Raw genomic sequence first — 288,358 nt, forward strand, 5'->3', positions numbered from 1 at the left:
TATCTCCTCAGTGCAGCCATCTCCTCAGTGCAGCCATCTCCTCAGTGCAGCCATCACCTCAGTGCACCCATCTCCCTAGTGCAGCCATCTCCCTAGTGCAGCCATCTCCCTAGTGCAGCCAACTCCCCAGTGCAGCCATCTCCCCAGTGCACTCATCTCCCCAGTGCAGCCATCTCCCCAGTGCAGCCATTTCCCCAGTGCAGCCATCTCCCTAGTGAAGCCATCTCCCCAGTTCAGCTATCTCCTCAGTGCAGCCATCTCCTCAGTGCAGCCATCTCCTCAGTGCAGCCATCTCCCTAGTGCAGCCATCTCCATAGTGCAGCCATCTCCCTAGTGCAGCAAACTCCCCAGTGCAGCCATCTCCCCAGTGCACTCATCTCCCCAGTGCAGCCATCTCCCCAGTGCAGCCATTTCCCCAGTGCAGCCATCTCCCCAGTGCAGCCATCTCCCCAGTGCAGCCATCTCCCCAGTGCAGCCATCTACCCAGTGCAGCCATCTCCCTAGTGCAGCCATCTCCTCAGTCCAGCCGTCTCCCTAGTGCAGGCATCTCCCTAGTGCATCCATCTCCTCAGTGCAGCCATCTCCTCAGTGCAGCCATCTCCTCAGTGCAGCCATCTCCCTAGTGCAGCCATCTCCCTAGTGCAGCCATCTCCCCAGTGCAGCCATCTCCCTAGTGCAGCCATCTCCCTAGTGCAGCCATCTCCTCAGTGCAGCCGTCTCCCTAGTGCAGCCATATCCCTGGTGCACCCATCTCCATAGTGCACCCATCTCCCTATTGCAGCCATCTCCTAAGTGCACCCATTTCACCAGTGCAGCCATCTCCTCTGTGCAGCCGTGCCATCTCCCCAGTGCAGCCATCTCCTCAGTGCAGCCATCTCCCTAGTGCAGCCATCACCCTAGTGCAGCCAACTCCCCAGTGCAGCCATCTCCAGAGTGCACTCATCTCCCCAGTGCAGCCATTTCCCCAGTGCAGCCATCTCCCCAGTGCAGCCATCTCCCCAGTGCAGCCATCTACCCAGTGCAGCCATCTCCCTAGTGCAGCCATATCCCTAGTACAGTCATCTCCTCAGTGCAGCCGTCTCCCTAGTGCATCCATCTCCTCAGTGCAGCCATCTCCTCAGTGCAGCCATCTCCTCAGTGCAGCCATCTCCCTAGTGCAGCCATATCCCTGGTGCACCCATCTCCATAGTGCACCCATCTCCCTATTGCAGCCATCTCCTAAGTGCACCCATTTCACCAGTGCAGCCATCTCCTCTGTGCAGCCGTGCCATCTCCCCAGTGCAGCCATCTCCCTAGTGCAGCCATCACCCTAGTGCAGCCAACTCCCCAGTGCAGCCATCTCCCCAGTGCACTCATCTCCCCAGTGCAGCCATTTCCCCAGTGCAGCCATCTCCCCAGTGCAGCCATCTACCCAGTGCAACCATCTCCCTAGTGCAGCCATCTCCCTAGTACAGCCATCTCCTCAGTGCAGCCGTCTCCCTAGTGCAGGCATCTCCCTAGTGCATCCATCTCCTCAGTGCAGCCATCTCCTCAGTGCAGCCATTTCCCTAGTGCAGCCATCTCCCTAGTGCAGCCATCTCCCCAGTGCAGCAATCTCCCCAGTGCAGCCATCTCCCTAGTGCAGCCATCTCCTCAGTGCAGCCGTCTCCCTAGTGCAGCCATATCCCTGGTGCACCCATCTCCCTAGTGCTCCCATCTCCTTATTGCAGCCATCTCCTAAGTGCACCCATTTCACCAGTGCAGCCATCTCCTCTGTGCAGCCGTGCCATCTCCCCAGTGCAGCCATCTCCTCAGTGCAGCCATCTCCCTAGTGCAGCCATCACCCTAGTGCAGCCATCTCCTCAGTGCAGTCGTCTCCCTAGTGCAGCCATATCCCTAGTGCACCCATCTTCCTATTGCAGCCGTCTCCCTAGTGCAGCCATCTCCCTAGTGCAGCCATCTCCTCAGTGCAGTCATTTCCCTAGTGCAGCCATCACCCTAGTGCAGCCATCTCCTCAGTGCAGCCGTCGTTGTGTAGAGCTGCACTCATGATGCTGGATTCAGTTGCTGAAAAGCTTGACTCAAGATGCTGGATGCTGGACTCTTTTGCGGAAAGCTGGACTCATATGCTGGACTCTGTTTTCTGGACAGCTGCACGCAGGTGATGGACTCTGTTTGCTCCAAGGCTGCACTATGATGTTGGACCCGGTCGGAGGAAAAGATGCACGCAGGTGGTGGGCTCTGTTGCTGGGAGCATAAGCAACAGAGCAAAGCTAAGTGGTGTTCCCCTGTTTTGTCTCTTTTCCTTATGTGTGTTTAGTGCAGTGGTGGGATTAGTTTCTGCACTGTCCACTTCACTAGTGAGGGTTTAGGTGGAGGGCGAGCTAGGGTTTAAAGGTATCCTGAGCGGCGCCCGGTGCGGAACCAGCCTAGGGAATGTTAGGAGTGTAGAGACACTGACTCAGGGGAGTGCAGGAGGTCTCCACTTCCCAGTTTCCCTATCGCAGGGCCACCATTGTTATTGTTACCCAGGTTTTCCCTTTATTGTTTAAATTCGCCTAACTCGAGGCGGGGTTTCCAGACTTACGTGTATTTCCGAAATTTGCCTGTTGGAGGCGCCGTATCCAGCTGCACGTGCTATTACTTAAATTCGCCCTTCTGGAGCCAGTATATCTAGGGTCACGCGTGTCATCTAAATCTGCCCTGCTGGAGGCGCTGTGTCCAGCCACGCATGACCGTGACACATATTCCTAGTGCACCCATCTCCCTATTGCAGCCGTCTCCCTAGTGCACCCATCTCCCTAGTGCAGCCATCTCCTAAGTGTAGCCATCTCTCCAGTGCACCCATTTCCCCAGTGCAGCCATCTCCCCAGTTTAGCCATCTCCCCAGTGCAGCCATCTCCCCAGTTCAGCCATCTCCCCAGTGCAGCCGTTTCCCCAGTGCAGCCATCTCCAAAGTGTAGCCATCTCCCCAGTGCACATGTTTCCCCAGTGCAGCCGTCTCCCCAGTGCAGGCTACGCTCATTCTCCACCTGGCTCATTCCCTCCCCCCGGCGCTCATTCTCCACCCCCCTAGCGCTCATAGCCATGTCCCCAGTGCAGCCATCTCTCTAGTGCACCCATTTCCCCAGTGCAGCCATCTCCACAGTGTAGCCATCTCCCCAGTGCAGCCATCTCCCCAGTGCAGCCATTTCCCCAGTGCACCCATTTCCCCAGTGCAGCCATCTCCCCTGTGCAGCCATCTCTCCAGTGCAGCCGTCTCCGTAGTGCAGCTGTCTCCCCAGTGCAGCCATCTCCTTAGTGTACCCCTCTACCAAGTGCAGCCATCTCCTCAGTGCAGCCATCTCCTCAGTGCAGCCATCTCCCCAGTGCAGCCATCTCCCCAGTGCAGCCATCACCCCAGTGCAGCCATCTCCCTAGTGCAGCCATCTCCCTAGTGCAGTCATCTCCCCAGTGCAGCTATCTCCTCAGTGCAGCCATCTCCTCAGTGCAGCCATCACCTCAGTGCACCCATCTCCCTAGTGCAGCCATCTCTCAAGTGCAGCCATCTCCCTAGTGCAGCCAACTCCCCAGTGCAGCCATCTCCCCAGTGCAGCCATCTCCTCAGTGCAGCCATCTCCCCAGTGCAGCCATTTCCCCAGTGCAGCCATCTCCCTAGTGCAGTCATCTCCTCAGTGCAGCCATCTCCTCAGTGCAGCCATCTCCCTAGTGCAGCCATCTCCCTAGTGCAGCCATCTTTCTAGTGCAGCCAACTCCCCAGTGCAGCCATCTCCCCAGTGCACTCATCTCCCCAGTGCAGCCATCTCCCTAGAGCAGCCATTTCCCCAGTGCAGCCATCTCCCCAGTGCAGCCATCTACCTAGTGCAGCCATCTCCCTAGTACAGCCATGTCGGGATCCCTCAGAGTACCTCTTTCACCTGAAGGACCGATGTTCTTGGGTGTGAGACACCATATGTCTCTAATTGATTGCTCCGTCGAGAAGAATAACACAGACTTACGCTGTATTGTACAACTCGGGAAGCCTGCTGAGACGCCTCTGGCTTATCAGTTAGGTTTCCATTCTTTATAACAAAGAAGTTAAACATTTACAGACATGCGTAGTATAAAACAATTTCACAACTGGTTTCAACAAGACAGAGGAAGCCACGTAGGCTGAAAAACAGGAATTCATCTGTTATCTGGTTTTAGTTCTCAAGGGAACAGGTAAGATGAGTCTAAACAAGAAAATACAACATAGACAGAACTCAATTTAACTCCTTCAGTTCCTATCAGTCCCCCCTTTGACATCTTCATTCTTCACAATCTGGAACACTGGATCCTGTAATGACAGCTGATAGTGTCCTATTCACCAGGTACTATCCCAGGCCGACGGGTTGCCCGAGGGAGACAGATATCTTCTTTTACCCTCTCCATTCCCCAGTTACTAAGGCCACGTCTGTCATCACAAGAGTACGCTCCTTCATGTCAGAAATGAGATGTCAACCTAAGACTTAAAGGAAACAATTATCAACTTTGGTAAGGGTTCTGTCATTAATTCATCTTTCTCATCTGTTTCTGTATCTTTTCTTACACACAGTTAAACACCAAAAAACGAATTTTAAAAATGCATATATTACGAAAAGACAAACAAAGATACGTAGTAGGCTTAATATAATTCCAGCTATCCAACCCCCTATACCTTTAAACCAATTGGCTGGATTCAAAAAGGAGAAGGTATCTGACCACCAACTATCTTTATTGCGATCATTGTCTTTATCATACTGATCTCTGAGTCTTTGAACATCCTCTAATTTTAGTTTTAATCTTAAAGTTTTGTCAGGATCTATATAATGACAACAGGCGGGTCCGATGACTTGACACATACCTCCTTGTGCTGCAGTTAAATAATCTAATACTATGGTATGCTGATTAGTGACTATGATAAGCTGATTTTGAACAGCAACGGTGGTGTTCAGTATATCCAATATATCCCATATTTGGTCATCTAAGTAATCTGTAGCTCTAACTAATTTATCCCACATTTGAGTGATCATAGGGTAGATAAAAATAGAGCTAACAATTTTATTGGCCACACTCATCTGCACTATGTGTGGTCTTCCAGAGAGGCGAGGTGTATTGTCAGCAGCTCTTTTGTACAACGTGTGTTTAGGTATGCTCTGAGTACTCAACTGGTCATTCGGAATAACAAAGGTAGCTGGAGTCAAACGACCCAGAGTACAAGCACCTTTTACCCCTACTGGCAACCATTTATATGCATTGTCTCCACATACGCAGAACATGTCACTAGGTAGGTCCCATAGGGCTGAATGTTGTAGTACCAGTCTATGAACTAAATCTATGAATGCAGATGCATTCTGGAGCATGCACCAAGGTGAAAATTGTCCTAAAGGACTACAATAACCTGCATCAGGGTTTCCACAAGGGGAGGTTCCCTTCTTATATTCCGAGGACTCGTTACAAGGCATATTACCAGGAATATTAATACAAGTTTCGTTAGTGCCCTGGGGAAATAAATTGGAGTACTCCCATGACATATTATGTAACCTTCTTTCTAGCAACATTGGTTTGAAGGCATCAGTAGAATGGGAAGTTACATTAAAGCTAACTTGTAAACCATACGTTGGAACTTGTCCCAAGTAGGTTAACCGGGTTCTATTCCTAGGTACCCAAGCCCCCCCCTTATATGCCAGATATTGAAGGTGAGTACTACTTCCTGAAAGGTTACCTTGCCACCAGGGATATCCTACCCATCCCACAATGGGTATACCAACCGTTGTGTTCCATAACTTCACAGTATTTGTGGCATTATTAGCAAGTGTATCAGAACAACTGGTCCAGGCAAATAATTCCTTGGGTGGCACAGGAATAACAAGGAACGGAATACTAGTGGCTGATACTGGTAAATGTGTGCAGATCCAGCAATCTGCTGGAGACTGAGTGTCATTTGACCAATCATTCAGTAATTTTTTATGATGTTGTATAAACTTATTATTCAAGGACATTGGAGAATTTAGACTGTCCCACGCAGCTACCATTATTACAGATAATGCAACAAAACCAAACCAAAACATTATGCACTCTTATGCTTTGTTAATTCCTGTGGCTAGTTTGCAATGTGATGCGTGGATCCAGGTTGGTCTTCCTTCCAACTTAACAGAAGTAGGCGTTATTAGGAGTACTTGATAAGGTCCTTGATATCGGGGTTCAAGAGTCTTTCTGGAGTGTTTCTTGACATATACGTAATCACCAGGTTGTAGGCAGTGAGTTCCTTCCACAGTGTCTGGATCTGGAATGGAAGAGAAAACTAGAGAATGCATTTGAGTTAAATGCTTTTGCAACTGGATTACATAACTTGTCAAATTATCCACATTGAGTGTTAAGACCTGTGGGTAGTACAACCCTGTGTTTGGTGGTCTTCCAAACAATATCTCGAAGGGTGACAGTTTAGTTTTCCCCGTGTGTGTGTACCTTACTGAGAATAATGCTAACGGAAGACACTCTGGCCATGGTCTATGGGTCTGTTCCATGGTTTTCTGTATTTTTAATTTTAGTGTCCCATTCATTCTTTCTACCTTCCCTGAACTCTGTGGGTGGTAGGGTGTATGAAATGTTTGTTCTACACCTATCATTTGCATTACATTTTGCATTACCTCAGCAGTGAAATGTGTGCCTCTGTCTGATTCAATTGTTTCAGGAACACCGAATCGTGGTACTAGTTCCATCACTAGTTTCTTTGCAGTGGCTCGAGCTGTAGCCGTTTTCACCGGGTAGGCCTCTGGCCATCCAGAGAACATGTCAACACACACCAGAACATATTCATATGGTCCACTTCTGGGGAGTTGAATGTAGTCGATCTGTAGTCTCTGGAAGGGATATAACGGCCTAGGACTGTGTTTCCGTGGAGTTTTCACTACCTGTCCGGGATTGTGTGCTAGGCATATGGGACAGGAGATACAGTGTAGCTGCGCCACCTTCCCAAACCCAGGAGCAATCCAAACCTTCGTGACTAGGCGCGTCATTCCATTGGCGGACATGTGAGTTGGAAGGTGAACTGCTTCTGCCATCCTTGGGTACAAAACCCTAGGCAAACAGTACTTCTGATCTTTCTTCCACATTCCGTTCGTCTTCTCAGCTCCCATCTTTTCACAAGTTTCCTTGTCCGTCTGAGCGGAGTCTTCTTGGAACCTTTGTAAGTCTGTAAACAATTCTGATGCATCCTTGTGCACTATGTTTACTTTTTCTGGAGTCCCCAAGGCAGCTTGCTTCGCCGCCTGGTCTACTTTTTCGTTGCCTTTTGCTTCCATGTTATCTTTTCTGGTGTGTGCTGGCACCCTCATAACGGCCACCCCCTGTGTCTGGGCCACATTCTCGAGGATGTCTCTGATCAGTGTGGCATGTTTTATGGGTGTTCCTGCTGCTGTCATGAAACCCCTTGTGCGCCACAAAACCCCAAAATCATGTACTATCCCAAAGGCATATCTTGAGTCAGTGTAGATATTTGCTGTTTGTCCTTTGGAAAGTTTTAATGCCTCATTCAGAGCTGTCAGCTCAGCCTCTTGTGCGGACATGTGGGGTGGAAGTGCCTTTGCTACAATAGTCTCATGTGGTGACACTACCGCATATCCTGTGTGGAATTTTCCACTTTCATCGGCATATCTGCTGCCATCCACAAAAAGTACAAAGTCTGGATTTGACAATGGTGTGTCTGTGACATTGGGCAAGCCAACAACTTCTTGCTGCATCAGTTCTATGCAATCATGTTCAACCTCGTGTGGGGGCTCAAAAGAAAGCGATAATGTGTTCTCATCTATATCCCCCCTTTCAGAATCTGCAATTGGCAACAATGTAGCCAGATTCAGATTCTGAGTTTTGGTAAACGTAACATTAGGAGGCATAAGCAACGCACATTGCAATCTGAGTTGTCTGGCCATAGAAATATGTTTAGCAGAAACCTGATTCAGGATACCGTATATGTCATGTGTGGTACAGACAGTTAGTGGGTTATCCAGTACAATATCAGAGACTTTGTCAAGTAGCAATGCGATTGCAGAAACTGCTCTAACACAGGATGGTGTTCCCTGTGCTACAGAGTCTAGTTTGGCAGAATAGTATGCAAGGGGTCTATTCTTTTTGTCATGTTTCTGTGTCAAAATGCCAGTAGCATGCCCTCTAATTTCAGCGGCCATCAGTTGAAAGGGTATATCATAGTTAGGTATACCTAATGCTGGAGCTGACACTATGGCCTTCTTCAGATACTGAAATGAGTCTCGTGCAATGTCAGTCAGTTGAAAAGGTGTTGTGTTGATGCAATCATACAGTGGCTGCATGTGTTCACTAGCATGTATGACCCATTGGCGGCAAGACGAAACTAAACCCAAAAATGCTCTCAACTGCTTGTGGGTTGTCGGTTCCTTCATTTGTTGTACAATTGTAATTCTGTCATTGGTTAAGTGTCGGGTACCGTGTGATAGACAATGTCCTAAGAATACGACTTTTGGTTGGCAAAACTGTAACTTTTCTCTGTTGACCTTACATCCATTGTCTGATAAAAACATCAGTAGTGAAAGTGTATGGATTCTACAGTTAGTCTCATCAGGTGCACAAAGCAACAGGTCATCCACATATTGTAAGAGCACAATATCAGGTGGGTGTGGCCAGCCGGCCAACACAGACTGCAATGCTTGCGTGTACAGTGTGGGTGAATGCTGCATGCCCTGTGGCAGTCTGGTCCAGGCATATTGTTTGCCCTTAAATGTAAAAGCGAACAGATGCCAACAGCTTTTGTGGAGGGGCACTGAGAAAAATGCGTTTGACAAATCAATCACTGAAAAACATTTCGATTGACTAGGGATTTTTGCCAATAGCGTGTGTGGGTTAGGTACTACTGGTGTCAAAGGAACAAGGACCTTATTTATCTCTCTCAGATCATGTACCATGCGATATTTCGGGGCATCACCTGGTCCTCCTTTCTTTTTGACAGGAAACAATGGCGTATTAGCTTGTGATTTAATTGACACCAATGCTCCATTGTTTACAAGATCAGTGACTTGTGCCTCAATAGCAGCCTCTTGTTGGGCACTGATAGGGTACTGCCGCAGCTGTGGCAATCTTGTGTCTGCGGGCACCTCTACCACAACTGGGGATACGGGAAGTAAGCCAATATCCGCATTCCCTTTTGCCCATAAGGTATCAGGTAATTCGTCTAGGGCTGAGTCCCATGGTTGTGATGTGGTGTCATCATGATTTTGTGACTCGAGAGCTTGAATTATCATGCAAGCCTCAATAGCATCCCCTTCCTCATCTGGAATGGTAAGGTGTACTGTACCATCTTCAGTAAATTTGATGTCTGCCTGCAGTTTCTTTAGTACATCTACTCCCAATAGGCAAATTGGTGCTTTTTTGACAAACAAAAATTTATTCAGAAACATTTTAGGTCCTACTTTAACTGGCAGAGGTTTGCTAAAAGGGATTAAGCTAGATTGTCCACTAAATCCTGAAACAAAGGTCGAGTTTTCTGAAAGGAGATCTGGAGTTATTACTTTGTCATTAACCACTGAAGAGGTTGCTCCGGTATCTACTAGAAAGGGTACCTTTTTCCCATTTACTTTGATTTTAACTACTGGTTCCCTAGAATCAAGTTGCATTCTAACTGCACCTAGTCAGTTAGTAGGTTCCTCCCTCCTAGGCTGAGATTCTCTATCCGCTTTTCGTTTACGGCAATCTCTCTGGAAATGACCTGGCTTTTTACAGTAATGCCATGTAAAAGTGCTCCTCCTAACCTCATTGATTGGATGTCCTTGGTTGTCAAATTGGGTCACCGCTACTCTTGTTTTGGCCGGTGGTGCATTCTTCCTTTCCTGCAAATCTAATTCAATGCCCATAGCTTTTTGTCTTAATCCATGGACATCAGGTACTGATCTCCAATCAGGGGTGCTTATTTTCAGGGGATCTCGTATTTCTTTGAGCAACCCTTCCATAAAGGCTTTTGCCAATAGTCGTGATACCCCCTCATTATTTGTATCAAGACCCTCATCTTGGAACGCCGTTTCCAATATCCAAAAGAAATCGGTCACTGACTGTCCCGATTTCTGCGGTATGGCTGTCATGTTACCTCTCTGTCTCTGCTTCGTCTGCATAAAATTGTCAAGGGCAGTTAAAAAGGGCTCTCTCGAAGCCTGAGTTCGAGGATTACCTTCTTGATCATTATCAGCGGGTCTATTTGGTCCAACAATCTGTGAAAACTCCCCTTGGGTAGTTATTGGTAGTTTTAATCTGCATAAGTCTTCCCCATCCAACCAGGTCCCTCTGTGTACAGTCAGTACTTGTCTTATGTACCAGGCAAACCCCATAGGAAAGGTAGTGGGATCTGGAGCATTAGACAATAATGCCATACATTCTGGAGCGGACCATGGAGTATAATGGGTAGTCTGAATCTGTCTGGTGCGGGTAACACCCTGTTCATCTGTTTCCCTGAAAGGGCGTGTTTGGGTCCTAACGGGGGCTAATCTGCTAGGGTGATGGTAACGGGGTGCTCCACAGGCTAGACACGTCTCTCTCCAGTCTGGATTTTGTTGACCACAATTATTACAAGTCCATCCTAGATTGCCATTGCTAGGTAATGGTGATTGTACATCAGGGCACAGTCCGGTGGGCAGTGATATAACCGGTGCTGCAGGTGGGGTTGTTATACGGGCTGGGGCAGGATATGGTGGTGGTTCCTGCTTCTCTGACACAGGGCTAAATTCTTTGGGACGAATCCATCGTTTTATTTTCTCATTATATGCCCAGTTCTCTCGCTTAGCAACCTGTGATACTTTAATGCATGCCTCCACTTGTTCCCCCCACTCATTGTCTGCAATTCTTCCTGATTTTATGTCTTTTATCTCCTTCCACTTTTCTCCATCTAGAGCTTCTTTACCTTTTAACTTAAACTCTCTTAATACTGCTTTTAGGTCCTTTGCTGCACTACTTCCACATCTATCCTTTATTATCTCACTTAACAATTTTCCTTCTACCACTGTTTTCCCCTGACTGTTTCCCATTTTCTTGTCCCGTATCACTTATCCCTTCTGTTAGTCCCCTGCCTTAGGTGGTGTATTGGGTAAGCTCAAGACTCAGCTCTACTATACCTCGTTACCTTCTTCCTAAGGTGCTAACAGACTGAATGGAGTTTCTGTTCCTCTTTGTATTATATGTTTCGTATACTTATACGCTATATACACTGCAAACAGAAGCACTCCCACGATACACAGGGATGTGAACAGGACATCCATTCACTGGGTTTCTTCAGTCATATCTTGTCACAGGCTTATATTGTTATCCTGTGCTCATTCAATCACACTCTTATCTGTCACAAGGTTTATTCGTAAAGGGTGTTGATTTAAGCTTAGGCGGTGACCTCCCCGAAAGGACGCTGTCACATGACCCAGTTAGGCAATATCACCACTCTTTGAACGAATACCTGCTGTGCAGCTTATTTTCTACTTTCCACAATCCTTCAACTCAGAGCAGCCACTCAACAACCTCCCTGATTCCTAACATGGAATCTTCTATTGTGGAAAACTTGTCCGTCTGGGCTTTGTAATATGAACTGTTCACCTAGCCTTATATTCCGTAATGTCTGACCTCTCAACGTATTACTCAATGGGATATGTGTATTCAATGCTAAAAGTATCCACCACTGATCTCCCTTTTTGGCATAATGAAACTTTCTTACATTGGTGTCTGGGGTTGTTCCTGCAAATGTCCAATCACCATACCCGTTATGATTTGCATCAGTTCTTCTCCTGAAGATAGCAGTACACAGACAGAATCTGCAATGACCTCTCATTCGAGCAAAAATTATGTAGGGAAGGTGACCTGACGTATGGACGGACGTGTCAGAATGGAGAAAGATAGGTTTGCACAGTTTAGGTAGGTGTCAGTAATATAGTGGGAAACAGCTAGGAAAGTGTAGGTGACGTGCAGTACCTTGGGATGACCATTAGATGGCAGGGTGGAGTGTGAGCAAAGGACGTGACATCAGCTTAGGGCTTTAGAAACCGTTGGTCATGGGAGGCGGAGTGACAGTTAGAGTGACAGTTTCAAGGAACCGGGAGAGCTATAAATATTGAGGGAGGGTTCCAGAAAGTTCCAGTCCCCAGGGGGAGCTCAGGTGACAGGAGGACTGTGACAGTCTTTGCGCTCTGAGGAGAATCTTACCAGGGGGACTGAGGAGAGAGAACGTCAGGGGGTGGTTCTGACAGGAAGATACCGCAGAAGAGACGAGGCAGTGAGTGCTATATACCATATTTGACACGACGACTGACCAGTGAAAGCGCTGTTGGTTATTGGGCCTAGGGCGGCCACAGTGGCGGACCCGTCAGGAGCGTCAAACACTGAAGGAGGGACGGTACGCATATGTACGTCCCTATTGTAAAAGTACGGTGTGTAAACGGCTCTAGAAACGGAGGGCCGACAAGTGAAGAAACGTGCGGTGTGCTGCGGAGGCCGTCAGGCGGACGGCAAGTAAAGAAATAAACTTGGACCTGTTGCACCCAGTACCTGCCTCCATCTTGTCTCTGTGTCATCTCTGCGCGGTAGTGAAAGAGGGACCACCCCCCCCAGCTCGGCCCACCACCGACCCTACATTTGGCGTAGTCGGCAGGATCGCCGCCGCTAATACATCATCTTCTGCGGCAGACCTGCCTCAAAGAATGGAAAAGGACTTAGACTACTCTGTTTGGATTACAATTACCTGTGGATTACAAATTACCTACCTGTGGAATACAAAAGGGGAGCGCTGTGGCGGATCTGTGTGGCCAGCAGAGGATCCGGGGCGGTACCAGGGACTGTGCAGTATGGCGGTGCTGCTTCAGCGCAGAGGAGAGGTCCGGGTGTTTGCAGTTGATCAGAATGGACTGGGACCCCCTCCAACGTACCCCAAAAGGAAGCAGTATGTGCCTGGAGATCGACGCTTCCATATATTGGACCCTGACAGGTGGGTGGAGAGGCCTGCCGACACCCCACCTCACAGAGGTAGTGGCACAGAAGAAAAACTTGGCTGCGGCTGTCTGATGCCATTCGAGTGCTGCCCAACGGACGGTATGAGACGCTGCGGGTGTCGGGGCATCGGCCGACTAGAGTGGCAATGGCGGCAGGAGATGGAGCTGCACCAGAAGTCATCTGTAGAACCACGGGCAGGCAGCGGGATGCTGAGCCGGGGAGCGGAGCCTGAGCAGAGTCAGCGAGAACGGCCGCCACCAATCCCAGCAGAGGACTTCTCAGCGGAGCCCCTGAGTCCGGAGGGAAGGCCCGCAGGACAGTGGAGCAAGGAACGGAGGCTGCGGGGGAAACTGCGTGATGATGGAACGGAGGCCGCAGCGCCGGGGAAGGTGAGAGTACCCCCGGCCCTACCAGTGCCTCCGCAAGCGGCCCCCACCATTCTGCTGCAGCACGCGGCCCCCTGCGCACCGGAAGGCCTAGTTACCACGGGCCCCGTGGTGTATGCGGAGCTGAGCGAGGTCCCCGCTCATGTCCCCGAACTACCCCGCCCGGAGTCACCAGTGCAGAGCTCACCCAAAGAAGACGCTGCTGCGCTTTCCCTGCTAATAGCAGCTGCATCGTTGAAATCGGCCGTTACTCCGACTCCGTTGGAAGTAGTGGATGCGGCCTGTCCTGAGGCCGCGGTTATGCCGCTGCTGGAGTCGGCTGCGACCGACTTAGCGGGCCCTGTGATTCCAGCCTCCGAGGACCCGGTTGTCCCCATTTGCCACCTGACCCCAGCTGCTGCTGGGCCACAGAAATCTTCGGCCGTTTCTGTCTTGCGGTCTTTTTTCAGTGGAGTCCTGCCCACCGGACTCCAGGGCCCGTGCTGTTCCCTCCGTGTGGGAAGCGGAGGTGATCAGGAAGAAAAAGGCCCGGGAGCAGGAAGTGTGGAACCTGCTCCACACTCAAGGAGAGGCCGTCATGGAAAAGAAGAGGACTTGAATGGACACCCTCAGTATCCCCGGGGGCTCCACGGCTGTGGAGCCCTCACCTCTGTCCATTGAGAGTGGTATAGACTGTCAGGAGTTCGATGCACCGTTGTGCAGATTATAAGGACAGTTGCATTTAGAAAAAAAGTTTTGTTGTTTAACTGATGCAACTATTTTCTCTCTCTTTCTTTCTTCTTTCTATGTTCTTTATATACGAAAATATGTTTACCTGACAGAATGGGGATACGGAAAGCGGAGGAGTGTCCATGTCCAAGGAAGGGGGGAGGAGGAAAGAAGACATGCAACGTTATGTTATATTTTGGTTTTAAAAGCAAGAGAAAATGAAAAAAAAATTATAAAAATGGGTACTTGTGATATTGTAAAGTTGTTTTGGTGTACAATATGCACAAGTAAAATGCAACAGGTCCGGGTAAGGGAAGGTCTGCGGGACCAAAGGAAAGTGTGAGATCCGGTAGGGATCTAAGAGTTGAGGAGGTCTGGGAGACCGGGACGCCGACCATGACATGTAATTGAAAGAAGGGAAAATGAGTTGGAAGACGTGAGAAAGACAGCCATCCTAGGTCAGGTCCCCAACACCACGGACACCCCTGAAGAAGGAAGGCGGGCGCTGGTAATGATCTGGAAGGTAAGAGACCTCGATCATGGCGTACCGAATAGTGAAAGGTAACAGAAGGGGAGAGTAGGGGAAAGATACACGCCGTAGAGAGAATACGGGTGCACCTTGCCCAGTCTGAAAGACGTCATGTGGCGTGCGCGCTGGTGAGTAGCGGTAGGCTGCTCAGAGCATAGTGCTCCCAGTATGGTTCGGCCCCCGCAGATAGTGGGTGTGGCTCAACAGCTGGTCCGACAACAGGATGTAGGTGTAGCTTCAGAACGATGAAGGCAGGGTTGACGATTGTCGAGGACGACAATGGACAAAGGAAGGGGGAGTGTAGGGAAGGTGACCTGACGTACGGACGGACGTGTCAGAATGGAGAAAGATAGGTTTGCACAGTTTAGGTAGGTGTCAGTAATATAGTGGGAAACAGCTAGGAAAGTGTAGGTGACGTGCAGTACCTTGGGATGACCATTAGATGGCAGGGTGGAGTGTGAGCAAAGGACGTGACATCAGCTTAGGGCTTTAGAAACCGTTGGTCATGGGAGGCGGAGTGACAGTTAGAGTGACAGTTTCAAGGAACCGGGAGAGCTATAAATATTGAGGGAGGGTTCCAGAAAGTTCCAGTCCCCAGGGGGAGCTCAGGTGACAGGAGGACTGTGACAGTCTTTGCGCTCTGAGGAGAATCTTACCAGGGGGACTGAGGAGAGAGAACGTCAGGGGGGTGGTCCTGACAGGAAGATACCGCAGAAGAAACGAGGCAGTGAGTGCTATATACCGTATTTGACACGACGACTGACCAGTGAAAGCGCTGTTGGTTATTGGGCCTAGGGCGGCCACAGTGGCGGACCCGTCAGGAGCGTCAAACACTGAAGGAGGGACGGTACGCATATGTACGTCCCTATTGTAAAAGTACGGTGTGTAAACGGCTCTAGAAATGGAGGGCCGACAAGTGAAGAAACGTGCGGTGTGCTGCGGAGGCCGTCAGGCGGACGGCAAGTAAAGAAATAAACTTGGACCTGTTGCACCCAGTACCTGCCTCCATCTTGTCTCTGTGTCATCTCTGCGCGGTAGTGAAAGAGGGACCACCCCCCCCCAGCTTGGCCCACCACCGACCCTACAATTACATATGCGTATCACACCCGATTTCCTCAGAGTTCTTATATAGACCTGATCCTACGGCCCCCTCCTCTACTAGATTCCCCTTTATACGGACCTTAGTTACAATGATAGATTATGAAGAGCAGAGAAGAGAAGAATTGATCTCTTACCTGGCCAGGTGTTTAGGTCTGCTGTTCACAATTTCATCAGTAACTGGAATGGTCTGTAGATCGGGTAGTCTTGGAGAGGTGCCTATATCAGGCCCCTGTTCGGGCGCCAGGAAACTGTCGGGATCCCTCAGAGTACCTCTTTCACCTGAAGGACCGATGTTCTTGGGTGTGAGACACCATATGTCTCTAATTGATTGCTCCGTCGAGAAGAATAACACAGACTTACGCTGTATTGTACAACTCGGGAAGCCTGCTGAGACGCCTCTGGCTTATCAGTTAGGTTTCCATTCTTTATAGCAAAGAAGTTAAACATTTACAGACATGCGTAGTATAAAACAATTTCACAACTGGTTTCAACAAGACAGAGGAAGCCACGTAGGCTGAAAAACAGGAATTCATCTGTTATCTGGTTTTAGTTCTCAAGGGAACAGGTAAGATGAGTCTAAACAAGAAAATACAACATAGACAGAACTCAATTTAACGCCTTCAGTTCCTATCAGCCATCTCCTCAGTGCAGCCGTCTCCCTAGTGCAGGCATCTCCCTAGTGCATCCATCTCCTCAGTGCAGCCATCTCCTCAGTGCAGCCATCTCCTCAGTGCAGCCATCTCCCTAGTGCAGCCATCTCCCTAGTGCAGCCATCTCCCCAGTGCAGCCATCTCCCCAGTGCAGCCATCTCCCCAGTGCAGCCATCTCCCTTGTGCAGCCATCTCCTCAGTGCAGCCGTCTTCCTAGTGCAGCCATATCCCTGGTGCACCCATCTCCCTAGTGCACCCATCTCCCTATTGCAGCCATCTCCTAAGTGCACCCATTTCACCAGTGCAGCCATCTCCTCTGTGCAGCCGTTCCATCTCCCCAGTGCAGCCATCTCCTCAGTGCAGCCATCTCCCTAGTGCAGCCATCACCCTAGTGCAGCCATCTCCTCAGTGCAGTCGTCTCCCTAGTGCAGCCATATCCCTAGTGCACCCATCTTCCTATTGCAGCCGTCTCCCTAGTGCACCCATCTCCCTACCCTAGTGCAGCCATCTCCCTAGTGCAGCCATCTCCCCAGTGCAGCCGTCTCCCCAGTGCAGCCGTCTCCCCGGTTCTACTGTGTCCCCGGTGCACCCGTCTCCCCGGTGCAGCCATCTCCCCGGTGCAGCCGTCTCCTCGGTGCAGCCATCTCCCCCATGTAGCCATCTCCCCAGTGCAGCCATCTCCTCAGTGCAGCCATCTCCCTTGTGCAGCCATCACCCTAGTGCAGCCATCTCCTCAGTGCAGTCGTCTCCCTAGTGCATCCATATCCCTAGTGCACCCATCTTCCTATTGCAGCCGTCTCCCTAGTGCACCCATCTCCCTACCCTAGTGCAGCCATCTCCCTAGTGCAGCCATCTCCCCAGTGCAGCCGTCTCCCCAGTGCAGCCGTCTCCCCGGTGCTACTGTCTCCCCGGTGCACCCGTCTCCCCGGTGCAGCCATCTCCCCGGTGCAGCCGTCTCCCCGATGCAGCCATCTCCCTGGTGCAGCCATCTCCTCGGTGCAGCCATCTCCCCCGTGTAGCCATCTCCCCAGTGCAGCCATCTCCCTAGTGCACCCATTTCCCTAGTGCAGCCATCTCCCCAGTGTAGCCATCTCCTCAGTGCAGCCATCTCCCCAGTGCACCCATTTCCCCAGTGCAGCCATCTCCCCAGTGTAGCCATCTCCCCAGTGTAGCCATCTCCCCAGTGCACCCGTTTCCCCAGTGCAGCCGTCTCCCCAGTGCAGGCTTCGCTCATTCTCCACCAGGCTTATTCCCTACCACCCGGCGCTCATTCTCCACCCCCCTTGCACTTAATGCCCCCCGGCGCTCATTCTCCACCCCCCTTAGCGCTCATTGCCCCCCCGGCGCTCATTCTTCACCCCCCTAGCGCTCATTGACCCCCCCGGCCCCCATTCTCCCCCTGGCTCATTCCCCCCCGCCCATTGCTCCCCCGGTGCTCATTCCCCCCCACACGCTCATTCTCCACCCCGCTGCTCAGTCTTTTCCTGGCCCCCATTCTCCTCCACGCACTCATTCTCTACCCCACTGATCAGTCTCCCCCGGCCCCCAATCTCCCCCTGGCTCATATTCCCCCACACTCATTCTCCACCCCACTGCTCAGTCTCCCCCGGCTCCCATTCTCCCCCTGGCTCATTGCCCACCCATGCTCATTCTCCACCCGGCTGCTCAGTCTCCCCTCGGCCCCCATTCTCCCCCTGGCTCATTGCCCCCCCTGCGCTCATTCTGCACCCCGCTGCTCAGTTTCCCCCCTGCCCCCATTCTCCCCCTGGCGCTCATTCCCCCCCACGCTCATTCTCCACCCCGCTGCTCCGTCTCCCCCTGCCCCCCTTCCCCCCGGCTCATTCTCTCCCCCACGTGCTCACATTCTCCCCCCCTGCCCCATTCTCCTCCCTGCTCATTCTCTCCCCCCGTGCTCACGTACTCCCCCCGTCGCTCATTCTCCATCCAGCTCACCTGAGTTGTGGCGCAGTCTGGTCCCTGCTCCTGCAACGGCTGCTGCATCATGTGATTGTGTATGTCTCTTCTCTTGTCTAGCCAAGCGCCGGTAAACTTCTTCCTGCTTGTGTGTGAGTGTGCGGTCACGTGGTACCGCTCATTAAGGTCATGAATATGGGCGCCATGCCTATGAGAATGGAGTGACATCCATATTCATGACCTTAATGAGCGGTACCACGTGAACGCACGCTCACACAGGAACAACAGATATCGGTGCAGGACCATCGGAGCTGCAGCAGGCATCGCTGGAGGAGGTGAGTATAATTGGGGGGGTGGGGGGTGAACAAGGGGGAGGGCGGTCCCCCGGACTAAAAGAAAAAAAAAACCTTGCTCAGGTGCCGCCCTCCCGCAAAGTCCTGCCCCAGGCATGGGCCCTCCAGCGCCTAATGGCAAATATGGCCCTGGTCCCTGTGCCTTGCCCTGGCTCGTGCTGCATGTGTAGTTACTGCTGGCCCTCCAGCTAAGCCTATGGTGACTACTATGGTGACTACTGGTTTACACGTGCAACGCTGTGCTCTGGAGCCTAAGTCCAGATTCACCCTACTGAGCATGTCCATGATATGGTGCCTTCCCACTGGTGCTCGGACGTCAGGTGCTCTGGTCATGTGGCAGCTCCAGATTGGTCCACAGGCAAGGTCCTGTCTGTGTGGACTTGAGCAAGGTATAAAAAGCTCTCAATGCTAGTATCATGTGTGTTTGGTGTGTTGGTGGCTACTTTATCATCCTGTGTGCATGTGTGCCGCTAATAGCACTGCGAGTGTTTGTTTAGACAGGCAGTGTAGGGTGCGAACTCCCGCTTGAACTTAGCATCTGCACCAGGCGTCCTCAGGTGCATATGCTAAAACACACCATGTGTCAGAGCAGGGTAAACCAGTAGCTTAGTCTTCCTTGGGGGGGTTACGTTTTTCTATATGCCTGTGCAGTCTGACTGGGTATAGTCCTTTTTGCTTTGCTTCATAGTACCTCTCTGTGGTGTAACAGAGCTTGTTACTTTGCGCTCTGCGCACACTGAGTGACATTTAACTCAGTGTTCTTTAAGTGTTTTCTCCCAGCCTTGCCCCGCCATAGTTCTAGCTGCAGTTTCTCCATCACAGAACGGTGGACCCCGGGTTGCGAACACACCTTATTATAATTTCTTATTTGGTGCGTCCCGCCAATCCTAACAGTATACTAGCGCCAGGGTCTGGCTAACAATGGCATACGATCAGCATCTTCAGCGGTACATCCAGCAGCTTGAGAGCAGGTTGACCACTCTCGAGTGGGCATCTACAGCTGTGGATCTTGCCGCATTGGTAACCCAAGCAGCCGCCGAAGCCGCTACTAAGGTTACTGCTGCGGTTCCTGTTTCCTCTGTGCCACGTTTTTCGCTGCCCGAAAAATTTTCTGGGAACAGTAAGGCTTGTAGAGGGTTTGTGAATCAGTGGTCAATCCATCTGGAGTTACTGGATTCACGATTTCCAACAGAACGTACCAAGGTGGGATTTATTTTTTCCCTTTTGTCAGGCAGGGCATTGGAGTGGGCTACGCTATTATGGGAACGAGATGAAAACCTGATCCTTAGCACCTCTCATTTTCTGGGTGACCTGAAAGAGGTTTTTTTGGAGCCGCAAGTAACTCATGATACCGCACTCCAACTCCTGTGTTTAGCTCAGGGTTAGTCCTTGGTTAGCCAGTTTGCTATTCAGTTTCGTACCCTGGCTATCGAGTTGGAATGCCCTGATAAGGTCCTAATACTGACTTTCTGGAAGGGCTTAGCAGATGATGTCAGGGATGCTTTGGCTACTAGGGAGATTCCAACTACCCTGAAGGAATTAATATCAGTGGCCACCCGCATCGATCTGGGGCATGTTGAGCGTGGTTTGGATCGAGTCAAAACTTAACCCCTTGTTCAGTTCGCTCCGAATTTCACCAATCCCATGTGTCCTCCAACTCAGGATGACTGCCCTGTAGAGCCCATGGACGTCTCTCGAGCGGAGCTAATATCCCACTCTGTATGTCCACAGCTGACTTGTTTTGCCTAAGGGCAAGTCGGTCACTTTGCCAATAAATGTACTAAGCGTCAGAAAGAGTTTCAGCCTCAAGTGGCCTTGGGGAGAGGTTCACTAGTTCCTGTTGAGGTGTCAAACAAGTTGGCTTTTGGGGTTTCTCTGTTTGGGTCGGCTACTCTCACAGCGCAGGCTTGCGTGGACTCTGGGGCTGAGGGCAATTTCATGTCCCCTACCTTCGCCCAACTACACGCTATCCCATTAGTTATGCTACCTAAACCGATGTCTTTTCGGGTAGCTAATGGGTCCATTTTGCCAACCCCAATTTTCCATCAGACTGTACCCCTTACCCTCACCATGTCTCTGAAGCATCAGGAGATAATCTCCTTTCTAGTTAAGGGCCTGTCACACTAAGCGATATCGCTAGCAATATTGCTATAACATCACAGGTTTTTGTGACGTTATAGCGATATTGCTAGCGATATCGCTATGTCTGATACTTACCTTCGACCGCTCCCCCGCTGGTTATCGCTGATCGTGCGAGAACGTCCTGGGCCGTTTCTCGTCGGGCGCTTCCTGCTGGGCTTCCTGTGGCGCCGACGAGCGACGCGTGGACGCGGGCGGGAGGACGTCAGAATCGCTACGTCTGACAGGTAAGTAGCGACTCCCGACCGCTGCGATGTCGCTGGTGAGATCTGCCTGTGTGGCATCTCACTAGCGACCACTTAGTGATGCACCAGCGATCCTGACTGCGTCATATCGCTGGTCGGGATCTCTGGTGCATCGCTAAGTGTGACAGTACCTTTATCTCTGAGGGTATGGATGAGGTACTTCTGGGGATACCCTGGCTGCGTCTTCACTCCCCCCAGATTGATTGAGTACTAGGGAGCATACAAAAATGGGGTAGCTTCTGTGAGAGCCTGTGTCTAAAACCCATGTACCCCCGGGCAAGTTCTTTGTACCATCAGAACTTCAGCCGATCTGTAAAAAGACTTCCATGCCTCCCAACGTATGGCAGCTTCTGAGCTGGCAAATGTTGCCGGGGAGGGGGTGTTAATGTTAGGCGCTGGGATTCTCCCGCTGCACGGGATGGATCTCAGGCCTTGTCTGGTGCTGTGATCTTCCATTCAGGCTCGGCCGCTGGGATGACTGCTCAGCACAGACTTCGGTCCTGGCAACTTGCCCAGGCACATGCTGCATGTATAGTTACTGCTGGCCCTCCAGCAAAGCCTATGGTGACTACTAGTTTACACATGCAGCGCTGTGCTCTGGAGCCTAAGTCCAGATTTCACCCTAATAAGCATGTCCATGATATGGTGCTTTCCATTGGTGCTCGGACATCAGGTGCTCTGGTGGTGTGGCAGCTTCAGATTGGTCCACAGGCAAGGTCCTAGCTGTCTGGACTTGAGCAAGGTATAAAAAACTCTCAATGGCGTATGCCTGTGCAATAATATCATGTGTGTTTGGTGTGTTGGTGGCTACTTTACCACCCTGTGTGCACATGTGCCGCTAATAGCACTGCGAGTGTTGGTCTAGACAGGCAGCGTAGGGCAGGAACTCCCGCTTGAACTTAGCATCTGCACCGGGCATCCTCAGGCATGCGTGCTAAAGCACACTGTGTGTCAGAGCAGCGTCAACCACCAGTTTAGTCTTCCCTGCGGGGTTAAATTATAGGGACCCCAATTAGTATTTTTCTATACGCCTGTGCAATCTAACAGCGTATAGTCCTTTTTGCTTTGCTTCATAATACCGCTCTGTGGTGTAACAGATTTTGCTACTTTGCCCTCTGTGCACACTGAGTGACATTTAACTCAGTGTGCTTTAAGTGTTTTCTCGCAGCCTTACTCCGCCTTTATGCTAGCTGCGGTTTCTCCATCACCGCATGGTGGACCCCGGGTTGGGAACGCACCTTATTATAATTTCTTATTTGGTGTGCTCTGCCAATCCTAACAGGGTGGCTTTAGAGTAGAGCTGCTGTAGTACAATAAGGGGCTGAAAATAGGAGATTGTGGTACTATTCCTTTTTCGTTAATACTTTGCAATATTACTGTCCCACTGTATTCACAGTTGTTTTCAGTAAACGTGAATTGCATTCACTTAATCTAGTCTTCATAGGGTGATTACTATTTGTGCAATGCCACTGAACACTTCTATTATGCACCAGTCACTTTTTAATTGTATATAAAGGTCTCTGATTAAATGAAAAAACTCAAACTAGATCAGCAACAACATTTTAGGCATAATACATTTGTTTTATTTTCTATATAAGGCTGTGTTCACACGTAGCTTTTTTTGCGCTTTCACAGCGATTTTAAGTGCACAATTTTGCAGCGAAAAAGCAAAAAAAGGCATCCCATGCAATCCTATCTGATTCCGCACATGCTGTGCTAATGCTGCGGCTTTTTCCACAGCGGAATTGCATCGCGGAAAAATACGCAGCATGCCCATTCTTTGTGCGGAATCGCGGGAAAATCCGCACACATAAGAGTGCATTGTTCCGCTTACTTCCCGCATGTGGCTGTGCCCACCATGCAAAAAATAAGCAAAACATTTGCGGATGGTACCCACGGTATGGAGGAGAGGAGATTCTCCTCCAGGCTCCTCCAGTTTTCCAAGCGATGCTACAGATCGCTAGGAAAACGCTAGCATTCTGCAAGCTAATAACCGCTTGCAAATCGCTAGTTTTTCCACGGGAAATAGCGGGAATTTAAAATGCGGTTTTCTCTCATATTTCCCGTGGAATGGAATTCCGGAATTCCCGTGGAAATTTCCGTGTGCACATAGCCTAAAGGTTGTGCAGTATCACAGCAACTATACACAATAAAATCCTAAACCATCAGGCTGCAGACTACACATAGACTGTTCTTCTCAAAGTGTAAGCCTCATGCTAAGTGCTGGCATCCAAGCACCTGTTCTGATTGGTAAGACCATCATGGCGTCACACATACATAACACCGCAACAATGACATTGTGCCCGCCCTACTAATCAGAAGACCTGAAGATTCCAGCAGACAGGAGAAAGTTCCCAGGGCTTATATCTGGCAGCCACAGACTATGGATTTACGTCCAGCTAGTCTTTCTGTTCAATTCTACATCTAGTAAGTGGCACTAGAGTTCTAATCCCCTTCCTCTTAGAAAAGGCTCTTTGTATATTTAAACTCCCAGATGAGCATTGCAAGACCTTTAAGTCTCCTTACAATGGCTTGTTGTTCTTTGCAACAAGAAATGTTCTCCCTTTAAAAAAATAGAAACCTTGTATTTTTCACATTGCAACCTCCTGCTGTGTGGCCTCCCATTTAACACTCTCGCACCCCTCCAATCTATTATAAACTCTGCTGCCCGACTAATCCACCTGTACCCCCACTATTCTCCGTCCTCTCCCTTCTGTCAATCGCTGCACTGGCTCTCTATTACCCAACAATGCCAGTTCAAAATACAACCTGTGTCCTCCATACATCTGTGACCTGCACACAACCTCCAATCCTCACAAGATCTCCTTCTGTACTCCCCTTTTATCTCCTCTTCCCACAATCGCATACAAGATTTCTCCCGCGCATCACCCCTATTCTGGAACTCTCTACCACAACATATCAGACTCTCGTCTACCATGGAAACCTTCAAAAAGAACCTGAAGACCCACCTCTTCCGACAAGCCTACAACCTGCAGTAACCACCGATCTACCAAACCGCTGCACGACCAGCTCTAACCTCACCTACTGCATCCTCACCCATTCCTTGTAGATTGTGAGCCCTCGCGGGCAGGGTCCTCTCTCCTCCTGTACCAGTCGTGACTTGTATTGTATAAGATTTGCAGCATATATAATGGTATTTAACTATTTCCAGCAAATACTATTTCCAGCAACTTCACTGAATCCTGCATGTGTCCAACCTCTATCATTCATCTTTGCAGCATTATAATGGTATATTGTTATTTCAACTCACCCTGCTTGTCCCCTTATGCTATTGAGGTCAAGTAACTTTTCAAAGTGGTTTATGATCCATGTAGGCCTGGACACTTGTTTATCTGCTAAATACATTTATTGTGTCCCGCTGTCCTAACTTAGTTTGATTGATTGCTAACGAGGAAGGAGAGAAAAAAAAAAAGGAAGATCTTAGAAGTGGCCTTCTATAAATTCAAAGCTAACCTGGGGAAGGCATTTATGCAGGTGGGCATTTATGTACATGTATCAAAGTACACTGGCAGTTATAACATGGCAGTTAGACAGGTAAGACATAAATAAATCTATTCCCTGTCCATTTGGGCTACTGCAAATATTTACCATATGCATTTGTCTAATTTATATCCTGGCCGCTGCATTTACACACATCCACCTCCCTGGTATTAACTCTCTACACTCCATCCATATTGGCCCCTCACTCCTTTCCTCTCCTATGTATAGCACTCACGCTCTTTTCACATTGCTACGCAGCACAGAACCATTCAGTCCCACCATTCAACATCAGAGACGCTCTCACAAATCACTTAACCATCTGCTCACTCTTTCTATCCTCCTTCTCCTAGTCGCAGGAGACATTGCTCCCTGTTATGATTGAGTCACCGTAGGAGGCAAAAACAGAAATGCTAGCTAAGTCCAGAAAACCAGAGAGGTTGGCAGCTATCGGATTGCAGACCCCTGATCCTATCACAACAACTAACAGTAGCCGTGGGGGGTTCCTACGATGCCCTAGACCCCTCGATCACAGCCGGAGAATTAAAAGGCCTAAAGAAAGAAAGGGGAAAACTAAACTGCCCCAGAGCAGACCCCAAAGCAATAGGCAGCCCCCAACATATAATGACGGTGAAGCAAGATGAAAACACTAACACAGACAGAAAGATAGACTGAGCAAAGATGGGGCCCAAGCTAACTAGATAGGAAAGGACAGGAAGGCTGCTGTCTGCAATCCGTGAAAAACCCTATGAAAATAAGAGCCAACAGACTGACAGTGAAAAAGGCCCTGAAGACGCTAGGCTTCAAAAAAGCTATTTCGGTACTCAGGAATATTCTGAAGACAGAGCAACTGGCAAAAGGAGATTCAGCTCACCCCAGCAGGGAATGGCAGAATCCAGAAAAGCAAGGAAAATAAAAATAAAACACAAATGCTAAAAGGCAAAGCAGAAAACTTAGGTTTAGAGGAGCAGGAATCAGACTGGTGTCCTAGAAGTCCACAGAGAAATCACCCGCAGGGCAGAAGGGCGTCGGCAGCCTTATATCCAGTCAGTGACTCCACTCAGCCAGTCATCCTCATTAGGCTCAGGTGCCTGATAATCAGGCTCATTACCTTCCTTTACCAGAATAGGGAGTTCACCAGACCTCAGTGACGAAGGGGAAAATGAACTCACAACAGCTCCCCACCCTGGTCCCCCATGTTATAGAAAGTCAAACCCCCCAACTGCTACACTCAGAAACGCCTCTAATCTTATCAATATTCCCTGCCCGCCATCTGTCTCTCTTAATTGTGCCCTTTGGAATTCTCGCTCAGTGTGTAACAAACGCTTCTTCATTCATGACTTTTTCTTTTCTAATTCTCTTAACCTTCTGGCTCTTACTGAAACCTGTATCCAGCAGTCAGACACTACTGCTGCTGCTGCTCTTTCATATGGTGGACTATACTTCTCTCATACCCCAAGATTAGACAATAGAGCAGGTGGAGGCGTTGGTCTGCTCCTATCATCAAAATGTACCTTTCAGGTTATCCCTCAAGTACCCTCACTTGTCTTCCCTTCTTTTGAGGTCCATGCCGTCAGACTCTACACCCCCTTCTCCATGCGAGTGGTGGTGGTATATCATCCTCCCGGCCCCTCCCATCAGTTCCTGGATCATTTTGCCACTTGGCTTCCACATTTTCTCTCCTGTGAGATCCGTACCCTCATCATGGGCAATGGGCGATTTCAACATCCCCATTGCTCTTCCCCTCTCCCCTTCTGCTACTCACCTTTTATCTCTAGCCTCCTCATTTGGCCTTTTGCAGCTTACTAATTCTCCAACGCATGAAGACGGAAACTCCCTCGATTTGGTCTTCTCTCGGCTTTGTGCAGTGGATGATTTTGCAAACTCCCCTCTCCCGCTCTCTGACCACAACCTTCTTTCATTCTCTATCAAGAACTGCCAGGCTGCTCAGGTCACCCCCACTGTCCATATTTATAGAAACATACAGGCCATTAACACCCAGAAACTTATGAAGAACTTGTAGTCTTCATTGGCCCCTATCTCCTCCCTCTCATGTCCTGATTCTTCATTGAAGCATTACAATGAAACACTTCAAAGTGCCCTGGATGAATTTGCTCCTCCTATACATAGAACACCACAACACAGATGGCGACAACCCTGGCACAACCTGCAAACACGTTTCCTGCAGCGGTGCTCCAGGTGCGTTGAACGTCTGTGGAGAAAATCCAACCTACCCGAAGATTTCAACCATTATAAGTTTATGCTTCGAACAAACAACACTGTCCTTCAACTCTCAAAACAAACCTATTTCAAAACACTCATCACTTCACTGTCCAATAACCCTAAACGTCTCTTTGAAACTTTTCATTCTCTACTCAACCCAAGAGTACAGGCCCCAACCACGGAGCTTTGAGCTGACGATCTGGCCAATTACTTCAAAGACAAAATTGACCAGATCCGACGGGAAATTATCTCCCAATCGCCTCATACCATGCACTGTCCTCCCTCCCCCACTGCATCTAGCTCACTCTCTGATTTTGAACCAGTCACAGAAGAAGAAGTAAGCAGGCTCCTTGCATCTTCTCGCCCAATCACTTGCACCAGTGACCCATTTCCGTCACATCTACTCCAGTCCCTTTCCCCTGCTGTCACCCCTCACCTAACTAAAATATTTAACCTCTCTCTCTCTTCTGGTATCTTTCCCTCCTCATTTAAGCATGCCGTCATACATGCACTACTTAAAAAACCATCCCTCGACCAAAACTGTGCCGCTAACTATAGACCTGTCTCTAATCTTCCCTTCATCTCTAAACTCCTGGAACGCCTGGTCCACTCCCGTCTTATCCGCTATCTCTTTGATAACTCTCTTCTCGATTCTCTCCAATCCGGTTTCCGCTCTTTACACTCTACTGAAACTGCCCTCACTAATGTCTTTAATGATCTACTAACAGCTAAATCAAATGGTCATTACTCCATGCTAATTCTCTTGGATCTCGCTGCAGCATTCAACACTGTGGATCATCAGCTCCTCCTCACTATGCTCCATTCCATTGGCCTTAAGGACACCGATCTCTCTTGGTTCTCCTCCTATCTCTCTGACCGCTCCTTTACTGTATCTTTTGCTGGCTCCTCCTCCTCTCATCTTCCCCTTACTGTTGGGGTTCCTCAAGGATCAGTTCTAGGCCCCCTCCTCTTCTCTTTGTATACTGCCCCTATTGGTCAAACAATCAGTAGATTTGGTTTCCAGTACCATCTCTATGCTGATGACACCCAATTATACGCTTCTTCTCCTGACATCACACCAGTCTTTCTAGAAAACACCGGCGATTGTCTAAACGCTGTGTCTAACATCATGTCCTCACTATTTCTGAAACTGAACCTGTCAAAGACTGAACTCCTTGTGTTTCCTCCCGCTGCTAATGTACCTATACCCGACATTGCCATTTCCATGTGTGGTTCCACTATTACTCCCCAGCAACATGCCCGCTGTCTTGGGGTCATACTTGACTCCGAGCTTTCCTTTGCCCCCCTCACATGATCACTGGCTCGCTCTTGTTATCTGCACCTCAAAAACATTTCTAGAATTCGACCTTTTCTTACTTTTGACTCCGCAAAAACTCTTACTGTTTCTCTTATTCATTCTTGTCTCGACTATTGTAACTCCCTTCTAATTGGTCTCCCTCTTACCAAACTCTCCCCCCTCCAATCTGTCTTGAATGCTGCTGCCAGGATCATATTCCTCACCAATCGTTACACCGATGCCTCTACTTTGTGCCAGTCCTTACACTGGCTACCCATCCACTCCAGAATCCAGTACAAACTTACTCCCCTCACTCACAAAGCTCTTCATGGCTCAGCACCACCCTACATCTCCTCCCTTGTTTCAGTATACCATCCTACCCGCGCCCTCCGTTCTGCTGATGACCTGAGGTTAGCATCCTCAATAATCAGAACCTCCCACTCCTGTCTCCAAGACTTTACACGTGCTGCGCCAATTCTTTGGAATGCACTTCCCAGGTCAATACGATTAGTCCCCAATCCCCACAATTTTAAGCGTGACCTGAAAACACATTTATTCAGACTGGCCTATCGCTTCAACACATTAACCTAATCTATTCCTATGTGGCACAGCCAAAAGTTTTTACCATAACCAGGTTCCCCGCATTATGTTCCCACATGCTTTATGCATCCATTAGCCCTCTGCGTCTGTACTGTTACACACTTTACATTATGGCTGGTCCATACAATCAGGGCAACTGTTACAACCCACCTTTCGTGTCTCCCTTTTTTTTTCTTCATAAATTGTAAGCTTGCGAGCAGGGCCCTCATTCCTCTTGGTATCTGCTATGATCTATGTGATTATTGTTATGCTGTAATGTCTATTGTCTGTACAAGTCCCCTCTGAAATGTAAAGTGCTGCGGAATATGTTGGCGCTATAGAAATAAAATGTATTATTATTATTATTATTATTATTATTATTATTATTAAGATTATTGTACTTGTTTTTATTATGTATACCTCTCCTCACATATAAAGCGCCATGGAATAAATGGTGCTATAATAATAATAATAATAATAATAATAATAATAATAATATGAAAAAAAAATCTTTAAGGTAAACATTTGATTTAAACAATAGGTTGTCTTTTGTTGACAGATTCCCTTTAATGAAACACTTAATGAAAAGACTAATATACAATTTTAGACACTTTTTAAAGAGCTAAATCTATGTGACAAATGCACACATTGCTAAGTCCAGAAAATAGAACCATTTGTCAGGATGCCATTGTGCACTAAAGTGTGAATGGCAGAGCTCTGCTGGCATTAGGATTGATAACTTTACTGAGCCTCCACTATGTTTTTTTTTTTTCTGCCCAGAGCACTATTTTCTTTACACCCAGACATTTTATAGTTGAATAGCTCCACTATCAAGAAAATCTTGAGAAAATCTGACGGACTAACAGTTAAAAGTCTGAACAGGACCCAAAACAGTCAAACTCGCTGAACAAAATATGCAAATTGCCTCTTCTGCGAGAAAGAGGACTAGAACTTTTAGGACCAACAATTCAAAAAGTCAGTAGCAACCCTTTAACGAGCCTTGCCGCATGACTAAGGATAAAAGCCTAACTGCATACTCTATTAGCAGACACGTGTTTCAGGTAGTTTTCCCCTCCTCGGTGCTAAGCAAGGTATTTATTTTGGCTGTGTGAGAGGCCTCTGACTGTGGTCTAAGTGGTAATATCTCTCCTTGTGTAGAGTGACATGCCTGACATGACAGTGTAAGAAGACTTATAGGCCATGATATATATTGATGAATTCACATTTACGTCAGAATACTATCCTTTATCCTATGGAGGCTATGGACACTGTAGATGTTAAAATTCTAGATTAGACGTGCGTTGCTTTGGACAATACAAGTGAATTGTTTGAGGCCTCTAGCCACATACTTGCAGTTACTTTTCCTCTTAGTCCTGCCACAGGTACCGGAGAATACTCCCCACGCGCAGTGTGCGCCATGTGATGATTGACAAGTGTGCAGTCACATAGAGTAACTGCAGACTTTTGTGATAAACCTGTACAATGCCTTTAAAGAACAGCTATAAACACTGCATCTTCAGGGCGTGTCATTATAACCTCATAAAAAATCCTTTTAATTTAGGCAGCTTTCAAAGATACCGTCAATACTTAAGATGTAGTCCTATAAATGAGCAACGAAAGACGTCTTATTGCTTAAATAATTTACATAAAGATCTCATAAACTACAAACTCAGATGACTTTTTTATGCACAATAGTCTCCAGTCTTACAGAGAATAGTGTATAAAATAAAAAAATGAAAAGAAAATAATCCCACTAGGCACCAAGTATCAAACAGCCAGACTTAGTCAAAGTGATCCGAAGGTCAGAGCATTGTTTTAGTGGTGGTAAACAGAGCAGCATCTTTTAGTGTACAACATCGTTACCGTCCAAGTTCCCCTCTGGTTATCTAAGAATAGGAAACACATGCTACATTGAGTAAAAGCTGGAAAAAGTAGCCAGCCGATGACCGATTCGTCTAAATATGGAAAAATAAAAGTACAACAATCAATTTTGTCATCCTTCCTTGCGTCAGTGGTCCAGGCATTATAAATCCACATATAACCAACAAAATTCCTCTTTATCAATAGTATGGTGATCCCTTCCAATATCAGCAATAAAACCTATAAATGACCATGAAGGAGCATACGATCAAATAGATAATACAGAATATCAAATTTTATCTAAATATTACAGACATAGTAATAGAGTGCATTAAAAAACTGTTCATGCATCAAAGGGAAAAAAACCTCCTGACGTAACTGCCGAGTGTCACGTGCCCCGTCCTGTGTGACACGGCCAGCAGGCCGGTAACTACTACAACAGGGCACGGCACGTGTAATTGTCCAGTGTGACGCGGCTCGCAGGCCGGTAACTAATACAACAAGACAAAGGGGATAGGGAAACATTTACAACGGTGGTCCCTGCGATAGGGATCGGGGGACGTGTAGACCTCCTGCCCTCCCCTCAGTCAGTGTCCCTAACACCCCTAACGTTCCCTATACAGGCTCCTCACCTGTCGCCGATCAGGATACCTGTCACCCTAGCACACTCTACACCTATTCCTTACTAGCGAGCTGGGTGGTGCAGGCACTGTCCCCACCGCTGTACTAACACCAACATGAGGAAAAGTGACAAACAGGGAGCTTTGCTCTGATGCACTTGCTCCTGGCAACAGAGTCCAACACCTGAGTGCATCTTCCTCCCACCGTGTCCAACACCTGGGTGCCGCCTTGGAGCAACAGAGTCCAGCACCCGAGTGCAGCTATCCAGCAACAGTGTCCAGCACCTGAGTGCAACTGTCCAGCAACGGAGTCCAGCACCTGAGTGCAGCTGTCCAGCAATGGAGTCCAGCACCTGAGTGCAGCTTCCAGCAACAGAGTCCAGCAACTTAGTGCAGCTCTACACCATAGCTGCCACTCCACCAAGCTTTGCAAGAATTCTTCACTGACACCATAGCTGCCACTCCACCATGCTTTACATGAACTCCTCGCTGACACCATAGCTGCCACTCCACCATGCTTTACACGAACTCCTCACTGACACCATAGCTGCCACTCCAGGACTCTGACTGAGCTCCCTTGGATTCTCCTCAGCTCCATTCCTTCACCCAGGATGGTTGGAAAAGCCCAACAATATCACCAACGTCAGTGAGCACAACTGACACACCTTTATTGAATAAACACACCTGTTAGTGATTCCCGTGCAATTACACTAACCACCACCGGGGGCAAAACTATCTCTAAAAACACCAGTGCAATGACCATACCAGCCACCGGGAGCAAAACTATCTCTAAGCACAAAGCTTAGAGAGAGGAAAAAAAAAGGTTACGATTGCTCTTATCTGACATGATCCCGCATGGATCATGACACCAAGGCGGTGAAATGCACGTTGAGGTGCCAGCATCAGAGCATTGTTCTCCTCCATTATGGTCATATGTTATAGATCATACATCTGACCTCGCATACCAGCATCTATGATTACTTAGGCCCTATTTTTAATGGTGCATTTGTGCGCTTTATTTTCTGACTGTATATTATGAGGCATAGGTGGAAGTCATGCCATTGATTTTATGGTTAAATAGAGCTACCTTATTCACTAAGGCCAGTAGATGTGACATCATTTGAAGTGACATATTTAAAGTGATACATGAGAAATATACCCGACTGATAAACCATGGTATATTCTCCTTCATGCTGCCATATCCTGATCCATCTGCTTTCATCCACAGGTATGTCTGCTGAATACTCACTGAACCCCTGAACCCTCATGCAGTGTTCACCCTCTGTTTTTAATTGGTATGTCTGCTGAATACTCACTGAACCCCTGAACCCTCATGCATTGTTCACCCTTTGTTTTTAATTGGTGTGTCTGCTGCATACTCACTGAACCCCTGAACCCTCATGCCTTGTTCACCCTCTGTTTTTAATTGCTGTGTCTGCTGAATACTCACTGAACCCTTGAACCCTCATGCCTTGTTCACCCTCTGTTTTTAATTGGTATGTCTGCACTCTGTTTTTTCCCCTGACTTTAATTCCATGTATCATACTTCAAATTGACTGTATGCATATTGATATACCCATGCTCCTCACACCTTCCATCCTTCCAACTTATCCCACCTCTTTCTTCAACTTTGATGCTAGTCAAATGTCCCATTTACTGCAATCTGTTAATTGCCCCCTGCTGTGAACCGTCCTCCAATCCCCTCCTCCTCCTCCCTCCCTCACTCACCTGGCTTCATTTCATGGACATTTGAATGGTATAAGTTTGAACAGAGCAGGTCAGATATGACATCATTTGAAGTGATATATGAGAAATATACCAGAAATAGTCCAGAAATCGGTCAGGCGGTAAGACTAACCACTGCTTTATTACTTTACTTGCTATTTTTTTTTACTCTGCTCTTTAACCATGCTCACATTTGCCATCACCGTTTTTGCTCCACTAATCTTCACTCTCCTTCGCTATCCCCAAACCCCTGCACCCTCGAACCAAATAACTATCTCCCCCTCTCTGTTACCCCCCACCTCGCTTTATCTGCAGGCATACTGTTACACCGCTCTGTCATACTCACCCGGCCTCCGCTCCCATGCCGCAGCCGGCCTCCGCTCCCACGCCTCAGCCTCTCTCCACCCGACGGCCACGGCGGTCACCTCTGACGGGCTCGCCGCCGACGCCATCCCTGCATGCAATGCACATGCGCCATAGGCCGCGGCCGCGCCTCCCTGCTGCTTCTTGTGCTCCGGCTGTGTCCTGACCCGGAAGCACCTTCGGACCAATGGCAGACCAGACGGGGCTATATCTGGCCGCTTCCCCCTGAGAGAGGTGCCTGATCGTTGTGTTACCTTGCACACTGGGCCCTGCTTCCTCCTGTGCTCTCTACAGTCTCTCAGTGCCGTCCTCAGTGTTTCCTGCAGCAGCCTCGCAGCCTGTCTTCCGTGTTCGCTAACAGTTATTCTCAGTCCTGCTCCAGTGTTCCTGTTTCCTCCGTCACCTGCCTCCAGTGTTCCTGATCCATCCTGCTCCAGTCCTGCCGTCCTACTCCAGTCCTGCCTCTGGTGTTCCTGTTCCATCCTGTTCCAGTCCTGCCATCCTACTCCAGTCCTGCCTCTGGTGTTCCTGTTCCATCCTGTTCCAGTCCTGCCGTCCTACTCCAGTCCTGCCTCTGGTGTTCCAGTTCCATCCTGCTCCAGTCCTTCCGTCCTCCTTTATTCCTGTCTCCTGTGCGCCAGCCCTGTTCTGTCATCTACACTTCAGTCCCACTGTCCTACTCCAGTCCATCCTGAGCCGCCCCTCTCGGTACCGGCTACCGTGGTACTCGAACCTCTGGGCCTGCTCCTAACGGTCCCTGTATAGGGGTCGGTTCCACCTGGCAGCTCGCCCAGGGCCCCTAGGTGCCACGGTCCAGAGGGTCCACTACTGGAGATTCCGGCTCCTGACCACCCACGATAACAGTACGATCAGGCCATGGACTCCGCCGGTTCTACTGCTGCTACTCAGAAAGAGTTGCTCATCCTGCGGGAGAATCAGGGAAGCATTATGTCGATCATGAAGTCTATGGACACCCGTTTGTCAGCCCTGCAGGTGGCCGATCCTGGAAATGTCACTCAACTGGCCAGTCTCCAACAGGAGCTGGGTCAGCAACAAGATACTCAAGCCCACATTTTGTCTTACATGGCCTCCTTTGACAGTCGCTTGTCGGCCCTCCAGGCTGCTACTGTAGCCCCGACTCCTCCCTCCGCGTCTACAGCTCTCCCGACACCCCGCCTTGCCAAACCGCCTCGCTTCACCGGGGATCCCAAGCTCTGTAGGGGGTTCTTAAATCAGTGCAGCCTCCACTTTGAATGGTTGCAGCAGCAATATCCCTCTGATCGGGCCAAGGTGGCCTTCATCATGTCCCATCTGGAGGGGGAGGCCCTGTCTTGGTTGAATCATCTCTGGGAACGTGACGACCCTATAGTCTCGAGTCTCCCGGTTTTCTTGGATACTTTTCGCAGGGTATTCGATGAGCCGGGCTGGTTAGCCTCTCTCACTGAGTCACTCTTTAACTTACATCAGGGTTCTCTCACGGTCTCCTCTGAGCTCGGTTGGAATAACGCGGCTTTGGTATGGGCATTCTGGCGCGGTCTTTCAGGCAGAATAAAAGATGAACTCACAGGTCGGGATACCCCTTCCACCTTAGAGGACTTTATCTCGCTGGCTACCCGCATTGATCTACGCTTCCAGGAGCGCGCTCGCGAGTCAGCGAGACACAGGAGGTCCACCAGGCCAGTTCCCCTTTTCACCCGTTCTGCCAGTCCCCGTTCGGCCGGGTCCTCTTCTCCCTCCTCGGTCGAATCCATGCTGATAGATCACCTAAAGTTGGCCGAGTTGCATCAGAGAGAGGCGGGCACAAGGTCTGTGCCTCTATTGTGGTGATTCGTCACACTATGTCTGCACCTGTCCTAAGAGACAGAGAAACTTCTCCACCTAGGTCAGGTAAGAGAGGCCTCCCTAGGTGATGATGATCCCTCTCAACCTCTTACGATTTCTGTGCTTTTGGTTTCAGGGGAGAGACGTGGTTTCGAAGTGGCCTACGTGGATTCGGGCTCGGCAGGTAACTTCATTCGACCTGAAGAGGTGGACAAATACCAAATTCCCGTGGTTACTCTATCTAACCCTATCCAGATTGCAGCAGTGGATGGCAAACCGCTACAGGTGACCGTCACCTTGGTCACTGAAGAAGTGGAGTTGCAAGTCGGAGCCTTACACCAAGAGAAGATAGCCTTCTACATTTTGCCTAAGCTCTCTCATGCCATTCTACTCGGTCTTCCATGGTTAAGGACTCATCAGCCTGTTCTCGACTGGTCTTCTGGGGAGATACTCCGCTGGGGGCACCGTGTCAAGCTCGCTGTCTGACTCCTGTTCGCCTGGCGGCCGCTCCTCGGTAACCTCCGGACCTTCCGGATCTTCCTCCAGCCTACAGCTCTTACGCCGATGTTTTCGATAAGAAGAAAGCGGAGGTCCTTCCTCCATACCGGCCGTTTGACTGCCCAATTGAACTTGTTCCCAGTTCAACCCCTCCAAGGGGCAGAATCTACCCCTTGTCTCCCGCAGAGACCACCGCCATGTCCGAGTACGTCCGAGAGAACCTCGCCAAAGGCTTTATACGGAAATCCTCTTCGCCCATGGGAGCTGGGTTCTTCTTCCTCAAAAAGAAGGATGGAACTCTACGGCCGTGCATTGACTATAGGGGCTTGAATGAGATTACCATCAAGAACAGGTACCCTCTTCCACTTATTCCGGAGCTGTTTGACCATCTCAGAGGGGCTCAGGTCTTCTCCAAGCTGGACCTCAGAGGAGCCTATGGACCTAATCTGGTCCATATCCGTGCAGGTGACGAGTGGAAGACCGCTTTCAACACTCGAGACGGCCATTACGAGTACCTGGTCATGCCCTTTCGTCTTTGCAATGCTCCTGCGGTGTTTCAAGAGTTCGTCAATGAGATCTTCCGGGATCTCTTGTACTCCTGTGTGGTCGTACTGCCTGTATGCGAAGATCGAGAAATGTCTCTTCAAACAGACCTCTCTGCCGTTTCTGGAATACATTATCTCCGATGCTGGTCTAAGGATGGAAGTTGTCTGCCATTCTCAAATGGCCTCGCCCCGTCGGAGTAAATGCGATACAAAGATTTCTCGGATTCGCCAATTATTACCGGCAATTTGTCTCCCACTTCTCTGCTATCACAAGACCTATTTCTGCTCTCACCCGTACGGGGACTACCCCCAAAGATTGGACTCCTGAGGCGGAGGAGGCCTTTCTGACCCTAAAACGGGCTTTCTCCACGGCTCCGGTCCTGCATCGCCCTGAGAGCAATCGACCTTTTGTACTCGAGGTGGACACTTCCTCGACATGTGTCGGGGCAGTATTGTCCCAGACAACCGCCTCCGGTCACCTGCATCCTTGTGGCTTCTTATCGAAGGCCTTCTCTCCATCTGAGTGTAACTACTCAATCGGCGACCGGAAACTTCTGGCCATCAAGTTGGCCTTGGAGGAATGGCGTCACCTCCTGGAAGTAGCTGTTCATCTCTTTGTCATCTTCTCGGACCACAAGAATCTGGCCTATCTCCAGTCTGCCCAGAGACTCAACCCTTGTCAGGCCAGATGGTCCTTATTTTTTGCCTGATTTGACATCGAGCTCCGTTTCCATCCTGGCAACAAGAATACCAAAGCCAACGCCCTGTCCAGGGTCTTCCAGTCACATGAAACAATGGAGGAACCTTTGCATATCATTGATCCCACTAGGATCATCACAGTGGCTCCAGTGAACTGGTTTACTCCTCCTCCAGGCAAGACACTTGTGCCTGAGAACCTCAAGCGAAAGGTCCTCCTATGGGGGCACTCCTCCAAACTGGCCAGCCATGCCGGAACTAAGAAGACCCTTGATCTTATCACGCGTCACTACTGGTGGCCCACGCTTCGCCAAGATGTACTCGACTTTGTGGCTTCTTGTCCATCCTGTGCTAAAAACAAAGTGCCACGAAGACCTCCGTCCGGCTTGTTGCTTCCGTTGCCCGTTCCTACGGTTCCTTGGGAAAACATTGCCATGGATTTCATCACCAACCAACCCCGCTCTTTGGGCTGCACAGTCATTTTGGTGGTGGTGGATCGTTTTCCCAAGATAGCCCACTTCGTCCCTCTGCCCGGTCTTCCCTCGGCGCTGGAGCTGGCCAAAGTTTTCATTCACCAAATCTTCAGACTCCATGGACTACCTCAACGCATTGTGTCTGACCGAGGGGTTCAGTTTACCTCCAAGTTCAGGCGTTCACTTTGCAAGCTCATGAATGTTTCCCTTGACTTCTCCTCGACCTACCATCCACAGTCCAACGGACAGGTAGAGCGTACCAACCAGACATTGACGGGGTACCTACGTCATTTCTCCAACGCCCACCAGAACAATTGGGTCGACTTACTCCCCTGGGCAGAGTTTGCTTATAACAACCATGCTGGCGAATCTTCGGTCAAGTCTCCATTCTTCATTGTTTTTGGCAGACATCCTGGTGTTCCTCTTCCGATAACCCCTGCCTCCGAGGTACCCGCGACCAACGCCTTGTCCTCTGAGTTTTCCAAGATTTGGGCCGAGACCAATACGTCACTCAAGAGGTCCGCTGATCAGATGAATAATTATGCCGACAAAAGGAGATTGGATCCTCCACTGTATCATGTTGGGAACAAAGTCTGGCTCTCCTCCAAATTCATCCTGTTGAAATTGCCCTCCTACAAGTTGGGACCACGCTACATCGGTCCGTTTGAAATTCTTGGACGTATCAACGAAGTCGCCTTCAAACTGAGGTTGCCTGCTTCGCTCCGGGTTCCAAACACCTTCCACGTCTCCCTCCTGAAACCTGTGGTGCTGAATCGCTTCCATTCCTTGCCTGATCCTGATCCTCAGCCGGTGGGTGCTGATGATGTCTTTGAAGTGCAGGACATTCTCGCTATGAGGAGGGTTAGAGGTAGGACATTCTTTCTTGTTGATTGGAAGGGCTTTGATGCTGAGGAGAGATCCTGGGAGCCTCGGGAGAATATCAATGCTCCCCGTATCCTCAAGAGATTTCTTGCTAATCTCCGGAGAGGGCGGCTTAGGGGAGGGGGTACTGTTACACCGCTCCGTCATACTCACCTGGCCTCCGCTCCCACGCCGCAGCCGGCCTCTGCTCCCATGCCGCAGCCAGCCTCCGCTCCCACGCCGCAGCCTCTCTCCACCCGACGGCCACGGCGGTCACCTCTGACGGGCTCGCCGCCGCCATCCCTGCATGCAATGCGCATGCGCCATAGGCCGCGGCCGTGCCTGCCTGCTGCTTCTTGTGCTCCTGCTGTGTCCTGACCCGGAAGCACCTTTGGACCAATGGCAGACCAGATGGGGCTATATCAGGCCGCTTCCCCCGAGGGAGGTGCCTGATCGTTGTGTTACCTTGCACACTGGGCCCTGTTTCCTCCTGTGCTCTCTACAGTCTCTCAGTGCCGTCCTCAGTGTTTCCTGCAGCAGGCTCGCAGCCTGTCTTCCGTGTTTGCTAACAGTTATTCTCAGTCCTGCTCCAGTGTTCCTGTTTCCTCCGTCTCCTGCCTCCAGTGTTCCTGATCCATCCTGCTCCAGTCCTGCCTCCGGTGTTACTGTTCCATCCTGTTCCTGTCCTGCCGTCCTACTCCAGTCCTGCCTCTGGTGTTCCTGTTCCATCCTGTTCCAGTCCTGCCATCCTACTCCAGGTCCTGCCTCCGGTGTTCCTGTTCCATCCTGTTCCAGTCCTGCCGTCCTACTCCAGTCCTGCATCCGGTGTTCCAGTTCCATCCTGCTCCAGTCCTTCTGTCCTCCTTTATTCCTGTCTCCTGTGCGCCAGCCCTGTTCTGTCATCTACACTTCAGTCCCACTCCAGTCCATCCTGAGCCGCCCCTCTCGGTACCGGCTACCGTGGTACTCGAACCCCTGGGCCTGCTCCTAACGGTCCCTGTATAGGGGTCGGTTCCACCTGGCAGCTCGCCCTGGGCCCCTCGGTGCCACTGTCCAGAGGGTCCACTCCTGGAGATTCTGGCTCCTGACCACCCACGCTAACACATACTCCTTAACCTCAGACCTCTCCTACTAAAATACAATACATGGCGATCACTCTCCTTCACCCACCTGCTTTCCCGTTCTCTGCTTCTTCTCACTGCTGGTGACATATCCCCCAATCCTGGCCCCCTCTGCCTCATACATCCCACTAATCCCCACCCCTATCTTTCTCACACTAAGACAAACTGCCGTAATCCCTCACACTTAAAACCTGTGCCACTGACCCCCTCCCTCCTGCACCCTCTTTCTGGAACACTTTGGAATGCTCGCTCCATCTGCAACAAGCTCCACATGATCCACAACCTATTTACATCCCGCAACCTTTGCTTCCTGGCCCTCACTGAGACCTGGCTGACACCCCCTGACACGGCCTCCCCGGCCGCACTGAGTTATGGCGGCCTCCACTTTACCCACACTCCTCGCCATGGCAACAGACAAGGTGGAGGAGTGGGTTTCATCCTTTCTAAAAACTGCTCCTTCAACCCTATCCCACCCCCAACCTCCCTTATCCTCACTTCTTTCAAGGTTCACTTTGTCCGTATTTACTCTCCCTCTAATCTCCAAATGGCTGTCATATACCGACCACCGGGCTCAGTCACTGCCTTCATCGACCAATTCTCCACCTGGCTCCTCCACTTTCTCTCTGCTGACATCCCCACCATCATCATGGGGGACTTCAACATCCCCATTGACACCCCCCAGCAAGCAGTCTCCAAACTCCTGTCACTTACCTCATCCTTTGGACTTACTCAGTGGTCCTCCACAGTCACCCACACAGATCGACATACATTAGAACTCATCTTCACCCGCCTCTGTTCTCTACTCTATCTAATCTCACAACCTCTCCCTTCCCCCTATCTGACCACCATCTACTCACTTTCTCATCATTGTCCTTCTCACCTGCCCCCCATGTCCAGCCACTAGCACATCCACGCAGAAACCTCGCACACCTAGACATCCACAGACTCTGAGACTCTCTTCTACCTCTGTCCTCCATATTTTTACTCCACAACACGGACAGTGCCACCACTTTCTACAACGCCACCCTCACATCAGCCATAGACTCAGTCGCTCCTCTCATGCATGGCAAAGTGCGACAAACCAATAGGCAACCCTGGCACAACAACCTCACCAAAAAACTTCGACAAGCATCCAGGGTCGCAGAGCGGCGTTGGAAGAAAACACGCCTGCCAGACGACTTCACTGCTTTCAAACAAGCTACACTTGCCTTTAAATCAGCCCTCACCTCTGCTAAACAGACCTATTTCACAAACCTTGTATCTTCATTATCCCACAACCCAAAACAACTGTTCAGCACATTCAACTCTCTCCTCCGCCCACCACTGCCACCTCCAACTCCCCTCATCTCTGCTGAGGACTTTGCCACCTACTTCAAAAACAAGATTGACCAAACAAGGCAAGCCTTTACAGTTCCACCACCCCAACCACTCCACATACCAGACCTCTGCCCTTCCCTAATAACCTCCCTCTCCAACATCACTGAAGGAGAGCTTACTCATCTCCTTTCCAAATCACGCCTCACCACCTGTGCACTTGACCCCATCCCTTCCCACCTGCTCCCCAACCTCACTAACATGATCATTCCAGCCCTAACTCATCTCTTAAACCTATCCCTAACTTCTGGTACCTTCCCCTCTGCCTTCAAACATGCCACCATAACACCCATCCTCAAAAAATCAAACCTTGTCCCAACTGCTATGCCCAGCTATGGCTCCATATCACTGCTCCCGTTTGCTTCCAAACTCCTTGAACAGCATGTCCATGCTCAACTTTCCTCTCACCTCTCATTTAACTCCCTCCTTGACATCCTGCAATCTGGCTTCCGCCCCCACCACTCCACTGAAACTGCCCTGACCAAAATTACTAATGACTTACCCACAGCCAAAGCTAACAGACATTTCTCCATCCTCCTACTTCTTGACCTGTCCTCTGCCTTTGACACAGTTGACCACTGCCTACTGCTACAGATTCTTTCTTCCCTTGGCATCAAAGACCTTGCCCTGTCCTGGATTTCCTCATACCTTTCTGACCGCACATTCAGCGTTTCCCTCTCCCACACTACCTCCTCATTCCGCCCCCTCTCTGTTGGAGTCCCCCAAGGCTCTGTCCTGGGGCCCCTACTTTTTTCCATCTATACTCTTGGCCTAGGACAACTCATAAAGTCCCATGGCTTCCAGTACCACCTGTATGCAGATGACACTCAGATCTACCTCTCTGGCCCAGATGTCACCTCTCTGCTGTCCAGAATCCCAGAGTGTCTATCAGCCATATCCTCCTTTTTGACCTCTCGCTTCCTAAAACTCAACGTAGACAAAACTGAACTCATTATCTTTCCTCCATCTCACATATCTTCCCTACCCGATCTATCTATTACGGTAAACAGCATCATGCTCTCTCCCGCACCTGAAATCCGCTGCCTCAGAGTAACTCTCAACTCTGCCCTGTCCTTCAAACCAAACGTCCAATCTCTTGCCACCTCCTGTCGCCTCCAACTCAAAAATATTTCCAGAATCCGTCCCTTCCTCAGTCCTCAATCTACTAAAACTCTTGTACATGCCCTCATCATCTCCCGCCTTGACTACTGCAACTCTCTCCTCTGTGGCCTCCCTGCTAACTCTCTTCCACCACTCCAGTCTGTCCTCAATTCTGCTGCCCGACTAATCCACCTCTCTCCTCACTACTCCCCTGTCTCCCCCCTCTACAAATCCCTCCATTGGCTCCCAATTCCCCAAAGAATCCAGTTCAAACTACTAACACTGACCTACAAAGCCATCCACAACCTTTCCCCTCCCTATATCTCTGAACTAATCTCCCAATATCTTCCCTCACATAATTTTTGATCCTCCCAAGACCTCTTACTCTCCTCCACACTTATTCGTTCCTTACACAACCGCCTCCAAGATTTTTCCCGAATATCCCCTATCCTCTGGAATGCCATGCCTCAACACGTCCGATTATCCACCACCCTCGGATCCTTCAAACGGAACCTGAAAACCCATCTTTTCAGGAAAGCTTACAGCCTGCAATGACCATTCTGCCGCCTCACCACCGCCTGAGCTGCCACCTCATCACCACCAGAGCTGCTGCACCCCCGACCTTCTGTCTCTTCCCCACTATCCCGTAGAATGTAAGTCTGCAAGGACAGGGTCCTCTCCCCTCTGTACCAGTCTGTCATGGTAAATTTGTTTACTGTTAACAATATCAATAACTATGTCTGTAACCCCCCTTCTCATGTACAGCAACATGGAATTAATGGCGCTATATAAATAAGTAATAATAATTATTATTATTCTGGAATATGAGGATTTATTTGCCTGCTGAATAGTTTCTGTTGCCACTTTTTTCCCTTTGATCCATCTTTATTTCTTTATTTTTTTAAAATTTTTTTACATAGCGCTAACATATTCCGCAGCGCTTTACAGTTTGCACACATTTTTCATCACTGTCCCCAATGGGACTCACAATCTATATTCCCTATCATAGCATAAAAGCCGTCCCACCATCGACTTTTATTCCCTATCAGTATGTCTTTTGAAGTGTGGGAGGAAACCGGAGTGCCCAGAGGAAACCCACGCAAACACGGGGAGAACATACAGTCATGGCCAAAAGTTTTGAGAATGACACAAATATTAATTTTTACAAAGTCTACTGCTTCATTTTTTCTAATGGCAATTTGCATATACTCCAGAATGTTATAAAGAGTGATCAGCTTAACAGCAATTACTTGCAAAGTCAATATTTGCCTAGAAAATGAACTTTATCCCCAAAACACATTTCAACATCATTGCAGCCCTGCCTTAAAAGGACCAGCTAACACCGTTTCAGTGATTGCTCCATTAACACAGGTGTGGGTGTTGATGAGGACAGGGCTGGAGATCAATCTGTCATGATTAAGTAAGAATGACACCACTGGACACTTTAAAAGGAGGCTGGTGCTTGGCATGATTGTTTCTCTTCTGTTAACCATGGTTATCTCTAAAGAAACACATGCAGTCATCATTGCACTGCACAAAAATGGCCTAACAGGGAAGAGTATCACAGCTAGAAAGATTGCACCTCAGTCAATAATCTATTGCATCATCAAGAACTTCAAGGAGAGAGGTTCCTGTTATGATTGAGTCACCATAGGAGGCAAAAACAGAAATGCTAGCTAAGTCCAGAAAACCAGAGAGGTTGGCAGCTATCGGATTGCAGACCCCTGATCCTATCCACAACAACTAACAGTAGCCGTGGGGGGTTCCTACGATGCCCTAGACCCCTCGATCACAGCCGGAGAATTAAATAGGCCTAAAGAAAGAAAGGGGAAATCTAAACTGCCCCAGAGCAGACCCCAAAGCAATAGGCAGCCCCCAACATATAATGACGGTGAAGCAAGATGAAAACACTAACACAGACAGAAAGATAGACTGAGCAAAGGCGGGGCCCAAGCTAACTAGATTGGAAAGGACAGGAAGGCTGCTGTCTGCAATCCGTGAAAAACCCTATAAAAATAAGAGCCAACAGACTGACAGTGAAAAAGGCCCTGAAGACGCTAGGCTTCAAAAAAGCTATGTCAGTACTCAGGAATATTCTGAAGACAGAGCAACAGGCAAAAGGAGATTTAGCTCACCCCAGCAGGGAATGGCAGAATCCAGAAAAGCAAGGAAAACAAAAACAAAACACAAATGCTAACAGGCAAAGCAGAAAACTTAGCTTTAGAGGAGCAGGAATCAGACTGGTGTCCTAGAAGTCCACAGAGAAATCACCCGCAGGGCAGAAGGGCGTCGGCAGCCTTATATCCAGTCCGTGACTCCACTCAGCCAGTCATCCTCATTAGGCTCAGGTGCCTGATAATCAGGCTCATTACCTTCCTTTACCAGAATAGGGAGTTCACCTGACCTCAGTGACGAAGGGGAAAATGAACTCACAACAGGTTCCCTTGTTGCCAAAAAGGCTCCAGGGCGCTCAAGAAAGACCAGCAAGCGCCAGGGCCATCTCTTAAAAGTGTTTCGGCTGCGGGATCGGGCTACCAGCAGTGCAGAGCTTGCTCAGGAATGGCAGCAGGCAGGTGTGAGTGCATCTGCACGCGCTGTGAGGCGGAGACTCTTGGAGCAAGGCCTGGTCTCAAGGAGGGCAGCCAAGAAGCCACTTCTCTCCAGGAAAAACATCATGGACAGATTGATATTCTGCAAGAGGTACAGGGAGTGGACTGCTGAGGACTGGGGTAAAGTCATTTTCTCTGATGAATCCCCTTTTCGATTGTTTGGGACATCTGGAAAACGGCTTATTCGGAGAAGCCAGGTGAGCGCTACCACCAGTCATGTCTCATGCCAACTGTCAAGCATCCTGAAACCATTCATGTGTGGGGTTGCTTCTCAGCCAAGGGAATGGGTTCTCTCTCAGTCTTACCTAAAAACACAGCCATGAATAAAGAATGGTACCAAAATGTCCTCCAAGAGCAACTTCTCCCAACCGTCCAAGAGCAGTTTGGCGATCAACAATGCCTTTTTCAACATGATGGAGCACCTTGCCATAAAGCAAAAGTGATAACTAAATGGCTCAGGGAACAAAACATAGAGATTTTGGGACCATGGCCTGGAAACTCCCCAGATCTTAATCCCATTGAGAACTTGTGGTCAATCATCAAGAGACGGGTGGACAAACAAAAACCTTCAAATTCAGACAAAATAAAAGCATTGATTTTGCAAGAATGGACTGCTATCAGTCAGGATTTGATCCAGAAGTTGATTGAGAGCATGCCAGGGAGAATTGCTGAGGTCCTGAAGAAGAAGGGTCAACACTGCAAATATTGACTTGCTGCATTAACTTATTCTAACTGTCAATATAACCTTTTACTACTCATAATATGATTGCAATTATATTTCTGCATGTGATAAAAACATCTGACAAACACACATAAAAACCAGAGGGCAGCAGATCATGTGAAAATTTAATATTTATGTCATTCTCAAAACTTTTGGCCATGACTGTACAAACTCCTTGCAGATGTTGTCCTTGGTGGGATTCGAACCCAGGACTCCAGCTGAGCCACCGTGATCCATGAACAGTTTTTATTGCAGTCTATTATTATGTCTCTAATATTTAAATCAAATTTGTTATTGTATATTATCTATTTGATCGTATGCTCCTTCATGGTCATTTATAGGTTTTATTATAAATACAGATGCTGTAAATTCAAGAATTTTAATACATTATGTAAAGATATATGTATAAGTCCTAGTTTCCATGCATAGCTGCTATTACCTGCCCTACTGGAAGGTATCAGTAGGCTCAATGTCATCTGCGCTGCCTGCTTGCCACCCTGCATAACCTGCTGTCTTGGTCCTCTCTGATCCATGTGTTGTCTGTAAAGACCTGCTCTGCTGCAATGTCATCTCCGGTCCGTGCTGCCCACCTTGACCTACTGCCGGCCTGTACAACATATGGCCTGCGGACCACTTGCGACCCGTCAAAGAACGTTGCGCAGTCCGTGGAACTGTCTGGGTGATGTCACTCCATCCTTCTTACATTCAAATGTATTCATATCTTTCAGACCAGAATACATTTGAACACTGTGGTGCCAGGACAGGAGAAGAGTAGCACAGCCCCTAACCTGACATGCAGCAGCTGATGAGGTCAGCTGTCATCACATTGGAGCACTGTAGGAGAAGAGATGGACTGAAATCGCTGTGTAAATCTTACCTGTTTGTCAATTCTGATTAGCATTTTCTACTCGAATTGTCAATACGGAAATATAGCATTAGATTGTTGAACCTGCTGTTCCAATGACTTTTCATTGCAATCGTTTTTCGGGAGGTTTTGCCACATCATGGGCGCAGCACAGCCGCTCTGTATAGCCTAAGGCTACTTTCACACATCAGTTTTTTGCCGTCAGGCAGGATCCGGCTATTGTTAGAAAAAACGGATCCGGCATAAATTTTGGAGAACTGTTGAAACGGATCCGTTTTTCTGCTGGATCCGTCTAGCAGGTTATATCTGTTTCCTGGGGGCTGGCCAATTGGATCTGAGCATGCGCAGTCTTAAAAAAACGGATTCGGTGGCTGGATCCGTTTTTTTCTGGAGCCCATAGACTTTCATTGTGGCAAAAATCCGGAAGCGTCGGATCCGGCGCTTCCGGCTTTTTCGCCGGAGACATAAAACGTTACAGTAGCCGTTTTTTCCAGACGCCGGAATGAGACAAGTAGCCGGATCCAGCAAAAAACGGATGAAACGCAATGCCATCCGGCGCAATCCGGCGCTAATGCAAGTCAATGGGGAAAAACTGGATCCGGCATTGCATTTCGCCGGATCCGGTTTTACAAAAAAAAGCCGGATCGCGCCTGAAGGCAAAAAACTGATGTGTGAAAGAGGCCTAGCCTAAGAGTCGTTTGTATGATCATATACTTAATGTTAAATGGAATGTGTCATCAGAAAAAGACTTATTGTTAAGTACAGTTTTTCTTCTAAGTTAAATGGTTTTTTTTGGTAATTTGATGTGAAAAAATACAAATCAGAAATCTTGCAATTTTCACACTGGCCACTAGGTCTATAATTCTAGACTGAGACCCTACAAAGTTGTCTACTGTACAGAACAGGCAGTTTGAGTCTAATATGACTCTATGATTGTAAATCAGCTGATTGGAGCTCAGAAAAACAAAGATAAGAGTTACAAACTAGACCATTAGAATGAGCTCACTGGCAGATTGTCAGGTAACTCATTCTTGAAATGGCAATAAGCAGTGCAATGTGGAGGCTATAAAAGGTCAACGGTGCTAAATTTTTAATTAAACTTAATTGCCAAAATGATTTTTAACTGAAAATACACCACAAGATCAAAACTGTCCCCAAAGGTGTTCAACTCTTATCTGCATTGCACTAAATAAACAGTAAACTATTAGCAAAGCCACAAAAGAAGACTAAAAGCCTCCAAAAATTCAAATTAAACAGCAGAAAAAAAGGCAGCACCGCTTTCCTGCCCAGATCTTGGAACAAATGCACTGCAGGGTGCAGCCAGCCCATATAGCAAGATGTTGGCAACACAGGTGCAAAATACTAGATCAATGTCCCCCATCCTAGGCCCCTTCCTAGTATAATGCCCCCATCCTGGTCTCCTTCTTGGTATAATGCCCCCCATCCTAGACCCCTTCCTGGTATAATGCCCCCCATGCTGGGCCAATTGCTGGTATTATGCCCCCCCTTCCTAGGCCCCTTCCTAGTATAATGCCCCCCATCCTGATCCCCTTCCTGGTATAATGCCCCCATCAAAGGGCCCTTCCTGGTATAATGCCTCCCTTCCTGGTCCACTTCAGTTCTTATCGAGCACATCTTATAAAGAAACAAACTATTATTCTTACCTTCCCTTGCTCCCATGACGTGCAGAAGAAGACGCCTGACTTCGGTGTGCCAGCTCGGGCAGCACATGACATCCCTGCCACGTGCTGCCCGCCAGTAATCTGTCTAGTAATTTCTGCTTTGTCAATTTTACATTTTTCCCCAGTACATAAATATTTTCTGACATTGGTCATGGTCAAACACGTTCATGTTTTTGGCTCAAAGAGTAATGTCTAGATTTGTGGCCAATTTTGTGTACAGCCAGGTTATTTAGTAACCAGCCTGGTGATGATTATGACAATGATTGTAATATTGGCTTGTAATGTGCCATCTGCTCGATTTTTGTGTTACGCGAGTAAACAAGTAACCCACACTAGGGCTCCATTATATGAAAGATTCGATTGTCTTACAATATAACATGAGCCTCTGCTCTATAGAGAGGAGAAAATGAAAATTTCCCTAAGGCCTCATTCACATTACTGCTAGAATTGGGAATGCTATTCGAACAGAACAAAATAGCATAACTGATGCATTTTATGTACCAGTCTGAATTTCTTCCTCCATGGGGACTAATGATGACATGACTAATAGAATTTATAACTTTAAGAGGATACAACACTTCCTATCCATTCTAGTAATTTTCGGCTTGTCCCCATAATATGTCACCGATAGCCTTATCTTATAATTCACTTCATATCCTCTTCAGATGATATAGTCCAGAAAGCTGAGATAAGAGCTGAGCGATAGGATGCTTATACCTGAGAGCTGCCCCCTGTCCTTCTGCCTGTCAGTCACGTGGGGGTATCTCGGTAATCAATGGTCCCTGTCCCAATATGCTTTTATTTGTCATTTACCGTAATATCCCTTTAACTAATGCTGTGATCCCATATTATGAATGATTTTCTTTTTTTTATTTTTTACGTAATTGACAAAATAAATCTAGAACTGCATGTTATCCAACAATGTTTTATTTCTCTGAGTAAATGTTTGCTTATTATCCTATACCTGAATTATATGAACACTGTAAAAAAATGTATACTTAATATTTTGCAATGCTCAGCATTTGCTCCCCTGATCCATAAGAAAAGACTATCATTGTTCAAATCAGGTTTTTGCGTTAAAAAAAATTCCTTATCATAATGTTTATTACAAATAAAAAGTAGAAATATTGCACATTTCTCACTGCCCACTGAGGTTTTTCAGACTCCTGTTGTTTCAAGAAACAACATATGTATATAATCAGACCTTGGCCCTATCAGTGACACAACAGTCCCGGGTATCCAGAACTCTGCTTCCTTCACCTTGCTCTGCTGCCCTGTGTTGTGCTCCACGTTGGATTTTGCAGGTTGCCCAGAGTGGCTCATTGACGTCATCTCCCTAACCCTTTTGAAGGACCATTGAGACAAACGCATGTGTCTTGGAATTGAGACTCTAGACCTCTATGTTTGGTGTGCTCCACCTTCTGTGTATATCTTTTACTTGCTTCCATCCCTGTTGGGTTCCACTTCAACTATCCTGCTGCTCCTGAGATTTCTGCGTGTGTCAAATCCTCACAGAACACGTGCCTTCCATCTTGCTGCACCAACGCCCCAATGCCAGTGGTCTGTGTGCCCATCAGGACCTGTGACTTAGAGAATCCACCTCGCCAAGTAAGCCTATGCACTATCTTTTGTATTGTAACCGTCATGATCCATGCTGGATCATGACAGATAAAAGCACTAGTAACTTTTTTTTTCCTTAAGCTGTGTGCTTAAAGTTAGTTTTTGCCCCCGGTGGCCATTGGGGTCATTACACTGTGTGGTTTCTGTTCTAGTTTTGCCCCCGGTGGCCGTTAATGTTGTGAGTTCATTTTCCCCTTCACCATTGAGGTCTGATGAACTCCCTCTTCTGGTGAAGGAAGGTAGTGAGGCTGATTACCAAGCACCTGGGTATGATGATGATGACTGGGTGAGGGGAATTGCTGACTGGATATAAGGCAGCCGATGCCCTTCTGCCTTGCTGGTGATCTCTCTGAGGGATTCTAGGAGACCAGTCTGATTCCTGCTCCTCAAAAGCTAAGTTTTCTGCCCTTCTTTTTGCATTTGTGTTTTGTTTTTCTGAATTTCTGCCATTCCCTGCTGGGGTGAGTTGAATTCCTTTTTGCTCTGTCTTCAGAAAATACCTAAGTGCTGATACAGTCTTTTTGAAGCCTAGCGTCTTCAGGGCCTTTTTCCCTATCAGCCTGTTGGCCCTTGTTTTGGTAGGGTTTTTGGCGGATTGCAGACAGCAGCTTTCCTATCCTGTCCTGTTTAGTTAGCTTGGGCCCCATGATTTGCTCAGCCTATCTTTCTATCTGTGTGAGTGTTTTTTCATCTTGCTTCACCGTCATTATATGTTGGGGGCTGCCTATTGCTTTGGGGTCTGCTCTGGGGCAGTTTAGATTTCCCTTTCTGTCTTTAGGCTATGTAGTTCTCCGGCTGTGATCGAGGGGTCTAGGGCACCGTAGGAACCCCCCACGGCTACTGCTAGTTGTTGTTGATAGGTTCAGGGGTCTGCAATCCGATAGCTGCCAACTTCTCTGGTTTTCTGGACTTAGCTAGTATTTCTGTTTTTGCCTCCTACGGTGACTCATTCATAACATGTTAGGGTCATTGCACTCTGATTACTTTAGTTTAGTGCACGTGATTATGAAGCAGGTGTGATTGCTGGCTCTTACCTATGAAAGTGTGTCAGGTGGTTGCAATCACTAAAGAGGAACTAAAGAGGGCAGCTCAGGGGAGCTCTTGTGTAAAGTCTGGTGAAGGAAGGAATTACAGAGGTGTTCCTTGCAGCTCTGACAAAGCTTGGAGAAGTAGCAGCTATTCTGGAGGAAAGCTGCATTCTGGTGGTGGACTCTGTTGCTGGGAGCAATAGCAACAGAGCTAAGCTAAGTGATGTTATCCCTGTTTGTATTTTTCCCTGGTGTGTATTAGTACAGCGGTGGGGCCAGTGCCTGCACCACCCAGCTCCCTAGCAAGGCATAGGTGTAGGGTGTGCTAGGGTGACAGGTTCTGGCTCAGCGACAGGTGAGGAGCCTGTATAGGGAACGTTAGGAGTGTGAGGGACACTGACTCAGGGGAGGGCAGGAGGTCTCCACGTCCCCGTTCCCTATCGCAGGGCCCACCGTTGTAACTGTTTCCCCTTCCCGTGTCTTTTTGTTTTAGTTACCGACCTGCGGGTCGTGTCACACAGGACAGTTACACGTGCCGTGTCTTGTTGTTTTAGTTACCGACCTGCGGGTTGTGTCACACAGGACGGGTCCACGTGACAGTAGCATGTTATAAATGTGTGCTAAAGTCATTGTGAAGGGAGGAGGAGCAGGGTCACCAGTGACATCGTCTATTGTAATTAGTAGATCCTGTGTTTTCAGCAGTGTATAGTGGAGTTACCTGTCACTGTAATTCTGCCTCTGCTGATAAGGAGCCTGCTGAAAAGTCTTCCTGAAAAGACCAGGAATTTGAGTCAAAAAAGCCCCTAGTGACCAGTGTGAAAATTGCAAGATTATTTTTTTTTTATATATAGATCGTAATATGTAAAAAAAAAATTTTTATGCAACACAAAAATCTTGATTTCAATAATAGGTAATTTTTCTGATGATAGTTTCCCTTTAAATTCACTCTGTGATTAAAAAAAATCATCCTTTATGTTTTTTATTAAAATAAACGCCACTCTTCTGTACCCAATTATTGACTTGTTTAAATGGGTCTTTGGCTTCGCATTAAGCTGGATTTTCACATTTGTTTTTGAGTACAGATTGCCATGTTCAGACCAGCCATGGGTCTCCTAACCCGAACTCAACAGCCTCATATATGGAAATGAGTCTAGGAAGTTCGTGGTAACGAGTAGAGCTGAGTGAATTTTTCAAAATTCGGTTCTGATTATGATTGGTGGCGAATATTGTATTTGCAAACACAGCCCAATGTCATTGGAGCCAATGGGAGTAAAAATGACCGAACATGTTCGGAACCGATCATCAAACATTAATTTGGCACGAATAGGGTACCAATATGGCACGAACATGGCAAATTTAGGTTCAGCAACCGATTCTGAACATATTTGCTTTACTCAAGTAACGAGACCTGTTGCCGGTCCAAACATTTGGTTTGTACTGAGACTAGGAATCATGAAGGTCTGAAACTGGCCTAAGGCTGGTTTCACATTAGCGTTTTTTAGCGCAGTGCATTGTGTGCGTCAATGCACATACACCATGCGCCCCTATGTGTTTCATGGAAGGCGCATGGTCTAGCGTTTGCACGTGCACGTATGCGTTTTTGTGTGCATGCGGTTTTTTGTAGTGTGCGCCTAGGCGCGCCCGGCGCAACCTGTTGCATTTTTGGGTCCGTCCAACGGCGTAAAAAAACGCATGCGCACGCTAGCCCACGGAAAGCGCAAATATAACACATTGCAGTCTATGGGATTGCAGGCGTGCGCATGGACATGGCTGCAAACTGGTTAAAACGCATGCGCCTAAAAAACGCAAACGCATGCAAAACGCATGATGCGCATTTTGCATGCGTTTCTATTGCGCACAAAACGCTGCGCTAAAAAACGCTAATGTGAAACTGGCCTAAGACTTTGATTTTGCCAAGCAAGAATTTTAACTAGATGTATGTGTTTCAGAATGTAAAGATTTCAATAGAATTCACCGACTAGGCAATATAGTCAGATACCCAGGGCTTCGTGAAAATAGGGGTAATAATGCAAACACTGCACCAGAAGTCTTTTCTGTTCAGGGAGCCACCTCAGCAGAGCAGGCAGTATATCACTAAGCATCTGTGAGAAATATGGGAGCCAAACTCACCTGTTAGTTGTCACTGACCGCTACCCACCTGTTATGGCACATGAGATACAAAAATTAATTTTGGGCCCTATTTAATAGGAATTGGTTTTCCAACATTTTTCCAACATGGTGCCTTCATTGCACATATGCAGGGGACCCAAAAACATTTTTCCATGGAAGATGACATAAAATAAAAAAAATTGAGGTTTTCTTTCAATTAATAATGCAGCCAAAAAGTCACAGATGTTTTTTTAATTATACATTTTGTGGGATCTGTTTTTAATTACTGAAATTATTATTTTATCACTATTATTTCCTCTCTGATTGTTATTTTATAAAAATAAAAAAGATATTTTTTAAAAAGGTGTTTTTGTAATTATTTTTTTTACAGGATTGGGGTGTATTAAGCATATGTCTGACATTGGTACTGAATTCCTTTTATTTTTCTGTTCTTAAGATTGCTAGTACATGTTGTTGCATACTAATTAATTAAACCTGATTTGTGATGTCATTGGGGAAGGTATGTCTGCCGGTCTTCACTATCTGTATTGTATGAGCCTAAGGGTGGAGATGGATCAGCTCCATAACGTGTAGCTCAAATAAAGACATTTTTTCTAAGTTTATTTCTCTCTGTTTTTGGCAGCGATATTTTTTTTTTTTCTATTATTTGTCCGCATCCTCATCCTCTGAGATTCAGAGGGGGTAGCAGAAGCCATTTTCAGATCTTTTCCCTGGCTGATGCTGCACGACAAGCTCATGTGAGTGAAATCATCCACTGTTGCGATATTGTTTTCTCATTGATCCACACAAGGAGCGCTCTCTTCTCTGTTCCTTCACCCATGGAAGAGGACAACAGTATGCTAAATGATACTTAGTCATCCATGGCCCTGGATGGATCTTCATTTGGATCCACCAGCTGCACTGTTTTTGATTAGACCCCATATAGAACTGGATTATTTCTCCTTATTGGACCCACTAAACATATGCACACTTTCCAATAGTCATAATTTTACCTGGGTAATCATGAAGTGAACCACAAAAGATGCAAGGTGTATGCAAACCTCACCCAAAAGTAAGCAGTACTGGGCATTTGGGGTCAGTTCATGGTGGCCCCAAGAATGTGGATTAATTGTCTTAATTTTGGATATTGAAATGTTAGGGTAAGGATTTATTGTTATTTTTTATCTATAAAACAGAGGGTCACTCGGCTTTAGAAGAATCAGTAGCCTTCCTCATGTGTCCACCAAATCGACATATTATGGCATCCATAGGCACTGGCCAGTTTTTGTTGGTATGAGGCCCAACCACTGTTTGTCAGTATAAGGCCCAACCACTGTTTGTCAGTATGAGGCTCAACCATTTTTTGTTGGTATGAGGCCCAACCATTTTTTGTTGGCAACCATTTTTTGTTGGTATGAGGCCCAACCATTTTTTGTTGGTATGAGGCCCAACCATTTTGTTGGTATGAGGCCCAACCCCTGTTTGTCAGTATGAGGCCCAACCATTTTTTGTTGGTACCTGACCCAACCATTTTTTGTTGGTATGAGGCCCAACCATTTTGTTGGTATGAGACCCAACCATTTTTTGTCAGTATGAGGCCCAACCATTTTTTGTTGGTACGAGACCCAACCATTTTTTGTTGGTATGAGGCCCAACCATTTTTTATTGGTATGAGACCCAACCATTTTTTTAGTTATGAGGCCCAACCATTTTTATTGGTATGAGGCCCAAATCTTTCATATTGTAGCCTTACCTCTGTGTGTGTTATATCAACATAAAACAGATGGCATAAATCATTCATCTTCTTTGCGATGTGAAGGATGAGTTCCTTCGGTATTTTAATACTTTCGTCTTAATATTCAGACAGCAAAGACATTTAATATCAAAGAAAGAAGAATTAATCTACTCCGGGCTCATCGTAGCAATGGCCTGACTCCATATCTGTCGCTACTGTTTGCCTGCTCCGTGTGGCTTATGAGAAGCAGATTTGTGAAAATTGGATTTATTTTTCCTTATTTTTTTAAATGAAAGGAAATCACATTTTCAACTTCAGTAAAGGTGCTAAAGTCTCTTTGTTTTAAATAATAGTAAGTTTTGGTATTATACATATGAAGAAACAAATATATTAAAAATCTTCCTTTCAGAAGTCTTCATTCACTCGAAGAGGTCATTTAGTCAATGCCACTTTGGCGTTGTGCGTATGGAAGCTTTGATACATTTTGGGGTTCGGGAGGAGACCCTGTCCCTTCTCAAATAGTATTCTCATCACTTCTCCTTAATGAGTATTTCTCAGAAGCACTCAGTGAATTCATAGTGTGGGTATCAATGGACTGATGGCTTCATTGGTGCCACTATAATCACAGGGTCACACGTACAGGATTAGTGGTTACTGTATGTAGCGGTATGATTTCTTTCTTCTCTGGTTTCCTTTTTGACCTTTAGAAGAACAATAAATAAGAAAATATTACATCTTGCTCGTACAGACTTTACTTCAGATATTATGCTTAACTATTGACCTCACAGAGTATACAGTCATAACTGCATGTCTTTTAGGATCTTCCAAATATTTTAGGATCTTACAAACCCAACTACTATCGCATCCTGGCTTCCACTAAAAGTGCGGTCTACTTAGGTCACCTCTGTGTTGAACATTTCTTGATGTATACTTAGCTAGTATGGCCAGACAGCAACAAACTACATTTTGTAGCCCACTATCCCAGAAAATACTGTCTCGGCTATCTGTTGTGTTTCAGTCTGGTATGGAAGGATAAAGCCAATCCTCATAATTGCATCATTTTACTTACCCAGTTTCGACTTCTTCTATGGTATCAGGCAGGGGCTTATTTACAGTCTCAGGTAAAAAGTAGACAAGAATTCCCGATATTATTGGTGAAACTCCATATATGAGCAGAGGCAAGAAAGGATAAAATTCACCTAACATCTTCACCAGAGGAGCCACAATGCCACCCACACGTGCCATGGTGCTCCCCAATCCAAGACCACTCTGTCTGAAAATCAAAGAGGACATTGGGGTCTATTAAGACATTGTAGCAAGCTTAATATGCTCTGGAATATTTTCAATTAATATTGTTTATCTTAAAATACAATCTACTGTAAATGAGTACCAACTAAATTCATCATAATACATAACAAAGCTCAATGGCGATAAAATAAAAATCGGTCGACACTTGTTTTAAAAGACCAGCTTCAGAGCAGCGTTTGCTATACAGCTTCCAAGCAGGCACTCCTTGCCGAGGAGACCCGTGACCTCTAAGATGGCTGATAACCTTGTCCCTAGTAATAAACTACACCATTAAAACAATAAATCCAACAGGTACATACAGTCGTGGCCAAAAGTGTTGGCACCCTTGAAATTGTTCCAAAAATGAAGTATGGTATTTCTCCCCAAAAATTATTGCAATTACACAAGTTTTGTTATAAACAAGTTTATTTCCTTTTTGTGTATTGGAACAACACAAAAAAACAAAAACAAACGGAAAAAAGACAAATTGGACATCATTTCACACAAAACCCCCAAAATGGGCTGGATAAAATTGTTGACATCCTCAAGTTAATATTTGGTTGTACGCCCTTTGGAATAAATAGCTGCAATCAATCGCTTCCTATAACCATCAATAAGCTTCTTACATCTCTCAGCTGGAATTTTGGATTTTTCTTCTTTGGAAATTGCTCCTGGTCTCTCATAGGTGAAGGCGCCTTCTCCAAAAAGCAATTTTAAGATCTCTCCACAGGAGTTCAATGGGATTTAGATCCAGACTCACTGTTGGTAACTTCAAAACTCTCCAGTGCTTTGTTTCCATCCATATTTGGGTGTTTCTTGAAGTATGTTTGAGGTCATTGTCTTGCTGAATGACCATGACCTAAGGCTAAGTACACACTTGCGTTCCCGTGCAGTCGGCGGGCAGGTCAAAACGACGAATGCAGATGCATCCGCATACAATGCATGTCCCTGCGTACCCAATGTTAAAGATAGGTACGCAGGATGCATGCAGAACTAGGCGGAGCTTAAGGGAAGATGTGCAGAAGTAGGCAGGGCTTAAAAGAGAAAGTACGCAGCCCTCTGCACTCTTGCCAAGCGCAAGTGTGCACTTAACCTAAGACATAAACCCAGGTTTCTGACACATGATACTACATTGTGAACCAATATCCTTTGGTAATCATCAGATTTCATGATGCCTTGTACACAATCAAGGCACTCAGTGACACAGGCAGAAAAACAACCCCAAAATATTTTGTAACCTCCACCATATTTTACTTTTGTAACCTCCACCATATTTTACTGTAAGTACTGTGTTCTTTTCTTTGCCGGCTTCATTCCATTTTCAGTAAACAGTAGAATGATATGCTTTACCAAAGAGCTCTATTTTGGTCTCATCTGTTCACAAGATGCTTTCCCAGAAGGATTTTGGCATACCCACATACCTTTTGGCAAGCTGCACTGTAGCTTTTTAATGTCCCTGTGTCAGCAGTGGGGTTCTCCTAGGTCTCCTGCCATATTGTTTAATTTCATTCAAATTTTGACAGACAGTTTGTGCCGACACTGATGCACCCTGAGCCTGCAGGACAGCTTGAATCTCTTTGGAAATTGACTGTGGCTGCTTATCCACCATCTGGACTATCCTGCTTTGCAATCAATCATCAATTTTTCTCTCCATTCCACACCCAGGGAGAATAACTACAGCACCGTGGGTTGCAGTGCCATGAGTGTATTTAGCTTGTAAGTTTGGTCATTAAATCAGTATGAAAAGCACATACCATATATACTCGTGTGTAAGCCGAGATTTTCAGTCATATACGGGGGTCGGCGGGGGAGGGTGAGTGGGGGGTATCAGAGACCATACTCACCCCCTCCTGGCATGGTCTCTTCAACCCCTGCTTCCCCCATGATCTCAGCATCCCAGCTGTTCCTACATTCAGCGGTCACGTGGTACCGCTCATTAAACTCATAAATATGTGCATATTTAATGAGCGGTACGACATGACCGCTGAATGCAGGAACAGCTGGGACGCCGAGATCATGCGGGAAGCAGGGACTGAAGAGACCGTGCGCCAGGATGGGGGTGAGTATGACAGGGAGGACAGGGAGCAGAGCAATATTTACCGGTCCCCGTTCCATCGCTGTCTCCCGGGTCTTCTGGCTGTGACATTCAGTGGAGGGCGCGATGACGTAGTCAGTGCATGCCCTCTGCTAACATCACTGCACAGGACCCGGGAGACAGCGATGGAGTGGGGAACGGTAAATATAGCCAGTGCCGGGGGCCTGAGCCAGCGGCTACACCGGCACCTGGCCCCCAGCGCCGGAGAGGTGAGTATGTCTTTTTTTTTTTTTTTTTTTATATATATGGCAGCAGCAGCAGCATATCGGGGGTATTTATGTATGGAGCTTCTACTTGGGCCACCATTAACCCTTGTGCAGCATATGGGGGGTATTTATGTATGGGGCATCTACTTGGGTCACCATTAACCCTTGTGCAGCAATATATGGGGGGTATTTATGTATGGAGCATCTACTTGGCCACCATTAACCCTTGTGCAGCATATTGGGGGTATTTAGCCTTGGAGCATCTTGTTGGGCCACCATTAACCCTTGTGCAGCACCACCCTCAGCTTATACATGAGTCAATAAGTTTTCCCAGTTTTTTGTGGCAAAATTAGGGGGGTCGGCTTATACACGGGTTGGCTTATACATGAGTATATACGGTAGCTATTTCAATGATAACTATTAGCCACTCCAAAAGAATTTATTACAAAAAACAAGAGAAAGGTGTTTTTGGGTAAAATAATGCCTTTTATTAGAATTACTCATGTATAAAGTTATTTAAGTAATTCAAAAGCATATATTTCTAATAAAATGCTTTTTTTTTTTTTTAGATAAAAACTCCTTTCTCTTGTTTTGTAATAATTAAAAATCCCTTCATCGTTGGGAATGGATTGGATTTTTGATTAGAGGTAAACTAAAAAGTTGGACATTTTGACAAGCAATTAGGAATTTTACCCATTTAATAAGTTTTCACAATCCTTTTAACGTACAGATAAGCTGTATGGGGAGAACGATCATGAGCACTATAGTGCGGCCCTCATACAGTTTTTGCATTGTTGGCAGCTCATGACTTTTATACATGGGAAGGATGAGAGCAAAATGACCGGTAGAGACCGCTGGATTGTTGGGGGATTCAAAGGGTGAGTTAATTACTTTTTTTTAACTCCTTCACAGTTTTTAGGGAACTTTTTTAAAATCTTAGATCTGGAAATTAAGCTAATTTTTGTTCTACTTTTGGGAAATGACTAGGGATGTGCAGACCATGGTTGATCAGGTTCGTCGGTTCGAGCAAACAATTGTCCAAAGTTCGGTTCAGGTACCAGAACTCTACTGGAACTTGAACCCAAACTTGAATTCGATACTCATCATTGGTATATGGTGGATACCCTGCGAATTCCTCTGTAAACGGCTGCATTCTCTTGGTTATGGAAGATATGATCTGCTAGAAAAGTGATGTTTATTTCATGTATTCTAAATGTATAACGTGTATATGTCAAGAAATAACTACACCCAAAGCACCTGAATAAGTTATTGCATAGTTAATAAATGATCAATTATTATTCGGAAGCCTGAATTCCTCCAGTGATAAATGCATGCTTATCCAAGCTTCACCCTATGAGCTGTGATTTCTTTGAAGTACCCTCCATTAAATTACTTGGTTAAGTGGGAATGGTTAGATTTCTAGAGTACTGGCTCAGTGGTCACTGCAGTTGTTTTGCAACAATAGGTCATAGGTTCAAAGTCAGTCAGACTATGATTATTCGGCCAAATGGAGACCACCAAAAACCTTATGGAACTGAACAAATATGCCAGTGTGAACAGAAGCTTACTGTTTCCTTTGTGTATGGTGATGACTTTATATTCTAATAATGTATCAGTCCTGCGAATGACAACATTTTGGATTGATTCATTAGATTTTGCAAATATTTCAATTTTATCATGTAAGGTTATGTTCACATGTCCATGCTGGCTGTTCTGTTTTTAGCAAAAGAAAATTGGATTAATGTTCTAAATGCATAAAATTGCATAAAAAAGCAGAGTTTGGGTTATGCTTTGTGTCTGTTTTAAGAACAGAAAAATAAAGTTCTGCGTGCTGTGTTTTATCTTCCAATGTGAAAACAGACATTTATCAAAAGCCAAACGGACCCTATAATAATTAAGGGGGCCCCTCTGCTCTTGTTTGCATCAGTTTTATTTTATCCATTTAGGAAATTAATTCTATTTGTCTGTCCCAAAAATTGGATAAATGCCCAAACAGAAATATGAACATAGCCTGAAATCACTCGGTTGACATTTATGTCATACAATTAGCCATAAAGAAATGGACAGGCATTATTTATTTAGAGGTGATATTAGAAAGAAATTGATTGAGCCACCATGACTAATTTACTATCCTGCATATTAACCGAGTTGTTAGCATATGGCCAGCTTCTTAGATCACCGCTTCCTTTATAGGTGGAAACGGGAGACTTTTTTAAACTATTTTTTTAATTAGGCAGTACTCTGCAATATAAAGCTGCCTGCCTAACAGTGAACTGTGAAGCGTATATTCCCTTCTTAGCCTTTCATGGATGAAAAGGAATAGCCATGAATATGTGGCACCCACTGGAAATGGAGGTACAGAAACAGACAAGAGCTGCTGGCTGAGCTTTGCCGTCTCTGTAACACACAAAGAAATTAAAGGGAGTTAGAAAAACAGCAACGGGGAAGATTTAATGAACGGTATTAGTGATGGACAATCATGCTCGGCACTACTCGATACTTGATTGCGCATCGGGGTGCTTGATCGAGTATCATTGGGTATCGAGCAGTGCCAAGTATCGCGTGATGGTCAAATGCTCGGATCCCTGTAAGAAGCTCATTTGAATCATCTGAGCTGCGTGCTGCACTGAAGTCAGATATTTCCTTGCTGGGAGCAAAGAGACTCCTCTGTCAACTGGCCTATTTGGGAGCTGAAGAACTCTGGGGATCTCGTTCTCTCTCGAAAAATGCTTGAGTTTCCCATTCATGCTCTCTCTCCAGAAAAATGCTTGAATTTCCCATTCACTCTTATCGCTCCGGAAAAATGCTTGAGTTTCCCCTTCATGCTCTCTCTCCAGAAAAATGCTCAAGTTTCCCATTCAGTCTATCGCTCCGGAAAAATGGTCGCGTTTCCCTTTCTCTCTCTCTCTCTCCAGAAAAATGCTCGAGTTTCCCATTCACTCTCTCTCTCCAGAAAAATGCTCAAGTTTCCCATTCACTCTCTCTCTCTCCAGAAAATGCTCGCGTTTCCCTTTCTCTCTCTCTCTCTCCGGAAAAATGTTCAAGTTTCCTATTCACTCTCTCTCCAGAAAAATGCAAGACTTTCCCATTCACTCTCTCTCTCCGGAAAAATGCTTGAGTTTCCCATTCACTCTCTCTCTCTGGAAAAATGCTCAAGTTTCCCATTCCAAGCGTCTGATGTGCTCGTTTCGAGTACTCGAGCATTTCAGTGCTCGATCATTAGTAAACAGCATCTGTATGAAAGACTAATGTGTGAATAATCTTGTAATAATGTCTAGAAATTACACACTATATTCTCGAGGCACATCTAACCATGGGTTTAAACAGTGTTGGACAGGGTTGCCAAGTAATTTACATGATTCACTAAATAATCCCGATCTGCACCGACACCAGAATCCATATTAATCCCATTATCAAACCGACAAACAGTTGACAACTTTGGGGTTTTTTTGCCGCAAAACAAACAAAATGGTGTAGTTTTCTAAGTGTAACTACATTGAAACAAAGCCTAAAAAATGTCAGCAAAATTAAACAAAAATGTAAAGCAACGGGAGCAAAAATATGACATCAGGGAATGACCCCTGGGGGCCTACTTTTTGCTAAATGCAAATATTGTTACCTTCATTCACATCTGTATCTATGCTTCTATATATATAAATAATCCGGGTAGCTTGTTGAATAATGAGATGTTGCCTCTGCCTGGACATAGTGAAACAAGGTGAACTGTGCAAACGGCTGTACATATACAGGAACGGAGAGAGGGGCACACAACTGCAAAGGGGCTACACCGATTCCCAGTGGGCCAGTCCGAACCTGGGTATACAGGTATTGAGAAGAACTGAGAAACCTAGACAATAATATTATTTGAGCACTGTATATAAAGTGGATTCAGAAGTGACAAATTAAGGGAAAGATTAGTGTAATACATGAAGAAATAATCAGGAAACAAAGTTGACAGTTACAGCTTTACACTCCCCTTTAAAATCCAATTTCTTCCTTTATTTCATACACAGGTCCCGAGATGCATCATGTGCTGTTTTAGCTGCTTAATTCATGCTCTTTTGGAAGATGGTTTGAACTGCTGTTATAGAAAAGTCTCAAACACTATTTATAAACATTTTCCCCGTATAGTCTTCTCTGCTCCATTCCCCCATGCTCAGACTAGGAGAGTGTTTATAAGTAGTGTCTGAAAGTGGATTCTAGCTACGGCAGCAGTTCAAAGCAGTTTCTAAAAGGGCATATACTTTAGAATAAAGTTAAAACAGGACTTTAATCATGGTGCTTGAGAGGAAAGGAAGGGAGTATATTAAAAAGATTCATAACTTTTCAAAGGCTGATCAATAACTAAATATTTAAAAGTTTTGTTGCTTATTACACTGAGTGCCCTGTGCTTTTGACAGAATCTGCAACTGAGTGTCCTAAATGTAAATTTAATCTAGGGTAAACTTAGCATTTGTGAACCTAACCTTATTTTTGGTATGTACCTATTGTTTTTATCTTTATGCTCATATGCAGCTACTACCGAGGAAACTGTTAAACCTACCTAGTATAGCACAATTGTAGAGCATCTTTTATTGTTTAATCACTATACGCTGCAAAATGCAGCATGCTGAATAGAAACATTCAGCCATAATTAAGGTAGCATTAGAAAATAGAAGAATATTCAAGGGCTCTGGGACTGTTATATGCCTGTCTGTTCCTGCACAGATGTCTGAGTAATTCTCCAGGGCAGAGATTACCATCACTAGGGATGAAGTTGCTGGAAGTCTGCTGTGTTATGATCACATGGTTCACAAGTGCATAGGAGAATGGACCGTGGAATAGATGTAGGGAGAGTGGACATATGGACAACTATATGTAAATGTTCTGTAATGCGGTAGGTTGATCTAACTATTTTTTAATGTATTTCTAGGTCATTATCAGCCCAGTAAGTCATAAAAGGCAAATGATATCATTAAACCTTGGCTCCTTTACCATGAGCCGGCGCTATTCTTATACCTTACGAGTCCTTTGAAGGAATGCTGAACTTGTTGTTACCTCTTCCCCCGAAATATATAAATTATTGTTATGATTGATAGTATTATGTACTATATATATATGTATATATATATATACATATATATATCTAATATATAAAGCTCAATGTGGGTGTGTATGTATGTATGTATGTCCGGGATTGGCATCCGCACCGTCGCAGCTACAGCCAAAAAATTTGGCACAGTCACACGTCTGGACCCCGAGAGCGTCATAGGCTATGTTGTGAGGCGAAATTTTAACCCGCGCGTTCCAATTCACCAAACAATTTTGCCCCTATCTACATAATGGGGAAAAAGTGTGTGCGTCAAGCCCCGCCCCTCATTATGATGTCATAATGGTTGCCATGGCGACGCTGATGTCATCATTGGTTGCAAGCCCCACCCCTCATGATGTCATAATGGTTGCCACGACGACGCTAATGTCATAATAGGTTGCAATGGCGAAGATGCTGTCACAATAGTTGTCATGGTGACGATGATGTCTTAATAGGTTGCAATGGTGACGGTTATGTCATAACGGTTGCCATGGTGATGATGATGTCATAATGGGTATATGGGCATGGGACTATGGGATGGAGGATGTGTGATGGGTATATGGGCACGGGACTATGGGATGGAGGATGTGTGATGGGTATATGGGCACGGGACTATGGGATGGCGGATATGTATGATGGGTATATGGGCACGGGACTATGGGATGGCGGATATGTATGATGGGTATATGGGCACTGGACTATGAGATGAAGGATGTGTGATGGGTATATGGGCACGGGACTATGGGATGGCGGATATGTATGATGGGTATATGGGCACGGGACTATGGGATGGAGGATATGTATGATGGGTATATGGGCACTGGACTATGAGATGAAGGATGTGTGATGGGTATATGGGCACTCGACTATGGGATGGCGAATATGTATGATGGGTATGTGGGCATGGTACTATGGGATGGAGAATATGTATGATGGGTATATGGGCACGGAACTATGGGATGGAGGATAATTATAATTTGTTATAACTAACCACAGTTAGTTACTATGCCCGGGCAGCGCCGGGTTCTTCAGCTAGTATATATATATGTATATACACACACAACGTATTTTTCGGATTATAAGACGCACCCCAAATTTTGAGGAGAAAAATAAGGAAAAATTTTTTTTTAATAAAATGGGGGTGCTTCTTATAATCCATGCGTCTTAGTGTTCACTGGGGGTGGTGGCTGCCGTGAAGTGGGGTTCCAGGGTCGCTGCTGGAGGAGGCAGGAGTGGGGTGATGCTGCATGGCGTAGGCTGGGATGAGGGGGTGTTCCGATGTGTGGCGTGCCGCTGCGGGTGTCTGGTGCTGCGGGGGGGTCTCCAGCGGTGCTGCTGCGGGTGTCTCCGGTGCTGCGGGGGCTATGCTAACATTTTGTGAAAGGCCAGAGCCCCCACAGTTTCATGGTTTCCGGTGCAGTGGACAGGAAACCATGGAACTGCGGGGGCTCTGGCCTTTCACAAAATGTCGGCAGTGCCCCAGCAGCACCGGAGACACACACAGCAGCACCGGGCAGCACCGCCAGACACCCCCGCAGCACCATCGGGCACCCACAGCACTGCTGGACACCCCCTAATCCCAGCCTTGTCTTGTTGGAAGGTGAACCTTCAGCCAAGTCTGAGGTCCAGAGCACTCTGGAAGAGGTTTTCATCCAAGATATCTCTGTACTTAGCCGCATTCATGTTTCCTTCAATTGCGACCAGTTGTCCTGTCCCTGCAGCTGAAAACTACCCCCAAAGCATGATGCTGACACCACCATGTTTCACTTTTGGGATTGTATTGGGCAGGTGATGAGCAGTGCTTGGTTTTCTCCACACATACTGCTTACAATTATCACCAGAAAGTTCTATCTTTGTCTCATCAGACCAGAGAATCTTTTTTCTTATAGTCTGGGAGACCATCATGTGTTTTTTAGCAAACTATATGTAGGCTTTGATATGTCTTGCACTGAGGAGAGGCTTCCGTTGGGCCACTCTGCCATAAAGGCCCGACTGGTGGAGGGCTGCAGTGACAGTTGACTTTGTGGAACTTTCTCCCATCTCCCTACTGCATCTGTGGAGCTCAGCCACAGTGATCTTGGGGTTCTTCTTTACCTCTCTCTCACCAAGGCTCTTCTCCCACGAATGCTCTGTTTGGCTGGACGGCCAGGTCTAGGAAGACTTCTGGTGGTCCCAAACTTCTTCCATTTAAGGATTATGGAGGCCACTGTGCTCTTAGGAACCTTGAGTACTGTAGAAATTCTTTTATAACCTTGGCCAGATCTGTGCCTTGCCACAATTCTGTCTCTGAGCTCCTTGGCCAGTTCCTTTGACCTCATGATTCTCATTTGCTCTGACATGCACTGAGACCTGTGAGGTCTAAAGGTACTGTCACACTTAGTGATGTACCAGCGATCCCGACCAGCGATATGACGCGGTCAGGATCGCTGGTGCATCGCTAAGTGGTCGCTAGTGAGCTGCTACACAGGCAGATCTCACTAGCGACATCGCTGGGGCCGCGGGTCGTTACCTGTCAGACGAGTCGATCCTGATGTCCTCCCGCCCGCGTCCACGCATCGCTCGTCGTCACAGCAGGAAGCCCAGCAGGAAGCTGACGACGAGAAACGGTCCAGGACGTTCTCGCGCGATCAGCAATAACCAGCGGGGGAGCGGTCGGAGGTAAGTATCAGACATAGCGATATCGCTAGCAATATCGCTATAACGTCACAAAAACCAGTGACGTTATAGTGATATTGCTAGCGATATTGCTTAATGTGACAGGCCCTTTATATAGACACGTGTGCGCCTTTACAAATCAAGTCCTATCAGTTTAATTAAACACAGCTGGACTCCAATGAAGGAGTAGAACCATCTCAAGGAGGATCACATGGAAATGGACAGCATGTGACTTAAATATGAGTGTCTGAGCAAAGAGTCTGAATACTTATGACCATGTGAGATTTCAGTTTTACTTTTTTAATAAATTTGCAAAAATTTCTACATTGCTGTTTTTTTTCAGTCAAGATGGGGCGCAGAGTGTACATTAATGAGAAAAAAATGAACTTTTTTGAATTTACCAAATGGCTGCAATGAAACAAAGAGTGAAAAATTTAAAGGGGTCTGAATACTTTCCGTACCCACTGTATATACATTATGTATACCTATATATATTTATAATATTATTGTAAATATTATATATATATAAATAATTTAGATTATCATGATTAATAGTATTATTCTTATATACATTTTATATATATACTTTATATTATGATTATTATATAAATAATTTATTTTTTTATTATGATTAATTGTATTATTCTCATTTGCAGTGTATATATATATATATATATATGTACTTTATTATTATTTTTTCTTTTTTTTAGCAATAATTATTTGTAAGTATTAATTGGTCTTGCATGCAAAAAAATTTTTTTTTATTACTCACATACATGTAAAAGAAAACAAACCAACAAACCATTTCCGTCACTCACACTCTGATCTGAGTGTGATCACAATGTGATCTTATTCTCTCGGATGAGGAGAGGATAGGAAAAATGTTTCTTCATCTTCTCCATTCTGTCAGTCCGAGAAAATCAGACTGCACTTAGATGTCATCCGAGTGCAAACCAATGTTTTCCACGGAATAACTGAGTTGCATGGCCGAGTGTGATCTGAATATCGAACCAAACTGAGGCATGCTGTGATTTTCAGCCTGAAAATACGGTTGTCTGCACGAGCCCTTATGTTACGCAATACCACTCCTTTTTCCCTATTTTTCTTCAATTATTCTCATGTGTATTTTAAATACTCATACACATAAAGTTCTATGCAATCTGGGTAAAGCCAAGTGTAATATATCAGATAATAATGTATCTTCTAGAGACATCTGTTGTATATTTCTGTTCATTTTCTTAGTAGTTAGCACATTAAAGGTTTATCATGAGCATCACATTCTGCGAAGAGCGCACCTTGGCTATAAACATTAAGCTCTTCAATCACGCGGCGTCAGATGATTTTGATGAAGAAGTGGCTTTGATTGCTTATATAACTATATCACTTTTGATTCTAGCACATTACATCCGAGTCTCCAGAGTTTGGTAATATGTAAAGTAACTTTTTCAAAATCTGTATTTTGCACAGTGTAATGAAAATCCACCATAAACCAATGCATGTGCACGAGGACCTTCACAATCATGTAGAGTAAGGGTCCTGTTACACATAGTGACTAGAGTTGAGCGATACCGTCCGATACTTCAAAGTATCGTATCGGATGGTATCGGCCGATCTTTAAAAAAAGTATCGGTATCGCCGATTCCGATACCGGAAGTCCCATTCAAGTCTATGGGACTTCCGGTATCGGAATAAGAAAAACCCTTTCCTGCCCTTGTACAGCCTCTCTGGGGTCTGTACGGGCCTTTCGGGGGGCTGTGCCGGCCTGCCAGGGGGTCTGTGCAGGCTCCGGTGGTCTGTGCCGGCCTGCCGGTGGTCTGTGCAGGCTCCGGGGGGCTGTGCCGGCCTGCCGGGGGGCTGTGCCGGCCTGCCGGGGGGCTGTGCAGACTCCGGGGGGCTGTGCCGGCCTGCCGGGGGGCTGTGCCGGCCTGCCGGTGGTCTGTGCAGGCTCCGGGGGTCTGTGCAGGCATCGTCCGATGGGACTACAAGTCCCATCGGGCGATGCCTGCTACCATGACAGTGATTGACACATTAGCCAATGATGGGACAGTAGTAGTCCCATCATCCGGCTAATGTGTTAAATGTAAAAAAAAAAAAAAAAAAATTACATGCTACATACATACAACATGCATACTACATACATGCTACATTCATACTACATACTACATACATGCTACATTCATACTACATAAATACTACATGCAACATACATACTACATATATACTACATGCATGCTACATGCATGCTACATGCTACATACATAACACATATATACTACATGCATGCTACATACTACATATATACTACATGCATGCTACATACTACATGCTACATACATAACACATATATACTACATGCATGCTACATACTACATACACTCACTGGCCACTTTATTAGGTACACCTGTCCAACTGTGTGTTAAGACTTAATTTCTAATCAGCCAATCACATGGCGGCAACTCAGTGCATTTAGGCATGTAGACATGGTCAAGACAATCTCCTGCAGTTCAAACCGAGCATCAGTATGGGGAAGAAAGGTGATTTGAGTGCCTTTGAACGTGGCAAGATTGTTGGTGCCAGAAGGGCTGGTCTGAGTATTTCAGAAACTGCTGATCTACTGGGATTTTCACGCACAACCATCTCTAGGGTTTACAGAGAATGGTCCGAAAAAGAAAAAAAATCCAGTGAGCGGCAGTTCTGTGGCCGGAAATGCCTTGTTGATGCCAGAGGTCAGAGGAGAATGGGCATACTGGTTCGAGCTGATAGAAAGGCAACAGTGACTCAAATTGCCACCCGTTACAACCAAGGTAGGCAGAAGAGCATCTCTGAACGCACAGTGCGTCGAACTTTGAGGCAGATGGGCTACAGCAGCAGAAGACCACACTGGGTACCACTCCTCTCAGCTAAGAACAGGCATCTGATGGCTACTTTCAGCAGGATAATGCGCCATGTCATAAAGCTCGAATCATCTCAGATTGGTTTCTTGAACATGACAATGAGTTCACTGTACTCAAATGGCCTCCTCAGTCACCAGATCTCAATCCAATAGAGCATCTTTGGGATGTGGTGGAACGGGAGATTCGCATCAGGGATGTGCAGCCGACAAATCTGCGCCAACTGTGTGATGCCATCATGTCAATATGGTCCAAAATCTCTGAGGAATGCTTCCAGCACCTTGTTGAATCTCTGCCACGAAGAATTGAGGCAGTTCTGAAGGCAAAAGGGGGTCCAACCCGTTACTAGCATGGTGTACCTAATAAAGTGGCCAGTGAGTGTACATACTACATGCATGCTACATACTACATGCTACATACATACTACATATATACTACATGCATGCTACATACATACTACATGCTACATACTACATATATACTACATGCATGCTACATACTACATGCTACATACATACTACATATATACTACATGCATGCTACATACTACATGCTACATGCATACTACATACATACTACATGCTACATACATACCACATATATACTACATACATACAATACATTCATACAATACATACATAGACATACAGTACATATAACATAGAGTAACATACTTACCAATACTTGTCACATTGTTCCCCGAAGCCATTGTCTTTTCCGGGATAAATATTAACATAACAAACCACAAAAATACTCACCCACGATCCGAAGCAGTCCACGAGTGTGTCCCACGACGATCTTGGGTAGAGAACTGCAGCATCAGATGATGCTGCCGTTCTCTACGGGCTGCAGGAATCCAATGACGGAAGGTAGGTATCCTTCCGCACTGTATTCCTCCGCCACTTAAAAAAAAAAAAGTCCCTAGTCTCACTTTATGCCATTGCTGTGTGGGAAATTCCCACGCAGCAATGGCATAAAGTGAGACTAGGGACTTTTTTTTTTTTAAGTGGCGGAGGAATACAGTGCGGAAGGATACCTACCTTCCGTCATTGGATTCCTGCAGCCCGTAGAGAACGGCAGCATCATCTGATGCTGCAGTTCTCTACCCAAGATCGTCGTGGGACACACTCGTGGACTGCTTTGGATCATGGGTGAGTATTTTTGTGGTTTGTTATGTTAATATTTATCCCGGAAAAGACAATGGCTTCGGGGAACAATGTGACAAGTATTGGTAAGTATGTTACTCTATGTTATATGTACTGTATGTCTATGTATGTATTGTATGAATGTATTGTATGTATGTAGTATATATGTGGTATGTATGTAGCATGTAGTATGTATGTAGTATGTATGTAGCATGCATGTAGCATGTAGTATGTATGTAGCATGCATGTAGTATATATGTAGTATGTATGTAGCATGCATGTAGTATATATGTAGCATGCATGTAGTATGTATGTAGCATGTATGTAGTATGTATGTAGCATGCAGTATGTATGTAGCATGTATGTAGTATGTATGTAGTATATATGTAGTATGTATGTAGCATGTAGTATGTATGTAGCATGCATGTAGTATGTATGTAGCATGCATGTAGTATGTATGTAGTATGTATGTAGTATGTATGTAGCATGCAGTATGTATGTAGCATGTATGTAGTATGTATGTAGTATATATGTAGTATGTATGTAGCATGTAGTATGTATGTAGCATGCATGTAGTATATATGTAGTATGTATGTAGCATGCATGTAGTATGTATGTAGTATGTATGTAGTATGTATGTAGCATGCAGTATGTATGTAGCATGTATGTAGTATGTATGTAGCATGTAGTATGTATGTAGCATGCATGTAGCATGTATGTAGTATGTATGTAGTATGTATGTAGCATGTAGTATGTATGTAGCATGCATGTAGTATATATGTAGCATGCATGTAGTATGTATGTAGCATGTATGTAGTATGTATGTAGCATGCAGTATGTATGTAGCATGTATGTAGTATGTATGTAGTATATATGTAGTATGTATGTAGCATGTAGTATGTATGTAGCATGCATGTAGTATGTATGTAGCATGCATGTAGTATGTATGTAGTATGTATGTAGTATGTATGTAGCATGCAGTATGTATGTAGCATGTATGTAGTATGTATGTAGTATATATGTAGTATGTATGTAGCATGTAGTATGTATGTAGCATGCATGTAGTATATATGTAGTATGTATGTAGCATGCATGTAGTATGTATGTAGTATGTATGTAGTATGTATGTAGCATGCAGTATGTATGTAGCATGTATGTAGTATGTATGTAGCATGTAGTATGTATGTAGCATGCATGTAGCATGTATGTAGTATGTATGTAGTATGTATGTAGCATGTAGTATGTATGTAGCATGCATGTAGTATATATGTAGTATGTATGTAGTATGTATGTAGCATGTAGTATGTATGTAGCATGTAGTATGTATGTAGTATTTTTTTTTTTTTTTTTAACATTTAACACATTAGCCGGATGATGGGACTACTACTGTCCCATCATTGGCTAATGTGTCAATCACTGTCATGGTAGCAGGCATCGCCCGATGGGACTTGTAGTCCCATCGGACGATGCTTGCACAGACCCCCGGACATCAGCACAGCCCCCCGGCAGGCCGGCACAGCCCCCCGGCAGGCCGGTACAGACCCCCACAGGGTGCACAGACCACCGGCAGGCCGGCACAGCCCCCCGGCAGGCCGGTACAGACCCCGGGCAGTCCACACAGCCCCCCGGCAGGCCGGCACAGCCCCCCGGCAGGCCGGCAGAGACCCCCGGAAGGCCCGAAATGACGGCGCATCATGATGCGCACACACCGCGCATCATGATGACGTCAGGCCGTCAATCAACTGAACTTCCGATTCCGATGCCGAATTCCGATATTGAAAAAATATCGGAAGTCGGTATCGGAATTCCGATACAGCAAGTATCGGCCGATACCCGATACTTGCGGTATCGGAATGCTCAACACTAATAGTGACGCTCCAGCGATCCCGACAACGATACGACCTGGTAAGGATCGCTGGTGCATCGCCACATGGGCGCTAGTGAGCTGCCAAACAGGCAGATCTACTCAACGATGCGGCGATCCGTATAACCACCTCGGCGGTACCTTGTCACACAGCAGCGATTCTGACGACTCAGACCTCGATAGGCGTGAGTTCTGAGTCACCAATGAGGTCGCTCGTCGCTGTTATGGCGTCAAACACAGCGATGCATGCTGGCCAGCGGGACACAGACGATGAAAAAATGGCCCAGGACATTCGAGCATGATCAGCGATATCGCAGCGAGAGGCCGGTCGCCGCTATGTGTCACATGTAGTGAGATCGCTGGCGAGGTCACTATTGTGTCACAAAACCTGTGATGTTTCAGCGATCTCGCTAACGATCTCGCTATGTGTGAAGTACCCTTTAGTCTTCGAACCAAACCAAAGGCTCAGTTATCTAACTGCTACATGCTATGGTCACAGATGTAACCGTAACATCTTCTAGTGAAGTAGCTCTATTTTACGCAATCTACAGGAAGGTTCCTTTTAATCTCCTCCCTGTTAATCTGTAGCTCTATTTACTTGTCAGTCCACTCATGCTGGCCATACCATGGGCAGCATGAATCAGAGCCTGGCAGCCCATGGTATGCCCTGCACAATTGCAGCCAAGCATAGTTTTCAAAGAAACGTTTAGAAAAAAACACAATATAGTTTGGAGATCCAGCTGTAGACTATAGTGAGAGATCAAAGTAGTCTGGTGCCGCCCCGGCCAGCTTCTCCTGGCACTGCTCCAGGTGATTGATAGGTCTCTCCCTCTGTGCACACATGGGAGATCCCAGCAAAGAGCAAACAGATGAACACCAAACTAGGGCACACAAATCACCACATTAACAGACGGAGCTCTTTATCTGAAGCATTGCGGTATATGATTCAGACAAAAAATGGAGGCGCTTGCATGAAAAAACATGAATATTTCAATGTGAAGCAAAAAAAGAAGAAATATGCAGCACTCACCGATGTAGCTGAAAAACTGTGAGTCTTTATTTCACATAATTTCCATCAAATGTGTGGACATGCAGGACGTGGAGGAATGCTAGGGGAGGGAGGTGCCGGACACATGGGAGAGACCTATCAATCAACCAGGATGTGCAGTGCAGGGAAAAAACGCCAAGGGAGGTTCCCGTCTACTCATATTTCTCTGTATTGTCCCCAGCTGGGTCTCTAAACTATGCTTTCTCTGAAATGTTGAACCATTACTATGAATGCAGACAGTCTCTTCTTTACTCTGGCCATTATTTGGGCAGTATTAATTAACTGACAGGTTCCCTTTAAAGTTACAAATGCATTCCCTCCTGATATAAAAACCTACCTGATGACTGTAGGGTACAATTCTGTGGTGTAAAGAAAAACACAACTAAATGATGCGGCCAAGCACCCTTTTCCAAATACTGCCAAGCTGGTCCTCAATATTTGAAGGTCTGAAAAAAACCCAAAACCCCAACATTAATAGGACATTTCATGAGAGATGAGTTTGAAGGAGATGGATGAATGTTTTCTTACCATTTGGCACAAAAATGTTTGCCAATATTGCCATTCCCCCAAGGGCGAGGGAGAAGAACTGCGTGACCCTTCGTCCAATATAGATCATGCTTGTGGTGGAAATTAGCTTGGCTGGAAAATCCACAGCTCCAAAAATGACCTGAATGAGATATATGCTGACTCCAAATTTCTGAAGGTCCATTGCCAAACCGTAGTAGGCAAAACTTGTGGAGAACCTGGGACAATAGAAGATGGTGGTGAGTAAAGAAATTTTGTACTAAGTAAAATACAGTTAGGACATCCTCCTCGCATTTGTGGATGCTTTTGGAATGTTTTAGTTTCTTCATTGAAGGCAGCAAACCTGTTACTGTCATTGACACTTAAAAAAAAATGTGAGAGGCTCTGGAGACAGACGGTAGCGCACAGAAAATAGGGCAATGCCATCTGGTAAAGGATAAGTAAAAGCGATAGTAGTGCTCACCTGAGTGCACAACGCCTATATAAGCGTGGATAGTAACACTAAATTTAAATATAGGAAAGGGTAGGCCAAATCTCAGGAATGGAGTGACATTTTCTTCAGGTCAATAATTACCTATTTATAGTGTCAGTGTGGCGCCCCTGAGGGTCCAGTTGCCACAGAGGTACTGCACCTCACCCAGAGGTGTGGTACTCCGCTCTCAGGTAAGGAGGGGGCACTACCCAGGACCCACACACTAGCACCCAACACTGGACCTCTTTAGGCCAGGGAAAAACTAGGTAGAGGGTGTGGGTGGAGGAAGTAGATAAGAGTAGGACAGCTGAAGAGAAAGCTGACAGTTGGTAGTGGAGAGTTGTCATGGTAACAAGAGTCAGTTGGAGGAGGAGTCAGGAAGAGAAGACAGTTTGGTGGAGGGGACTCAAGGAGTAAGGAGCTCATCCCAGGACTGGAGAGTAAAGTGGAGTGAAGAAGGGGTCCTAGGGGCACGGGAAGTGAGGAATCCACCCGTGACGCCCGAATCCACGCTGACTGTAGTCGGGTGGAAGGACCAGGTCGCAGTTGGGGACCGGCCCCAGACTAGTGGAGAGACTGTAGGACTCAGCTAGAAAACTGGAGGCTGAAGTATCTGTATGTGCGACAGCCAAATCGACATACATTCGCTGAAAAGGTAGCCATATAGGATCAAGGGGACCAGGAGATCGTCGCCAGACAGGATACAAGGCTGCTGGCTTGGGACACTGTGTGTGAAGCGCAGGGCAGGAGAGGCAGGAGCCAGCACAGTGAGACTGTCACGTCGCCGTCAGACTCGGGGCCGGCTGTTCCGCCCTCAGCCACTAGGAGGCGACGGACTGTCACGCCGCCCTCGGGCTCGGGGCCTGCTGTCCAGGCCTCGGCCACCAGGAGACGCCGGACTGACATGTCGTCGTCGATCTCGGGGCCTGCTGTTCCGCCCTCAACCACTAGGAGGCGCCGTGGCTCGCGCCCGAGTGAGGGCGGCAACAATGAAAGGGCTTCTGCGCAGGCGTCTACTGGACACAGACTCCGCTCCTCTGTCAGTCATGAAGGGGCTGGTGCATCATCATCAGGTCTGGTCCTGGGGGCGGTCCTGATGACATCACCAGCCCGGGAGCCTGTGAGGGACGACCTGATCCCTCAAATACCTTGGGACTGGGCTTGCAAGCCGCCGGATATATTCTTGGTTCCCCTACGTGTTACTTGTGATTGCCTATGGTTAACTCCGACCTCAGCCTGAACTTCTGACTACTCTGTTTCCTGCCGTTTTTGTACCTTGCATTTCTTCCGATTACTGACGCTGACCTTGGCCTGGATTCCTGACCCCCTCTACTGCCTGACGATTTTGTACCTCCACTAGTCTCCCGGTTTTTGACCTCTGCCTGGACTCTCGACTCTACCTCTGCCTGCCGTTTCTGTAACTCCACTGCTCGCCTGGTTTCCGACTCCATTTTTGGCTCCCTTCTTGCTTTTCTATTGTGACCGTTCTGCTCTGGCACTCTGCTCCTGTTCAGACAGCGCTTCCTGGGCTCTGCAGTAAATCCAGATCCCTGTATAGGGGTAAAGGGTGTCGGTGCTACTCGGGGCGCTGCCTGTCTGCAGCCCAGACTTACAGACGGACGCGACAGAGACGATCAGAGAAGGAACATAAGAAGGGGATTCTGGTAAAGTGTACCCCAAATTACCTGAGAGCTGGCTGGACCCTCGACCCGGAGGACACAGCACCCCGCCTGGGGATTGTAACTTGAAAGACCTGAGTAAAAGTGTGAAGACTGCACCCCGCTGTGTCCTCAGATTTATTTACTGCGTCATCTGCCCTGCACTACAACCATTTCCATCATCTACTATCTTATATCTGCCCTGGGGCCTAGCTCTACCCGTGGAGAGCTGTAACATCTCTGCTGCGTAACCAACCGCCCCAGTGGATCTGAATCGCAGCGTCGGCCATCTTCCTATTGCCGAACACCACGGGTGGCGTCACAAACTTTCCCCTATAACTTTTTCCCATATATTTTATTGCACGCCCAGGACCACGGACCGGGTCATTGCTGCCGTGACATCCCCTGATGAACTGACTGGCCTGGTACCGAGTACCCCCGGCCCTAGCGGACGTTGCACCAGTTTCCCTTAACTCCTTCCCAAAGCGGCCAATTTCAATTTTTGCATTTTTGTTTTTTGCTCCCCTTCTTCCCAGAACCATAACTTTTTTATTTTTCTGTCTAAATAGACATATAATGGCTTTTTTTTGCACAATACCATTCATTTTACCACATAATGCACTGGACAACAGGAAACTTACCCCAAGTGTGGTGAAATTGTTAAAAAAAACATAATTCTAATATTGTTTTTTTGGGAATTATTTTTACAGTGTACATTTTGCGGTAAAAATGACTATGCAATATGTTTCTGCTCCTCAGTACGATTATGGCAATACCAAGCATGTCCAGTTTTTTTAAAACTATTTTAGTGGTGAAAAAAAGATCATAAGGTTTTTTTTTTAAATTTGGGGTTGTTTCGCCATTTTCAGAGACCTGTAACGTTTTCATTTTTCAGTCAATGAAGTTGTGTGATGGCTTATTTTTGCAGGGCAAGATGACTTTTATTGATACCATTTTGAGATGGATATGACACGTTAACGGTTTGCTACAGCATTTTTTGCAGTATTGCAGGGATCACAAATTGTAATTTTGTCATTCTTGAATTTTTTCCATTTACGGTGTATTATGTTAATTATTTTTATATTTTGATAGATCGTCCTTTTCTGAATGTGGCAATAGAGCACGTGTGTTTATTTTTATAATTATCTTTATGGGGGGAAAAACTTGGGCGATTTGAACATTTATTTTTTTTCATATTTTTTTTAAAACTTTTTTTTACTTTTTTACTGTACCCTTAGGAGACTTCAACATATGATCATCTGATCACTTGGTACAATATGCAGCAAATGGTGGTCTCTTTGGAAACTTCACGCCTCCAGCGGTTGTTAGAGGCAGATCCTGGCTATAACGCACCCCATGATATTGCTCCATACACCTGCTACTCACTTGTGCTGTAGATGTACAGTGGATGACTGTAAAGGGTTAAAAAGTAATTTTTGCATTTCCTAAAATTACACCTGTGTCAACTCAGTAACTGCATCCTAGAAGATTACCTTTACTACCCCTTGTTGCTGATCTAGCTAAGTGTTGTTTTCCATAATAATTACTATTGCTACAGAATAGCCCTGTATGTAAAGATCTATATATATAATTGCCTTAAATTGTCTGTCATCCACTTCCGTTTGGATGTTCCCGAATCCCACAATCCACTGCGCCGCACCGGAAGTACGCCGACCGCCATTTTGGAACACCCAAGTGATGCCGCTCGGATCCAGGACGTACTGTAGCTACGATCCCCAACGCCGCTGCGATCCCGACCGCCGCTCTGATCCAGGACACCACTGCGATCTCGAATGCCGCTTCGGTCCCGACCGCCACTGGAATCCCAGCGGCCGCTCGGATCCAAGTCGCCGCTGCGATCCCAAACGCCGCTGCAATCCCGACCGCCGCTGGGAGGGATCGCAAGGGGTGTAATGAGAGGGTGTAATGAGGGGGGTGTAATGAGAGGGATGCCGCTGCCGGACCCCCACCAGGAGCCACTGCCTGACTACACGCACCGGATCCCGCCGCTGCCTGCCAACCCACCTACGTGCAGTCACAGCCAGCAGGAAAGACCGCAGCTTGAGGCCTGTGCTGGAGATTGGGTGCGGCCACCCTCTGGTGGCGCCTCACACCATCTCCAACACAGGTCACAAAACACCGTCTTTCCTGCCGGCTGTGAGAGGGGTGTAACGAGAGAGTGTAATGAGGGGGAGTAATGAGAGGGATGTCGCCGCCGGACCTCCGCCAGGACCCACCGCCTGACTACACACGCCGGATCCTGCCGCTGCCTGCCCACCCACCTCTGTGCAGTCACAGCTGGCAGGAAAGACCACGGCTTGAAGCCTGTGCTGGAGATTGGGTGTGGCCACCCTCTGGTGCTGCTGCACACCATCTCCAGCACAGGCCGCAAAACACCGTCTTTCCTGCCGGTTCTGATTGCTCGGAAGTGGGTGGGCCGCCACCCCCAGTTCCACAAAGCTGCCCCCATTGTGATGTTACTGCCCTCCCGATGCGATAGCATTGGGCACACATCTAGTACATTATAATTGACCCTAAACTGAGTAGACCTTCAGCATTAAGAAATGCACAGATTTCTCGATTCTTGACACTGGGCATAGTCTACTTACCATACAAAGCTCAAACCGAATGAAATTCTCCGCACAGTGCGAGTCCGAACCAAATCCATAACTGTGTAGGATGAATTGCTGCAAGCCATTTCCTTCGTCATGTCAGCCTTTAGCGACTAATGTGAGAATGAATAAGATGATTAGAAGACCTAAAAGATCGCATTCTGTAAAAAGATCTGTAATACCGACTAGCACTTCACAACTGTATAATGAAACAGCACAAAAGGATCAGATTGGTTGCAGTTTTTCGCTCGTTTGACTTTGATTATATTGGCTGTTCTGGACACTTTTTTCATGGGATGAGAATGTCTAATAATGTCTCATATATAAGTCTGCACAGAACCATCAGACAGATCAGAATTCTACAGTTCAGAACAGAGAATACTATACTGGTACAGATGCTGGTGGTGGATGAGGTCTATGTCTGGTATATCCCTATTAGGCTAGGGTCATATCACCGATTTTCTCTCATTTGAGAAAATTGGCCCGATTATGCTTATCACACTCTGATTAGAGTTTGATCACAATGTGATCCAATTTTCTTGGATGTGAAGAAAAATAAAGTTTCTCCATCTTCTCCATTCGGTCTGTCCTTGAAAATAGGACTGCCCTCAGATGTCATCTGAATGCAATCTGACGATTTCCATGGCCCATAGACATGAATGGACTAGTGTCATCCATTATTGGAGGCCAAAAGTGGCCGGAAATGTGCACTGCCTCATTGAATAACACAGAGACAATTGCTATCCACTAAAACGACAGATAGAACTCATCTGATTTTTATGGTCATGTACACGAGCCCTTACTGTCAGATTTTCTGACATGTCTAGTTTAGTAACTACATGTAGTGTAGAGCAATTCTGGGTCATCTTTTCTCGGAACTCATCATTTCCGTTATGGAAATGTATGAATAAATTAACTGCTGGGTGTTAGCATTGTTAAGGAAGTGTGTACCAAACAGACCAACACTGTCACAACTGACCGCTCAGTGTCTGTGCATGTTAGGACACCCCCCACAATGATAATACATTTTCAAGAGGCATAAAAGAGGAGTGGAACATATCTAAAAACATTTGGCTGTTCCGGAAATATTCCAGATATTTATCAAAACCGTTACAGTGGAATGAAAACTTTGGGCACCCCTAGTCAAAATGACTGTAATTGCGAACAGTTAAGCAAGTTGAAGAATAAATTATCTCTAAAAGGTCTAATGGGCTGATGCAAACATTAAAATTTGGGCACCCTGCATAGTTGTACCCAGTAGCTCCCCCTTTTGCAAGTATCACAGCTTGTAAATGCTTTTTGTAGTCCGTCAAGAGTCTTTTAATTCTTGTTTGAAGGATTTTTATCCATTCTTCCTTGGAAAATTCTTCCAGTGCTGTGAGATTCCTGGGTCGTCATGCATGCTCTGCTATTCAGATCAGGGGACTGTGAGGGCCATTGTAAGACCTTCAACTTGCTCCTTTTGACGTAGTCTGTTGTGGATTTTAACATGTGTTTAAGACCATTATCCATTTGTAGAAGGCATCCTCTTTTCATTTCAGCTTTTCCACAATCTTCTACATTGTAAATACACACCTGTTACTTTGTCCCCCCCTCTTCATTGTAGATTGTAAGCTCTCATGAGCAGGATCGCCTTATTTTGCTTTAATTACTGTATTATTTTTAACGTTGTTACTTATGACTTGTGTATGAACTGTTAAACTGTAAAGCGCTGCGGAATATGTTGGTGCTATATAAATAAAGATTATTGCTATTATTATTCTACAGACAGTGTTACGTTTGCATCAAGAATTTGTTGAAATTTCATTGAATCCATTCTTCCCTCTACCAGCGAAATGTTCCCTGTACTTTTGGCTGCAACACAACATGATTGATCCACCCCCATGCTTAATGGTTGGCGAGATGTTCTTTTCATGAAATTCTGTGCCCTTTTTTCTCACACATACCTTTGATCATGGTGGCCAAAGAGTTATATTTTAACCTCATCAGTCCATAGGATTGTTTCCAAAATGCATCAGGCTTGTTTAGATGTTCTTTTGCATACCTCTGATGCTGAATTTTAATGGTAAGGATGCAGAAGAGGTTTTCTTCTAATGACTCATCCATGAAGGCCATATTTGTGCAGGTGTCTCTGAACAGTAGAACAATGTACCACAACTCCAGAGTTTGCTATATTTTTCTGAACATCTTTTGAAGTCTTTTGATTGCTTCTCTAGCAATCCTTTGAGCAGCACTCACGTAAATTTTGCTAGGTCTTCCAGACCTAATCTTGGCCTCCACTGTTCCTGTTATCGGCCATTTCTTAATTACATTTCAAACTGAGAAAAGCATAACTTGAAAATGCTTTGTTATCTTCCTATAGCCTTCTCCCGCTTTGTGGGCCTCCATCATTTTCATTTTCAGAGTGCTAGGCAGCTGCTTAGAGGAACCCGTGGCTGCTGTTTTTTGGCACAAGGTTAGAGAAGGCTGGGTTTTAATATAGCTGGGAGATTAGCATCACCTGGCCTTTCCTAACGATGATAGCGAACAAGCCATAACCCTAAAATGCTAATTAAGGTCTGAAACTTTGGTCAAAGCTATCTGAGCGCACAACTCTCCAATGGTGCCAAAACTTTTGCATCTTCCCATTTTCCTTTTTGTAATTTTTAAAATGTAATAGATGAATATATATATGTTGCCTAAAGTACAAAGGAAATGTGTCATCTTCAACTTAAGGCCTGTTAGAGATCATTTAATCTTCAACTTGCTTAACTGTTCACAATAGCAGTAATTTTGGCCAGGGGTTCCCAATTAATAATTATAGTAAATGGATGGTAACTGTTTTTAACTTCTATAGAATTTGTTCAGTGTTGTTAGACTTTCTCTCCCTATCTCTATGTCCAAGCTGTGAGCTATTACGTCCTGTCACTATCAAGATTACCCTCAAAATGAATGCTGCATTTCCTGCCTCAACTTTTATACAGACTACTATAGTCCCTACTGATTGGCTGTGCAATACCACGTGATGTGATAGCGGCAAAGCTTTATGGAGAAGCTCTCCTAGAAACTCATGAAATCAAATACGCCTTGTCTGGCTCATACAATCTTCTGCAATCTGTAAAATCATGGTGGCATTTTTAGATGATTCACACAAAGTGAGTTTTAAATTGTATGAATTCACCGGATTCAGCGGATACCGACAAATTCAGCACAAATTTTTATCTGCATCGAATTAATTTGTTCATCTCCAGTAAGGATGATTTTAATAATAAAACCAGTTGTATGGCTGTATGGGTCACTGGACAACAATACAAGTGATAGCTGTATAGTATGAAACCATTTTGTCAGCCGGGAGAATTGAACATTTAAAAAAAAAAAAACAGTCTGGAAGTGCAATGGGGGTGTCACAATGCACTTCAATATCATGAGTCCTCTTCATTACTCACTACCCAGCGCCACTTTTCTTTCCTTGATTGTTATTAAAATGCTTGACGAAGTGAAGAATGGAGTTGTCAATCAAGGAGAGGAAGGTGGTACCTTGCAGGGAGTAAAAAAGAAGACCCAATGGTCTCCCAGGCTACTTTACAAGTTGCTGGATTTCTCAACACTGGCACAATGGTTTCCTATAACAGAGGGATCATTTTTATTAGTGTTTAATTACCAGTATAGCCATGCAACTAGTTTGATAAATAGGTTCGTAGCAGCAATTACATTTGATGGAGTTATGTACAATATTATAGAAGATACCTCCAGTGTTATCTTCTCAGCCTCTTCCAGCTTTCCATTGTACTTGGCTACTCTTTTTATCTCTGTTACAGCCTTAGATGATCTACCGGAGAGAACAAGCCATCGGGCTGATTCTGGGAACCACCTATAAACGAGAAGATGAATCATGGTGTCCATTAAAGCTGGTGATTGTCTCTAAATTGTTTTCTAGTGATAACTGTCAGGCTTTTGCTTTTGGCCTCAGCTTTGATAGTCATTTATAAGGGATTAAAGAAACAAGAATGGTAAAATTAAAACTATATAAGGGTGCACAAACACCATAGGAATTTTTATAGTTTTTACCAAGGGGGTATTGCTTGCAGGGTAATTATGCAGAGCAGTCTATAGACACGCCCCAGAGGATCCTGTGAGCCACACCCCCTAATAAAGACCTTAAAAATTGTTACTAAATAAAAAAGCATGTATCTGTGGCACCGTATAGCAGATTGCACCATCACTATCATCTGGGGACACAATTTTGGAACAGAGGGGCACAGAAGAAAAAATAAAAAACATTCCAGTATCAGCGGAGCAGCTCCAACTGGAAAAGGTAATCATTTCAAATAAAACAATCCAGTGAAAGTCTCTCTATTATTCTACCCAAGCGCTCACTGATAGCGTTTTTCACCCTAATCCCAAACCCCTGCAAGAGAACAGAAGTAATAGAAATAGTAAAAGAAGTTGTGAGATTTTGCATCAGTGCCAGGGGGGCTTCATAATACCCCAGTGCTAGAGATGCACACCGAGCTGCTGGAGTACCACAAAGGTTAATGCCAGAATGCAGAATTAGTAGTGAACTTAGCCCACATCCAGCAAAACATGGATAAGCCATTAAAATGCTCTTATTATGTGAGATTGCACTGGACTATATTCACTGTTTAATCATCAAATAGACAGTGACATTTATGTCTTTTTTGCATCCGGGATTTCTTTTTGTATTATCTGTATTATGGTGATAAAACACATTTAATGTTTGAGGTGATAACATTTCACATCAAGGTAGTCATTTTGCCCGAAGAGAAACAATGTACAATTATTTAAAACTCTTGTCTTTGATGTGCAAAGAGCAAGCGGAGCAGAATACAGCTGGGCTCTTTGTAGAGAAGGCCTCGTTGGCGTGTGTTCTTTCTCTTAGGCGGCATAAAGCTTCTATAAAGTGATGTGTTTGCGTAAATCTGGAATAACAGCCTATTGCCGGATATACAGTATCTTTTTTACTTAAAATGATTTGCATTTTTACATTTCTGCTAGAATTGTTTTGTGTAAGAACATCAGTAGGTCATGGTGATGTATTCATCTAATTCAACTCTATTAAAATGATAAGTGTAAACCTCTGTAGAAAAACAATTTACTCATTAATTTTTTTATCCATAGCATATTTAAAAACATATTTAGGAATGATTGTAGGTTTTTTTTCGGTGTGAGTGTGGCAACATCAGCAGTATACTCACACTACTATTATCTCTTTGTCTGTGGGCTGAGGTCTACGCAACCATCAATGGCCAATACTGACCCAGCAATGGCCAGTTCTTACCCATTATATGCCAACACCGACCCATTAAAGGCCAACACTGATGCATTAATGGTCAACTCGACACTGACAAATCAATGGCTAATAATGACTGACCAATGGCTAAAAGTGACCTATCAATGACTACTGACCCATTAACTAATCAATGGCTAACCCTAACCCATCCATGCCTAATAATTACTCATCAATGGCTAATACTGACTTAAGAATGGCTAATACTGACCAATCAATGGCTAATAATGACCCATCAATGGCCAATACTTCTTCAGCAATGGTCTACACTGAGCCAACAAAGGCCAACACTGATCCAGCAATGGCCAACACAGACCCATCGATCCATCAATCGCCAACGCTGCCTCAGTAATGGCCAACACTGAGCCAAAAAAAGCTAACATTGATCCAGCAATGGCCAACACTGACTCATCGAAGACTAATAATGATCCATCAATGGCCAATTCTGACCAATAAACATCTAATAAAAACTAATCAATGGCCATCACTTACCCATCAATGACTAATTATGACTAGAGATGGGCGAACCCGAATAGTAAAGTTTGGGGTCTATACCGAATACCTAGTGTTCTGGCACGGGACCCAAATACAGACTTCTCCAGAGAGTCTGTGTTACTGTTCGTGTTTGGCAGCCCGATCATCGGGTGTTTCACTGCGGCTCTGATCAGCGGTAAGGTCATTACCGCCAGTCAGAGAGCTGCGGTTCCCACGCTGTCAGATGACATTGTGAGCCAAGAGCTGTATCCTGCAGTAAAAAGGTTACCGCCAGTCACAGGCGTCAGCTGATGAGAGAGTACTACTCCCATCAGCCTACACCTGCTGTCGCTGATAACAGCGGTCATAAAACTAATGGCCTATAATGACCCATCAATTATCAACGCTGACTCAGCAATGGCCAACACTGACCCCTTAATGGCCAACACTGATCCAGCAGTGGCCATCACTACTGACCCATCAATTGCTAATAATGACCCATTGAAAGCAAACACTAACCCACAAATGGCTCACAAATTGTGACAGCATGCCTTTCCCTGCCAACAGCTCACATGGCTTGCTGTATTACATCTCTCCAGCTCTTGATTTCCAGGTCTCTGTCCTCATCCAGCACCCACAGTCTCATGATAACATCTCAGGGACCTTACTCTGTAGTTTCAACACTTACAACCCACATTGTGTGGCTGCTCACAGAGTCCAAGATAACACATAAACTGATACTAAACCATTCGCTATTAACAATTCTTCTGACCCTTCCTAATTAGTGTTCTGGAGCAGAACTCAAAGTTGGATCTATAATATAAGAGGCTGTTGAATTTCATTACCTGACACATGGCTTATTGGCTGACTTGTCAAAAATAAACTAATTTTACTCTGGATATGTGTCCAAGACTAATGGAGGTCAAACAGCTTACTGTAGTGGGAACCTAAATTAGACATTTACTCACTGACATGGGAATATGTTGTGAACTCATTTTCTGGTCTGCCTCTGGTTTCTGGTGAGGGAACTGTTTGTGCTGACAGAGGAGTCATGAGTTCTCTTTCCGGGCTCCCTCTGGTGGTGGCAGGAGGTAATGAAGCTGATCTAATTAACAGAGACCTGCCACCTGATAATGAGGACAACGATTGGACATCTGGAGTCTCAGACTGGATTTAAGACAGCCAACTCCCTATTCCCATGCTGGTGATTTTTTACTGCCTCCTGAGGTCTTGGTTTCCAGCTCAGTTCCTGTCTTCGCAAGCTAAGTTTTCTCTGCTAATGTTCACATTTGATTTGGTTTTGTCTATTCAGTTTTTGTGTGGTCAGCCATCCCCGGCTGGGACTGTGCTGAATTTCCACTCTTATGTTACTGTATGTGCCAGTTTGCTTTTTGTCCCATATTAGATTGGCCTCTTTTTGCTCTGTTCTCAGAATATGCCAGAGAGCTGATATAGTGGGTAAAGTCTAGTGACTTCAGGGTTTTTTTGCTATCAGAAGTGTTGGACATTTTTTGCAGTGTTTTTTGGCGTGATTGCAGACAGTATCTTTCCTTTCCTGTCATTTCTAGTTAGTGTGGGCCCCATCATTTGCTCAGCCTATTTTCCTACCTGTGTTTGTGCTTTCATCTTGTTTCACCGTCAATATATGTGTGGGGGCTGTCTATTCCTTTGGGGTCTGCTCTGGGGCAGTTTAGATTTCCCCTTTTCTTGCTTTAGGTTTATTTAGTCCTCCGGCTGTGACGAGGCATCTAGAATCATCGTAGGTACGCTCCACGGCTGCTGTTAGTTGTGTGGTTAGGATCAGGGGTCTGCAATCCGCGTAGTTACCAACCTCTCTGGTTTTCTGTGACTCAGCTTGGTTTTGTTTTCCTCCTCGGTGACCCAATCATAACAGGAATATCTGTCTCTATACAGTGACCTCCAGAAGTTAGAATAATGGAGCCAAGTGGGGTGTGCTATAATATTTCGCTGACCCAATAAAAGCAAATCAGTGTCAAGTAGCCCACTTGGCTCTGTCTGTAGTCCTAACCATTGGTGGCCTGTGCCTATAGATATTCCAGTATCAGCCATTAATTTCTGAGATGGGAAAACTCCATTGAAAATGGTTAACCATGGATATCCTCTTAAGGACTATATTTTCTTTACACGTAGTTGTGTGATCCTAGGTTGTAATTTCAGCTCAACTATTTGATCAAGATTTCCTATACTGAAAACATTTATAATTTGAAATATGTTTAAACTTTTAATAATAAAGGGTTATTCCAAACATTAAAACTTTTTACCTATTTACAGGATAGGTCATAAATTTGTGATCTGCGGGGGACTGACCACAGGAACCCCAAAAATCCCCAATGGAGTGAATACTTCTCAATAAGTGACTTTTTGATTGCGATAAATTAATTAAACAATTTGCGCCATTTTTCAAGTTTCCTTTTGTGGTTTAGTTATTGTTCCGATTTTTGCATCAATATGGCTTTTCCAGATGTTCTAGATAGATTCATGAAATGCCACTTTAAAAAAAAAATTCACAAAAGTTGGGACAAGTCTACAACAGCCTTTCCCCCCCCAGACTTATTTTATGTACCCTAGTTATCTTGGTGCATTTTTAATGACATTTTACGAAATATGTGAATTTTTGCCACTAGTGAATTGCAAAACAAGTTAAAAACAGAAAGACAATTTTGGGCTTTGTGTAAAATTCATGAATCACCTCTGTCATTTCAATGAATTTGTAAAAAAAAAAAAATTAAAATTGGCGAAAACCACAAGTCAAAAATAAAAAGTGACAAAAAAATACAAGTGATAAATCTGGCCCAATGTGTGTAGCTTTTAGGAAAAATACTTTCATAATATGGCACCTAATATGTAGTGGTGTGATCGGAAAAAAAACAGCAACTTGTTATTCTAAACCATGCATCTAAATTTGGGCTGTTTATGAATGAAGACTTACATTTTCAAAATATATTTTGCCAGACAATATGTAAATATCCTTATAATTTCATACCACTCACCAGGAATAGAGAAAGTAAATAAAAAACGGAAGAGAGACACTGAGTTGTAGCCATCGCCAGTCTCGTATACCATAGGCTAAACCTGCCAACAAGAGCTGCCCAACAGTGTATGAATATCCTGCCAAGGTGCCGGCAATGGTGCGTACTTTGGTTGGAACCCATTCTACAACTGTTAAGATAAAATATTGCACAAAAAAAAACCATAAAAAAGTTAATGAATGAAATGAGGCACATAAATCCATATATGTACATCTGCAATATAAATGTTGGCTCATCCAGGAGCAGACACGCTCCTGTACAGAACGTGTGTCTGGGATCCTCCTCCATTATGCATACATGTACATAAACTGTAAGGGCTTCAGCTCTCTGGCAGATGCTTGGACATGCACAGGCATAGGGATTTAATATCAAAACAGAATAAAGTTTATTATCACACATAAACTTTACAGCTCCAAAATGAAAACAGTCCTTTCTTCAGCACAAATGAATAACAAAACAGTCCTTTCTCTGGGTAAGGCAAAGTAAATCAAAATAGTCTCACCAATTTGGCATTACAGCAACTTCTCAGTCTCTAGCACAGTGTCACATCTACACCAGAACCAGCTCCTGCAATTTCTGCTTCCTCATCAGGCGCCGCCACATTCATCTTGCGGGCAGCGCTGGTGATACAGATGTCAGAAGAGTCAGAAGCTCTAGAAATCAGGCTTTGACCAACTACTAAGACTAGAGTGGCTGGGATCTACAGTGCTGTCCAGTCTGACTGTGGGTATGTGCGCAGTCCAGCTGAAGTTATCAGCTCCCTGCTCCAGCCATTTGGAGAGCACACACCCTTTTAAAGCATCCAGTTTGCTGCTGGAAGCTGCAAGATATAGCTTTGTGCTTTCCTGGTTAGGTGTGTCTTCTGCTCCTGTTGTTTTTAGTATTTTCCTATTTTGACTTTGGCTTATACTTCTATTTTTACAGATCCTGATTTTGTTCTTGATGTGACCTCTCAGCTCTGACCCTGCTTGATGACCATTTCTGCCTCTGGATGGTAGCCCTTCCATGGTAGCATTCCACTGGGTCCTGTTGTAAAACCAGATCCCTGTACAAGGATTAAAAGGTATCAGGATTTTTCTGGAATCAGCCAGATGGAGTGGCTTGTGCCATATCTGTCCAAGGTAGCGTTTTAAGTATGTGGTCATAGGCAGGCATTAAACACAGACTGACATGAACTGCCTTTCTCCAGCTCCAACACAACAACACTCCCCTGAGATAACAGAGCTGCCTGTTATTAGACTTGTAAGACCCTGACAGGAGTATGGGAACGACCTTTCCCTCCCAGACTCCTTTGGTCATTTCTAAATCCAGGACCCAAATTCCAATAAAAAATAAAAACATCTCAATAACCTATTGTTACTTGTGCACTTTCTCCCAAGACTTACATCACTTCATCTAATACTAGAAAAGAGAGAGAGAGGATTCAAAAAGATATAAATAAACTGGAGCAGTGGGCAACAACTAACAGAATGGTTTTTAACAGGGAAAAATGCAAAGTACTACATCTGGGCAATAAAAATGAAAAAAGCATATACAGAATGGGAGGAATAGGGCTAAGCAACAGCACATGTGAAAAAGACTTGGGTATACTAATTGATCACAGACTGAATATGAGTCAACAGTGTGATGCAGCAGCAAAAAAGGCAAATGCAATTCTAGGATGTGTAAACAGAAGCATACAGTCTAGATCACGTGAAGTCATTATTGCTCTCTACTCCTCTTTGGTCAGACCTCATTTTGAATACTGTGTCCAGTTTTGGGCGCCACATTTTAAAAAACACATCAACAAACTGGAGCAAGTTCAGAAAAGAGCGACCAGAATGGTGACCGGTCTGCAAACCCTGTCTTATGAGGAAAGGTTGCAGGATTTAGGAATGTTTAGCTTGCAGAAGAGAAGACTGAGAGGAGACTTAATAGCTGTCTACAAATATCTCAAGGGCTGTCACATTGTAGAAGGATCAACTTTATTCTCATTTGCGCAAGGAAAGACTAGAAGCAATGGGATGAAACAGAATGGGAGGAGACACAGATTAGATATTAGAAAAAACTTTTTGACAGAGTGATCAATGAGTGGAACAGGCTGCCACGAGAAGTGGTGAGTTCTCCTTCAATAGAAGTCTTGAAACAAAGGTTGGACAGACATCTGTCTGGGATGATTTAGCGAATCCTGCTTTGAGCATGGGGTTGGACCAGGTGGCCCAGGGGGTCCCTTCCAACTCTACCATTCTATGATTCTATGAGGCCAACCACCTCGGTGACACATATCTGCCATCTAGGACCTTACCTCCAGCTTTCATACAACACACATACAAACACACATGTGTACTCACATTAACCACATAAAATAAAATATGGACATGCATGTACATTAAGTACACCAGAATAAATTCTCTCATTCCCATCAGTGCAGGCTCTGGCTCACTGATAGAGTTCCTGCCTTCAATATCACAGTTTTAAACTGGAATCCTTGCAAAGACAAGTTCTTGCTAAAAGCTAAAAGTTAATTAAGATACAAAAGCATCTGCAGTATCAGATGCCAAAGCCCCTAGGGTCCAGTTTTTAATTTAGAGGAGAATCTACAGTTTCAATGTATTTCTCCTAGTGGTCCATACTTACAAATATAGTTTTTATTATGAAGTAAATTTGATTTCCTATTATTTAATATTATAGGCTCTTTTGCCCCTTACAACTTCAGATTCAGCAATATTTAAGAAAAAAAACGACAAAAAAAAACAATTAATTACCTGAAAGTAAAAACTATTTTTATTTCGGTATGCTTGATTGCAGAATAAAAGTGAGTGAAATTGTCACTTGTACATTTTTTATTAATTATATAGTTATCACTGTATTACTGAACCAATGGCTATTGGTTCAATGAAGACCAATCAATGTGATATAAATAATTCGTACATTCCTTTTTTTTCTTAGCTGATTCAGATCCCTCAAAGTATAAACTTCAGTAAAACCAGAGTTACACCATATCTCTATATATAAAAGTGAATGTATGTATGTATGTGTGTATCACCAACCAATCACGAAGCATCTTTCATTTTACCAGAGCTGTTCAAAAGAAGCTGAGCTGTGATTGGTTGCTATGAGCAACAGTTTTCCTTGCAACCAATCACTAAGCATCTCTCATTTCACCAGAGCTGGTTAAAAGTAGCTGAGCTGTGATTGGTTGCTATGAGCAAGTTTTCCCACTTGACAACACCTCAGCAGACACTGACATGGTGGGAGAAAAGTAGCATCTTCGGGAACATAAGCTCCCAGCCATTGTCTGCACCCCTGAAAGGAGCAGAGAGCACATGACAGAAATGAATCTCCCCCTCCCTGCCCATATCCCCATCACACATCCTACATCCCGTAGGCACATCTTCCCTCTGAAAGGGATTATTGGAATGGAAGTCAGAGCAAATCCATCCAGGGCTTTGGTTTTGACCCCAGGCCTCTCTTAAAGGGATCCCTGGTATGGAAGTTAGGACAGTTCCACTGAGCTCTGTGGTTCTGACCCCAGGGTCTTTTAAAGGGGTCATTGGTAAGGAAATTAGGGCAAATCCACTCTGCGCTTTGATACTGACCCCAGGCCTTTCTTAATGGGATCCCCGGTATGGAAGTGAGGTCAAATCCATGATGCGCTTTGGTACTAACCCAAGGCTCTCTTAAAGGGATCTCCTGTATAGAAGTTAGGGTAAATCCCTCAATGCTCTGATTCTCGACCCAGGCTTCTATTAAAGGGATCATTGGTATGCAAGTCAGGACAAATCCACTCAGCACTCTGGTTCTGACCCCAGGCCTCTCTTAAAGGGATCCCCGGTATCGACGTTAGGACTGTTCCATGCAATGCTCTGGTTCTGACCCCATGCTGACGGGATAATGTGGGATATTAGGGGTAGTAGTCTGGTGGCTCTGGCTGATGGGATAATGTGGGATATTAGGGGTAGTAGTCCGGTGGCTTCGGCTGACGGGATGATGTGGGATATTAGGGGTAGTTGTCTGGTGGTCCTGGGTGACGGGATGATGTGGGATATTATAGTGAATGTGGCTATGCGGAGTGGGTGGGGCTCTACACTCAGCTTTATTTATATATGTATATATATATATATAGATATAATCATTATAATTTGTTATAACTAACCGTAGTTAGTTACTATGCACTGGCAGCTCCGGGCTCTTCAGCTAGTAGATTATAATATTGCTCAGTGATACTCACAGGGGTAATGAGTGCCAACATCAAACATGAAGAATAGCAGCGTACTATAAAATGCGTGGGTGTCGTTAACAGAAAAAAACAAGGCAAAAAGAACCAAAGCATTGGCTGATTGGATGACATGAAGCTGAACACTCTGATTAACATTGTACCTGTTGATAGCTAATGGTAATTAGTAAGTGACAGCAATGCGACTTGCTTACTATCTCTGTATTCTGTTGCAATGTTTCAAAGATCACAGAAAGTGCCATTTAAAAACTAATTCTGGTGGATCTGTTGAAAAACAGCAAGATAACACCCAAATATTTTTATCTATTGTGTTTTTTTTTCCTGTTATTTGACGTTATAGTTAAAGCCATTATGTAGGAAAGAGAAAATAGACATTTATTTAACACTAAGTCTTTGCAATCTCCTCAATCAGTAAAGGCCTTTATTTGATTTCTCTTTGGTGCCAGATGCAGTAAAGTGGTTAAATGGATCATTTCCTATTATTTTAGATATCTGTGTGCATCAAGAGTCTGAATTCTCGGAAATGGTTACTTGAAACTGTAGATTTCACTGCTAGTCTGCAAGAGACTGCTTCAGGGAAATTACAAAACCTGACTGCATGGGATTTGCATTACATTTTTTATTTTTTCCAGAGGCATGGTGATAGTGATGGGGTCTGTCACATGTTACTGCAGCAGTTTCTATTGATCACCAGACTCATTGTTAAAGGGAATCTGTCAGCAGGTTTTTGCTATGTAATTTGAGAGCACCATAATTTAGTGCTAGATAACCTTATTCCAGTGATGTATCACTTGCTGCGCAGTTTTGATAAAATCCCAAAGATGTAGCAGTGGTCAGAATGCTGAGCTCTGTATAACCTAACCCGCACCCCTCTGATAGGCAGCTTCCTGTGTACAGTGGACCCCCTGGAAGTGGCTGTACACGAAACGCGCACTGGGGTTTTTTTCTGGCAATTTTCGACACAGGTATTGCCCTTTTGCTATAATTTATCTTTTGCTTGGCTTGTTGCATATTGCACAACTTTCCCACCTTATAGATAATCCTCCCTTATACCATAATGCAGAGTCTATCAGGCTGCAGATTTTCTGGAATCCACTTGGAACTTTACCCTGATACACTGGATATGAGTGGGTTTAATTTGGGCACTTTTCCCATTTGCTGAAGCTGCGTACTATTTTTCTTGTAGTCAACCCCTTGCCATTTTCCTACTATAGTGTTGGCTATTCATTTGCAAGCATTATTTCTCTTTTTCTTTTTGGGATTTATCCTCAATATTTGCTATTTTTGAGCTTGATGACAATCTGACACTTTTGGGCTAGCCTTGTGGTTTAGCTTCAGCCTGACATCCTAATTTTACTTCATTTTTTTTTCTTCATATTTTTCTATCAAAGTTTTACTATTTTTTATCTAGCCGTTATAGTCCTAATGTCTTTGTAGGTATTAAAAAATAATATAGGTGATATATTTCCTCTAAAGAAATTATGATGGCGGTGCATGTTTAAGCCTTTGTGAAACCACGTCTCAGTCATAAATAATACATTTCTTATACAACCAGTATCTCATACTTGGTTTACTATTTAGTAAGTATACAGTATCACTTTCATTTTATTCTACAACCTAAACTATTAGCCATTTTTTACATACTTAATGCTGTAGTGTTCAGTCCTATTCCAGAAAGAGCCATTCCTCCAAGGAACCGGAACACACAGTATGAGAGGTAATTTGGAGAAAATGCAGTGCAGAGTCCACTGACAGCCATTTGAAAGTAAGACCAGATCAACAATGCTCTTCGTCCATACCTAGGAACAATTAGGATTTTGTATTATTATATGTTAGTTGTGGAACAGAACAATGTAATAAAGTATAAATGGTAATGATGTAAAGGAGTGGAAGTGTTGGCACCCCTTCTGAAAATTTGCTGAGAAACATGTCTATTGATTGCAATGCTTTGTACTGTTTTACATATGATTTTATATATACTGCCTTCTGCTACAGTTTGGTTAGCATTGACAGGGTTAACTGTAGTGCCAATGTGAAAAAAGAGTATAGCTTACAACAAGTCCAAAATACTCCAGTAATAGCAAAAGTCCCCATGATAGCCTACACTCACATCTTCTTAAAAGAAAAACTTTATTGATCCAGTAATATAAAAGGCACAAAAAATAGTTTAACATAACGGCATAAAAGTAAAAGTAAAAATACAGAAAAGGTAACATGTTTCAGACCTGCAATCTTGACAAAGGAAACATGTTGCCTGGAAGTGCAGTGGATATTTCTTTTCTGCCTTTTTAACTTTTGTGCTGTTGTGTTCAACTATTTTTTGAGCCTTCGTATTACTGGATCAATAAAGCATTTATTTTCAGAAGATTTGAGTGTCGACTATCGTTTGGACTGTTAACTGTAGTGCCAGCCCAGGTTGGGAGGAGTGTTGTGAATTCTCTCTCTGGCTTTACTGACGGTAGTGGAGCTGGTCAGATTGACAGAGGGGTTGTGAGTTCTCTTTCTGGGCTCCCTCTGGTGGTTACTGGAAGTAGTGGAGCTGATCTGATTGACAGAGGCTTGCCACCTGATAATGAGGAAGATTGGAGATCTGGGGTTTCTGATTGGGATTTAAGACAGCTGACTCCCTCTATCCCTGCTGGTGATTTTCTTCCTGTTCCTTCTGAGGTCTGATGTCTCCTGTTCTTTCCCTGCATGGTTCAGCTAAGTGGTTCATTTGCTATTCTGGTTGCATTGGATCTGGTTTTGTCTACCTCAGCTTTGTGTGGGTCAGCCAGCTTCAGCTGGGGCTGTGCTGAATCACCGCCCATATGTTACTGCTTGTGCCAGTTTGTTTTGTCCCCTGTTATATTGGTCTCTTTTTGCTTTGCTTTCAGAATATACCAGAGTGCTGAAATAGTGGGGGCGAAGTCGTGCGACTTTAGTGTTTTTTGTGCATCAGATGTGTTGGACTTTTTGCAGAGTTTTTTGCGTGATTGCAGACAGTGTCTTTCCTTTCCTGTCCTGTCTTGTTAGTGTGGGCCCCATCGTTTGCTCAGTCTATTTTTCTGCCTGAGTTTGTGTTTTCATCTTGTCTCACCGACAATATATGTTTGGGGGCTATCTATTCCTCTGGGGTCTGCTCCAGGGCTGTTCAAATTTCGCTTGTCTTGCTTTAGGCTTAGTTAGCTCTCCGGCTGTGCCAAGGCCTCTAGGATCATCGTAGGTACGCTCCACGGCTAGTGCTAGTTGTGTGGACAGGATCAGGGGTCTGCAATCTGCTTAGTTTCCAACCTCTCTGGTTTTCTGTAGCTTAGCCTGGGCCTGCTATCCTCCTCGGTGACCCATTCATACCAGAGAAGTTATGAGGGCATTTAACAACTTAGTTCCTTGTTTGTTAGGAGTTGATGAATAGCTATTGAAGAAATAAGAAGCATTATTGATTAGAAGGAGAAGGCCACAAGTGTGGGAATGTGCTCAACAACAGAAGTTTAGAAGAGATAGCAAGTTCCAGACCAAAGTATTCTACAGCAACTGATTTATATACTGCCAGAGTTCAGAGATTAGAGGAGTATCAAGAAGGTTTCTTTTACCATCAATGAGTACCAGCCATAGCTGGTAAAAAGAGTTGAGGGATTCAGAATTGCCTTAGGCTGCTGGAAGAAGAGGGCTACAGAAAGGCTTCTGGAGGTTTAGAGAAGTCCTATTCCGACTATGAAGGAACACGAGGTCCCCGCAGCAGTGGAGGATTAAGTCAGAAAGAGCATAGCTAGAAAGCTTTAGAAGTATTCTGTTACTCTTGTATCGTATCTATACTATAGAAATGCCATATTTAATTCTCACAAAGAAGGAGCCTCTGCATGATGCAGAAGAAATGTACATGAAGTATTGTGCCTGCTATCAATTGCTGAAATACTGTTTAAAAAATTTCAGGAAAGAAGTTTTCATCTTTTTAAAATAGATCCTGGTCTCACTGATTTGTCTCGTATTTTCAGGCCATCAAACCACTTGTGGCCTGAATAGGAGTAAGCAGCAAACCCCAAGATTGCACACACACACTCAGGGGTCCCATAACAGGGTGCTTAGGGATCGCGAGGCAAACCTGGCCATGAAGGGTCCCTTTCAATGATTTCAGCTAGACAGCAGCATTTCTCACCTGTCTGAAAGTCCTCCAAAGATGATGGCTCCCACCAGAACTCCAGCCATGTACAGTGACTGGGCCAGCTGTCTTCTTTTTTTATTTCCACATACCAAGTCCCACTAAAATAATAATGACCTATTTATTAATGGCATATCATTTTTTATTATAAAAAAATGTACAGCATATTTGTTAAAATAATCAACCTGCTTCTACCAGACAATATTCACATGAGATTAGTGTAAATTGTATCTGTCACCAGAATATGATATCAAAATTGAACAAATAGAGATAAGGTAAGATGCAGTGTGTCACCGATGCTAAGTATTTATAGAAATATAGTATTATAGTATTTATGGTCGTCTTAAAGGGAATCAATACAATCAGTGTTTTATCAGCAGGAGATTATCATTAGAGGACTAGGTTTCACAAGCCAAGTAGTCCAGCTAATTTGTGTAACCCCCACTCCTCACCACTGATTGGCAGCTTCCTGTCAATGTACATTGTACACAGGTATCTGCCAATCAGGTCTCTGGCTGAGGTTATAGAGGGTTCAGCATTCTGAGCACTGCTAAAGCTACAGCAGAGAAAACAGGGTTTTCATAAAAATTACACCAAACAGTTCTGTAAGTTATACATCCCTGGAATCAGGGTCTCTTCCCCTACATCATGCTGCTTTTGGATTCCATAATAACAGATTAGCTAAAACCATTTAGCACTGAAAGAGCGCTCACAGCAAAAGACTTTCAACCTAAAAGATGTCATAAAGAAGTGTTACCCTTTGGGGTTACTCAGGTTGTCCAGATAAAAAAAATGTTTGTAAAAGGCTCAGAGATGCTTTTTTTATTTTCTTTATTATTATTATTTTAAATCCAAACTCATTTCACCATCCCGCCATTGCTCCTGAACCAAAGCTGTCTAGCTCCCGCTGATCTATACTGCGCATTGCAACAATGATATCTAAATGTAAAAAAGTGTTACCTCTGCAGCCAATCACTGTCAAGTGGTCATATGTTCTAGAGATTGACCACATGGGTTTGAGTTGGGACCACATTGCTACAACAAAATTAGAGACTGACAACATAAAAAAATGGAACAGTAGAAGATTGCTGAGATGGTTATTACTTATTTTTGTAACCCATTTTAAGCCTTTTTTAGTTTACCTCCTGGACAAATCATTTAAAGGGAATCTGTCTTGAGGTTTTGGCACCTCATCCGAGAGCAGCATAATATAGACCAAGACACCTTGAATCCAAAAATGTATCACTTAGTTTACTGGGTGCACTAGTTCAGACACAGAGTATTCATATTTAACAATGCAGCAGAGCAGAGGAAGGTAACCGCGCCCCTATCAGGTTCTCATGGAATATAGCAATAGACAGTGAGCTACTTATCACAGGAAGAGGTGGAGTCAGACCAGGAAGTGTGTGCTTCTGTGTCCAAACAATGATAAACACCTGGTGCTAAAATAATCATTGCATGTAAACAACAAGACAGAGCTTGATAAGAGAGGCATCACTGAAATTTGTGTTTTAACCCCTACCTCATACTGTCCTCAGATAACATAGCAAAAACCTGCTGACAGATTCCCTTGAAAGAGAAGCTAAAAATAAAAATCTTGCATTTTTTTCACACTGGCCACTGGGGCTTTTTTAGACTATCTTCCTGTTTTTTTAAGGAGATCCACATGTACATGAACAAACTCTGACCCTCACTTTTGTATTGATGCATCTAATGAGCATGTGCAAAGGTCATTGGCATCTGTTGTAAAAAAACAGGGATTCGGCACTGCTTCCATTCACACTATGTGTTATCAGCTGTGTACAGAGGAGTTACCTGTGATTATAATCCTGCCTCTGATGATAAAGAGCCTGCTGAAAACTCTTCCTGCAAGGACAGGAAATATGAATCTAAAAATGTCTCAAGAGGCCAGTGTGAAAATTGCAAGATTACTAATTTCATTTTTTTTTAAATAAAGATCTTGATTCTTGATATAAAAAAAACATTGCCAACATTTTCAAAAAAAATAGATGTAACCCAAATCTGATTAAAACAATAGGTCACTTTATGATGATAGCTTCCCTTAAGGCAATTTTTCCCTACGTTGCAAAACTACTATATTATCAGTAATATCACTTTTGAGGTAACCAGATATAATCAATTTAAATAATCGGCACCACACAATGGTATATCAATAATAAAATTACATTCTTTATTACAACATATTAAAACAAAATATACACAAAAAAGATTTTAGAAAGAAATTAAGAGGGACTAATACACCATGGAAACTCCCACTACAGCCATAAAAATAATGCCAAAGACATCCACATAATATAATACTATTGAGCTGCCTGGGGGATATACTGCGGTCTTCAGTGGATGAGGTGCGCTTATTCCCTTAGAGGACCTGGCGTTACCGCACCACGTGACCGCCAACTACCCCTCCCATTGGTTGGCAGGTCTCATGTGATTCTGCACATGCGCCGTCATCGCCTCTTTACTTACAGCACAGGACCTTCCATTAGTGTTGCGCAGGCGCTGTGACTAGTGTGGCGTCAATGGCATCTAACAGCACAGATGTAAACTATTACAATTAGCCAATAGTGAGAGTAGTTTGGGCATTTAAACCGGACTCCCCTTGCCCTGACACACCTCCTGAAGAAGCAGTACGAAACGCGCGTCGGAGCAGAGGGATGTCCAGGAATCTCCGCCAGCTCAAACTGGTATGTAACATGTATCATTGACCATATGTTTTTCACACTAAATATAAGGAATGCGGTATTAAGTGGGCATTTGGGGGGACAGTCACACACTGGACAGTTTTTAGTTAAGAAACTGAGAAACTAGGTTAATGTGTATGCAAAATGTAAATGCATATAAACACATGACCTTTACATAGAGAAAACCAAAAACAAAAAACAGATATCTTAAAATAAAAAAGTAAAAAATAAATTGCATAAATTGCATGAAAGTAATAATAATAATAAGAGTATTTAGTAAACATAATTTCACATTTACGTCACTTGACAAGTGGAAAGGTTTTAATACAAGAGTTAGGCCTGTCCCACAAGGGTTGCCGTGACGTGGCGGGATGACTTGTACATTATTTTGATCAAAATTATGTTTACTAAATACCCTTATTATTATTATTATTACTACCGTCATGCAATTTTTGCAATTTATTTTTTACTTTTTTATTTCAGGATATTTGTTTTTTGTTTTCTCTGGTTAATGGTCATGTGTTTATATGCATTTACATTTTGCATACACATTAATTTACTTTTTCAGCTCAGACCCAGTTTCTCATTCAGTTCAATGTGCATCCTGTGCATATGAGGGTGTGACCGCCCTGTTTCTGAGCTGGGAAATCCTTCCTGTCTGGCCTATGTTTTACTGGTGGGTCAGTCCCTCGGTCCTTGTTCACATTTACATCACTTGACAAGTGGAAAGGTTTTAATACAAGAGTTAGGACTGTCCCACAAGGGTTGCCGTGACGTGGCGGGATGGCTTGTACATTCTTTTGATCAAAATTATGTTTACTAAATACCCTTATTATTATTATTACTTTCATGCAATTTTTGCAATTAATTTTTTACTTTTTTATTTTAGGATATCTGTTTTTTGTTTTTGTTTTTCTCTAGTTTTTAGTTAAGTATACCTTAGATGGGCATGTGTATTGAAAAACTTTTGTGTGTGCTTGATCCTCCATATATCCCCAACATTGCCTTAGTATTATATTATGTGGATGAATTTGGCATTATTTTTATGGCTGTAGTGAGAGTTTCCATGGCGTATTAGTCCCTCTTAATTTCTTTCTAGCATCTCTTTTGTGTATATTTTGTTTTAATATGTTGTAATAAAGAATGTAATTTTATTATTGATATACCATTGTGAGGTATTGATTATTTAAATCGATTATATCTGGTTACCTCAAAAGTGATATTATTTGAACTGTGGTATACTTCCCGTTGAGGGGATAGATAAAAAAAGAAAAAAGAGTTTGGGCAAATTCCTGTGATTATATATTATCAGTAAGACAGAAGCTACTTACAAGTGCATCGGGTGCATTCCGTATATATGATCTGAAGTTACATAGTCGCTTATTTCAATACTTATATGACTGTTTCAGGCTTCTTGTAGATAAGATACGGAAACTAAGGCTCAACCAAGAAGTGAAATCCTGTATAAACTATCTTGTTCCCATCTTGACCCTTTAACAGCCAGAACAGGTTTTTATCTAGGGATTTCTGTGCATAGCACCCCTGAATGCATGAAGATTGAGGGAGATTGTGTATCACTACATCTATTCATGTTTTACGATATAGTGAAGACAAACCTGGAAACAACATCATTGTGTTATTCCATCAAAGTACACTAGCCAAAGCCAAATATTTCTTCAACCAGGGCAAAGCCTGTCCAAGACTATACATAAGGACCATGAATAAGGCATTATGGCGTGTGGGTGGTCCTCCAAAGCAACCTGTACCAGGTAACATATGCTGTAGCTCCCCCTTTTAGCTGTCTCCCTGCCTTCATCAAAAATTTAGATGGAACTCAAAAATTACTAAACTTTTCTGAATGTTTAAAATAGTTCATGTGTTGTACATTTTACCTAGCCAAAACTTTAAACTCCTGACTTAAAGAGTAAATGTAAATTCATTTTTATTTTTTTCTCATAAATCAATAGTACATGTGAAAATAAGAAACTTTTCTTCACTTCTTCCCCCCCTTAATTGAGCTTTCATTGTTAAAATTCTCAATTCATAGGGAAAACATGTTTTCACTTAATCAAACTTTCCCATTGCTAAGACAGGAGATGACAGCAGAATGTCTGTGTCTGTCTCCAGCTCCTCCCCTGTCCATAGAATTTTAAAAGCACAAACTGACATCTCCTATCTCAGTATGGGAAAAATCTGTCATCACTAAACTCAGATTTTACAGATTTTATGGATAAATTGAGAGTGAAAGATGAATCCAGGAGGAAAAAGAAGCAGATTTCTCTGATAAGATACAACAAAAAGTTGACTATTTTCATGTGTACTAATGATTTATGAAACAAAAATTAAAGCGATGGTTACTAGAGTTGAGCGAAACGGGTCGAAAAAATTCAAAAGTCAACGACTTTTGGCAAAGTCGGGTTTCATGAAACGAAACCCGACCCTAGAATGAGGTCGGCCACGAGGTCGGCGACTTACGCGCCAAAGTCGTGTTTCAAAAGTTTGTTTTGCGCTCTTTTTCAGCCAATCAGGATCCACGGACACTGTGGGCAACATGATGACCTAGGCACGGGTCACCACCATCTTTCAGAAGGGCATGCAAGTGATTGGCTTGCTTTGGTGGGCGTCACAGGGGGTATGAAAGGGCGTGCACGCCGACCGCCATCTTACTTCTGCCGATCTTAGTATAGGGAGAGGTTGCTGCTGATTCTGTAGGGAGAGCGTTAGGCAGGGAAGAAGACAAAAAAACTGCTTCTGCTGCTAGCGATTTGGCCTGCACAACACACAAGTCACTGTGTGTGCAGTGCAAGGGGAGGCTATATTGTGGTGTATCAGTGGTGTTGGTTGTTGGGCTGCCTTCTAAGGCTTCCTGACACGCTGGCATTGCTGTTTACCCACTGCTCCGCAAACTGCTTTTTTAAAAGCAATCCAATCTCCCTTATCCTCTAGTCACTTTCGTCACAGCTGTGCCATCGAGCGTGTCACATAGCGCTCAGATATCAGTGGGCCTCACACAATCCACAAGTGTCCAGTGTCCAAAAGTGTATGCAGAGATTCAAAATCTCCATTATCCTCTCGTCACTTTGGCACAGGCAGCTGTGCCATCGAGCGTGTCACATAGCGCTCAGATATCAGTGGGCCTCACACAATCCACAAGTGTCCAGTGTCCAAAAGTGTACGCAGAGATTCAAAATCTCCATTATCCTCTCGTCACTTTGGCACAGGCAGCTGTGCCATCGAGCGTGTCACATAGCGCTCAGATATCAGTGGGCCTCACACAATCCACAAGTGTCCAGTGTCCAAAAGTGTGCGCAGAGATTCAAAATCTCCATTATCCTCTCGTCACTTTGGTCACAGGCAGCTGTGCCATCGAGCGTGTCACATAGCGCTCAGATATCAGTGGGCCTCACACAATCCACAAGTGTCCAGTGTCCAAAAGTGTACGCAGAGATTCAAAATCTCCATTATCCTCTCGTCACTTTGGCACAGGCAGCTGTGCCATCGAGCGTGTCACATAGCGCTCAGATATCAGTGGGCCTCACACAATCCACAAGTGTCCAGTGTCCAAAAGTGTACGCAGAGATTCAAAATCTCCATTATCCTCTCGTCACTTTGGTCACAGGCAGCTGTGCCATCGAGCGTGTCACATAGCGCTCAGATATCAGTGGGCCTCACACAATCCACAAGTGTCCAGTGTCCAAAAGTGTACGCAGAGATTCAAAATCTCCATTATCCTCTCGTCACTTTTGTCACAGGCAGCTGTGCCATCGAGCGTGTCACATAGCGCTCAGATATCAGTGGGCCTCACACAATCCACAAGTGTCCAGTGTCCAAAAGTGTACGCAGAGATTCAAAATCTCCATTATCCTCTCGTCACTTTGGTCACAGGCAGCTGTGCCATCGAGCGTGTCACATAGCGCTCAGATATCAGTGGGCCTCACACAATCCACAAGTGTCCAGTGTCCAAAAGTGTACGCAGAGATTCAAAATCTCCATTATCCTCTCTTCACTTTGGTCACAGGCAGCTGTGCCATCGAGCGTGTCACATAGCGCTCAGATATCAGTGGGCCTCACACAATCCACAAGTGTCCAGTGTCCGAAAGTGTGCGCAGAGATTCAAAATCTCCATTATCCTCTAGTCACTTTGGTCACAGGCAGCTGTGCCATCGAGCGTGTCACATAGCGCTCAGATATCAGTGGGCCTCACACAATCCACAAGTGTCCAGTGTCCAAAAGTGTACGCAGAGATTCAAAATCTCCATTATCCTCTCGTCACTTTGGTCACAGGCAGCTGTGCCATCGAGCGTGTCACATAGCGCTCAGATATCAGTGGGCCTCACACAATCCACAAGTGTCCAGTGTCCAAAAGTGTACGCAGAGATTCAAAATCTCCATTATCCTCTCGTCACTTTGGTCACAGGCAGCTGTGCCATCGAGCGTGTCACATAGCGCTCAGATATCAGTGGGCCTCACACAATCCACAAGTGTCCAGTGTCCAAAAGTGTACGCAGAGATTCAAAATCTCCATTATCCTCTCGTCACTTTGGTCACAGGCAGCTGTGCCATCGAGCGTGTCACATAGCGCTCAGATATCAGTGGGCCTCACACAATCCACAAGTGTCCAGTGTCCAAAAGTGTACGCAGAGATTCAAAATCTCCATTATCCTCTCGTCACTTTGGTCACAGGCAGCTGTGCCATCGAGCGTGTCACATAGCGCTCAGATATCAGTGGGCCTCACACAATCCACAAGTGTCCAGTGTCCAAAAGTGTATGCAGAGATTCAAAATCTCCATTATTCTCTCGTCACTTTGGTCACAGGCAGCTGTGCCATTGAGCGTGTCACATAGCGCTCAGATATCAGTGGGCCTCACACAATCCACAAGTGTCCAGTGTCCAAAAGTGTACGCAGAGATTCAAAATCTCCATTATCCTCTCGTCACTTTGGTCACAGGCAGCTGTGCCATCGAGCGTGTCACATAGCGCTCAGATATCAGTGGGCCTCACACAATCCACAAGTGTCCAGTGTCCAAAAGTGTACGCAGAGATTCAAAATCTCCATTATCCTCTCGTCACTTTGGTCACAGGCAGCTGTGCCATCGAGCGTGTCACATAGCGCTCAGATATCAGTGGGCCTCACACAATCCAAAAGTGTCCACTGTCCACAAGTGTGTGCAGAAATTCTAAATCTCCCCTGTCCTATAGACACCTTGTACCTTGTTTTACATTACTATATAGTTTGTTGGATTTTGTCTACATTTCTACCAAAAATGAGGAAGGCTGGTGGAAGAGGCCGTGGAATTGGGCGGGGGTTGGCAGCTGGTAATGATGGTGTTGGTGGTGGATCTGATGGTAGTGGCAAGAGCAAAATAGGACCGAATGCAGGAGGTGCTGACCCTGCGTCATCGTCTGGCTACATAAGGCCTCGAACGCTTAGTTTTCTAGGAGTTGGCAAACCGCTTTTAAAGGCAGAGCATCAGGAAAAAGTTTTGTCTTACATTGCTGACTCAGCCTCCAGCTCTATCGCCTCCTCTTCTTCAGTTGTAAAAAGTAAAAGCACTGAGTCGTCATTGGAGGCTCATGTTCATGAACCACACCTTTCCTTGTGTCCTTCACCCCAACCAAGATTGAAGGATGACGCAGGCCATACTACTGATTACTCCATGGAGCTGTTTTCACATACCATGCTTGGATTATCAAGTCAAATGGTGAATTACCCAGGCCAAGATGAATCTGACATGGAGTGCACTGATGCACAGCCGCTGATGGATGATTCTGCTGGTACATTCACTCAGAGCACTACATTGTCCTCGCAGTGTACAGAGCCAGATTTTGACCCTGATGAGACTCAGGTGCCCCTTCCCGCACACTATACCACCATACACGGTGACACAGAGAAAGGTGCACATGGCATAGAAGAGGAGGTGATGGATGACCCAGTTGTTGACCCAGATTGGCATCCATTGGGGGAAGAGGGTGCTGCTTCCAATAGCTCAGATGAGGAGCATCCACAGCAGACATCGACATCGCAACAGCTGTTATCTGGCAGGCCCGGAGCACTCCAAAGACAGGTTCCAAACATCAAAAGAGTTGCTGGACAGCTTGTCCAGAGGGTCAAAAGATCACAGCGTGCTAGGCCGCAAAATGTCTGCCAAAGTAGGAAGAGTGCAGTGTGGCACTTTTTTGAACAAAATCCTCATGATCAGGCCAAGGTTATCTGTAAGAAGTGCGCAAAGACCTTTAGCCGAGGGAAAAATCTGAAAAATTTGAATACCAGTTGCATGCTTAGACATTTAACCAGCATGCACTTGCAAGCGTGGACACAACACCAAACCTCAAGTGCCACATGTGCAACTGATCACAACGAAGGTAGTCAGCAACGCTACATTGTTTCCCCCACTGTAAGCCCACCGGTTAGCACAGCAGCAAATGTTGAGGTGTCGTTGCAAGGCCACAGCAGTCAGGGAATCCCACTGTTATATCAACGAAAGACTGATTCTAGGCCATCAGAAAGAACACCAACTCCATCACCATCATCAACCCTCTCTCAGTCCGCCCTGTCCACCGCTACTTCCACCATATGCAGCTCTCAAGTCCAGCTCACCCTCCCAGACACTATGAGTAGGTCAAGAAAGTACTCAGTCTCTCATCCGCGTACACTGGGTTTGAACGCCCACATTGCCAAACTAATCTCGTTTGAGATGATGCCCTTTCGGTTGGTGGAAAGCACAGCTTTCCGCGAACTCATGGCCTATGCAGTACCACGCTATGTCCTACCCAGTCGCCACTTCTTCTCTCGCAAAGCCATCCCAGCCCTCCACCATCATGTGAAAGACCGCATTGTCCATGCACTCAAGCAGTCAGTGAGCGGAATGGTGCACCTCACAACTGATGCATGGTCCAGTCGGCATGGCCAGGGCCGTTACGTGTCCATCACTGCGCACTGGGTTAATGTGGTGGATGCAGGGTCCACAGGGGACAGCGGTGGTGGGACAGTGCTGCCTAGCCCACGGTATAGGAAACAGTTGGCTGTAGGCGTTCGACCCTCCTCCTCCTGCTCCAGAAGGGAAAGCTCGTCCACAGAGCGCAGTCGTACGAGCACTCCATCTGCAGCTGCCACTGTTGCACACGATGTGTCCCCCTATCGAGCAGCTAGTGGAAAGCGTCAGCAGGCTGTGTTGCAGGTGATGTGTTTGGGCGACAGACACACCGCCGAGGTGCTGGCCGAGTACTTGAAGCGACAATCTGAGTCATGGCTGGGCAGTGTACATCTTGAGGCAGGCAAGGTAGTTAGTGATAACGGCCGTAATTTTGTGGCAGCCATAGCCCTTTCAAAACTCAGCCACATACCTTGCTTGGCTCACACCTTGAACCTGGTGGTGCAGTGCTTCCTCAAAAATTATCCGGAGTTAACAGCCCTGCTCCAGAAGGTGCGAAGACTGTGCGCGCACATCCGCCGGTCGCCTGTACACTCCGTTCGTATGCAGAAGCTGCAGCGATTGCTCCACCTTCCCAACCACCGCCTCATTATCGACATTGCAACAAGGTGGAACTCCACCCTGCACATGGTGGAGCGGCTGTGCGAGCAGAGGCAGGCCATAATGCATTTGTGGGAGGATACACGGCCAGGCACTTTGAGAGCAGACATGGAGTTGACAGGCGTGCAGTGGTCGAAGCTGAAAGACCTTTGTAAAGTCCTTCAGTGTTTTGAGGAATGCACACGGCTGGTAAGCGCAGACGACGCCATCATAAGCATGAGCATCCCACTTATGCGTCTGCTCATGCAAACTTTGACGCACCTTAAGGAGCAGGCGTCTGCAGCCAATGTTGATGAGGAGGAAGAGGAGGAGGGAATCCTTGATGACATTCAGCCATTGTCTGCTCAGGGACCTCTACTGGACGAGGTGGAGGAAGAAGAGGAGGAGGAGGAGGAGGATGATGGGGATGATTACTTAGGGGAGGAGGATGCATCTCGTGGGGCAAGTGAAAATGTTGGCGTGGCAAGGTCTGGTACAGGGTTTGTGCGTGACTGGAGGGATGTGGATTTGCCAGAAAGTGCTCCTCCACCCAGCACTCGCAGTGCATCATTGACACCGGGAACATTGGCCCACATGTCAGATTATGCCTTGCGGATCCTAAAAAGGGACCCCCGCATTGCCAAAATGATGAACGATGACGACTACTGGTTGGCCAGCATCCTGGATCCACGCTATAAAGGCAAATTACAAAACATCATGCCACAGGAGAACCTTGACCTAATATTGGCTAATAAACAAGCAACTCTGGTAAATCGGTTGCTTGAGGCATTCCCAGCACACAGCAGCGGTGATGGTTCTCACTAGTGTTGAGCATTCCGATACCGCAAGTATCGGGTATCGGCCGATACTTGCTGTATCGGAATTCCGATACCGACTTCCGATATTTTTTCAATATCGGAATTCGGCATCGGAATCGGAAGTTCAGTTGATTGACGGCCTGACGTCATCATGATGCGCGGTGTGTGCGCATCATGATGCGCCGTCATTTCGGGCCTTCCGGGGGTCTCTGCCGGCCTGCCGGGGGGCTGTGCCGGCCTGCCGGGGGGCTGTGTGGACTGCCCGGGGTCTCTGCCGGCCTGCCGGGGGGCTGTGCCGGCCTGCCGGGGGGCTGTGTGGACTGCCCGGGGTCTCTGCCGGCCTGCCGGGGGGCTGTGCCGGCCTGCCGGGGGGCTGTGCACCCTGTGGGGGTCTGTACCGGCCTGCCGGGGGGCTGTGCCGGCCTGCCGGGGGGCTGTGCTGATGTCCGGGGGTCTGTGCAAGCATCGTCCGATGGGACTACAAGTCCCATCGGGCGATGCCTGCTACCATGACAGTGATTGACACATTAGCCAATGATGGGACAGTAGTAGTCCCATCATCCGGCTAATGTGTTAAATGTTAAAAAAAAAAAAAAAAAAAAAAAAAATACTACATACATACTACATGCTACATACATACTACATATATACTACATACATACTACATACATGCTACATACATACTACATGCATGCTACATACATACTACATATATACTACATACATACTACATACATACTGCATGCTACATACATACTACATACATACTACATACATACTACATGCATGCTACATATATACTACATGCTACATACATACCACATACATACTACATGCATGCTACATATATACTACATGCATGCTACATACATACTACATATATACTACATGCATGCTACATACATACTACATGCTACATGCATGCTACATACATACTACATACATGCTACATATATACTACATACATACTACATATATACTACATGCATGCTACATATATACTACATACATACTACATATATACTACATGCATGCTACATATATACTACATACATACTACATATATACTACATACATGCTACATACATACTACATACATACTACATATATACTACATGCATGCTACATATATACTACATGCTACATACATACCACATACATACTACATACATGCTACATATATACTACATGCATGCTACATACATACTACATATATACTACATGCATGCTACATACATACTACATGCTACATGCATGCTACATACATACTACATACATACTACATGCTACATACATACCACATATATACTACATACATACAATACATTCATACAATACATACATAGACATACAGTACATATAACATAGAGTAACATACTTACCAATACTTGTCACATTGTTCCCCGAAGCCATTGTCTTTCCGGAATAAATATTAACATAACAAACCACAAAAATACTCACCCACGATCCGAAGCAGTCCACGAGTGTGTCCCACGACGATCTTGGGTAGAGAACTGCAGCATCAGATGATGCTGCCGTTCTCTACGGGCTGCAGGAATCCAATGACGGAAGGTAGGTATCCTTCCGCACTGTATTCCTCCGCCACTTAAAAAAAAAAAAGTCCCTAGTCTCACTTTATGCCATTGCTGTGTGGGAAATTCCCACACAGCAATGGCATAAAGTGAGACTAGGGACTTTTTTTTTTTTTAAGTGGCGGAGGAATACAGTGCGGAAGGATACCTACCTTCCGTCATTGGATTCCTGCAGCCCGTAGAGAACGGCAGCATCAGCTGATGCTGCAGTTCTCTACCCAAGATCGTCGTGGGACACACTCGTGGACTGCTTCGGATCGTGGGTGAGTATTTTTGTGGTTTGTTATGTTAATATTTATTCCGTAGACGACAATGGCTTCGGGGAACAATGTGACAAGTATTGGTAAGTATGTTACTCTATGTTATATGTACTGTATGTCTATGTATGTATTGTATGAATGTATTGTATGTATGTAGTATATATGTGGTATGTATGTAGCATGTAGTATGTATGTAGTATGTATGTAGCATGCATGTAGCATGTAGTATGTATGTAGCATGCATGTAGTATATATGTAGTATGTATGTAGCATGCATGTAGTATATATGTAGCATGTATGTAGTATGTATGTGGTATGTATGTAGCATGTAGTATATATGTAGCATGCATGTAGTATATATGTAGTATGTATGTAGCATGTATGTAGTATATATGTAGTATGTATGTAGTATATATGTAGCATGCATGTAGTATATATGTAGCATGTATGTAGTATATATGTAGTATGTATGTAGTATATATGTAGTATGTATGTAGCATGCATGTAGCATGTAGTATGTATGTAGCATGCATGTAGTATATATGTAGTATGTATGTAGCATGCATGTAGTATATATGTAGCATGCATGTAGTATATATGTAGTATGTATGTAGTATATATGTAGCATGTATGTAGTATGTAGCATGCATGTAGCATGTAGTATGTATGTAGCATGCATGTAGTATATATGTAGTATGTATGTAGTATGTATGTGGTATGTATGTAGCATGTAGTATATATGTAGCATGCATGTAGTATATATGTAGTATGTATGTAGCATGTATGTAGTATATATGTAGTATGTATGTAGTATATATGTAGCATGCATGTAGTATATATGTAGTATGTATGTTGCATGTAGTATGAATGTAGCATGTATGTAGTATGTAGTATGAATGTAGCATGTATGTAGTATATATGTAGTATGAATGTAGCATGTATGTAGTATGTAGTATGAATGTAGCATGTAATTTTTTTTTTTTTTTTTTTTTACATTTAACACATTAGCCGGATGATGGGACTACTACTGTCCCATCATTGGCTAATGTGTCAATCACTGTCATGGTAGCAGGCATCGCCCGATGGGACTTGTAGTCCCATCGGACGATGCCTGCACAGACCCCCGGAGCCTGCACAGACCACCGGCAGGCCGGCACAGCCCCCCGGCAGGCCGGCACAGCCCCCCGGCAGGCCGGCACAGCCCCCCGGAGCCTGCACAGACCACCGGCAGGCCGGCACAGACCACCGGAGCCTGCACAGACCCCCTGGCAGGCCGGCACAGCCCCCCGGCAGGCCGGCACAGCCCCCCGGCAGGCCGGCACAGCCCCCCGGAGCCTGCACAGCCCCCCGGCAGGCCGGCACAGACCACCGGAGCCTGCACAGACCCCCTGGCAGGCCGGCACAGCCCCCCGAAAGGCCCGTACAGACCCCAGAGAGGCTGTACAAGGGCAGGAAAGGGTTTTTCTTATTCCGATACCGGAAGTCCCATAGACTTGAATGGGACTTCCGGTATCGGAATCGGCGATACCGATACTTTTTTTAAAGATCGGCCGATACCATCCGATACGATACTTTGAAGTATCGGATGGTATCGCTCAACTCTAGTTCTCACACGAGCCGTACGGGCCGGGGGCGGCTTGGCAGAGGTGTTCGTGGTGCACACAGCAGAAGTGGCGTTGGAGACAGGGGTTTCATGACAATGTTGTGGACTGATTTTTCAAATACCGCTCACACAACTGGTAATACTGCATCGATGGAAAGTGACAGGAGACAGCAGTTGTCAACTATGGTTACAAACTACTTTTCCTCCCATATCGATGTTCTCCCACACAGGTCATTCCCTTTTGACTATTGGGCCGCTAAACTGGACACCTGGCCTGAATTGGCCCAATATGCCTTACAGGAGCTCGCTTGCCCAGCTGCAAGTGTGCTATCGGAAAGAGTCTTCAGTGCAGCTGGATCAATCCTGACAGAAAAAAGGACCCGTCTGTCAACCCAAAATGTGGATGATCTAACCTTCATTAAAATGAACCACGCATGGGTTTCCAAGGATTTTGTCCCACCTTCCCCTGATGACACATAGGGTGACAGAAAAATGGCTTGCTTTGGTCCACCTCTTCCTGGTACTTCACCTATTTCGCCTTTTGCATCAGCTGAATGTCCAACATCAACATATGCCACTTTCTAAAACTCCCTAACTGTGCTGCCTCCCCCCCATGGCCGGGGTAACCACCTAGCGCACGACACCGTGCGAGTGCCGTTGCCCTGGACAGGTGGGTAGGCCGACTCTTGGGCGCGGGCACTGGCACAGGGTCCCTCATAGTGCAATCAAGTGTCTCTGACGGTGGTGGTGCACACCCGCCGTCAGACACACCGCTGTACTATGAGGGGCCCAGTGCCAGTACCGACACCCACGAGTGGGCCCCCCTTGCTTGGGCAGGGCCCCAGCATTTGCAATCTTTACCTCTCCCTGCTCCTCCGCTGTGTAATCTGGGCCGTCAAATCCATACTGTGCCTGACACCGTCTGAGCCTGCCTCCTGAGACATATATTTTGAATGTGTATGCTATCCATACATGTTATCCAGGGATACGGTACCCTTTCTAACCTTTGTGCAATGACGTGCAATCCATACTGGGCCTAACACCGTCTGAGCCTGCCTCATGCTGTATAGACATATATTTTGAATGTGTACGCTATCCATACATGTTATCCAGGGATACGGTACCCTTTCTAACCTTTGTGCAATCACGTGCAATCCATACTGGGCCTAACACCGTCTGAGCCTGCCTCATGCTGTATAGACATATATTTTGAATGTGTACGCTATCCATACATGTTATCCGGGGATACCGTACCCTTTCTAACCTTTGTGCAATGACGTGCAATCCATACTGGGCCTAACACCGTCTGAGCCTGCCTCATGCTGTATAGACATATATTATGAATGTGTACGCTATCCATACATGTTATCCAGGGATACGGTACCCTTTCTAACCTTTGTGCAATCACGTGCAATCCATACTGGGCGTGAGAACGGCTGGCGAGCTGTTAAGCAAGCTACAGCACCTGTCCAGACAAGTACAGGGATTCCCTAGCGAGGAGACTTATTTGATTGTTTTCAATGTTGGGACAGCAATTTTTGGGGAGCACTATACTCTGGAGAATGATAGATGGGGCCCACCATACACTGGAACATTCCAAAGGTGGACATCAGACACTGGAGCAGCATTTACAGGGCCCATTATACACTAGAGCATTAGAAATGGGGCCCATTATGTTTGGAGCATTATTTGGGCCCATAAGACAGTGGAGCTTCATCCATGGGGACCAAAATATACTGTAGCATTATGTGGAGCTCATCATATACTGTTTCAAACATTATATGGGACCAATGATTCTGTATGGAGAAATAGATGGGCCTCGTCATGAGATGTAAAAAGTGAGGTATTTTTCATTGTACTATACCTCTATTTATCTGCCGTATCGGAGCATGATGAGTTGTGGTATGTGTTAAAGGGGCGCTCTTTCGCCCAGGGCACATGAAAACCTGCAGCCAGCCCTCCCCCCCCCACAACTTTAGCCAAATAACCCCCATTTTTCAGTGCGTAACTTATATTATGAAGTTAATTAAGGTTGACAAGCTTAAGTAAGAAGAATTGATGCTTTTGGCATTCAAATGGGCACTGTAGGTGTGTTTCCTGTCCTCCTCTCACTGCCGACTTTTATTCCCCATTGACTTACATTGGGTTTCGTGTTTTGGGACGACCCCGACTTTTCCCTATAATCGGACGATCTTGCTCGACCCGACTTTTGGAAAAGTCGGGTTTCACGAAACGAAACGCGACCCTAAAAAACCAAAAGTCGCTCAACTCTAATGGTTACTCTTTAAAGCTAATTTTTTTTATCAGATTAAAGAGAACCTACCTTGTAAAATAACGCTATTAACCTGCAGATATTGGGTTAGTCTACAGGTTAGGTTGGGGTCACTCTTGCGAGTGCAATGCGAGAAACTCGCCTCACTACCCGGCACTGCCGCCGGCGGTTCGGACCGGAGCGTTCAGCTGCATAGAAAGTCATACAGCCGCACACTCTGGTCCTGATCTGGTCCGGTATTGATGCGAGAGACTCACACGAGTTTCTCCCATTGCACTCGCAAGTGTGACCCCGGCCTTAATAGTGTTTCTGACACAGTGCGGCGCCACCACCGAGAGCCCCGCTGCCAAGGGGAAATGGTTACAGTCACCACTCTCTATACACTGAGAGGTAACTGAACCCATGCTGGTGCCACCCCTATGACTGGAAGCAGAACTTTGCTGGGGAAGGGGGATAAAGCTCATGTCCTCCCAGCAGTAGGGCTCTCAGTACCGACCAAATACTGACCGTATTTCCGTGGCCTTTCTGTTATCACCTATACACCAGATACTACTACTAATAATAATAAATTTTATTTCTATAGCGCCGACATATTCCGCAGCACTTTACATTTCAGAGGGGACTTGTGCAGACTAGTGGATCAGTGGGGGTTTGACTGTTGGGAACCTCACCAATCCCCAAAATAGGGCTCCATTCCAGTGAGGCATATCAAAGCCCCATTCTTGGGATCATTTGAGGTCACAGCAGTCAAATCCCCATCAATCCCAAACCATAAACCACCCCTGATCCTTAGGGGATTATCCAAATTTAGTCTGCGACTGTAGTTAAAGGGGGAAATGGTTACTGCCACCACTCTCTATGTACTGAGAGGTAACGGAACCCACGCTGGTGCCACCCCTATGACTGGAAAAAGAACTTTGCTGGGGGAGGGGGATAAAGCTCATGTCCTCCCAGCAGTAGGGCTCTAAGTACCGACCAAATACTGACCATGTTTCCGTGGCCTTTCTGTTATCAACTATACACCAGATACTAGTGGATCAGTGGGGGTTTGACTGTTTGGAACCTCACCAATCCCCAAAATAGGGCTCCATTCCAGTGGGGCATTTCAAAGCCCCACTCTTAAAATCAGTTATGGGGCTCCATTCCAGTGAGGCATATCAAAGCCCCACTCTTGGAATCAGTTATGGGGCTCCATTCCAGTGAGACATATCAAAGCCCCACTCTTGGAATCAGTTATGGGGCTCCATTCCAGTGAGACATATCAAAGCCCCACTCTTGGGATCAGTTGAGGTCATAGCAGTCAAATCCCCACTAATCCCAAACCATAAACCACCCCTGATCCTTAGGGTACATATGACTTTGTTTTTGAAAGGCAGGATGAAAAAAAAAATCACACTGATACTAACAAGCATCTTATTATGACAAAGTGTAAAGACTAACTATTTAGCATATTGCCATCTCGGGGGCTACTGCAACCTTCAAGAGTCTGTGCCTACAAGTGTAAACTGAAAGCATTCTTCTAGATTATCCAAATTTAGTCTGCGACTGTAGTTAAAGGGGAAGCTTTGTCCACAATTTTACTTTTTTGATATTCTGGCAATATATGTAGCTCTGTGAACATTTTCCACACTACATTAGTTGGACACTGTTGTATTCGGAGCTCAGCCTTACCTCAGTAATAATGGTTGATGTGAATTCTTCTCTATCATATTCCCATCCCTTTGTACAAGATCTTGTTTCTGCGTCTGTTTTATTATGGGATGTTATATTTGGCCCCACAGGTCTCCACTGTATTTCAACAAACTCCAGGCAAGGCGATGGCCTTCCTTCTTCATCCACCGGGCTGAACAAGCTCTCCCAGCCATCTTTGCTACTGTTAAGTACCCCTGTATCATTTATTTTGCACCAATGGTCTGGGATTGCAGCAGTGAAATTCTGTAGAAGGTTGTGACCTGCCATCAGTAATATGGGAAAACAGAGCAAAGTAACTTGTGTGAACTGGAACCGACCCATTCCTCCAATTTTCTCCAACAGATCAGCAAACCCCATGATGGATAGCTCAAGTTGACCTTTTTAACGCACGTTCACTAGCCAAATATGGAAGCAGATTGTCTTCTTAAAGTAGATAAGTCGTTTTGCTTTGGAAATTCAAATATAATAATAACTTTTCCACAACGTAACATAGAACAATTCCACAAGAAATATCTGTGTTCTGCATTCGGTTTTGCAAACAACTCACGCCAACATTTCCAAAGCCATTCTTAAACAGGATTAGAATACAATCCTCTGTTCTCGCTCAGAATTATGTTCTTTAGTCTTGTGAAAACCTTAGATAATTACTGCTGGCTCATTAATAATCCTTGTGTTTCTTTTAGATTTTTCTTGATGATGGTGTTATAATGGAAATAGCCACAATTTTGTTTTTTACTCCACTTTTAAGAGATCACTTCGGATTCACCTTTTATGATTCCTAGAAAAGCAAACGTCTTTGTTAACTTCAAAGTTTTTAGGGATGCAGCAGTATTCTTCTTCAAATTAAAATAATTCTCTATTTTCCTTATTATAATGAGTTCTTATGATTCTATTTTTTTCATATTTTACTATTTTTTTTATGAATAGGAAAACAGATTTACTAACAGCATGAAATATGTCCGCTCTAGAAAACGTTACCTTGACTCAGATAACATAGCACAAGGATTTTATGGCATAAAAAGTGTAATGCAATGTGACATCAGTCAACGACTTCAGCAATGTTAAGCTATCATTGTGGAGACAAGAGGGTCAGTGGGGGCTCTCGTCTGCTGACCTGGCTGTCTTTAGGAAGACCACACGGACCAGGGCTCAACCCACTGAACACCTGTACTCCTTCCCTGTGGGCAGAACACTACTCAGACAACCAAGACTTTATTGGGTCACCAACCTTCAACAACATATAGTACATTCCCAGCATGTATACAAGATGGTTCAGCAGGGATTAGAACATCTGTGACTTTGGGGCATTCAGGGTCAACTACCGCAACCAGTAGCACACCGTTTTTGGCAGCACCCACAGACAAGAGGCAACAGCAAGCTCAGGGAGCTGACCGAACACAGCAAGGTATGTGGCCAGGTGACCTGTCCCAATCTGGGTTCTCCAAACAATTTCATGGTCTTAGTGATGGGCAGTGGAGTAGATCTGTATTCCATCACCTGCGGTGACATCCTGTAGAATCAAATCGGTGACAGGGGCAGTCCCACAGCTCTCATTTCAGGACATTGTCTCACAGGATTGGGGGGAGATGGGGTAGGTAATCACTCATTCTCCAATTGTTCAATTAGACTGCATATTTGTCATCCAAGTTGTGCAGCAGACATTCCACAAATTAACCTACAACAAGGGTCAATGGGCAATCTCACATTAAACAATGGCTCATGTTCCTTGACTTATTGAACAAATGAACAGTGCGTCACACATAATTAAGAATAATTATCCCCAGCATCAGTGCACCAGTGGCCAGATTCATGCTGTGTCATCAAAATCTTATCCTTTTAAAGAGTACTTGTCACCAAGTCAAAAGTGGACAATTTTTGTTTTATTTTATTTGCACTGTTACTGTTACTTGGGACAAGCTGGTGCGATTAGTCATGATAGCCTGGGCTACATCTGTGCATCCTTACTAATAAAGAATAAAAACATAAGATTCGGTAATTCCACCTAGAGGGTAGATAGAAGTAAGAAAAGGAAGAAAGAGAAAGGAAGAAGGTCATGAATGTTACGAGAAAGGAGGAAAGAGAAAAGACTCATTATAGAAATAGACATAAATTCATTGGTCACCAAAAATATAACCCATATAACCCATGGTATTTTGGGGCCATGGAGATTGTTTGAACAGAGTTTTCATTTGTATTGTTTGGCCTTTATTATCAAGCCAGTATTCATAGTAAAAGAATATAGTCTCTTGCCATATTACGAAGTATGGTCTTCTGCTCAGTACAACCCTCAGTATCACCCATCGGAAATAGAGGGCCAGGTGACATCAAAGCAAAATGACCTCAAAGAAAATGAATTAAAAAAAGAGTATATGAAATGCTCTCAGTTTGCTAACATACAGAAGTAATATGTGGTCCTTGAGTACTGGCCTTGGGGTTTAGGATTACAGAAGACTGATTAATTATGCACATCCAAAATAATGGGGTTTATCCATAGGATTCTACATTATTTATCTACATAGATTAATGACATGAATTTTTTTCAGGGCGGCCATCAGCTTAGTGGTAGTGTAGTCAAGTGCTATTCTGTCCCCGGGGCCTGTGGCTGCAAATATGGCTCTGTGAGATGCTGGATCTCTTCACCCTACTTACAAATGGCGACGGTCGCAGATAGCTTAGCTCAGCTGCAGGCACACATGTTATGAGAAATCCAGAAGAGACTTTGATTTCTTTAAGAATTCTTGTTGAATGCATACAAACAGCAGCAGGTAAAAAAGACTTTCTACAGACAAGCTGAAAGCACATGTGCCTCTAATGAAGCCAAGATGGAGACTGAGACACAGGGGGAAGAAGAAGGAAGTGACATCACACTCAGAAGAGGGAGACAGGGAGACACAAGAGACAAACTTCATGGAAAGGGGGGATTTCATCTATGCAAAACACAGGAACACATAGCAACAATAAAACAACATGAGAGACTGCAATACAGCATGTAAAATGCACAAGACAGTCTGTAAAATGTCTCATTCATGGGACATAACACTCCCCATCTGAAATCTATAGATTTCATAATTGTTATGATGTCCTCTGGAGATGTCACTGTAAACCTGAAAAACTAAGGGAAAACAAGCATGCAAGTAATAATAACAACAGTTGTAGTCCAATTAGCATGGTCCAATCTTCAGCTGGAGGCATGAAGTCCTCAACAGCGGAATAGACCGAGCCCAAACGTAACCCCATCTTCAGATTGGGGAATGTTATGAGTTCATTTTCTCCTTCACCTCTGATGCCTGATGAACTCCCTCTGCTGGTGAAAGGAGGTAGTGAAATTGATCTGGATGGGAAGAACCTGTCATCTGAACAGGTGGAGTGTGATTGGACATCTGGAATTTCTGAGTGGATATAAGGCAGCTGATGCCCTGCAGGGTTGCTGGCGATCCTTTCTCCTCTGAGCTCTGGCATCCAGTTTAGTTCCTGTCTACTAAAGGCTAAGTTTTTGCTCTGCTATTTTTCCATGAGATTTTGTCTGTTTACTTAGTGTTTGTGTTCAGCCTGCCCTGGTTGGGACGGGCTGAACTCCATTTTTGTCTCTGATCAGTTGATCTCTTTGCTCTGTCTTCAGAATATACCTGAGTGCTGATATAGTGATTTTGAAGTCTAGTGACTTCAGGGCCTTTTCTATCAGACGTGTTAGACATTATTTTTGGCAGGGTTTTTTGCGTGATTGCAGCCAGCATCTTTTCTGTCCTTTCCTATCTAGTTAGTTGGGCCCCATCATTTGCTCAGCCTGTCTTTCTGTCTGTGTTTGTGTTTTCATCTGTTTTTCACCGACAATACATGTTGGGGGCTGTCTATTGCTTTGGGGTCTGCTCTGGGGCAGTTTAGATTTCCCCTTATTTTCTTTAGGCTTATTTAGCTCTCCGGCTGTGACGAGGGGTCTAGGGCACCGTAGGAACCCCCCACGGCTACTGTTAGTTGTGGTGAATAGGATCAGGGGTCTGCAATCCGCTAGCTACCAACCTCTCCGGTTTTCTGGACTTAGCTTGTGTTTTTGTTTTTTCCTCCTCCGGTGACTCATTCATAACAGGGGAAGCCGCAACATGCAAACACTTCCACCAACCCAATAATCCGCTGGAGAAAGTTCAAATGTTAGAATGTTCCAACACAGCTGGAGGAATATATGGCAGTAGGCTCCCTAAACAACGACTTTCATGTGATGTCCTCCTTTGGTAATCCGTGATGATCGATCACTGGGTTCAATTCAAACAGAGAACTGTTCTTAGACAGGCTAGTACCCCTTGTAATTCTGTGAATCTCGCGACCATATTCTTCTTGTTGCACACATCAGATGATGAATTGCTCAGCATGTCTGATATCAGCAACAGTAGGGTGTCCTCTATACATATGCCAGCCACAACTCTCTGATGTCGTGTTACCGACAAAGGAATGTGTGATGTGAATAAGACGTGCTATGGCCCGCATGACAGCTGACCATCTTGAGAAGCGCTCAAAGTGGAGAGATCTCAGTTTCAATTTTGGCAACACAAAAGTGTAGTTGTCATGGTCACGTGTGACTGGACACACCGCCTCCAGCAGGGCGAATTTATATGACACGCGTGACCCTGGATACACCGCCTCCAGCAGGACGAATTTAAGTAATAGAACGTGCAGCCAGATACACCGCCTCCAGCAGGCGAATTTCAGTAGTACACGTATGTCTGGATACACCGCCTCCAGCAGGGCGAATTTCAGAATAAAGGGGAAAACCAGGAAAACAATTACAATGGTGGCCCTGCGATAGGGAACAGGGACATGGAGACCTCCTGCACTCCCCTGAGTCAGTGTCTCTACACTCCTATCGATCCCTAGGCCGGTTCCACACTGGGCGCCGATCAGGACACCTGAAATCCCTAGCTCACCCTGAATCAATCCCTTACTAGTGAAGTGGACGGTGCAGAAACTAATCCCACCACTGCACGAAAACACACATTGAGGAAAGTGACATACAGGGAAACACCACTTAGCTTTGCTCTGTTGCTAATGCTCCAAGCAACAGAGTCCGACACCTGAGTGCATCTTTTCCTCCAACCGGATCCAACACCTGAGTGCAGCTTTCCAGCAACAGAGTCCCGCATCGGAGTGCAGCTTTACAGCAACAGAGTCCAGCATCCGAGTGCAGCTTTCCAGCAACAGAGTCCAGCATCTGAGTGCAGCTCTCTTCCAGCAACGGAGTCCAGCATCTGAGTGCAGCTTTCACCATAGCTGCCACTCCACCAAGCTTTGCAAGAACTCCTCGCTGACACCATAGCTTCCACTCCACCAAGCTTTGCAAGAACTCCTCGCTGACACCATAGCTGCCACTCCACCAAGCTTCGCAAGAACTCCACATTGACACCATAGCTGCCACTCCTCCAAGCTTTGCAAGAACTCCTCACTGACACCATAGCTGCCACTCCAGGATTCTGACTGAGCTGCCCGGGACTCTTCTCAAGTTACTTCTTTCACCAAGGATGGTTGGAAAAGACAATATCACCAACAGTGAGTGAGAACACCTGACACACCTTTATAGTTAGGAGCCAGAGTCTCACACCTGTTAGAGATTCCCATGCAATAATGCTCACCACCATCGGGGGCAAGCTAGAACAACAGACACCACTGTGTAATAAACCTAATGGCCACCGGGGGCAAAACCAACTCTAAGCAACCAGTTCAAAGGAAAAAAAGGTTACTTATTCAAAACCTGTCATATCCAACCTGGATCATGACAGTAGTGAGTAGAAATGATTGGTCTGATCTCTTTGTCAGACTCTGGTTCCACCAGCTTGTAAATGTTGTTGAAGTCCCCTGAACTGGAATCCTCATACAGGAGTCTTGGAGGTGACACCCATATGTTGTCATTGAGTTTAGACACGGCGGTGAGTCTCGTCCCTCGGTCAGCTGGATTCATGCCAGTAGGGACGTAGTACCACTGGTCAGGGGTAGAAAAGCCTCTGATACACTCTACTCTATTGCTGACTTAGACATAAAATTGTTTTGCTTGGTAATAGATGTAACCAAGTACCACTTTACTGTCTGTGTGGAAGGTAAATGAATCAATAGCAATGTCCATTTCATCTTTTATAACTTCAGCTAACTCCACTGCCAGAACGGCGGTACAAAGTTCGAGTCTTGGAACAGAGTGAGCAGGTTTCGGGGTTAGTTTTGCCTTACCGAGGATGAATCCACAATGCACCTTGTAACCTTCTTCCAAAGTCTTCAGGTAGGCTACGGCAGCTATAGCCTCTGTAGAAGCGTTGGAGAAAATGTGGACTTCTCTTCTGATGGTGGCTGAAAGGGTGCCTGGGCAATAACAACGTGGGACTTGGAGATGCTCTAAGACCTTCAGAGACTTCTTCCACGCCTCCCACCTTTGTTGTTTCAGGGATGGTAGCGGAGTGTCCCAATCCGTACTCTCGGCAGTCAACTGTTTCAACAGTATCTTGCCTTGAATGGTGATAGCTTAACTCAGCTGCAGGCACACATGTTATGAAGAATCCAGAAGAGACTTTGATTTCTTTAAGAATTCTTGTTGAATGCATACAAACAGCAGCAGGTAAAAAAGACTTTCTTCAGACAGGCTGAAAGCACATGTGCCTCTAATGAAGCCAAGATGGAGACTGAGACACAGGGGGAAGAAGAAGGAAGTGACATCACACCCAGAAGAGGGAGACAGGGAGACAGAAGAGACAAACTTCATGGAATGGAGGATTTCAGCTATGCAAAACACAGGAACACATAGCAACAATAAAACAACATGAGAGACTGCAATACAGCATGTAAAATGTACAAGACAGTCTGTAAAATGTCTCATTCATGGGACATAACAGGTGCCGAGGACAATGAGGGAAAAAAATGTCACACACTAACCTATTTGCTATCACTAACCATATGAGAATTACTTTATGACGTCTACACTGTAATTACAGATCCCAGGTCATCTATTTTTTTCTCTCTCAATGAACCCGACAAATATAGAGAAAATTATCACTATATTAAAGGGAATCTGTCACCCTTTTTTGAGATATCATATAATGATATCATTCAATTATGTGTCACATAAGGATTCTCATAGTACTTTTGCTTCCCCCTGACCCCGCACCTTTCATGCATAAATGCCTTTTTTATATCGGTTCAGATCTATGTAAACTGCTGCAGTCCGGTCCGATGGGCGGGGCTTATTCACCTGCTCCCCCCCTCCCTGTCTTGCTCTACGCATTTCTTCTTGTGTAGAGCAAGACAGGGAGGGGGGAGCAGATGAATAAGCCCCGCCCATCGGACCGGACAGCGGCAGTTTTCATACATCTGAACCGATATAAACAAGGTATTTATGCATGAAAGGTGCGGGGTCAGGGGGAAGCAAAAGTACTAAGAGAATCCTTACGTGTCACACAATTGAATGATATCACTATATGATATCTCAAAACAGGGGTGACAGATTCCCTTTAATTATTTTTCCAATAATTTTCATGGCGCCACTGTGCATAACAGGGAAAAAAAATATTTTATGCATCATTGTCATGTTATTATAACCCTCCCTGCCCATAAAAGATATTTTATACATTATGGGGTACAAAATAGGGGGAAAATGATGGGAACGCCCTTAGAGCCCATATAAGGCTAAGTTCGCACTGGGCGTTTTTGCTGCTTTTTTATGCAGTTTTTTATGCTGATTTTCAGCTGCTTATTACAGTAGCAACAAAACCTGTGAGATTTCAGAAATCTCATGCACACACATTGTTTTTTTGTCATCCAGATTTTGTGCTTTGCATGGTTTTTTGAACATAGAGCGTGTCACTTCTTTCAGCGTTTTTTCAGCATTTTTCACCCATTGACTTGAATGGGTGGTGAAAAACCGCTGAAAAAATGCACCAAAAATGCAGGTATCATGCTTTGCTGTGGGTTTTTTTTTTTGTGCCAAAACCCGATTCTATGGAATAGGACTTTTTTCAATACTAAACTTTATCAGCATGCACAAGAGACAAATCTAGCATGCCAAAACCTCCGCAAAAAAACCCTGCAAAAAAAACGCAAGGAAAACATGCTTTTTTTCTGCAGCTTCTTTCATGCCAAGAGATCAGGTTTTGCTGCAGAAAATAACGCTGAAAAAATGCCTAGTGTGAACTTACCCTAAATGGGGAGATATTCTGCACAAAAGTAGCAACAACAGTACAGGAAGATGATCAGAGTTCTGAAGAGAATATTGGCACTGTAGGTGACCGAACAATTGATTATTCTCATGTATTTTTATTTGCCCGGTTAACAAAACTTGATTTCAGATTCTGCATTATATGCAATTAAAAGGAAATTGATTATTTGCTCCTTTGTCAGTAGATCGGTAGACATGTTTACAAGGACGAATAATTGGTCCAATAATCCATATGAAAAAGTCTTTAAATAGTTGACTGTATGGGGCACAGATCTATTGAATAGTTTCCCCTGATTCCTGCAAAATAATGGCCATGGTGTGTTTTAATACTGTCTACTCTGAATATGCAGTAATTTTTGGTGAATATTCCTCATTGTCACAGACTCACAAATGATTGATGACTGATAATAAAGCAAGACAATTGGCGCTCCTTTAATATCTTCAGTAGAGTTGAGCGAAACGGGTCGAAAAAATTCAAAAGTCGCCGACTTTTGGCAAAGTCGGGTTTCATGAAACGAAACCCGACCCTAGGATGAGGTCGGCCACGAGGTCGGCGACTTACGCGCCAAAGTCGTGTTTCAAAAGTTTGTTTTGCGCTCTTTTTCAGCCAATCGGGATCCACGGACACTGTGGGCAACGTGATGACCTAGGCACGGGTCACCACCATCTTTCAGAAGGGCATGCAAGTGATTGGCTTGCTTTGGTGGGCGTCACAGGGGGTATAAAAGGGCGTGCACGCCGACCGCCATCTTACTTCTGCCGATCTTAGTATAGGGAGAGGTTGCTGCTGATTCTGTAGGGAGAGCGTTAGGCAAGTAAGAAGACAAAAAAACTGCTTCTGCTGCTAGCGATTTGGCCTGCACAACACACAAGTCACTGTGTGTGCAGTGCAAGGGGAGGCTATATTGTGGTGTATCAGTGGTGTTGGTTGTTGGGCTGCCTTTTAAGGCTTCCTGACACGCTGGCATTGCTGTTTACCCACTGCTCCGCAAACTGCTTTTTTAAAAGCAATCCAATCTCCCTTATCCTCTAGTCACTTTTGTCACAGCTGTGCCATCGAGCGTGTCACATAGCGCTCAGATATCAGTGGGCCTCACACAATCCACAAGTGTCCAGTGTCCAAAAGTGTACGCAGAGATTCAAAATCTCCATTATCCTCTCGTCACTTTGGTCACAGGCAGCTGTGCCATCGAGCGTGTCACATAGCGCTCAGATATCAGTGGGCCTCACACAATCTACAAGTGTCCAGTGTCCAAAAGTGTGCGCAGAGATTCAAAATCTCCATTATCCTCTCGTCACTTTGGTCACAGGCAGCTGTGCCATCGAGCGTGTCACATAGCGCTCAGATATCAGTGGGCCTCACACAATCCACAAGTGTCCAGTGTCCAAAAGTGTACGCAGAGATTCAAAATCTCCATTATCCTCTCGTCACTTTGGTCACAGGCAGCTGTGCCATCGAGCGTGTCACATAGCGCTCAGATATCAGTGGGCCTCACACAATCCACAAGTGTCCAGTGTCCAAAAGTGTACGCAGAGATTCAAAATCTCCATTATCCTCTCGTCACTTTGGTCACAGGCAGCTGTGCCATCGAGCGTGTCACATAGCGCTCAGATATCAGTGGGCCTCACACAATCTACAACTGTCCAGTGTCCAAAAGTGTACGCAGAGATTCAAAATCTCCATTATCCTCTCGTCACTTTGGTCACAGGCAGCTGTGCCATCGAGCGTGTCACATAGCGCTCAGATATCAGTGGGCCTCACACAATCTACAAGTGTCCAGTGTCCAAAAGTGTACGCAGAGATTCAAAATCTCCATTATCCTCTCGTCACTTTGGTCACAGGCAGCTGTGCCATCGAGCGTGTCACATAGCGCTCAGATATCAGTGGGCCTCACACAATCCACAAGTGTCCAGTGTCCAAAAGTGTACGCAGAGATTCAAAATCTCCATTATCCTCTCGTCACTTTGGTCACAGGCAGCTGTGCCATCGAGCGTGTCACATAGCGCTCAGATATCAGTGGGCCTCACACAATCCACAAGTGTCCAGTGTCCAAAAGTGTACGCAGAGATTCAAAATCTCCATTATCCTCTCGTCACTTTGGTCACAGGCAGCTGTGCCATCGAGCGTGTCACATAGCGCTCAGATATCAGTGGGCCTCACACAATCTACAAGTGTCCAGTGTCCAAAAGTGTACGCAGAGATTCAAAATCTCCATTATCCTCTCGTCACTTTGGTCACAGGCAGCTGTGCCATCGAGCGTGTCACATAGCGCTCAGATATCAGTGGGCCTCACACAATCTACAAGTGTCCAGTGTCCAAAAGTGTACGCAGAGATTCAAAATCTCCATTATCCTCTCGTCACTTTGGTCACAGGCAGCTGTGCCATCGAGCGTGTCACATAGCGCTCAGATATCAGTGGGCCTCACACAATCTACAAGTGTCCAGTGTCCAAAAGTGTACGCAGAGATTCAAAATCTCCATTATCCTCTCGTAACTTTGGTCACAGGCAGCTGTGCCATCGAGCGTGTCACATAGCGCTCAGATATCAGTGGGCCTCACACAATCCAAAAGTGTCCACTGTCCACAAGTGTGTTGAGAAATTCTAAATCTCCCCTGTCCTATAGACACCTTGTACCTTGTTTTACATTACTATATAGTTTGTTGGATTTTGTCTACATTTCTACCAAAAATGAGGAAGGCTGGTGGAAGAGGCCGTGGAATTGGGCGGGGGTTGGCAGCTGGTAATGATGGTGTTGGTGGTGGATCTGATGGTAGTGGCAAGAGCAAAATAGGACCGAATGCAGGAGGTGCTGACCCTGCGTCATCGTCTGGCTACATAAGGCCTCGAACGCTTAGTTTTCTAGGAGTTGGCAAACCGCTTTTAAAGGCAGAGCATCAGGAAAAAGTTTTGTCTTACATTGCTGACTCAGCCTCCAACTCTATCGCCTCCTCTTCTTCAGTTGTAAAAAGTAAAAGCACTGAGTCGTCATTGGAGGCTCATGTTCATGAACCACACCTTTCCTTGTGTCCTTCACCCCAACCAAGATTGAAGGATGACGCAGGCCATACTACTGATTACTCCATGGAGCTGTTTTCACATACCATGCTTGGATTATCAAGTCAAATGGTGAATTACCCAGGCCAAGATGAATCTGACATGGAGTGCACTGATGCACAGCCGCTGATGGATGATTCTGCTGGTACATTCACTCAGAGCACTACATTGTCCTCGCAGTGTACAGAGCCAGATTTTGACCCTGATGAGACTCAGGTGCCCCTTCCCGCACACTATACCACCATACACGGTGACACAGAGAAAGGTGCACATGACATAGAAGAGGAGGTGATGGATGACCCAGTTGTTGACCCAGATTGGCATCCATTGGGGGAAGAGGGTGCTGCTTCCAATAGCTCAGATGAGGAGCATCCACAGCAGACATCGACATCGCAACAGCTGTTATCTGGCAGGCCCGGAGCACTCCAAAGACAGGTTCCAAACATAAAAAGAGTTGCTGGACAGCTTGTCCAGAGGGTCAAAAGATCACAGCGTGCTAGGCCGCAAAATGTCTGCCAAAGTAGGAAGAGTGCAGTGTGGCACTTTTTTGAACAAAATCCTCATGATCAGGCCAAGGTTATCTGTAAGAAGTGCGCAAAGACCTTTAGCCGAGGGAAAAATCTGAAAAATTTGAACACCAGTTGCATGCTTAGACATTTAACCAGCACGCACTTGCAAGCGTGGACACAACACCAAACCTCAAGTGCCACATGTGCAACTGATCACAACGAAGGTAGTCAGCAACGCTACATTGTTTCCCCCACTGTAAGCCCACCGGTTAGCACAGCAGCAAATGTTGAGGTGTCGTTGCAAGGCCACAGCAGTCAGGGAATCCCACTGTTATATCAACGAAAGACTGATTCTAGGCCATCAGAAAGAACACCAACTCCATCACCATCATCAACCCTCTCTCAGTCCGCCCTGTCCACCGCTACTTCCACCATATGCAGCTCTCAAGTCCAGCTCACCCTCCCAGACACTATGAGTAGGTCAAGAAAGTACTCAGTCTCTCATCCGCGTACACTGGGTTTGAACGCCCACATTGCCAAACTAATCTCGTTTGAGATGATGCCCTTTCGGTTGGTGGAAAGCATAGCTTTCCGCGAACTCATGGCCTATGCAGTACCACGCTATGACCTACCCAGTCGCCACTTCTTCTCTCGCAAAGCCATCCCAGCCCTCCACCATCATGTGAAAGACCGCATTGTCCATGCACTCAAGCAGTCAGTGAGCGGAAAGGTGCACCTCACAACTGATGCATGGTCCAGTTGGCATGGCCAGGGCCGTTACGTGTCCATCACTGCGCACTGGGTTAATGTGGTGGATGCAGGGTCCACAGGGGACAGCGGTGGTGGGACAGTGCTGCCTAGCCCACGGTATAGGAAACAGTTGGCTGTAGGCGTTCGACCCTCCTCCTCCTCCTCCAGAAGCGAAAGCTCGTCCACAGAGCGCAGTCGTACGAGCACTCCATCTGCAGCTGCCACTGTTGCACACGATGTGTCCCCCTATCGAGCAGCTAGTGGAAAGCGTCAGCAGGCTGTGTTGCAGATGATGTGTTTGGGCGACAGACACACCGCCGAGGTGCTGGCCGAGTACTTGAAGCGACAAACTGAGTCATGGCTGGGCAGTGTACATCTTGAGGCAGGCAAGGTAGTTTGTGATAACGGCCGTAATTTTGTGGCAGCCATAGCCCATTCAAAACTCAGCCACATACCTTGCTTGGCTCACACCTTGAACCTGGTGGTGCAGTGCTTCCTCAAAAATTATCCGGAGTTAACAGCCCTGCTCCAGAAGGTGCGAAGACTGTGCGCGCACATCCGCCGGTTGCCTGTACACTCCGTTCGTATGCAGAAGCTGCAGCGATTGCTCCACCTTCCCAACCACCGCCTCATTATCGACATTGCAACAAGGTGGAACTCCACCCTGCACATGGTGGAGCGGCTGTGCGAGCAGAGGCAGGCCATAATGCATTTGTGGGAGGATACACGGCCAGGCACTTTGAGAGCAGACATGGAGTTGACAGGCGTGCAGTGGTCGAAGCTGAAAGACCTTTGTAAAGTCCTTCAGTGTTTTGAGGAATGCACACGGCTGGTAAGCGCAGACGACGCCATCCTAAGCATGAGCATCCCACTTATGCGTCTGCTCATGCAAACTTTGACGCACCTTAAGGAGCAGGCGTCTGCAGCCAATGTTGATGAGGAGGAAGAGGAGGAGGGAATCCTTGATGACATTCAGCCATTGTCTGCTCAGGGACCTCTCCTGGACGAGGTGGAGGAAGAAGAGGAGGAGGAGGAGGAGGATGATGGGGATGATTACTTAGGGGAGGAGGATGCATCTCGTGGGGCAAGTGAAAATGTTGGCGTGGCAAGGTCTGGTACAAGGTTTGTGCGTGACTGGAGGGATGTGGATTTGCCAGAAAGTGCTCCTCCACCCAGCACTCGCAGTGCATCATTGACACTGGGAACATTGGCCCACATGTCAGATTATGCCTTGCGGATCCTAAAAAGGGACCCCCGCATTGCCAAAATGATGAACGATGACGACTACTGGATGGCCAGCATCCTGGATCCACGCTATAAAGGCAAATTACAAAACATCATGCCACAGGAGAACCTTGACCTAATATTGGCTAATAAACAAGCAACTCTGGTAAATCGGTTGCTTGAGGCATTCCCAGCACACAGCAGCGGTCATGGTTCTCACACGAGCCGTACGGGCCGGGGGCAGCTTGGCAGAGGTGTTCGTGGTGCACACAGCAGAAGTGGCATTGGAGACAGGGGTTTCATGACAATGTTGTGGACTGATTTTTCAAATACCGCTCACACAACTGGTAATACTGCATCGATGGAAAGTGACAGGAGACAGCAGTTGTCAACTATGGTTACAAACTACTTTTCCTCCCATATCGATGTTCTCCCACACAGGTCATTCCCCTTTGACTATTGGGCCGCTAAACTGGACACCTGGCCTGAATTGGCCCAATATGCCTTACAGGAGCTCGCTTGCCCAGCTGCAAGTGTGCTATCGGAAAGAGTCTTCAGTGCAGCTGGATCAATCCTGACAGAAAAAAGGACCCGTCTGTCAACCCAAAATGTGGATGATCTAACCTTCATTAAAATGAACCACGCATGGGTTTCCAAGGATTTTGTCCCACCTTCCCCTGATGACACATAGGGTGACAGAAAAATGGCTTGCTTTGGTCCACCTCTTCCTGGTACTTCACCTATTTCGCCTTTTGCATCAGCTGAATGTCCAACATCAACATATGCCACTTTCTAAAACTCCCTAACTGTGCTGCCTCCCCCCCCATGGCCGGGGTAACCACCTAGCGCACGACACCGTGCGAGTGCCTTTGCCCTGGACAGGTGGGTAGGCCGACTCTTGGGCGCGGGCACTGGCACAGGGTCCCTCATAGTGCAATCAAGTGTCTCTGACAGTGGTGGGGAACACCCGCCGTCAGACACACCGCTGTACTATGAGGGGCCCAGTGCCAGTACCGACGCCCAAGAGTGGGCCCCCCTTGCTTGGGCAGGGCCCCAGCATTTGCAATCTTTACCTCTCCCTGCTCCTCCGCTGTGTAATCTGGGCCGTCAAATCCATACTGTGCCTGACACCGTCTGAGCCTGCCTCCTGAGACATATATTTTGAATGTGTACGCTATCCATACATGTTATCCGGGGATACGGTACCCTTTCTAACCTTTGTGCAATGACGTGCAATCCATACTGGGCCTAACACCGTCTGAGCCTGCCTCATGCTGTATAGACATATATTTTGAATGTGTACGCTATCCATACATGTTATCCGGGGATACGGTACCCTTTCTAACCTTTGTGCAATGACGTGCAATCCATACTGGGCCTAACACCGTCTGAGTCTGCCTCATGCTGTATAGACATATATTTTGAATGTGTACGTTATCCATACATGTTATCCTGGGATACGGTACCCTTTCTAACCTTTGTGCAATGACGTGCAATCCATACTGGGCCTAACACTGTCTGAGCCTGCCTCATGCTGTATAGACATATATTTTGAATGTGTATGCTATCCATACATGTTATCCAGGGATACGGTACCCTTTCTAACCTTTGTGCAATCACGTGCAATCCATACTGGGCCTAACACCGTCTGAGCCTGCCTCATGCTGTATAGACATATATTTTGAATGTGTACGCTATCCATACATGTTATCCGGGGATACGGTACCCTTTCTAACCTTTGTGCAATGACGTGCAATCCATACTGGGCCTAACACCGTCTGAGCCTGCCTCATGCTGTATAGACATATATTTTGAATGTGTACGCTATCCATACATGTTATCCGGGGATACGGTACCCTTTCTAACCTTTGTGCAATCACGTGCAATCCATACTGGGCCTAACACCGTCTGAGCCTGCCTCATGCTGTATAGACATATATTTTGAATGTGTACGCTATCCATACATGTTATCCGGGGATACGGTACCCTTTCTAACCTTTGTGCAATGACGTGCAATCCATACTGGGCCTAACACCGTCTGAGCCTGCCTCATGCTGTATAGACATATATTTTGAATGTGTACGCTATCCATACATGTTATCCAGGGATACGGTACCCTTTCTAACCTTTGTGCAATGACGTGCAATCCATACTGGGCCTAACACCGTCTGAGCCTGCCTCATGCTGTATAGACATATATTTTGAATGTGTACGCTATCCATACATGTTATCCAGGGATACGGTACCCTTTCTAACCTTTGTGCAATCACGTGCAATCCATACTGGGCCTAACACCGTCTGAGCCTGCCTCATGCTGTATAGACATATATTTTGAATGTGTACGCTATCCATACATGTTATCCGGTGATACGGTACCCTTTCTAACTTTTGTGCAATGACGTGCAATCCATACTGGGCCTAACACCGTCTGAGCCTGCCTCATGCTGTATAGACATATATTTTGAATGTGTACGCTATCCATACATGTTATCCGGGGATACGGTACCCTTTCTAACCTTTGTGCAATGACGTGCAATCCATACTGGGCCTAACACCGTCTGAGCCTGCCTCATGCTGTATAGACATATATTTTGAATGTGTACGCTATCCATACATGTTATCCAGGGATACGGTACCCTTTCTAACCTTTGTGCAATGACGTGCAATCCATACTGGGCCTAACACCGTCTGAGCCTGCCTCATGCTGTATAGACATATATTTTGAATGTGTACACTATCCATACATGTTATCCGGGGATACGGTACCCTTTCTAACCTTTGTGCAATGACGTGCAATCCATACTGGGCCTAACACCGTCTGAGCCTGCCTCATGCTGTATAGACATATATTTTGAATGTGTACGCTATCCATACATGTTATCCAGGGATACGGTACCCTTTCTAACCTTTGTGCAATGACGTGCAATCCATACTGGGCCTAACACCGTCTGAGCCTGCCTCATGCTGTATAGACATATATTTTGAATGTGTACGCTATCCATACATGTTATCCAGGGATACGGTACCCTTTCTAACCTTTGTGCAATCACGTGCAATCCATACTGGGCGTGAGAACGGCTGGCGAGCTGTTAAGCAAGCTACAGCACCTGTCCAGACAAGTACAGGGATTCCCTAGCGAGGAGACTTATTTGATTGTTTTCAATTTTGGGACAGCAATTTTTGGGGAGCACTATACTCTGGAGAATGATAGATGGGGCCCACCATACACTGGAACATTCCAAAGGTGGACATCAGACACTGGAGCAGCATTTACAGGGCCCATTATACACTAGAGCATTAGAAATGGGGCCCATTATGTTTGGAGCATTATTTGGGCCCATAAGACAGTGGAGCTTCATCCTTGGGGACCAACATATACTGTAGCATTATGTGGAGCTCATCATATACTGTTTCAAACATTATATGGGACCAATGATTCTGTATGGAGAAATAGATGGGCCTCGTCATGAGATGTAAAAAGTGAGGTATTTTTCATTGTACTATACCGCTATTTATCTGCCGTATCGGAGCATGATGAGTTGTGGTATGTGTTAAAGGGGCGCTCTTTCGCCCAGGGCACATGAAAACCTGCAGCCAGCCCTCCCCCCCCACAACTTTAGCCAAATAACACCCATTTTTCAGTGCGTAACTTATATTATGAAGTTAATTAAGGTTGACAAGCTTAAGTAAGAAGAATTGATGCTTTTGGCATTCAAATGGGCACTGTTGGTGTGTTTCCTGTCCTCCTCTCACTGCCGACTTTTATTCCCCATTGACTTACATTGGGTTTCGTGTTTCGGGACGACCCCGACTTTTCCCTATAATCGGACGATCTTGCTCGACCCGACTTTTGGAAAAGTCGGGTTTCACGAAACGAAACGCGACCCTAAAAAACCAAAAGTCGCTCAACTCTAATCTTCAGTATGCAGCAGCTATCCTGAGTGTTTCCTACGAGAGATCACACATTATTGTAGGTGGCACATACCCTCTTTACACAAGGGCATGTGCTAGCGACAAACAATATTTTGATATGTATCCCTAATGGGACAATCAGTGGGGAAAAAGATACTTTTAGCTATGATGACATCAAAGAGAGTATGTAACCTCAAAGCCTCGACGCGCGTTTCACTACCTCCTGCGGTTTTGTCAGGTCCTTAAACCATTAAATGGGTCTTTTTCTCACTCTCTTCTTATATTATATGCATAGTTTTTGACTGGATTAATAAATTATAGTATTTTTATACTTTGAATCATCATAACTCCCCTATCTTCATTGTAGGATTCTATTACTTGTTTTCAATTTGGGGATTGCAAAACTATTCTTTGAAGACACATTTAGTATGGGTAATTAGCAAATCTGATATGAAGCGATTAACTCATTTACATATATATAGCTCCAAAGTACCAAAAATTCTGTCAGCTATGAAAATCAATACAAAAATTTGCTGAAATTAAAATTATTGTTGAATAAATGCCATATGTTTTCCAAAATACGAGTTGCCACTAAGGTTCCGTCTACATTTCTTTAGAGTAAGGCATATTTCTGACACTTTTTACGAGTTTTCATGAATAGAAAACTTACACGCAATAGTTCACATCTCCGTAGCTTTTGAGGACCTAGCGCCGTCAAAAAAGACCTCAAAAAACAGACATGTTCGCTTTTGACTCGAGTCCGCTGATCAAACTTGCCCATTCAAATCAATGTGTCCATCAATGACACTCTATGGGTCTGAGAGAAAAACAGACAGCACATGGACGAGTCACGCGGAAGTGGGAATTTAGCCTAAAATCTCAAATTATTGCAATGTAGGCTTATTTACCAATTAAAGGTTTATAACAGGAGTGATTAGACTTATAATCATCAGATCAGCAGCCAGAGATCAAGGTGGGCTATTTTTCTGATAAAGATTTATATATATCCCCTACATAGACATTCAGGGAATTATACAATTCTTGCTGCCTTCAGCCATCATTAATGGCAGTGTAGGAGCTTTCTGCATATACTGGCCATAGGTGGTCCGGTGGTCTGTTCTTTATCGATATCTAGAGAAGTAAATGGGAGCTACTAAATCAGCTTTGCACAGGTCACTTGTCTTTTTCTGTATTCCCATGAATGGATGAGATGGGAATAATCCATTAGGTTATTGTTACGTGCGTGGTTTGTAACCACTGTGCCACAGACCGCGGAGAGACTGGAGGGGCATGACTAAGCGATCACCCGACTATTCACTAGAGGCTCTGATGGTGAGGTTAGACTTGGCTCCCGATGAACGCCAGGTACCACTCCAGGGCAGACCAACGGTCGTGCGGCAGCTGGACCCGAAGAACAGACTGGATGAAGCAGTTGGTAGAGCTTGCATCAGAGTGCAGCAGACAGAGTTGGTGTCTGAGACAGAGTTTAAGTCAGAGTCCAGCCATCAGGCATTGCTTCAGAGTGCAGCAAGCGGGATTTGCTTAAGAGTGCAGCAAGCAGGAATTGCTTCAGAGTTCAGCAAGCGGGATCTACTTCAAAGTGCAGCAAGCAGGATCTGCTTCAGAGTCCAGCAAGCAGGATTTGCTTCAGAGTGCAGCAAGTGTGATATGTACTTAGAATACAGCAGGCAGGATTTGTACTTGGAGTACAGCAGGCAGGATTTGCACTTGTATGCGACCTTACACAACCTAGACTGAAGCAGGAAGGTTGCCCAGGCACCTCCCCAGTGGAGAGGAAGCAATATATACATAATGCCTCAAAACCATTGGCTGGGGAGGAAATAGCAAGTGTACACGCTGGCCCTTCAAGAGGGCGGGAGCGAGCGTGCCCTTAGAACATGGTCAGAGGACCGGCTGGAAGTGCTGCTGGAAGCATGCGGGGCATGAGGGGGAGATGGACCAACTGCAGCACGGGTGAGTGAACTGACACGCCAAGGAAGCCGGCATGGTGCTAACAGGTAAGTGGACACGACATCTTTTTCAGGAGGATTCCGCTCAAAGCCCACCTAAAGAACCACTGGGAAAACACTCAAACTAATGAACATTTGCATTTCTATATGAAAAAGACTTCATATGTTCAATCTCTTGATTGTCTTTTAACGGTTTCAGGTTTCCAAAGACGCCAAGCGGTGAAATAAAGCGACCCGACCGTTGTTTTGGCATTTTCTATTCTGAAAGCGCTCTGTACTTTACTATACGGGAAGGCTCTAAAGACGCCCAGATAATTTTTTTTTAAGCATTTTCCCAGTGGTTTCTTCATTGTTGAGTGGAGAGATACTGTATAAACGACAGCAAAAGACTAGTACAAAAGACAACCCAAAAAGGAGGGAAAAATGTTACGAAAAACTCTGCCGGTGGTCAAAAATTACAAGCAAGAGCTTAGAAAATGACCAAAAAGAGGCAAAAAAGACGGGTTCACCTGCGTGTAAAAGATATTGTGTGCACTTGCAACTATACAATCGGTTCATTCAGGCAGCAAGAATATTATTTAACCGAAAATTTGGAGCTGTGTATCAGAAAAATATAGCAGTGACCACTATAAGGAGATACTACTAAGGCTAGGGTCACACCACCATTTTTCTCTTATCCGAGAACATCGGTCCTATTATGGAAATCACACTCAGATCAGAGTGTGATCTGATTTTCTCAAAAGTAGAGAATTAGAAAAAATCTGCATCTTCCTCATTCTGGTGACAGAAAAACAACTAGAAACAGAAATCTTATTCTGTCAGTCTGTGGAAATCGAACTGCACTTGGATGTCATCCGAGTGCAGTCCAATTTTCTCTACGGACAGATAGGCATGAATGGCTGTGTGCTATTTGATAATTGGATACAACTTGGTCATGCTGTGATTTTTTTCTTCGGACCAACTTAATTCGAGGGAAAAAATTGGACATGCGAAAAACACGGGGACGAGGACTATCCGTGAAAACGATTGACAGCGCTCATCCAATTTTTACTGGATTGAACAGCTACATAGTGTTTAATGGTGGAGATCAACATTGTAGACTAACATTATAAATATGCGCAGGAACATATCTGATTGCCGTGCTCGTAATCTAATCAATATATTTAGTTGTGTCAATAAACTGAATGGCGGTGCACATTTCTCATATCCTACCTGGATCCGGCAGACTAAAAATGTGAAAGCAGAAATAAAAGATTATAAAGAAATGTATAACATAACGACAATAACTGATCGATAACGCATACTAACATAACAAGCGGAAATATTTGGAAAATTTCAAAAAGTTAAAGAAAAGTAGAACAAAAGAAAATAACTTTCTTTGAAGTTGATAAGTAAAAATCTAACTTGTAATGTTCAATCAGGAGAGTCCACGGAAGGTAACAGATGCCTATGGCTTACCCCAAGACGTACTGAATCCAGATCAATTGAAGAATTTGTGAACATTTATTCTACAGCCCGTTCTGTTCTGCTGAGAACTCACAAAGCTTCTCTCGCAAGTCGCAGCTGATGCAGGTATTTGTGTCTCAAGGTCCTGATTATATAGAGTCAGAGTCCAGCAGAGTTAAAGTATCACAGCGATCAGTGGGGGATTAATGAGAGGAAGCTTAAAATGTGGGGAATGTACTGCAAACTGGGCAAAGTGCATGGGGTACAGAGTGTCACCGCCGCCAGAACCATGCGGTATATGGGTAAGAACCGTCGTTCTCTATGCTCAGAGGTCAATACAGTATGTCTGAAAGTTCTGTGTTAGGTAGGCATTATTGTGAAAGCTCAGACAGGGGTAGACCTATCATTGGTGCATCCACACAAGAGCCACTACTGCCGAAAAAGCAAGTGGCATTGTACATTATGATGGCGCAAAGCGCAAAGGGCCCATATATTGTTCTCACACAGGGGCCCTCTTCTGTCTGTATTGTCTCCAGAGATCAGATATTGGGGCAGACTTACTAATTCTATCTAATATATAGAGCTCATTTAGAATAAATGGTCTGAAAGTGTGGCAAATTTATCACAATGTAGTACGGTGATATGTTCTGTGAATTTTTAGACATGTTTGTATAATCTCTTGGATGGCTTACTTCTAGGCCATTTTCTTACACATTTACACATCTCGAGCCATGTCCCTTTTCCACCTAAGCCTTGAAAAGGTTTTTAATGGGTGAACATGTTTAGTTTGAGTATTTAGGAATGATAGCCTTCAGACTCTTCCTGATAGATGATGTGGGGAAGACAAGGAAGGGACATGTCAGATTTTGGGCTGCCAATCCTTTTGGTGGGATAAGCACCCGCCAGATGATTATGGCAGCGGCTCTTAAAGAGAACACAAGAGCACTCTGGATGATAATATTTTTTATTTCTACAGCACCAACATATTCTGCAGCACTTTACAATTCAGAGGGGATTTGCACAAATAAGATAAGACATTATAGAGTAACATATATTAGACACAAATGCCTCAGTGACATCCTGCGTGTCACAGAAAGGGAGATATATTGTGCTCCCCCTAAGAGAAGAGACACCCACGCCAACAGATATGCATGCAAGAGAAAATCTGAGTCAACAGGTGAATGAGGTAAAAAATCTTACAATCTTTATTCAAATATGTAGAAAAACATCATATCAAAAATATGATAAATAAAATAACAGCACCACGAGGTAGACACAGCTCACCCAGGGTAATACCCACTCCCCAATGCCTTATGGAGCAAGGAGTACATGCGGTATATGCATAGGCAAATAGACAGCAAGTGCAGTTATAAACCAACATGTCAAAGAGTAATGCCCAAAGAAACACCATGGGATACAGATAGATAACAATCGCATGAGAGCAACATAAGTAGCGCGATATCTTACCCAGGTGTAGGCAGGAGCGGGATGACCCCAGGGCCAGGTGAGGGAAAACCCGATGCACGTTTCGCGTGGAGACCACGCTTTCTCAAGGGAAGTCTATGTGTGGTGGAACGCAGGACGTTCTTATGTCCCATGTGACGCGGTCACATGGGAATCAGTGAACCAATCAGCGTGGTTCTAGACGGCGCGTGCGCGCTGGAGACCAGAGGCATCAGCTGATACAGGGGAAGGCGTCACACATTACCCCGGGTGCACAGAAAGGAAATGATCCTCCCGGAGCCCGGGGGAAGGCGAAAAGACACCGCCCCCGATCGCCAACACCAAGGAAAGCAGGGCGCACGCGCACAACCACTGAATCACCACCGAAATATAATATCAAAGTAGAAAGGAGAAGACCTCCACGTCAGAATGATATGATATAGGTCCAAAATGTACCAAAATCGTGCACCTTTGAAATCGCAAACATGCAACAGTATATGGTAATATGTAAAACATCCTGTATCAGGAATACAGTTTCAGACATGTATACAAGCGCAGTACATAGGATCATATAAACATGAAATAGAGGAACTTGATAGTACAGAAGATGACCAAAGGTGATGAAGATATATTTTCACTTTCAGATGAATTAGAAGGTCCCACGACAAACTAGAAAATTAAATTAAAAAGGAAAAGAAAATATATTAAAAACACATGATAAAAACACGAGAAACCCCACATCCTGAGAGGAGGGGAGGCCAAGGGAAAATGAGAGGGAAAAATGGGAGGATATTGTAATGGGATGATGATGATATCTAACTACTGGATAAAGGGTCCTACAAAAGTCCTACAAAAAAGAAGAGAAGGACAGGGATTCATTGAGGCCCCTCAGGGCCAAGGTGTCCAACGTTACAAACCATTTGGCCTCAACTTGGGCCAATCTGCGTTTATAGTTCCCACCTCTTGCGCCAAGATGGACCTGATCAATACCTCTGATCTTAAGCGAAAAAGACTCACTATTATGGTATTGTCGGAAATGGCGGGGTAATGTTTTGAGAAGTGATAGATCAGTCACTGTCTTCGACGCACAAATGTCCCGCACATGCTCACGTACGCGTGTTCTTAACTCCCTAGACATTAGGCCAATATATATCTTGGAACAGACACATGTGGCATAGTATATGATGTTTGTGCTGCTACATGATATCCGATGCCGGATGTCATATTGTTTCGGTCCGTCAGAGGAAGTAAAGGTAGAGCAATGGATTAGCCAGAGCAGGTACGTAGTGGCTGTTAACCAGAAGGTCATTAAGGTTTTTTGACCTCCTTGAAGTCATCAAAGGATGCTTACCCAAACACGATCTCAGGGAAGGCTCAGTACCCAAAACAGGCCAATGTTTAGTAAGGGCACGTCTCATATTGTCCCACTGATTGTTAAAAGTAGAAATGAACCTAATAGGTACATCATTACTAGTCCGAGAGTTCCCAGTATGGGATTTGAGGAGACCAGGTCGTGGAGTCACCCTTGCCCTTAAATACCCATTTTTTATGCATCTATTAGAATATCCACGGCTGGAAAATCGTGATTTTAAATCAACCGATTGGGCTTCAAATTTCTCATCCGATGAACAGATCCGCCTCATCCGTAGGAACTGTCCAACCGGGACAGCCCTAATAGTAGATGGATAGTGAGCAGAGGACGCATGCACCAAAGAGTTAACAGATGTTGGTTTACGCTAGACGTCAGTCTGAATGTGGCCCATAGGGTCCACACTCGGAGTGACATCTAGAAAATTAATTTTAAATTCATTTGACTTATATTTCTGACCCTAAAAAAATTAATTTTCTAGATGTCACTCTGAGTGTGGACCCTATGGGCCACATTCAGACTGACATCTATCGTAAACCAACATCTGTTAACTCTTTGGTGCATGCGTCCTCTGCTCACTATCCATCTACTATTAGGGCTGTCCCGGTCGGACAGTTCCTACGGATGAGGCGGATCTGTTCATCGGATGAGAAATTCGAATCCCAATCGGTTGATTTAAAATCACGATTTTCCAGCCGTGGATATTCTAATAGATGCATAAAAAATGGGTATTTAAGGGCAAGGGCGACTCCACGATCTGGTCTCCTCAAATCCCATACTGGGAACTCTCGGACTAGTAATGATGGACCTATTAGGTTCATTTCTACTTTTAACAATCAGTGGGACAATATGAGACGTGCCCTTACTAAACATTGGCCTGTTTTGGGTACTGAGCCTTCCCTGAGATCGTGTTTGGGTAAGCATCCTTTGATGACTTCAAGGAGGTCAAAAAACCTTAATGACCTTCTGGTTAACAGCCACTACGTACCTGCTCTGGCTAATCCATTAGGTACGAGGGGCCCTGTTACTGGTTCCATACCTTGCGGTCACTGTCTGGCATGCACAAATGTCCTGCGCTGCTCTACCTTTACATCCTCTGACGGACAGAAACAATATGACATCCGGCATCGGATATCATGTAGCAGCACAAACGTCATATACTATGCCACATGTGGCTGTTCCAAGATATATATTGGCCTAATGTCTAGGGAGTTAAGAACACGGGTACGTGAGCATGTGCGGGACATTTGTGCGTCGAAGACAGTGACTGATCTATCACTTCTCAAAACATTACCCCTCCATTTCCGACAATACCATAATAGTGAGTCTTTTTCGCTTAAGATCAGAGGTATTGATCAGGTCCATCTTGGCGTAAGAGGTGGGAACTATAAACGCAGATTGGCCCAAGATGAAGCCAAATGGATTGTAACGTTGGACACCTTGGCCCTGAGGGGCCTCAATGAATCCCTGTCCTTCTCTTCTTTTTTGTAGGACCCTTTATCCAGTAGTTAGATATCATCATCATCTCATTACAATATCCTCCCATTTTTCCCTCTCATTTTCCCTTGGCCTCCCCTCCTCTCAGGATGTGGGGTTTCTCGTGTTTTTATCATGTGTTTTTAATATATTTTCTTTTCCTTTTTAATTTAATTTTCTAGTTTGTCATGGGACCTTCTAATTCATCTGAAAGTGAAAATATATCTTCATCACCTTTGGTCATCTTCTGTACTATCAAGTTCCTCTATTTCATGTTTTTATGATCCTATGTACTGCGCTTGTATACATGTCTGAAACTGTATTCCTGATACAGGATGTTTTACATATTACTATATACTGTTGCATGTTTGCGATTTCAAAGGTGCACAATTTTGGTACATTTTGGACCTATATCATATCATTCTGACGTGGAGGTCTTCTCCTTTCTACTTTGATATTATATTTCGGTGGTGATTCAGTGGTTGTGCGCGTGCGCCTTGCTTTCCTTGGTGTTGGCGATCGGGGGCGGTGTCTTTTCGCCTTCCCCCGGGCTCCGGGAGGATCATTTCCTCTCTGTGCGCCCGGGGTAAAGCGTGACGCCTTCCCCTGCATCAGCTGACGCCTCTGGTCTCCAGCGCGCATGCGCCATCTAGAACCACGCTGATTGGTTCACTGATTCCCATGTGACCGCGTCACATGGGACATAAGAAGGTCCTGCGTTCCACCACACATAGACTTCCCTTGTGAAAGCGTGGTCTCTTCACGCGAAACGCGCGTCGGGTTTTCCCTCACCTGGCCCTGGGGTCATCCCGCTCCTGCCTACACCTGGGTAAGATATCGCGCTACTTATGTTGCTCTCATGCGATTGTTATCTATCTGTATCCCATGGTGTTTCTTTGGGCATTACTCTTTGACATGTTGGTTTATAACTGCACTTGCTGTCTATTTGCCTATGCATATACCGCATGTACTCCTTGCTCCATAAGGCATTGGGGAGTGGGTATTACCCTGGGTGAGCTGTGTCTACCTCGTGGTGCTGTTATTTTATTTATCATATTTTTGATATGATGTTTTTCTACATATTTGAATAAAGATTGTAAGATTTTTTTACCTCATTCACCTGTTGACTCAGATTTTCTCTTGCATGCATAGAGTAACATATAGTTCAACAAGAGGAGTGAGGGCCGGGCTCGCAAGCTTACAGTCAATGAGGAAATAGGGGAGACACAGAAGGCAAAAATAAAGTGCTCGTCGTGTAGGGTCCAGTCATCAATATAATAAACTAGCTGAAGAGCCCGGCGCTGCCCGGGCATAGTAACTAACTACAGTTAGTTATAACAAATTATAATGATTATATCTATATATATATAAAGCTGAGAGTAGAGCCTCGCCCACTCTGCATAGCCACATTCACTATAATATCCTACATCATTCCGTCAGCCAGAGCCACCGGACTACTACCCATAATATCCCACATCGTTCCATCAGCCAGAGCCACCAGACTACTACCCCTAATATCCCACATCATCCCGTCAGCCAGAGCCACCGGACTACTACCCATAATATCCCACATCGTCCCGTCAGCCAGAGCCACCAGACTACTACCCCTAATATCCCACATCATCCCGTTAGCCTGAGCCACCGGACTACTACCCCTAATATTCCACATCCAATCAGAGCCACCGGACTACTCCCCCTAATATCCCTCATCATCCCGTCAGCCAGGGCCACCAGACAACTACCACTAATATCCCACATCATCCCGTCACAGACGCCGGACTACTCCCCCTAATATCCCACATCATTCCATCAGCCAGAGCCTCCGGACTGCTACCACTAATATCCTACATCATCCCGTCAGCCAGAGCCACCGGACTACTACCCCTAATATCCCACATCATCCCGCCAGCCTGGGGTCAGAACCAGAGCGCTGAGTGGAACAGTCCTATCTTTCATACCGGGGATCCCTTTAAGAGAGGCCTGGGGTCAGAACCAGAGCGCTGAGTGGATTTGTCCTGACTTCCATACCAATGATCCCTTTAATAGAAGCCTGGGGTGAGAATCAGAGCGCTGAGGGATTTACCCTAACTTCCATAATGAGATCCCTTTAAGAGAGGCCTGGGGTCAGTACCAAAGCGCAGAGTGGATTTGCCCTCACTTCCATACCGGGGATCCCTTTACGAGAGACTGGGATCAGAACCAAACCGCTGAGTGGATTTGCCGTGACTTGCATACCAATGATCCCTTTAATAGAACCCTGTGTGTAAGTGACTAAGTGCATAGGATAAAGAACAAGGGGTAGTTAGTTAAATTAGAGAGGTGCGGTGAGAGGCTAGTCTAAAGAAATGTGTCTTTAGGGCATGCTTGAAACTGTGGCTACTGTGAACCAACTGGATAGTTTGGGATAGTGCGTTCCAGAAAACAGCTGAAGCACAGGAGAAGTTCTCAAGATGAAAGTGGGAGGTTTGGATTACAGATGTTGTAGTCTTAGGTTATTAGCAGAAAATTAGGCTGCGTTCCCCAACAAACATGATTGAGACAGAACCGCAGACAAAGCAATTGAGTATAACAATGAAACAAAGTACGATGTCGGCAACTTTTTGTTACCTTTACAGTAAAGTCCATTTCAGCTGGACACAATAGACTGTTTGCTTTACCTTGGTATCACCTCTGGGCCTAGTGATTGGCCAGGAGCAGCAGTCAAGAGGCCTCAATTTTTGGTTGGTGAGTACAGCTGAGTTTACTATTTTTGTCTTCAGGGACTAAAAAAACAAACTTTGTGAAAAACTTTTTTAAAATGTCCCAAACAATGATTATCTGGGGACTGAAAAAGGCACTCCCTATGTAATATCGCTACATGCAGGTGGAAATAAATCAGATGGTTGGTCGCTTATCTGGGCAGGTTGTGTGAGGAACAACTCTGTGGAAAAGTGAGATGGATTTCAATATGGCTGCTCCCATAGCTCTGCTCACACTGAAATGATGGAGGACATAACAAGTGAAAGATAATAGAGTACGGCGGATCTGGGGCGCTGCTGCAGCTGCTGCTAGTGTAAGGGTTTAGCAGGTATGCGGGATGCAGTGATGAGCAGGAGGCAGAGCAAAAGTTAACTGGTATTTTATGCAGAAAAAGAAAATCAACAGTAAACGCTCCGCTCAGGGAGCACAAGAGTCTGACCGGTTAAGAGGTACACAAATTGTAAACAAAATACGGTGCAGATTATGAACAGTATTAAACAAGTTAAGTTATCAGTATGGGGGTCCTGGAAGGAGGAGGTTGGAAGATCCCATGATGGCACCGAAGGTGGCGCGAGACGTAGTTGAAGCGGTCCCGGATAAAGTTGTAACATAGTCTGTGAACTGAATCTGCAGTTACTATATTTCCCTGGTGAAATCTCTCGGTCCTGGTATACGGCATGGAACAGGAGGAGCTCTGTGACACACAGAGCGGAGTACGGACTCCTGGAGCAACAGCGGCGGCTGCACCTTCTGAAGCTGCATGGTGAGGGGGGCCAGAGGCGTATCTAGGCTTTCTGGCACCCGGGGCAAGAATTTGGTTCGGCGCCCCCCCCAAGTACATATGCGACTTGCACACTTATCCATGTACCCACGAGCTGCTCTCCCTAATGCTCTCAATGTTCAGTAAAAAACTGAAAGCAGGAAGAGAAGCTCGTTGTCACAGGACCATAACTATGAAAATCGCATATGAGTGACGTGTCCATGTGATGACTACTGGAACCTGCAGAGCTGAATCCTGACATTGCAGCTTCTGAATTCTCACAACGAATGCACTGCACACTTTTAGGATTCTCCCTGGCCGATGTACAGTCATGTCAGCACAAGTATGTGATTTATATACTTCTGGCCACATTCCAACTAGACGTGCCCGGCCTCGCTCCGTTCACTTTCATTGAGTGAGGCCACACATGTCTAGTCAGCATGTGACCGTATGTATGTAAATTACCGGCATGAGAGAATCCTAACAACGTTCAGTGAGCACTGTGAGAATTCAGAAGTCTGCAGTCACATAGAATGTCTGCAGACTCAGCACAAACCTGGACAATCCCTGTAATGTTCCTAACAAATAAAAACATGAGAATTAGTCAGTATCACAAATATTTACATCCAGGTACCTTATAGATGACGTCGTCTCTGCAGTCGGTCTCCTTTTCTTCTTCTTGTCCAGACCCCATGATGAGTTTTCTCATCCACAGCCGTCTCTGCAGACTTCCATCTTCTCCGGTCTTCTGCAGCAAATCCCCACACGATGCCCTTAAAGATAGAAGTGTCATTATAATGCCCCTAAATACAAATATCTGCAATATACTGTCGCCTCACGCTATTCCCCTCCCTCCTCATACTGTCTCCTCATATATTTACCCCCTCACTCTCTATACTGTCTGCTCACACATATCCCCGACTCCCCATACTGTGTCCACATGCATTCACCCGTTCGCACCCCTTACTGTCTGCACCCATCCCCCATACTGTTTCCTCATACATACTCTTCATTTTGTGTCCTCAAATCTCCCCACATACATTAAATACCATCCCCACTCCAAATCCCCCCCATCCCCAATCCCCCACACACATTAAGTACCCCCATCCCCACTCAATAACCCCTCATCCCTACTCCCAAATCCCCCCACACATTATGTACCCCCACTCCAAATCCCCCCACACATTAACCCCCATCCCCACTCATTAACCCCTCCACACATTAACCCCCATTTCCACTCATTAATCCCCCATCTCCACTCATTAATCCCCCATCTCCACTCATTAACCCCAATCCCCACATTAACCCCCCACATTAATCCCATCTCCACTCATTAACCCCCATCTCCACACATTAACCCCCCACTCATTAACCCCCATCTCCACACATTAACCCCCCCACTCATTAACCCCCATCTCCACACATTAACCCCCACTCATTAACCCCCATCCCCACATTAATCCCATCTCCACTCATTAACCCCCATCTCCACATTAACCCCCATCTCCACTCATTAACCCCCATCTCCACTCATTAACCCCCATTCCCACATTAACCCCCATCTCCACTCATTAACCCCCATTCCCACATTAAGCCCCATCTCCGCTCATTAACCCCCATCCCCATACATTAACCCCCATCTCCACTCATTAACCCCCATCTCCACTCATTAACCCCCATTCCCACATTAAGCCCCATCTCCGCTCATTAACCCCCATCCCCATACATTAACCCCCATCTCCACTCATTAACCCCCATTCCCACATTAAACCCCATCTCCGCTCATTAACACCCCCCCCATCTCCCATCTCCCATCTCCCATCTTCGGTGGTTCTTCAGCTCCACAGAGGAGCACACTTACCACCAGCGTTCGCTCTGGGCGCCGGGAGTGACGTCAGCAGCGTGATCACATGACCTGATCACGCTGCTGACGTCGCTCTGACCCGGCGCTCTAGTCAGAGCTTCAATTGTACTGGCGTCTATATAGACGGCAGTACAATTGCTGCCTGGGAGTCGGCGCGGCCTCCTTCTCTGCGTCGGCTGTCAGCTTGACAGCTGACACAGAGAACCGCCGACTCCCAGGACTGGTAGCGGCAGAACGCAGCCGCCGCGGGGGGGGGGAGAGATACTGGCATACTGCGGACCGCTGCATTAGGCGGCCGGGCGGCCCGACTGCGCCCCCCTGCTGCCTGCGCCCGGGGCAACTGCCCCGGCTGCCCCCCCCTGGATACGCCACTGAGGGGGCCTAGCACTGCATCACGTACCAGGTATAGTCGGGGGCACAGATCTGTCTGGACCCTCACAGTTACACGTCAGACGGGTACTAGCATCTGGAACTGTACAGTCAGTGCGGCAGAGGAGGATAGGCTGCGGAGCGGGCTGAATCTTTGGTCAGGTCAGCGGAGATGGAGTCAACCTTCTCCCTCTGGGTAAGCTGTCTTCCCGCCAAGAGACTCGACCTCATGCGCTTGCCTCTATTTATCTCTGACCCACCACCTTCAGTCAGGTGCTCAGGTTTGCTCTGGACAGAAGGTCCTTCCCCTGGCCACACTGGTGACAGACCCGTCAGTTCCGGCCGGGAGACGCAAGGAGCAGCCCTAGCTTGATCCATCTTTCTACACTAACAAAGGAGATTCCAGGCGATAAGTGTAAAGAATTCCCAATTTATTCAGTTTAACGTATTTTGGAGTAGATTCTACTCCTTCCTCAGACATAACTTGTTAACAAATGTTTAAGGTAAATGCAGATTTTCTGTGCAAATTCTTGCATTACAACTAGTGTTGAGCGATACCGTTCGATACCCAAAAATATCGTATCGGATGGTATCGCCCGATACGAAAAAAATATCGGGTATCGCCGATTCCGATACCGGAAGTCCCATTCAAGTCAATGGGACTTCCGGTATCGGAATTAAAAAAAGCCCTTTATTTCCTTGTTGGCTAATTCTACATAATTGAAAACAAATAAGAATCATGTAGAATGTATTGTGGGAGGTGGAGGAGACATTAAAAGCATAGTGGTTTATTCAAATCACATGGCATAGCATTAATTCCAATTTTTTTTTTCAAGACGTTCGGAGTTAAAAAGATATTGACTATGTTAACTTTTTTATATTTAGTCAGATATGTATGTTTCGCAACTTCCATGCTCTTCACCTTCTTTTGTACTTCTCCCACACTTTCTCCTTCATGATCCGCAGCAGTAGCATTTTTTGCATCAACTTTTTCTTCACCTTATTCATCTTCTTCTTCACCTTCTTCCCATTAATTTTTTTTTTCCATTCTTCATATTCTTCTTATTCAGCTATTATTAATTTTCATATGCTATTTCTTCATCTTCTTCCTATTCTTCTTTTTCTTCATTTTCTTATGGTGACAGGCATTCCTGTAGTACTTATCTATAAAAGTTATAAGATTACACCTTACGTTCTGCCTGTCACAAAAGATTTACAACAGGATTTGTCCGCGTTCAGTTTGGCCTGCAGCAGCAGGCATTTTCCAGGGGCACCACGAGGAGGAACGGACTCACCCCCATTTACTGCTTAGTCTTCTTCTGCTTATAATTTTGATTTCTTCTATGCTGATTTTTTGTCTTATGCTTAAATGTTCTTCTGCTTTCTGTTCTTCTGCTTTTGCTTCTTCTGCTTCTTGTTCTTCTGTCTTTTGTTCTGTATCTTGGTGGTTGTCTTCATGTTCTTTGTCCTCTTGGTCTTATTATTTAGGGTCATATTTCTGGTCTTCTTTGGTGTGGTCTTCAGGGTCGTCATCATCAGGGTCATCGTCATGGAGATCAATAAGGATTACCAAAGACAATTTCAAAAAGCTTGATCTTGGAAATGTAGCAGAAGGTACAAGAAGGCTGAGAAACTGGCGAGAACCAGCAGACAGTGCTGGCACCCGGATGGGTAGCAGAAGGAACAAGAGCCAATGGCACTACCAAGGACCAACTGACGGTGCTGGACAACGGTTACTAAGCAGAAGGTACCTGTGCTAAAAAGCACTACCAAGGACCAGCTGACGGTGCTGGACCTCGGATACCGAGATGGAGGCACCTAGGCCAAAGGCTGTGGCGAGAACCAGCAGACAGTGCTGGCACCCGGATGGGTAGCAGAAGGAACAAGAGCCAATGGCACTACCGAGGACCAACTGACGGTACTGGACCACGGTTACTAAGCAGAAGGTACCTGTGCTAAAAAGCACTACCAAGGACCAGCTGACGGTGCTGGACCTCGGATACCGAGATGGAGGCACCTAGGCCAAAGGCTCTGGCGAGAACCAGCAGACAGTGCTGGAACCCGGGTGGGTAGCAGAAGGTACCCATTGAAAGCAAAGTAGCCAGGCCGCAAGCCGTCAGCAGTTACTGAAACCCACAGTCCTACAAGGGGGTCCATGTCCCATTGGCACTACGGATCCAGCCTTCAGTGCCAGTTCCCGCAGCCCACATAGGAGTCACCTAAACTGCAGGCACCGTAGAGTCGGCTAACCCGGCCGCAAGACGACAGGACAACGGATTGGTGGCATAGTGACCTTGACACTACCCGGAAACAGCAGGCGTGCTGGAACCAGGCTGGGCAACAGGGAGTCCCCATGCCAAAGACACTGCCGAGAACCAGCTGATGGTGCTGGAACCCAGATGGGTAGCAAAAGCTACAAGAGCCAATGGCACTACCGAGGAACAGCTGACGGTGCTGGACCACGGTTACTAGGCAGGAGGTACCTGTGCTAGAAAGCACTACCAAAGACCAGCTGACGGTGCTGGACCTCGGATACCGAGATGGAGGCACCTAGGCCAAAGGCTCTGGCGAGAACCAGCAGACAGTGCTGGAACCCGGATGGGTAGCAGAAGGAACAAGAGCCAATGGCACTACCGAGGACCAACTGACGGTGCTGGACCACGGTTACTAAGCAGAAGGTACCTGTGCTAAAAAGCACTACCAAGGACCAGCTGACGGTGCTGGACCTCGGATACCGAGATGGAGGCACCTAGGCCAAAGGCTCTGGCGAGAACCAGCAGACAGTGCATGAACCCGGATGGGTAGCAGAAGGAACAAGAGCCAATGGCACTACCGAGGACCAACTGATGGTGCTGGACCACGGTTACTAAGCAGAAGGTACCTGTGCTAAAAAGCACTACCAAGGACCAGCTGACGGTGCTGGACCTCGGATACCGAGATGGAGGCACCTAGGCCAAAGGCTCTGGCGAGAACCAGCAGACAGTGCTGGAACCCGGGTGGGTAGCAGAAGGTACCCATTGAAAGCAAAGTAGCCAGGCCGCAAGCCGGCCGCAGTTACCGAAACCCACAGTCCTACAGGGGGTCCATGTCCCATTGGCACTACGGATCCAGCCTTCAGTGCCAGTTCCCGCAGCCCACATAGGAGTCACCTAAACTGCAGGCACCATAGAGTCGGCTAACCCGGCCGCAAGACGACAGGACAACGGATTGGTGGCATAGTGACCTTGACACTACCCGGAAACAGCAGGCGTGCTGGAACCAGGCTGGGCAACAGGGAGTCCCCATGCCAAAGACACTGCCGAGAACCAGCTGACGGTGCTGGAACCCAGATGGGTAGCAAAAGCTACAAGAGCCAATGGCACTACCGAGGAACAGCTGACGGTGCTGGACCACGGTTACTAGGCAGGAGGTACCTGTGCTAGAAAGCACTACCAAAGACCAGCTGACGGTGCTGGACCTCGGATACCGAGATGGAGGCACCTAGGCCAAAGGCTCTGGCGAGAACCAGCAGACAGTGCTGGAACCCGGATGGGTAGCAGAAGGAACAAGAGCCAATGGCACTACCGAGGACCAACTGACGGTGCTGGACCACGGTTACTAAGCAGAAGGTACCTGTGCTAAAAAGCACTACCAAGGACCAGCTGACGGTGCTGGACCTCGGATACCGAGATGGAGGCACCTAGGCCAAAGGCTCTGGCGAGAACCAGCAGACAGTGCTGGAACCCGGATGGGTAGCAGAAGGAACAAGAGCCAATGGCACTACCGAGGACCAACTGACGGTGCTGGACCACGGTTACTAAGCAGAAGGTACCTGTGCTAAAAAGCACTACCAAGGACCAGCTGACGGTGCTGGACCTCGGATACCGAGATGGAGGCACCTAAGCCAAAGGCTCTGGCGAGAACCAGCAGACAGTGCTGGAACCCGGGTGGGTAGCAGAAGGTACCCATTGAAAGCAAAGTAGCCAGGCCGCAAGCCGGCCGCAGTTACCGAAACCCACAGTCCTACAGGGGGTCCATGTCCCATTGGCACTACGGATCCAGCCTTCAGTGCCAGTTCCCGCAGCCCACATAGGAGTCACCTAAACTGCAGGCACCGTAGACGACAGGACAACGGATTGGTGGCATAGTGACCTTGACACTACCCGGAAACAGCAGGCGTGCTGGAACCAGGCTGGGCAACAGGGAGTCCCCGTGCCAAAGACACTGCCGAGAACCATCTGACGGTGCTGGAACCCAGATGGGTAGCAAAAGCTACAAGAGCCAATGGCCCTACCGAGGAACAGCTGACGGTGCTGGACCATGGTTACTAGGCAGGAGGTACCTGTGCTAGAAAGCACTACCAAAGACCAGCTGACGGTGCTGGACCTCGGATACCGAGATGGAGGCACCTAGGCCAAAGGCTCTGGCGAGAACCAGCAGACAGTGCTGGAACCCGGATGGGTAGCAGAAGGAACAAGAGCCAATGGCACTACCGAGGACCAACTGACGGTGCTGGACCACGGTTACTAAGCAGAAGGTACCTGTGCTAAAAAGCACTACCAAGGACCAGCTGACGGTGCTGGACCTCGGATACCGAGATGGAGGCACCTAGGCCAAAGGCTCTGGCGAGAACCAGCAGACAGTGCTGGAACCCGGATGGGTAGCAGAAGGAACAAGAGCCAATGGCACTACCGAGGACCAACTGACGGTGCTGGACAACGGTTACTAAGCAGAAGGTACCTGTGCTAAAAAGCACTACCAAGGACCAGCTGACGGTGCTGGACCTCGGATACCGAGATGGAGGCACCTAGGCCAAAGGCTCTGGCGAGAACCAGCAGACAGTGCTGGAACCCGGGTGGGTAGCAGAAGGTACCCATTGAAAGCAAAGTAGCCAGGCCGCAAGCCGGCCGCAGTTTCCGAAACCCACAGTCCTACAGGGGGTCCATGTCCCATTGGCACTACGGATCCAGCCTTCAGTGCCAGTTCCCGCAGCCCACATAGGAGTCACCTAAACTGCAGGCACCGTAGAGTCGGCTAACCCGGCCGCAAGACGACAGGACAACGGATTGGTGGCATAGTGACCTTGACACTACCCAGAAACAGCAGGCTTGCTGGAACCAGGCTGGGCAACAGGGAGTACCCGTGCCAAAGACACTGCCGAGCACCAACTGGCGTTGTTGGAGCCCAGGGACAATCATGGTGTAGGCCGAGGCCTACTTGGTGGTAGTTTTAGATTGTTTGTAGGCTACAACAGACTGTCAATGTGCTACAATTAGGCATCTGTCTCCACTCTGTTTCCAGGATTTCACGTGACCACCAACACCGCCAGTTTATGCGTACAGCAGCCGTCTGCCCAATCCACACGTGTTCCTGTGTTACTGGGATTCTGTAATGTCAGCAGATCCCCTGATGTGTGTCTGCCACTGTCTCCTGCTCTGTCCACATTCCCACCGCTTGCAGTGGGAAGGTGGACAGAGCAGGAGACAGTGGCGGACACATATTGGGGGATCTGCTGACGTTACAGAACCCCAGTAACACAGGAACACGTGTGGAATGCGTGGACGGCAACTGTGAGCAGGAACTGGCGGTGTTGGAGGTCAGGGGAAATACTAGAGACAGAGTGGAGACAGAGGCCAACTCAGAGACTGTTTAAATCTGAAGTAGTTACAATTTGGAGGCAGCAGCAGTTTGCCCTCCACACAGCAGGGGATTAGCTGACGTTACCGAACCCCACTTTCACATGAATGAGTGTGTTTTTCTGTGTGGACAGCACTTCCGAGCACCAACTGGCGGTGTTGGAGCCCAGGGACAATCATGGTGCAGGCCGAGGCCTACTAGGAGCCAGGTGTAAAGCTGAGGTATTTTGACTTTGGAGGGAGCAGGACACTTTGCCCTCCACACAGCAGGGGATCAGCTGACGTTACCGAACCCCACTTTCACATGAACGAGTGTGTTTTTCTGTGTGGACAGCACTTCCGAGCACCAACTAGCGTTGTTGGAGCCCAGGGAGAACCAGGGTGCAGGCCGAGGCCTACTAGGAGCCAGGTGTAAAGCTGAGGTATTTTGACTTTGGAGGGAGCAGGACACTTTGCCCTCCACACAGCAGGGGATCAGCTGACGTTACTGACCCCCACTTTCACATGAACGAGTGTGTTTTTCTGTGTGGACAGCACTTCCGAGCACCAACTAGCGTTGTTGGAGCCCAGGGAGAACCAGGGTGCAGGCCGAGGCCTACTTGGTGGCAGTTTTAGATTGTTTGTAGGCTACAACAGACTGTCAATGTGCTACAATTAGGCATCTGTCTCCACTCTGTTTCCAGGATTTCACGTGACTACCAACACCGCCAGTTTATGCGTACAGTAGCCGTCTGCCCAATCCACATGTGTTCCTGTGTTACTGGTGTTCTGTAATGTCAGCAGATCCCCTGATGTTTGTCTGCCAATGTCTCCTGCTCTGTCCACATTCCCACCACTTGCAGTGGGAAGGTGGACAGCGCAGGAGACAGTGCCGGACACACATTGGGGGATCAGCTCACGTTACAGAACACCAGGAACACAGGAACAAGTGTGGAATGCGTGGACGGCAACTGTGAGCAGGAACTGGCGGTGTTGGAGGTCAGGGGAAATACTAGAGACAGAGTGGAGACAGAGGCCAAATCAGAGAATGTTTAAATCTGAAGTAGTTACAATTTGGAGGCAGCAGCAGTTTGCCCTCCACACAGCAGGGGATCAGCTGACGTTACTGAACCCCACTTTCACATGAACGAGTGTGTTTTTCTGTGTGGACAGCACTTCCGAGCACCAACTGGCGGTGTTGGAGCCCAGGGACAATCATGGTGCAGGCCGAGGCCTACTAGGAGCCAGGTGTAAAGCTGAGGTATTTTGACTTTGGAGGGAGCAGGACACTTTGCCCTCCACACAGCAGGGGATCAGCTGACGTTACCGAACCCCACTTTCACATGAACGAGTGTGGTTTTCTGTGTGGACAGCACTTCCGAGCACCAACTAGCGTTGTTGGAACCCAGGGACAATCATGGTGCAGGCCGAGGCCTACTAGGAGCCAGGTGTAAAGCTGAGGTATTTTGACTTTGGAGGGAGCAGGACACTTTGCCCTCCACACAGCAGGGGATCAGCTGACGTTACTGATCCCCACTTTCACATGAACGAGTGTGTTTTTCTGTGTGGACAGCACTTCCGAGCACCAACTAGCGTTGTTGGAGCCAGGGAGAACCAGGGTGCAGGCCGAGGCCTACTTGGTGGCAGTTTTAGATTGTTTGTAGGCTACAACAGACTGTCAATGTGCTCCAATTAGGCATCTGTCTCCACTCTGTTTCCAGGATTTCACGTGACTACCAACACCGTCAGTTTATGCGTACAGTAGCCGTCTGCCCAATCCACACGTGTTCCTGTGTTACTGGTGTTCTGTAATGTCAGCAGATCCCCTGATGTTTGTCTGCCAATGTCTCCTGCTCTGTCCACTTTCCCACCACTTGCAGTGGGAAGGTGGACAGCGCAGGAGACAGTGCCGGACACACATTGGGGGATCAGCTCACGTTGCAGAACACCAGGAACACAGGAAAAAGTGTGGAATGCGTGGACGGCAACTGTGAGCAGGAACTGGCGGTGTTGGAGGTCAGGGGAAATACTAGAGACAGAGTGGAGACAGAGGCCAAATCAGAGAATGTTTAAATCTGAAGTAGTTACAATTTGGAGGCAGCAGCAGTTTGCCCTCCACACAGCAGGGGATCAGCAGACGTTACTGAACCCCACTTTCACATGAACGAGTGTGTTTTTCTGTGTGGACAGCACTTCCGAGCACCAACTGTCGGTGTTGGAGCCCAGGGACAATCATGGTGCAGGCCGAGGCCTACTAGGAGCCAGGTGTAAAGCTGAGGTATTTTGACTTTGGAGGGAGCAGGACACTTTGCCCTCCACACAGCAGGGGATCAGCTGACGTTACTGACCCCCACTTTCACATGAACGAGTGTGTTTTTCTGTGTGGACAGCACTTCCGAGCACCAACTAGCGTTGTTGGAGCCCAGGGAGAACCAGGGTGCAGGCCGAGGCCTACTTGGTGGCAGTTTTAGATTGTTTCTAGACTACTACTAACTGTCAACGTACTCCAATTAGGCCTCTGTCTTCACTCTGTTTCGAGTATTTCCGCTGGCTTCCAACCACGCCAGTTGCTGCTCTGAAATGCCGTCTGCACAACCCACACTTGTTCCTGTGTTACTGGGGTTCTGTAACAGCAGCTTCTCCCTAGAGGTGAGTCAGGCAATGTCTCCTGCTCTGTCCACATTTCCACTACAAGTAGTGGGAATGTAGACAAAGCAGGAGACATTGCCGTGCTCAACTCTGGAGATGAGCAGATGTTACAGGACCCAGGTACCACAGGAACAAGTGTGGATTGTGCAGACGGCACTTGAGAGCAGAAACAGGCGGTGTGGTAGGCCGGAGGAAATACTCAAAACAGAGTGGAGACAGAGGGCAAATCAGAGAACATATTAAATCAGAGTTAGTCAGAAGTTGTAGGCAGCAGGAGAGTTTGCCGTACACACAGCAGGGGATCAGCTGACGTTACCGAACCCCACTTACACATGAGCGAGTGTTTTGTCTGTGCGGACAGCACTTCCGAGCACCAACTGGCGTTGTCGGAGCCCAGGGAAAATGAGGTAGTAGGCCGAGGCCTACTTGGAGCCAGGTGTAAATCTGAGGTTGTTTGACTGTGGAGGGAGCAGCACACTTTGCCATACACACAGCAGGGGATCAGCTGACGTTACCGAACCCCACTTACACATGAGCGAGTGTTTTGTCTGTGCGGACAGCACTTCTGAGCACCAACTGGCGGTGGCGGAGCCCAGGGAAAATCAGGTAGTAGGCCGAGGCCTACTTGGTGGCAGTTTGCGATTGTTTCTAGACTACTAATAACTGTCAACGTACTCCAATTAGGCCTCTGTCTTCACTCTGTTTCGAGTATTTCCGCTGGCTTCCAACCACGCCAGTTGCTGCTCTGAAATGCCGTCTGCACAACCCACACTTGATCCTGTGTTACTGGGGTTCTGTAACAGCAGCTTCTCCCTAGAGGTGAGTCAGGCAATGTCTCCTGCTCTGTCCAGATTTCCACTACAAGTAGTGGGAATGTAGACAAAGCAGGAGACATTGCCGTGCTCAACTCTGGAGATGAGCAGATGTTACAGGACCCAGGTACCACAGGAACAAGTGTGGATTGTGCAGACGGCATTTGAGAGCAGAAACAGGCGGTGTTGTAGGCCGGAGGAAATACTCAAAGCAGAGTGGAGACAGAGGGCAAATCAGAGAACATATTAAATCAGAGGTAGTCAGAAGTTGTAGGCAGCAGGAGAGTTTGCCGTACACACAGCAGGGGATCAGCTGACGTTACCGACCTCCACTTACACATGAGCGAGTGTTTTGTGTGTGCGGACAGCACTTCTGAGCAACAACGGGCGTTGCTGTAGCCCAGGAAATAAAGTTCAGGTCATAGAAACATGAACACAACAGGAGACCTGGATCCTGTTGCCAGCCAATTATTTATTCTGGAAGAGGACTGGCAAATTCAGGTGAGATCCAGGCCTTGTTCATTTTCACAAAAGTAAGCCGTTCAACATTATCGGCGGATAGTCGCGTGCGACGGTCTGTTACCACACCACCTGCAGCACTAAAGACACGTTCCGATAATACACTGGCAGCAGGGCAAGCCAGCACCTCCAATGCATACTGGCTAAGCTCTGGCCATGTATCCAGCTTAGAGACCCAATACTTGAACGGGGAAGAGCCGTCTGGGAGAACACTAACAGGGCACGACAAGTAGTCTGTCACCATCTGACGGAAACGTTGCCTCCTGCTGACTGGAGCCGTCTGTGATGGTGTAGCCGTTTGTGGCGGTCCCACAAAACTTTTCCACATTTGGGCCATACTGGCCTTGCCTTGTCCTGTGGCACTGCCTCTGCTACCTCTTTGTGTAGAGCTTCCTCCACTGCCTCTACCCACATGGCTGCTTTGAAAAGCACTACCAGCAACACTTGTGGTGGGAATGGAGAACATGATGGCCTGCACAAGTGTTTCTTGGTACTCCCGCATTTTTCGCTCCCGGTTCAACTGTGGTATGAGGCTTTGTAAGTTGTCCCGGTAGTGAGGATCTAGGAGGGTGTACACCCAATAATCAGCCGTGTGGAGAATGTTGGCGATGCGGCGGTCATTTAACAAGCACTGCAGCATGAAATCAACCATGTGCTGCAGACTGCCAACTGGACCGGAAACGCTGTCCCCAGCTTGAGGGAGCATCTCTGCCTGCTCAGCATCACCCCACCCTCGCTGTACACACTGACTACTAGAGCCTTGTGTACCTCCCTCCTCTGGAGAGATGTGTTCCTCCTCCTCCATTGACTCCTTGTCATCCTCCTCACTAAGTGTCCCCTGCCTGGGCCTTTGTGTGGAAGCACGTTGCGCAGACTTGCCAGAAGCAGATGGCATTTCTGACTGCTCATCCTCGACCTCTTCAAAAACCTCCTCACTTAGTGCTTGTAAGGTTTTTTGAAGCAGACAGATGAGGGGGACAGTCATGCTGATTAGTGCATCATCTGCACTGGCCATCCGCGTGGAGTCATCGAAGGCACGCAAAACTTGGCAGATGTCCCTCATAGTGGCCCACTCAGTGGTGGTGAAGTGTGTCCGGCGCACAGTGCGACTTGTTTGCGCCTGATGCAGCTGGTACTCCATTACTGCTGCCTGCTGCTCACACAACCGCTCCAACATATGTAACGTTGAATTCCACCTGGTGGGGAGGTCACATATGATGCGATGTTCAGGCAGGCGGAATCAGCGTTGCAGAGATGCAATGCGCGATCTTGCCATGCTGGAACGCCGCAAGTGAGCACACTCTAGGCGAACCTTGTGCAGCAGTGCATCAAGATCCGGATAGTCCCTCAGAAAGCTCTGCACGACCAAATTGAGCACGTGTGCCAGACATGGTATGTGAGTGAGGTTGCCTAGGCCCAGAGCTGCCACTAGATTTCGGCCATTGTCACTCACTACCAAACCTGGCTGGAGATTCGCTGGCACAAACCACACATCGCTCTCCTGCTTGATGGCATTCCAGAGCTCCTGTGCTGTGTGGCTCCGATTCCCCAAAGAAATTAATTTAAGGACGGCCTGTTGACGTTTGGCCACACCTGTGCTCATATCTGGCCTAACAGGCTCACGCAGAGCTGATTCCAAGGAACTAGAGTAGGAGGAGGGCTCAATATGTACAGACTGCATTCCTGCAATCCTTGGAGTTGGCAGAATACGTACAGAGCCACTCTCCAGATCTGTACCCGGCTCCACAACATTGACCCAATGGGCAGTGAGGGAAAGGTATTGTCCCTGTCCATGGCTACTGGTCCACGCATCGGTGGTCAGGTGGACCTTGCTACTGACGGCATTTAGTAGCGCATTTTTAATTTTTCCCTCCACATGCTTTTGCAGGACAGGGACAGCTTGCCTGCTGAAATAAAAGCGGCTGGGCACATTGTATTGTGGAACTGCCAATGACATCAAGTTCCGGAATGTGTCAGTCTCCACCAGCCTGAATGACAGCATCTCAAGGGCCAGTAGTTTGGCAATGCCGGCATTCAGAGCCAGTGCTCGGGGATGGTTTGCCGAGTATGGCCGCTTTTTCTCCCATGCCTGTGCTACCGATTTCTGGTGAGTGGCCTGGGAGGGTGCTGTTGACTGCGAACGTGGTTCAGTGGGTGGAATTTCACTGGGTCTCTGGACAACAGTGGCAGTGGTTCTTCCATGGCGTTCCAGTGAGGAAGCCGAACCAGCAGTGTGTGAGCTGGAGGAAGAGGCCCCAACACGAGCTGAAGAGGTGGTAGGTGCTGCTGAAGGTTGGCCTACATCTTCAGTGTGTCTGTGTAACTCCACCTCGTGCTTGGTACGCACATGTTTCCACATATTTGTGGTATTGAGGTTGGTCACATTTTTGCCTCGTTTCACTTTCTGATGACACAGCTTGCATTTGACAAAGCAAATGTCATCTGCAACTGTGTCAAAAAAATACCACGCACTGCAAGTCCTGGGAGCGCCCGTTTTGTGTTTTGGAAGAGGATTGCTCCTCACGGATGCCAAAGTGGAGGCTACAGGCAACCAAGTCTGCCCCCGCCCTCTCCCTCCTCTTTTGGCCGTTCGGGGAATCTCTTCCTCAGAGCTGCTCCCACCACCTTCCTGTGGCTGACGCCATGATGGGTCAAGGACCTCATCATCTCCACTCCCCTCTTCAAGCACCGGCTGGTCCTGGGTTGTCTCGCCAGCACCGTACGCACCAGAAATTGGCAACTGAGTCTCATCATCATCTGATGCATACTGAGGTGTGCTGACCATAGGCACTGGCCCACCCGCCTCTTCAGATTCAGAGGGACAAAGCAGTTGCGCATCACTGCATACTCCCTCTTCTTCACGCTCTAGAATGCTGCTTGGCTGGCCACCTCTTTCCAAGCCAACAGATTCTGAGAACAGAAGTAAAGATTGAGATGGCTCCTGTCCAGGGCTCTCAGACTGCCTGGGCAATTTGGCAGGTGGTGAAGAGACAGATGGTTGCTCTTCAGTGCTCTGGCCCTGGGAGGATGCGGAAGTCATTGAAGTGGATGCGTTAGCTGCCATCCATCCGACAACGGCTTCAATTTGTTCGTCACGCAGCAGTGGGGTACGGCGAGGTCCTACAAAGCTGCCCATGAAGGACTGTTGCCTGGTAAAAGTGGGGGATGCCGGGTCACTGGTGGCCGCAGCAGATACCGAATCCCCACGTCCTCTCCCTGCTGAATCCCCCCGTCCTCTCCCTGCTGAAACTCCACGGCCACGACCACGTGCCTTACTCCCTGCCTTCTTCATCTTGGTAGACTGATAAAGATAGGCAGAAAAGTAAAAAAGGGGTGGCTTAGTGTTCTTATTCCTGAACACCTGCTAACCAGTATAAGAAACACTAATTTGGCTAAGAGTGTGTGTACTACACTTTAATATGATCTAATGTGGCCTAGACAACTGTAAAGTGGAGTGTTTCGTGAACTTTATTTCCTTTTTTTTTTTTGGGTGGGGGGAAAGGAAAGGATGTGACCAAAGTTTGAAAGCTATAGTATCACAAACTTTTTGGAGCAATTACAATGCAGGAAGCTAACCTACAATGCAATTGATGAGTCTCCAAAAAATAGGGTGATACTAGCCTGGCTGGCCCTGAAGGGCACAAGCCAGCAAAAAGGCTCCTCTATCTAATCCTATATAGTGTTTGCAACCAACCAATGACAATGGATGCTGTTGGAAGCACACTAATATAGGAGCAAAAATCTGGCTAAATTTGCTGCAAAAAAAGGACTATGTATGAGGCAGTGACGCACGCTGAGCGGACTACAGCTAGCGGTGGCTGTAGAACACACTGCAACGTGAGCTGCACTCACACACAGAGAGACCTATCAGGCAGCCAAAAACAGGGCAGAGAAATGGGCTATAGCACTGAAAGGCTGCTGAAAGGCTCCGCTATCCACTCCTTTAGTGTTTGCAACCAACATATATGGATACGTATGGAAGCACACTATACAGGAGAAAAAAAAAGCAGCAAAAAAAGAAAAATGTGTATGAGGCAGAGACACACGCTGGCCGGCCTACAAGCAGACGTGCCTGCAGGACACACTACACAGCGTGGGTCTGCACTCACACAGCCCTTGCAGACAGCTGTGAAAACAGCGCTGCTAGGGAAAAGCAAGCTACAGTGGTGGTTTATGTAGCCTGGATAAAGCACAATATTGTTTTTAGAATCGCTATTTCTAACTGTCCCTCACAGTCTTCAACAGCAGCCTGTCCCTAACTGAATTCACAGCAGAGTGACCAGAAATGGCAGCTGCAGCGCTTTTTATAGTGCATCATGACATCATTTCAGCAGCCAATCACAGCCATGCCAGTAGTTAACATGCCTACATGCCTAACAGGATATGCCCACACTTCTGAGGATCCCCATTGGCTGAATCAAATCGAGCGGGCTCCTAGCATTATGGGAACTTCCGATTCCGGTATTCGATATGAAAAAAGTATCGGAACTAAGTATCGGAATTCCGATACAGCTAATATCGGCCGATACCCGATACTTGCGGTATCGGAATGCTCAACACTAATTACAACTTATATTGCAGAAACAGCCATGTTGACATTTTTGGCTTGGAAATTTACACAAAATGTTAACATTTTAAAATCCATAGCATGTCATTTTTCTCTGTGGATTACACAGATGATTTCACCCTCTGCAAAGCAAAGCAGCAAATTTGTGCCAAAATACACATGTAATGCATGAGATTTTAACAGATGCTCTGTGTAATTGAGAGAGGGTGGACAAGAGCCCTGTCCTCTCAATAAGACGTGTAGGCAAGTTACCAAGAGTTAATGTTGTGTGATTACAGTGTTTGCATATGTTATATAAAGAGTGTACTTTATCCTTATGGCCGGTGGGTGTGTCAGGTTCCTGGAGGGGTAAACTCAAGGCCGTCCCCAGGAGTGAGGGTGGGCGGCCCTATAAGGGGAACCAGTGGAGGGGTAACCTGAAGGCCGTCCCCAGGAGTTAGGGTGGGCAGCCCTATATGGGGAACCAGTGGAGGGGTAACCTCAAGGGTGTCCCCAGGAGTGGGGGGAGCGGCCCTTTAGGAAGAACCAGTGGAGGGTGTTGTGAGTTCATTCTCTGGTTCACCAGTTGTGAGTTCTCCTTCCAGACTCCCTCTGGTGGTAACAGGAGGTAGTGAGGCTGATTTGATCGGTGAAGATCTGCCACCTGAGAATGAGGATGACGATTGGACCTCAGGAATCTCAGATTGGATTTAAGACAGCCAACGCCCTATTCAGTTGCTGGTGATTCCTTCTGGCTTGTCAGCTCTTGGTTTTCAGCTCTGTTCCAGTCATCTAAAGCTAAGTTTTTCTGCTAATGTTCACACTTGATTTTGTTGGTCTATTCAGTTTTTTGTGTGGTCAGCCAGCCCCGGCTGGGGGCTGTGCTGAATTTCCACTCTTAGTTATCAGTATTTTGCCAATTTGCTTTTGGTCCCTTACTAGTTTGGTCTCTTTTTGCTCTGTCTCAGAATATTTCAGAGTGCTCATATATAATGGGAGAAGTCTAGTGACTTCAGGGTTAACTTTGCTATCAGAAGTGTTGGACATTATTTTTGTAGGGTTTTTTGCAGGTTGCAGACAGTGTCTTTCCTTTCCTTTCCTTTCTAGTTAGTTTGGGCCCCATCGTTTGCTCAGCCTATTTTCCTGCCTGTGTTTGTGCCTTCATCTTGTTTCACCGTCAATACATGTGTGGGGGCTATCTATTCCTTTGGGGTCTGCTCTGGGGCAGTTAGTTTTCCCCTTTTCATGCTTCAGGCTTATTTAGTCCTCCGGCTGTGACGAAGCGTCTAGGAACATCGTAGGTACGCTCCACAGCTGCTGCTAGTTGTGTGGTAGGATCAGGGATCTGCAATCTGCATAGTTACCAAGCTCTCTGGTTTTCTGTGACTTAGCTTGTTTTGCTTTTTTCTCCTCTGTGACCCATTCATAACAGGAGGGGTAACCTCAAGGTCGTCCCCAGGAGTGGAGGTGGGTGGCCCTATAGGGGGAACCAGAAGAGGGGTAACCTCAAGGCCATCCCCAGGAGCGAGGGTGGGCAGCCCTATATGGAGAACGAGGGAAGGGAGTAACCTCAAGGCCATCCCCAGGAGTGGGGGTGGGCAGCCCTATAGGGGGAATTAGCAGAGAGGTAACTTCAAGGCTGTTCCCAGGAGTGGGGGTGGGCGGCCCTATAGGGGGAACCAGTGGAGAGGTAACTTCAAGGCTGTACCCAGGAGTGGGGATGGCCGGGCCTATAGAGGGAACCAGTGGAGAGGTAACTTCAAGGCTGTCCCCAGGAGTGGAGGTGGGCGGCCATATAGGGGGAACCAGTGGAGGGGTAACCTCAAGGCCATTCCCAGGAGTGGGGATGGGCAGCCTTATGGGGAAACCAGTGGAGAGGTAACTTAAAGGCTGCCCCCAGGACTGGAAGTGGGCAGCCCTATAGGGGAAACCAGTGGAGAAGTAACTTCAAGGCCATCCCCAGAAGTGGGGGTGGGTGGCCCTATAGAGGGAACCAGTGGAGGGGTAACCTCAAGGCTCTCCCCAGGAGTGGGGTTGGGCAGCCCTAAGGAGGGAACCAGTGGAGGGGTAACCTCAAGGCCAGCCCCAGGAGTGGGTGGCCCTATAGGGGGAACCAGTGTAGGGGTAACCTCAAGGCCGTCCCCAGGAGAGGGGTTGGGCATCCCTATAGGATGAACCAGTGGGAAGGCTATTAGAATATATAGAAAGTAGCTAGTGTTCAGTGGGCAGAGTGTGGAGTAGGCTGTGTGCTGTATAGGAGGTGACAGAAGGAGAACAGGTTCTTTGGTTGTGGAACTACTAGGCTCACCACAGAAAGAAGTTAGTTACAGAGGTGTATACTAAGCTACGCTACCAAATGTCAAGGTATACCCATCTCAGAGCAGTCCCTAACTGATGTATTTAAAAACCTGATCATGTGTATAGTACCTGTATGAGCAGGATTCAGGCAGGTAATGTCCAATGTGGACACGCTATGGAAGACAGCTTTAGTTACAGAGGTGGCAGGGTGTCACAAACAATTGGGGATCCCTACAGGAAGGAGAGAAAAGCTTAGAAGTCTGGAAAAAGTACAGTCCAGCTGAAGAGGGGGACCTTAGGAAAAGGTAACGCCCCGCCGTGAGTACTAGAAACAGGGAACTTAGTCTCAACAATGGATCACCCGCCAGGGCAGTAGGGATACTCAGTAACGGGACGGTTCTTAAAGGGATGTGTCACAGCAGCGGTGACCCGGTCTGTGGCCCTGGGCATCCAATAAAAGTGGATATATACAGGGGAAAAATAAAGAGTTTGTAAAGTGTTCATGATGCCACCTGTGGCTTCTGGTCAGAGGTGACCAGCGCTGCAGGGCAGATCCTCTGAGACTGATGGTAATGCCACTGAGTTGGTACAGCTCTCCACAGGTAGAGCTTTGCCCAAGGGCAGTTGTGATAGAGAATATGTTGTATTTGATGATGATAGATGTAGCAGAGTTGGATAGGTGACGCAGGAATAATTATAGGACACAACAGAGTGCAGTTTCCTTTACCTGTTACTGAGCTATGCAGGTACAGTCCAGGGCTCAGGTTACAGATGTTGATCAGCCTGAAAGCAATTTGGGAACTCCTTATTCAGGTGGGTTGTCAGGCCTCCTTTCTAGTGCTAGTTTCTGAGGTACTTGCTGCTGTGAACTCCATTCAAGTCCCTCTCTCTGTCTGCTACTTAGGTAGAACTTCACTCGCATGTCAGGCAGCTCTGGCTCACACGTGCTGCTGTGTCATCAAGTATCAGTTGGGGACAGAGGATCTGCGGTCTTCTGTCCTCCAGATTCTGCTGCTGGGGCTTTAGTACCCACACAGCTTCAGACTCCGGTGTCTGGTCTCTTGTACTCAAGCCTGGGGGTGAGCTCAGCTATAGCTCCTGTGCCCAGCACCTCTCCAAACGTCCTGTCTCAACCCTGTTCAGGCACTAACTCTCACTAACTTCCTCCTCCTGACCAGAGAGAGTAGCTCCCCTGAAGTCGGATTTAGAGCTCCCTCTGCAGGCCTGGAGCAGGAACTGTGCTGTCTGCTGGAACTACCTGATAAGGGGATTCCTTCTTTGCTTCCAAGCATGACATCACTCTCCCCTGGAGGGAGGCAAGGCCATTGTGGCAACCGAACTCCTGGGGTGCCACCTTCCCCCTAGTACAAATCAGTACTCCCGGACTGAGGAAACATAAAAGAAATAAAACATAACTTTCTATAGGACTTTAACAACAGATACATAACTTCGGCAAAGTCCTGAAACGGGGTGTCCTTTTCACCCTACAAAGTACAATATGAGGGAACTGGTCTCAAACCTCAAACCCTCAACGTAGACCCTGGGAGTGACTACAGGGCATTAGTGGTCACTAAGTTGGACTACTTCTTCGGTCACACCAGACGGTTTTTGTTCTGTAGTCACCGGTGCTAACTATTTACAATCATTGTCCTGGTCACTACGAGTCCAGTCACCCAATCGTCCATAAGAATGCTCAAAATTTCTTACAGTAGTCTCTGTAGGCTCATATGCTTAGTGGTTGCAGTTATAAACATTATTAACTTATTTACATTTACTATGTACACAGTTTACTTATATGCGGAACCTCATTTTTATTTCTGCTGCAGTGCCGGTCTCAAAGGTGCTCCTCAGCTTAGCCAGAACTTGCTTAACAGTCTCTTTATCAGTGTTCTGCCAGGACTTCACTTCTCTTTGAGCTGCACCAGTTAACGGTCCAATTAGAATGTTTACTTTTTAGCTTTCAGACAGGGGGTACACTTCAAATAAACTGCACAGTGTCTTCTTGAAATCGCTCAGGGAATGAGACTCCCCTGAGTATTGCGGTAGCCAGGCCGCTCCCAGTAAATATGGCATCGATAGCGGCATTATAGGGACTGCAGCGGTGGTTACCAGATCTTGCTGTGCTCTGGGGGCTGTGGCCACTCCAGACGCTGGATTCTGCTGTGCTATAGGGGCTGCAGCTGCACCTGCCTCTGAATCTTGTGGCACCCTGGGGGCTGCGGCGGCATCCGCCGCTAGATTTCCAACTGCGCTGGACATTTTCTTCCCCCCCTAGTGAATCTTAGCCAGGCTATGAGTTTCCACTGGCTTACTAGGATGTTGCTATGTCAGCTAGATGAACAGTGCGCGCCAAGATTCCAGGCCTCAGCTCCCTGCTCTCTGCCAGATGCTGTCTTTGTGCGCAGCACTTATCTTTTCGTGCTCTCTCAGGCTCCACCCACGATGGCACGCCCCTTCTGCTTCCCGCACGCCGTGTGGCACTGTAATGGCGGCAATTCATCCAGTTTAATATAGTCTATGGCACAGAGTACCCGGCAATACCGGGGTACGGATCCTGTTCGTGATGCCAAAATGTATCGCCCGCCAGGGCAGTGGGGATACTCGGTACCAGGCCGGTTCTTAAAGGGATGTGTCACAGCGGCAGTGTCCCGGTCTGTGGCCCTGAGTGTCCAATAAAAGGGGATATTTACAGGGGAAAAATAAAGAGTTTGTAAAGTGTTCGTGATGCCACCTGTGGTTTCTGGTCAGAGGTGACCAGCACTGCAGGGCAGATCCTCTGGGACTGATGGTAATGCAGCCTAGTTGGTACAGCTCTCCACAGGCAGAGCTTTGTCCCAGGGCAGTTATGATAGAGAAGATGTTGTATTTGATGATGATAGATGTAGCAGAGTTGGATAGGTGATACAGAAATAATTAGAGGACACAAAAGAGTGCAGTTTCCTTTACCTGTTACTGAGCTGTGCAGGTACAGTCCAGGGCTCAGTTTACAGATGGTTCTGGAGTTGGTCAGCCTGAAAGCAATTTGGGAATCTCCTTATTCAGATGGGTTGTGAGGCCTCCATTCTAGCGCTATTTTCTGAGGTACTTGCTGCTGTGAACTCTGTTCAAGTCCCTCTCTCTGTCTGATACTTAGGTAGAACTCCATTCGCATGACAGGCAGCTGTAGCCTGCTTCAGGGATCGTTCCTCTCTGTCGTCTCCGGCTCACATGCTGCTGTGTGTGTCATTGAGTATCAGTTGGGGACAGAGGATCTGCGGTCTTCTATCCTCTGGATTCTGCTGCTTGGGCTTTAGTACACACACAGCCTCGGACTACTGGTCCGTTCTCTGGCGCTCAAGCCTGGGGGTGAGCTCAGCTATAGCTCCTGTCCCCAGTTTCTCTTCACATGTCCTGTCTCAACCCTGTTCAGGCACTAACTCTCACTAACTTCCTCCTCCTGACCAGAGAGAGTAGCTCCCCTGAAGTCGGGTTTAGAGCTCCCTCTGCAGGCCTGGAGCAGGAACTGTGCTGTATGCTGGAACTACCTGATAAGGGGATTCCTTCTTTGCTTCCAGGCATGACATCACTCTCCCCTGGAGGGAGGCAAGGCCATTGTGGCAACCGATCTCCTGGGGGCCACACAAGTGGCCCCTGGGACTGATACACCTAAGCTAATGGCTCCAGGTATCAGGATCATAGTGTTACACATGTGCATGTATGACCCTACCCCTAAGGAAATGCAGGCAATTCAAACAACTCCCCATGCCCCCTGCGGTAACTGTAGTTGGGAATAAAGTCCAGACTGTAGCTCTGAGAATGGAGCCAGTGTATAGTTAGGTAGATGGAGAAGGAGAATGTATAACCTGTAATCCCGTTCACCAGTTTGGCTGCATATAAAATGGACATTGTTTATAAGGAAGGGTCTAGCTTATTGGGGAAATGGTTAACGGGAGTGGAACAGCACTAAGTGCAATGGAAACAACGATGGAAGCAGCAAATCCAGGAACAATGTCGCACACCCACCCAACAACACAAAATTTCCCGTAGCTGGCCCCTATGTGGAAATGGCGGACCACTCACACGACTACTGCCGGGCGAAGTTTACAGAATTGCAGCAAAATCCATAATGTAGTAGTAATTGCAAAAGATGTAGATAGAAGACTGAGTCTTGCCTGGTCAATTAATCTCTCATTCACAGTATATTATCAAATGTTTGTGCCTAACTAGCCAGCTTCAAAAATGTGTCTGGAAAAAAGGGACGTGAATTTGAAAAAATCGATAGGACTTAAAATATGCCAAATTGCCCTCAAAAGTTTTTGCTAAATTTTGGTCTACAATACAATAAGCCAAAAAGAGGTAGCACAAGGAGAAGTTTCTAAGATATCTAACAAGGTGCATCAAATTGACCAGATTCGACAGGAAATTATCTCCCAACCACCTCATACCATGCACTGTCCTCCCTCCCCCACTGCATCTAGCTCACTCTCTGATTTTGAACCAGTCACAGAAGAAGAAGTAAGCAGGCTCCTTGCATCTTCTCGCCCAACCACTTGCACCAATGACCCATTTCCGTCACATCTCCTCCAGTCCCTTTCCCCTGCTGTCACCCCTCACCTAACTAAAATATTTAACCTCTCTCTCTCTTCTGGTATCTTTCCCTCCTCATTTAAGCATGCCGTCATACATCCACTGCTTAAAAAACCATCCCTCGACCAAAACTGTGCCGCTAACTATAGACCTGTCTCTAATCTTGCTTTCATCTCTAAACTCCTGGAACGCCTGGTCCACTCCCGTCTAATCCGCTATCTCTTTGATAACTCTCTTCTCGACCCTCTCCAATCCGGTTTCCGCTCTTTACACTCCACTGAAACTGCCCTCAATAAAGTCTCTAATGATCTACTAACAGCTAAATCAAATGGTCATTACTCCATGCTAATTCTCTTGGATCTCTCTGCAGCATTCAACACTGTGGATCATCAACTCCTCCTCACTATGCTCTGTTCCATTGGCCTCAAGGACTCCGTTCTCTCCTGGTTCTCCTCCTATCTCTCTGACCGCTCCTTTACTGTATCTTTTGCCGGTTCCTCCTCCTCTCACCTTCCCCTTACTGTTGGGGTTCCTCAAGGATCGGTTCTAGGCCCCCTCCTCTTCTCCTTGTACACTGCCCCTATTGGTCAAACAATCAGCAGATTTGGTTTCCAGTACCATCTTTATGCTGATGACACCCAATTATACGCTTCTTCTCCTGACATCACGCCAGCCTTTCTAGAAAACACCGTCGATTGTCTAAACGCTGTGTCTAACATCATGTCCTCACTGTATCTGAAACTGAACCTGTCAAGACTGAACTCCTTGTGTTTCCTCCCTCTACTAACGTACCTATACCCGACATTGCCATTTCCGTGTGTGGTTCCAATATTACTCCCCAGCAACATGCCCGCTGTCTTGGGGTCATACTTGACTCCGAGCTTTCCTTTGCCCCCCACATTCGATCACTGGCTCGCTCTTGTCATCTGCACCTCAAAAACATTTCTATAATTCGACCTTTTCTTACTTTTGACTCTGCAAAAACTCTTACTGTTTATCTTATTCATTCTTGTCTCGACTATTGTAACTCTCTTCTAAGGGTGTGTGCAAACGCTGTGGATTCTGCTGCGGTTCCACAGTGGATTTGGCCGCTGCGGGTCCGCAGCAGTTTTTGTTGCGGTGTACAGTACCATTATTCCCTATGGGAATAAAAAACCGCAGTGCAGACGGTGCGGATTTTTCCGCACGGTTTTCCTGCGGTTTTGAAACCGCAGAAAGAATTGACATGTCAATTCTTTCTGCGGATTCCGCTGCGGTTTGCCATCTCCTCCATTGTGGAGATGAAAAACCGCAGGGCAAAACCGCAGAGCAATCCGCAGGTAAAACCGCAGGTCTTTTGACCTGCAGATTTACCTGCGGATTTTACAAAATCTGCACTACAATCCGCAGCGTGTGCACATACCCTAATCGGTCTCCCTCTTACCAAACTCTCCCCTCTCCAATCTGTCTTGATTGCTGCAGCCAGGATCATATTCCTCGCCAATCGTTACACTGATGCCTCTACCTTGTGCCAGTCATTACACTGGCTACCCACCCACTCCAGAATTCAGTATAAACTTATTACCCTCACCCACAAAGCCCTACATGGCTCAGCACCACCCTACATCTCCTCCCTTGTTTCAGTCTACCACCCTACCCGCGCCCTCCATTCTGCTGATGACCTGAGGTTAGCATCCTCAATAATCAGAACCTCCCACTCCCGTCTCCAAGACTTTACGCGTGCTGCGCCTATTCTTTGGAATGCACTTCCCAGGTCAATACGATTAGTCCCCAATTCCCACAATTTTAATCGTGCCCCGAAAACGCATTTATTCAGACTGGCCTATCGCCTCAACACATTAGAATTTACATAAGAAAAATGGAGTACTGACTTCAATAACATAAAAAATTAAATTTAGATTTTATTATTAAATTAGACATATATACAACACAATAAACACAACAAAGAAAGATTCCACACAAGTAATCATTAGGAGATTTGTCATGGGGAGGTTAGTGCCAAAAGCCTAAAGTTGTATAAATAATGACCCAATCACCCACATAATATTGCCAGGGTAAAAACAGTGACCCTGGGAGGGTGAACATAAGGTGCATAGTGCATAGTGCAAAAGGATTAATCAAACCAATTAGGCACACTTACCCATCTACGTAAGCAACAGTGCTGACAGATCCCCTAAGTAAACCCATGACAACCCGTGACAAATCTCCTAATGATTACTTGTGTGGAATCTTTCCTTGTTGTGTTTATTGTGTTGTATATATGTCTAATTTAATAATAAAATCTAAATTTAATTTTTTATGTTATTGAAGTCAGCACTCCATTTTTCTTATGTAAATTCTATATTGCGGAGTTTCTTCTTTTGATAGCTTTATTTAAGTGTTTCATATACAGCTATGAGATTAGTTGTGATTTATATAGCTGTGGTTTTCTTTGAGTATCAGCTAATATAGCCTCAACACATTAACCTAATCTATCCCTGTGTGGCACAGCCGAAAATGTTTTACCATAACCAGGTTCCCCGCATCATGTTCCCACATGCTTTATGCATCCATTAGCCCTCTGTGTCTGTACTGTTACACACTTAACATTATGGCTGGTCCATACAATCAGGGCAACTGCTACCACCCACCTTTCGTGTCTACCTCTTTCCTCATAGACTGTAAGCTTGCGAGCAGGGCCCTCATTCCTCTTGGTATTTATTATAATCTATGTGATTATTATTATGCTGTAATGTCTATTGTCTGTACAAATCCCCTCTGAAATGTAAAGTGCTGCGGAATATGTCGGCGCTATAGAAATAAAATGTATTATTATTATATTATTATCAAATCATACAACATGCCCCATAGTGATAAATTGGGTGCATCTTCTACCCGGTTCAGATTAAATGGTAATGGTGACGTTAATAGGTAAACATGAGCTTCTATAATCATAATCTATGCTGGTATAATGGCATCCAGCAAGAAATGTCATTTTACAGATGATAAAGCATCATATACAGATAGGTCAAAAGTGTCTATTCTTGATAAAGAGATCTATGGCGAATACTCGGCTAAGGGTCATGGCTTCCTGATATAGCTTGTTAGCATGACTGGCATTTTCAATATTTCATTAACTATGTGAGTGGATATACTTTTCATGCTCTGTGTACACAGCCCTTTTGAGGTCAAGCTTAAGTTAAGAGGACATGAAGTTATTAAAGTTTAACACATAGGCAAGTGCAGTTAGTGTCGACTCATTCACCTCCGGTAGAGTGTGATTCTTGTATCCAAGCCATCAACACAGTTAACTAATCATGATTAAGCATTTTCATTTGGTATTTTTCAAGCATGGAATGTGGATGTATTTGTCAGGCTTTAGTTGGGGTTTCTGATATTTTTAAAGGTTAGAATAGTGATAAATACTAACCTATTTGTGTCATCAAAAATTTTTGAAAGGGAAATCGACTGGCAGAAACATTGTCGACAGAGTCTGTCGTACAGTGTTATATCCTTTACAGATAGATTCATACTGGGAGGTAGCGCTGTTATTCAGTTAGGGGATCCTCGCTAGGCAGCGAACAAAACACATCCGGCACCGTGTTTTCATAAATCAAAACGTAGTCCATGCGGTTTATTAGGCAGCATAACCCGTGACCAATAACATACAGTTCATTTCACCAGCATAGCGTCCATTACAGAGCTTTCCTCTGTTAAGCCTCTGATCATACAGGTTATGCATAGGAGGCTTCCTGGCCTCATTTATCTCACCCACGTCAGGGTCTCCACATAGTTTCTTCATTCATGCTGCAGACGTCCCTATCCCTCCAGGGAACTCTCAGGCTCTGGCAGCCATTACACACAGCCACACACAGGCTGTTATCCAGGAGACAACTCTCCTCACGGGACCTTCCGCACTGGATCAACCAGGTCCCTGCATTCACTCCTTGTGACTCACCCTGGCCACATTATATCGTTCATAGCCACGCCCACTGGGCCACATGACTCTGACCTCATCACAGGTCCTTCAGGCATTTTCACACTCTTTACAACAGTGCTTTAAACACACCCCCTGGGTGGGTTTTTAGGTAACCAGTGCCGCCCATCTCTCTAGTTACCTGGAGACTTCTCCCTTACACGTAGAAACGACACCTCAGCAGTATCACTGCTGGTCAATACATGCATCAGTCTCCATCTCAAGGCCACCCACCTTGAGATACATAACGGTCCTTCATGGTTCTGCCATTCATCCTTTCTCCTAGGATATCCGCACAGCGCCCCCTAGCGGACACAGTGGTCATTACACCACATACCTCCCCCCTATGTTCAAACTTGTGGGGTTGAACACACAACATTACATCGGGCTCTCGAGACCAGGCACTCATTACACCTTGCCCCACAGGTCGAGAGAACCGTCTCCATCTATCATACGGCCTCATCTCAACGCTAGGTGTCCCCCGCCCTCAGCGGTCAGAATACCGGTCATTGTCTTTGACCCTCCAGTCACGGTTTGTCTGTGTCATCAGACACTGTTTAGTCACTACACTCTTATAGTGCGCTTCGCCACCTGACCTTTCTCTCACTGACCGGTTCTCCAGGTTGGTACGGTCATCAGTCTTAATCGGACCTACTGTCTGGCCTAAGTCTGACCCATTCAGCGTCTCACAGGAACTAATGTCTCTCAACGTCATCCTGCCAGTCGAACTACCTCTTGCTGACATTCTTCGGCCATCTGCCCTGTCACTTCTTGGTGGAACCCTTCGGATCCTTACATCTTGGGTTGGAAGTGGCCGCCACCTGGTATTCCGTACTTCTTTATTAATTCGCTGGCGGTCCAGCCTCAACTGCTCAATTTCTTGCAGGTACCCCACTCGATACTCCACGAGCATTCGAAAGTCTCTCAGGCTTTCTACAGAGCCAACTACCATGATGGGTATCGTACCCACCTCACTGGATACCGGGTCTTCATCATCAACAGGAGGGATCCTCACCCTTACCACACCGAAGATATTTTCAAGGTCCTGCATTACCTTCCAATGATTCCCCCAATCAGAGCTTTGGGTACTGGAACCACCTCTTTCTGCAAACCCTGCCGATCCATAGCCTCCCTTGCTAACTCTAGGCGTCGAGCAGCTTTCACATTACTCTGCCTGACCAACTGTTTGGCGTGGAGACACTGCAAATGCATCTCTATCAAGACAGCTACTCGGTTTGATGTATCTTCTCTGACTGATACTATCACCAACTGCCGAGTCTCAGGTGCCCAGTGCAACTTACACACTTTGACCGCCTCTTTGAAAGCCTCATGCACACCTTCCTCAGCACAGGCTTCTTTCATGTCTTCTGGTACATCAATCACCAACTTGAAGGTCGTGGCCTTGCTCTCTTCCTGGCCAGGAGGCTCTGGCTTTACCCATGACACTTCCCTCACTACAGTTGACCCGACCGGGTGACTGTCTTCTTCATTTCTTTGTTCACCAACTTCAGGAGATCTTATCTCTTCACTACCCTCTGCCAAGATGGTACCGGCAGTTCCATCTTGTTATCACTCGGACCTGGCCGCTCTACATCTCCGTCCAAGCTCTTCTCCCGCAGAAGACCTTTTACTACTCCTCTGAGTTCTTCCATCTCTTCCCTAAGGGTCTTGGTCACATTTTGCCACATTGACAGGTGACCTCAGAGCTCCAAGACTTCTTTCTCAAGCCCTTCCACATCCTCTCTTAAGGTGTTGTTCACGCTGTGCCACGTTGACAGGTGACCTCTGAGCTTCAGGACTTCTTTCTCAAGCTCCTCCACTCTGTGCTTGGCCGTTTGTCTCATCACTCTTTCTCGTTCGAGAGGTTCCTTCACTGTCTCGTTTATTAACTGTATCTCCTGCTCTTGTTCCCTTTTGGCCAGCATGCGTTGCACCACTATTTCTTTAATTATATCGTCAAAGGGTACCCCTGGGTTAGTCCCGTCAGTCGAGTGAACCCCCCAGTTACCCTCTGACGGTGTCTCTACTCCCGTTATCTTCTCGAGCAGGTTACCATCAGTCCTGTCATGTGTTTCAGTCAGCACAGCACTAGATTCTGTCCTAGTGGTGGCTACTGGCAACAACACGTCACAGTCACACCACACCGTACGGTGAACTGTTATGATTGAGTCACCGTAGGAGGCAAAAACAGAAATGATCACCAATCATAAACTGGGGACCAATTCAACACATCAGCACCCTTCTTAGTCAGATCAGTCAATGGCTTGGCAATACTAGAACATTTTGCTATAAATTTCCGATAAAAATTAGCAAAACCCAAAAACTTCTGGAGGGCCTTCAAAGAAGTGGGCTGATCCCAATCATAAATGGCCTGTACCTTGGCCGGGTCCATTTCAATAGTTGACGGAGACAAAATAAATCCCAAAAATGAAATCCACTGTACTCCAAAAAGGCATTTCGATCCTTTGACATACAGGGAATTCTCCCTCAAGATCCGGAACACAGTCTGAATATGTTCCACATGAGAATCCCAATCCTTGGAGAAGATCAAAATATCATCCAGATAGATAATAAAAAATTTATCCACAAAGTCTTGGAAAATATCGTTCATGAAGCACTGGAAGACAGAAGGGGCATTAGTGAGCCCAAAAGGCATCACCAGGTACTCAAAATGTCCCTCTGGAGTATTAAACGCCGTCTTCCATTCATCCCCCTGCTTAATGCGGATAAGATTATACGCCCCCTGAGGTCAAGCTTGGTAAACCAGCAAGCACCTCTAACTCTAGAGAATAGATCCGAAATCAGGGGTAACGGATACTGATATTTAATAGTAATTTTATTGAGGGCACGATAATCAATACAAGGCCTTAAAGAACCATCCGTTTTGGCCACAAAAAAAAACGGCACCTAAGGGTGAAGAGGATGGTCTAATATGACCCTTCTCCAACGCCTCCTTAATATAGGACCGCATAGCCTCGTGCTCGGGTACAGATAAATTGAAGTGCCGACCCTTGGGAAATTTACACCCCGGGCTTAGTTCAATTGCACAGTCATAACTCCTATGAGGAGGCAAGGACGCAGACTCATTCTCACTAAATACATCATAAAAGTCCGCCAAATAGTCAGGAACATCATGCGACTGAGGAGAGGTGGAAAAAACCGGAGCCTCACTAAAGGCACACCGACAACCCCAACTCACCACAGACACAGATTTCCAATCCAAAACTGGATTATGAATTTGCAACCAGGGAAACCCCAGAACAACGGCATCATGCAGACCATGCAACACCAAAAATCTGCAATTTTCTTGATGGTCTGGGGCGACCCGCATGACCACCTGGGTCCAAAACTGAGGTTTATTTTTAGCCAAAGGAGTAGCATCAATCCCCCTCAAAGGGATAGGCGTCTGCAGATGTGTCATCGGAAATCCACAATGTTTAGCAAAATCCAAGTCCATTAGGTTTAGCGCTGCTCCCGAATCCACAAAAGCCTTGGCGGAAAATGTGGACAGGGAGCAGATCAGAGTAATTGCCAGAAGAAACTTAGGTTGAACACCACCAACAGAAAATGTGTGTGCAAAGCGTTTCTCTCGTTTAGGACAAACAGAAATAATATGCGAGGCATCTCCACAGAAAAAACACATTGCATAGGTTCAGACGTCTGTTCAACCGGTGGCAACACCTCTCGTGCAATCCTGCGTTCACGTAAACGCCAATCAACCTGAATGGCTAATGACATAGAATCGTCCAGACCAGAGGGAACAGGAAATCCCACCATAGTATCTTTTACGGCTTCTGACAAACCCTTCCGAAAGAGAGCAGCCAAGGCATTATCGTTCCAGGTAGTAAGGACCGCCCACTTTCGGAACTTTTGACAGTACAACTCTGCAGAATCTCGACCCTGGTTCAATGCCAACAGGGTCTTTTCAGCCTGATCAATAGCATTAGGTTCGTCATACAACAACCCCAAAGCTTGAAAGAATGCATTCACATTAGTCAGAATAGGATCATCTGGTTTCAAAGAAAACGCCCAATCCTGGGGATCGCCACGCAGCAAAGAGATAACAATTTTAACCTGCTGCGCGGAGCTCCCTGACGAGTTAGGCTTCAAGGCAAAAAATAATTTACAATTATTTTTGAAACTCAAAAATTTAGATCGATCCCCAAAAAATACATCAGGTGTAGGGATCTTTGGTTCAACAGCATGCGAACGAGCAAGGTAGGCGGAAATTCCCTGCACTTCCGCAGCGAGCTGCTCCACACGATCAGACAATTGCTTTATCTCCATTGAGAGAAAAAAAAAAAAATTCCCCCTACGGCCTCAGAGATATAGAGGAAAGAATATACACACACTTTTTTTTTTTTTTTAAACACAATTCTTTCCTGCTATTGAGTACCCTAGGATCTGCGGTATGGCGGGTGATTCTGTTATGATTGAGTCACCGTAGGAGGCAAAAATAGAAATGCTAGCTAAGTCCAGAAAACCAGAGAAGTTGGCAGCTATCGGATTGCAGACCCCTGAACCTATCAACACAACTAGCAGTAGCTGTGGGGGGTTCCTACGATGCCCTAGACCCCTCGATCACAGCCGGAGAATTAAATAGGCCTAAAGAAAGAAAGGGAAAATCTAAACTGCCCCAGAGCAGACCCCAAAGAAATAGGCAGCCCCCAACATATAATGACGGTGAAGCAAGATGAAAACACTAACACAGACAGAAAGATAGACTGAGCAAAGACGGGGCCCAAGCTAACTAGATAGAAAAGGACAGGAAGGCTGCTGTCTGCAATCCATGAAAAACCCTATGAAAATAAGAGCCAACAGACTGACAGTGAAAAAGGCCCTGAAGACGCTAGGTTTCAAAAAAGCTATGTCAGTACTCAGGAATATTCTGAAGACAGAGCTACAGGCAAAAGGAGATTCAGCTCACCCCAGCAGGGAATGGCAGAATACAGAAAAGCAAGGAAAACAAAAAACAAAACACAAATGCTAACAGGCAAAACAGAACACTTAGCTTTAGAGGAGCAGGAATCAGACTGGTGTCCTAGAAGTCCACAGAGAAATCACTCGCAGGGCAGAAGGGCGTCGGCAGCCTTATATCCAGTCCGTGACTCCACTCAGCCAGTCATCCTCATTAGGCTCAGGTGCCTGATAATCAGGCTCATTACCTTCCTTTACCAGAATAGGGAGTTCACCAGACCTCAGTGACGAAGGGGAAAATGAACTCACAACAGTGAACCCCCAAGACACTCTCTATCCGTGTGTCAACTCCACTATTTTTGTTTACCCCACCATTCTCATTCACACTGTGGTACCCTTCAGGTGATGACAGGTCAGTAAATTCGTCTGACGCAATTCTTTCTCCGGTCGCCCCTACGTCTGGCCTGTTCACTATAGGAGGTGTCAGCGTCTCTGCGTCTGCTAGCCCCACATCATCAAACATGACAAAGTCCCGGCACCTATCAAAGGTATACACTAAGTTTGGTGGCATACTACCCCCTTGGCACTCCCCCTTTGTCATCTCAATCATGACTCTGTCCACCCTATGATTCACAATGACCCCGTGGTCGCAGCGAACTCTGACGTTTTTCTCGGTCAGTGATAAAACGAGCGGAGTTCCTGTCAGAGTCACCTGACTCTTTAAGCCCAGCCTACCAGGGACTCCTTCCTGGTACAGTATCACGGTACACACCTGTGGCCCATCATTACTACCCAGAAAGGATATCCCACATTCCTCCCAATATGCAAATAAAGTCCATGGAGCCTCATTTAAGAGTCTCAAACACCGGACTAGCCAGATCTTTCTCCAGGGAAGGACCCAGCCAAGGAGTGGCTCCTTTCAGAAACCACCATTACCACCATATTAAGTGGCCCTTTAAGTCAATATCCAGCTCTTTACGAGTTTACAGATATGACAAGGGAAATACCAAGGCCAGGTATCCATCCACAGACAGCTGTTTCGGGGTGTTTCCCCTCATCAGTGTGGAGTAGGATTCTGGCTAGGTGGGAGCAATGCCTAGTAGACCAACATCACGAAACAATCACTGACGTCAGGGAGACCAGTCAAAGAAAACACTGCGGCAGCCGGCAAAGGTGTTGATTGTCGGCCCCTTTAGGATCCCTGAAGGGGTAAAGATGAACTCCATAATCTATGTGGAGTTTCTAAAACAGCACTTCCTGCCATGGTTCAAGAGGAAGAACCGTGCTTTCCACAGCAAGATCATTTTCATGCATGATAATGCACCGTCTCATGCTGCAAATAACACATCTGCATCTCTGGCTGCTATGGGCATAAAAGAGGACAAACTTATGGTGTGGCCACCATCTTCCCCTGACTTCAACCCCATTGAGAACCTCTGGAGCATCATCAAAAGGAGTGTCTATGATGGCAAGAGGCAGTTCACATCTAAGCAACAGCTCTGGGAGGGGATTCTGTCCACATGCAAAACAACTGAAGCACAAACCATCCAAAAACTGACAAATTCAATGGACGAGAGAGTTCAGAAGCTTCTTTCGAACAAGGGGTCCTATGTGCAAATGTAACATCACCTAGAATAAAGTTTTGACTTGAAAACTGTTTGATTTCATTTTGTAATAAGCTGATAATGCTTATAATTTCACAATTGACCAATTTTTTGTTCAAAATAAAAATAAAAAGGTTGAAAACTCTGCTGTGCATAATAATTTGGAACATGCATTTTGAGTGTTTCTTATTTTTAAGAATATACTGTTTTCATAGGCAGTTTGTTCAAAAACATTGCAATTATACTAGAATATTAGATGACTGGAAAATAACAATGACTGCAATTCATATAGGTAATGTAGAGAAAATATGAGGAAATATGTTTTGCATAATAATTTGGAACACAGTGTATGTGTGTGTGTGTCTGTGTGTATGTGTATGTCCGGGATAGGCATCCGCACCGTCGCAGCTACAGCCACAAAATTTGGCACAGTCACACATCTGGACCCCGAGAGCGTCCTAAGCTATGTTGTGAGGCAAAATTTTAACCCCGCACGTTCCAATTCACCAAACAATTTTGCCCCTATCTACATACTGGGGAAAAAGTGTGTGCGCGTCAAGCCCCGCCCCTCATGATGTCATAATGCCCCTATCTACATACTGGGGAAACAGTGTGTGCGTATCAAGCCCCGTCGCTCATTATGATGTCATAATGGTTGACTATGGGATGGAGGATGTGTGATGGGTATATGGGCACGGGTCTATGGGATGGAGGATGTGTGATGGGTATATGGGCACTGGACTATGGGATGGAGGATATGTATGATGGGTATATGGGCACGGGACTATGGGATGGAAGATGTGTGATGGGTATATGGGCACTGGACTATGGGATGGAGGATATGTATGATGGGTATATGGGCACGGGACTATGGGATGGTGGGTATGTATGATGGGTATATGCGCACGGGACTATGGGATGGAGGATATGTATGATGGGTATATGGGCATGGGACTATGAGATGAAGGATGTGTGATGGGTATATGGGCACTCGACTATGGGATGTCGAATATGTATGATGGGTATATGGGCATGAGACTATGGAATGGAGGATGTGTGATGGGTATATGGGCATGGGACTATGGGATGGAGGATGTGTGATGGGTATATGGGCACTCGGCTATGGGAAGGAGGATATGTATGATGGGTATATGGGCACAGGCCTATGGGATCGTGGATATGTATGATGGGTATATGGGCACAGGACTATGGGATGGAGGATAATTATAATTTGCTATAACTAACCACAGTTAGTTACTATGCCCGGGCACTGCCGGGCTCTTCAGCTAGTATGCAAATAAAGTCCATGGAGCCTCATTTATGAGTCTCAAACACGGGACTAGCCAGATCTTCCTCCAGGGAAGGACCCAGCCAAGGAGTGGCTCCTTTCGGAAACCACCATATTAAGTGGCCCTATAAGACAATATCCAGCTCTTTACGAGTTTACAGATATGACAAGGGAAATACCAAGGCCAGGTATCCATCCACAGACAGCTGTTTCAGGGCGTTGCCCCTCATCAGTGTGGAGTAGAATTCTGGCTAGGTGGGAGCAATGCCTAGTAGACCAACATCACGAAACAATCACTGACCTCAGGGAGACCAGTCAAAGAAAACACTGCGGCAGCCGGCAAAGGCGCTCAATCAGTGAAATCCTAGGCGCATTGCTCCCTTGGAAATACAAATATGCAAATAAAGTCCACAGAGCCTCATTTAAGAGTGTCAAACACGGGACTAGCCAGATCTTCCTCCAGGGAAGGACCCAGCCAAGGAGTGGCTCCTTTCAGAAACCACCATTACCACCATATTAAGTGGCCCTTTAAATCAATATCCAGCTCTTTACGAGTTTACGGATATGACAAGGGAAATACCAAGGCCAGGTATCCATCCACAGACAGCTGTTTCGGGGTGTTTCCCCTCATCAGTGTGGAGTAGGATTCTGGCTAGGTGGGAGCAATGCCTAGTAGACCAACATCACGAAAAAATCACTGACCTCGGGGAGACCAGTCAAAGAAAACACTGCAGCAGCCGGCAAAGGCACTCAATCAGTGAAATCCTAGGTGCATTGCTCCCTGGGAAATAAAAATATGCAAATAAAGTCCATAGAGCCTCATTTAAGAGTCTCAAACACGGGACTAGCCAGATCTTCCTCCGGGGAAGGACCCAGCCATGGAGTGGCTCCTTTCGGAAACCACCATATTAAGTGGCCCTTTAAGTCAATATCCAGCTCTTTACGAGTTTACAGATATGACAAGGGAAATACCAAGGCCAGGTATCCATCCACAGACAGCTGTTTTGGGGTGTTGCCCCTCATCAGTGTGGAGTAGGATTCTGGCTAGGTGGGAGCAATGCCTAGTAGACCAACATCACGAAACAAACACTGACCTCAGGGAGACCAGTCAACATTCCTCCAAAGACATACACATACATTGCGGTACTCCAGACATACCCACTGAGTCAATCAGTGCTTCCATTTCCTGAACCACCCCAATTTGGGTCACTGCTCCCTCCCGGGACTCCACCCCTTTTTGGGTTACCACCCCAATTTGGGTCACCGCCCCCCTCTGGGACTCCACTTCTTTTTGGGTTACCACCCCAATTTGGGTCTCTGCCCACTTCTGGGACTCCACCCTCTTTTGGGCTACCACCCCGATTTGGGCTACTGCCCCCTTTCGGGATTTCCCCATGTCCGATTTACCGGTCTTCTCAGACCACAGTTCACACAACACAGTTTGTCTCTTTTAACGATACCACACAAATCCTTGCTGGCGAGGAAGTGATTATACTGCGAAACGTGCGTTGGGGCTCTCCTGGTCAGCAAGCTGCTGGTGGTAGCAATGATGGGTATGTTTTACTTATTTGGGCTAAGTGCAATAGACTATTTACTTTGTTCCCTCCACCCCACTCCATTACTTATGAGGATTATATTCCCAGGTTATGGTTATTGAAAGGGGGTTTGGAAGGCTCATTATGTTCTTTTATACAAACTTTGCTTGCCCATTATGAGGGAATTCATCTTATTTACCCTCATTTACCACTAACCCCACTGCTCAGGGTGCTTCTTGTATTCGGTGACAATGATGGTGTTTCTTCATCTGATTCATTAATGCCTTTACTTGTCTTGCTCCTCTATTGTCTTTCACAATAAAAGTTGTTATTTCAATGTAGCTTTGGACTCAGTTCCAACTTTTTTTCTCAGTCTTTGTGAGTCGTTCCTACGTCTCTACCTTTATTTGGGGCACTTTTGTGCACTTGCACAGCATGAATAAAAACGTATTTTGAGGGTTTTTTCTTTATTTTGTTCTTTTTTTAGGATTAGCAACAGGTTTGCTATTCTCAAAATTATTCTGCAATAACAAAAGTTTTTTATCACATGATCAAAAAATTATCTTTTCTCTTAGGGAGCAGAAAAAAAGCTTGTTTTCAAAGTAAGACTTTTGTGCTTTTTATCAACAAGCCATGCAAAAAATGAGCCCTGTTTTGGGGGCAGTTTCATATTTGTATACCCTCAAGAAATAAATACACACTTCCCACCAGCAGTACAGTAAAGCTGTAAAATTCTGTGTGACAGTAAGGTTGTGGAATTAGCTGAGATTCTCAACTCACCTCATGGCAGAATCAGCCCTGCAATAGGATGTTAAACAGCCCTCCTTGTTTGCAATGTGTGAAGATTAAAAAAAATCTGTTAGTAAGGTGCTATTACTACAGTATATCACAGATCAGTCAATTCACAGTCACACTGACTGAGCAGATACAGCACCTTGAACCTTTGGATTAGCATACACAGACTCAGACTACCTTTCACAGGGGAACCGTGACAGAGAAGGGCCAGAAGATTGTGGCATCTGGTTTCACGAACTCCTGCACTGATTGGAATTACTTCACCATATTATTAAATGGTGCAGATGCTTTCCTTGCTGGCAGTGCAAGGGATAATCTGTTCATTTGTAGCCCCTGAAGCTTTCCTACTTGGATTATCTCAGCTGTACAGTGTTGAACACTCTCGTCTGCTATATATGCTCGCCTGTGGCACTTAGGAATTGCCAGTGTTAGCTCTTATTGCCTGGTTTGGAGTTGGAGATGTAGGTTGTGGTTGGATTTGGCATTTGGAGATTTGTTCGGGAGATTGTTGCTTGGAGTTTTGTTTGTGTTCACATCCTCATCCTCTCCTATTTGGTTTCTCCTTCCTTTAACTCTCCTGTGTCCCACTCTGTTGTTTGAGTTTTGTATGATTGTTATTTTCATTTATCCCTGTCTGTCTTCCCTTGTTTGTCTGGTTAGTGTTATCCTATACACTTCGGCTTTCCACCTCCCTGGGTAGGAGAGAGGACAGATAAGGGTTGATATAGGAGCATAGAAAATCACCTGTAGCCAACGTCTTCACCTTCAGGAGTAATCCGGGGGACAGAGATAGACAAGAGCTTCCCTAGATGTAGGAACTTGGTTTGCGCTTACAGAAAAAAGCACTTTGTGACACTACCACTTCCATTTTCAATGCACTTCTGTACTGCAGATTTAAGCCTTTTTTCTATCCCTTTGTGCGCTCTGAACTCCTATCAATAGGCTGTAAAATCCTAAATTGGTGCTGTTTTTCCTGACCTCATCTTTTAAAGACCCTGTGAACATCTACCCTGAATGCAGGTGCTAGACCATGTGATGTGAGAGCTTCAAGGCATTATAGGGAAGCCTGTGCCACAGTGTCTGATGTCATTAGCCCGCTCGATTGGCTGCAGTGCTGATGTGACATAGCAATATCACACAAATGCCAATGTTGATGGAACAGCACCAGTCCAGGAGGTGATTAAACTATTTTTTATTTTCAGTGGAGCCCTGTTTTATTTAAGAAGGGGTTGTACAAGTAGTGGACAATCCCTTTAACCAAGAATAATCAACTAGTCCCTTATTAAATTGTAGTAGAGAACTACTATCATTGAACACTGTGGACTTGAGGGTAGATTGCAATGCTGGAGTTAAACTGATTTGGACTGCTTTCTATATAGTTTATTTGGATATTAATATATATTGGGATTTTCATGGTGTTATGTTTGATGTTGAATTGTAAATAGATATACATTATCTCTCATAACCCAAAATATTATATATTCATATGAAACACAGCCAAAAGCTGCAACCACTTTAATTTTTCTGTTACATGCGGTCAGGTGGATTTACCAGCAGGTCTGAAACAGCATGAAAACTAATTAAAATTCTTGACTGAGAAAAGCGGAAAAACAGAGACTCCAGTCAGAGAGCAGGAGCTGCTAAATACTGTATATACTGCATACACTGTAGATATTACCAATCTGTTGGGTAGGTGCTAATTTGCTGATTGTTACAGACAGGGGTAGTCATATAATTGACGCAGCCTGTGCGACCGTACAGGGTCCCGAGAGACAAACGGGGTCCCAGCTACACCTCCAGAGCAAGCAGAATTGGGCTTTATGATAATCTATTACTCTGCAAGGGGCCCATATACTGTTCTTATACAGGGGCCTGCTTCTGTCTCTCTCCACCAGTGGTTTCATGTCCAACCACTGGGATACCCAATATCAGGGAACAGCCAGGGGATCTCGCAGAGATATGAGCGCTGCCACCAATTTTGTCACTAACCAGCACTCCGCTGCATCCAGTCACCAGGACAGTTAAGCACTTGACTGAGGATTGACGGACGAGGTGACGGCTGCTTTTGCTATTAGCCAGGTTATTGGGCACTTCAAAATGAACATATAGCATATACACATCCAATTTCAATTCATGGAATATATATATGTACAGTTGTGGCCAAAAGTATTGACACCCCTGCAATTCTGTCAGATAATACTCAGTTTCTTCCTGAAAATGATTGCAAACACAAATTCTTTGGTATTATTATCTTCATTTAATTTGTCTTAAATGAAAAAACACAAAAGAGAATGAAGCAAAAAGCAAAACATTGATCATTTCACACAAAACTCCAAAAATGGGCCACACAAAAGTATTGGCACCCTCAGCCTCATACTTGGTTGCACAACCTTTAGCCAAAATAACTGTGACCAACCACTTCCGGTAACCATCAATGAGTTTCTTACAATGCTCTGCTGGAATTTTAGACCATTCTTCTTTGGCAAACTGCTCCAGGTCCCTGATATTTGAAGGGTGCCTTCTCCAAACTGTCATTTTTAGATCTCTCCACAGGTGTTCTATGGGATTCAGGTCTGGACTCATTGCTGGCCACCTTAGAAGTCTCCAGTGCTTTCTCTCAAACCATTTTCTAGTGCTTTTTGAAGTGTGTTTTGGGTCATTGTCCTGCTGGAAGACCCATGACCTCTGAGGGAGACCCAGCTTTCTCACACTGTGCCCTACATTATGCTGCAAAATTTGTTGGTAGTCTTCTGACTTCATAATGCTATGCACACGGTCAAGCAGTCCAGTGCCAGAGGCAGCAAAGCAACCCCAAAACATCAGGGAACCTCCGCAATGTTTGACTGTAGGGACTGTGTTTTTTTCTTTGAATGCCTCTTTTTTTCTCCTGTAAACTCTATGTTGATGCCTTTGCCCAAAAAGCTCTACTTTTGTCTCATCTGACCAGAGAACATTCTTCCAAAACGTTTTAGGCTTTTTCAGGTAAGTTTTGGCAAACTCCAGCCTGGCTTTTTTATGTCTCGGGGTAAGAAGTGGGGTCTTCCTGGGTCTCCTACCATACAGTCCCTTTTCATTCAGAAGCCGACGGATAGTACGGGTTGACACTGTTGTACCCTCGGACTGCAGGGCAGCTTGAACTTGTTTGGATGTTAGTCGAGGTTCTTTATCCCACATCCGCACAATCTTGCGTTGAAATCTCTTGTCAATTTTTCTTTTCCGTCGACATCTAGGGAGGTTAGCCACAGTGCCATGAGCTTTAAACTTCTTGATGACACTGCGCACGGTAGACACAGGAACATTCAGGTCTTTGGAGATAGACTTGTAGCCTTGAGATTGCTCATGCTTCCTCACAATTTGGTTTCTCAAGTCCTCAGACAGTTCTTTGGTCTTCTTTCTTTTCTCCATGCTCAATGTGATACACACAAGGACACAGGACAGAGGTTGAGTCAACTTTAATATGGATTAAAGTTGACTCAACCTCTGTCCTGTGTCCTTTTGTGTAATTAACAGCACCTGTAACTTACCTGTGGCACCTAACAGGTGTTGGCAATAACTAAATCACACTTGCAGCCAGATGACGTGGGTCAACTGGCTGCAAGAGTGACTTAGTTATTGCCAACACCTGTTAGGTGCCACAGGTAAGTTACAGGTGCTGTTAATTACACAAATTAGAGAAGTATCACATGATTTTTCGAACAGTGCCAATACTTTTGTCCACCCTCTTTTTTATGTTTGGTGTGGAATTATATCCAATTTGGGGTTAGGACAATTCTTTTTGTGTTTTTTTTTTTCATTTAAGACAAATTAAATGAAGATAATAATACCAAAGAATTTGTGTTTGCAATCATTTTCAGGAAGAAACTGAGTATTATCTGACAGAATTGCAGGGGTGTCAATACATTTGGCCACAACTGTATGCTCCGGTATGGTCACCGACAAGCTCCACAATAACCCATGAAAAAATAGCTGCCTCCAACAATCGTTTATACGGGCTGATTGGCTGATTGGACACCCATTACGAGTAATGTATGGCCTCATGAGGCTTCAGGGATGCGGTTTATAGACCAAAAGGAACAAAGGTATTACATTTTAAACATTTATGTTTATGAAAATATACAAAAGATGTTACAAAAGGGAAGAAAACAATATAGTATATACAATTACATTAAATAAAATGGGATAACAAGGAAAAGTACTAAATCCGTGGTTAAAGGAATGGTAGAAATCTTTTATGGATGGACGCACTCTGAATAGGAAAATAGGACAATACTTCAGCAAGCTGTATCTTCCAGCACTGATCAATGACAATAATTCAAAATCTGCTTTTATCAGATAAGAGCCACTACCATATACCTCCCATTGGTGACCTCAGATTGGGCTGGTCAATGGGATGCGGCACTGGATCAGAAAAATTCTGGGATTCCCCAATCTTAAGGATACCTGCACCCCTGGAGGTCCCAGGTTTGAGATATTAATGCTATATTTCCCATCATGAGTTTAGCTTTCTATAGATAGGAGACATGGCATATTCAACTTCGTCCATCTGGCTGATATTAATTTGAGGTTGATGCACAGACTGCACAGTGATGTAAGTGAATGCATTAGGTTCATCACTTTGTCATGATGCCAAAAGAATGTCTCTCATAACTATACAATAGATAATCATCTCACAGATAGTAAGCTTGTGTGTAGGGCCCTCAGTCATTTTGGTAACTAAGTTATGTGTTATTCTGTAATGTTGTCACCAAAAAGAAATCAAGCTTAGGAAAAAAACAAGCTTTATCTAAATAGTCACAAATAAAATCAAGGAATGCTAAAAACAGTAAAACACCACAGATGAACAAAGGTGGGTGTACCTGGAAACCAACATAAGTTTGCATATAACTCAAGGTACAATAGGTCAAGATATCACCAGAGTTTGCCAATCACGCATGGTTCTAAGGCAATGTTGGTGCATATATAAATATATAAAATGTTGCATATATCTAAAAGGGTTATATTAAAAAAAAACGGATACGATGACAAAATAATCTCAATGGAATGTTGCAACATATGCCTTCAAGGAGATATATGGGAGGATAATCTACATAAAGTACCAGAATAATCTGAGTACATGTTGTCTTGTATGTATATAATTATCTACAGTTGTGGCCAAAAGTATTGACACCCCTGCAATTTTGTCAGATAATACTCAGTTTCTTCCTGAAAATGATTGCAATCACAAATTCTTTGGTATTATTATCTTCATTTAATTTGTCTTAAATGAAAAAACACAAAAGAGAATGAAGCAAAAAGCAAAACATTGATCATTTCACACAAAACGCCAAAAATGGGCCACACAAAAGTATTTGCACCCTCAGCCTAATACTTGGTTGCACAACCTTTAGCCAAAATAACTGCAACCAACCGCTTCCGGTAACCATCAATGAGTTTCTTACAATGCTCTGCTGGAATTTTTGACCATTCTTCTTTGACAAACTGCCAGTTTGGAGAAGGGTGCCTTCTCCAAACTGCCATTTTTAGATCTCTCCACAGGTGTTCTATGGGATTCAGGTCTGGACTCATTGCTGGCCACCTTAAAAGTCTCCAGTGCTTTCTCTCAAACCAATTTCTAGTGCTTTTTGAAGTGTGTTTTGGGTCATTGTCCTGCTGGAAGACCCACGACCTCTGAGGGAGACCCAGCTTTCTCACACTGGGCCCTACATTATGCAGCAAAATTTGTTGGTAGTCTTCAGACTTCATAATGCCATGCACACGTCAAGCAGTCCAGTGCCAGAGGCAGCAAAGTAACCCCAAAACATCAGGGAACCTCCGCCATGTTTGACTGTAGGGACCGTGTTTTTTTCTTTGAATGCCTCTTTTTTTCTCCTGTAAACTCTATGTTGATGCCTTTGCCCAAAAAGCTCTACTTTTGTCTCATCTGACCAGAGAACATTCTTCCAAAACGTTTTAGGCTTTTTCAGGTAAGTTTTGGCAAACTCCAGCCTGGCTTTTTTATGTCTCGGGGTAAGAAGTGGGGTCTTCCTGGGTCTTCTACCATACAGTCCCTTTTCATTCAGATGTCAACGGATAGTACGGGATGACACTGTTGTACCCTCGGACTGCAGGGCAGCTTGAACTTGTTTGGATGTTAGTCAAGGTTCTTTATCCAACATCCGCACAATCTTGCGTTGAAATCTCTTGTCAATTTTTCTTTTCCGTCCACATCTAGGGAGGTTATCCACAGTGCCATGGGCTTTAAACTTCTTGATGACACTGCACACGGTAGACACAGGAACATTCAGGTCTTTGGAGATGGACTTGTAGCCTTGAGATTGCTCATGCTTCCTCACAATTTGGTTTCTCAAGTCCTCAGACAGTTCTTTGGTCTTCTTTCTTTTCTCCATGCTCAATGTGGTACACACAAGGACACAGGACAGAGGTTGAGTCAACTTTAATCCATGTCAACTGGCTGCAAGTGTGATTTAGTTATTGCCAACACCTGTTAGGTTCCACAGGTAAGTTACAGGTGCTGTTAATTACACAAATTAGAGAAGCATCACATGATTTTTCGAACAGTGCCAATACTTTTGTCCACCCTCTTTTTTATGTTTGGTGTGGAATTATATCCAATTTGGCTTTAGGACAATTCTTTTTGTGTTTTTTCATTTAAGACAAATTAAATGAAGATAATAATAACAAAGAATTTGTGTTTGCTATCATTTTCAAGAAGAAACTGAGTATTATCTGACAAAATTGCAGGGGTGTCAATACTTTTGGCGAAAACTGTAATTGACCAATATTAGCATAAATATTGTATAGACCAAGTGGTTACTAATAAACATATACAAACAAAGGAGTGCAATAAATATACACAACATTGGATATAAAAGTCTGTAAAAGTTCCCTCTAAATTGTAAAGTGAATATAAGATACATAGACTCAAGTAGTCATATAGCCTTAGTAGGTAGCTGCATTAACATAGAAACTACATAATAAATAACATAATGTGCATACAAAATAGTAATATTACTGTTGTGAGTTCATTTTCCCCTTCACTACTGAGGCCCGAGGAACTCCCTCTTCTGGTGAAGAAAGGTAGTGAGCCTGATTGTCAAACACCTGGGGCTGATGATGATGACTGGCTGAGTGGAGTTAACGACTGGATATAAGGCTGCCGACGCCCTTCTGGCCTGCGGGTGATTTCTCTGTGGACTTCTAGGAAACCAGTCTGATTCCTGCTCATCTAAAGCTAAGATTTCTGCATTGCCTTTTTGCATTAGTGTTTTGTTTTCCTTGCTTTTCTGGATTCTGCCATTCCCTGCTGGGGTGAGCTGAATCTCCTTTTGCCTGTTGCTCTGTCTTCAGAATATTCCTGAGTACTGACATAGCCTTTTTTGAAGCCTAGCGTCTTCAGGGCCTTTTTTACTGTCAGTTTGTTGGCTCTTATTTTCATAGGGTTTTTTCACGGATTGCAGACAGCAGCCTTCCTGTCCTTTCCTATCTAAGCTAGCTTGGGCCCCATCTTTGCTCAGTCTATCTTTCTGTCTGTGTTTTGTTCTTTCTTCTTGCTTCACCGTCATTATATGTGGGGGGCTGCCTTTTGCTTTGGGGTCTGCTCTGGGGCAGTTTAGATTTCCCTTTCTGTCTTTAGGCTATGTAGTCCTCCGGCTGTGATCGAGGGGCCTAGGGCATCGTAGGAGCCCCCCACGGCTACTGCTAGTTGTGTTGATAGGTTCAGGGGTCTGCAATCCGATAGCTGCCAACTTCTCTGGTTTTCTGGACTTAGCTAGCATTTCTATTTTTGCCTCCTACGGTGACTCAATCATAACATATTACCTTTTAAGATCCGGTTGTCCAGTCACCTACCACACCCGACTCGCGTTTCGCACTATCTTCCATCAGGTTCTATACGGTCACTTACTATTCAGATTTTAGTGATGCACAACAGATGCACCACTATATTTATAGTGACTGGTCTGGCACATTTGAGTGTTTTAATCTAGACTTAATTAAATCTTATTATGGTAATTGTTTATCTTAATATCATTATTAAATGTTATGTTTTATACTCCATACTCCAATTGGATTAGTCAATTAAAATTGGTATTATTTTTGGAGGAATCATACTTATCTACTTGCAGTGAGCTTGTGACAAACACTGTGAGTGTGTGGGATAGAGACTGTCCAACAGATTTCCAACTGCAACTATCAGCAAAGTGTAGCAAGTATCAGTACGGTGCCGCAAATGTCAGCTCACCATTGTACCTCCCATTAGTCTACTACCTTAGTTTACTTAAACTGTTGCCTCTTGTGGGAAAGTTCAAACTATCAAGTTCTTTGCCTCATGTCAGAACCAATAACCATCTCTCATGTAAGACTCTGTAATCAAGCTAGTAGTTTCTCTGTAGAGAAAGATAACGGGGAGTTCACTAATTTATTAAACATTTCTTAAAACTCTTTTTAGGTATATTTTTCTTTATTTTTCATTAAGGGAATGAGTCACATACATTTTTTAATATGACCAATAATACTACATACAGGGGATAAATACTGCCACACCTTGACCAGACCACATATTACCACCACATAGTGACCAAATAATACCACATAGAAGGGACAAATACCACCAGACCATGGCCGGACTACACATTACTACCACATAGTGACCAAATAATGCCACATACAAGGGACAAATGCTGTCACACCGTAACAATACCACATATTACACCACATAGTGACTAAATAATACCACATTTAAGGAAAAAATACTACCACACCATGACCAGACCACATATTACCACCACATAGTGACCAAATAATACAATGTACAAGGGACAAATACCGCCATACCATGACTAAACCATATATTACACCACATAGTGACCGAATAATACCACATACAAGGGACAAATACAGCCACACCATGACAAGACCACATATTACTACCAGATACAAAAAACAAATACAGCCACACCAGGCCGGACCACATATTACCACCACATATTGACCGAATTAACACCACATACAAGGCACAAATACCGCCACACCTTGACCAGACCACATATTAAAATACCAGTGACCAAATAATACCACATACAAGGGAAAAATACCACCAGGCCATGACCAGACCACATATTACCATCACATAGTAACCGAATAATACCACATGCAAGGAACAAATACCGCCACACCATGACCAGACCACATATTACCACTACATAGTGACCGAATACTACAATACTGATCGTTAATAAAAAAAACAATACTAAGTGCCATTATATACAGAAGCTCTGTATATACTGTCAGTGTACATGTAATACTGTGATCACCAGTGATATTATACCCAGGAGATTTGTATATAGTGTCAGTGTACATGTAATACAGTGATCACCAGTGACATTATACACAGGAGCTCTATATATTATGTCAGTGTACACATAATACAGTGATCACCAGTGACAATATACACAGGAGCTCTGTATACAATGTATAGTGTACAGGTAATACAGTGATCATCAGTGACATTATACACAGGAGCTCTGTATACAATGTATAGTGTACAGGTAATACAGTGATCACCAGTGACATCACACACAGGAGCTCTGTATGTAATATAAAATATATATAGTGTCAGTTTACAGGTAACACACTGACTTACCAGTGATGTCTCTAGTTGAAGTCCTTCATCATTCTTTTCTTCTTCATCCAGAGCAGACCGCCGTCCCTTCTTCCAGCCAGGTCTCATTTCTACATAAAATAACACAGTTATCTAAAGTACAATTTCCAGAGCACATTCCCCACTTTTTCCCTTCTACACTACACAGCTGAATACAGACGTGCACCCATAATTAATACATAATTATTATACAACCCACCATTCCAAATATAAATTGCAACCACTGCACCCCCACCAACTATAAATAGCCATTTTCACACACCTAATAAATTTATAAATTAATTAGCCTGTTATGAGTTCATTTTCCCCTTCACCATTGAGGTCTGATGAACTCCCTCTTCTGGTGAAGGAAGGTAGTGAGGCTGATTACCAAGCACCTGAGCTGGGAGAGGATGACTGGGCGACAGGGATCTCTGACTGGATATAAGGCAGCCGACGCCCTTCTGCCTCGCTGGTGATTTCTCTGTGGAATTCTAGGAGACCAGTCTGACTCCTGCTCCTCAAAAGCTAAGTTTTCTGCTTTTCCTTTTTGCATTTGTGTTTTGGTTTTAGTTTGCCTTGCTTTTCTGGATTCTGCCATTCCCTGCTGGGGTGAGCTGAATTCCTCTTTGTCGGTTTGCTCTGTCTTCAGAAAATACCTGAGTACTGACATAGTCTTTTTGAAGCCTAGCGTCTTCAGGGCCTTTTTCCCTGTCAGTCTGTTGGCTCTTATTTTGATAGGGTTTTTCGTGGATTGCAGACAGCAGCCTTCCTATCCTGTCCTATCTAGTTAGCTTGGGCCCCATCATTTGCTCAGTCTCTTTCTATCTGTGTGAGTGTTTTTTCTTCTTGCTTCACCGTCATCATATGTTGGGGGCTGCCTATTGCTTTGGGGTCTGCTCTGGAGCAGTTTAGATTTCCCTTTCTGTCTTTAGGCTAGGCAGTTCTCTGGCTGTGATCGAGGGGTCTAGGGCATCGTAGGAACCCCCCACGGCTACTGCTAGTTGTTGTTGATAGGTTCAGGGGTCTGCAATCTGATAGCTGCCAACTTCTCTGGTTTTCTGGACTTAGCTAGCATTTCTGTTTTTGCCTCCTACGGTGACTCATTCATAACAGAATCACCAGCCTTACGCAGATCCTAGGGTACTCAATAGCAGGAAAGAATTTAAAAAAAAAAAAGTGTGTATATTTTTTCCTCTATATCTCTGAGGCCGTAGGGGGAATTTTTTTTCTCTCAATGGAGATAAAGCAATTGTCTGATCGTGTGGAGCAGCTCGCTGCGGAAGTGCAGGGAATTTCCGCCTACCTTGCTCATTCACATGCTGCTGAACCAAAGATCCCTACTCCTGATGTGTTTTTTGGGGATCGGTCTAAATTTTTGAATTTCAAAAATAATTGTAAGCCTAACTCGTCAGGGAGCTCCGCGCATCAGGTTAAAATTGTCATCTCTTTGCTGCGTGGCGATCCCCAGGATTGGGCGTTTTCTTTGAAACCTGATGATCCTAGTCTGACTAATGTGAATGCATTTTTTCAAGCCTTGGGGTTGTTGTATGACGAACCTAATGCTATTGATCAGGCTGAAAAGACCCCATTGGCATTGAGCCAGGGTCGAGATTCTGCAGAATTGTACTGTCAAAAATTCCAAAAGTGGGCGGTCCTTACTGCCTGGAATGATAATGCCTTGGCAGCTCTCTTTCGGAAGGGTTTGTCAGAAGCCGTAAAAGATACTATGGTGGGATTTCCTGTTCCCTCTGGTCTGGACGATTCTATGTCATTAGCCATTCAGGTTGATCGGCGTTTACGTGAATGCAGGACTGCACGAGAGGTGTGGCCACCTGTTGAACAAGTGTCTGAACCTATGCAATGTGATAGAGTTTTGTCCAGGGAGCAACATCAGGAGTTCAGAAAGCGTAATAAGCTGTGTTTTTTTTTGTGGAGATGCCTCGCATATTATTTCTGTCTGTCCTAAACTAGAGAAATGTTTTGTACACACGTTTTCTGTGGGTGGTGTTCAACCTAAGTTTCTTCTGGCAATTACTCTGATCTGCTCCCTGTCCACATTTTCCGCCAAGGCTTTTGTGGATTCGGGAGCAGCCCTGAACCTAATGGACTTGGATTTTGCTAAACGTTGTGGATTTCCTATGACACCTCTGCAGACGCCTATCCCTTTGAGGGGGATTGATGCTACTCCTTTGGCGAAAAATATGCCTCAGTTTTGGACCCAGGTGGTAATGCGGATCGCCCCAAACCATCAAGAAAATTGCAGATTTTAGGTGTTGCATAATTTGCATGATACCATTGTTCTGGGGTTTCCCTGGTTGCAAATTCATAATTCAGTTTTGGACTGGAAATCTGTGTCTGTGGTGAGTTGGGGTTGTCGGGGTGCCCTTAGTGAGGCTCCGGTTTTTTCCACCTCTCCTCAGTCGCATGATGTTCCTGACTATTTGGCGGACTTTTATGATGTATTTAGTGAGAATGAGTCTGCTTCTTTGCCTCCTCATAGGAGTTATGACTGTGCAATTGAACTGAGCCCGGGGTGTAAATTTCCCAAGGGTCGGCTCTTCAATTTATCTCTACCCGAGCACGAGGCTATGCGATCCTATATTAAGGAGGCGTTGGAGAAGGGTCATATTAGACCATCCTCTTCACCATTAGGTGCTGGGGTTTTTTTTGTGGCCAAAAAGGATGGTTCATTAAGGCCTTGTATTGATTATCGTGCCCTCAACAAAATTACTATTAAATATCAGTATCCGATACCCCTGATTTCGGATCTATTCTCCAGAGTTAAAGGTGCTTGCTGGTTTACCAAGCTTGACCTCAGGGGGGAGTATAATCTTATCCGCATTAAGCATGGGGATGAATGGAAGACGGCGTTTAATACTCCAGAGGGACATTTTGAGTACCTGGTGATGCCTTTTGGGCTCACTAATGCCCCTTCTGTCTTCCAGTGCTTCATGAACGACATTTTCCGAGACTTTGTGGATAAATTTTTGATTATCTATCTGGATGATATTTTGATCTTCTCCAAGGATTGGGATTCTCATGTGGAACATGTTCGGACGGTGTTCCGGATCTTGAGGGAGAATTCCCTGTATGTCAAAGGATCGAAATGCCTTTTTGGGGTACAGAGGATTTCATTTTTGGGATTTATTTTGTCTCTGTCAACTATTGAAATGGATCCGGCCAAGGTACAGGCCATTTATGATTGGGTTCAGCCAACTTCTTTGAAGGCCCTTCAGAAGTTTTTGGGTTTTGCTAATTTTTATTGGAAATTTATAGCAAAATTTTCTAGTATTGCCAAGCCATTGACTGATCTGACTAAGAAGGGTGTTGATGTGTTGAATTGGTCTCCGGAGGCTGTTTCTTCCTTTCAGGAGCTGAAGCGAAGATTCACTTCTGCCCCGGTTTTGCGGCAACCTGATGTCTCACACCCGTTCCAGGTAGAGGTGGACGCTTCTGAGATTGGTGCAGGAGCTGTTTTGTCCCAAAAGGATCCTGTAACATCTAAAATGAATCCCTGTGCTTTCTTTTCCCGAAAGTTCTCCCCATCTGAACGTAACTATGATGTGGGGAATCGGGAACTGTTGGCCATGAAATGGGCATTTGAGGAGTGGAGACATTGGTTGGAGGGAGCTAAACATCAAGTCGTGGTCCTCACTGACCACAAGAATTTGATTTACCTGGAGTCGGCCAAACGCTTGAACCCTAGACAGGCTAGATGGGCCTTGTTTTTTACACGTTTTGATTTTGTGGTCTCTTTTCTTCCTGGCACTAAGAATGTCAAGGCTGACGCTCTTTCTAGGAGCTTCTTTGCTGATTCTCCTGTGGTGACCAAGCCTGCTACCATCTTAGGCGAAGGGGTAGTTCTTTCTGCCATCTCACCCGATTTGAGACGTGCTCTGGAAGAGTTCCAGGAGGACAAACCTGAGCGTTGTCCCAGTGGAAAGTTGTATGTTCCTGACCAGTGGAAGTAGAGAGTGATGTCTGAAGTTCATTGCTCTGCATTGGCTGGTCATCCAGGTATTTTTGGTACTAGAGATCTGGTGAGTTGGTCTTTTTGGTGGCCTGCCTTGTCTCGTGATGTCAGGAATTTTGTACAGTCCTGTGGGACTTGCTCCCGGTCTAAACCTTGTTCTCGCTCTAGTGGGTTGTTGATGCCTTTGCCAGTCCCCAGGAGGCCATGGACCCATATTTCAATGGATTTCATCTCTGATATGCCTGTCTCTCAGAGAATGACTGTTATTTGGGTGATTTGTGATAGGTTCTCTAAGATGGTTCATCTTGTACCACACCCTAAGTTGCCATCTTCCTCTGAGTTGGTGCCCCTGTTTTTGCAACAGGTGGTTCGCTTGCACGGGATTCCTGAGAACATTGTATCTGACAGAGGAGTTCAGTTTGTGTCTAGATTTTGGAGGACATTCTGTTCCAAGCTGGTAATTCAGTTGTCCTTCTCCTCTGCATTTCACCCTCAGACCAATGGGCAGACGGAGAGAACAAACCAGACCTTGGAGTCGTATTGGAGATGTTTTATTTCCGCTGATCAGGATGATTGGGTTTCATTTTTGCCCTTGGCCGAATTTGCTTTAAATAATAGAGCTAGTTCTGCCACTTTGATGTCACCTTTTTTTGTAACTTTGGGTTTCATCCTCGATTTTCTTCAGGGCAGGTGGAGCCTTCTGCCTGCCCAGGTGTTGACACTGTGGTGGAGAGAATGCACCAGATCTGGGACCAAGTGGTGGATAAGTTATCTCTCTCCCAGGAAAAGGCCCAGCGGTTTTCCAACCGACATAGGACCGTTGGTCCCCAGTTTAAGGTGGGTGATATGGTTTGGTTATCATCAAAAAATATCACTATGAAGGTAGCTTCTCCTAAGTTTAAGCCTAGATTTATTGGGCCTTACAAGATTTTGGAGATCATTAATCCGATCTCTTTTCGGTTGGCTCTTCCTGTCACATTTAAAATCCATAATGTGTTTCATAAGTCCTTGTTGAAGAGGTTTGTTGAACCAGTAGTTCCTGGGGTGGCACCTCCGGACCCTGTATTGGTTGAAGGTAACATGGAATATGAGGTAGAGAAGATACTGTATTACCGTCTGGCTAGACAGAGACTCCAGTATTTGGTTAAGTGGAAGGGTTATGGTCAGGAGGATAATTCCTGGGTCTCTGCCTCTGATATTCATGCCAAAAGATTGGTGCGTGCCTTTCATCGGGCTCACCCTGATCGCCCTGGTGGCGTGGATGAGGGTTCGGTGACCCCTCCTCAAGGGGGAGGTACTGTTATGAGTTCATTTTCCCCTTCACCATTGAGGTCTGATGAACTCCCTCTTCTGGTGAAGGAAGGTAGTGAGGCTAATTACCAAGCACCTGAGCTGGGAGAGGATGAATGGGCGACGGGGATCTCTGACTGGATATAAGGCAGCCAACGCCCTTCTGCCTCGCTGGTGATCTCTCTGTGGAATTCTAGGAGACCAGTCTGATTCCTGCTCCTCAAAAGCTAAGTTTTCTGCTTTGACTTTTTGCATTTGTGTTTTGGTTTTAGTTTGCCTTACTTTTCTGGATTCTGCCATTCCCTGCTGGGGTGAGCTGAATTCCTTTTTGTCGGTTTGCTCTGTCTTCAGAAAATACCTGAGTACTGACATAGTCTTTTTGAAGCCTAGCATCTTCAGGGCCTTTTTCCCTGTCAGTCTGTTGGCTCTTATTTTGATAGGGTTTTTCGCGGATTGCAGACAGCAGCCTTCCTATCCTGTCCTATCTAGTTAGCTTGGGCCCCATCATTTGCTCAGTCTATCTTTCTATCTGTGTGAGTGTTTTTTCTTCTTGCTTCACCGTCATTATATGTTGGGGGCTGCCTATTGCTTTGGGGTCTGCTCTGGGGCAGTTTAGATTTCCCTTTCTGTCTCTAGGGCATCGTAGGAACCCCCCGCGGCTACTGCTTGTTGTTGTTGATAGGTTCAGGGGTCTGCAATCCGATAGCTGCCAACTTCTCTGGTTTTCTGAGCTTAGCTAGCATTTCTGTTTTGCCTCCTATGGTGACTCATTCATAACATTAGCCCCTGTACTCTTTCCCCCAATTCAATACCAATCAGTGCATCCTCACCGGCCCCCACTATGTACCTTCCCCTCCCCCGATTCATTATATTTACATGCCCCTTCTGCCCAAATTCATTAGGTCATGTCTTCTCTCTTTCTCACCCCCGCCCTCTGACTCATTATCGACTTCTCTCCCCCACATTCAATACATCATTTACTCTCCTCCAACTTCAAGTTATCATTATTTGCTGCCTCACCCCAATTCATCATCATTTGTTGTCCCCCACCCTCAATTCATCATTTACTGTCCCTATCCCCATGTCTCAATATATCATCATTTACTCCCCCCACCCTCAAAATTCATCATTATCTGCTCTCCCCAAGTCATCATTTGCTCTCCCCACTCCGACCTTCAATTTATCACTTTCTCTCCCTACCCCTCACCTTTGATTCATCATTTGCAGTCCCGTGTCCCTCACCCTCAAGTCATCATTTGCAGTGCCCCTTCCCTCACCCTTAATTCATCATTTGCTGTCCCCGTTACACCACCCTCAAATCGTGATATGCAGGAATGCTCAGTCAAGCCGATATTTATAATGTACGGGAGTGTCAAAAGAAATAGTTTTCCTTCGCCTAGATGCCTTATGCAGCAAGAGACACTAATATCCATGTCCCTTATTTTTTAGTAGGGTCAGCGCGAGTGTATTAATCATGCTACATTATCCCCTGCATTGCGGTGATGGTTGCCCCACCCCCCTCACTTCATCATTTGTAGTCCCGCCACAATTCATCATGTGCAGTCCCCCTCCCCCCACTCACTTTACCATTTGCAGGCAGTCCCCCTCCAACCACTCATTTCATCTGTGGCGCCCCTGAGGCTCACTCGCCACAGAGGTACTGCACCTTCTCCTAAGGTGTAGTGCCCCACCATCCAGGTAAGGTGGGAGCTCCTTTCCACACTCCAACACTTGCACCCCACACAACAGGGTAGTTCTGCACAACCACATTGCCGCTCAGTGCTTAGAGAGTAGCAGAGCACCTCTGGTGGTTCCCTGCTTGGAACACTGGATGTTCGGGGAGGTGGGTGGAGTTGAGATATATAAAAGAGTGGGAAAGTGTAGGATGACAGGTCATTCTGACGGGAGGTCAGGCGGGAGAAGGACAGTCTGTCAGGAGAGTCTGAGGACGGGTCTGAGAAGAAGGAGTGCTGCAGCTGCCTCAGTGATCTGAGCCAGCTGGCACGGGAAAGGAACAGAAGGAGAAAGACGTAGAACTGCAACCTAAGCTTCCATAAGAGAGAAAAGGATCAGTGCGGAAAGAAGGAGTAGGAGAACAGAAAGGAGACGTGGGTTGGAAGAGGAACCCTGCCTATAGGTTCTCAGCGCAAGGCAGGGGCCCAGTCCCCGAGGTTGTATGGACACTTATGGTTCTGCAGCAGACACCGGTGGAGTAGTTGGCTGTAAATGCACTACTCCCAACTAAGACTCGGGGCACAACAGCAACTGATTAAAGAGCCATTACTCCGGAGAAGGGAGTCCCCTAGAGAGGCTACAGCTGTCTGCCATACGAGTAGAATTCTTAGGAACATCTGACAGGAGGAACTCCAGAGTAGCACGGTACTGGAGAGCTTCACACCTTAAGGCGCAATAGTGGAGTCGTTCAGGAAAGGTACATGTTGGCGGAGTGTTGGAGAGGAGCTTTCCATCTGGCCTGGAGGTTGGCTGAGTCTCTGACCCGGAGGACACAGCCCGGAGGCAGGCACCCTTGTGTACCCCAGACTGTGAGTAAAGCTTTGGAACTGCAAGCTTCGGTGTCCTCCATTCATTCTTGCGCCAACCCGCTCAGCACCACTACATCTGGGTACCATCCTTTACACTGCCTGCGCCTCTCCACAATCATTACAACTACACTGCCCTGGGACACCACCCCTGCCTGTGGAGGGCTGTACCATCACTGCTGCATCTTACCATGTGTCCCAGAGGATCTGTCTGCAGCGTTGGCTTAACACCTCCCTTGCCGAACACCACAGGTAGCGTCACGAACTATTAACTACACGTACTTTCCGCCATTGACTTGGGCGCCCAGGGCCACGGTCCGGGTCACCAATGCTGTGACACATTCCCCTGACACCGACCCGGTACCGAGTACCCCGCAGCCCTGGGAGGGCGACCCACATCATTTGCTGTCCCCTCCACCACTCACTTCATCATGTGCAGTCCCCTTCCCCCTCACTTCATCATGTGCAGTTCCCCTCCACTCCACTCAGTTCATTATTTGCAGTCCCCACTCACTTCATCATGTGTAGTCCCTTTCCCTCCATCACTTCATCATTTGCAGTGCCCCTCTCCTCCCTCACTTCATCATTTGCAGTCCCCTTCCCTCCTCATTTCATCATTTACAGTTCCCCTCTCCATTCACTTCATCATTTGCAGCCCTCCCACTTCATCATTTGCATTCCCCCTCCCCCCCAATTCATCATGTGTAGTACCCTCCCTCACTTCATCATTTGCAGTTCCCACTCCCCCACACTTCACCATTTGCAGTCCCCTTCACCCACACTTCATCATGTGCAGTCCCCCATCCCCCACTTCATCGTATGCAGGCCCCCGTCCCCTTCCTCACTTCATCATTTGCAGTTCCCACTCCCTCACACTTGATAATTTGCAGTTTCCTTTCCCCCACTTCATCATTTGCAGTCCCCCCTTCTCCCCACTTCATCATGTGCAGTCCCCGGTCCCCTTCCTCACTTCATCATTTGCAGTCCCCATTCCCCCACACTTCAGTTGCAGTCCCCTTTACCCCACTTCATCATTTGCAGTCCCCCCTTGTCCCCACTTCATCATGTGCAGTCCCCTGTCCCCTCCCTCACTTCATCATTTGCAGTCCCCCCACTCACTTCATCTTTCACAGTCCCCCCTCTTCATCATTTGCAGACTCCCCTCTAACATTTGCAGTCTTCCTCCACTTCACCCCCCACCCATTTAATTCATATCATAAAAAAAAAAAATTTCATACTTACCTCACTGACAATCCCCTGCTGGCGCAGTTCCATTTCTGGTGTCCTCGTACAGGAGAGCACGTACGCAATGACATCATCGTGTATGTGCCGTCACCTGACCAGAAATTTAGAGGGCAGAGGGACCGGTAGCTGCGCAGCTGTCCAGGTTAATCAGCCGTGGAGCTCTGAGAAAGCTCCTACCACCAAGGTGTTCGCTGCGCACAGAACTTCATTGTACAATGAGGCCCAGTGAGCAGAAGGGCCTCACTGTGCCCCATACAGCTGTAGGGGTTGTAATGCCCTAATGGCGGCCCTGGCCACTCCTCTGCTCTGACCTTTGTGTCTCCTCTGCCTCTATCATGACATAAATGATGTCCACATATATGGCTGTTATATGTGGAGTGCGGCTCTGCAGTTTTGGCATCCAAATGAAAGGCAATATACTCAATGACAAGGTGAATAGTCTCAGGATACTGCTATACATCCACCACCACATGATTTTTTCATATATCAGCAAGCTATATAAGGGCTATTCCTACTCCCTGCGGTCATCCCTGAAGAAGGAATCCGAGAATTCCAAAACACGAAGGAAATTAGGCTGTTTCTGGCCCCCACAGCGCTCCTTAGCGCTTCTCTGCCGGTCACGTGACACATCACGTGACTGTGATGTCACGCAAGGTCCTACAGCGTTTCTGGACCTTGCAGGCCTGCTCCTGAACGCGGCGTCCGTAATTCATACAGTCTGCCGTCACCTCTCTCTAGTTGCACGCTAGTCACCGGCCGGAACAGAGGTACACATGGAGATTAGACTTTTTTTCATCTGAGATAACAGCCACTGTCAGGCTATCGACCCTCTTTGGAAAGGACCCTTCATTTACCTCACTACTAAGATCCCTCTCCAGGACTACTTCTTTTTATGTTATCCAAGCACTATTCAAGGTAATCCAACCCCCCTTTTTGTTTATTATTGGATTTGTTGACATCATTGTATTCTTTTAGTGAACCTGGGTACATTAATTCAGCGCAAGTTAATTACACATATTTTTAAATAATTAACTTACAATACAAATATACTGTATGTTGCATAACATTGGTGAATGAAGTTGTGGTGTTATTAGAGTCATATTTAATATTTTGTGTGACTTCCATGAGCTTGAAGGACTGCATCCATGCTGTTCAACAATGATTCATACAATTTATTAATGAAGTCATCAGGAATAGCAAAGAATGCAGTCTTACATGCCTCCCAGAGTTCATCTAGATTCTTTGGTTTTGTCTTCCAAGCTTCCTCTTTCATCCTACCCCAAACATGCTCAATGATATTCATGTCTGGTGACTGGGCTGGCCTGTCCTTGAGCACCTTGATCTTTTTTGCCTGGAGGAATTTTGTTGTAGAGATGGACGTATGAGATGGAGCACCATCCTGCTACAGAATTTGACCCCTTTTATGATTTGGAATATAAGAGGTAGCTAATACTTCTTGATATTTTAGACTATTGGTATTGCCTTCCTCCTTGCAAATGTTTTGCACACCCCCTTACTGAATGTAACCCCAGACCATGATCTTTCCACCACCAAATTTAAGTGTTTTCTGGGTGTATTTTGGATCCATACGGGCTCCAGTAGGTCTCCTGCAGTATTTGCGGCGGTTGTGGTGTAATTCTACTGAAGATTCATCAGAGAAATCCACCTTCTGCCACTTTTACAGCATCCATCTGTTTAGCAGGCTGTGGGACTTTGCAAATGCCACACGGTTATTAATTTGCCTTTTGTTTAGTGCTGGCTTCTGGGCACTGATTCGACCATGGAGGCCATTTCGAGACAGAATCCTACAAACTGTTCTAGTTGACACAGGGACTTGAGGTGACCAGGCCTGTTGGAGTTCTGCTGCAGTGGAAGAGGGGCTTGTTTTGGATTTTTTAACCAACAAATGTTCCTCCTGAGCAGCTGTCTTATGGGGTCTGCCGGACCTGGGCTTGTCAAACACATCTCCAGTCTCTTCAAATCTTTTTTTAATTATTTGTACTTGACGCTGAGACACATTAAAGGTGCCATCCACCTCTGCAGTGGATCTGGTCTTCAGCCTCTTGATACTCCAGGCTTTGGTCGCAGGGTGGATTTTTGGCATGTTGTCAGAGCTTAAGTTGCAGCTCAAGTGAAGATCTGGGGTGCTGGGTTTCTTTTTATATACACCTACTAATTAACCGATCATTTACTGAGCACAGGTGAGGATGTAAACTAGGATTGGGTGCATTATATGACCAGGCGACAAAACTTTTGTCTTGCCAAAATCTGACCATTCTGTGTCCATTAAATGATCAATATTTCTGCACTGATGGCAATTTATTTTCTTAACCTAAACCACATTTCAGAGGGTTTCAGCTTTCAAAAGAATAATTTATGCAACCAATGGATGAATTTAATGTCAGGTTATAAGCTTTTATTTACATAACATGGATAATCGACATAACTTCTGTCTCAGGGAGTGTATGTCTGAGCAGAAGAACAAAGTAGTTGTGAAAGATACAATAGAACACAGGATTCTACGCGTTAAACATCTTTTTGCTCACTGGCTTACTATGCAAAGTATTTCAAAGATACAAAAATGGATTGAGTGCTAATATTCTACTGATTATCAGTCCTTAAATTAATGTATAGAAAAGGGGCTCTGTGCCCTGCCGGAGTGTCACAGACACGTTTTGGTGTAAAGTATAAACAAGAACATTTTTGTCTCTCACATTGAGGTACCATAGTGGTTACTATCACTTTAAGTGGTCGACAAGTGTAAGTAGGTGGACTGTTGCTGTCGCATTCCTTTCCCAGAAGACAACATTATTGTAAATATTATGCCATGTGAATTGTGTCCTTTTTGGAAATACTGTTATGTGGTGTATAATGTAAAGTGTAGTGTGTATAGGGTCATGCTTTATTGTGATGGTGACACATTTGAAACCAGAAGCTTTCATACACTATATAAAATGACACATCTGCATGTTTTTCTCAATATCTGACATGAAATCAGAATAAACCTTTCCCATTTTAGGTCAATTAGGATTACCATAATTATTACTATTTGCCAAATGCCAGAATAATGAGAGAGAGAGAATGTTTTAAAGCATTTTTATTACTTACTGCAAAGTCAAGAGTTTACATACATTTCATTAGTATTTGGTACCACTGCCCTTAATCTGAATGACTTGGGTCAAACGTTTGGGATATCCTTCCACAAGATGGAAGTCGGAATTTGGATCCATTCCTCCTGACAAAACTGGTGTAACTAATCCAGGTTTGTAGGTCGCCTTGCTTGCACCGGCCTTTTCAGCTTTGCCCATAAATTTTCAGTAGGACTGAGATCAGGGTTTTGTGATGGCCACTCCAAAACATTGACTTTGTTATCCTTAAGCCACTTTGTTACCATTTTGGCAGTATGCTTGTCATTGTCCATTTGGAAGACCCCTTTCTGCCCGAGCTTTAACTTCCTAGTTGATATCTTGAGATGTTACATAATCTTCTTTCTCATGATGCTATCTATTTTGTGAAGTGCACCACTCCCTCCTGCAGTAAAACAACCCCACAACATGTTGCTGCCACCCCGCCCCACCCCCATATTTCACAGTTGGGATGGTGTTCTTAGGCATCTAAGCTTCTCACTTCTTCCTCTAAATGTAACGATGGTCATTATACCCAAAAAGTTCAATTTTAGTTTCATCAGACCATAGGACATGTCTCCAAAAATTAAGGTAATTAATCTGGCTTTCTTATGTTTCTTTTGGAGTAATGGCTCCTTCCTTCCAGAGTGGCCTTCCAGCCCATGTTGATACAGTACTCGTTTCACTGTGGATATTGACACAATCTTACCAGCTTCCACCGTCATCTTCACAAGGTCTTTTGCTTTTGTCCTTGGGTTGATATGCACATGACGGGCCAAAGCACATTCATCACTGGGACACAGAACCAGTCTCCTTCCTGAGCGGTATGATGGCTGAACATTCCCATCTTGTTTGTACTTGCATATAATTGTTTGTAAGATGAGCGAGGCACCTTCAGGTATCTTAAAATTGTACCCAATGATGAGCCAGATTTGTGCAAGTCCACAATTCTCTTCCTGATATCTTGGCTGATTTCTTTATACTTTTCCATGATGGTACACAAAGAAGCAGTGTGTTTCAGGTGTGCATTAAAATACATCCACAGGTGTGTCTCTAACTCAGTATTGTAACATGAATAGTGTAATATGCATAGTTTGACTCTAGGAACAGTTAGAGTTAGTAGTTGGGACTAGTCCACAGTGGGAGGGGCTATTGTTAGGGAAAGTTACTGTATCCTGCTAGGAAGAAAGATAGCATCTGAAGTGCAAAGTGAGTTGACGTAAAGGTCCAAAGTGTACAGTGCAGCATTCAAGGGTGACCCTAAATGAGAGGACATCGAAGAAAAGGGTAAGCAAGATCCTGAATATAAGTAACCGAGAAACAGAGTGGACCTCCTGAGACGGAGATAATGGCTAGCCATGCGACCCAGAATGATAACGCTGAAAGGTAATGGGTTTAAACAGGAATTAGTATCTGTATGTGGAACTAACGAAGGGTCCCAAGTGGGAGTTCCAGGGCGCCAGAAGTTGAGGATGCAGAGGGTGCAGAACCACAGAACAAATGGGAAACACTAGATGATCAGGACTCTAGCATTAAAGCTTGGTTGTGGCAAAGTAGGGAGAAACAGTGGACATAAAGAAACCTGGAGTATACTACTGAGGAAGGCTACTGTGTGGAAAATGCTTCAAGTTGTAAAGGAAAGTTCATTATACTGTGTACCCTTCTATATCTTGTATATATTCCCTATAAAGTTATCCTTCAGTAAAGAGTTTATTTTTGACTGGTTGTCTCCCTCATTGAACTGTGAAACATCTGGTCCTGGCCCCGAGGAAGCCAACGTGAAACGCGCGTTGGGGCTGTGTGTTCTGGGACCCTTAGAGAGGGACTATGGGTAAAAGTGGATTTTTGTTACCTTATTTTATTTTTTTGGACACTCAATGCTGATTTACAGCAGGTTAGGCAGCTATTCAGGGTTGTAGTGGGAAATCTCACTATTTTTGCCTGCACTTTACTATTGACTTCAATAGGCTAATATTACTTGTTCACATTTGGACACTTGCACTTTAGGCTGCAATTATTGTGTATCCATTCTAGATTTATTATTGTTGCCACCTCCCCACCTCTATACGTTTACCTAAGGCCCAGTTTACATACTTGTTTGTTTGTTCCTTCCCCTTAATTGAATCCTGTATCGATTGTTTATATGAAATTTTGTGTGATACTGTTTACATCTGAATAAAATATTGATTTTTTTTATCTATATTTATTTTCTTTTTGGGCTTACACTTTGTTGTTCTGTATACTACTATTCAGTGAGTGTTTCAAGTTGGAAATTTCCTTGGTCCCTTTATGACTTTATTAGAGGACCGATTATGATGCAGTGATAATGCATTCTGTTCTAATTTGTATATAAGCATTGTGTGCATGTGGGACGTGTCACTTGGCAGCAAGAGGTACTCCACCTTTCTTCAGGATGCAATCTTCCACAGCCCACTGTCACGAGTCTCTGCAGTTGTCAAGGTCTGGACTTGTGCCCAATCTCTCAGGTATTTTTGTCTCATTACTCATCAGACACAAAGAACACGTAATTGATGCACCTCTAACTTCACCCTTACCCGCAAGCATTTACACAATACTCATACCATTTACCAAGCACCATAAATAATGTGTTTAATTTATTGTATGGATTGTTATGATTACATGGATATAATGCAGCAAGGTGAGTATAATAAAATGTTACTTTTAACCCCTTCACAATATGCGCCGTACATGTCCTGTACATGTCGGGTCTCCCCCTTTAATGTGGACTCTGGCGCTGAGACTACATCTTTTCAGGCACATGTCAGCTGATTTAAACAGCTGACATGTGCCCTTAACAGCCGCGGGTGGAATCGCAATCCACCTGCGGCTGTTAAGATAAAATCCGCTGTCAATCTCTGACAGAGGCATTTAACACGATTGCGCCGAAAGAGCGTCACTAATACTGGCCATAGGCACCTGTGTAACATGACCGTGGGTCACCGATGGGTTGGTATGACAACTCGGGGTCTTGAGCAGACCCCTGTGGTTGTCATAGTGGGATTGCTATGAGCGCCGCCCAGGGTCCAGAAATTCTTTGGTCACCACAGCATTGCATTAAAATCCCATAACTGGTCAGCAAGAGATCATATCTACATCAACACGGTATCAATAAAAATGTCAGATCAGCATGCAAAAAATAAGCCCTCATCCAGCCCCAGATCAAAATGGAGACGCTACGGGTCTCAGAAGATGATGATTTTTTTTTAACACATTTGGATTTTTTTTCACCACTTAAATAAAGAATCTATATATGTTTGGTGTCTATGGACTTGTAATGACCTGAGGAATCATAATGGCAGGTGAGTTTTAGCATTTCGTGAACATGGTAAAAGAAAAACACCCAAAAAACAATTGTGGAATTGCACTTTTTTTTGCAGTTTCTCCACATTTGGAATTTTTTTCCCATTTTCCTGTACACTATTTGGTGTGGTCAAAAGTACAACTCGCTCCACAAAAAACAGGCCCCCACATGGCCATATTTACGGAAAAATAAAAAAGTTATGGCTCTGGAAAGAAGGGGAGCAAATAACAGAAACGCAAAATTTAAAATGGGCTGGGCGTGAATAAGTTAATAACACAACTACGGTAGTACAACCTTAAATTGAAAACACATTTGTTTTCCCATGTGTATATATATATATATATATATATATATATATATATATATATAAATGATCAGACAGCCAAAGTGGTGGACAATCTGTCTGTGAGAGATTCAGACATGAAAAAACATACATGTACCTATATATGAGAATACATCATATATGTGGTCAAAATGGTGCATATAAAACAATGAGAAATCAATTATGTCTCCTGAAAACGGATGACAGAAAATATGGAAAGCTCTTACCTGATGTAGGTTCCTCACAGGGTAAGTAGAAAATACTTCATCTGATAAACCATGGAGCAAATCCTCCTCAGATCTGGAATGAGCAGAGTCAGGAGCATTAGATGTAGTATGTCCTATAGGTAATACAGTTGCCCTATGTGCCCCATGACTCCCGTCCTTACAGTCCACAGCTTGCCCTCAGCTGGCCTTACCTTTATGTAGCCCTGCCGATGCGTTTCTCCTGTAATACTTCTTCAGGGGAGGTCATTTGCACTCATCATACAAAACCAATGGCTAATTGTCCGGCCCCCCCGTACCAACCCTGCGTTCTGTCAGAATGGTGTGGAAGAGATCAAGCTCAAATCCTTCATTTAAAAACCGGGTCAGTAATACCGCATGACCTGATCTCACTCATTAATAATCCTGCAGATCCTGTTGGCACACATACATCGTTCACAATAATACACACCCCCTGGTCTGTCATCACATAGTCACGTAATTAGCAGCATAGTGTCGCAATGCGACCACATAAAAGAGAGTGATTAGATTAGATTTAATTGGAAAAATTGTTATAAGCTGTGTATAAAAAGTGTTTTATATTACATAGAACCTTAGAGGCACCAATGTGTATAGTTAATGTATTGCTATAATATGTGGATGACTCAATGTGCTCTGATAAATGTATAGGGAAAGGATAAGATTAGTACATAGGATAAAGGTTAAGATTTAGCTGTAAGATAAGATTGGGAATAGTGAAGTGGTGAGCACAATAAGTTCTGGAAGTAGAGAAGTTTAGGATAGAAACAGTTAATGTGTTTAGGAACAGCCCCAGTGTGAGAGGGGTAGTGTCCGTTAACAAGGGGAACACTTTCTGGTTAGTGCATAGAGAATAAGAAATTAGATGGAGAGAGAGCTGTAGTTTGAGATCTGAGGGTACGAGGAGCATACGCTGTTTAGCAGCAAGAGAAAGTCAGCCTTAAACTTGGAGCGGATATTCCTGGAACGTCCGGGGCCTACGGTCCAACTAAGGCACTGAGAAGCGTGCCTCAAAATCTTCATAGGAAGACAGACAGGGAATTGCATAAGGGAGCTGGAATGGGAATCATGGGAGGTCAGAGCAGGAAGGAGTATCCCAGGAGCAGAGATGGCAGACAGGAAGGGGAAAGCGGACATCAGAACGTACTGTGCTATGGACTTTGAAAACAGAAAAGTTTGTGCCCAATACTGCATGTTTCAATATGATGAAAATGGAAAGTTAAGCAAATTTCTTTATTATAGGATGAACTTGATGTTCCTTAATGTGTGTAGCGGATCCTAAAGTTGAAGAACCGGAGACAGCAAAGGCCTGGGACTAGGGATGAGCGAGTACTGAAGAATTCGGGCTCACTATACTCGTACAGAGTATACCCTAATACTCGGGTATTCGGAATGGATAGCGAGTCCAATGATAGTCAATGGAAAATGCGAGTAATTGTCTGCTGGACCCTTCAAAGCGGTCTGGGGGCTGAGGAAAACTCTAAAAAATGTGTAAATGTTAAAAAATGTATGCTGTAAACAAATGTATATAACATGGGGGCACCTGCTCAGGGGCTGCATGATTGTTTTTACACCACTGCTTCACTAGAATGTACAAACACTATTTTAAGTCCTTTGTTTTTTTGCCGGAAGAGCGGGACTCGTAAGCCACTTACGCAGTGCCAGTGATATATCAGAAGTACCGTAAGAGCGAGTGATGCTGGAGGCAATCTACTGACAGCTAAGTGTGTAAGTGGTGTAAAGGTACTGTCACACTAAGCGATATCGCTAGCAATATCGCTTTAACTTGTGACGTTATAGCGATATTGCTAGCGATATCGCTGTGTCTGATACTTACCAACGACCCGCTCCCCCGCTGGTTATCGCTGATCGCGCGAGAACGTCCAGGACTGTTTCTCGTCGTCAGCTTCCTGCGGAGCTTCCTGTGGAGAGACGAGCGACGAGCGTGGAGCCGGGCGGGACCCCCGTCCCCAGCGATGTCGCTGGTGAGATCTGCCTGTGTGGCAGCTCACTAGCGACCACTTAGCGATGTACCAGCGATCCTGACCGCGTCATATCGCTGGTCGGGATCGCTGGTACATCGCTAAGTGTGACAGTACCTTAAGGAGAGCAATCTGCCCTAGGGGTAGGGGCTGTGTTATGGTTAACGCAGGAAGAAGCCACCCATCATCATCATCACAAGGGATTCACAATTATAAAGCTTGGACCACTGTCCTTGTTGTGTCACTGCCCAATGTGTAGGCATAGATTTAGTGTCTTCAAAACATTAGCCCTAGGGGCTGTATCATGGTTGATGAAGGAAGCAAGGCAGGTCTGAAGGGCCAAACCATTATGATAAAGCCAGGACTACTAGCATAGAGGTGGCCGTGCTCAGTGTCCAAGCATAGCAATAGTGTCTCCAAAAATTAGCCAAAGGGGCATGATAGCATGGTTGATGAAGAAAGCAGGGTCTCACTCTCATCACAAGTGCCTCCGATGGGAAATATTAATTAACGTAACATTGTTTTTAGCTTATTGACCATGAGGTACATGTGTCAGAAGCAGGTTTTGAAAACATGTGTCAGAAGAAGAAAAGGGGCTTGTATGGGAAGGGAATGGGATGGATGTGATAACCAATTTAAAAAAAAAACTTGTTGGGTGACTTTAGGTTGGGATACTGTCATCTGGAGGGCTTAAATATTGTTGCGAAATCCTGTCCTTGTTAAATTTTATCAGAGTCAGCCTGTCTGCATTCTCTGTAGTCAACTGTGTGCGTGTATCTGTGATGATTGCCCCAGCGGCACTGAAAGCACGCTCTGACATCACACTAGCAGCAGGGCAGGCCAGCACCTCCAAGGCATAGAAGGAGAGGTCGGGTCAACTATGCAGCTTGGATACCCAGTAATTAAATGGTACAGAAGCGTCAGGATGGATGCAGGTATGGTCACTTAGATAGTCGTTGACCATCTTGTTCAACTTCTCCCTCCTTGACATTGCTACTGTTCCAGCTTGTCCTTGGTGATGAGCCGGTTTATTGAAGATGGCCCAGTTTGTGGACATTTTACCACCACCTCTTTTGGACATGCTTGGTGTCTCTCTCCCCATTTATGCATGCTGTTCCACAGAGCTGATAGCTCTGCTAGCAGTGGTGTCTGAGGGTGCTCTTGCCATCAAACTATCGACAACAGCCTTCTTGAAGGATTCCATTGTGAAACCCCTTGGTGACTGCAACAGTAGGGTAGGAAATTTGTCCTTGTACCGTGGGTCTAGAAAGGTGGCCAACTAGTATAGGTTGCTATTGAAAATGTGGATTACGCGAGGGTCTTGGCACAGACAGTCAGATATGAAGTGTGCCATGTGTGCCCAGCAGCATAGAGGCAAATTTTCTGTGACCCCTGAAGGAGGAATAATACCCATCCTCTCCTCACACTGACTCTCCTCCTCCACCTCCTCCTCTTCAGCCCACCCATGCTGGACAGATATGAAGCTGGGGTTTGGATTCCACTCTGTAGCATGACGTTTCCCCACGGTACCACTGAAAAAGAAGTCCTCTTCCTCCTCATTTTCATCATCTTCTTCATCCCCCAATGTTACCTGATGATATTGGCTGGGCTGGGTAGGATCACCCATTGTGAAATATTGCTCCATACCCAGCTACTGGGCACGCAAAGATTCCATTTTTTTATTCTGCAGCGATTTTTTTCAGCAGACATCGCATAGGGATGGTTACGCTGATAATAGCCTGATCACCACTCACAAGCTTGGTGCAGTACTCAAAGTTATCACAAATATCAGCGATCCACACCCACTTGACAGTTGTTAAGTGTCTTGGCTTAGTCTCAGTGTGCCGGGCATGTTTAAGCTGGTATTCAGAAAGTGCCCTCTGCTGCTCACTTACCCTTGCCAACATATGATATGTTGAGTTCCACCGTGTTGGCAGGTCGCAAATGAGTTTGTGGTTTGGCAAATTAAATTGCTTTTGAAGCGCTGCAAGACCGGCAACAGCGGTTGAGGAATGGCACCTTCTCAAGTAGGTACGGCAAGTCAGGGTATGTTTTTATAAATTTCTGCACCACCAGGGTCAGCATGTGAGCCGTGCATGGCACGTGTACCAGCTTGACGAGCTTTAAAGCCGCCACCAGGTTGAGCCCATTGTCACAGACAACCAGACCAGGTTGGAGTTGCAGTGGGGAGAGCCACTGATCGGTCTGTTGTTTTATTCCTTGCCAAAGCTCTGCTGCAGTGTGTGGTGTGTCACCTAAGCAGATCAGCTTCAGCAGAGCGTTTTGCCGCTTTGCCGATGCACTGCTGCACAGCTCCCAACTTGGGAGTGATGTGAAGGGTAATTCAGCATAGGATGATGAGGCGGAGGAGGAGGAAGAGGGGAGACTGGACATATATGATGAGGCGGAAACCCTGATTGAGGTTCGGCCTGCTATTCGTGGCGTGGGTAAGATATGTGTTGATGGTCCAGATTGAGACTTTGTCCCACCCTCCACCAGGTTCAGCCAGTGTGCCGTGACAGAGATGTATCATCCCTGGCCATTCCTGTTGTAAGATGGACGTTCCCGGTTACGGCGTTAGTGAGAGCACGCTTTAGATTGTTTAAGATGTGCTGGTGTAACGCGGGGACGGAACACCGGGAAAAATAGTGCTGGCTGGGAACCGAGTATCGTGGGGCAGCCACAGCCAAAAGATCATGGAAAGACTGTGTCCCCACAAGCCTAAACGGCAACATCTCCACGGCTAGCAATTTGGCAATGTGCGCGTTCAGTATTTGTGCTTGTGGGTGCGTGGCTTGGTATTTACGCCTCCTTTCATACATCTGGGGCACGGACTATTGGACGCTTTCCTGGGACAAAAAAGTGGATGAGCTTGTTGTGGCCTGTGTCTGTGCAACTGCCGCTTGTGAGCAAGAGGTATGATGATCACCTGCTTCCTTCCCAGCAGATTGGTGAGGCTGTATCACAGGCGACATGGCAGTGGTTTGACCCGCAGTCGCAGACACTGATTTGGTACCCTGTTGTTCAGCCCACCGACTAGGGTGCTTGGCTGCCATGTGTTTCCGCACACTGGTGGTGCGTTGGTTGCATTTTCCCTGGCCTCTGCTCAGCTTCCTATGGCAGATGCTACAGATGACAACATTTGGTTCAGGACTATCGGAAAAAAAATTGCAGACAGCGGCTGAACGCACCCTTGCCTTGACTTGAGGCACAGAGGGATTGCTCTAGGCAACAGTTGACACACTTCGCACTTTGCTCAAACCAGTAGCCCTTGGTGCCTTTGTTGGTGCTACGTATCCACCTTCATCCTCTGTGCTGCTGTGCTGGCTATGCGCGTCAACAGCCCAGGTCGGATCGGTGGTCTCATCATCGACCACCTCGTCGTCCATGTCATCCTCCTTCAGTGTTGATATTGGCGACTGGACAGATGGCAACTGTGTGTCATCACCATCAGCCTCCACCTCTTCACCTGATATATCACGTAGATGAAAGTGGCTTTCTTCTGGACGTGGGGTTTCAAATATTTGGCCATCTTCAACAGACGATACCCCCTCACGTTCCTCTTCAATGTCGCATGGTGAGAGGCCAGAGGCAACGAAAGAAAATGGACCAAACAGATCCTCGGAGTGACCAAGGTTGGGGTCAAATGTTTCCTGTGACTCCTGACTGGGTGATGAACTAGGAACAGGTCAATAATAGGATGACCCAGCGTTATCTGTATGGACAGTAGACTGTTTTGTCATGATGGATGATTGGGTGCTGCTACAACATTTCGTGGAGACCTTATCAGCCATCCAAGACAGTATCTGCTCTTGTTCTTCTGGCTTCCAGGCCCGTTTATGTTCCAGACCGATAAATTTCACCAGGAAACTAGATGCATCAACCTTCTTCAATCTACCAGACTCTGTGCCTTGTTGGGTACCAACGACCCCACGTCCACGTCCCTGTCCCTTCACAACAGCCTTTTTAGGAATTTTGTATTTTTCTGCCATAGTTGCAGATGTTCAGATGCAGATATTGGGGAACAAGGAGCAGTTAGTGCTTTGTGGAAGGTAGCACTACAGCCTAGTACTGCTTTGTGTTTTACAAACTGTACCGCAGCAGCAGAAAAAAGTGCCCTGAGGTTTAAGGTGAGATTACGCACCCCAGTCACCACACAAGACAGCGATGCTGGCTGCGTGTCAGTTGTGCAGTACCGTGCGTGCTCTTCGCTGTGAACTCAGCACGGCAGCAGCACAAAAAACTGCCCTGAGGTTTAAGGCAAGAATACGCACCCCAGACACCACACAAGAGAGCGGTGCTGCCTTCATGTCAGTTGTACAGTACCGTGCGTGCGTATTATATGCTGTGATTACATGAACACAGCACAGCAGCAGCACAAAAAACTGCCCTGAGGTTTAAGGCAAGAATGCACACCCCAGACACCACACAAGACAGTGGTGCTGCCTGCGTGCTAGTTGTGCAGGACCGTGTGTGCTATTCTCTGTGAACGCAGCACGGCAGCAGCACAAAAAATCTGCCCTGCAGGGATAAATGTGACCTAAAAAAAGCTGGGAAAACAGTCACTACTCAGTCCCTGACCTTATACTTTCAGCTGTGAAAAGAGCTTTTGGGTTTCAGAGGATTTCTGGCTTATTTGAACCAAAAAACACAACTCTCCCTAGCAGCTGCTCACACTCTCTTTACACTAGCTGTGTTCTGCATGCAATGTGCAGAAAATGGCGACGGCAGGACTTAGTGCCAGGCTATGATTGATGACTCATAGGACGCTGGGCGGCCAGCCAATCATAGTAATGCCGACCACAACCAAGAAGGGTGTGGCATTACTGTGATTGGCAACTGCTGGGCGGGAGAACCAAATAGCGAGGCGAGTAGTGAAATACTCGCTATGTTTTGAGTACCGCGAGTACCGCATTACTCGCCGAGTACCGAATACCCACGAATATGCTCGCTCATCCCTACCTGCGACCTAACCATAAGTGTTACGCACCACATGCTGTCATGTCGGACACTGTTCACACCAGGGTGTCCTGCAGACAGCGGTAATACCCTATTCCACTACAGTATGCTCAGGGACTTTGTTGGGTATTCTGTTCCAGTCGGGATAGGGTTAACCAGGTTGTCATGCTGGCTGAGGGCTTGGCCACGCCCTTGGTCTTTAAATAGTCCTTCCTGACTATGGGCGTCGCCGACTATAGCTTTTGCCTAGTGCTAGCAATACCGGTCAGCAGTGGTGGCTTTGGAGCGTCTGATATCTGGTGCAGTATATTTCTCAGTTGTTCTTTCTCCTATCTGTTATATATATATTTGGTTGCCCTTGCACATTATTGTATTCCCTTGTGTATAAACGGTGTGGTGTTTCTTTTACCCCTGTCCATACGTATTTGTGGGGTCTGGTGTCTGGTCCCCTCACTGGGTGGAGGGTGGTGGGTTCAGCTTAGGGCTGGACAGGAGACAGGGACAGGGTGGAGGCCCAGGCAGGCACACCTTCAGTGTAAACCCTGGGTTGAGGGACAGACAGGGTTTTCCCTAGTCTGAGGGACACCGCAGGGGCCCCGGGGTTTTAGCCTAAAGTAACCTAGGCATACCATGACATTATAGTCGGCCCAAATACTAAAGTAAAAAAAACAAAAACGGATAGGGAATATAGGGGTTACTTACTATGGATCCTATACTTTCCCTAACCAAGCAGCTGGAGGCTCTATCCATACAGGTCACTGAACTTAGGGGGGCGGTCCAGCAACAAGGCCTGTCAGCTCCTGCAGTACCTGCTGAGGCTGCAGCCAGGGCAGCTGAACCCAAGTTTCCCCTTCCTGAACGATTTGCTGGTGATCGTGGTAAGTTCACGGTTTTTCGTGAATCATGCAAATTGTATTTCCGTATGCGTCCACATTCCTCAGGTAATGAGGCTCAACGCGTGGGCTTGGTGATTTCTTTGCTGAGTGGTGATCCACAGGCTTGGGCCTTTTCACTCCCTTCTGACTCACCGGCATTTGAGTCTGTAGATTTTTTTTTCTCTGCTCTGGGTTTGATCTATGACGATCCGGATAGATTAAACTTAGCAGAGTCTAAGATACGCTCACTACTACAGGGTGAGCGACCAGCTGAGGATTACTGCACGGAATTCCGGCGCTGGGCGGTGGACACGCAGTGGAATGACCCTGCGCTTAGAAGTCAATTTTTGCATGGGGTTTCTGGAAGGGTTAAACAGACTCTCCTAATGTACGAGACTCCCGCCTCTCTGGAGGCTGCGATGGCACTTGTAGTACGCATAGACCGCCGTCTCCGTCAGGGGGCGCTGGTTTCGTTACCTCCGGGAGGTGGGGGAGTTGCAGGTGAGGTTGCCTCGGGTGAATCCGTGGAACCCATGCAGATCGCTGGTATAGCACATTCACCGAGTAACAAGCCTAAACGTCCTTGGCACAGAAGGCAGGGGGTTTGTTTTTTTTGTGGCAAAGGAGGACATTTTATTAACGCTTGCCCCCTGGTACCTAAGAAGGGCGTGCCGGCGGAAAACTGATAGGCTCAGAGGGTTTGGAGGAGTCTAGTCGGAGCCTTTGTGTATCCTCCGTCATGGTTTCCCAGTGTATGCTCCCTGCTAGGGTAGCACTTGGGGGGCAAATGCTCTCTATTACAGTGTTTGTTGATAGTGGCTCAGCTGCCAATCTCATTGATGAGAAGTTCGCGCATACAGCGGGATTTCCGGTGGAGAAATTGCCGAACCCCATCCGGGTGGTTACCATCAATGCTTCCCCGTTGTCTCAAGGGGAGATCACAGAGTGTGGGTTGGATATACAACTCCACATTGGAGTATTACACTCAGAGCGGGTAACTTGTAAGGTGCTTAGTAACTTACCGGCTCAGATGGTTCTGGGCTTTCCATGGTTGTCAATGCATAATCCAGTTATTGATTGGAAGACCCAGGACATAATTCAGTGGAGCAGGGAGTGTCAGGAGAGGTGCCTGGCTACATGTATTTCCGCTTTGACTCCCAGTATCCCGGAGCCGTTGCTGGACTATGCGGATGTATTTTCTGAAAAAGGTTGTTCAGAACTACCACCGCATCGCCCCTATGACTGTGCTATTAGGTTGAAACCAGGGGCCAAGTTACCTAAAGCTAGAATGTTTAATATCTCAGGTCCCGAGAGGCTAGCTCTCAAGGAGTACATTGCAGATAGTCTGAGCAAGGGGCATATTAGACCTTCCTCTTCTCCTCTGGCTGCTGGCTTCTTCTTTGTTAAAAAGAAGGATGGCGGTTTACGCCCGTGTCTGGATTTCAGAGAACTCAACCAGATTACGGTTCGTGATCCTTACCCTATGCCACTTATACCCGATTTGTTCAACCAAGTGGTTGGTGCCAAGTGGTTCTCCAAACTGGACCTCAGGGGGGCGTACAATCTTATAAGAGTCCGTCAGGGGGATGAGTGGAAGACGGCATTCAATACCCCTGAGGGTCACTTTGAGAGTTTGGTAATGCCGTTTGGGTTGACTATGGCACCGGCGGTCTTTCAACATTTCATAAATGATGTCTTCTCTCATTTGTTGGGGAGATTTGTTATAATTTATCTAGATGACATCCTCATTTTCTCTCGTGACCATGATACACATATAGAGCATGTTAGACAGGTCCTGCAGTTGCTCAGAGAGAACAGGCTCTATGTCAAGCTTGAAAAATGTGTGTTTGTCGTACAGGAGCTACCCTTCTTGGGTTATATAATCTCCGCCTCAGGGTTTAAGATGGACACCGCAAAGGTGCAGGTGGTACTACATTGGGATCGGCCTGATAATCTTAAGGCGCTTCAGCGATTTCTTGGCTTCTCCAATTACTATAGGAAATTTATTAAGAATTTCTCTATGATTGCCAAACCACTTACTGACATGACTAAGAAGGGTACTGACTTTTCTGACTGGTCTGAGCCTGCGGTACAGGCATTTGAATTCCTCAAGAATAGTTTTGCCTCAGCGCCCATTCTGGTGCAGCCCGATGTCTCCTTACCGTTTGTCGTGGAGGTGGATGCGTCGGAGGTTGGAGTGGGGGCTGTACTGTCTCAGGGCCCATCTTGGGCCAAGTTGCATCCGTGTGCCTACTTCTCCAAGAAGCTGTCGCCTGCGGAGCGTAATTATGATATTGGCAACAGGGAATTGTTGGCCATCAAATTGGCATTTGAGGAGTGGCGACACTTCTTGGAGGGGGCTGTTCATCAGATTACTGTGATAACCGACTATAAGAATTTGCTTTATTTAGAATCTGCTAAGCGCCTGTCCTCCAGACAAGCTCGCTGGGCATTATTCTTCACCCGGTTCAACTTCATTGTTACCTATCGACCTGGTTCGAAGAATATTAAGGCAGACGCTTTATCCAGGTGTTTTCCTGGTGGAGAGTTATGTGAAGAGCCGGTGCCTATTCTCCAAAAGGGTGTGGTGGTATCTGCCATCACGACAGAAATTGAGGCAGAGATTGCGGAGGCTCAGGAGGAGGTACCGCTGGGGTTGCCTGCGAATAAATCTTTTGTGCCACTATGTCTACGCTCAAGAGTGTTAGGCGAACATCACGACACGGTACTGGCAGGTCATCCAGGGGTTACGAGCACTCGGGAACTAGTATCGTGTCGTTTTTGGTGGCCTAAAATCCGGCAGGATGTGGCCTCATATGTGTCTGCCTGTACCACGTGCGCACGGGCCAAGACTCCTCGTTCTTCGTCCCGCTGGTAGGTTGCAGCCTCTCGGGGTGCCCAGTAAGCCGTGGACTGAGATTTCCATGGATTTTATTACAGACTTGCCCGCCTCGGCGGGGAACTCGGTCATTTTGGTAATTGTTGATAGGTTCTCCAAAATGTCACATTTCGTTGCTTTACCATCTTTGCCCAATGCTAAGACTCTTGCTCAGATATTTATTCGCGAGGTGGTCAGACTTCATGGTGTCCCGTCTGACATTGTGTCTGATCGAGGTACGCAGTTTGTGGCAAAGTTTTGGAGAGCTTTTTGTTCTCGCCTTGGGATCAAATTATCTCATTCATCGGCTTTCCACCCTCAGTCGAATGGGCAGACTGAGTGGATGAACCAAAACCTGGAGCAATACTTGCGCTGCTTTGTTTCCGACAATCAGGAAGAGTGGTCAGCGTTTCTTCCTCTGGCAGAATTCGCAATAAACAACCATTGCCTGGAATCGTCTGGGGAATCTCCTTTTTTTGTGTGTGTATGGTCAACATCCTCAATTTTGTACCTTGCGTCAGGGGTGCTCGGTTGGCGTCCCTGAGGAGGACCAGTTGGGAGCTCAATTGTCGTCTGTTTGGAGGAGAGTCAAGCAGCGCTTGTTGAAGGTGGGTTCCAGGTACAAACGGGTGGCTGACTGCAGACGTGTGCCAGGTCCGGACCTGTGTGTGGGTGATTGGGTGTGGTTATCTACAAGGAACATCAAGCTCAAGATACCGTCACTTAAGTTGGGTCCCAGGTTCATTGGCCCATTTAGGATCTCCGCAGTGATCAACCCCGTGGCATTTCGTTTGGAGTTGCCGGCTGTGTATAAGATTCATAATGTGTTTCACAAAGCATTGCTAAAAAAGGTCGTGGGTTTGGTGGATACTTCTCCCGGGCCACCACCTCCCGTCTTGGTGGATGGCGCGTTAGAATTTGAGGTGTCCAAAGTGGTGGACTCTAGGGTTGTGCGTCGCACTCTACAGTACCTGGTCCACTGGCGTGGCTATGGTCCTGAGGAGAGGACATGGGTGCTGGCCTCAGACATTCATGCTGATCGACTGGTTACTATGTTCCATCGTCGCCATCCGGACAAGCCAGGTCCTCGACATGGTGAGGTTTCGGAGGTCCCTCGTAGAAGGCGGGGTACTGTCATGTCGGACACTGTTCACACCAGGGTGTCCGGCAGACAGCGGTAATACTCTATTCCACTACAGTATGCTCAGGGACTTTGTTGGGTATTCTGTTCCAGTCGGGATAGGGTTAACCAGGTTGTCATGCTGGCTGAGGGCTTGGCCACGCCCTTGGTCTTTAAATAGTCCTTCCTGACTATGGGCGTCGCCGACTATAGCTTTTGCCTAGTGCTAGCAATACCGGTCAGCAGTGGTGGCTTTGGAGCGTCTGATATCTGGTGCAGTATATTTCTCAGTTGTTCTTTCTCCTATCTGTTATATATATATATTTGGTTGCCCTTGCACATTATTGTATTCCCTTGTGTATAAACGGTGTGGTGTTTCTTTTACCCCTGTCCATACGTATTTGTGGGGTCTGGTGTCTGGTCCCCTCACTGGGTGGAGGGTGGTGGGTTCAGCTTAGGGCTGGACAGGAGACAGGGACAGGGTGGAGGCCCAGGCAGGCACACCTTCAGTGTAAACCCTGGGTTGAGGGACAGACAAGGTTTTCCCTAGTCTGAGGGACACCGCAGGGGCCCCGGGGTTTTAGCCTAAAGTAACCTAGGCATACCATGACACATGCGTTGCACAGGAAAACGTTTATTTGTTGTGTGCCAGGGTGTGAGAACACAGCAGCCCCTCGCCCATGACTACCGCCCAACACACCTTACATGTGCATCTCATTCATGGTGTGAGTTACAAAGTAAAACAATTTCCCTTCTAGGACCTTTCCTAAGGGCCGTGTCATCAGCCACGTGATGTGTCGCGTGGCAGCAGTTACATAGTTGGACCCATCTTCCCGAAATGTCTGTACAACTACTATGCTCTCATTCGAGGAGGAGTGGCTAGTGTCAAGGCATTCCTCCATGTAAACCTGGTTAATTATAATAAATTTTAATGATTATGCTCGATCCCATAGTCCCGTGTTCATATATCCATCATACATAGCCTCCATCCCATAGCCCCATGCCCATATACCCATCATACATCCTCCATCCCATAGTCCTGTGCCCATATACTCATTATGACATCATCATCACCATGGCAACCATGACATGACATAACCGTCACCATTCAACCTATTATGACATCATCGTCACTATAGCAACCATTATGACATAACCGTCACCATTGCAACCATTAAGACATCATCTTCGCCATTGCAACCTATTATGACATCAGCGTCACCATGGCAACCATTATGACATCATATTGAGTGGCGGGGCTTGATACACACACGCATACACACATACACTTAGCTTTATATATATAGATATTTATACGGTGTATATATAAATATATATATACAGTATATATGTATTGTGATAAAACACTCCGGGATCGCCTTTGCTGGGGTCAAAGGACACGTGCGTTCAGCTTGAAACTCAGGCGCACAGCCGGGATTCGGGTATAACTGACACTGGGTCAGGTTTATTAAAGGTGAAAGCAATGCATAAAGGAAATAAAACAAATTCTTGCCTGTCCAGCACTAACTAAACAAGGTACAACCTAACTACCAACTGGCGGGCTTCTCCCGTCCAGCCAAACCACAGTTGCAGTGGGCACTGCTTTCACTCGCGTGTGTCTCTCACACAGACAGGCTCTCTGTGTCCCCAGGCTGAGACACTCACACAACCACCTGACATCCTTTTATATCCACCTCCCATTATTCATTAGTTACCAGGTGAGATACTGACCAGACTAGGCCACATAGGAAAGGTATCTGGGCGAGATATACCTGCCCTCATCCACTATTCCCACATGATTCTCACATATCCCCCCCCTCTGCTCAGACCACTCTGGTTGAGCAATGACACCCGCCAAACAGTGCACTCGGGACAAGGCATCTGCATTCCCCATCTGTACCCCTGGGCGGTGCTCCACCGTAAAAGTGTAGGCCTGCAGGGCAAGGAACCACCGGGTCACCCGGCTATTCCGTTCCTTGTGCAAGTGCATCCACTTGAGAGGGGCATGGTCAGTGATCAGCCTGAACCTTCTGCCCAGCAGGTAATATTTGAGGGCCTCTAGAGCCCACTTAATGGCTAGGCACTCTTTTTCTACTACCGCATACTTTTGCTCATGTTTATTCAGCTTCCTGCTGAGATAGAGGACTGGGTGTTCCACTCCGTCCCTCACTTGTGACAGTACGGCCCCGATACCGGTATCAGAGGCATCCATTTGTACCACAAACTCGCTGCGGAAGTCCGGAGTCACCAGTACGGGTTGAGAGCAAAGTGCCCGTTTTAGGCTATGGAAGGCTTCTTCAGCCGCTAAATTCCATTTAATCATGACTGAGTCTTTCCCTTTGGTAAGATCTGTCAGGGGGGTAGTGGTGGCTGCAAAATTGGGTATGAACCGGCGATAATAGCCGGCGATCCCCAGGAAGGCTTGCACCTGCTTCTTGTTGACAGGTTGCAGCCAGTCCTGAACCGCCTGAATCTTATCGAGCTGGGGTTTAACAATACCCCTCCCAATTACATACCCCAAATACCGGGCTTCTTCTAGCCCGATATGACATTTCTTGGGGTTCGCGGTTAGACCTGCCTCCCACAGGTCGTCAATCACAGCTTGTACTTTCTGGAGATGAGTCTCCCAGTCCAAGCTGTAAATGACAATGTCATCCAAATAGGCCGAAGCGTACTGCCTATGTGGCCTCAGGACTCGATCCATCAGTCTCTGGAAGGTCGCCGGTGCTCCGTGCAGTCCAAACGGCATATACACATACTGAAATAGACCTTCCGGCGTAGCAAATGCCGTCTTTTCTCTGGCAGCCTCCGCCAGAGGGATCTGCCAATACCCCTTTGTTAGGTCTAGGGTCGTAATATACCGGGCTTTTCCTAACCGATCTATTAACTCGTCGACCCGGGGCATAGGGTAGGCATCAAATTTTGAGACCGCATTTAGTTTCCTGAAGTCATTGCAGAACCGGATTGTGCCGTCCAGTTTAGGAATTAACACAATCGGGCTGGACCAAGCACTGTGCGATTCCTCAATGACACCTAACTCTAACATTGCCTTCACTTCTCGGGAAACGGCTTCACAGCGCGCTTCCGGAATTCTGTAGGGTTTCACGTGAACTGTGACACCAGGTTCTGTTACGATGTCATGTTTCATTAGCGCAGTCTGCCCGGGTTTTTCTGAGAAAAACTTTTGGTTGTGAAGTAGAAACTGCCTGACCTCAGTCTTTTGCCGCTCCAAGAGAGGCTCTGCAACCCGTACCTCCGGTGCGGTATGCGAGCAGACGGGACGGGCCAGCTCCACTGACAAGGCAAACCGATCTTTCCAGGGTTTTATCAGATTTACATGATAAACCTGTTCAGGTTTCCGTTTACCTGCCTGGTATACTTTGTAGTTTACTTCACCAACTCTTTCCTTAATCTCAAAGGGGCCCTGCCACTTTGCTAGGAACTTACTGTCCACCGTGGGGACCAGGATCAACACCCTATCTCTGGGTGCAAACGTACGGATCTTGGCGCCCCTATCATAGATTCTTTTTTGGGCTCCCTGAGCCTGCATCATGTGTTCTTTGACGATAGGCATAACAGCCGCAATACGGTCCTGCATTTGGGATACGTGATCTATCACCGTTTTAAACGGAGTGACCTGACACTCCCAGGATTCTTTGGCGACGTCTAACAGTCCGCGAGGACGTCAGGTGTACAATAACTCGAAAGGCGAGAACCCCGTGGAAGACTGGGGCACTTCCCTGATGGCAAACAGCAAATACGGAAGTAAATAGTCCCAGTTCTTCCCATCCTTGTCTATCGCCTTTCTCAGCATCTGCTTCAGAGTTTTATTGAACCGTTCGACCAACCCGTCTGTTTGAGGGTGATACACGGATGTGCGTAACGGTTCGATTTGTAACAACCGGCAGAGCTCCTTCATTACCCTGGACCTAAAGGGAGTCCCCTGGTCAGTGAGTATCTGTTTTGGTATACCGACCCGACTAAGCACATGCACCAGTTCATTGGCAATCGTATTGGTGGCTGTGTTACGCAAAGGAATGGCCTCCGGGTAACGAGTGGCATAATCCAAGATGACCAGGATATGTTGGTGTCCACGTGCAGACCGTGGAAGGGTCCCAACTAAATCCATCCCAATCCTCTCAAACGGGACCTCAATAATAGGTAGGGGTACCAAAGGGCTACAGAACCGGGGCTTAGGCGCAGAGGCTTGGCAGTCAGGACAAGACTCACAATATACACGAATATCGTGATGCATGCCTGGCCAAACAAAACAGTGTAGTATCCTTTCGGTGGTTTTCTGGACACCCAGGTGACCTCCCATCACATGTCCGTGGGCCAGGTCCAGCACTTGCCGCCGGTAGGGTTTTGGCATGACTAATAGTTGCACCGTGTCTTCCCCCTTTTTCTCTATCTGATATAGTAAATCATTCTCCAGGACCATGTAAGGATATGCCAGCCTAGAGCCAGGTTCTACGGTTACCCCATTTATCACTTTTACATTTGTCCTAGCCTAAGAAAGGGTAGGATCTTTTATTTGCTTGCTTTGGAAGTCATCTTTCTGAAATTCCAAATCCGGCAAACGGGGAGGTGGACGGCTGTCGGCCTCCTCCTCTTCCCTGGTCTCCTCCGTATCACCCGCCATGACTGAAAACGGGAACTGCAGGTCATTTCCAGCAGACTCTTCCCCCGAGTCTTCCGGGGAGACCTCTTCCAGGGGTTCGGGACCCACCCGCGCCCTGGGTGAAGAATCATGTACACTATTACCCGAGGGCATCAATTGATTCTCCCACAATTGCCAGAAGTGGGGAAAATCCCGGCCCAAGATAACATCATGCAATAACGCAGGGACGAGTCCCACTTTATGTTGCACAGACCCATAGGAAGTAGTAATGCATATGACGGTGGTGAGCTACGAACAGGTGTCTCCATGCACACACGTTACAGAAAATTTGTCTGATGGTCCAGTCAGGGCTGACACCAGACTGGCCTTCACCAGAGTCACCACACTTCCCGAGTCTAACAATGCCACCACATTTTTGCCATCAACAGTTAAATCACACAAGTGTTTTTCCACATCCTTTTGACTGGCATTCACACTCACTACTCGTGCAACCATAGACATGCGGTTTTTAGAGTCTGTGATGTCGCACTGCATGGGTTCAGTAGTGACCGGACAGTTCACAGCAATGTGTCCCATCTCTTGGCAGCGGAAACACCTAACGGGCCCCTTGCTTAGACCATAGTTCGTTACTCTCAGCCTCGCAGTGCGGGCAGTCCCGTTTTCCTCCCCCACTGTCTTAGGGATTTTTCCTTCTCCCCTACTCCCTGGAACAGTCTTACCGGTTCCACGTGGAGATGATGAAGAACGAGGTGGAGTAGCATCATCTCGGAGTCCTTCCACCACGGAGTAAAGTTCAACCAGATCCACCAGTTGATTTGCCGTCATAGGATTTCCATGGCTTACCCACTTCCTCAGGGCTGGCGGTAGAGCTCTCAGGTACTTGTCCATGACGACTCTCTGGATTATCTCTGGCGCTGTCAACACCTCGGGTTGTAGCCACTTCTACGTTACGTTGATCAGGTCGAACATCTGTGACCGTGGAGGTTTATCCAGCTGATAAGTCCATTGATGCACTCTCGGTGCACGGACAGCGGTCGTCACTCCCAGCCGGGCCAAGATCTCGGCTTTCAGTTTGTCAAAGTCCTGTGCGGCTTCAGGTCCTAAGTCATAATAAGCCTTTTGGGCCTCACCGGAAAGAAACGGGGCAATCAGGCCGGCCCATCGTGCCTTCGGCCATTTTTCTCGCACCGTCGTCCGTTTAAACGTGGTCAGGTATGCCTCGACGTCCTCTTCGGTCGTCATCTTCTGCCAGTACCGACTCACGTGAATCACTCTCGACTCGGCTTCCAGGTTAACTTCAGGTAAGCTTGCCAGGCGCTGCGCCACCTGCTGGAGAAGTGAACGATCGGTAGCTGTCATGTCCACCAACTCCTTCAGCTGGGCCATCATCACCCAATTAGCTTCTTGCTGGACGGCAGTGGACTGTACCAGCGCTTTCACCACGTCCTCCATGTTCATGCTTCCAACGTGATGCCCGCGTTCTCCACCACAATGTGATAAAACACTCCGGGATCGCCTTTGCTGGGGTCAAAGGTCATGTGCGTTGAGCATGAAACTCAGGCGCACAGCCGGGATTCGGGTATAACTGACACTGGGTCAGGTTTATTAAAGGTGAAAGCAATGCATAAAGGAAATAAAATATAAAACAAATCCTTGCTTGTCCGGCACTAACTAAACAAGGTACCACCTAGCTACCAACTGGCGGGCTTCTCCCGTCCAGCCAAACCACAGTTGCAGTGGGCACTGCTTTCACTCGCGTGTGTCTCTCACACAGACAGGCTCTCTGTGTCCCCAGGCTGAGACACTCACACAACCACCTGGCATCCTTTTATATCCGCCTCCCATTATTCATTAGTCACCAGGTGAGATACTGACCAGACTAGGGCACATAAGAAAGGTATCTGGGCGAGATATACCTGCCCTCATCCACTATTCCCACATGATTCTCACAGTGTATATATATATATATATATATATATATATATATATATATATGTGTGTGAAAATAAGTATTTAGTCAGCCACCAATTGTGCAAGTTCTCCCACTTAAAAAGATGAGAGAGGCCTGTAATTGTCATCATAGGTAGACCACAACTATGAGAGTCAAAATGAGAAAACAAATACAGAAAATCACCTTGTCTGATTTGGCAAGATTTATTTTGCAAATTATAGTGGAAAATAAGTATTTGGTCACCTATAAGCATGCAAGATTTCTGGATCTCACAGACTTGTAACTCCTCTCTCCTCTGTCCTCCACTCATTACCTGTAGTAATGGCACCTGTTTGAACTTGTTATCAGTGTATAAAAGTCACCTGTCCACAACCTGAAACAGTCACACTCAAAATTCCACTATGGTGAAGACCAAAGAGCTGTCGAAGGACACCAGAACCAAAATTGTAGCCCTGCACCAGGCTGGGAAGACTGAATCTGCAATAGGCAAGCAGCTTGGTGTGAAGAAATCAACTGTGGGAGCAATAATAAGAAAATGGAAGACATACAAGACCACTTATAATCTCCCTCGATCTGGGGCTCCACGCAAAATCTCACCACGTGGGGTCAAAATTATCACAAGACCAGTGAGCAAAAATCCCAGAACCACACGGGGGACCTAGTGAATGACCTGCATAGAGCTGGGACCACCATAAAAAAGGCTACCATCAGTAACACACTACGCCGCCAGGGACTCAGATCCTGCAGTGCCAGACATGTCCCCCTGCTTAAGCCAGTACATGTCCTGGCCCGTCTGAAATTTGCTAGAGAGCATTTGGATTATCCAGAAGAGTATTGGGGAAATGTTATACGTTCTGATGAAACCAAAGTAGAACTGTTTGGTAGAAACAAAACTCGACGTGTTTGGAGGAGACAGAATGCTGAGTTGCATCCATAGAACACCATACCTACAGTGAAGCATGGAGGTGGCAACATCATGTTTTGGGGCTGTTTCTCTGCAAAGGAACCAGGACAACTGATCCGTGTACATGAAAGAATGAATGGAGCAATGTATCGTGAGATTTTGAGTGCAAACCTCCTTCCATCAGCAAGGGCATTGGAAATGAAACGTGGATGGGTCTTTCAGCATGATAATGATCTCAAGCACACCACCAGGGCAATGAAGGAGTGGCTTTGTAAGAAGCATATGAAGGTCCTGGAGTGGCCTAGCCAGTCTCCAGATCTCAACCCCATAGAAAACCTTTGGAGGGATTTGAAAGTCCATGTTGCCCAGCGACCGGCCCAAAACATCACTGCTCTAGAGGAGCCTGCATGGAGGAATGGGCCAACATACCACCAACAGTGTGTGCCAACCTTGTGAAGACTTACAGAATACATTTGACCTCTGTCATTGCCAACAAAGGCTATATAACAAAATATTGAGATGAACTTTTCTTAATGACCAAATACTTATTTTCCACCATAATTTGCAAAATAAATCTTGCCAAATCAGTCAAGGTGATTTTCTGGATTTGATTTCTCATTATGACTCTCATAGTTGTGGTCTACCTATGATGTCAATTACAGGCCTCTCTCATCTTTTTAAGTGGGAGAACTTGCACAATTGGTGGCTGACCTAAATACTTTTTCCCTATATATATATATATATATATATATATATATATATATATATATATATATATATATAAACAACCAAGATGAAATTGTTCATTAAGTCCAAATGAGGAAACTGTGTTTAAAGAAATTATCCACCTGCTCTCCTTCCTCAAGTTCATTTGCGCCCAGCTATGCTAATTTGCTACTCGGCTGGTGGGAGAAAACAGTTGTGTTTACAGAAGGCAACAAACTGTATAAGATCGATATGTGGCGTTGTTACGTATACAACGTCTTTTTGATTTGGAAGGGTACATCGGGTGAGTTGGATCAATTTGTGAACAGTCTGAATAAGAATGATATAAGGTTTTGACTCACATATGAAAGGAATTCAGATATATTACCTTTCCTTGAAAAACTGTGGATGGATAACTAGCAACATCAATCTATAGGAAACTGAAGGCCAGTAATTCCCTCCTGAGATGGAAATGTAATCATCTCAAACCTCTCAGGTGAGATATTCCAAAAGACCAATACCTACGTGTTCGACGTAACTGTACTGACGATTGGGTCTTTGAGGATCAGGTAAGTGAACTAAGGGAAGGGTTCCTCCAAGGAGGCTATTTTGATAAGATGTTAAAGGAAGCCTACTGTATAAAGATGCAAAATCTAGAAGTAGGGCTGAAGTTTTGTCACCTATTCCAAAAACTGAGACTTGAAACCTTATCTGATATATCACAACATATACAAATGGGGCACATGAGATTGGGTCTATATTGGTTAAGCACTGGTCTGTTCTAAAAATGGACAAAGACATCAGGGGACATTTGAACTTGATCCCTTGTGTTACTTACAGAAAGAATAGATCTTTGAAGGGCAGGCTGGTTCGAATTCATTTTTCTGGACCACGATCTAAGACATAGCTAAGTTGAAACCTCAAGGGCTGTCATAGTTGCGGTAAGTGCATTGCTTGTCCATTTGTAACAACAGGAAAGACCTTCTGCAGTAATGTTACAAGAGGAATTTGAGATTAGAGATTTCATTAATTTCTTCACGAAGGGGATCGTATACAAGGCCACATGTATCTGTGACCTTGAATATATAGGAAAAACTAAGCAAGAATTTATATGCTGTATCGGGGAACATTTGGGTGATATTGAGCATAAAAGAGATACCCCAGTGCTGATTTTTAGTGCTCAGCAGAAATGTACCAGAATATGACAATGGTATACATTCTTCAGTGACACTACCATCTCTGAACTGACCATCCATCTATTTCTCATTCACTGATATGCTGTTTCCTGTATTGATGAATATTCCCCGCAACTATTGATCTCTATTCATACATGTCTCCTTTCTGTAGTATGTCTGCTGCTTCCCTGCTATGTAATTAGCAAAGTTTTGTCCTCACACCTGTCTGTTAATTAATTCTTTTTCTCTAATCGTCTTACCTGTCTCCCTGCGACTCCTCCCTTCCGCTCTCACCTGGTATCTTTCATGTGCAATTAAATTTGTAGAAAAATAGAGCAAGAAGTCTCTGACCTCCGGTCTCTGGTGCAGCTTTTTAACCCCTTAGCCCCCAAGGGTGGTTTGCACGTTCATGACCGGGCCAATTTTTACAATTCTGACCACTGTCCCTTTAACTCTGAAACGCTTCCATGGATCCCGGTGATTCTGACACTGTTTTCTCGTGACATATTGTAGTTTATGTTAGTGGTAAAATTTCATTCAAATAACTTGTATTTATTTGTGAAAAAAATGGAAATTTGGTGAAAATTTTTAAAATTTCGTAATTTTCCAACTTTGAATTTTTATGCCCTTAAATCACAGAGATACAGCACACAAAAAACTTAATAAATGACATTTCACATATGTTTAATTTACATCAGCACAATTTTGGAACCAAAATTTTATTTTGTTAGGAAGTTGTAAGGGTTAAAAGTTGACCAGCGATTTCTCATTTTTGCAACACCATTTTATTTTTACGGACCACATCACATTTGAAGCCACTTTGAGGGGTCTATATGATAGAAATTACCCAAAAGTGACACCATTCTAAAAACTGCACCAAACCACATTCAAGAAGTTTATTAACCCTTCAGGTGCGTCACAGGAATTTTTTGAATATTTAAAAAAAATGAACATTTAACTTTTTTTCACAAAAAAAAATACTTCAGGTTCAATTTTTTTCATTTTACCAAGGGTAACAGGATAAATTGGACTGAAAAAGTTATTGTGCAGTTTGTCCTGAGTACGCTGATACCTGATATGTGGGGGGGAACCACTGTTTCGGCGCATGGCAGAGCTCAGAAGGGAAGGAGCGTTGTTTGACTTTTTCAATGTAAAATTGGCTGTAATTCAGATCGGACGCCATGTCACGTTTGGAGAGCCCCTGATGTACCTAAACAGTGGAAACCCCCCACAAGTGACCCCATTTTGGAAACTAGACCCCCCAAGGAACTTATCTAGATATGTGGTGAGAACTTTGAACCCACAAGGGCTTCACAGAAGTTTATAACGTACAGCGGTACAATTAAAAAATCATATTTTTTCACAAAAATGTTCTTTTCCCCCAAATTTTTATTTTTCCAAGGGTAACAGGACCCTAAAAGTTAGTGTGCAATTTGTCCTGAGTACGCTGATACCCCACATGTTGGTGTAAACGACTATTTGGGCGCATGGCAGAGCTCAGAAGGGAAGCAGCGCCATTTGATGTTTTTGGCTGGAATTGAGATCGGACACCATGTCGCGTTTGGAAAGTCTCTGACGTACCAAAACAGTGAAAACCCCCCACAAATTACACCATTTTGGAAACTAGACCCCCCAAGGAACTTATCTAGATGTGTGTTGAGCACTTTGAACCCCCCAGTGCTTCACAGAAGTTTATAACAACCGGGCGTGAAAATAAAAGAATCGTATTTTTTCCACAAACATGATCTTTTAGTCACAAATTATTTTATTTTCCCAAGGGTACCAGGAGAAACTGGACCCCAAAAGTTGTTGTCCAAAGTACGCTGATACCCCATATGTGGGAGAAAGCTACTGTATGGGCACACGTCGGGGCTCGGAAGGGAAGTAGTGATGTTTTGGAATGCAGACTTTGATGGAATGGTCTGCGGGTGTCATGTTGCCTTTGGAGAGCCCCTCATGTACCTAAACAGTGGAAACCCCCCACAAATGACACCATTTTAGAAACTAGACCCCCCTAAGGAACTTATCTAGATGTGTGAGGTGAGCACTTTGAACCCCCAAGGGCTTCACAGAAGTTTATAATGCCCGGGCATGAAAATAAAAAAAATTGTATTTTTTCCACAAACATGATCATTTAGTCCCCAATTTTTTTATTTTCCCAAGGGTATCAGGAGAAATTGGACCCCAAAAGTTGTTGTCCAATTTGTCCTGAGTACACCGATACCCCATATGTGGGAGAAAACTACTGTATGGGCACACGTCGGGGCTCGGAAGGGAAGTAGTGACGTTTTGGAGTGCAGACTTTGATGGAATGGTCTGCGGGTGTCATATGCGTTTGGAGCGCCTCTGATGTACCTAAACTATTGAAACTCCCAACATGTGACCCCATTTTGGAAACGAGACCCACCAAGGAACTTATCTAGTTGTGTGGTGAGCACTTTGAACCCCTAAGGGCTTCACAGAAGTTTATAACGCCCGGGCGTGAAAATAAAAAAATCATTTTTTTCCACAAAAATGATATTTTTGCCCCCAATTTTTTCCTAAGGTTAACAGGAGAAATTGGACCCCAAAAGTTGTTTTGCAATGTGTCCTGAGTAGGCTGATACCCTATATGTGGGGGTAAAACACTGTTTGGGCGCATGGCAAAACTTGGAAGGGAAGGAGCACCATTTGACTTTTTCAACGCAGAATTGGCTGGAATTGAGATCAGACGCCATATTGCCTTTTGGAGAGCACCTGATGTGCCCAAACAGTGGAAACTCCCCAATTATAACTCCAACCCTAACCCCAGCACACCCCTAACCCTAATCTCAGCCCTAACCCTAGCCCCAGCCCTAGCCCTAACCATAGCCCCAGCCCTAGCCCTAACCATTGCCCTAACCCTAACCCTAGCCCTGGCCCTAGCCCTAGTCCTAATGGGAAAATGGAAATAAATACATTTTCTTTTAATTTTATTATTTTTCCCTAACTAAGGGGGTGATAACGGGGGGTTTGATTTACTATTTAAGGCGGTTTTTATGTTTGGCAGCTGTCACACGCTAAAAGGCGCTTTTTATTGTAAAAATAGTTTTTGCATCACCACATATTGAGAGCTATAATTTTCCCATATTTTGACCCACCGAGTCATGTGAGGTCTTATTTTTTGCGGGACGACCTGACGTTTTTATTGGTGACATTTTTTTGATCGCTTTTTATTCCGATTTTTTGGGACGCAGAATGAACAAAGACCAGCGTTTCATGAATTTCTTTTGGGGGGGTGCGTTTATACCATTCGGCCTGCGGTAAAATTGATAAAGCTCTTTTATTCTTCGTGTCAGTACGGTTACAGCGATACCTCATTTATGTTTTTTTATGTTTTGGCGCTTTTATGCAATGAAAATAATTTTATATAAAAAATAATTATTTTTGCATCGCTTTATTCTGCGAGCTATAACTTTTTTATTTTTTTGCTGATGATGCTGTGTGGCTGCTCGTTTTTTTGTGGGACAAGATGATGTTTTCAGCAGTACCATGGATATTTATATGCGTCTTTCTGATCGCGCGTTATTGCACTTTTTGTTCGGCGATATGATAATAAATCATTATTTTTTGCGTCGTTTTTTATTTTTATTTTTTAAGGAGTTCGCTAAAGGGGTTAACTAATGGGACAGTTTTATAGGGCGGGTCGTTACGGACGTGGCGATACCAAATATGTGTACTTTTATTGTATTTTTTTTATTTCCAAAAAATGAATTTATTAGGGAATTTTTTTTTTTTTAAATTTATTTAGCGATTTGTTTAAAATTATTTTTACACTTTTTTTTAAATTTTATTACATTGTCCCAGGTGGGACATCACTGTCCTGTGACAGATCACTGTGACAGATCAGCAATCTGTCACAAGCACTACACAGACTTCCTCCTTGCCTGCGCTTTGCACGCATGAGGAAGCCAGCTCCCTGCAGGCCCCCAAAGGTCCCTGTCGCCATCTTGGATTCGTGGACCTGCAGGGATGGAGCCCCCCGCAGCAGCGCTGCACATTGCGCTGCTGTGGGGGGCTCAGGGAAGCACGGAGGGAGCCCCCTCCCTGCCGATGCTTCCCTTTAACCCCCGGTACACCGCGATCGTGTTTGATCGCGGTGTGCAAGGGGGTAACGCATCGGGGGCGGTCCGTGACCGCCCCTGACACATTGTGCCGGGTGTCAGCTGACACCCGGCCACGATCAGCGGCGCTCACCACGTGGGCGCCGCTGATCGCTGTGACGTACTATCCCATCCCTGGGAATTAAGTCCCAGGGCACATGGACGGGATAGTACGTCACATGGCAGTAAGGGGTTAAAGTTCCGATTTTTAAGTGAACAGCAGAAGTATACCAGAAGTGAACAGAAGGTTCGAGTAACCACTGCTTATTAAATGTACTTAGCTTGTCTTTTTTTTCCACACAGTTACTCTTTCACCATGATTACATGACAAAAAGCATTTGAGATTCCTTGAAGCTCCACTGCCCATCGCCAACGTATTAGACATCTCTTAAACCACCATTTTCCAACCCCTGTGGCCCCTTCCATACCCACATGAACTGAATAACGACAGATACACATATTGTTTGGATAATTTGGCCACAGCAGCCATTTATTAACATATAACCAAACGTTTTAAAGTAGTTAACAACCCGTAAGGGCGGTCCTCGAAGCCCCGAAAACCAAGATTCCATAAAGTTATTAAACCAATATGGCCCCCAGGTCGAGTCTTGCCTCCAGCCGTAAAGCACCAGCTCGGAGGCACCAAAAACAACCCGCCTGGCCATGAACCATTACCATATCCAAGTCCCCTTTCTCCCTTCGTCGGGATGCCTCAAATATCCGTCCACATAGGCCCACCCCGGAGGGAGTCCAGGACCTCTTCCAATCCCCCCCAGGGCGTCCAGCCTCACCAACTTCGAGGACCACCCCCACGCCACCAACACAAATGTTTTGACCCCTCAAACATTTGTGTCCCTCCACACTTGCAAACCTTTTTCTACACCTTCCTGAACTGCTAGACACTACATATCTAGCCCCACGGTGTTGAGATGAACTCCATCCTTCCTCCAAAACTCCCCTTTTACTGCCCCCAAATCCAAATGACTAACAACAATTGCCCCATTCCGCACCATAAAATGTGCCACTGCCTTGTTTAATTTAATTCTAGCCCTGTTAATACCATGAGCCGAACGAGCTCCGTGCCAAACTTTCCTCGGAATAATATCCGACCAAATCACCAATAAACCTGGAAACATGGACCACAAACGCAACAGGTCAAATTTAACATCATTGATCAACTAGCGGCGCGGCCGCTTCCCCAGGTCGTTACCCCCCAGGTGGATCACTAGTAAATCCGGAGCTCGGTCCAATTTCACGAATCTGTGAAACTCCGGTAGCAGTTGTTTCCACACCATGCCACGTTTTCCAAACCATCTCATGACTGCTACATCACGTGGCACACCCAGCTGTCTTCCATCCGGGCGAACTGCCGCTCTCAATGCTGCCCAAAACACGAAAGAGTGCCCCATGATCCAACAGAGGAGATGACCAGGCTCTGAAAATAAACAAAATTGAACAGGCAATTTAAGTACTGACAAATGAGTGCCAAACATTATACTTGCGCCAAAGATGGGCGCACATAAGATCGGAACCTTTCTGATTTCCAGCGCCCAATTCTCTTCACCACCTCATCACCCAAACCTCTTTTTGCCGCTTCCGTAGCTGCCCCAATTCGAAAAGTGTGGCTGTTATAATTTTTTGCTTGTAAGCCCCCTCTTTCCAAACAGGCTCGAAATACAGACATGAACTGGAAATGCGACAAAAAGGAACCATCTTCATGAACTAAAAGCGGAGCATCTGGTAAACCAGTGTTTGCCAAAAAACTATTTGCACACAAAACCTGGACACATTGAACAACCTTGAACCTCAAAGAGTACAATCTTGCATCCTTTTCCTGCCCTATCCGTTTTGGACATACGGATAAATATGACTACCCTATCCCCGCAAACATCCACATCCTGTCTAGAGTTGAGCGACTTTTGGTTTTTTAGGGTCGCGTTTCGTTTCGTGAAACCCGACTTTTCCAAAAGTCGGGTCGAGCAAGATCGTCCGATTATAGGGAAAAGTCGGGGTCGTCCCGAAACACGAAACCCAATGTAAGTCAATGGGGAATAAAAGTCGGCAGTGAGAGGAGGACAGGAAACACACCTACAGTGCCCATTTGAATGCCAAAAGCATCAATTTTTCTTACTTAAGCTTGTCAACCTTAATTAACTTCATAATACAAGTTACGCACTGAAAAATGGGGATTATTTGGCTAAAGTTGTGGGGGGGGAGGGCTGGCTGCAGGTTTTCATGTGCCCTGGGCGAAAGAGCGCCCCTTTAACACATACCACAACTCATCATGCTCCGATACGGCAGAGAAATAGCGGTATAGTACAATGAAAAATACCTCACTTTTTACATCTCATGACGAGGCCCATCTATTTCTCCATACAGAATCATTGGTCCCATATAATGTTTGAAACAGTATATGATGAGCTCCACATAATGCTACAGTATATGTTGGTCCCCATGGATGAAGCTCCACTGTCTTATGGGCCCAAATAATGCTCCAAACATAATGGGCCCCATTTCTAATGCTCTAGTGTATAATGGACCCTGTAAATGCTGCTCCAGTGTCTGATGTCCACCTTTGGAATGTTCCAGTGTATGGTTGGCCCCATCTATCATTCTCCAGAGTATAGTGCTCCCCAAAAATTGCTGTCCCAACATTGAAAACAATCAAATAAGTCTCCTCGCTAGGGAATCCCTGTACTTGTCTGGACAGGTGCTGTAGCTTGCTTAACAGCTCGCCAGCCGTTCTCACGCCCAGTATGGATTGCACGTGATTGCACAAAGGTTAGAAAGGGTACCGTATCCCTGGATAACATGTATGGATAGCGTACACATTCAAAATATATGTCTCAGGAGGCAGGCTCAGACGGTGTTAGGCCCAGTATGGATTGCACGTGATTGCACAAAGGTTAGAAAGGGTACCGTATCCCTGGATAACATGTATGGATAGCGTACACATTCAAAATATATGTCTATACAGCATGAGGCAGGCTCAGACGGTGTTAGGCCCAGTATGGATTGCACGTGATTGCACAAAGGTTAGAAAGGGTACCGTATCCCTGGATAACATGTATGGATAGCGTACACATTCAAAATATATGTCTATACAGCATGAGGCAGGCTCAGACGGTGTTAGGCCCAGTATGGATTGCACGTGATTGCACAAAGGTTAGAAAGGGTACCGTATCCCTGGATAACATGTATGGATAGCGTACACATTCAAAATATATGTCTCAGGAGGCAGGCTCAGACGGTGTTAGGCCCAGTATGGATTGCACGTGATTGCACAAAGGTTAGAAAGGGTACCGTATCCCTGGATAACATGTATGGATAACGTACACATCCAAAATATATGTCTATACAGCATGAGGCAGGCTCAGACAGTGTTAGGCCCAGTATGGATTGCACGTGATTGCACAAAGGTTAGAAAGGGTACCGTATCCCTGGATAACATGTATGGATAGCGTACACATTCAAAATATATGTCTATACAGCATGAGGCAGGCTCAGACGGTGTTAGGCCCAGTATGGATTGCACGTGATTGCACAAAGGTTAGAAAGGGTACCGTATCCCTGGATAACATGTATGGATAGCGTACACATTCAAAATATATGTCTATACAGCATGAGGCAGGCTCAGATGGTGTTAGGCCCAGTATGGATTGCACGTGATTGCACAAAGGTTAGAAAGGGTACCGTATCCCTGGATAACATGTATGGATAGCGTACACATTCAAAATATATGTCTCAGGAGGAAGGCTCAGACTGTGTTAGGCCCAGTATGGATTGCACGTGATTGCACAAAGGTTAGAAAGGGTACCGTATCCCTGGATAACATGTATGGATAGCGTACACATTCAAAATATATGTCTATACAGCATGAGGCAGGCTCAGACGGTGTTAGGCCCAGTATGGATTGCACGTGATTGCACAAAGGTTAGAAAGGGTACCGTATCCCTGGATAACATGTATGGATAGCGTACACATTCAAAATATATGTCTATACAGCATGAGGCAGGCTCAGACGGTGTTAGGCCCAGTATGGATTGCACAAAGGTTAGAAAGGGTACCGTATCCCTGGATAACATGTATGGATAGCATACACATTCAAAATATATGTCTATACAGCATGACGCAGGCTCAGACGGTGTTAGGCCCAGTATGGATTGCATGTGATTGCACAAAGGTTAGAAAGGGTACCGTATCCCTGGATAACATGTATGGATAGCGTACACATTCAAAATATATGTCTCAGGAGGCAGGCTCAGACGGTGTTAGGCCCAGTATGGATTTGACGGCCCAGATTACACAGCAGAGGAGCAGGGAGAGGTAAAGATTGCAAATGCTGGGGCCCTGCCCAAGCAAGGGGGGCCCACTCGTGGGCGTCGGTACTGGCACTGGGCCCCTCATAGTACAGCGGTGTGTCTGACGGCGGGTGTGCACCACCACCGTCAGAGACACTTGATTGCACTATGAGGGACCCTGTGCCAGTGCCCGCGCCCAAGAGTCGGCCTACCCACCTGTCCAGGGCAACGGCACTCGCACGGTGTCGTGCGCTAGGTGTTGACCCCGGCCATGGGGGGGAGGCAGCACAGTTAGGGAGTTTTAGAAAGTGGCATATGTTGATGTTGGACATTCAGCTGATGCAAAAGGCGAAATAAGTGAAGTACCAGGAAGAGGTGGACCAAAGCAAGCCATTTTTCTGTCACCCTATGTGTCATCAAGGGAAGGTGGGACAAAATCCTTGGAAACCCATGCGTGGTTCATTTTAATGAAGGTTAGATCATCCACATTTTGGGTTGACAGACGGGTCCTTTTTTCTGTCAGGATTGATCCAGCTGCACTGAAGACTCTTTCCGATAGCACACTTGCAGCTGGGCAAGCGAGCTCCTGTAAGGCATATTGTGCCAATTCAGGCCAGGTGTCCAGTTTAGCGGCCCAATAGTCAAAGGGGAATGACCTGTGTGGGAGAACATCGATATGGGAGGAAAAGTAGTTTGTAACCATAGTTGACAACTGCTGTCTCCTGTCACTTTCCATCGATGCAGTATTACCAGTTGTGTGAGCGGTATTTGAAAAATCAGTCCACAACATTGTCATGAAACCCCTGTCTCCAACGCCACTTCTGCTGTGTGCACCACGAACACCTCTGCCAAGCTGCCCCCGGCCCGTACGGCTCGTGTGAGAACCATCAGCGCTGCTGTGTGCTGGGAATGCCTCAAGCAACCGATTTACCAGAGTTGCTTGTTTATTAGCCAATATTAGGTCAAGGTTCTCCTGTGGCATGATGTTTTGTAATTTGCCTTTATAGCGTGGATCCAGGATGCTGGCCAACCAGTAGTCGTCATCGTTCATCATTTTGGCAATGCGGGGGTCCCTTTTTAGGATCCGCAAGGCATAATCTGACATGTGGGCCAATGTTCCCGGTGTCAATGATGCACTGCGAGTGCTGGGTGGAGGAGCACTTTCTGGCAAATCCACATCCCTCCAGTCATGCACAAACCCTGTACCAGACCTTGCCACGCCAACATTTTCACTTGCCCCACGAGATGCATCCTCCTCCCCTAAGTAATCATCCCCATCATCCTCCTCCTCCTCCTCTTCTTCCTCCACCTTGTCCAGGAGAGGTCCCTGAGCAGACAATGGCTGAATGTCATCAAGGATTCCCTCCTCCTCTTCCTCCTCATCAACATTGGCTGCAGACGCCTGCTCCTTAAGGTGCGTCAAAGTTTGCATGAGCAGACGCATAAGTGGGATGCTCATGCTTAGGATGGCGTCGTCTGCGCTTACCAGCCGTGTGCATTCCTCAAAACACTGAAGGACTTTACAAAGGTCTTTCAGCTTCGACCACTGCACGCCTGTCAACTCCATGTCTGCTCTCAAAGTGCCTGGCCGTGTATCCTCCCACAAATGCATTATGGCCTGCCTCTGCTCGCACAGCCGCTCCACCATGTGCAGGGTGGAGTTCCACCTTGTTGCAATGTCGATAATGAGGCGGTGGTTGGGAAGGTGGAGAAATCGCTGCAGCTTCTGCATACGAACGGAGTGTACAGGCGACCGGCGGATGTGCGCGCACAGTCTTCGCACCTTCTGGAGCAGGGCTGTTAACTCCGGATAATTTTTGAGGAAGCACTGCACCACCAGGTTCAAGGTGTGAGCCAAGCAAGGTATGTGGCTGAGTTTTGAAAGGGCTATGGCTGCCACAAAATTACGGCCGTTATCACTAACTACCTTGCCTGCCTCAAGATGTACACTGCCCAGCCATGACTCAGTTTGTCGCTTCAAGTACTCGGCCAGCACCTCGGCGGTGTGTCTGTCGCCCAAACACATCATCTGCAACACAGCCTGCTGACGCTTTCCACTAGCTGCTCGATAGGGGGACACATCGTGTGCAACAGTGGCAGCTGCAGATGGAGTGCTCGTATGACTGCGCTCTGTGGACGAGCTTTCGCTTCTGGAGGAGGAGGAGGAGGAGGAGGAGGAGGGTCGAACGCCTACAGCCAACTGTTTCCTATACCGTGGGCTAGGCAGCACTGTCCCACCACCGCTGTCCCCTGTGGACCCTGCATCCACCACATTAACCCAATGCGCAGTGATGGACACGTAACGGCCCTGGCCATGCCGACTGGACCATGCATCAGTTGTGAGGTGCACCTTTCCGCTCACTGACTGCTTGAGTGCATGGACAATGCGGTCTTTCACATGATGGTGGAGGGCTGGGATGGCTTTGCGAGAGAAGAAGTGGCGACTGGGTAGGTCATAGCGTGGTACTGCATAGGCCATGAGTTCGCGGAAAGCTGTGCTTTCCACCAACCGAAAGGGCATCATCTCAAACGAGATTAGTTTGGCAATGTGGGCGTTCAAACCCAGTGTACACGGATGAGAGACTGAGTACTTTCTTGACCTACTCATAGTGTCTGGGAGGGTGAGCTGGACTTGAGAGCTGCATATGGTGGAAGTAGCGGTGGACAGGGCGGACTGAGAGAGGGTTGATGATGGTGATGGAGTTGGTGTTCTTTCTGATGGCCTAGAATCAGTCTTTCGTTGATATAACAGTGGGATTCCCTGACTGCTGTGGTCTTGCAACGACACCTCAACATTTGCTGCTGTGCTAACCGGTGGGCTTACAGTGGAGGAAACAATGTAGCGTTGCTGAGTACCTTCGTTGTGATCAGTTGCACATGTGGCACTTGAGGTTTGGTGTTGTGTCCACGCTTGCAAGTGCATGCTGGTTAAATGTCTAAGCATGCAACTGGTATTCAAATTTTTCAGATTTTTCCCTCGGCTAAAGGTCTTTGCGCACTTCTTACAGATAACCTTGGCCTGATCATGAGGATTTTGTTCAAAAAAGTGCCACACTGCACTCTTCCTACTTTGGCAGACATTTTGCGGCCTAGCACGCTGTGATCTTTTGACCCTCTGGACAAGCTGTCCAGCAACTCTTTTGATGTTTGGAACCTGTCTTTGGAGTGCTCCGGGCCTGCCAGATAACAGCTGTTGCGATGTCGATGTCTGCTGTGGATGCTCCTCATCTGAGCTATTGGAAGCAGCACCCTCTTCCCCCAATGGATGCCAATCTGGGTCAACAACTGGGTCATCCATCACCTCCTCTTCTATGTCATGTGCACCTTCCTCTGTGTCACCGTGTATGGTGGTATAGTGTGCGGGAAGGGGCACCTGAGTCTCATCAGGGTCAGAATCTGGCTCTGTACACTGCGAGGACAATGTAGTGCTCTGAGTGAATGTACCAGCAGAATCATCCATCAGCGGCTGTGCATCAGTGCACTCCATGTCAGATTCATCTTGGCCTGGGTAATTCACCATTTCACTTGATAATCCAGGCATGGTATGTGAAAACAGCTCCATGGAGTAATCAGTAGTATGGCCTGCGTCATCCTTCAATCTTGGTTGGGGTGAAGGACACAAGGAAAGGTGTGGTTCATGAACATGAGCCTCCAATGACGACTCAGTGCTTTTACTTTTTACAACTGAAGAAGAGGAGGCGATAGAGCTGGAGGCTGAGTCAGCAATGTAAGACAAAACTTTTTCCTGATGCTCTGGCTTTAAAAGCGGTTTGCCAACTCCTAGAAAACTAAGCGTTCGAGGCCTTATGTAGCCAGACGATGACGCAGGGTCAGCACCTCCTGCATTCGGTCCTATTTTGCTCTTGCCACTACCATCAGATCCACCACCAACACCATCATTACCAGCTGCCAACCCCCGCCCAATTCCACGGCCTCTTCCACCAGCCTTCCTCATTTTTGGTAGAAATGTAGACAAAATCCAACAAACTATATAGTAATGTAAAACAAGGTACAAGGTGTCTATAGGACAGGGGAGATTTAGAATTTCTGCACACACTTGTGGACAGTGGACACTTTTGGATTGTGTGAGGCCCACTGATATCTGAGCGCTATGTGACAGGCTCGATGGCACAGCTGTGACCAAAGTGACAAGAGGATAAGAGAGATTTTGAATCTCTGCGCACACTTTTGGACACTGGACACTTGTGGATTGTGTGAGGCCCACTGATATCTGAGCGCTATGTGACAGGCTCGATGGCACAGCTGCCTGTGACAAAAGTGACGAGAGGATAATGGAGATTTTGAATCTCTGCGCACACTTTTGGACACTGGACACTTGTGGATTGTGTGAGGCCCACTGATATCTGAGCGCTATGTGACAGGCTCGATGGCACAGCTGCCTGTGACAAAAGTGACGAGAGGATAATGGAGATTTTGAATCTCTGCGCACACTTTTGGACACTGGACACTTGTGGATTGTGTGAGGCCCACTGATATCTGAGCGCTATGTGACAGGCTCGATGGCACAGCTGCCTGTGACAAAAGTGACGAGAGGATAATGGAGATTTTGAATCTCTGCGCACACTTTTGGACACTGGACACTTGTGGATTGTGTGAGGCCCACTGATATCTGAGCGCTATGTGACAGGCTCGATGGCACAGCTGCCTGTGACAAAAGTGACGAGAGGATAATGGAGATTTTGAATCTCTGCGCACACTTTTGGACACTGGACACTTGTGGATTGTGTGAGGCCCACGGATATCTGAGCGCTATGTGACAGGCTCGATGGCACAGCTGTGACAAAAGTGACTAGAGGATAAGGGAGATTGGATTGCTTTTAAAAAAGCAGTTTGCGGAGCAGTGGGTAAACAGCAATGCCAGCGTGTCAGGAAGCCTTAAAAGGCAGCCCAACAACCAACACCACTGATACACCACTATATAGCCTCCCCTTGCACTGCACACACAGTGACTTGTGTGTTGTGCAGGCCAAGTCGCTAGCAGCAGAAGCAGTTTTTTTGTCTTCTTCCCTGCCTAACGCTCTCCCTACAGAATCAGCAGCAACCTCTCCCTATACTAAGATCGGCAGAAGTAAGATGGCGGTCGGCGTGCACGGCCTTTTATACCCCCTGTGACGCCCACCAAAGCAAGCCAATCACTTGCATGCCCTTCTGAAAGATGGTGGTGACCCGTGCCTAGGTCATCACGTTGCCCACAGTGTCCGTGGATCCTGATTGGCTGAAAAAGAGTGCAAAACAAACTTTTGAAACGCGACTTTGGCGCGTAAGTCGCCGACCTCATCCTAGGGTCGGGTTTCGTTTCATGAAACCCGACTTTGCCAAAAGTCGGCGACTTTTGAATTTTTTCGACCCGTTTCGCTCAACTCTAATCCTGTCTCATAAGCCCCCCTTTTTTGTCCTTCGATGGACTAATTAATTCCCCTAAACGAAAAGCCCCGAAAAAGGCCAGGGAAAATGCTAGCCTAAAAAGAATCCGGTCCCAATAAGAAAAACAAACTATCCCCAACTGATCATTTAATAATAACAAGATTTTGTAAGAAACCGGCCTTCTCCCATCCGATACTTTCCAGCCTTTTTTCCAACCTTTAGCCGCTTGTAATACCAAAAATGTCTTTGTTAAATCTCGTAAACCCCTAAACTTAAAACCAAATGCCAAGCCGGACATACAATTATTAATTTTTGGAACCGACCAACCCGATTCCCAACTGTGACCCACCAGCATCAATAACTTACTTTCCTCATCCAGCTCGTCGTTCAAGGAAGCCTTCCATTCTTCCCAGACGCTCCAAGATTTTCTATAGTGAGACCAGGTACCCACTGACAAAGATCTGGATAATAATTCCCTTACCGCATCAACGGGAGGTTCCATAACTCCGCAGCACAACTCAGCTGTTGTGAACTCGTTTTCTGGTCTACCAGTTTTGAGTTCTCCTTCCGGCTCCCTCTGGTAGTAACAGGAGGTAGTGAGGTTGATTTAATTAGTAGAGATCTGCCACCTGATGATGAGGATAACGATTGGATCTCTGGAATCTCAGACTGGATTTAAGACAGCCGACGCCCTATTCTGGTGCTGGTGATTCCTTCTGGCTTTTCAGGTCTTGGGTTTCAGCTCTGTTCCAGTCATCTCAAGCTAAGTGTTTCTGCTAATGTTCACACTTGATTTTGTTGGTCTATTCAGTTTTTTGTGTGGTCAGCCAGCCCCGGCTGGGGCTGTGCTGAATTTCCACTCTTATTTATCTGTATTTGCCAATTTGCTTTTTGTCCCTTATTAGTTTGGCCTCTTTTTTGCTCTGTCTCAGAATATTTCAGAGTGCTAATATAGTGGGAGAAGTCTAGTGACTTCAGGGTTAATTTTGTTATCAGAAGTGTTGGACATTATTTTTGTAGGGTTTTTTGGGCAGATTGCAGACAATGTCTTTCCTTTCCTGTCCTTTCTAGTTAGTTTGGGTCCCATCGTTTGCTCAGCCTATTTTCCTGCCTGTGTTTGTGTTTTCATCTTGTTTCACCATCAATACATGTGTGGGGGCTGTCTATTCCTTTGGGGTCTGCTCTGGGGCAGTTAGTTTTCCCCTTTTCTTGCTTTAGGCTTATTTACTCCTCCGGCTGTGACAAGGCGTCTAGATTCATCGTAGGAACGCTCCACGGCTGCTGCTAGTTGTGTGGTTAGGATCAGGGGTCTGCATTCTGTATAGTTACCAACCTCTCTGGTTTTCTGTGACTTAGCTTGTTTAGTTTTCCTCCTTGGTGACCCATTCTTAACACTCAGCCCTCCTACCACGGCCTGCGGTGCCAATTCCCGAAAAGAATCCAAAAAGAGACACCAAACTTTCAAATCATCGCGAAGTTCCTTTTTTAGTCTGATAAAGTGTCCTGGGGAAATAATGCCGATTGTCGCCAAAGACAACCTACGGCAAAAGGCCCTCCCCATAGGCATAATACGGCAGGCGAAATTCAATTTTCCTAGTAGGGACTGTACTTCCCGCAATGTCGCTTTCTTCAAACCGCTGACTCGGTGGACTTCTGACCGCAAATCCGACACTTTATCCTCAGGTAACCTACATTCCATCTTCAGAGAATCAATTTCAATACCAAAGAATCTCAAGGAGGTAACTGGGCCAACTGTCTTGTCTGGTGCCAAAGGAACCCCGAAACGTTTAGCTATACTCTCCATAGTACGCAACAACAGCGAGCATTCAGTATTGTGAGCTGAACCGATAAACAAGAAATCATCTAAGTAATGCACACATGATTTCAAACCCGAGTCCTCCTGAACAGTCCATTCCAAAAACGTGCTAAATGCCTCGAAATAAGCATAGGACAAGGAACACCGCATGGGCAAGCAATGATCTACGTAAAAACCTCCATCCCAAAAACAACCGAGCAAATGCATGCTATCCGGATGAACTGGCAACAATCGAAAAGCTGACTCAATGTCAGTTTTAGCCAATAGCGCACCCTTTCTGCACAAACGAACCCAATCCAAGGCCGAATCAAAAGATGTATATATCGCCAAGCATAACTGAGGGTCAATCCCGTCATTCACAGAAGAAACTTTCGGGAAGGAAAGGTCGTGAATGAGCCTGAACTTGTTAGGTTCCTTTTTTGGAACCACCCCCAACAGGGAAACTCTCAAGTTAGACAACGGAACTGAATCAAAGGGGCCTGCCATTTTACCCAAAGAAACTTCCTTAGCTAACTTTTCTGACACAACCTCCGGAAACTGCAATGCCAATTTCAAATTTTTTGTAGAAAATCTCGTCTTCACATCAACGAAAGGAATTTTAAAACCGTCTCTAAAACCATCCCGTATTAACGAAGCAGCCGCTTTGTCGGTGTATTTATTTAGGAAGCGCTCCATCTCTTCCAGCCGGACCGGAGTCACTCCTTTTCTCAACATTGTCTGACCCTCTGTTCCTCCCAAACTTAAAACACTTTGATGATCCGTGACTGCCTCCGCAAGAGGAACACTCGTGCCTGAATTTACATTTCGCTCAGAATCTACTAGTGCTGTCGTTAAAGGAAAAACACAGTCCCTTTTGCATCGACACCGAGTTTCCCGACTGTCCTGAACCCCAGGTGCCCCCCTGAAACCACTGAGAACTCTGGCCCACTCTAGGTGGGGCCATCACCCTCATCCACAAAGCTATGTCCTTATGCTCCCAGTGAATGCTGGGCCGCACCGCTTTCGTTTGATGAAACTGTTCGTCGTACCTCAACCAACCCTGTTCTCCATAAACCCTATATACTTCCCCAATTGCATCCATGTAACAAAAAAGGCCTGAACAATTATCCGGAGCTTTTTCCCCAATTATGCTAGCTAATATAGCAAAAGCTTGCAGCCAATTGGAAAAGGTTCTTGGGATTAAACGGCACCTCCTCCTCTCTTCATCCTCTTTCTTGCTGTCATCCCTCCTTACTCTATCCAAGTTAAATCGCTCTAAGGGAAGCAAGGAAAATATCTCCACGTATTCCCCTTTCCATATTTTTTCCCTCACTTCTTGCTTCAGGTGCGATCCTAGGGGGCCCTCAAAACAGACATAAACCTCCCCCTTGGCTGTGTCATCAACCTTTCTTGTTTATTCCTTATCTTTTTCCCCACCTTTCGCTGGAAGGGCTCCTGTATTCTGGGTCTCTCCTTCCTCTATGGTCGCCCCTACATTACTCGTCGAACCGACCGAGCTCGCGGAAACTGAGCCTGGCAAGGCAACTACTTGTCCTTGCACAGTATCCCTACTACCACCCAGCCATGCTACAGTAGGTGAAACCCCACCCCGTGAATCCCACCGGCGAACTAAATCGCACAGGCCATGTAGAAAGGACCCTACACCCCCACTAAACTCGCCTGAAGACCCAACAGTACCAGTACTTTCAAAAGAAGATATAGAAGGGAAAATAATAAGATCGTGCAAAGTCTCACCTGGCTTCCTGGGTGCTGTGGGCCCAGCAGCTGAAGATCCGGAATCCAGATGCGACGCCACTGCACCACTTCCACTCGATTGACTGTGCAACGCCATCCCGTGTTCCATATTGTTCGCTGATGGGCCAGCCGATTGCTGCCCGACATCCCGGTGTCCTTCTGCAGTGTTCTGTCCGCTGAAACCACCTCCCACACACCCCACAAACATACCCGGCTGAAACCCACTGCCCTGGGATACCCCCAAGCTGCCTGTACCTACATATCCAACCCCTAGGCCAGCTGGATGCTGCCCCCATGTCAGAGCTCCTCTTGGGCCCCCTTGCCTGTCATAATCCTGTAGCCCCATCCCCCCTGAGCAAACCGGGTGCTGCCCGCTATCCCGTGCTCCCACAGCGCTAACATGACCCCTGCACATATAACCCTTCCCCCGGGTCAGACCTGTGCTGCCCGCAGCTCCTATGAAGCGCCGCTGACAGGGTCGGGTGGGTGGAGCCAGCACTCTCCTGACTGCCGCACTGAAGCGCCGGTGTACCCGGCCTCCATTCCCCCTGTTCCTCCGCTGTCCCACGCTGAGCAGGTGCTGCTCCAGGCTGCAGCCCTGCCGCCTCCATGTCGCGGCCTTGCGCGCCGCGCGATCCAGCTTGCTGCGGTCTCCGCTGGTGGGCAGGGCTATGGCTCCCGTCCTCAATGCCGCCTCCCTGCCGAAAGGCCTGGGAATCAGGCATGCGCTGAATCACCTCCCCTTGCCGATGCAGAGCGGGGCCCTTTCCCGGGCGGGCTCCCGCTGTACCTCTGCCCGGATCCTGAGTCCCTGGTGCTGGAGATGAAGAGGGGGAGGCCGGTACCCCCCACTGATGCAGGCCCCGCCACTTAGCAGGATTCCTCCTGGCTCTCTGTGGGCGAGCTCCTGGCTTGCAGCTCACCGCCTGTGCCGGAGGGTCCCTGGAGGGACTCCTAATGCGGCGCCGGGCCCGAGGGGTGGGCTCTGGACTGAGGCGCTCCGGAGGTCTTGTTCTCCGAGGCCGGCGTCCCTCGGGTTGGGGTTGAGGGGACCCCGCCACCCCCTGAAGGAGGCCCAGAATGGAAGCCTGTAGCCATCCTGCGCCCCAGGAACCCGCGGTGTCCCTCAGCCTCTGAAGAACGGACTCGATCTCCATGAAGCAGGTACCTTACAGATTCCTACAGTTACTGAGGGGTACCTAAAATGATTGCCCCTATATGATGGCTCCCCCCTATTTATACCCATGTCCCCTGACCCCTCCCCCCCTTAACTAACCCTCCCCTTTAATAAACTCAGCCCCACTCAGCACAATTCACTAATTAACCCCTTACACCACACTACCCAATACCCACAACTGTAGCTTCTTCTCTCCCTCTCAACTTTGTCATGATGGCCTCCCTTTCACGGCCTTTGGCCTAGTACGCCCTCACTTATGCCCTTACAGTTTTGCTCCACTAATCCTCACTCTTTTGCTATCCCCAAATCCCAGAACCCTCTAACCAAATAATCATCTCTCCTTCCCTCTTACCTCCGCATCTGAACTAATCTACAGACCTGCACCTCTACCTCAGATCTCTCCTATTAAAACAAAACAAGCCGGCCACTCTCCTCCCACCTGTTCTCCCTCTCTCTGCTTCTCCTCACTGCTGGCGACATCACTCCTTTCTCCTCAACTTCCTTATCTTCCCTTCTTTTGGAGTCCATTCTTTCCGCATCTACTCTCCCTCCAACCTCCAAGTGGCTGTCATATACCAACCTCCAGGTCCAGCCACTGCCTTTATTTCTCTCTGCTGATATCCTCACCATCTTCATGGGTGACTTTAGCATTCCAACTGACATCTACCAGTCAGCAGCCTCCAAACTCTTGGCGCTTAATTCATCTTTTGGACTTACTCAGTGATCCTCCTCAGTCACACAGACAGACGGACACACATTAGACCTTGTCTTCACCCGATTCTGCTCCCAATCTAACCTCACAACCTCCCCTCTCCCCCTATCTAACCTCCATATATTCACTTTCTCATCCCTGTCCTTCTCACCTGTCACCCATGTCCAGTAACTAGCGTAACCCCACAGAAACCTCACACATCTAGACACTCACACACTCTCTGACTCTATTCTACTACTAGCATCCATGACATTCACTCCATGACACAGACATTGCCACTCTTCTACAATGCCACTCTTGCATCAGCTATTGATGCGGTTGCCCCTCTCAGGCATGGCATAGGGCGACGAATCAATAGACAACCCTGGCACAACAACCTCACTAAAAAGCTTTGGCAAGCGTCCAGGGTTGTGGAGCAGGCGTTAGTAGAAAACACATTCAAACAAGCAACACTCGCATTCAAATAAGCTCTCACCTCTGCTAAGCAGACCTACTTTACATTCCTAACATCTTATTTATCCTACAACCCCGAACAGTCATTCAAAACTTTTAACTCCCTCCTCCACCCACCACTGCCCCCTCCGACCTTCCTCATCTCTGCTGAGGACTATGTTATACACTTCAAAAATAAGATCGACCAAACAAGGCAAGTCTTTATTGTTCGACCACCACAACCCCTCTGTATAGCATCCACAGCTCATTCAGGGCATCGGACATATGCCCTTTCACTCCCCTGATGCATTTCAATTGAGGAAACGCATCAGGAGATACTAACATGAGAGAGACTATTGTGGGACATGTGGATCTTTACACCCCACTTTTTACAGTTGAAAACTCAATCTGCTACGAGCGATGAGATTGTTCCTGTTTTTCATATGCGCTAAATCATTTATTGAAAGTAAAACCACTTTGGGACATTTGTTAATCAGACACCTTATGGGTCAAGTATGCATGGTAAAATGACCTGATAGTGAATGGCAAGTGTGGATTTTCCCTTGTGGGTTAAGACAATGATGCACCTGTATTTTACTGTGCCAGTGCCTGATTTCTCATAGGGTTCCTGATATTTAAATGTTGATATTATATTAGTTCCCTATGCTATTGCTGCTATCATGTCATGTTAAGTAGCCAGTTTTATGCCGCTGTGCATTCACTTTATCTGCTGTTAGTGTCATATATGCAGGGATGAACACAGTTGACTAAAATAATCCCTAGGCATAGAGGGCTATTGTGGTTTAGCCACACTTGTATAATGGGATGTGAGATAAATTCAGAACCCATTATATATCCTGCATACAATATAGCTCTTATGCCCAAAATCCATGCATGTATAGCAGGCATGACATGGTCTATTTGGGCTATGGTGATCTACCCACACTTTAACCCCTTCACCCCCAAGGGTGGTTTGCACGTTCATGACCTGGCCAATTTTTACAATTCTGACCACTGTACCTTTATGAGGTCATAACTCTGGAACGCTTCCATTGATCCCGGTGATTCTGACATTGTTTTCTCGTGACATATTGTACTTCATGTTAGTGGTAAAATTTCATTCAAATAACTTGCGTTTATTTGTGAAAAAATGGAAATTTGGCAAAAATTTTGAAAATTTTGCAATTTTCCAACTTTGAATTTTTATGCCCTTAAATCACAGAGATACGGCACACAAAAAACTTGATAAGTAACATTTCCCACATGTTTACTTTACATCAGCACAATTTTGGAACCAAAATTTTTTTTTGTTAGGAAGTTATAAGGGTTAAAAGTTGACCAGCGATTTCTCATTTTTACAACACCATTTTATTTTTAGGACCACATCACATTTGAAGCCACTTTGAGGGGTCTATATGATAGAAAATACCCAAAAGTGACACCATTCTAAAAACTGAACCCCTTAAGGTGCTCAAAACCACATTCAAGAAGTTTATTAACCCATTAGGTGCGTCACAGGAATTTTTTTGAATATTTAAAAAGAAATGAACATCTAACTTTTTTTCACAAAAAAAATACTTCAGGTTCAATTTTTTTTATTTTACCAAGGGTAACAGGAGAAATTGGACTGCAAAAGTTATTGTGCAATTTGTCCTGAGTACGCTGATACCTGATTTGTGGGGGGGAACGACTGTTTCGGCGCATGGCAGAGCTCAGAATGGAAGGAGCGCCGTTTGACTTTTTCAATGCAAAATTGGCTGGAATTCAGATCGGACGCCATGTCACGTTTGGAGAGTCCCTGATGTACCTAAACAGTGGAAACCCCCTACAAGTGACCCCATTTTGGAAACTAGACCCCCCAAGGAACTTATCTAGATAAGTGGTGAGAACTTTGAACCCACAAGGGCTTTACAGAAGTTTATAACGTACAGCGGTACAATTAAAAAATCATATTTTTTCCACAAAAATGATCTTTTCACCCCAATTTTTATTTTCCCAAGGGTAACAGGACCATAAAAGTTATTGTGCAATTTGTCCTGAGTACGCTGATACCCCACATGTGTGGGTAAACCACTATTGGGGCGCATGGCAGAGCTCGGAAGGGAAGCAATGCCATTTGACGTTTTTGGCTGGAATTGAGATCGGACACCATGTCGCGTTTGGAAAACCCCTGATGTACCAAAACAGTGGAAACCCCCCACAAATGACACCATTTTGGAAACTAGACCCCCTAAGGAACTTATCTAGATGTGTGGTGAGAACTTTGAACCCCCATGGGCTTCACAGAAGTTTATAACATACAGCCATACAATTAAAAAATCATATTTTTTCCACAAAAATGATCTTTTCACCCTCAATTCTTATTTTTTCAAGGGTAACAGGACCCTAAAAGTTATTGTGCAATTTGTCCTGAGTACGCTGATACCCCACATGTGGGGGTAAACCACTATTTGGGCGCATGGCAGAGCTCGGAAGGGAAGCAGCGCCATTTGACGTTTTGGGCTGGAATTGAGATCGGACACCATGTCGCGTTTGGAAAACCCCTGATGTACCAAAACAGTGGAAATCCCCCACAAATGACACCATTTTGGAAACTAGACCCCCTAAGGAACTTATCTAGATGTGTGGTGAGAACTTTGAACCCCCATGGGCTTCACAGAAGTTTATAACATAAAGCCATACAATTAAAAAATCATATTTTTTCCACAAAAATGATCTTTTCACCCTCAATTCTTATTTTTCCAAGGGTAACAGGACCCTAAAAGTTATTGTGCAATTTGTTCTGAGTACGCTGATACCGCACATGTGGGGGTAAACCACTATTTGGGCGCATGGCAGAGCTCGGAAGGGAAGCAGCGCCATTTGACGTTTTTGGCTGGAATTGAGATCGGACACCATGTCGCGTTTGGAAAACTCCTGATGTACCAAAACAGTGGAAACCCCCCACAAATGACACCATTTTGGAAACTAGACCCCCTAAGGAACTTATCTAGATGTGTGGTGAGCACTTTGACCCCCCCAGTGCTTCACAGAAGTTTAGAATGCCCGGGCGTGAAAATAAAAAATTCGTATTTTTTCCACAAACATGATCTTTTAGTCACCATTTTTTTATTTTCCCAAGGGTACCAGGAGAAATTGGACCCCAAAAGTTGTTGTCCAATTTGTCCTGAGTATGCTGATACCCCATATGTGGGAGAAAACTACTGTATGGGCACACGTCGGGGCTCGGAAGGGAAGTAGTGACGTTTTGGAATGCAGACTTTGATGGAATGGTCTGCGGGTGTCATGTTGCCTTTGGAGAGCCCCTAATGTACCTAAACAGTGGAAACCCCCCACAAATGACACCATTTTGTAAACTAGACCCCCCCAAGGAACTTATCTAGATGTGTGGTGAGCACTTTGAACCCCCAAGGGCTTCACAGAAGTTTATAATGCCAGGGCATGAAAATAAAAAAATCGTATTTTTTCCAGAAACATGATCAATTAGTCCCCAATTTTTTCATTTTCCCAAGGGTAACAGGAGAAATTGGACCCCAAAAGTTGTTGTCCAATTTGGCCTGAGTACGCTGACACCCCATATGTGGGAGAAAACTACTGTATGGACACACGTCGGGGCTCGGAAGGGAAGCAGTGACGTTTTGGAATGCAGACTTTGATGGAATGGTCTGCGGGTGTCATGTGCGTTTGGAGAGCCCCTGATGTACCTAAACTATTGAAACTCCCCACAAGTGACCCCATTTTGGACACTAGACCCCCCACGGAACTTATCTAGATGTGTGGTGAGCACTTTGAACCCCCAAGTGCTTCACAGAAGTTTATAACACTCGGACGTGAAAATAAAAAAATCATTTTTTTCCACAAAAATGATATTTTTGCCCCCAATTTTTTATTTTCCTAAGGGTAACAGGAGAAATTGGACCCCAAAAATTGTTTTGCAATTTGTCCTGAGTAGGCTGATACCCTACATGTGGGGGTAAAACACTGTTTGGGCGCATGGCAGAGCTTGGAAGGGAAGGAGCACCATTTGACTTTTTCAACTCAGAATTGGCTGGAATTGAGATCAGATGCCATGTTGCATTTGGAGAGCCCCTGATGTGCCCAAACAGTGGAAACCCCCAATTATAACTCCAACCCTAACCCCAACACACCCCTAACCCTAATCTGAGCCCTAGCCCTAACCCTAGCCCTAACCCTAGCCCTAACCCTAGCCCTAGCCCTAGCCCTAACCCTAGCCCTAACCCTAGCCCTAACCCTAAGGCTGTGTGCACACGCTGCGGATTTTGCTGCGGTTCCGCAGCGGTTTTGGCTGCTGCGGACCCCAGTACCATGATTCCCTATGGGAATCAAAAACCGCAGTGCAGACGGTGCGGAATTTTCCGTGCGGATTATCTGCGGTTTTCAATCCGCAGAAAGAATTGACATGTCAATTCTTTCTGCGGATTCTCCTGCGGTTTGCCATCTCCTCTATTGAGGAGATGAAAAACCGCAGGACAAAACCGCAGAGCAATCTGCAGGTAAAACCGCAGGTCTTTTGACCTGCGGTTTCACCTGCGGATTTTACAAAATCCGCGCGGATGAATCCGCACCTAATCCGCAGCGTGTGCACACAGCCTTACCCTAACGGGAAAATGGAGATAAATACTTTTTTTTTAGTTTTATTATTTTTCCCTAACTAAGGGGGTGATAACGGGGGGGTTTGATTTACTATTTATGGCGGTTTTTATTTTTGGCAGCTGTCACACGCTAAAAGACGCTTTTTATTGTAAAATAGTTTTTGCATCACCACATTTTGAGAGCTATAATTTTTCCGTATTTTGACCCACTGAGTCATGTGAGGTCTTATTTTTTGCGGGACGAGTTGACGTTTTTATTGGTACCATTTTCGGGCACGTGACATTTTTTGATCGCTTTTTATTCCTATTTTTGGGACGCAGAATGAACAAAAACCAGCGTTTCATGAATTTCTTTTGGGGGGTGCGTTTACACCGTTCCGCGTGCGGTAAAATTGATAAAGCGGTTTTATTCTTCGGGTCAGTACGGTTACAGCGATACCTCATTTAGGTCGTTTTTTTATGTTTTTGTCGGTTTTATGCAATGAAAACTATTTTATATAAAAAATAATTATTTTTGTATCGCTTTATTCTGTGAGCTATAACTTTTTTATTTTTTCGCTGATGATGCTGTGTGGTCGCTCGTTTTTTGCGGGACAAGATGACGTTTTCAGCAGTACCATGGATATTTATATGCGTCTTTTTGATCGCGCGTTATTACACTTTTTGTTTGGCGGTATGATAATAAATCATTATTTTTTGCTTCGTTTTTTATTTTTATTTTTTAAGGGGTTCGCTAAAAGGGTTAACTAATGGGACAGTATTATAGGGCGGGTCATTACGGACGCGGTGATACCTAATATGTGTACTTTTATTTTTTGTTTATTTATTATTTTCAAAAAATGAATTTATTGGGGAATATTTTTTTTTTTTTTTACTAATTTATTTGGCGATTTTTTTTAATTTATTTTTACATTTTTTTTTAATTTTTTTTTACTTTATTACATAGTCCCAGGTGGGACATCACTGTCCTGTGACAGATCGCTGATCTGTCACATCACAGATCACTGTGACAGATCAGCAATCTGTCACAGGCATTGAAGCAGACTTCCTCTTGCCTGCGCTTTGCAGGCACTGAGGAAGCCAGCTTCCTCAGGTCCCCGAAGGCCCCCGTCGCCATCTTGGATTCGGGGGGCCTGGAGGATAGGAGCCCCCCGCAGCAGCGCTGCACATTGCGCTGCCGTGGGGGGCTCAGGGAAGCACGGAGGGAGCCCCCTCCCTGCCGATGCTTCCCTTTAACTCCCGGTACACCGCGATTATGTTTGATCGTGGTGTGCAAGGGGTTAACGTGTCGGGGGCGGTCCGTGACCGCCCCTGACACATAGTGCCGGGTATCAGCTGTGATAATCAGCTGACACCCGGCCGCGATCAGCGGCGCTCACCACGTGGGCGCCGCTGATCGCGGTAGACGTACTATCCCGTCCACGGTCATACGGGCCCGGGTACCGTGGACGGGATAGTACGTCGGATGTCAGGAAGGGGTTAATATTGTGAAGTTGGATTAATCCAGAGCCCATTATATATCCTGCATACAATATAGCTCTTATTCACTAAGTCCACATACATACAGTTGTGCTCAAAAGTTTACATACCCAGGCAGAATATTTGCTTTCTTGGCCTTTTTTCAGAGAATATGAATGATAACATCAATACTTTTTCTCCACTCATGGTTAGTGATTGGGTGAAGCCATTTATTGTCAAACTACTGTGTTTTCTCTTTTTAAATCATAATGACAACCCAAAACATCCAAATGACCCTGATCAAAAGTTCACATACCCCATTTTTTAATTCCGTGTATTGCCCCCTCCAACATCAATGACAGCTTCAAGTCTTTTTTTGATAGTTGTGGATGAGGTTCTTTATTTTCTCAGATGGTAAAGCTGCCCACTCTTCTTGGCAAAAAGCCTCCAGTTCCTGTAAATTCCTGGGCTGTCTAGCATGAACTGTGTGCTTGAGATCTCCACAGAGTGGCTCAATGATATTGAGGTCAGGAGACTGAGATGGCCACTCCAGAACCTTCACTTTGTGAACTGTATCTCTGGTGTGGCATGGTGTAGCTGTAAATATAACTTCTAGTCATCAAGTCTGCCAATCTGATGCCCCTCATCACTGCATCCGCAGCCCAGTTGACTTTTCATCAACCTAAGTGGTAAATTGGTTGGTCTTTGTGATATGACTGTGCCTTATCCATAAAGGCTTGTTATTGCAGCAGGCTACTACTTTGGTCATTATAGTGAATAACACCGTCAATCTGCTACTTAACTACTGATAATTCCATTGTCACGCTATTTTGTTGGCACATGTGCATTTTACACTTGGTTATATGTAGTATGTTATATGTTACATTTTAAAAGAGGTTATTAAATGTTAATTTTTATTTCTCAAGTTACTGGTACCTACAACCCCAACATCACTGAAGGAGAGCTTACTCATCTTCTTCTCTCCAAATGTTACCTCACCACTTGTGCACTTGACCCCATCCTATTCCATCTCTTCTCCAACCTCACCACCACACTTATCCCATCCCTAACCCATCTCTTCAACCTATCACTAACTTCTGGTAACATCCCTTCTGTTTTCATGCATGCCACAATCACGCCTATCCTCAAAAAGCAATCCCTTAAGTCAACCCCAATGTTCAGCTTTCACCCCATACCGCTTCTCCCATTTTCTTCCAAACTCCTTGAGCAGCATGCTCACGCTGAACTTTCCTCCCACCTCTCATCTAACTCGCTCTTCGACAACCTGTAAATCTGGCTTCGTCCCCACCATTCCACTGAAACTGCCCTGACAAAAATGACTAATGACGTACAGCCAAATCCAACAGACAATTCTCTATACTCCTCCTTCTAGACATGTCCTCTGCTTTTGACACAGTTGACCATTACCTCCTACAACAGATCCTCTCTTCCACTAGTGTCAAAGACCTCGCCCTATCCTGGATCTCCTCATACCTTTCCAACCACACATTTAGCTTCTCCCACTCCCACACTACCTCCTTATCCCGCCCTCTCGCTGTTGGTGTCCCTCAAGACTCTGTCCTAGAACCCCTACTCTTCTCTATCTTAACCTGAGACAACTCATAAAGTCACATGGCTTCCAGTACCATCTATATGCTGATAACACTCAGATCTACCTCTCTGGCCCAGACATCGCCTCTCTGCTGTCCAAAATCTCAGCGTGTCTCTTAGCCATATTCTTCTTCTCTTCTCGCTTCCTCAAGCTCAATGTGAACAAATCTGAACTCATTATCTTTATTGCATCTCACATATCTTCCCTACCCAAATTATCTATCACAATATGTGACATTACGCTTTCCCCTGTACTGGTAATCCACTGCCTCGGAGTAACCCTTGACTCTGCCCCCCTGTCCTTCAAACAGCACATCTAAGCTGTCGCCACCTCCTGTTGCCTCTAACTCAAAAATATTTACAGACTCCGTCCTTTCCTCAATCCTCATTCTACTAAAATGCTTGTGCATGCATTTATCATCTCTCTTACTGTAACATCCTCCTCTGTGGCCTACCTGCTAACACTCTTGAACTTCTCCAGTACGTCCTCAACTCTGCTGCCCGACTAGTTCATCTCTCTCCTCACTACCTCTCCACTTCTCTGCTTGCATTTTGGTCCTTATATATACTGTATATATCATTCTGCATCATGTCACATATCTTCTGTTTAGGACCTGTATAAGATCTGACCAATTTTGTAAATTGTCTGTCCCACCTGGATGGGCACATGTAATGGGTGCCCATTCCAGTTACTTTACTTCACTCTCTATATTTAGGATCAAAAATACCTTTACATAAGGTATATGATTAATTTACATATAAGGGTGTAAATATTCTTTTGGTGGCATATGTATCTGAAATGACAACATCCATTTCAGGAATTCCACCTAGTAAAGAGTCTCGCATCAGGTACTATTTCATTTAGTCCATTTTTGAACTATTCAGATTAAATAGTTTAATGCTTGACCTGTGTCTTTAAATTTACTATATTAGGGACTGACTAACATAAACATCATAAAATATTAGTTTTGGGGTATGTGCACACGCTGCGGATTGCAGTGCGGATTTGGCCACGCGAATTTTGTAAAATCCGCAGGTAAATCTGCAGGTCAAAAGACCTGCGGTTTTACCTGCGGATTGCTCTGTGGTTTTGCCCTGCGGTTTTTCATCTCCTCAATGGAGGAGATGGCAAACCGCAGCGGAATCCGCAGAAAGAATTGACATGTCAATTCTTTCTGCAGTTTCAAAACCGCAGAAAAAACGCGCGGAAAAATCCGCACCGTCTGCACTGCGGTTTTTAATTCCCATAGGGAATAAAGGTACTGTACACCGCAGCAAAAACTGCTGCGGATCCGCAGCGGCCAAATCCGCTGCGGATCCGCAGCAGAATCCGCAGCTTGTGTACACACCCTTAATGTGTGTTGTTTATCTTCAAATTTACTTTACCTGAGGAAAATTTTTAGGACATACCTAACTGGAACAGTACAATATGTCAGGTTTACATGGATGAATGAATTATGAATTATGAGCAGGTGAGATCAAGTCATGTGTGTGGTATTCCTGACCCAGTATTTAAATGAAGGATTTAAGCTTGTTCTCTGCCACACCATTTTGACAGAATGCAGGGTTGATATTGGGCAATGGATAATTATTCTTTGATTTTGTATGATCATAGAATCATAGAATGTTAGAGTTCGAAGGGACCTCCAGGGTCATAGTGTCCAATCCCCTGTTCAATGCAGGATTCACTAAACCATCTCAGACAGATGTCTGTCCAACCTCTGAAGACTTCCATTGAAGGAGAACTCACCACCTCTCGTGGCAGCCTGTTCCACTCATTGATCACCCTCACTGTAAAAAAGTTTTTTGTAATATCTAATCTGTATCTTCTCCCTTTCAGTTTCATTCCATTGTTTCTTGTGTTTCCTTGTGCAAATGAGAATAATGATGATCACTCTATACTGTGCCATCACTTCAGACATTTGTAGACAGCTATTACGTTTCCTCTTAGCCTTCTGTTTTGCAAGCTTAATATTCCCAGATCCTTTAACTCTTCCTCGTTGGACATACATTGCAGTCCGTTTATCATCCTGGTAGCTCTTCTTTGAACTTTCTCCAGTTTTTCAATGTGATTTTTAAAATGTGATGCCCTGAACTAGACACAGTATTTCAGATGAGGCCTGAACAAGGATGAGTAGAGGAGGATAATTACTTCACATTATCTAGACTCTATGCTTCTTTTAATACATACATCCTACAACTGTGTTTGCCTTTTTTGCTGCTGCATCATACCGTTGACTCATGTGCAGTCTGTAATCTATTAGTATGCCCAAGACTTTTTCGCACGTGCTGTTGCTTAGTTCTATTCCTCGCATTCTATTGATCTAATTTTCGTTTTTCTTTCCCAGATGTAGAATCTTGAGAGGAAAGCTCAGCAAAACAAAAAGCACCAAAATTATAGCGATAAGTTAATCATGCATAACAAGTAAATCATTGCGTTGCTCATATATGGGCCAAATTAAGGACCAATCGCAACATAGTACAATTAGGAGAGCTAGGAAGAAAGCAATCAAACTGTTAGGCGTGACGGAAGGCACTAAATAAAAAATATAAATAAAGTGCCTTCGCCACTCAGGGTCCACCGTGCGGTGGATGGAAAAACCGCAGCTAGAAGAGGCAGAGCACTATGGCAGTAATGTGCACAGGGTTTAACTGCACCCAATGTGCACTGAAGCAAGCTTTGTTATACTCACAGAGCTGCAGGCATAAAGCATACACAAAACGCTGAGTCTGTTCAAGGTCACAGACTCTCATCGATGCAGACACGGTATTCAGGGTCACAGGAGCAGCCTTTGACAACAGGACTACTCCGTCTAGACCTACCGTAAAATAAGGTGCGAGGCGTCACAACTGCGAACACCCGGCTGGACTGCAACCGCAGCGAGGCGTGAACTGAGCCGCAGAGAAGGCACCGCTATATCGCAAGCGCGATGCAGGACACTAGCTGCTGAAGTAGATGGAGCATAAGCGCGCTGGCGCTTGCGCTGCTTCTGGCCGATACCCAAACACTCACACAGACGTATTATCAGAGGGAAGGGGTTTCTTAATAAGTCAGTCACCAGTCCAAGCATCCATCACCAAACATACAGCAGCAAGTATGAAAAATACTAGCGCATGGTGGAACAGCCATGCGCACTTTTTATAGTGAACGGGACCTCCCGGAAGTCTCCAGAGCCCTGAGCAGAACCAATGGAATCAGGAGCAGGACCTGAGCACCTGACTCCTGAACTCCAATGGGAGCTCATCCCATGAGCATGCTCAGAAGAAGGGACGAAGGACTTAGCCTCCGGAGAGAGCTGCTGTAAAGCAATCTCCTCTGCAATCTCCTTTGCATTAAACACAGAGCAGGAGACTGCAGCATGTGAGGGTCTAGATTCCTGCCTAGTAATGGCCAAAATCTGACTCCTAACTAGTGTTGAGCATTCCGATACCGCAAGTATCGGGTATCGGCCGATATTAGCGGTATCGGAATTCCGATACTGACTTCCGATACTTTTGTCATATCGGATTCCGGAATCGGAATCGGAAGTTCCCATCATGCTATGAGCCTGCTTGCTTTGATTAAGCCAATGGGAATCCTCCGAAGTGTGGGCACATCCTGTTAGGCATGTAGGCATGTTAACTATTGGCATGGCTGTGATTGGCTGCTGAAATGATGTCATGATGCACTATAAAAGCCACTGCAGCCGCCATTTCTGGTTCACTCTGCTGGGAATTCAGTTAGGGACAGGCTGCTGTAGAAGACTGTGAGGGACAGTTAGAAATAGCGATTCCACCAAACTTCTAGTGCTTTACCCAGGCTACATAAACCACCACTGTAGCCTTCTTTGCCCTAGCAGCAGTGTTCACAGCTGTCTGCAAGGGCTGTGTGAGTGCAGCTCACGCTGTGGAGTGGGTCCTGCAGCCACGTCAGGCTGTAGGCCACCCAGTGTGATCACTGCTGCCTCATACATCTTTTAATTTTTGAGCTGCATTTTTTACATAATTTCAATCTAGTGTGCTTCCATCCGTATCCATATACGTTGGTTGCAAACACTAGTAGTAGACAGCGGAGCCTTTCTGCAGCCTTTCAGTGCTAGTGTCCACTTTGCTGCACTGTTCACGGCTGTCTGAGAGGTCTCTGACTGTGTGTGAGTGCAGCTCACGCTGAGTAGTGTGTCCTGCAGCTACGTCTGGCTGTAGGACGCTCAGCGTGCGTCAGTGCCTCACACATATTTGTATTTGAGTGCAGCTCATTTTTTCTTCTATTAGTGTGCATCCATCCGTCTCCATCTACGGTGGTTGCAAACACTATATAGGAGTACACAGCGGAGCCTTTCTGCAGCCTGTCAGTGCCAGTGCCCACTTAGCTGCACTGTTGACGGCTGTCTGAGAGGTCTCTGACTGTGTGTGAGTGCAGCTCACGCTGAGTAGAGTGTACTGCAGCTACGTCTGGTTGTAGGACGCTCAACGTGCGTCACTGCCTCACACATATTTGTCTTTGAGTGCAGCTCATTTTTTCTTCTCCTATTAGTGTGCATCCATCCGTATCCATCAACATTGGTTGGTTGCAAACACTATATAGGAGTAGATAGAGGAGCCTTTTTTTCTGGCTTGTGCCCTGCCGGCGCAGCCAGATTAGTATTACCCAATTTTTTTGGAGCCTCATCTTTTGCATTGTAGGTTACCTGCCTGCATTGTAATAGCTCCAAAAAGTTGGTGATACTATCAGTTTCAATTCTTTGTTCACATACTTTGAGTTTGTTTCCAACAAAGAAACCACAAAAAAAGTTCACCAAACACTACATTTGGAACTTGTGTAGGCCACATCAGCTCCTATTAAAGTGTAGTCCACACACACACTTCATAAAATTAGTGTTTCTTGTACCTGTAACCAGCTGTTCAGGAATAAGCACACTAAGGCCCCCCCTTTGTACTTTTCTGCCTATCTTAAGCAGTCTTGCAAGATGAAGAAGGCAGGGAGTAAGGCGCGTGGACGTGGACGTGGGCGTGGGCGTGGAGTTTCAGCAGGGAGAGGACGTGGGGATTCTGCAGGGAGAGGACGTGGGGATTCTGCAGGTAGAGGACGTGGGGATTCTGGGCCTGCTGCGGGCACCAGTGGATCAGCATCCCCCAGTTTTAGCAGGCAACAGTCCTTTATGCGCAGCTTTGTAGGACCTCAACGTACCCCACTGCTGCGGGAGGAACAAATTGAAGCCGTTGTCGGATGGATGGCAGCTAACGCATCGACTTCAATTACTTCCACAGCCTCTCAGGACCAGAGCACCGAAGAGCAACCATCTGTCTCTTCACCACCTGCCAAAGTGCCCAGGCCGTCAGAGAGACATGGACAGGAGCCAGCACAGTCTCTACTTCTGTTCTCGGAATCTGTTGGCTTGGAAAGAGGGGGCCAGCCAAGCAGCATTCCTGAATGTGAAGAAGAGGGAGTATGCAGTGATGCGCAACTTCTTTGTCCCTCTGAATCTGAAGAGGCGAGTGGGCCAGTGCCTATGGTCAGCACACCTCAGTACGCATCAGATGATGACGAGACTCAGTTGCCACTTTCTGGTGCGTACGGTGCTGGCGAGACAACCCCGGAGAAGCAGCTGTTTGAAGAGGGGAGGGAAGATGATGAGGTCCTTGACCCATCATGGCGTGAGGAACAGGAAGGTGGTGGGAGCAGCTCGGAGGAAGAGATTCCCCTACCGGCCAAAACAGGAGGCAGAGGGAGGGGGAAGACTTGGTTGCCTGTACCCTCCACTTCGGCACCCGTTAGGAGCATTCCTCATTCCAAAGGCAAAACGGGCGCTCCCAAGAGTTGCAGTGCGTGGTCCTTTTTTGACACAGTTGCAGATGACATTTGCTTTGTCAAATGCAAGCTGTGTCATCAGATAGTCAAAAGAGGGAGAAATTTCAGCAACCTCAATACCACAAATATGTGGAAACATGTGCGCACCAAGCACGAGTTGGAGTTGCAGAGACACCCTGAAGACGTAGGCCAACGTACAGCACCACCTACCACCTCTTCAGTTCCTGTTGGGGCCTCCTCCTCCAGCTCACACACTGCTGGTTCAGCTTCCTCTCAGGATCGCCAAGGAAGAACCCCTGCCACTGTTGTCCGGAGACCCTGTCAGATTCCACCCATAGCAGCACGTTCCCATCCATCACAGCCATCGGTAGCACAGGCATGGGATAAAAGGCGCCCTTACTCGGCAAACCATCCCCGAGCACAGTCTCTGAATGCTGGCATTGCCAAACTTCTGGCAGTTGAAATGCTGTCATTCAGGCTGGTGGACACTGACACCTTCCGGGACTTAATGGCATTGGCAGTCCCCCAATACAACGTGCCCAGCCGCTTTTATTTCAGCAGGCGAGCCGTCCCTGCCCTGCAGAAACATGTTGAGGGCAAAATAAAACATGCGCTACTAAACGCCGTTAGTAGCAAGGTCCACCTGACCACCGATGCGTGGACCAGTAACCATGGACAGGGACGATACCTTTCCCTCACTGCCCACTGGGTCAATGTTGTGGAGCCGGGTACAGATCTGGAGAGTGGCGCTGTACGTGTTCTTCCAATGCCACGGATTGCAGGACTCCAGTCTGTACACATAGACTCCTCCTCCTACTCAAGTTCCTCAGAAACAGCAGAGCAGGAGCCTGTTACGACCGATATGAGCACAGCCGTGGCCAAACATCAACAGGCTGTACTCAAATTAATTTCTTTGGGGAATCGAAGCCACACAGCGCAGGAGCTCTGGAATGCTATCAAGCTGGAGAGCGATGTGTGGTTTGGGCCAGCGAATCTCCAGCCGGGCTTGGTAGTGTGTGACAATGGCCGAAATCTGGTGGCAGCTCTTGGCCTAGGCAACCTCACACACATCCCATGTCTGGCACATGTGCTTAACTTGGTCGTGCAGAGCTTTCTGAGGGACTATCCGGATCTTGATGCACTGTTGCACAAGGTCCGCATAGAGTGCGCTCACTTGCGGCGTTCCAGCACGGCAAGATCGCGCCTCGCTGCTCTGCAGCGACGATTTGGCCTTCCGGAACATCGCATCATATGTGACCTACCCACCCGGTGGAATTCAACGTTACATATGTTGGAGCGGTTGTGTGAGCAGCAGGAAGCAGCCATGGAGTACCAGCTGCATCAGGCGCAAACAAGTCGCACTGTGCGCCGTTCACACTTCAGCACCATTGAGTGGGCCTCTATGAAGGACATCTGCCTCGTTTTGCGTGCCTTCGATGAATCCACGGGGATGGCGAGTGCAGATGATGCACTAGTCAGCATGACTGTCCCCCTTATCTGCCTGCTTCAACAAACACTGCAAGCACTAAGGGATGAGGTTTCGGAAGAGGTGGAGGATGAGGAGTCCCAAATGCCATCTGCTTCTGGACAGTCTGCGCTACGTGTTTCCTCACAAAGTCCTAGGCAGGGGACACTTTGTGAGGAGGATGAGGAGGAGTCGATGGAGGAGGAAGACATCTCTCCAGAGGAGGGAGGTACACAAACCTCTACTCAGTATGTACAGCGAGGGTGGGGTGATGCAGAGCAGGCCGAGGTCACACCTCAAACAGGGGACAGAGGTTCTTTGGCAGTTGGGAGTCTGCAGCACATGGTTGATTTCATGCTGCAGTGCCTGAGAAACGACCGCCGCATCGCCCACATTCTCGTCTCGGCTGATTATTGGGTGTACACCCTCCTAGATCCTCGCTACCGGGACAGCGTACAAAGGCTCATACCAACGTTGAACCGGGAGCGTAAACTGCGGGAGTACGAAGAGTCACTGGTGCAGTCCATAATGTTTTCCATTCCACCCGACAGCATTGTTGCTAGTGCTTTACAAAGCAGCTCTGTGCGTCGAGGCAGTGGAGGAAACTCTGCACAAAGAGGGAGCAGAGGCAGCGCCGCAGCACAAGGCAAGACCACTATGGCCCAAATGTGGCAAACTTTTGTGTGTCCACCACAATTGTCTACACCATCAGCGACGCCTCGAGTCAGCAGAAGGCAACGCTTTCGTCAGATGGTGTCAGACTACATGTCTTGCCCTGTCACTGTACTCCCAGATGGCTCTTCCCCCTTCAAGTTTTGGGTCTCTAAGCTGTATACATGGCCAGAGCTTAGCCAGTATGCATTGGAGGTGCTGGCTTGCCCTGCTGCCAGTGTATTATCGGAACGTGTCTTTAGTGCCGCAGGTGGTGTACTAACAGACCGTCGCACGCGACTATCTTCCGATAATGTTGACCGGCTGACTTTTCTGAAAATGAACAAGGCCTGGATCTCCAAAGACTTTGCCATTCCTCTTACAGACTAAATTAGTGGTTGGCAACTGTATCCAGGTCTGCTGGTGTGTTCATTTTTCTACCACCTGAACTATAATCCCTGTGCTTCAACACAGCCAGTTGTCGCTCAGATGTGTCGTCTGCACAGAGAAACACACTAGCTCCTGTGTTAGTGGGGTTCAGTAACGCCAGCTGATCCCCTGCTGTGTAGACGGCAAAGTCACCAGCTCCATCAACATTCAAACCACTACTGATTTTTAACCGTGCCCAACTTAGGTCTCTGGCTCCACTGTCTCTACTATTTCCCCTGACCTCCAACCCCGCCATCTACATCTCTGAAGTGGCGTCAGCACAATCTACACTTGTTCCTGTGTTCCTGTGGCTCAGTCCCATCAGTTTATCCCCTGATGTGTGTCCGGCAAGGTCTCCTGCTCTGTCCACATTCCCATAACCAGTAGTGGGAATGAGGACAGAGCTGGCGAACTTGCCGGACAAACATCAGGGGAGCAACTGACGGGACTGAGCACCAGTAACACAGGAACAAGTGTAGATTGTGCTGACGCCACTTCAGAGACGTAGCTAGCGGGGTTGGAGGCCAGGGTAAATAGTAGAGACAGTGGAGCCAGAGGCCTAAGTGGAGCAAGGTTAGAATCAGTAGTAGTCAACAACCTCCATGAAAACCGCTGCCCATTGGCCTCTGCATGCGGCATGCGTAATCCTGGGCTCCAACAGTGTCAGTTGGTGTTCAGAAGTGTCGTCTCCACAGAGCCAAACACATTCGTTCAAGTGTTAGTGGGGTTCAGCACTGCCAGCTGTTCCCCTGCTGTGGAGATGGCAAGTCTCCTGCTGCCTTCACCTGCCAAAAGCAACAGGCCCCAGCCTGCTCCTCGCCTAATCCTGGGCTCCAACAGCGTCAGTTGGTGTTCAGAAGTGTCGTCTCCACAGAGCCAAACACATTTGTTCGAGTGTTAGTGGGGTTCAGCACTGCCAGCTGTTCCCCTGCTGTGGAGATGGCAAGTCTCCTGCTGCCTTCACCAGCCAAAAGCAACAGGCCCCAGCCTGCTCCTCGCCTAATCCTGGGCTCCAACAGCGTCAGTTGGTATTCAGAAGTGTCGTCTCCACAGAGCCAAACACATTCGTTCAAGTGTTAGTGGGGTTCAGCACTGCCAGCTGTTCCCCTGCTGTGGAGATTGCAAGTCTCCTGCTGCCTTCACCTGCCAAAATCCAGTAGGCCCCAGCCTGCTCCGCGCCTAATCTTGGGCTCCAACAGCGACAGTTGGTGTTCAGAAGTGTCGTCTCCACAGAGCCAAACACATTCGTTCAAGTGTTAGTGGGGTTCAGCACTGCCAGCTGTTCCCCTGCTGTGGAGATGGCAAGTCTCCTGCTGCCTTCACCTGCCAAAAGCAAAAGGCCCCAGCCTGCTCCTCGCCTAATCCTGGGCTCCAACAGCGTCAGTTGGTATTCAGAAGTGTCGTCTCCACAGAGCCAAACACATTCGTTCAAGTGTTAGTGGGGTTCAGCACTGCCAGCTGTTCCCCTGCTGTGGAGATTGCAAGTCTCCTGCTGCCTTCACCTGCCAAAATCCAGTAGGCCCCAGCCTGCTCCGCGCCTAATCTTGGGCTCCAACAGCGACAGTTGGTGTTCAGAAGTGTCGTCTCCACAGAGCCAAACACATTTGTTCAAGTGTTAGTGGGGTTCAGCACTGCCAGCTGTTCCCCTGCTGTGGAGATGGCAAGTCTCCTGCTGCCTTCACCAGCCAAAAGCAACAGGCCCCAGCCTGCTCCTCGCCTAATCCTGGGCTCCAACAGCGTCAGTTGGTGTTCAGAAGTGTCATCTCCACAGAGCCAAACACATTCGTTCAAGTGTTAGTGTGGTTCAGCACTGCCAGCTGTTCCCCTGCTGTGGAGATTGCAAGTCTCCTGCTGCCTTCACCTGCCAAAATCCAGTAGGCCCCAGCCTGCTCCGCGCCTAATCTTGGGCTCCAACAGCGTCAGTTGGTGTTCAGAAGTGTCGTCTCCACAGAGCCAAACACATTCGTTCAAGTGTTAGTGGGGTTCAGCACTGCCAGCTGTTCCCCTGCTGTGGAGATGGGAAGTCTCCTGCTGCCTTCACCTGCCAAAAGCAACAGGCCCCAGCCTGCTCCTCGCCTAAACCTGGGCTCCAACAGCGTCAGTTGGTGTTCAGAAGTGTCGTCTCCACAGAGCCAAACACATTTGTTCGAGTGTTAGTGGGGTTCAGCACTGCCAGCTGTTCCCCTGCTGTGGAGATGGCAAGTCTCCTGCTGCCTTCACCAGCCAAAAGCAACAGGCCCCATCCTGCTCCTCGCCTAATCCTGGGCTCCAACAGCGTCAGTTGGTGTTCAGAAGTGTCGTCTCCACAGAGCCAAACACATTTGTTCGAGTGTTAGTGGGGTTCAGCACTGCCAGCTGTTCCCCTGCTGTGGAGATGGCAAGTCTCCTGCTGCCTTCACCAGCCAAAAGCAACAGGCCCCAGCCTGCTCCTCGCCTAATCCTGGGCTCCAACAGCGTCAGTTAGTGTTCAGAAGTGTCGTCTCCACAGAGCCAAACACATTTGTTCGAGTGTTAGTGGGGTTCAGCACTGCCAGCTGTTCCCCTGCTGTGGAGATGGCAAGTCTCCTGCTGCCTTCACCAGCCAAAAGCAACAGGCCCCAGCCTGCTCCTCGCCTAATCCTGGGCTCCAACAGCGTCAGTTGGTGTTCAGAAGTGTCGTCTCCACAGAGCCAAACACATTCGTTAGAGTGTTAGTGGGGTTCAGCACTGCCAGCTGTTCCCCTGCTGTGGAGATGGCAAGTCTCCTGCTGCCTTCACCTGCCAAAATCCAGTAGGCCCCAGCCTGCTCCTCGCCTAATCCTGGGCTCCAACAGCGTCAGTTGGTGTTCAGAAGTGTCGTCTCCACAGAGCCAAACACATTTGTTCGAGTGTTAGTGGGGTTCAGCACTGCCAGCTGTTCCCCTGCTGTGGAGATGGCAAGTCTCCTGCTGCCTTCACCAGCCAAAAGCAACAGGCCCCAGCCTGCTCCTCGCCTAATCCTGGGCTCCAACAGCGTCAGTTAGTGTTCAGAAGTGTCGTCTCCACAGAGCCAAACACATTTGTTCGAGTGTTAGTGGGGTTCAGCACTGCCAGCTGTTCCCCTGCTGTGGAGATGGCAAGTCTCCTGCTGCCTTCACCAGCCAAAAGCAACAGGCCCCAGCCTGCTCCTCGCCTAATCCTGGGCTCCAACAGCGTCAGTTGGTGTTCAGAAGTGTCGTCTCCACAGAGCCAAACACATTCGTTCAAGTGTTAGTGGGGTTCAGCACTGCCAGCTGTTCCCCTGCTGTGGAGATGGCAAGTCTCCTGCTGCCTTCACCAGCCAAAAGCAACAGGCCCCAGCCTGCTCCTCGCCTAATCCTGGGCTCCAACAGCGTCAGTTGGTGTTCAGAAGTGTCGTCTCCACAGAGCCAAACACATTTGTTCGAGTGTTAGTGGGGTTCAGCACTGCCAGCTGTTCCCCTGCTGTGGAGATGGCAAGTCTCCTGCTGCCTTCACCAGCCAAAAGCAACAGGCCCCAGCCTGCTCCTCGCCTAATCCTGGGCTCCAACAGCGTCAGTTGGTGTTCAGAAGTGTCGTCTCCACAGAGCCAAACACATTCGTTCAAGTGTTAGTGGGGTTCAGCACTGCCAGCTGTTCCCCTGCTGTGGAGATGGCAAGTCTCCTGCTGCCTTCACCAGCCAAAAGCAACAGGCCCCAGCCTGCTCCTCGCCTAATCCTGGGCTCCAACAGCGTCAGTTGGTGTTCAGAAGTGTCGTCTCCACAGAGCCAAACACATTTGTTCGAGTGTTAGTGGGGTTCAGCACTGCCAGCTGTTCCCCTGCTGTGGAGATGGCAAGTCTCCTGCTGCCTTCACCAGCCAAAAGCAACAGGCCCCAGCCTGCTCCTCGCCTAATCCTGAGCTCCAACAGCGTCAGTTGGTGTTCAGAAGTGTCGTCTCCACAGAGCCAAACACATTCGTTCAAGTGTTAGTGGGGTTCAGCACTGCCAGCTGTTCCCCTGCTGTGGAGATGGCAAGTCTCCTGCTGCCTTCACCAGCCAAAAGCAACAGGCCCCAGCCTGCTCTTCGCCTAATCCTGAGCTCCAACAGCGTCAGTTGGTGTTCAGAAGTGTCGTCTCCACAGAGCCAAACACATTTGTTCGAGTGTTAGTGGGGTTCAGCACTGCCAGCTGTTCCCCTGCTGTGGAGATGGCAAGTCTCCTGCTGCCTTCACCAGCCAAAAGCAACAGGCCCCAGCCTGCTCCTCGCCTAATCCTGGGCTCCAACAGCGTCAGTTGGTGTTCAGAAGTGTCGTCTCCACAGAGCCAAACACATTTGTTCGAGTGTTAGTGGGGTTCAGCACTGCCAGCTGTTCCCCTGCTGTGGAGATGGCAAGTCTCCTGCTGCCTTCACCAGCCAAAAGCAACAGGCCCCAGCCTGCTCCTCGCCTAATCCTGGGCTCCAACAGCGTCAGTTGGTGTTCAGAAGTGTCGTCTCCACAGAGCCAAACACATTTGTTCGAGTGTTAGTGGGGTTCAGCACTGCCAGCTGTTCCCCTGCTGTGGAGATGGCAAGTCTCCTGCTGCCTTCACCAGCCAAAAGCAACAGGCCCCAGCCTGCTCCTCGCCTAATCCTGGGCTCCAACAGCGTCAGTTGGTGTTCAGAAGTGTCGTCTCCACAGAGCCAAACACATTCGTTCAAGTGTTAGTGGGGTTCAGCACTGCCAGCTGTTCCCCTGCTGTGGAGATGGCAAGTCTCCTGCTGCCTTCACCTGCCAAAATCCAGTAGGCCCCAGCCTGCTCCGCGCCTAATCCTGGGCTCCAACAGCGTCAGTTGGTGTTCAGAAGTGTCGTCTCCACAGAGCCAAACACATTCGTTTTTAGTGTTAGTGGGGTTCAGGACTGCCAGCTGTTCCCCTGCTGTGGAGATGGCAGTCTCTCCTGCTGTCTCCACATTCCAAAGACAGTAGGCCTCTGCCTACACCCTCCTATTTCCTGGGCTTCAACACAGCCAGTTGTAGCTCGGAAGTGCCCTCCACACGGAAAGGGACACTTGCTCCCGTGTCTCAGTGGGGTTCAGTAACGTCAGCTGATCCCCTGCTGTGTGGATGGCAGTCTCTCCTGCTGTCTCCACATTCCCAAGACAGTAGGCCTCAGCCTACACCCTCCTATTTCCTGGGCTTCAACACAGCCAGTTGTAGCTCGGAAGTGCCCTCCACACGGAAAGAGATACTTGCTCCCGTGTCTCAGTGGGGTTCAGTAACGTCAGCTGATCCCCTGCTGTGTGGATGGCAGTCTCTCCTGCTGTCTCCACATTCCCAAGACAGTAGGCCTCAGCCTACACCCTCCTATTTCCTGGGCTTCAGCACAGCCAGTTGTAGCTCGGAAGTGCCCTCCACACGGAAAGAGACACTTGCTCCCATGTCTCAGTGGGGTTCAGTAACGTCAGCTGATCCCCTGCTGTGTGGATGGCAGTCTCTCCTGCTGTCTCCACATTCCCAAGACAGTAGGCCTCAGCCTACACCCTCCTATTTCCTGGGCTTCAACACAGCCAGTTGTAGCTCGGAAGTGCCCTCCACACGGAAAGAGATACTTGCTCCCGTGTCTCAGTGGGGTTCAGTAACGTCAGCTGATCCCCTGCTGTGTGGATGGCAGTCTCTCCTGCTGTCTCCACATTCCCAAGACAGTAGGCCTCAGCCTACACCCTCCTATTTCCTGGGCTTCAACACAGCCAGTTGTAGCTCGGAAGTGCCGTCCACACGGAAAGAGACACTTGCTCCCGTGTCTCAGTGGGGTTCAGTAACGTCAGCTGATCCCCTGCTGTGTGGATGGCAGTCTCTCCTGCTGTCTCCACATTCCCAAGACAGTAGGCCTCAGCCTACACCCTCCTTTTTCCTGGGCTTCAACACAGCCAGTTGTAGCTCGGAAGTGCCGTCCACACGGAAAGAGATACTTGCTCCCGTGTCTCAGTGGGGTTCAGTAACGTCAGCTGATCCCCTGCTGTGTGGATGGCAGTCTCTCCTGCTGTCTCCACATTCCCAAGACAGTAGGCCTCAGCCTACACCCTCCTATTTCCTGGGCTTCAACACAGCCAGTTGTAGCTCGGAAGTGCCCTCCACACGGAAAGAGACACTTGCTCCCGTGTCTCAGTGGGGTTCAGTAACGCCAGCTGATCCCCTGCTGTGTGGATGGCAGTCTCTCCTGCTGTCTCCACATTCCCAAGACAGTAGGCCTCAGCCTACACCCTCCTATTTCCTGGGCTTCAACACAACCAGTTGTAGCTCGGAAGTGCCCTCCACACGGAAAGAGATACTTGCTCCCGTGTCTCAGTGGGGTTCAGTAACGTCAGCTGATCCCCTGCTGTGTGGATGGCAGTCTCTCCTGCTGTCTCCACATTCCCAAGACAGTAGGCCTCAGCCTACACCCTCCTATTTCCTGGGCTTCAACACAGCCAGTTGTAGCTCGGAAGTGCCGTCCACACGGAAAGAGACACTTGCTCCCGTGTCTCAGTGGGGTTCAGTAACGTCAGCTGATCCCCTGCTTTGTGGATGGCAGTCTCTCCTGCTGTCTCCACATTCCCAAGACAGTAGGCCTCAGCCTACACCCTCCTATTTCCTGGGCTTCAACACAGCCAGTTGTAGCTCGGAAGTGCCCTCCACACGGAAAGAGATACTTGCTCCCGTGTCTCAGTGGGGTTCAGTAACATCAGCTGATCCCCTGCTGTGTGGATGGCAGTCTCTCCTGCTGTCTCCACATTCCCAAGACAGTAGGCCTCAGCCTACACCCTCCTATTTCAGGGGCTTCAACACAGCCAGTTGTAGCTCGGAAGTGCCCTCCACACGGAAAGAGACACTTGCTCCCGTGTCTCAGTGGGGTTCAGTAACGTCAGCTGATCCCCTGCTGTGTGGATGGCAGTCTCTCCTGCTGTCTCCACATTCCAAAGACAGTAGGCCTCAGCCTACACCCTCCTATTTCCTTGGCTTCAACACAGCCAGTTGTAGCTCGGAAGTGCCCTCCACACGGAAAGAGATACTTGCTCCCGTGTCTCAGTGGGGTTCAGTAACGTCAGCTGATCCCCTGCTGTGTGGATGGCAGTCTCTCCTGCTGTCTCCACATTCCCAAGACAGTAGGCCTCAGCCTACACCCTCCTATTTCCTGGGCTTCAACACAGCCAGTTGTAGCTCGGAAGTGCCGTCCACACGGAAAGAGACACTTGCTCCCGTGTCTCAGTGGGGTTCAGTAACGTCAGCTGATCCCCTGCTGTGTGGATGGCAGTCTCTCCTGCTGTCTCCACATTCCCAAGACAGTAGGCCTCAGCCTACACCCTCCTATTTCCTGGGCTTCAACACAGCCAGTTGTAGCTCGGAAGTGCCGTCCACACGGAAAGAGACACTTGCTCCCGTGTCTCAGTGGGGTTCAGTAACGTCAGCTGATCCCCTGCTGTGTGGATGGCAGTCTCTCCTGCTGTCTCCACATTCCCAAGACAGTAGGCCTCAGCCTACACCCTCCTATTTCCTGGGCTTCAACACAGCCAGTTGTAGCTCGGAAGTGCCGTCCACACGGAAAGAGACACTTGCTCCCGTGTCTCAGTGGGGTTCAGTAACGTCAGCTGATCCCCTGCTGTGTGGATGGCAGTCTCTCCTGCTGTCTCCACATTCCCAAGACAGTAGGCCTCAGCCTACACCCTCCTATTTCCTGGGCTTCAACACAGCCAGTTGTAGCTCGGAAGTGCCCTCCACACGGAAAGAGATACTTGCTCCCGTGTCTCAGTGGGGTTCAGTAACGTCAGCTGATCCCCTGCTGTGTGAATGGCAGTCTCTCCTGCTGTCTCCACATTCCAAAGACAGTAGGCCTCTGCCTACACCCTCCTATTTCCTGGGCTTCAACACAGCCAGTTGTAGCTCGGAAGTGCCGTCCACACGGAAAGAGATACTTGCTCCCGTGTCTCAGTGGGGTTCAGTAACGTCAGCTGATCCACTGCTGTGTGGATGGCAGTCTCTCCTGCTGTCTCCACATTCCCAAGACAGTAGGCCTCAGCCTACACCCTCCTATTTCCTGGGCTTCAACACAGCCAGTTGTAGCTCGGAAGTGCCGTCCACACGGAAAGAGACACTTGCTCCCGTGTCTCAGTGGGGTTCAGTAACGTCAGCTGATCCCCTGCTGTGTGGATGGCAGTCTCTCTGCTGTCTCCACATTCCAAAGACAGTAGGCCTCTGCCTACACCCTCCTATTTCCTGGGCTTCAACACAGCCAGTTGTAGCTCGGAAGTGCCGTCCACACGGAAAGAGATACTTGCTCCCGTGTCTCAGTGGGGTTCAGTAACGTCAGCTGATCCCCTGCTGTGTGGATGGCAAAGTCTCCTGCTGCCTACACAGTCGTACCACTACTGATTTTTAACCGTGCTCCAATTAGGCCTGTGGCTCCACTGTCTCTCGTATTTCCCCTGTCCTCCAACCCTGCCAGTTACAGCTCCGAAGTGGCGTCTGCACAATCCACACTTGTTCCTGTGTTACAGGTGTTCAGTCCGGTCAGTTAATCCCCTGATGTGTGTCCGGCAATGTCGCCTGCTCTGTCCACTAGTTATGGGAATGTGGACAGAGCAGGCGACATTGCCGGACACACATCAGGGGATTAACTGACCGGACTGAACACCTGTAACACAGGAACAAGTGTGGATTGTGCAGACGCCACTTCGGAGCTGTAACTGGCGGGGTTGTAGGACAGGTGAAATACGAAAATCAGTGAAGCCACAGGCCTAAGTGGAGCTTGGTTAAAATTAGTAGAAGTCTACAACCGATCTTAAAATTTCTTCAATGCAGCCTCAGCCTGCTCCGTGCTTGTCCCTGGGCTTCAACACAGCCAGTTGTTGCTCGGAAGTGCCGTCTTCACAGAGTAAAACACTAGCTCCTGTGTTTGTGGGGTTCAGTAACGTCAGCTGTTCCCCTGCTGTTTTGATGGCAATCTGTCCTGCTGCCTCCCAATTGACAGCACATCAGGCCTCAGCCTGCTAAGTGCTTGTCCCTGGGCTCCAACATCGCCAGTTGCTGCTCATAACTGACTTTGGCACGGGTACTTCCTCCTGCCCAGCTTGGTTCCAGCCCTGCCTGCTGTTTCCGGGAAGTGTCAATGTCAGTTTGCCACCCCAAGTTGCCATGTCGTGTTGCGGTTGGGTTAGCCGAGGCTAGGGTGCCAGCAGTTTAGGTGCTTCCTATGTGGACTGCGGGTTCTGGTAAGAAAGGCTTGTTCCGTAGTGCCAGTAGGACAAGCACCCCCTGTAGGACTGTGTGATTCGGTAACTGCGGCCAGCTTGCGGCATGCCAACTTTGCTTTTCAGGGGTAACTTCTGCTACCCCTCCGGGTTCCAGCACCGTCAGCTGGTTCTCGTCAGAGCCTTTGGCCTAGGTGCCTCCATCTCGGTATCCGAGTTCCGGCAACGTCTGCTGGTCCTTGGTAGTGCTTTGTAGCACAGGTACCTCCTGCTTAGTAACCGGGTTCCAGCACCGTCAGCTGGTCCTCGGTTGTGCCATTGGCTCTTGTTCCTTCTGCTGCCCCTCCGGGTGCCAGTACCGTCAGCTGGTTCAAGAGGACAAAGAACAGGAAGACAACCACCAAGATGCAGAACAACAAGAGAGAGAAGACAAAGAAGCATAAAAAAACAAAGCAGAAGAACATTAAGCATAAGACTAATACTCTGAGCAAATGATATTATCTTATTTATAAGCAGAAGAAGACTAAGCAGTGTATGGGGGTGAGTCCGTTCCTCCTCGTGGTGCCCCTGGAAAAGGCCTGCTGCTGCAGGCCAAACTGAACGCGGACAAATCCTGTTGTAAATCTTTTGTGACAGGCAGAACGGAAGGTGTAAACTTCTAACTTTTCTAGATAACAACTACAGGAATGCCTGACACAAACAAGAATATGATGAAGAAGAATAGGAAGAAGATGAAGAAGTTGAATATGTAGAATAATAATTGTTGAATAAGAAGAATATGAAGAATGTAAGAAAAGGAAGAAGAAGAAGAATGTAAAAAAAGGAAGTAGAAGAATTTAAAAAAAGGAAGAAGAAGAAGAATGTAAAAAAAGGAATAAGAAGAATGTAAAAAAAGGAAGTAGAAGAATGTAAAAAAGGAAGAAGAAGAAGAAGAATGTAAAAAAAGGAATAAGAAGAAGAAGAAGAAGGTAAAAAAAGGAAGAAGAATAAGAAAGAAGAAGAAAGAAGAAAGAAGAAGAAGACATACATGTCTGGCAAAATATAAATGAGGCTAACATAGTCAATATCTTTGTAACTCCTAACGTCTTTAAAAAAAAAGTTTAATTCCTGCTATTCCATTTGATTGGGATAAACCTCTATGGCTTTAATGTCTCCTCCACCTCCCACAATACATTCTACATTATTCTTAGTTGTTTTTCTTCATGTAGAATTAACCTACAAGGAAAGAAAGGGTTTTTTTTAATTCCGATATTTTGGCCCCATTGACTTGCATTGGTTCCCGGTATCGGAATCGGCGATACCGATACTTTTTTTTAAGATCGGCCGATCCATTCCGATCCGATATTTTCAAGTATCGGCTGGTATCGCTCAACTCTACTCCTATCACAAACAGCTTGATTACATATATTATATTGCCATCCGCATGCACCTTGCTGTCCTTGGATGTTTTTGAGGCACTTATGCACCTTTTGCTCCCCCATTTACCTGTCATTTTGATATTGTAATTCAATAAAGTATCTACAAAGTTTTATTGGACCTGTTTGATTGTTTTTTTCCTAGCTCTCCAGATATAAAATCTTGCATTTCTCCCTGTTAACTACCATTCCATTATTCGCTGCCCATTGTTCAAGCTTATCTAGATCCTTCTGAATCCTTTCTCTGTCTTTTCTAGTGTTAAGGCCCCGTCACACTAAGCAATCTCGGTTGCGAGATCGCTGCTGAGTCACAACTTTTGTGACGTAACAGCGATCTCACCAGCGAGATCGCTGTGTGTGACAGCGATCAGCGAGCGGCCCCCCTGCCGGTATCGCTGATCGCTGGAAGAAACCTCTGGACATTTCTTTGGTCTCTGGTCTCCCACTGGCCAGCACGCATCGCTGCGTGTGACAGGCGGGAGACCAGTGATCAGGTGTAAAAAATAATAAAAAAATAAAAAATATAGTTATTCTCACCTTCCGACGTCCCGTTCAGCCATCCTGCCTCTCTCCACGCTTCGGTCCCAGTGATCCTTTGCACGAATGACCGCGAGACTTTGTTATCCCTCGAGACCGTGACATCTCGCGGTCATTCTCGCAAAGGATCACTGGGACCGGAGCGTGGAGAGAGGCAGGATGGCTGAACGGGACGTCGGAAGGTGAGAATAACTATATTTTTTATTTTGATTCTATTTTTTACAGGGATGGCCAGCGATGCCGGGCGCTCGGCATCACTGTGCTGATCACTGGTGAAGCTGTCTGTGTGACAGCTCACCAGCGATCACATAGCGACTTACTAGCGATCCTGACACCTTGATATCGGTGTCGGGATCGCTGGTAAGTCGCTTAGTGTGACGGGGCCTTAAGCTATCCCTCCTAGCTCTGCATCATTTGCAAATTAGTTTACCTTTAGTTCCCTTATCTAGTTCATTTATAAAAATGTTGAACAGCACTGGGGCCAGGACAGAGCCTTGTGGTACTCCTCTTGAAACACTTTTCCAAATGGATGTGCAACTATTTATTAACACTCTTTGAGTACGATCACTGTGCCAGTTATGAATCGGATAAAAACTATTAGCAGCCAGGCAAAGATACTTATGTGCCCTGGCCACAGAACAAATGCACTACCAAGGTGCAGCGGACCCATTAAGATGTCACAGGTGCAAAAATACCTGATGAGGCAGCCAGCATCCAATCAGGACATGGCCGCTTGGTATGATAATGCACAAAAAGTGTAATCTGGATGTGGCAGTGTTCACACAGAAAATGCAAAGCATCCGGCTGAACCTATTAGTGACGCCCATACTATTAGATCAGGCGGGCTGGCCAGCCAGTGCTAAAAATGCATACCGTGTGAACAAAGGCCACAGTTTACAGAGCCATCTGAGCCCAGCTGCACCCCGAAAAAATATACAGTTATGAATCGACCTAACCATAGCCTCGGCAATCCCATTCATTTTTTTAATAAGGATAGTATAAGATACTTTATCAAATGCTTTTCTGAAGTCGAGATATACTATATCTACCACATTTTCCTGATCCACCCAGTCAGTGATTCCATCATAGAAGGAAATTAGATTATTCTGGCATGACTTGTCTGCTACAAACCCTTGCTGGCTCTGGTTAATTACTGTATTCTTATCCAAGTACTTACATACATGCTGTTTAATAATGTGTTCAAATATCTTTCCTAGTATAGGAGTAAGGCTCACTGGCCTGTAATTTCCTGACTCCATCTCCTTTCCTTTTTCTGAAGATAGGGACATTTGCCCTTCTCCAATCTTCAAGAAATTCTCTTTTTTTCCAGGATTTTTCAAATATTCTGGCTAGTTGTTCTGCAATTTCCTCTGCTAATTCTTTAAGTGCCCTAGAATGTAATTCATCTGGACCAGGATATTTAAACTCATTTAAATTAGCTAAGTGTTCCCTCACCATCTCTCTGTTTATAGCTAGTATGGATTATTTTATTCCTTAGATGGCATCGTGAAGATCAGTTGATATTACAATAGCTTTCTTATAGAACACATTTGCAAAATAGTAATTTAAAAGTTTGGCCTTCCAGCATCATTTTTGACCACGTCACCCTTTTCATCCTGTAAAAATCCTATAGCATCTTAAACTTTTCTTTTGCTTTTGACATACCCACACAATCCTTTTTAACTGCTTTTGGTCTCCCTTGCAACCGTACTTCATTACAGTCTTTAGCTCTTCTAACGCTTGCCCTGCTTCCCTGTAAACAGCATTATATTATTCTTTAGATATGCACCCCTCTTTCCATTTGATATACATTTCTTTTTTCCATTTTATTAAGTGATTTATTTCAGTGTTCATCCACCCTGATCTCTTTAAATGCTTCCAATTCTTCCTTCTTTTGGGATTGTTACCGATTGTGTTCTGAGAATTTCATTTTGCAAAATATTGCATCCTTCTTAGACATTTATGTCCTTTAGAAGACCCAGCCATTGGACCTTTCCTACTAGAGATGAGCAAATATGTTCAGATTATGCCCCCTTATCTGATTTTGACATATTCGAGCCATATTCTAACACTATTCATGCCGAATGTTTGTCTTATGATCGGTTCCGAACATATTCGGTAATTTCTACTCCCATTGACGCTAATGACGTTCGGCAGTGTTTGATGAATATTGCAAAAACAATATTCAATTCCGATCGTATTCTAAACTGAATCCGAACAAATTCCCTCATCTCTATTTCCTACCCTCTTTCTCAGTCCATTAAAATATGCCTTTTTGAAGTCCAACCTTAAAGATTGAGTCCACTTTGGTCTTCCTCCTCTTGAAATCCAAAATTCGAGGCTAGCATGATCACTGGCTCCTAAATTCCCAGTCACCGTCACCTTTACTTCCTCTACCATTTCCTCCCTCTTCGTAAGAATTGAGTCCAAGCTTGCAGATCCTCTTGTTCTCTCTTCTACTTTTTGGAAGATAAAGTTGTCAGCAAGAGAAGATAAGAATTTTTTGGACCCATTACTTTTGCCTGAGAGAGACTCCCAACAAAAATCAGGATATTTAACTTTTCCCATGATCACTTTGTTGTACTTTTTTGAGAACAGAAACATCTGATGTAGAAGGAGTTCATCCATATCTTCAGTCTGTCCAGGAGGCCTATAGTAAACACCTACAATAGTGTCCTTCTCTCCTTGAATTCTTACCTAAACTGTTTCTACAGAGCTACCAGTCTCTGAAGCTTGGATCTCTGTGGAGGTATATGTTTTCCTAACATATAATTGAACACCTCCTCCCTTCTTGTTAATCCTGTTTCTAATAAATAAGTTGTAGCCTTCAAGGTTTGCATTCCAAGCATGTGTATCATCCCACAAAGTTTCAGTTATGCCTATGACATCATATCTCTCTTCCTGTGTTAGAAGCTCCAGTTCTCCTTGCTTGTTTCCCATGCTCTGTGCATTTGTATAGAATATTTTCATTCAGAGATTGCTGTTTTTGTTCTTCGCTTTCATTGCTATTAGCAGGGTACTCAAAAGAATTCATTAGCTGCATATTTCTTCCTGACTGTATATTTCCCATTGCATAATGCTCTAGTTTAAAGTTCTCCTGATGAGTATAGTAAGGCATCTACCAAATATGTGTTTCCTGTTTTCATAAGATGCAACCTATCTCTAGCAAGGAGTCCCTCATATTGGTAATTCACTCCATGGTCAAGAAACCCAAAACGTTGCTCACGGCACCATCAACATAACTATTTGTTCACCTGTAGAATCCTGTTCAATCTCCTTGGTCCATGTTCATCCACTGGGAGGATGGGTGAGAAGACAACCTGTGTTCCCAGTTCCTTCCTTACAGCCTAGGTCTACAAAGTTTCTGCATATGGTTTCAAGGTCCTTTCTTGCTGTGTCATTTGTTTGCATGTGTGTTAATAGGCATAGGTAGTCATCTGTAGCACTGAAGAATCTTGATACCCTATGACACACACCTTTGATTTGGGCACCTGAAAGACAGCAGAGCACATATGTCCTCCCATTAAGACCTATTACAGGAGAAACGCATCGGGAGACACACAGGGCTACTTTGAGGTAAGACCAGCTGAGGGCAAGTTGTGGACTGCCCTTATCAGGGCAGGAGTCATGAGGCACATAGGGCAACTGTATTACCTATAGGGCATTCTAGTGCTAATGCTCCTGACTCTGATTATTCCATATCCAAGGAGGATATCTTCCATGGTTTATTGGATGAAGTATTTTCTACTTACCCTGTGGAGAACCTACATCAGGCGAGAGCGTTCCATATTTTCTGTCATCCGATTTCAGGAGACATTGTTGATATCTCATTGTCTTACAGGCACCATTTTGACCACTGTCTATAGGCACATGTGTATATTTTTCAGGTCTGGATCTTTCACGGACAGATTGTCCACCACTGTGGCAGCCTGATCATTTAGTCATCGGCTGTCCATAGTATTCCCTTACCTGTCTAATAACAGGTAAAATGCATAGAAATCTAAGTAACCATGGTGCATGATCCATGCTCGGGTTAACAGTCATTTAACATATAGACCAACTATTCATATTAGGCAGGGAGCTCCCCTGAATAAATACATCAGCACAATATCAAACAGGTGTCTACCCATATAGACTTTCATAGTCCATCCTTCATAAACTTAACCACTTCACAACATACGCCGTATATATACAGAGCAAGTCGGAAGCGAATTTATGGAACATGCATTGCTCACGCAGAGAGAATGCCCCATACCCGGCAGGCGATGGCTTTGTATTATAGCCAGGACCTGCCACTAACAATCGCGGGTGGATTGGTGTTTCGCCCAAGATTGTTAACCTGTTAAATGCGGCATTTAAATTACACCGATTAGCATGCATGTCCTTAATTACGCCCATCGGCGCGCCTGTGACGTGATCACAGGTCGCTGATGGGTTGTCATGCAGTCGGGGATCAGCTGATGACCCCCGTGCTTGTCATTACGGAACTTTTTTGAAACCCTGTCTGTGGCTACGCTTCAAAGGAGACTGAGTTCTGCATAGAGCGCAAGACTGCATCTTTAAGAACCCTAAAGGGACTAACAAAATCAGTAAAAAAAATAAATTAAAAAATATGAAAAAAATAAATAAATAAAAGTTCAAATTATTTTTTTCCTCCCCATTAAAAATAAAGATATAAAAAAAATTAAAAAATGCACATATGTGGTATTCCCGCATTTATAAAAGTCTATTCTCTCAAAATATAAAAACAATTAAGCCAACTGGTAAACAACATAAAAGGGAAAAAATCAAGAACACCAAGATTGAGTTTTTTTGGTCACCACAATTCCACAAAAAATGCTGTAAGAAGTGATCAAAAAGTCACATCTATCCCCTATCTCAAAATGGTACTGATAAAAGTGTTGTCTCGCCTTTCAAAAGATAAACTATCACTAAGCTCCATTAGATGAAAAATAAATATGTTACGAGTCTAGGAAAATGGTGAGAGAACTCCCAAAATTTTGTTTTTGCAAACTTCAGATTTTTTTTCACCTTTAACCCCTTACCTACAATGGACGTAATATTCCGTCCATGTGACCCTGGACCTAATTACCATGGACGGAATATTACGTCACAGCGATCAGCGGCGCCCACGTGGTGAGCGCCGCTGATCGCGGCCGGGTGTCAGCTGAATATCACAGCTGACACCCGGCACAATGTGTCAGGGGCGGTCACGGACCGCCCCCGACACGTTAACCCCTTGCACACCACGATCAAACACGATCGCGGTGTACCGGGGGTTAAAGGGAAGCATCGGCAGGGAGGGGGCTCCCTCCGTGCTTCCCTGAGCCCCCCACGGCAGCGCAATGTGCAGCGCTGCTGCAGGGGGCTCCTTTCCTGCAGGTCCCCGGATCCAATATGGCGGCGGGGACCTCCGGGGGCCTGCAGGAAGCTGGCTTCCTCAGTGCCTGCAAATTGGACAACAAATTGGACAACAACTTTTGGGGTCCAATTTCTCCTGGTACCATTGGGAAAATAAAAAAGTTGGTGACTAAAAGATCATGTTTGCGGAAAAATACGATTTTTTTATTTTCACGCCCAGGCATTATAAACTTCTGTGAAGCACTGGGGGGTTCAAAGTTCTCACCACACATCTAGATAAGTTCCTTGGGGGTCTAGTGGTTTACCCCCACATGTGGGGTATCAGCGTACTCAGGACAAATTGCACACTAACTTTTAGGGTCCTGTTTCCCTTGGTAAAATGAAAATTGGGGGTGAAAAGATCATTTTTGTGGAAAAAATATGATTTTTTAATTGTACCGCTGTACGTTATAAACTTCTGTGAAGCCCTTGTGGGTTCACAGTTCTCACCACACATCTAGATAAGTTCCTTGGGGGGGTCTAGTTTCCAAAATGGTGTCATTTGTGGGGGGTTTCCACTGTTTTGGTACATCAGGGGTTTTCCAGTCGCGACATGGTGTCCGATCTCAATTCCAGCCAAAAACGTCAAATGGCGCTCCTTCCCTTCCGAGCTCTGCCTTGTGCCCAAATAGTGGTTTACCCCAACATGTGGGGTATCAGCGTACTCAGGACAAATTGCACAATAACTTTTAGGGTCCTGTTACCCTTGGTAAAATGAAAATTGGGGGTGAAAAGATCATTTTTGTGGAAAAAATATGATTTTTTAATTGTACCGCTGTACGTTATAAACTTCTGTGAAGCCCTTGTGGGTTCAAAGTTCTCACCACATATCTAGATAAGTTCCTTGGGGGGTCTAGTTTCCAAAATGGGGTCACTTGTGGGGGGTTTCCACTGTTTGGGTACATCAGGGGCTCTCCAAACGCGACATGGCGTCCGATCTGAATTCCAGCCACTTTTGCATTGAAAAAGTCAAACGGTGCTCCTTCCCTTCTGAGCTCTGCCATGCACCGAAACAGTGATTCCCCCCATATATCGGGTATCAGCGTACTCAAGACAAATTGCACAATAACTTTTGCAGTCCAATTTCTCCTGTTACCCTTGGTAAAATAAAAAAAATTGAACCTGAAGTATTTTTTTTGTGAAAAAAAGTTAAATGTTAATTTTTTTTTAAATATTCAAAAAATTCCTGTGACGCACCTAAAGGGTCAATAAACTTCTTGTATGTGGTTTTGAGCACCTTAAGGGGTGCAGTTTTTAGAATGGTGTCACTTTTGGGCATTTTCTATCATATAGACCCCGCAAAGTGGCTTCAAATGTGATGTGGTCCGTAAAAATAAAATGGTGTTGCAAAAATGAGAAATCGCTGGTCAATTTTTAACCCTTATAACTTCCTAACAAAAAAAATGTTGGTTCCAAAATTGTGCTGATGTAAAGTAAACATGTGGGAAATGTTACTTATCAAGTTTTTTGTGTGCCGTATCTCTGTGATTTAAGGGCATAAAAATTCAAATTTGGAATATTGCGAAATTTTAAAAATTTTCGCCAAATTTCCGTTTTTTCACAAATGAACGCAAGTTATTTTAATGAAATATTACCACTAACATGAAGTACAATATGTCATGAGAAAACATTGTCAGAATCACTGGGATCCATGGAAGCGTTTCAGAGTTATTACCTCATAAAGGGACAGTGGTCAGAATTGTAAAAATTGGCCCGGGAGTTAACGTGCAATTTGGTATTGCCATAATTGTATTGATGAGGGGAATCATATTACACGGTTTGTTTTTACCACAAAATGCATACCGTAAAAACAATTCCCCAAAAAAAGTCAGAATTGTGTTTTTTTCGCAATTGCAATGCACTTGGAATTTTTTTACTTGTTTTTGAGCACACTGTGCGGTAAAATGAATGAACCAATCAGGAACTCAGGGTGGTAACCAACAAGAAACTCAGGGAGGAGACATCAGCAACAACATAGGTTCAAGTATTTGAGTTAGGCTGGAGTCACACACAACGAATAAAAAATCGGTCCGATTTTAACGGTCCGAAATCACACAAATGTTTCTTGACCAGTGATCCGTTTTTGATGCGATTTTTCTTCATTCATCCGATTTTAATCGCATGTAAGCATCCGTTTGACATCCGTCTGGCTTTTTTTTTTTTCTGACCATTCCAAAATTGAGAAATAACGGTTTTTAGGCCTGAAACTCATTTAAAAAATCATCCCGCCCTATATTTATGGGATCTCCAACAGGTGTGAGCCTGCTACCTTTGACATACAGTCAGTGCTTGGATTTGGTTAGCTCTGCTTTGTGCTAAACATCACAGACAGGCTCACTTTTAACACCACTGAGCGTGTTCTTTTCTATTGCGTTATATCCCAACGTTTTGGGGAGCAATACCCTGTGATTGTAGATCCGAGGTGGTGTAGACGAATGTGGGTCCATCCACTTTTGCTCCGAAGGATATCTAAAGGCCATTTCCACTGTCTCTATACATCTCTGCGTAGCCATCCGGAGAAGTTCTATCAATATTGTCGGATGAGCCTTGCTACCTTTGATATTTTGCTGGAGATTGTGCGCCCAGGGATCACGTTTCAGGACACGAGGATGCGCAAAGCTATTTCTGCAGAGGAGCGTCTACTCCTCACCTTACGGTGTGTCTCAAACCAATATGTTGATGATGTGTGAAGCAGCATATTTATTTAACAGACCTTGAACCTTACTTCTTATTGCCCTATTTTCTTAAATTATTTCCACCACATTTCCCCAAAGCATTTATATGCTTGTGGCTTACGGAACCAAGCCATGGCATGTAATTTAAGGTTCATAATGCCTACTTTAGAATTCCTCGACTTTAAGTGTGTTTGAAACTGTATCTGTAGTTTGTTGGGCTGTGTAATCATGTTTTTTTGTTTTTTTTTATTTTAGCTTCCTTTCAACTGGCCTTTCATATGCTGGTCTGCATTTAGAATTTTTAATTGGGAAATCAACAATCTCTGGCATTGTACGGTCTACATGCTCCCAAATCTGGACCAGACTCCATCATGTGGTAATGCCGGAGCCCAAAATGCCTGACTGGTTGCGTATCTCCCGTGGATTTGAGCACATGTGCCAGTTTCCACAATGTATTGGAGCCCTAGATGGGAAGCACATCCGTGTGCGTAAGCCGCCGAGCTCAGGGTCCCAATTCTATAATTATAAACAATATTTTTCTGTAGTATTGTTGGCTTTGGTTGACACTCACTACAGGTTTATAATTGTAGATATTGGGGCCTATGGAAGAACTGGAGACTCCAGAGTCTTCAACTCCCTGGCAAGATGATGCCTTATCTATGTAGTGCTTTGGTTGTGTTGTGTTCTCTTAAAGATTGTTTGCTTGGCCTTTTGGGTTTTTTTTTGTAAACAGTACTTTTTACTATATCTATCTAACACATTACAGAACATGTACGAACATGAACACACACACATTGTGAATGTTAACAAGTTTATTACTTGTTTTTTTTTTGTTATTGCCGTGCCAAATAACCATAGTAATGGCATATGGCCTAATGTTATCAGCACATTAGTATTTAACAGTCCAAACCAAAAATGAAACATCATGTATAAAACACAAAACATTAGATCAAGTGAAAAACGAAAACCTACAAGTCATGGTAGGTTGGGGGTGGTGAAGGTGGGGGGCCTGTTTGGACATTTGGCCTTGGTTGCTGGGCCACATCTCTGTCCCCCTGTGCGCTGGCAGCTGGCTGTGCAATCTGTTGCATCCTGCCATGATCAATTTGTGCGTTTGGGTAGGGGTAATTTTGATATCGGTGTGGGTAGTCCTGGTAGGGCTGCCATAATTGCCCATATCCCACAATATGTCAATGTCTAACATACCCATGTTGTGGCCACCCACCAACATTGGGTACATTAAAGTGGCCATTTTGGGCATGTGCGCCCTGGCCCATATATTGGACCTGTGGAGCCACACTGGGGATGTGTGCAAGCTGAGGCGGAGGTGTTGGCACCCGTGGAGGAGGAGGAGAAGGAGGAACACGTTCCAAGGATGGTTGACTTGTGACATCAAGTCCAATCAGCCTATCAATTTGATTCTCATCTGACAGCTGCCACCTTTCAAGAAACTGAAACACACTGCGGGGATTATTGGGTGGTGTGCTGGCATCCAAAACAATTTGGAGAGCCCCTCTCGTACGCAGCCTGTACCCACGGGGAATTGCCCTCAAATACTGTGCCAGACTGCGCCCATAAACCTCCTCCCCATCATCATGAGCAGCTGTGGACAAGTAGTCCAATACACCTCGGTCCACCTGCATTCTTGTTCTCAAAGGTGCTCCTTCTCTCCTGCGCCTGCCTCGTCATGGTAGGGCCGAAGGCTGAGGAGAGGTATCCAGTGGCATGGTGGGGCTGCTACTGTTGCCCCGGTCATCATGCTGTGCTGCCTGGCTAACAGATTCTAGTGGTGGTGATCTTGGTGGTGGTGGTGTGGCTCTTGGAAGTCCTGCAGATGGGCAAGACCCTGCAGCAACATCCGACTCAGGATCAATCACCACCTCAGAGTCGAAATCCGTCTACCTCTCTGTGAGGTTTGCCTCGGTGCTACAATGTAAAAAATAACCTAAATGAAATTTTGCATAGAGAATATCCAAAGTACTACATTAAACCATGCACTTACGGTCTCAGATCCATCACAGGAGCAAGGAAATGTAGGCGGTCGAAATACATGTATTTTCTCTTGGTGGTTCCGGCCGCTCCACTACGGGACTTCAGCTGTCTCTCCCTCCTATATGTGTCCCTGCAGCTGCGCCAAGGCCTCATCACATCAGTCACTACAATGTTAACAAAAACACAGGATTTTGTAACAACACACATATGGCTATGGTATCAAGGGTTTACCTATGCTTAGGCACACATTTTAGAAATGATATGATTTATATTCCTGTTGGCTCCACACCAATCAAAAAAATAAGGAAAAGGTTGAGGCCTACTACAAAGGACCTTCTAACCAACAGAATTGCTAACAAAATGTAGAAAAACCTGTGGTTATAATGCGAACATCTATGATGTTTGGAGTCAAAAAATAAAAGTTATGTAGTGGCTAAGATACGGGCAAAAAAACAAGGAGAGCAATGCATTTGGTGGCAGAACAATTAGCTAAATATTTCAAATTTTAGTAAGGCAAATTCGTCATGGTGCCACCAGTCAGGGAGTGGTAATTTAGATGTTGTCAATATGCACACAATAAAAATGGCGGAGTAATTATGTCCAGATATCTGAGCAATGATGACACATATTGGGACTTACATTGAGCTGATTAGATTTGGGGATTTGATTATGTGTACACATTATTTCACTTACTAATTTGCTCCCGCTCCTCCCGAGGTCTTGCCGCATATCCAGTGAACATCTTGGCACAGATTCTTCTCCACACTGCCTCCCTGCGTGTGCGGTCAGCATAGTGGGGCTCTCTCTGGTCCCATAGTTCTGGCCTCTCCTGGACCAGAACTATCAGCATTTCCACATTGACTGGCGTGGACATGATGGAGGACTCCGTGGAGGCGTTCTTCCTGGGGGTTTTTTTATGCTGCAAGAGAAATTTGCATCCCAAAGCTTCCTTGCCATGCCTCCTGATATTTCCTGTTGACCAGGAGAAGTCGTGCGATTTAATCGCAAGTCACACGTGTGTTGCGTTTTCAATGCGATTTTAATCGCAGCCATAGACTTGCATTGGTGAATCCGAGCCGAAAATCGGTGACAATCGCAGCATGCTGCGATTGTCTCGGTCCGAGGAACGGATCCGATAAAAAAAAAAAACGCATGATGGGATCAGCCCCATAGAATAACATTGGGACGAATGCAATGCAATTTTTTATCGCATTGCATTCATCCGATTTAATCGCTAGTGTGACTCCGGCCTTATTCAAAAGTACAACTCGGTCCACAATAAACAAGTCCTCATTTGTATATGTGGACAGAAAAATAAAAGAGTTATGGCTCTGGAAAGAAGGGGAGGAAAAAACAGAAACAAAAATGGGCTGCAACATGAAGGGGATAAAGTAGCATGTGTAAAGAGTTAACTTATCTGTCCACACGCTACGCTTCTTAACAATCCATCCTTCATAAACAGAAAGTAGCATTAGTATAGGGTTAACGTATCTGTCCACACGCTGCTCTTCTGTGGGTTTCCCCTTTTATGGTAGCAGGTTCATCAGGAGGATGTGTTGAAGGATCTAATCTGGTGGAATAATGAAGTCCCGTTAAAGATGTACATGTGATTACTTGGATACCAAAGGAGTCTGTGTTATTTACTGATTGGTGACATTTCTGCAAAAAAGTGTATACAAAAATGTCATTGTTAATTGCTTTTGTGGCATTTTTTAAAATACTGTAACTTTATGGGAAAAGAAATTTCTTGGTTTTACTTTTCTGTTTTTTTTTTACCCATAATGTATAGGTATGTGGAGATGTATTTCTATATTCACAATATACCTACAAAGAAGATTACCACTTAGATCTTTCGGTAGAGAAAATTCTCTTCTACATAACAGTACCCTGTTAATGTTTCTGCCCTTCATCCTGCAGGATGACAGTAAGGAACATCATTCCTGGTGTCATTAACTAACACTGGAAAAGTGACACTAATGAAACAATAGTTTGCAAGCTCCTACTCAATGAGCCAGGGTGGTGCTGTGACTCTGTAGGTACAATGGAAATAAAGGGGTATTCCCATGACCAAGATCCTGTCCAATATGTAGGTGGTGTAATAATAATAATAATATTAGCAGATACCTCCAATGTAGTATAGTTTTTCTAATTCGCTATGTCTCTTTTCTCATGTGCCGGCATTGCAGGACCTTAGGTATCCATGGTTACGACCAATAATAACTAGCCGTCATTATATCAGTGGTCGTAACCATGGATACCTAAGGTCCTGCAATGCTTGCACAAGAGGAAAGAGACATAGCATATCAGAAAAACTATACTACATTTCTAATTGGAGGTATTTTCTAATATTATTATTACACCTACTACATATTGGGATAGGATCTTGGACATGGGAATACCCCTTTAACAAAGTAATGCAACTTCAAACATCACAGCATATCACATTAACAAAAACAAATTAAGGGCTAATTCACATGTCAGCTTCTCATATGATTGTTATCTGTATTTTTTAAAGATAACACTCATACATATAATGATCTATTCTATGGTGTAAGAAGATGATGCCATCATTAAGGCTACCTGCCATAGGTCTGCTACTTTCCTTATTACTGTATGGAGTTTTTACTTCATTACCAATAAAGGTGAAGATTTATTAAACTCGGGATATACTTTTGATGCTGGACCATCATACCTGTTGTTTGCGATAGTCTATGAGGTAGTTCACATGTCAGATTTCCTTGTTCCACACAAAGTCACGAAGACTTGTCGCCAATGCAAGTCTACAATCCTATGAAAAAATTAGACCACACTCAAATGCCATCTGCGTGCTATTTTTTACAGACTGTTTAATAGGAGAAGCTTGAGAGAACCTCCATCAATTTTTTTTTATCAGAGATAAAGGGAAGAAACTTTGACCAAACTTTGATGGGTAAAATGGTCACTGATCAAACCTGGCCTATTTTTTGTGTGCAAAATAAAACACTAACATGTGAATGAGCCCCAACAATCAGGCTCGGACTGGCTCATCGGATAACAGGTAGAATCCTCCGGCGGGCCTGTCTGCAGATCTGGGCCCCCAACGCCACTCTATGGGCAGTACTTGGCATAATTCACTTGATTCACTCTGTGCAGAAAATAGCAGCATCTCATCATTCATTTACCAAACTACGCAGTTTATTATTATATAGAGATATAGGTACATTTGTGGACGACGGAAGTATAATATTTGTTGTAGGAGAAAAGTAGGCTCCTCAAGGTCAATGTTACTGGTGGGCCCTTGGCACCCCAGTCCGACACTGCTAACAATCATAGGCAATTCAAAATCTTATGATATTGTCATTTTATTCTGAGGGAGGGAATATGGGTGCCTGCTTTATCCTCCTTACCTTCTGTATATTCCGTATATACTTCTTTAATGCTGATTTATGCTAAGTCTGTCCAATAGTTTTTTTTTCTTAATAGGATTATTAAATATTGCAGCTGTCAAGAACTATATGACTAAAGGAGATTACCCCTGCGTGGCTCCAGTTTCACTAAAACGTGATCTAAGAGAATCCAAATAACTTTTCTAATGGCTATCTAATCTCTAATAACCAAGGAGCTGAATGGTTCTCCTATGTCAGTCCAAGGTGAGAAGGTTTTGTGCTTTGTATATGTGCAGAAAGACATTCTCCAGTGCCGATAAAGCCAACTGTGTTTGCTTCTCGTAGCAACTAATTGGCTTGTGGAGTAGACATCGGCTACTTTTTTCTATTGTATTTTGTGTCATTAATATTCCTCTTGTGTTGTGTCTTTAGTATTTGTTTGACGTGAGTTTGTTTTGTTATTTATGCACTCGGCAGGCATTACAAATAACGGTATGTGGTGTAGCTAATGACTGCAACACTTGCCAAAAAAGTTTTGCTTACCGGAATTCTGTAATTATGGAAGTTCCTTTAGTCAAGGACGCAGGTAATCTGTAAAACGGCACTATTCCGGAAAATGAAATTGAACAGTTCATGTACTGCTCTATGGGGGTAGAACATAGTCAATTGGTCTGGCGTTGGATATGTCACTCTTAATGTCGGGGTGGACGAAACGTGCAGAAACAGTTCGTAACTTTTAAGCAACCTTTACTTACTCATGATGGTTATACATAGTATCAGAACATGCACTCATTTTCCACACCCTATATTTTTACTGGATGCATAAATGGGTTCATTTAATTTTTGGGGTGACACTCTTCCTTTAAATCCACTCACGGACTACAAAAAAGTATACAAAAAAATCATTAAGTTCAAATCACCTTCCTGATTCCTTCAAATTGGAAGAAGCGAGAAGCGACTAAATGATATACACCGAGTTCCAAATTATTATGAAGATTAGATTTAAGTATCATAAAGATATAATTTTTTGTTTCTCAATTAAACTCATGGACCGTATTAGTTCTCAAGGCTCTTTTGATTACTGAAATCAATTTTCATTAAACACTTGTGATAATTACTGGTAGTTTGCCAGGTGAGCCCAATTAAAGAAAAACTAGTTAAGAAGGATGTGCCACTTTATTAACCCCTTCATTACCGAAGATATTTTCGCTTTTTGCTCCCCTTCTTCCCAGAGCCATAAGTTTTTTTTATTTTTTGGTCAATATGGCCATGTGAGGGCTTGTTTTTTGGGGGACGAGTTGTACTTTTGAACACCACCATTGGTTTTAACATATTGTGTACTGGAAAACGGGAAAAAAATTCCAAGTGCGGTGAAATTGCAAAAAAAAAGTGCAATTCCACAATTGTTTTTTGTTTTGCTTTTACTATGTTCACTAAATGCTAGAACTGACCTGCTATTATGATTCTCCAGCTCATTACGAGTTCATAGACACCAAACATGTCTAGGTTCTTTATTATCTAACTAGTGAAAAAAAATTCCAAAGCTTGTACAAAAAAAAATGCAGCATTTTCCGACACCCATAGAATCTCCTTTTTTGTGATCTCGGGTTGGAAGAGGGTTTATTTTTTGTGTGCCAAGCTGATGTTTGTAATTATACCATTTTGGTGCAGATACGATCTTTTGATCGCCCGTTATTGCATTTTTATGCAATGCTGCGGCGACCAAAAAACGTAATTCTGGTGTTTTTACTTTTTTCGTTACGCCGTTTAGCAATTGGGTTAATTCTGGTTTTATTTTGATACATCTGGCGATTCTGAACACAGCGATGCCAAATATGTGTATGTTTGATTTTTTTTTATTGTTTTATTTTGAATGGGGGTAATTTGAACGTTTATTTTTTTTATATTTTAAAAAACTTTTTTTTTTACTTTTGGCATCCTTCAA

The 288,358-nt window shown here is 46.0% G+C and overlaps 1 protein-coding gene across 6 annotated transcripts; it reads right to left on the reverse strand.

The window, feature by feature from the left end:
• Window positions 1–54,262: 54,262 nt before the first annotated feature.
• Window positions 54,263–205,368, reverse strand: LOC141058320 (solute carrier family 22 member 6-A-like). Of its 6 annotated transcripts, XM_073554526.1 has the most exons (13): window positions 205,180–205,368; window positions 204,989–205,061; window positions 142,628–142,766; window positions 113,137–113,935; window positions 94,704–94,807; window positions 92,213–92,367; window positions 86,314–86,482; window positions 81,268–81,391; window positions 77,539–77,654; window positions 72,803–73,017; window positions 72,612–72,720; window positions 55,082–55,285; window positions 54,263–54,713 (listed from the first exon to the last, which is right to left on the reverse strand). In XM_073554526.1, exons 4-13 carry the CDS (start codon window positions 113,512–113,514, stop codon window positions 54,635–54,637), a joined length of 1,653 nt encoding a protein of 550 aa, XP_073410627.1. In that variant the 5' UTR covers window positions 113,515–113,935; window positions 142,628–142,766; window positions 204,989–205,061; window positions 205,180–205,368; the 3' UTR covers window positions 54,263–54,634. The 6 variants fall into 6 exon arrangements, with proteins under 6 accessions (XP_073410627.1, XP_073410626.1, XP_073410630.1 ...); XM_073554525.1 differs by lacking the exon at window positions 142,628–142,766; XM_073554529.1 differs by lacking the exons at window positions 113,137–113,935; window positions 142,628–142,766 and adding an exon at window positions 188,945–189,033.
• Between the last annotated feature and the right edge of the window lie 82,990 nt (window positions 205,369–288,358).

Source organism: Dendrobates tinctorius, unplaced genomic scaffold, assembly GCF_039654945.1.
Source record: "Dendrobates tinctorius isolate UK_male_01 unplaced genomic scaffold, ASM3965494v1 ptg000211l, whole genome shotgun sequence".
NCBI classification, from domain to species: Eukaryota; Metazoa; Chordata; class Amphibia; order Anura; family Dendrobatidae; genus Dendrobates; species Dendrobates tinctorius.

Bases quoted from the DNA above. Each gene is read 5' to 3' on its own strand.
- LOC141058320 (XM_073554525.1), bottom strand. From the start codon at position 113,514: ATGGGGTTTGCTGATCTGTTGGAGAAAATTGGAGGAATGGGTCGGTTC. The intron at 86,483-92,212 runs GTATGTAAAAAA...TTATCTTAACAG, and splicing joins ACTGAACACTACAGCATTAA to TTGTAGAATGGGTTCCAACC. The intron at 54,714-55,081 runs GTAAGTAAAATG...GTTCTTCTAAAG, and splicing joins ATAGAAGAAGTCGAAACTGG to GTCAAAAAGGAAACCAGAGA.